Here is a 288,358-nt window from a genome sequence, read left to right as displayed (position 1 = left end):
GGCAAAGCCCAGCTGGCAGTGTGACGGACAAAGAAAAGAGACAAACGCTTCCCAAACTTGTTCCTCAGATTTTAAGTTACTGTACCCTTAAGAGAAACAAAAATTCATTGGTTCCTGCACTAATGCTGCTCAGTAGCTACAATGCAACTAGAAAAGATATGTAACCCCACTTGCTGTCCTGTATGCTTAAAAGAAACCCTGAACTCAGACAGTCCAAAGTCAAGTCAAGACATTGTCCTGACTGTGAGTATTGCTGCCTTGGTAAACAGAAACTGAGATTTTGATAACCAGGAATCTTGCTAAAGTAATAAAAGTTCATGGAAGCTGCAACCAGAGAGAATTTAGATACAGAATAATTAACCATGAAATTATGATCTCAGCCAAAAAAGAAGTGCCAAGATTCATTCAACTAATTTCAGAGGCTTTTTTTTCATGGTCATTATAAAAACAGATAGGAGAAAAGCGATCTTATCTTTCATTTCTCCTCCTACTATGCAAGAGAGTGACTGCCATTACTTTTTAAGCTGATTTGTCTGAAATTACATTCACTGGTAAAAAGATAAGACCGTTTAGGGTGTAGAAAAGAAATAACAAGCCTGATTTGTGGATGTCAGCTGTTTGCAGCAATATCACAGGGATTTATGCACAAAGATCAACGACTGGAAAGTCCCATCAGCTGTTGGCAGGGAGGCAGGTTACAGCATGACATCCCTGTGACAGTGCTTATGTCATGGTCAAGTCTGACTCAACTTCTGCAGAACCACCTGGAAATTTTCAGGACTTTGAATTGACCTTGATTTTTAAATTTTTGTTATTTTTTTCCATCTATGTTGTTCTGAAAATCACTGTGAAAAGGACTCTGTGATTAGACCTGTGGAAGTTGAACATGTGTGTGGGTGCTCCAAACTATTCACAGTGGCCGTGGGCTGGAATACAAGAGTGGGTGAAGTTTTTGCAGCAGAGGAAAAAGCATTTTAAAAATGGCAAATAACTTAAATAGAGACCATACCATCTTTGAATATTTTTCTTGTTTCCTGAGAAATGCATTTCAGCTTTTTATTCTGTAAAATATCTATCTTATAGATTATAATGTAAAATTCTTTTTCATGGCTGAATTATATAAAGTTTAAACTAAATATGATAACACAGAAATGAAAAAGGGGGGCCAGATGGAAGATCTGGGGAGGCACAAAAGCACTGTGCAGTTGGTAAGAGTTAACTAAAAAAAGCCTGTTGAGCCAGAATTGACATGTCCAAGTGCAAGAGGAGAGGTAAGGCCTGCTGTAGAGGGAAAAAAAAGGAGGTAAAGTCAGAGTCTGCTCTATAGCTACTCCATGAAGAGGCTGTGGATAACCTTAGGATATGAATCCTAAAATAAGGGTAGAAGCATTTAAGACTGAGAGCAACATGAAGGTATTTCTTGTTGAGGACAGAAGCTACAAGTATGGATAGACTTAAAATTTTTGCTGATATAGAACTTGGGTTTTTTACAAGAGCATGACAAATCATGCTTAATAAACTCTGTCTCATTTGCAGTTAAATTCTGTCTCCAACTTGAAAGAAAATAGTGTGTCTTTCACAGAATCATCAAGGGTGGAAGAAACCTTCAAGATCATCTTGTCCAGCTGTCAACCCAACACCACCACAATCACATCTAAACCATATCTCCAAGTGCCACATCCAGACGCCTCCTCTGTTCCAGAGACAGTGACTCCACCATCTCCCCAGGCAAGTTATTCCAGCGCCTGACTGCTCTTTCAGTGAATATTTTTTTTCTTAATATCTAATCTGAACTTTCCCTGACACGACTGAAGGCCAATTCCCCTCATCCTTCCACTTGAGACATGACAGAAGAGCCTGAGACCCATCTCACTACAGCCTCCTTTCTGGTAATTATAGGGGACAATGCAGGTTCCCCTGAGCCTCCTTTTCTCCAGGATAAACAACCCCAGCTCCCTCAGCTGCTCCTCACAGGACTTGTGCTCCAGACCCTTCACCAGCTTCCTTGTCCTTCTCTGCACACAGACCAGCACATCAATGTCCTTTTTGCAGTGAGGGGCCCAAAGAACACAGTACCCAAGGTGGGGCTTCACCAGCTGACAGTGAATTTCTGAACAGAAGAGGGGAGAAAACTGCCTGCAGGTCCTGAGTGCTGTGTACATTCGTGAAGCTCTGAGACATTTCACTTTTACTAAGTGACAGGGAACATGAGTAACAGAACATTTGCAAAGCATAACTCCACAGTGACCACAGCATTTTCCCACTGTTTATAATTCAGGGAAAAATTAATCTGGTGGGGGGAAAAATATGTACCATGTGGAATTAGTATGGGATTAGACACAAGAAGCCTTGGTTCATGTAACTCCCTGGATGACACACCTGACTGGCTGGAGGCCTGGTGCTGGGAAAAGCTTTTCCAATGTGCAGCTCGTGTTGGAAAAACTTTGAGCTCAGTGGACAAAGTCATGTGCAAGGCTGGGAAGCTCCAGGCTGAGCTCATCTGGACACTCATTTTGTCATGCACTGGAGTGAAGGAGGCCAGCCCAAAAACCTGTAAGATGCCTCGTGGGCTGGGAACTGTGCATTCCTCAGGGCAGGGAGCCCACAGCAAACTGTACCCGCCAGGCAGGATGTCATCAGGACAAACCCACACATGTTCTGCCACAGATTTACTAAATGGGTGTGGGGCCCTTCCCACAGCCCTCACAGCCAGCAGGAGCTCTGCCAGCACGTCACGGTGCTCCTGCAGCCTGGATGGGTCAGTGCCTGCAGGACACTGCTGTTGCAAGCAGCACCCCAGTGCAGCTACCTTCAGAAAGGAAAGGCCACGGGGAAAAAAAGGGAATAAAATATTAATTTCAATTGTATTTCATCAATTTTTAATATGGTGAGACCAATGAATTGAAGGCCAAATCTACTTTCATTAGAAAATGGAATTACAGTATTTTTTAAAATGAAACCAAAGCTGGGATTTTGAAGAGTAGGGATTTTTTTCTGAGCTCTACTCCAGCAGCAATACTGTGAGTCACTCATTTCAGCGAATAATAGCCCTGTGTTCCACTCCTTGGTGCTTTCACATAATTTACATTAATTTGTGAATGCAGGTCTCTTGTACTGGATAAGCTGCTTTTCAAGGTGACATACAGCCATTGTGGCTTCTCACAGAATCTGTGACAATTAGGAGATTTTCTATTTTACCCACTTTCATTCTGGGAACACTAAATATGGCAAATCAAGATAAAATATTGACCTGTCTGTGAAAAGAAATGTGATTCAGTTTGAAGAATAGGGTGTTTTTCACACATGAAGAACATTACATCCCCCTTTTGAAACTGTTTTTTGCAGGCCTGGGGTTAATGTGCAGTCTGAATTTGTCCCTGCTGGCAAAGGGTTTGTCAATGTACAATATATTTTCCTTCAGATCCAGGAGAAATTAATATATTCTCCTTCAAACTGTAAGGTATATGTTGGCATAAATAAGTGACTGTTGTAGGAAGAGAGAAAATAGTAAGATGGAAGGACTGATGCTCTAGCTGCAGCTTTTTTTTATTATTGGGTTTTTTTTACTTGATTAGCTAGAATCATGCAAGTTGGACAAACAGATTAAATCAGAATCTATAATTTCTATTGCATGCCAGCTGCAAGAGAGAGGTCTTACTTCTCTCAGTCTTACAGGTAATACTGTTTAAAACATCTATGTTAGAAAAAGAAAATAAAACCCCAAAACCAACAAAAGAGAACCATGAAGTCTTTTTGTTTGGCTTAAACATCTGTATTCTAAAACCAGGCAAAAAGCTTTGATTATGCCCTAATAGAAAGCACTGAGACACATACACTGACTTTCATAATGAGAAGAAAGAACAGAGATCAGAGTCTGAATTTTCCAACTCACAATGGTGCTTTTTCCAAACCCCAAAAGATAGTGTTTGGCTTTTTAACAAAATCAGTAGGAACCCCACTCTCTAAATATGCTTCAATTTCCTTTAAAACTACAGAGCATAAATGGGGCAGCGAGCAATGAAGTCAGATGGGAGCTGCATGGTAGCGATGAAGGGACATGGGTGCAAAGCTCTGCAAGTAGCTCAGAGCAGCAGTTCATGAAGTTTCCACAAACCTCTGGCTGTCAGGCATGATTGCTCACTCTTTGTCTTATTCTGCACCGATGAACTTCCTACTTTACTTCATCTTTTAATTTGAACTAGAAATAATCATATGCAGAATTGTGTATGCATGTGCCTGGTGTCTTGGAGTCTGCCAAGCAAGCTGGGGCTGATACATTCCCTGAAAAGGGCAGGGCCCCTCCAGCTGCCAGCTCCATCCCCCTGTCCTCCCCTCCCTGCCCCTAAGGGTGCAGGCCCTTGGCCAGCAGCTGCTGCTGAGCCTGGGGAAATGGCTGGAAAACTGGGCCACAGGTTTGGAATGTGTTTTTTATAGCTTTTCAATCTTGTACCATTTTTTTACGTCAGTGGGAGTGGAGAGAGGGACATTCAAGACTACCACCAAAATACACAGGATTGTCTGTGGTTTGTTATTTTATGTTTTGTGCTTTCTCAAGATGCTGGTCATTTGTGTTTCCCTTTGAGTGCTGCCTTTTGATGGGCTTGACTCAGGGTCTTGTGCTGGCTGCCTTGTTTATCCATTTATCACCAAAATGTTTGCTGCAGTGGAGACTTCTGGGTGCTGAGACTCCACTGACCCACTGCAGCTCTGAGCAGCACTACCTGTGCCCCTTGGCATTTTTCTAAAGGTAATCTTTGATTCTGCAGTTTTTCCAGCTAACTAGTGTACTTGGTAGTTTAAATGCACTGCACATCCAAGAGGCATAGAGATCTTTGAAAATGGAAAATACCCAGATTTCTTCTTAGACTACTGATTTAGATTTCAGTTGGAGCTTTGGCTCTGGAATAGTGCTAACATTGAATTGGTAACTTCTTGCTAGCTTTTAACTTCCTTTCCCTGTTGTTTTGAAGCTCTGCTGCAGCCAGCAGCAGGGTCAGACCTAAAATAAGGAGGAGCTGCTGAGTGCATTTACAGACCCTCAGGCTCTTGTCTGCCTAAGCCTCTGGGGTACCAATACCAAGCTGGGCACCCACCCAGTCACTTCACAGCAGGAGCTGAAAGCCTTTCCAGCCCACTCTTGGGGACCAGAGCAGACTCAGCAACTGGCTCCTCATGCATCTGCTCTGGGCATTGTCCCTGCTCCTTTCCCCTCCCTGCCTTCTAGGCAGGGCTTAAAAGCTGCCTGAGAGCAAGACTTACCTCAATATTTCAGGACAGTATCTGTGCTTCCCTCACTACCCAGAGGATGAAATAACCTCTGTTCCCTATGGGAAACTCCCAACATGTCTGCATGTGTTGCCCAGTACCTATGTGGGTAGGGGGACCTGACCCAGAGCACCCAAAACAAAATTATATTCCAGCATGGATCCCCATGCAGTTTGCTACCAGGCTACAAAAGTTCTCCACTTTATTTTTTCCAGAAATGTACGAATAAACTTCCCATATTTATTCCTTACCTTGATTTCTCTCCTTACTCAGACAGTCAGTGTGTGGTTTAGCTTTTATATCCCAGTTGGCAAGGGTTTTGTTTGATGTTGTTGTTAATTTTGCTGGATTGGAAAGTGCTCCTGTGAAGGACACTGTCTGAATGAGCAGTGCTGTTATTTATTAGTGCTCACACATTTGCACACCAATCATGAAGGACAAGATGATTTCTGTCGAAGCCAGGAAAAGACAGCATGGGTATCATTTGTTCAGGCAGAGAGTAACCTTGAAAGGGCCAGCAGAGAATGAAGTTGCCTCACTAGATGGGGAATAGTAGGGAAGTTTGCTGTATTGAGTAAGAGCGAGCAGGATTTAGTGAATTAATAGAGAGGGGAATAAATTTCTACCTTAAGGGCATGTTGTGGTTGTATAATATCTCTGCTTTCAAGGCCTTGTCCTCTCCTACAGTCAGCATATATATTCTGCTTTTATATAAATACAGCCAGTATAACTTATGTAAGAATTTTGGTCTAGGATTTGTACAACTATTATAAGTATTTGTGTTCAGTATTTATAGTATTCTATATTTGTACATACATATTACTGTAACTATATATGGAATACATTATTACAATTTTACAAATTATTTGTGTAATAAACCCATAATAGAATCAGGCTGTATTGGTTGATATTTTAACAGGTAAATTCTCATTATTAGGAGTAGACTACATCTCCTGCCCATGAACAATAAGGCAGTAGTTAGAGCACAGCTGCAGATGCAGGACATTTTGTTATTTTGCATTTCCTTGTAGCATCAAAACCTTTATAAAAGCACTTTTTGTTTTTTTTCAAAAGGTGTTGATTCAGCTAAATTAAAAAACCCTTGGTTAAATTGAAACGTTTTGTTTTCATGCAGTTGATGTGGGTTTTATTTTGACCACATATAAATATATAGCATTTGATTAAATTGGAATGGATTATGTCAACTTTATATTTCCTGTATAATGACAGTATTATGTCAGCATCAGGTTCCATCCTATTCATTTTATCAGATTTAAATGTGACTTTATTCTGTCCCTTGGGAATACCAGTGTGTCTGGTTTTCTGTCCTGGTTCTAGCCAAGCAAACAGAACCCGGAGAAATCAAAATTTCCCAATGGTGCCAGAATTGATTTTTACTGACCTTAATTCTCTTAAATTGAGGTAAGATTTTATGAAAAACTGATCAATAAATCTCTCCATTTCCGTGGGGTTTGCATTCAGTGTAGTGAGTGCCACAGCCCCATCAATGTCCTTTGGCAGAAAATGAGTGCAGAATGAGACTGACTTGGCAGGGCAGCCGGGGGATGTGAGCAACACTTCGGGGTACAAAAGAAGCAGGCCTGAGGAGATACTCTCACAATCACAAATTAGTTTTTCCATAATGGATCAAAATGCCACAGTTCAGGAGTTTTTGCTCCTTCCTCTTTTCTCAGGTCTCAGGGTTTGGGAGAGGTATTTTGGCAGCCATCTGTACAGGTAGGAGAAAGAGAAGCAATAGCTAGCAGCTGGCTGCAGAGAGGCACTCATAAAACTGAAATATAAAAGAGCTTGCCTGGATTTTCCCCCCTCCTAATTAGGTGATTTGTGACTATATTCTTATCAGTGACCTTGTTAATGCATCTGTAACCATTCTCATTAGCTTCTGAGTTATCCTTGGGATTTGCCTAATGAGAGTATGTGCTATCAGGATGTCAGATGCATTGCATAGTGGCCCTCACTGGCAGTATAATTTCCAGAGAGAACAGTCTATGTGGGACTGCCTAGGAGAGAAGAAATGGGCTACGTGTAATAGATGCATTTATTGATCCCCATAACATATTTTGCAATTTTATAATTCATCAATAAACCTAAGTGGTGACAAGGCAGGGTGTTTTGGTGCTGAAAAAAGGTGTTCCTGGCAGTGCTGAGGGTAATCACACAGACAAGCAGGAGAGATGGGCTAGAGTTGGGACATACTTGCCACACACTGCAGATGATATTATCACAGCAGTTACTTTAGGACTTATGATTTGATGTTACCACTATTTAAAAGTGTCAGTTTCAACAATTACAAAAAAAAATCCATGCAAAACAAATCCCTATTTTCATTAGAGCAAGTGGTTGGAAAATGAGCCACAGAGTATCATGAGACATGAAGTATTTTGATTCCTTAAAATGGAATAGAAATTAGAATTCTAAAGACTATTTGATGAGAATGAGAATGACCTGAGGAAAACTGCATCACATAGGAGAAAGTGATTCTTCTTTGACTTCTCACCTCTGCTATAGTCCTTCACACAAATATGTAAAATCCTACCAGATCAGAAAGGGTCGATTTTATACCCATGGAAAAGATTGTGGAATCATAGAATATACTTAGTTGGAAGGGACTCATCAGGATCATTGAGTCCAGCTCCTGGCCTTGCAAAGGACCACTCCAAGAGTGACACCATGTGCCCAAGAGCATTGTCCAACACTTTCTGAACTCTGTCAGGTAAGTGCTCTGACCACTTCCCTGTGGAGTCTATTCCAGTGCCCAAACACCCTCTGAGTGAAGAACCTGTCCCTGATATCCAACCTAAACCTCCCCTGACACAACTTCAGACCGTTCCCTCAGGTCCTGTCACTGGTCACCACAGAGGAGAGATCAGTGTTTGCCCTTTCTTTTCCCCGCACAAGGAAGTTGTAACTGTGGTGAGGTTTCCCCTCAGTCTGCTCTTCTCCAGGCTGAACAGACCAAGTGACCTCAGCTGCTTCTCATTCAGCTTCCCCTCAAGTCTCTTCACCTTTGTAGCATTCCTTGGATGCTCTCCAACAACTTTTCAATCTTTTTCATATTGCAGTGCCCAAAACTGCCCCCAGCACTCAAGGCAAGGCCACCCCAGTGCAGAGCAGAGCAGAGCAGGACAATCCCCACCCTTGCCCAGCCAGGGATGCTGTGCCTGATGTCAGGACATGCTTGGCCCTCCTGGCTGCCAGGGCACTGCTGACTCATACTCAACTTGCCATCAACACATGGTATAGATGGACCTGTGGAGAATCTCTCTGCATTACCCATTCACAGCAATTTACATGTTTGAAGCCCCAGCTGGAATTGAAATTTGCAATGAACTGATCTAAAGTAGGTCTAAACAGTGTATTGTGTGTATAAGGGCCCATTACCACATACAAAGGCACTGCTCTGAGGTGAGCTCTTGCTGATGTCCTTACAGAGTACCACAGCAATGTACCCTTAGCTGTGCAAGGTGCTGTGCCTGGCTGTCAAGCTCCTCTTGGAGGTGTCTCACCCAGGTGTGTTATCCTGGTCACCAACCATCTTCTCCAAGCCTCTCTTGTGGTGTCATCTTGGGAGAATGGGGAGCAGCAATGCCATCACCACAGTGGGAAGCCAACAGGCAGCAACAACAACACTGTTGGAGGCCAGACACATCATCTTCTCCTGGGCACCATTCTCAAAATGCTAAACTGTTTGACTTGTCACATTGCTCTCTCTGCGGACAGCATGATGACCTTTCCACTAATGACAGCTTTTCCTGTTTGCTTCAAAGTTGTCAAAGCTGCAATTCTATATTGGCAGTGTTACTAATATACCTGGGCCATTTCCACTCCATTGTGCTTATTGAACATTGACACTTATTTTATGAATCCTCCCTGGTGCCAAGCAGCAGGTCTTTGAGCTACCCAGGGCATGTGGGGAGGGGGAAATTTTTCTGTGTCAGAGGACAAGGTTAGAATGATGGCAAGGCAGCTCAGCCCTGAATTAATGAAAGTGCACTTGATTGCTTGATCTGCGGCCAAGTTGCTCCCAGCCTGGAGCAAGAGTGAGGCCTGGAATGGGCACATGTCACTGAAGGAAGTTCATCTGCAAGCTGAGGATTGTAGATGGGAAAATAAATTTTAAAAAAATTTCCCTGAATATATCTCTCTTTTTTGCCACCTCTTTTTCTCTTTCCTTTCATAAAGAACTTGAAATTGGCAACTTCCAATGGAAACAGCATGCCACTCTTCAACCAGAGCCCTGATAGTGTATGACTACTGTGATGTACACTACTGTACACTTAGCTCTTCCCTTTCTTACTATGCAAATTGGCTTCTTTCTTTTGCTTTGGGTAGTTTCATGTTCATTTTGTCCCAGGAGAGACAGCTAAGTCTTGCATTATGAATACATTAGCTGTAGCTTCTCCCTCTGTGTCAGTTTTGTCTCTTCATCATCAGATTCACCAACTCCATTCTAGAATACTCTCACTTATTATTAAAAAAAATCTTATTCTGCAAGTGCTGAGGGTATTCTACCTCCATCTGTAGTTCCAGAAACGACGTGCTCCAAGGGCAGTGTTTTCATAGCAATACATCCCCATTCTGGGAGAGAGGGTTGCAGGAAGAAGCACTCCAACCTGGCTTGCCTTTACGTCTCGCATTCAGACATCAGAAGGCAAGAAGACAAACTCTTCTAGCTCATGAGATAAAAACTCTTCAGCTTTCCCCCCAGGCTGGAGCACAAGGAGCAGGGCCAAAAAACAGATTACACCATATATGAACAAACAAGGATCAGGACCACACTATCCATCCCAGAGGTACAGTCAGTTCCTTATACACAGTCTTCTTGCTCAGGGATTGTGGCCAAGCCAAAGTGCAGCCAGCAAGTTTGGTGTTGGCAGCCTTGTATGGCACCTCCAGAGGGTAATCTGGGGCTCTAAGTGTACTGTCAGGCTATTACAAATGCTGGTTTTTAGAGTGCTAGCTATGTGACCACAATTCATTCATCTGCTCCTTTGTCTTGAGCAGGCAGTTTACCAGCTAAGCTACCCCTGATGCCACTGTGAATGGGTTGCCTGTTGAGACTTCACATGGAGAGAAGGAAACAAACTCAAAAATGGTCCAGGACCTGTATTCTGTGTCATGCTTGAGCTGGATTTTGATTGCTCTGTGCCTTTTGCAACCTGGATTACAGGCATTTGCAGTTGTACATCTCCTCTGTTACAGTCTCTATGTTCCTGCCTTCCACGTGCTGCAGGGAGAGGAGGAGGAGGAGGGGAAGGATGAGCAGAGAAACTGCAGCAGAGAAACTGCAGCAGCACTAAGGAGCACAGCAATGTCAGTGCCAGCAGGCAGAGAGGGGCTGACATGCAGAGAGACCAATTTAGCCATGCTGAGCCAAGGGCTCACGCCAGCTGAACAGAGCCAGACAAACTTTGCTTCCCAATAAGTGCCTTTGCCTTATGCTTTCATAGCTGCTAAATAAGGGTACTCTGGCAGAACCATTAAAGCCAGGGAGGTTTTATGACTTTCAGCAGGATCGCACACCTTGAGCCTTGACTCAAAATATATCCTTTGGCTATGATCTTAAAACTAGTTGTACACACCACTTTTTCTTTGTCTTTTTTTTCTTTTTTAACATACTGAAATTGATAAACAGAGGCACTCTGGCTGCTTTGGGGCTAAATCCCCTCATAAGAAGTGGAACTCAGATAAATGTCTTAAACAAAGAACTGCCATTATCTTGCCCCTAAGGTGTTAATAAGGATTCTCTACATCATTTCAAACTGTAAGGGTTATGTAGGAAAGGTATATCTCTATGGTGCCAGTAAAATACCGACTGCAGCCAAAAGAAGACCTGGATATGAGCACTGATTCAACGTGAGCCAGTACTGTAGTAGACATGCTTTTTAAAATAGGACTGCATTTGCTTTAGCAGGTGCAGCAGTAATGGAGCCATGAGAGTTCGGCTTGCTTGATTTGTTCTACATGGTTTTTCTGCTTGGAAGGTACTTGTAAGGGAAGGTACCTACAGTATTGTTGTGGTGATTTATTGTTATTTGACAGATAAGCTCAGATATCGTCCTGCTCACTGAGTCCTCTGTTCTTTCAGTAGAGCTGTGTGTGCCAACCAAGTGAAATTTCATTTGAGCTATGTGTTCATGTCTTGTTTTTGCCATTGCTCTCATCAAACCATCTGTGTTTGACCAGTGGAAACAATATTCCTCATGCAAATCAACGCTATATGCCAAAGCAACATACTCATGATATTGAGTCTGGGGGATCCTTCCATCAAATATGTAGCATTGTCATGAATTTGCAAAGATTATTGCATCTTTACCAAAAATATAGAATTTCAATCCATGCTTTCAAGTCCTAATAGGAATTATGAGAGAACAACTTGCATGTGGGATTTTTTCTGTAATTGTTGTAATTTTATTTCTAAGAAAAGGGGATTCTGCTTTTTCTAGATACACTATATTTCTTATTTAAGGGACAAAAGACATATTATCACTATTTCATTTCTTCACTCTTCTATCTTCTAAGAAACCCCATTAATACTTATCTCTCCGCATTTCCTCTGAAACAACTGGGTTATGGAATGTTTAATAGCTTTATCTTCTTTAGTTAATTCCCTGTGATTTAGATAATTCCCAGTCTGACAGTGCCTTGAACTTTTTACAGCACTCCTCATTGGAGGATCCCAGAGTTCTTTAGCAGCAAGTCTAAATACAACTTTACATTACATTACCTTGAGTAAAAAAAGGGAAAGTAAGAAAAAATTGCATGTGGGAGGAAACAAGTGACAATAGCTGAGGAAAAGGCTGAGGTACATTATGCCTTTTTTGCCTCCATCTTCAATAGTAAGGCCATTGTTCTCTGGATATGCAACCCCTTGAGCTGGGACATGAATGGAGAGCAGGATGGAGCATAATCCAAGGAGAAATGATCACTTACCTGTCATGAGACTTAGACACACACACACACACACACACACACACACACACACACAAGTCTATGGGGCCAGATGGGATACCCCTGATGGTATGGGGGGAGCTGGCAGAGTGCTCACTTTCCATCATTTACCAGCAATCCTGTATGGAGGGAGCTGGCAGATGTGCTCACTGAGTCACTTTCCATCATTTACCAGCAGTCCTGGATTATTGGTGAGACCCCAGTTGACAGGACTTGAGAAAATGTGACAGCCTTCCACAAGAAGGTTCAAAGCAGAATTCAGGGAACTCCAGGCCTATCAGCTGGGCAAGGTCATGGAACAGATATTCCTGGGTGCCATTCATGTGACACATGCAAGACAGCCAAGGGATGAGGTCCAGCCCACAACGATTTATGAAAGGCTGGTCCTGCTTGACCAACCAGATCTCCTTTGCATTTGGAATCCTGCGTTCAGTTTTGGGTTAGTGTGTCCAGAGAAGGGCAATGAAGCTGGAGAGGGGTCTGGAGCACAAGTCCAGTGAGAAGCATCTGAGGGAGCTGGGATTGTTTAATCTGGAGAAAAGGAAGCTCTGGAGGGGTCTCTACAACCAGGTTGTAGTTGGAGGTTGAAAGGAGGTGGCAGGGAGATGGGGTTTGGGCTCTTCTCCCAGGTACCAAGTGACAGGAGGAGAGAAATTGGCCTCATATTGTGCCAGGAGAAGTTTAAATTGGATATTAGGTAAAATTTTCTGCACTGAAAGAGTGTTCAGGCTTTGGCACAGGCTGCCCAGGGAAGAGATTGAGTCAACATCCCTGGAGGTATGTAAAAGACATGTAGATATGGCACTGAGAGACATGGTTTAGAGTCACGTGCTTGATTTGTGGTTGAACTCACTGATTTTAAATGTTGTTTCCAATCTAAGTGATCCTATGATTCTATGAAAAATTGCATCTGTCCCAGATCAGGAAGCCAAGGGGCTTGTTCAGTTCTGTTCTGCAGACTTCAGCCGCTCAAGTCTACAAAGGGATGTTCTCTTCTTGTGAGTACATTATCTTCTTTCTTTGCTTCCATTAATATTTTTTAACCTAGTCAGTCCATCTTTTGAGATAAAGCTGGATAAAGCTCTTTGGAGAGTTTTTAACATGCACCTGCCTCTGCAGTCTGATTAAACAGGCTTTGAGATTTTGAGTGAGAAGTTATGCAGTGCAAGCTTCTGCTACATGAAGCTGGTAACCAAACTTCCCATCTCCTGCAATCTCTTGCAGAAAAGACTCACAGCAGTTTGGGGTTTTCTTCACAAAATTTGCTAGTTTGGTAGATTAGCTGGCTACATAGGGTGGTAAACCAGAAAATCTTAAGGAGATATATTCACTTGAATCTTCATAATTTAGCCAAAAAAAGCCAAATCAGATCAGATGCAGGTGAGGATTTTGTGCACCTATTAGTTAAAAACTCATGAACCAAAAATCTCTGAACCCTGTGCTATATGTGCGCCTCTGAGTCTCAGACCTGAGCCTGGGCCTTTCCTCAAATGTATTTTTTATCCTTCTGACCAGCACAGGTATTGAAACATTACTTAAGGAGGTGCAAGTTACAGGCTGTAACTTTCCCTTTTCTGAAGTACGAAGCTCTGTAGGCCACCAGCAATTATGCTTTGTTCTGCTGGATGTTGAGACACATCCTCAACAGGAAGGGAAGAGGGAGGTTTGGTGATGCCAGATCACTGCAGCATGGCAGTGGAGGGTCTTCTCCCAGGTTCACTGACAAAGCATTTGTAAATGAAATTGGAGTCTTAAGCATAAACATACCTCAAACTGAAACTGGCTTTTGAGTTGGAGAGCTGTGCACTGGGATGCAACATGACACACAAGTTAAATCCAAGTAAAGTTGCTTGTCCATGATTGCCAATGGTCCAATCCAGAGCCCAAACAGTACAATTGGATAATAATCCCTGCTTCCCTGATTTCAAACTAAGCCAGTATTGGAAAGAGTGAAACAAGAGCATATAGTGATATCCAAGAGTCCATATTTATTGGGCAAAACTAGGAACAAGCCTGAGGATTCCAAGCTATTTGTGTTGGCGACTCAAAGCAGACAATCCTTTCAGTTCAGTATCAAAAAAGTAGTGAAAGCTGATTTATTTGTCAGGCAACAAAAAACTGTGTTGGATACTGAACTGTAGCTTCTGCCTAGTTTTATAGCTGTGCCCTCTTTAATTAGCAGTATGCGTTGAATTAACATTTTAGGAATTCACAGAGGAATAATTAATATGCTAATGTTGTTGGTAATAATCTCCATAAAAGCTTTATAACAAGTTTGGTGGTTTAGGCCGGCCAGAAAAATTTATTAAAAAATACTCAAATAAACAGTTCCTTCTATTCAGGAAAAGATATCTCTAATATCAGTGCTATTGCAAATGAGTCTTTCTAGCTACCACCAATAAAGCAAGGAGGGACATGAAATTAGTAAAGTTCCAGTAGAATGGCAGCTGTGGGGTTTTTTTACAGCCATCTTCTTTGGAGAGAATTGCAAGAAGAGGAGAAGTAGCACTGTGTGAATGGTAGAAAGTGTACCTTTCTGAAGGGAGGAGATGCAAGCACCATTTCTGAGAGCTAGAGGGTATCTGCAGTCAGGCCTGGAGGTGATGCTTTCTCTGCATTGCCTTCACAGGGTGGATTTAGCCTGAATCAGGAGTCATTGTCTCTGGAAGTGAGATCCTCTCCCCCATGTTGCAGTGTTTGATCACAACTCAGAGCCATAGCACCAGAAGGACAGAGGAAACTCACAGTGCATAGGGTACACAGACTTCTAAGTCTACAAACCAGGAAAAGTTGTGAACATGAGCTGTGGAGAAGGATGTACCTCAAAAGAAAAAAACCTGAAAACATATTTCACTAGAATTAAGTAACTTTGTCCCAGAAGCTCACCCAAGAGTAAGGATATGTACATGTTATAAAGAAACAAAATATATTTCCCCACTCTAAATGCTCACCTTGCAACATCCAATGTAATGTATTTACCCCCTACGCAGAAAGGGGGATGTTAAAAGCAGTGACAAGCTGCTGTTCACTCCTCCAGAGACAGATGAATATTTCCAGCCTAGTTTTGTAAATCAAAATCATCCAGGCATAGTCCTAGCTACATTTGCCCATGTGTCTCAATGGTAATCCAGCCAAGCCTCCAACCTCCTTCAGGTTTACACAGGGGGAAGATCCCCAGGGATAAGCTATAGGGACTGCAAATGAAACAGGCTTGAAATCCTTAGAGGGAAAGCTTTGCAGCAATGCAAACCTATCCATAATGATAGGTGTTGCTTTCCTACTCAATACATGTTTATTTTAAAAATTTACATAGTCAGATGCTGTAAATATAAATCACTGGTTTAGTACTCATTTAATAGAAAAGAAACCAGTGCAGATATTCCACTGGGAAAGCTAGGGTATGTTTTTCAAGATCCCTAAAGCCAAGAAATTCTCATCTGCTTCATTTAAGAAGTAATAGTTATTTGTATTTGCTCTTGGAGGCAGAGGCACCGAATCAGAAGGGATTTAGGAGGACTCCATCTTCCAGGACTCAGGGGGATTCTGCATATGTTGCACATAATAAACTCAAATTCAGCACTTTGTAATTGTTGTTTTGTGTTGTTTTCTGGCTTCACTCTGCCTTGACTGAGACACAGCTATCTTTGCAAATGGCACTTTGGGTTCTGTGCCAGGGAGCAGTAATGGTAATGACAGGTCTCATTGCAAAGGCACAGTAAGGTTAATCAAAACACAGATGACGGGTTCCTAAACTCTTTTTAAGCTGAATTGTGTGTATGAGGCCACTGAGTGGCTGTTTTGCATTATGGGTGTTAATGACAATGAAGGTCAGCAAGGGAGAATTAGCTGATATTCTCCATAGAGAGAGAATACTGTGTTAGAGCCACACAATACAATGCCCTTCCTCTTTCCACCTACCACTTTGTTAAACTGGATTATAGCTGTTGTTCAACAGTAAGTAAAACCAATGGCAGTGTGTATTGGTGTTACCAGCACAGATAGATCTATTAACTGTTGGAAACCTTCTTGGAAATACAGTAAGAAGCAGCCAGTGACTGCCCTGTGCCAAACACAGCCATGTCTGCATTGGGCCCACACACAGCTGAGCCCATCAGCTGGTGATGGGCCCACCATGGACAGCTCAAACTCTTTGCATTGCCTCGGGTGGGGTGATGAGGAACCAGGTATGAAGGAGTGAAGCTGACTCTAGGAAAAAAGAAGGGTGTAGGTAGGGAGAAAAGCTTGTTTTCTTTTTTTTTTTCTTTGTTTATCACTACCCAAATCTATTTTAATTGGCAATAAATTAGCTTTATTATCCCCAGGTTTCTTTGCCTGAGATGGCAGCTGGCAAGCAATCTCCTTGTCTTTACCTCAGCCTCCCAGCATTTTCATGATCTTTTTTCCCCTGACCCTGTTGAGAAGGAGGAATGAGAGAGTGGCTGGCTGGATGCCTGGCTACTGGCCAAGGTTAATGTAAGTGAATATCCAAGTGGTTTATTTACTGGGTCCCTTCTCATTCCAGTCTTATACCTGACACTGTTTGCCTCCATAGCCCATAGTTCATGTTCTACTCTTGTCTCACTGCCAGCTTTTCAGCACTGCTGCCTCTGAGCTAGGAGGAATCTGATTTCTCAGAACTGTATGGGGAGGTGGAATAATCTGGCTGCCTGTGGCAAGGGTGGGATTTAGGAAGGACCTGCCGAGAGCTGACACATGAAACATAATGGGGTGGAGAGAAAATGATACAGTATCCACATCAGCTAGGGGAGATGTTTTCTATGTGTCTGGCCCAAAGGTTAGTGCTTAGGTTATCAGGTGGCTTCAGTTCCACATCCCTGGTTATTTGGTAGCATGGCTGATGTACAGTCAAGTCTTATTGGGACAGTGCCATATCTTGTGTGCAAATATTTACTATAGGAGAGAAAACTATATGTGTTTAAAAAATACATGGAAAGGAGGATAATTTTGACACACCTGCTTATCTGCTTAGTATTGTTACCAAATATAGCTGGTATCACTGAAAATTATTTTTAGAAATCACACAGAACACATTACTTTCATAGAGAACTATCCAGTTTTTATGTTTGGTATTCCTGGGTATGTTTATTCCATCGATTCCACATTACAATGCATTTGCACATGATACACAGATTTTTTTTCCCCCTGAAAGATCTCCATTATTAGCAATAGCTTCCTGTAAGGCATCATGTTTCTGTGTGCTAGTTCTTTGAGTGCCTTTGCCCATACAGTATTTATCAAGATAGCAGATCAAGACATAATCTGGGATAATTATATTAAGTAAATGGCAGACCTATTTCTCTGAGAGTACCTTTTTGGAAAGAGTTTATTGCTGGAAATTTAGAAAAAGGTTTTAATGTATAAGCTGTTAGCTGCTTTGCATCTCCTCCCATTTAGTTACTTTGATATACACCCTAGAATTCCTGTGGCAGAGAAAAGTGATAACCAGTTTCTATGTCCAGGTAATTTATTGTGAAAGTTTGTAATTGTGTAGCTAGTCACTCTGAGTGCTAATTGCTTGCCAGAATCAGCTCCTGACCATCAGCATTTAAGTATGGTGTGTTTGTAAGAAGGCTTAGCTCAGAAATAAGTGACTGTATAGGGTAAATCTATGACACAATAAGGGCTGTATTATAGTACATTCTATATTGGGATGTACTCATCTAAAGTGAAGAGGAATAGGCCAAAGCTTGGGTAAATATTTACCGCAAGAAATGATTACTTTTATTATTAGTGAGAGGGGTAAGAGAAGAGTTAGCATATTGAGTTTCTATCTACTAAATCCAAGAATGGGTGAGGCACATCTATTAGCGTGTGGGCACCAAGGTATTTTCTCCTCTTCCTTTGCATCCTAGCATAGATGTTGTATGATTATAAGTCAGTGACATACAAATTACAAAGCTGACCAGATGGTTAGACTAGGCAGGTAACTAAGTGATTGAGCCATGTTCAGTGTTGTATCCTGCCAAATTCACTTGATAGGTGCTATAAAAATACCCTCTCTTACAAATAATCTGGCATTCTGAAGTGTTTCCACCTCTGACTGAGTTGTGCAGGTTTATTGCTCTATCTACATCTGAGTGAATGGTGTTTCATCCACCACAGAGTCTTTCCCACTCTTTTTAGGAACACTGTTTAACATTAAATTTCCCTGTCCATAGCTAAGGGTTTCTGCTATGGAGCTGGAGTTTACAGAAGTGTAGCATAAGTTATGTGCTGGCTTTTTGTACAGGTGATTTTCACAGTCAGCTGAATGCCTCTTTGTTACACATGCTGTCTTTCCTCCTACTACCTACTGCAAATGCAAGCATCTGGATCACTCAAGTTGAAACCTTCAGCAGACTAATATGAGGAAAAAACAAAGAGGGTTGGAGAAAAACATAAATTACAGTATACTTATTGGAGTGACCCAAAGCCTTATCATACTGATGGGCCAAAGTCACTTCTGTGGGTAATTCTTATACTATACTGTGTAAGTGTGAATTGTGTCCATTGCATGAAATTGGATATATCTGGCAAATTACCTCTATTCTTTTCTTTGAAAAGTGGTACATTATGAATAATCATGCCATCTTAATTCCTTGTTATTGTTATTTCAGCAATGATTATTTGGAATGTTTACTTGGGACATTTTTATTTACTGACTTTCTCTGAGAAATACCTAGCAGACCAACAACTATCAGCGGTGCTCTGTCATCTTTCCTCATAGCTTAAAGATGGGCTGAAAAGCCTTCTGAGGCTCCTACAGGCATTGAAGTTCTGTGTCAGGATGATAATTTGTGGCAGAAGAGTTCCTTGTACGTCAGATCTATTCACAAGTGGAAAAGCTAAATTATTTTTCAAGTAAAATGCCTAAACAATCAAGCTTAGCATAAGGCATCTCCCCACACTGGAATGCCAGGCACCACTTTCAGAGCTGATGAGGAATCTGGCTGATTCCCACAGCTTCTCACAATACAGGGAGGCTGAGACTTAAAATATTCATCCAGATGGCACCTATGTGTGAGCTGAGCCACTTTGCCCAGCTGGACGTGCCTCCCAGCCCTGGAACAAACAGATGCAAAACTTATTAATTCAGTAGAGTTTAACTGTGAACCTGAGCCCTGTGTCTCTTCTCAAAGTAGCCCATGTTGTTTAGGACTTTCTCACAATTTCACTTTCTCTACTGGTAAATAAAAAAAACACAGAAGCCTAAAAGTTGCCCAACCTTCCACATATCTTTGTCACCTTCTAATAATCTGGAAAACCTTAAAATCATAAGAAGCTTGCCGTAATGACAATTTTAAATAAACAGCCATCATTGTTACTCACTCAAAGTAATTTACGTCTCAAGAAATAAAAAGTAAACTTTCACTTTATGGAACAGTTTTTTAAACTAAGCACTTCACATCATTCCAGGAATCCAAGATCCATTTTCTTTTCCTCATTCAAGGTCTAATCAACACTTGTAGAGACAGCATTAAATTATTTGTGTTTGTATAGATGTGAGTGCATCTTCCTTGACTAATGGGCTGGAAGGTTTTATATTGTATTTAAATTTGCTATTAGTGCCTATAATGAAGTTAGCAAGGCAAAGAACTTTGGACTTTCCTAAAGTATAAGGAGAAGGCTTGATTGCCTTTGAAGAATGAGACCTGTGTTGCAACTTGTGGGAACACCAGGATTCAGGATAAAAGTGCAGCACAGAACGGTTTATTTGTAACATTTGTCTTACTCAAACTGGAAGATACCTCTAATTTCATTTCAAACTTCCTGAAATGAGTGTCTAGTCTAACCAAATTCTCTCTCCTACAGTTGGTGGTAGTTTCAGTTATCAATTCTTCCTTCTGGCCTCAAGCATCTGACAGTGCCTGTCTTTGTGAAGCCAAGATAGGATACATGGACTATCGGGGTCAGGGTAAGTAACTAGGGTTAGCTGCTGATATTTCATACATCTGTAAGTCCAAGTGGGAAGCCCAAAATGACAGACAGGCTTCTGGAGCAAAATTACTGGAAACAAACATACTTTGGATAACACAGAAAGCCTACTTCTTATGTTGGAAGTAAGTTCTCAAAAGAAAGAAACAAAGAGCTGAGTACAGTGCAGACTGCAAGGCTTGGCCCCATTCTCCACACAGGTCCTGCATCATTTCAGGTATTACAAACCACCTGGTCCTCAGCTGTTTCCCCAGATTTGTGGGGTCTCCTGTGAGGTTTGAGTCACATCCTGCTAGTATTGACAGATGGATAGTCCCATCTCTATCCAAGATGCTCTGTACCATCTATAAAGGCAATAGGACCTCACGTTTAAGCAATTGAAATGCCTCTGCTGTTTATTCTGTCAGCAAACTACTCCTTTTCCTATAGCTGCAGTTCTGGGATTCTGCAGTGTAGAATAGGAGATACACAAACTGCATTTGAAACACAGACCCAGATGAAGCTTACAAATGACAGGCCATGGAGTATTTTGAAAGCTTCTATTATTCCAGCTCTTCAGGGAAGATGCAAACCTTTTCTTTTTTTTTAAACACAGGGAGCTTCTCTTTAGTTTTTGTGTCAACAGGAGATTTCTCCACAATAGTAATTGAAATCCCAGATATAGCTGCACTTTGTATTCACGTTTAGTAAGGAATTTAGGCTGTGAAGTGGAACTCTACTTAACAGTGTCTGTGCATCAGCCAGAAAAAGCCATATTGCAGCAGGATGCTAAAAATGTGATACAGTGAACAAAAAAATATGGGTAACCACACACCTCTACCACCCTTCGGAACACCCTGTCCTTCTTGCTCAGTGATAGTCAAGCCCCAGATATTCTGAAGCCTACAAAAGCATAAAAGAAGCAACAAGTGGTATAATCCTTTGAAGAAATTGAAAATAGGGTCTGTTTTCCTCTCTCAAATGCAAGAAAAAGAAGTGGTGGTTTTCTTTTCCAGGTTACACCTTTTATAGCTTGTCTTTTCTGAGACCAAACTTGCTTAGATTATTTTATAGGCAAGCTCTGCCTGAATGGCAGACCTCAGGGGGTCATGATCAGCACAGTAGAATCTAGCTGGAGGTGTACAGTCAGTGGTGCTTTCCAGGGATCAATACTGGCTCCAGTCTTATCCAAGTGGTTTATCAATGACCTGGACAAGGGGCAGGAATGTACCCTGAGCACGTTTGCTGATGGTACAAAACTGGAGGGAATGGCAGATAAACATGAAGCCATTCAGGACCTTGAGAGGCTGGGGAATTAGATGAAGAGAAACCCAATGAGGTTCAGCAAGGGCCAGTGCAGGGTCCTGCATCTGGGGAGGAAAAACCCCAAGTCCCAGCACAGGCTGGGCTGTGACCCACTGGAGAGCAGCTCTGCAGAGAAGGACCTGGGGGTCTTGCTGGATGACAAGTTGCCCATGAGCCAGCAGAGCCCTTGTGGCCAGGGGGGCCAGTGGGATCCTGGGGTGCTTTGGGAAGAGTGTGGCCAGCAGGCCAAGGGAAGTGATCCTGGCCCTCTGCTTGGCTCTAGTGAGGCACATCTGGAGTGCTGTGTCCCGTTCTGGGCTCCTCAGCACAAGACAAGGAGGTAATGGAGAGGGTCCAGCAGAGGCCACAAAGATGATTTGGGGTCTGGAGCATCTCTATTACAAGGAGAAATTGAGGGAGCTGGGGATGTTTAGTTTGGACAAGAGAAGAGTGAGAGGGGATCTCATTAATACATATAAATATCTCAAAGGTGGGTGTCAAGAGGATGGTACCAGACATTTTTGGCGATGTCCAGTGACAGTATGAGGAGCGATGGCCATAAACTAAAACACAACCTCAACATGAGGAAAAACTGCTTTTTGTTGAGGGTGGCAGAGCACTGAAACAGGCTGCCCAGGGAGGTCATATAGTCTCCCTCTTTGAAGACATTCAAAAGTCACTGGGACACATTCCTGTGTAACCTGCTCCAGGTAACCCTGCCTTAGCAGGGGGGGTTGGACTGGATGGTCTCCAGAGGTCACTTCAAACCCTACCAATTCTGTGATACTGTGATTTCAAAAAAGAAGAGAAGCTCACACTAAGTGACATGGGGAATTGAGAGAAGGCTAAAAATAAAAGAATTATGAGACACCTAAAATTGGAGAAAGAAGCGGCTCTGGAAGTTAATACCTGAAGCTTATATATACTTTGGTTATACCAGTACACAGACACACAGGTTCTGTCATGATGAGATGAGATGTCAGGAAGCAAACAGGAAACTTCAGAGGCTTGCTAGCAAAACCACAGGCATTATTAAAAAAAGAAAACAAAACCAGACCTGCTATTTATAACCTTTATCAAAAAGTGCAAGGCCACACAGGCTTGTCTTATAAAGATTGCTCTAAAATTAAAAAAGTTTCTGAAATAGGAAAGGCATACTAGGTGTCATCTACTGGTCCATTGTCTGTGCCAGTAAGAACCACGTGACTTTTCCTTATCCAATGGCTTTGCAAAGGCTGCTTCTCCAGGGTCTCCATCTGCCTTCTTCCTCTGTGTCATTCACAACCAACAGCAATGGAATCATGGGGATGACACTGCAGAGGTATCTGTGGCCTCCTGGTCATTCACAGTAACTCACAATGCCAATGGATGTCACGGCTGCCTGTGAGGAGCAGACCGCAGTTCTCCTGCCCTGCAGCTGAGGTGTCCTGCAGGGCTAAGCAGCAAGTTGCTGCAGTTACTCATACCAGTCACTTGGGAGCATAAGCACACATAAACACAAAGATGCTAAATCTGTTGGGTTGCAGCTGATTCCAGTGTGTATTAGCTGGATGCCTTCAGCACAGGAAGGAAGACAAATTTTGAGTTTCTGAAAGGAGTGAACCAAACCACAGATCCACTCGGCCCACAGGTATGAAGGATTTGGGGTCTAGACACAGATTAGTGCTTAACAACTTGCCAATTTCTAACCACTCTCCAATATCTTCTCACTGTTTTTTTTCCTTTTGTTTTCATTCACCATGTGTCAAAGCACTGAAGCAGCTTGTTGCTCTGCTATGATTGCCAGCTGCTCAAGAATATATGGCACAAAAGCAGTTTTGGTGCTTGGATAGGAAAATATTGTTGGCTGTATTGGATACCAGCAGATGGCAATTTCCCTCTTTCTGTCATCACATAACACATTTTCAGTGAGTTGTTTCAGCCAAAAAATGAAAACCAGTCATGTGCTTTAAGTAACCTGAGTTTGTTTTGAGTAAACTTGACTTTCTTTTCCTGCTCTCCTTAGCCATCCTTACATCATTTCAGTTCCCAAGGAACTGGACATGGCTTCAGCCCCCACTAAGCACAGGTTATCTGGGGACAAAAATGACAGCCACCTGGCAAGACCATGGTCACGTGTAGGTTCCCTGTGAATTTGCACTGAGCTTTTCTCTGTGCTTGTTTCCATTTCTCTTTCAGTTTGGTGAAAAAAAAACTCCTTACATTATTTATTCCTTCAATGAGGCACATTGTCTGCATGTCCTGTGCTGAGTCAGAAAATAGCACTATATAAGGTGACTGTACACGGCAGGCAGTGCTGAAGGGCTGTAGTGCTTGCCAAGTAGAGAGCTACAATGGTAGAAAGAGAGGGGCTCTCATCTGCCCCGTGCACGTAACAGAACCTTTTGTTGCATGGCCAGTTTTATTCCCAGGAAACTGTGTGTCTGGCACACAAAACAGATAGTACCTAGTTTATGGGCAAACATAAATGTTTGTTGTTCTTTTATTGTTTAATGGGTGGTTTACCAAGTGCTGTACGTGAAACGAGTTATTCTTTGCTTTGTGGGCCTTTATGTGTTACTTTGCAAACACTTTTATTTGCCGTGCTCCTTCGGTCAGAGAGGGACCATCCTGATGGATGCACTTTGTCAGCAGTGACTCCACAGTCTGTGGCCATCAACAAAGAGCTTGGCTTGTCTTCTTCAGCAGAGGTAGGGAGAGAAGCCAGCCCTAGAAGACTTCATTCAGGCCTTGAGATAGACTGGGACAGAGGGGACCATTCTCCCTGCTGCATGACTTGCTTTGCAGGTTTCCCACAAACTGGTTTTTATCACAGATTAAAAGTTGTATTTTAAAAGCAGAACAAGTCCACAGACTGGTCCATCCTGGAGCAGAGTTCTTTGAAAAACACACGAGATGTGATAGAGACAAATCAGCAATCATAGAACATAGAACATAGAACATAGAAGTGAGGTAGTGAAGTGGAATACTTTTAAATTTCTTTGGTGATGTCAATGTTAGCACAGATAAGCTTTGGCATTTCACTTTGAAAGCTTTTTTTTTTTTTAATTTAATGTGCAGATTAGTTCTATCCTTTTATTTATTACCTAATTCTAGGAGGTCTATTATATCATGTCTTAGGTTTTCAAAATATGAATGGGAAAATGTGAGGCTGTTCCTCTTCCCCCTCACCACTGCTGAGGGATAAAACAAGGTCCTACTCACATACATGACTCATTCAAACCCATGTGCCACAGCACTGGGCCTTAAACACAATTCCTTTGGTCTAAGCTACTGGAGACAAGGAAATGCCTCTCTGGGAAGGTATAGGGCCATTACAGCTTTTCAAGTGGGTCATCTTGCACTAGGTCAGCAAGGCTGGGACACCCAGCAGCGAGGCAGCAGCACAGCAGCACCTGATTCCCAGCTGGATACTTGTGAAACTTGCTGCACAGGGCCTGCCCGTGCTGGTCACTCCAGTGAGTGAAATCCTACAGACAAGAAGCTATGAGATCTGAGGAGTGGCCCAACTGATAAGTCACTCAAAAATGTCATTACATGTTATTTTCCCTCATTTCCTTCATTCAAGTAATTTTCTTTTCTCTATCATTTAATGTTAACTGGAATAAAGAAAATCATTCTGTAAACATTTTGTCATGTCAGACTTCAGCTTTTTCCCTAAATTTTAGTTCTAGTAATTTTTTGCATGATTGGTATGATTTGAAACCTGTATTTTCTTTCTGTATAACTGATTTTTTTTTCCTTCAAAAAAAGTTTTATCATTTTTCTTCTCTTTTATCCCTCTCTATGCACAGCTCTTTTCCAGTCACCCTGACAACGGCAAGGCTAAATACTGAGTATCAAAAGGCAGCCTTTTTCATATTGCACTGTGAAAAGTCCTCTCATGTAGCCAGAATGATTACTGTCAGGCTGATTATTGCCTGATGACCATATTGTTCTGTGTCAAAAAAAAAAAAATACAAGTGTTCTTCTATGGGCTTTCCCCTTTATGACTCCACTCAGGACACAGCTGTCATTGATGATGTTGTGTTAGCATTGAAGGGATCTGACTTGTCAAGATTTATACTTTGAAATGATTTTTCTGAGGTTGTAGCTAGATTAATATTTCTTCACTTTCTGGCATGTGGTCCTTAATCATCCTTTTATTTCCCTTTTTCCATATGCTATGGACACATGTGGCAACTTAAGGCAAGAAAACTTTTGTTGACAATCTGTGCTGTATTTCCCATAAGTAATAAATGTCAGTCCAGATCTAGAAGAACTGAACCTATCTGTTTGATGTTTGAGCAGGTCATTTTTTTAAATCTATGACAGAACATCCACCCAAACATGATTAAAATAGAAATTAGGCAGTTGGATTTCTACAAATAAAACCATCTACAGTAATGGTAAATATTCAATATCACTATATTGCTATTTTATGTCTGTATATGCTTAAAATAACAAGGCTCTCAAAACTCTAAACATTATACAACAGCAGCAACATACACAGGATTTTGGGAAGTTTCCTTGCTGTATGTGACAAGTAACATGAGAAAAAGAAAGAAAAAATTCCTATTTAATTTTATTTATTTCTTTAACCCAGTCATTTATGTGACAAAAAATAGATGCTATCAATGTATAGGAATGCAGCCAAACATGCATTTAATTGCCAAAGAAGACAAGGTTGCCTGTTTCTAGGGGAACATTATAAATGTTTGCATGAGATAAAATAATGGGTTTGAACATCTGTTTTACATTATAAGTATATGTGTGCAAACACACACCCTCCTCTATTGCTTTTCACAGCCTTTCTAAAGGGTATCTGAGTATTCACCAGTATAATAAGGGAGTTTATAGAGATAGGCCTCTTTAGAAAACTAGGCCACTTCTTAAGAAAACTTGGTCCCACTGGATTTCCAGAGATTTGGGTGTGCATCCCCCTGGTCTCTGAAGCATCATCCTGAATCTCCTGGGTAGCAGAGGTGCCAGCCCGTGAGTCATTTAAGGTGGGCACAATGTGGGTGGAGGTGCTCCCTGTCATGCCAGACAGCACAGCACAAAGGTTTCACAAAAGGATCCCAGACCCTGGGCCAGTTGCTAGATAAAGAATGACCCCTTCTTTGCCCCCAATGGCACACCCAAATCTAAGACCCTGTCCTGCCACCAGGACACCCTATGACACAGGCAGGCGAGAGGACGGTGGCAATTAAGAGCAAGCAGGCCCTGTGAAGCTGTGGACCATCATCTCCTGGAGCCTCCTGAGGGCCTGGTCACCTCTCCACTGCAGCAGCACTCTGTATTCAGGGCCACAGCCTTGGTAATGATGGCTGTGTGGGGAGAGACAGACGTCTCCCCTGGTCCCTCTGTGACTAACCCCAGGTGGCTGACGTAGGTTTGGCAATCGAGGAGCGGCAGCTGACTCACCATGATGCCGGCAGCACCGGGGGAAACATGCCAGGGACAACTCAGGGTGATGGATTTCGGCCCCAGCAGCTTCTCCCTGTACCTCTGACACTAAACCTCAGCAGCACGTCCCAGCCTGCCAGAGCGGTTTTATTACTGGTACTTATATTTTTAGAGTTTGTTCCATGACAAAGCACCAAGGTCTAACCCCCACAAACAATGCATGATTAATATCCCAGGCAGGGCAGACTGCTGTAAAATTACTACATTTTCAGTTTGAAGTTCCCAATTTAGTGAGTGAAGTACCTGCCACTGAGATCCCTGGTACTCCCATCTGGCCTGAGGCAGGATAACAGAATCACAGAGTATTTATTCTGAGTTGGAAGAGAGCCACAAGGATCATCAAATCCAGTTCTGGAGTGAACAGCCCATATGGGGATCAAACCCACAACACCAGGATTAGTAGCACCATACTCTAATCAACTGAGCTAAGCAATAAACTCCTGAGAGAGCAAATAAAAGTTGAGGAACTTTGATAAGAATTAATCAGAACTAAACAGAAAAACAACTGGAAAAGAGGTTTTTATGATGTAACACACTTGCACGTCAACTTTTTCCACTGTTTTCTCAGGGTCCTATGGAACTGCTGATACAGCTGCACACAAAATTAAGCAAGACCAGAGTTTTGTACATATCCTAGAACAGAGATCTGATCAAGAATTGAGTTTCTTTTTTTATTTAGAACACAACCCATTTCTTTAGCCCTCCCCTCGATATTTCAGTGTCTTCAACAAAACAGATAGCTGTTGTTTTATTTGTAAAGTCCAGGCAGTTTCCTCTGTGTTTCTTGCTAAATTTGGCAGGAGTGTACGTGGTACAGCACAACCTTAGTACAGGCCTTTCCTGCTGCGTTAGGGCAGGGGGTTATGTGGGTTTCCCTGGGGCTATGCAACACAAATGTCTTATATGGGACCAATACAGACTTTTCCATATCATTATAATATAAACATATTATGATGATTTTTGCAGCTGAGCAAAAGAACAAGTGTGATTTCTCAAGGACCTAGATCTCCTCATGTTCCCTCAAAAAACTTAAGCTGAAACTTCACCTGAGAAAATGAGATTGAAGGTGATCTGAGTAAGATGACTTTCAGATTCCACAAAGAAAATCTTACATGTATTATGCATTCCCCAAGCAGCAAATGTGAAGCTTTGACAGTTTTCTGTTATAATTTTAGTTCAGTTCTTCTGCTTTATCTTATAATGGTGAGGCTATCTTCATTTGTTTATTCAAATAATCACTGAAACATGTACTGAGCAAAAAAATAAATGTCTGTATTCACATTCTGTTGTAGCAATTCTCTTTTTTGTCTGTGAAAACTGTGTAAACAAAAGCTGACACAGCATTAATAAGCTACTGTCAGTGTAATTAATATGAAGAAGATGCACGTTTCCCAAAGGAATGCCTAATCCTTTTCATTTCTATTTATCACAGCAGCTTACTAGTAAACAAATCTCTGCTTATTTTCCTTCATGTAACCTATTCACTCTTATTTCCAAAACAGGGCTCACTCCAGCAAACTCTTGCTACCATAGCTACCAGGCTACCTATACTTATTGCAAGAGCTGTGTCCTCTTCTTGTTTGCTTCTGCAGGGGGGAGTTAATCTGGGTGAGCACAAAGGAGCAAAGCCTCTGTCTCTTACATGAATGAAAGAATAAACATTTGTTTAATGCGGTGGATTGCTTAAAGGAATGAGAGTATTATGAAGATGCTTTATGATACCATTAGTAATGGCTTGTAAGTTTGAAACACAGGACTGTCTAACCACAGCATTCAGTGTGGTTATAGCTGGATGTCAATGTCCTGGTGTAGGCTATAGATTTTTGTGCAGTTAAATAACAACTGTGCTGCTGGGACAGGGTTTTTCTACAACCTGAGGAGTTTCATGCTGTTACAAGAATTCTGGAGTCAGTAACAGATGTCAGTCAAACCCAGCTTTTGCCCCAGTAGAGATAAGGAAGCTTAAGCAGCAAGGCTGGGAGGAGCCCTTCAGGCACCCGTGGGTGCAAGGGTGGGTAATCAGTGTTCATGTGATTTGATACTCAGCTGCAGCCTCTGCTAGCAACCTCTGAATCAGATGTGCCTGCCATTTCCCTCAATTCAAGGGACTAAGAATGAGAAAATTTAATGGAAAATGAAGGGTGCTTATCTGGTCATGGAATAATGGTGTTACTTATAAACACCGAAGCAGACACAGAAAGTTTAACAGCAACGTGTTATAGAAAAATTTAAATGCAGACTGCTTAGACAGATTTTTTTTTTTAATATAGAAAAGTCACTTTTATCAAAAAAATTGATCTGTCTGCCAGTTATTCTAGATATATTCAAAATGCAATTGTAAATATATTAGATTGAGATAGTGTCTGGTATTTCCAAAAAGCAATACAGGGCACGGAGCCAGTGAATTGCAGGGTTTTTATGAGGATGCAGTGCCTGTAACTAATGGATGGTCAAAGCTTTTTGAAGTGCTGTTCCACCCAGAGGAGAATCACTCTCAGCCTGACTGGGGAGGCAACAGTTTCATCTCAAGTAATTTCATACCACAATCATCCTGGTTATCTGCTTAAGCAGGTGATGGTCTTCATTCAGGCCTTTCATTTTGATTCTGCAATGTTGACATTATTGATGTTAAAATTATACACATTAATTAGTAGTGCTCCATTATGTCCCATTCCAAAAGCCTGAAAGTAACAGTGATGTAATGGTTACTCACAGACTTGATTCTGCATCTGCTAAAACCCTCAGGAATCACTAAGTGCCCTGGCAGTACTGGTAGTAGACAGAGGAAACCAGTGCCTGTGGCATCATGAGCAAGCACTGTGTATCTTCACGTGGCTGCCCACTGCAACCCAACTCACCCCATGGCCATCAATCTACCAGCAAAACAGTCAGAAGCTGGAATGCTACAGAAAAGCTTGTATTAGGTGACTAATTTTTTATCTTACCAACCTGACTCACACTGTCCATGTTTATTTCTAATACTTACTCTATTCACTGCCCCAAACATGATTCATTAAGGTTAAGGATTCTTCTGTCTTCATGCATCAGTCATTCTAAGCTTTATTAATTCAACTCCAGTGTATTTAAGGACTTATCAATAATTTAATACAACTTGTACTGAGATTTGTAAATGTAAAGTACTATCTAAAGACTAACCATTAATAATTGTCAGATCCTTCTTAAAATTATTCAAGTACATCGATATTTTGCCCCATCTGCCATCCTTGCTGGGAATACAATTTCTCCATCGGATTTTATCTGTAGAGAGATGGATGTGGGTCCTCCAGAACAATTTGTTTCAGACACCTGTGTTCAGTTCAAGCTCTGTGTTGCACCATGTAGTTCCCTTCTCTGCCTGATGCCCTCTTTCTGTGTGTATGCTCAGCAATGGTGTGCATCATCTCAGGAGTTAAGGTTTTGTCCTCAGCTTCCTGGAAACACAAAGTACCCATTATCAGGGATTCAGTGTTCTCTGCGCTGTAACTGTGGCTTCAGATGTGATTTTGCCACATCTTGCAGGGCAAAATCACATCTGAAGGGACAGTGTGGGGCAATTCTTCTGCTCTTTCTGCATTCCACTTGCAAATATTCAGTCCAAGTATCACATCTTGCTTGGACTGGATTTTGTATACACTTGCCTGCTAGTGAAAAAGAGCAAAGATAGAGCAACAGAGAACTCCCTCAGGGAAGAAGTAGTGGTGGAGAGGAGCCCAAACCAAAAGCTTATTTTCTACATAATTTCCGTACTTCAGCCACAAGGTCTGGTCTTGAGGATTTACTGAGATGAGGCACACACACCTTTGGCTTTAATGATATTTGTGGAGGAGCAATGCACTGTATTCCAAAGCTTTTAAGAGTTCTGTGGAGCTCTTTTTTCAGGCAATATTACTGCAAGGTTGAAGAAGCCAGTGTTAGGTGAGTCAGAGCTGGAGAATTTCACATGTGACTTTGACACAAAGTAAGATTTAATATTTTCTTATCAAAAAATGCAACACGTAGAAAAATTTCAGGTCTTCAAGAAGAATGCTTTATCCAGGGAACACTTAATCTTGCTGTGGGCTGGCAGGGCAAGCCCCATTTCCATTCCTTTTCCTGCTCATATTGTCCACTGGAGTAGGTAACACTTCCAGCAGACTTACTCCAGAGAAGACACTTCCACATGCAAGGCCTTAATGGGAGATAAGTTTGCAAAGGACTAACCAGCACTAAAAAAAAAATGTTTTCATGTTTGTTTTTTCTGTTCCAAATCTTATGCCATCACATTGTCATGGTTTGACGCTGGCGCAATGCCAGTGCCCCCATGAAAATACATTCTCCCTGGTGTCTGCTGTGAGATGTGACCAGGAATAAGCAAAGCAGGCTCCAGCTTAGGAATAAAGAAGAGAAAATTTTATTAACCTACAACTATATGTAAAAAGAAACATACAGAAAGAATGAAAACCTTCCAAAAACATTCCTCCTCCCCCCACCAAATTTCCAATACATGCATCCCACAGATCACCAACTCTCAGTCCATCACCACCCTTCAGATAATCAATTCTCAGTTCATCAAGAAGAGAGGAGTCACTCTTGTGCCATAGGCTTCCCCTGGAAGCAGAGTTGAGACCTCGTGCGTTTCCATGTCACATTTGGCACTGCCCGGAGTACATCTGCCATCGTGACATCTTCCTTCCATGTCCAGTGCTCTCACCACTGCACACAGACCAGAGCTGCTTCTAGGGTTCCCCTTTTAAGGATGCTTTGTCCCGTTCCAAAAAAGAGCACAGTCTCTCACTTCCAGGACACCTGTCCCCCCCAAATTCACCCCCTGGGGTCAAGGGCTCTCAAGAACAGAGATCTTCTTCCCTGAAGATCGAGGGCACCAACCACCCTCCTCACCCAATGTCTCTGTTCACACACTCCTTCACATAACAACACTGAACTCTCTTGGCTCCAAGCCATTGCCTCCCCCCAAATGCAGTCTCTGTGTCACAGGAAAAATGGTTCTGTCCATGGCTATACAAGAAAAGTCCAACCAAAAGCCACTCCATGACCTCCGCCCACCCAAGATTATTCTCAACTTCTCTCATGGCCCATTTCCTCTTATCTTGTTTCTATCTCTCTTCTCATTCAACTCCAGGACGATCAGCATTTGTAAGGTTTCCATCATCCAAGAAAAGGGTTAAAAATCTCAGGCTCTGCCTGTCCAGAACTCCTGGCTGCCCTGCTGGGCACCTTCTTGCCGCACCCCCCCTTCTCCTTCTCAGCCGGCTGCTATGGAATTTCAAGGTGGCACAGGCACAGGCTCTCCCTCTCTCTCCTGGGTTGGGGGGGTGGGGGGGTGGCTGCCTGATGCCTCTCCAATGTTCCTCCACCCTTCCATCCTGCAGGGGCCCTTCACCTCCCCTCTCTGTCCAAGGCCTACCTCACCCGGCCGCATGGCTTCCCCTCCCCTGCTCTGCCGCAGCAGCCGGGCAGGGGAGCTCTGAACCTTTCACTGACCGGAACCAAGAGAAAGTTTTCCGGGGAAACTTTCTGCTGCTTTTAACCCCCCGTGTTCTCAGAGGCGTATCCATGTCCTCAGTGGCTACACCAGGTGCAATATTCAAATCTGAGCACCTATTGGTTTGACCACAGCATCCCAAAAAACCTCACTTCCTCTCAAACCACGACCTGGTTGATGATTTGTTCTGAGAGTTGATGACCAGATAAGAGTAGTAAAGTTTCCTTCTCACTTGAGGAGAGTTTGATGGAACTTTACTCGTTCAGTATCAAAATCTCTCAAGTATCAGGCTGCTGATCTCTGTCAGCCAGTAAAGGCTGACCCAAATTATGTCTACCAATCTGCAGTAGATTGGTATCCCCAGTGCTGGACATCAGATAAAAACGTAATGAGTGATAAATTGATTCCGTTTACAGGATAAAACCAGTTTGATCATAGGATTATTAAATATTAAACTGTGGTATTTACCACTCTTGCACATTTTAGTTATATGTACCTGTTTCAATCAGGAATAGGCAGATTCACTTCTTAAGTAGGAAAAAATCTTCTGCTGTATATGGCATAAAGCATAAAATAAATTTGCTTCTATTTCCTGCACTGCTAGAAGCCGAACAAGAACTTTTGATTTGTTGTTCAACTCAAGAATAAGTATCTTTTCTGTTTATAGACATCGTACTCTTTACTTAATTCAATAAAAGCCATAGATTTTAAAATTTAAGCACTCTCCAACTGTTAAAAAGAAGGTAAATCAGTCATTTTGAGTAGCTCATTTCAAATCCAATCTTAATGAGCCAAATACTGTTAGCAGACCTTGTACTGATTTTTGGTTTTTTGAATTTTATTCTCACACTGCTGAAATAATTCTCACACTGCTGAAATAGTACATATATTCAATAGAACAAATAAACTTTTAATGAAATCTAAAGCCTCCATAGATTATGTGAAACAATATTCAAGCACATTTAACTTTATATTGCCACAGCTAAAACTTATACCTGAATGGGAACAGGTGATGAGACAACAGATAAATACAATTGCTGCCACTGAGAAAGTGTTTAAGCGACAAATACTGTAAGTGAAATAGTTTTGACAGATAGAAAAAATGAAATGTGGATCTACCATCAGGAAAGATAAAATATACAGTAAATAATATTTTGAGAATACTGAAATGTAATAAGCAAGTTTTAATGTGGTCTATTTGCACATTTTTCATCTTTTTTTTTTAATTTTATTACAGACTTGGTTATGACTTAGCTTCCAGGCTATCCTTCTAAATCCAGACAAACCGCTTCACAGTATTTTATAATAAATATGTCTGGGAAAAGTCTTCTGTGAACAAGTCAGTTTAAAATATTCTTCAGTGTGTATATTTGTTTTGGTGGTTGTTACTCATCGCTTCTCAAAGCCCTGAGGAATTCATTAACACTTTTTTAGCTAGTACTTTTTATCTTTCAGCAGTTCATTTCTTTGTGACATAGGTACATGTGTTTGTGGGAGTGTGCAGAGGATAAATACTATGCAGCAAAATACTTTAAAAAGAGAAAAAGAAAAGTTAATCAATCCAAATGTTCAATAGAAATGAAAAATTAATCCCACTCTTCCTGAAAATGTGCAAGGGAAACTAAATAAATTTGCATGTAGAGATATGTTTTCTCTCTTTTTTACATTACCACCACCACTTTATAACACATCTTCTTCCTTCAGACCTATCTACAGAAATCTTTTTCAAGTCTCATTATTTGCTTTTTATCCACAGATTTGCTCGGTGAATCCCATTTAATCTTCATCTGATCTCCATGCTCCACCTCACTCTTGTCTTGGTTCAGGGCCATCAGTCCTCATCTCCTGTCTACCTCCTATTGCTCCTGTTCAACAGTAAATATGTCTTACATCTGTCATTGTTCCTGCCCTAAGATTTTATCCCTCCAGATTATTTCTCATTATATCCTTCCTGCTTGTCTAAACATTACCCAGCAGCTCCTGACGCTCCTGCCCCATCCGTTTCAGCTTCTCCTTCCACCTCTGTGACCAGGCAGCCCCGCAGCTGCTGTGCCTTGACTTCTTCTGCAAGTCTGTCACTTGTCCCATCTTCACCTAAATCACCATTTTTTCTGCTAGGATTGTACAGGATGCATGGAGAACCTGGAATTTGCCTGGAGCAGACATGTGGGACATAATGGAAACGAAGATTTTACAATTGGTCATGTGGAACAACCTTTGTAACAGGAAATGGGGCAGAATTTGTATATTTATAAATTTATTTTTATAAATATCTTACCATAAAGTTTTGATTACCAGCATTTTCTTGCTGCTTGGAGTAACACCACACAACTGTCCACACAACTGTATGTGTGTTCACTGGTTAAAATAGAGGATGTTTTTGAAGGGATTTGAAATGCAGGTTGAGCACATAGGTATGTAGACACAAATACGGTAATGTGCTTAGGTTAATCCCGATTTATTACCTTAAAAAAGAATTCACTGGTTTAGATGTAAGTTTTTATTATTCATTCACTGGCCCTTTTATTTATTCATGTAGTTTTACTCTAAGCCCTTAAGCTATCATAGATATTTTATATGACAGTACTTAATTGTGTTCATCCACCAGAAATGCTGATTGAAAATTAAAATGTTCCTGCTCATTTCTTTCTGGGGATATGCACATTGAAGATTAATAGATTCATTTTTATTACATACATGAAAGAAATAGGACTTGTTAAAATGGTGAAATCCTTAAATTGATAGTTTCATAACTAGAAAGTCTACCTGAAGCAGTTAGTTTGGGCTTTAATGGGTGTTCCACTTTAGCCATGATCAGCTCACTAGCAGTCCTAGTACTTGAGCTGTATCTTCATTATTGGTTTAATGAACTGAAAAAAGAGAGGACCAAGCTGAGAGCATGAACCTTCCATGAAAGTATGTTGAAACTCATTACAAGTAAGGTAAATTCATTAAGCAGGGGTAAACTGCCTTTCACGGCACATGAGGTCCATTCCTGCATTTTCCTGGGAAAGGAAGAATGGAGGAGAAATGAGGGATCCCACAACATAGCTCATTGGAAGAGTAGATTTCAGCGCATCCCACTGCCACATGTGGGTGCCTATGGAGTGAACTGAACAGATGGCCCAGCTGTCCTTGGTCCTCTTTCTCCTGTCCTCGGGGCTGGCCTCAAGGAGTGCTGGGAGCAATCTCTTTCTTATTGCCTGTCCCCTGCCCCTGCTCTCTGGAGAGGTGATGTTTACACTCCCTTTCCTTGCAGAAGTGGGCCAAGGGGTTTGAGGGGCAGAGCCAGTGCTGAAGCCCCTTGAGAAGAAAAGCCCTTTCAGGGTGTGAGTGCCCTACTCTTGCCCTGAGCCACCTGACAGCAAGCACTTCCCCACTGCTGTCATTCTCCCTGAGGTAAAGAAGGGAAGAGAAAAAAATAGACTGGGCCTGAGGTGCATAGACCTCCCTGTTTTTTCCTGGCTGAGGGAATTCACATCCCATTTTCAGTCTCAAAGAGAAAGAGATTCATCCACTTTTCTTTCTCTGTCAAAGCTCAAGAGGACGAGCTATGACTGGGAGGGAAAACTAGAGAGTTGCTGCCTATAAGACCAGTATATCAGAGAAATATGATCTAAATTCACAACTTATGGAATATCTGGGGTCCTCCTGAGCACCTGGACGTGGCATGTCTACTTTGGGCTTTAATCCACCCTGTTCCTCATAGTCTTACAAGGTTGTGTTGAGGGAAAGAAGAGAAATATTTGCTATAGTTACACATTTAACCCCATGGACAGCATGCCTTTGACCTTGAAAGACAACAGCAGATTTTTGCTTTTGAGCTAGGCCTCTCCTAGTTGGAAAATGAATGTTGGGTATCTTCATCTCCTAACGAATTCATTTCTGCCTGAAATAAAAATGAAAAGGAGGTAATGGTCAGTTTTTCTGGGCAGATGCCAGTCTAAAGGCAGGGTTCAGTATGTTGGGTATGGAATAAAGGCCTGTGAAGCACTTACCCTGGAGATAAATTTGCTCCCAGACATCCAAGTATTTTAGTTTTTGAATACCTCACATCCTGTGACACAGTCATGTACTGTCTTCTTGTGCCAAATCAGAAATATCGGCAGAGAAATAGAAAGAATCATGGGGTTTTTTGGATTTCTTTACCCCAGTTGCAAAATATTGTTATTGTCTTATTTAAGAGATTTTTCAGAAAAAATACACTCCTTGTGCTTGAGATTATGTTATTATGTATGAAATGTCTATTTTTGCTGCAATATGTTCTCCTGCTGGCCACAAGCAAAGAAAATTGGGAAGAGGAAATCCCCTTCTGACTTATAGGAACAAAACAGAGAACCATGTGGAAAATTGAATACGTTTCCATATGTTATGGTTTGCCATCAGCTCCATCACTGGGACTAGCAGACCTGCACCACATAGAAGCGAAGGCAGGTGAAATATCCCAAGTACAAGATGGAAGTGGGTTTGGTGGCTTTGTTTGGAATTGCACTCAACTACACAGAGTGAGCATGACACCTATTTGCAAATGTTAAATGGTTTAGAATTCAATGCATCACTCTTCTCTCTAAACACATGCATCACAGCTGTGAAAAAGTGATGTTAGTTATAAGTTCAAGCCTCGTGCCCAACATTCCCCAACTGGCAAGTCTTTAATTACATTAACATTCACATTTGCTTGCTCCCATGTTCCTAAAATGAAGATTAATTTTCATCATGTCAAAGTTCTGAATGTCACAGGATTTCTGTAGTCATCATTCACAAGATGTGCCAGGAAGTAGTAGTGAAAGCAATTCCAGCTGTTGGTATGGAAGTCTGGAGGTTGATGAGAACTAATTACACAATCATTTGGGAAGAAATATGTAGTGCTAACCCACTTCTTGATATGTATAACTTCGTTAATGTTTGCTTAAATTTTGAAGTAACAATGTGATTTCTACAAGCTTTAATGCATGTTTTGTTCCTAGTTAGTGTCTGCAGGCAGTAGAATTGTTGGCGACATAGTAGTAGGTAGAGAAGGTAAGTTGCTATAAATTGAAAAAATAATTGAAAGCTCTGAGTTATGAGTAAGAATTGTGCTCTGTGCTATAATTTGGGTGGAGGGGCATTCATGATTTATGTTAGCAATAAAGAAAAGAACTTATAATAATGCAGCTGCTTTATTAATGTAGTTATTAATTTATTCTTTGTTATGCATGTGAAGAGAGACGAATTATCTCATAAACATCCTTTCCTAAAGACTGTGCACTAAATGAATGGTAAACAAGGCTGTGGTTGCAACAGCAGGTAGGAATAGGAAAAATGTTGTTGTGCAGAGCAAGATAATGAATGCCTTGGATTGAGAACCAGCATCAGAAATTCTGCATTGCTGTTATGGCTTTTGACCTTTTTATTCAACTGCAGCTGCTTTCCTGTTTCTCCTTGTTTCTGGTAGAAGATGTATTACAGCAAAGCTTAGCAAGCTCCTGAAGCTGAAGTGACAGCAGGAGAGCAGGACAGGTAACAGAAAGCTTAACAACTTCTACAACAGCTCCACAGTTGATGTGCAAAGAGCATCTGAGATGCTGATTTCAGACTTCTCCCCTGGTGAAATCCTTCTGGAATATGGGTAAATGCTTTTTTTTTTTTTTTTTTTTCTTTTAATTGTTGTGGTTGTTGTTGTTGTTGTTGAGGAAGTGTCTAAATGCTGTTGTGATGTCTTAAACACCAAATTTCTCCATGAGGAGAGGGCTAAAGAGGCCATGTTCTGCTAAGGCTTGGATGTGCTTTCAGTTGTTCCAAAGCAAGTCTTAGGCAGATAGGGACTGTTTCTGCAGTTGTATGAAAGCTCAGGTAGCCCAGGTAGCCTTCACCCCACTGAACTACTCCATCCCATGAAACTCCTCTGCACTGGCATTTGTCCTGAGCTGATAGAAATGCAGTGCAGCTACTAAATTACCTTGCCCAGGTGTGCTCCAGATGAAGAGAAAGGTGCTGCAGGCTGTTCTTACATGGCTGCTCGCACACATTAACTGGGTCCCTTGTGAGGGGTAGGTCATGGTCCCTGTGCTTGTTCTGAGTGAGCTTTTGCAGAACTAAACTCTCTCCCACAAGTCCTTCACCCTGGGGCGTGAATTCTGGGCAGAGATGAAACAAAAGAAAGTCAGAAAGCAGCACACTGAGGAATTGGAAAGACATGGCTCTGGTCTGAGGTTGTGCAGTAAAATGGCAGAAATTGAATGTGCTTGTAGATCAGCACTTGGGAAGGAGATGGTTTAATTTCCTTCCAACACAATAATTTAACATCACATTTCCCAAGTGGGAAATGGAAAAATAAAAAACTGAATTCCATGTACTTAGGATGTGACCTCCCCTAGAAAAAAGGCCAGACTTTACCTATTGTTCTTTCCCACACTGAAAATTTCAAGGCAAAACCACAACAAGATAGCTGATTTTGGGACATCAGTCTTAACCAACTCCCATTTATGGAAAGCGAATTCAGTGCTAACGTGCTGCTGTTGCATTTTTGTTGCTCTGCCATAACAACTTCTGCTTTTGCAGCAGACTCCCTCTAGACAATGCAGGAGTGCTCACTGCAGAAAGGAGATTTCTGCTATTCCTGCAGTGCATCACCTACTTTGTGCTATTAGCAGTTTGAAAGTTTCCAATGTGAATCTTCTCTGTGTGTTTGACCAGACAGCAGGGCTGTCCTTTCAGCTGGCAGCCTGGCTATTGCTCTGCACCAAGCAAGCCCAGTCAGGAGTCCCTCCCCCTCCTCATGTTTTCCTTCCCTTTTACTTGCATTACTACAAGTCAGGTTGAGGGACTTGAAACCACAAATCAGAAGAGGGAATAGCACATCAATTTCAGCAGCAATGCAGTCCTAGATCAGATTGAACTGACAGAGAAATAGCACTTTCCAGAGCTATGCAAGGTTATTCCCCGACACTTAGCAGAAGTGGTCCATTGAAGTCTGGCCTTTTTTCTAGGGGAGGTCACATCCTAAGTACATGGAATTCAGTTTTTTATTTTTCCATTAGTGGTAACAAGCTGGTTTATGACTGATTCACCAACTATCTCTCATCAAGTATGTTCTGCTCATGCCTAACAAAGTACCCAGTATTTGACTCCCCCCACAGCACTGCAGTCCCTGTTACTGGCAGGTGCTGCTGAGCAGGTTGGTATGAGTAAATCTCATCCCAGCCCCATCTGCAATTCAACAATTCCCATACTCAGAGGGACTGTTAGGCCTGCCCTGACCAGAGCTGGCTATCAAAGGCCACTGCTGGACTAGATTGTGCTGGAAGCAATCTCAGCTGCTGGCTCAGGACCACTTTGTGCTGCTGGCAAGAAGGAGGGGTTTTCATAGGGCAGATATTTATTCTGAGCACATGGACAAAACAGAGAGGAAGAAAATACAAGAGACATCATAAAATCATATATTTCTTAATCAATTAGGGAGCAATTGATTACTTACAAGAAGAGCAATCAAGCCATTTTAGGAGCATTTTGTTTTCAAATTGCTTGTATCTGGCAATCAAAGGGAATAATAGATCTGTGTGGGGGCAAGACTGACAGACTGACTTGCATTACAACTTGCTGGAATAACATAAATGTTCAATCTAGGCTTCACCTATGTGAAAACTGTAAAATAGGTGTTGACTTTGTGGAATCAGTAGCAAGGACTTCATACTGGTTGGACACAACCTACCTGTACCTCAGGAGATGCACTGAGCCTGAAACTGAAATGGGTACCATTTTCCCTCATGAAAAGGCAACAGCATACTTGAGATAGATCTGTCCAGGTTCTCTTACAGTTTCTCAGAAATGCACTTATCTCATCCCTGGAGAGTGTTTTACGGAAATATATTTACTTAAAATGTATGCAAAGGATTTCCAAAAAGCAGATAAATTATGAAATGCTCAGTAACACAAACTGGGAGAGGTGGTTGCAGTATCTTTCTGTATATTTTCTAAGACATTTGGGATTCAAATACATAACTGGTGAGGTCTGCAGAGGTATCACAGTAAGCTGAAACCTGCAAAAAAAAAATTACAAGTCATTTAGATATTTCAGAAAACCCTCCTAAATGCATAATCATTTTCTTTAGGAACCCAGTGCTTCCAGAAATCGTGCCCACTTCTCATATCTGCAAATGCCTATACAATGCAGGACACAGCTCCAAGGGAAAGGAATTTACTGTAAACCAAGTCCTTCTCATAAGTGATTTGGATGAGCAGAGTGAGATTTAGAATTTGAACCACTGCTGCTAAATAATTGAGCCCCAGGCTTCAGGATAATTAAATGTTTTTGAAATCACCCAGTCCATCCCTGTTTACAAGAACACTTTTTACAATTATTCTTATATTAAAAAAAAATTATCACTACATTTTTTCCTTTGCAAAAGGATCAATATTATAATAATTGCATTAATGAGACCTTGATGGTGAATGCAAATACAAAGCCACTTAAAGTGATTTTTTGCTCCATTAATTGTGTTGGTTTGTTAAATTCTTTACTGGTTTGCAATATTTTGCAAACCAGTAAAATTTTTCATTTCTCTCTCTTCAGTTACTATGGCATCAAAAGGTTCCCCTCGCCTACCATTACATCATTAGCATTCTCCTAAAAACTCCAATGTACAATCTCTACCCCAAAATTAATGTCTAGTGACAGATAATAGCAAAGAGTAGTTAGTTAGCAATCCTTTTAAATGTGGCTTGGAACACTGACTGCTGAGCCAAGCCATGTGGCCTGAAGCTATAGAGATACAGATCTCTTTGCCTCTAACAGCTGGTGAGCACTGAGCAAGACAACTACTGAAAGGATGTTCTTCTGAAAGATTTCTTGCTTGTTATGCTGTGAAGCTGTCAGAAAGGTCTGCAGGATCATAGATTGGTTGGGTTGGAAGGACCTCAAAGATGTTCTAGTTCCAACCCATGAGCAGGGATGGCACCCACTGGAGCAGGGCTCAAAGCCCCATCCCACCTGGCCTTGAACACTGCCAGGAATGGGACATGCACAACTTCTCTGGGCAACCTGTTCCAGTGTCACCAGTGTCAAAGGCTTTGCACAACTCCAAATACATGTCATCTGGTTTAGTTGCTTAACTAATCATAACAGGGAATAAAATCCTGGATTTCTCCTGATTTTGGTCTCTGGTGATGATCCAGGATGAATCTGAAGTTGAAGGTGGCACTGAGCTGGCTCTCTGAGTGAGTGTCAGATCCAGCAGAATCCTGCCTGGTGCTGCAGAGAGTATCAGAAGTGAGGCCCTTTCTGCCCAGCCACCAGCCAAAGCCAAAAATCTTTAAGGGAGACGAACAGTAGAGGCAGATGGTATTGCCTGAGTTATAGGGACAGCTTTAGCTAGTGTGCCTCTGACACTGGGACTACACTGCTGCCAACCTAAACTACAAATTGGCCTAAGCACAGCAGACACTGAGAAAAAACAGGGTACAAGACACTTCTACATTGCATGATCACCCTAATTGCAGGGAAGACAAATCTAAAATAATTCTACAAAGAATTATTTTAGTCTTGTCTGACAGTAAGTATAAGGATGAGATGTTTTTGATGCTGCAGGGATGCCTCAGACTAACTGGTTTGTATTTAATTGTTTGAAGAAAGGAGGGACCCAATCTTAGCTGACACAAGTTGGCCGTTTCCAAAGGCCAGACAGAAATTTTGGAAACTTTCTCTAAAAATCTCCATCATGTTACTACTTGTAGACTAGCTTAGTCCTGTTCACAGTGTGTGAGGGGTATTTTAATGCCCAACCTGCACAGAACTAGAGAAAACCCACATTTGATAGGATGCTGACATGGTAAACCACGCCACCTGGATGGGACGTACTAGCAATGGTGTCGCATAAGGCTTTCCTCTAGAAGGTGACTTTGTGCTGTTCAGCATGACTTCACTTCTTGGCCAAATCTCCAGTTTTGCTTTGCTCTTTGATTAATGCTAAGCCATAATGACTGGTGTCTGGCTTTTTCCTCTTACAGTCTTGCCTTTGCTGACTAAATGTCCAGAAAAAAGTTTCCTTCTTACTTCACCTTACTGCATTATACTTACCCAGGTGTCCTGGTTTCAGCTGGAGTTAATTTTCTTCCTAGACGCTGGTACAGAGCTGTGTTTTGGGTTTAGCATGAGAATAATGTTGGTAGCACACTGATGATTTGGTTGTTGCTTGGTGGTATTTACCCAGACTCAAGGACTTTCAGCATTCCATGGTCTGCCAGTGAGGAGCTGCACAAGAAACTGGGAGGCAGCACAGCTGGGACAGCTGACCCAAATTTCCAAAGGGATATTCCATAGCACAGAATGTCATGCCCAGTATATAAATTGGGGGGTGGGAGGTTACTGAGAGGGGCTGATCACTGTTCAGGAACAGGTCTGGCATCAGTCAGCATGTGGTGAGCAACTGTATCATGCATCAGTTGTGTTTCTTGGGTTTTATTCCTCTCTCTTTTTGTTACGGCCATTTTCATTACATGATGATGAGGAGGATGAATTTTTTTTCATTTATTAAACTGGGTTCTTATCTCAACTCACAGGTTTTATCCTTTCAAATTCTCTTCCCCATCCTATGTGGGGAAGGGCGGGGGTGAGGAGTGAGATAGCAGCTCCCTGGTTCTTAGTTTTCAGCTGGTGCTGAACTATTTAAAGTCTGATATTGGCTCAATACCTTTCCTAGAAGCCACAGGAGTGCCACTCAAGAGGGAACTGGTGGGTAAATGTCTACTGATACCCCATTCAAAAGTGCTGTAGACAGAGCATCTCACAATGAGATGCCTTTGTAGCCTTTGTGCAATATGGGTAAGTTACTCCTCTGCCTGCCTAGGTAATGGCAGCTTTTAAGTAGCACAGACCTCTTGAGGGAGACAGAAGTTTGTTTCTCTTATTTTAGTACAAATTTCCAATGTAAGTATGTTTTGTTCAGCATAAAGTTTAACTTTCTTTTAAGAAAAGAGTTTGACACATCTTCACACCATCAAGACTCTATCTGAATTTCTTGGTGCTGAGGCTTCGTGGCACTGAAGTGTATTATCTGATTGCTGAAGATAAAAACCTGATCAAAAAGGCAGGCTGTACTGTAGAAAGGACAAGGAAATGGAGAGTAAGATTTGGAAAGTTACACAGTGAAGGACTTTAATTCCAAATCTCGGCTGACTTCATAGACCGATACCATACCACATTGCTTAAAAATAGTCTGCACAAAACAGATGAGAAAATTTAATGCAAAATCCATTGTCAGTAAAGGGTTACCCTTAAAACTGCATTTTAAACTTGATTTCTGAGATAATTGCAAAACTAAAAGTGTCTATTTTTAATATAATTCCTCCTACCAAAGAAATCCCTAAAGAATGGGAAGTAGTACCTGTTTATAGGCAAAATTGGTGCTTATTGCAGTTATGCTACATGCAAAAACTGCTACATAAAGCTTGCTCAAGTCTCACAAATTGATAGCTATTTGCAAGGCAGTGGCCTTTGAAGGTCTCCAAAGTGACACACAGCATTATAGCAGAATTACCAAAGTGTCCTCAAATTTCTTGGTATAAGAGAGAGGAAAATATCAAATTATTCTCCACTATGTCTGACTTATATCAGACAATAGTACGTGATTTTTATTATGAAGTGTTGATTGTGAGCCAATCAAGCTGTATTATGCTGTACTGGGCACCGGCATGCATAAGAAAGGGCAGAAAAGATTCAGGATAAAGGAATGCAAACAGACATGCAAAAGCAAAAGGGAAAGAGCAGTGGGGCACAGAGAAACAAAACATGTACAGCAGCAATTTCTAGGAATCTGCTGGTCTTACAGAGTTTGTAAGAGAGCATCTTGCCACCTGTGTGGCCTGAGCCAGTGTGTGTCTCTGGGTCACACTGAAAGCTGTGGGGTTAAAAATCAGGCACTAGATGCTTCTGTTCTTTCCATTAAAATGTAACTTTGTCAATTAAAAAAACAAGCTAACCAGATTTTCCTCGGCACCTGCTGTTTTCATGGCCAGTGGCATCCTGGCCTTTATCAGAAGTAGTGTGGCCAGCAGGGCCAGGGAAGTGATTCTTCCCCTGTACTCAGCACTCAAATCCTGTGTTTAGTTTTGGGCCCTTCCCTGCAAGAAAGACACTGTGGTGCTGGGGCATGTCCAGGGAAAGGCAACAAAGGTGCTGAAGGGTCTGGAGAACAAGTCTGATGAGGGGTGGCTGAGGGAGCTGGGGTTGTTCAGCCTGGAGAAGAGGAAGCTTAAGGGGGACCTTATTGCTCTACAATTATCTGAAAAAAGGTTGTGGCCAGGTGGGAGGGTAAGTCTCTTCTCCCATATCTCAAGTGACAGTATGAGAGGAATTGGCCTCAAGTTGTGGCAGAGGAGGTTTAGATTAAATATTAGGGGAAAATTCTTCACAGAAAGGTTTGTCAAGTACTGGCATGGGATGCCCAAGGAAGAGGTTGAGTCACCATCCCTGGAGATGTTTAAAAGGCATGTAGATGTGGCACCAAGGAACATGGAATAGTGACATGGACTTGGCAGAACTGGGTTAAGGGTTGGACTTGATGACCTTAGAGATCTCGTCCAAACTCAACAATTCTATTATTCCACCCCACCAGGATTCATGTTGGAGAGGAATTTAAGGTGGAATGATGCCCAGACACCTCCCAGGAGCTACTGCATGCCAGCTAAGACAGCAGAACAGTGAGCACCTCTGCTCCTCATCTACAGCAATTGGTTGCTAAAAATATGTGAACAAGCTGAAATCAGCAGTGGTTTGGGGTTTTGAGCTTCTGGAGCTCTGTAAAAGTGGCACTGTCTCTGTCATTGGGACAGTAATGTCTGGTGGAGGTACGAGCACAAATACCAATACAGCATTAAATCACAATGACCAGAAGGCAGAACTTTAATTCTCATGTGTTATACAACACAGGCACTGGCCTGAGACCCACAGAGATCATTAGGAATGACCAAGCTGGGGGCCAGAGTATGAGAAAAACATCCCAAGGCAATGTAATTAGGTGGGAAACCAAACTGCCCAGGGCAGGAACACAGGGACACCCACATACACTCTCCTTGCATGCTATGAGGATGTGCTGGCCTTGACAATGAACTCTGGACAGCAAGCCCATGCTCAGGGACAGCAAGCAGACATGGCACAGGTTATCTGGCAGAGTGGCAAGTGCTATGCTGCTCCTGAAGGTGCCCTGCAATCCTCCAGCAAGTTATGTTCATTTTATTCATTTATTCTGTACTATGCTATTAAAGCAGCACTGCTGCCTGTAAGCAGCTGTGCATTACCACAAAGATAACCTCTGACTGAAGCTGGCATAGCAACAGAGCAGTTGGCAGAATGCTGCTACAGCTGCACCAGACTGGGGAGGCAGAAGAGAGGGAACTGTGCTGAAGTCTTGGTTTCTTCCCTGTTAGGTGCTCTAGGCAGTCACAGCAAATCTTGCTGTGCTACTTGCCCTATATTTCTCCAAAACCACAAGCTGATTTTAAAGCCAGCATTTGGGAAATAACTTGTGGTCATGTGACATTAAAAGAAGCAGTACTTTGTGCATTCAGGAACACCAGCAGCAGAGGAAATGGTGTGTGCATGCTCTGAACTGTTTCTTTTTCTTACAGTAACATGTATTAATAATTCCCTACTTGGGAAAACAAAGGAGCAAACTCTCCCAAAAGGCAGAGCATGGCAGTTCTACAAGAATAGTGTCTTCATAGATGACCCTTGAACAGCCCCTGGAGATATGCCTGAGAGAAGGGGTTCTTGCAGTACCTGAGGATAGGATGGAAAACCTCACAAAACATGCACTGTGCCCCCTTGATCTTGATGGGCAAAGTCTCCTGAGGCTTCAGACCCTTATACCAGTGGGGTGGTCAAAAATATTGTCAGTGTGAGGCTGTTTATACACGGAACTGCTCTCTCTCAGTCAGAAGCACTGAAATGCTGCTTCTGCATTCAGCTTCAAAGGGAGATTAGCAATGTGATATGTATTGTAGCAAGGTGCTTTAGCACAAACTCCTCTTTTCTGTCTTCTGAAGAGAAGAGCTGAGTGGAGTTAGTTCATGGCACATTTTTCTGAGGCAAGGGTTACCTTCAGCTTTGTAACTTTGACATTGAGTCCTTCTCTTGTGTGACATGTTTTCCAGCAACAAACAGCCAAGTGCTCTCTATGTGTGAAGAAGGCAGGACCATGTTCCTTCCAGCTACAAGCCCAAATTATTTTCTTTTAATGATTCTAGGTAGACCTTAAACAAGGACAATTTTAGAGGTAAAAATCAGCATACAATTGCTATTATGAAGACAGGCAAATCTCTAGCTGAATTATTTTCACTTCCACATAACATATAAATTTCTTGCAGCATGATACCTCCATTAGGGAAGAGGATGGAGGGAAGCTCAGCTTAACTAGGCTGTCTTTGCCCTGGAAGCAACAGAATGGTGGTACTTCATCTCCAGCTGTTGTGGTGGAAACAAAGAATCCTCTCATGAACTGCAGAGCTTTGCACATATATCTTCTACATATGCCTGACTCTCCTTTAGAGTCAGGTTTCTTTATATTGCTGCAAATTGCTTGCAGAGAACTTAAATTTCACTTTTAAGGTAGTACTGAGCTGCCAGAGAGGCCCCAGAGATTGTTAGCAACAGGACCAAAAGCTAAACGTGACCTTTGTAGCACCTAATTTATGAGAGCCTCTCTGCCTCTGAGGAGACACTTGCATGCCTATTTTCCTATCCTGTTGAGTTACCAGCACTAGTTACTAGCCTGACTGGGGAGCTGCAAGTCACCTGCAATCAGCCAAATTTGCATCCTGCTGCAGCAGTCGAGTCGGGCGATGCCTTAGGCACTTATCAAGGGCTACAGGGCAGAAGCTCCATCTGCCATCTAGAACATTATCATGGGGGAAGATGGCACCTTGTATCCATGGCTTGTTAAAAATCCCAGAGCAGAGTAGGAGTTTCTCACTGGTAGGGTTTTGTTTGGTTTGGTACATTTGTTTATTTTTGTGGCTTCTGCATAAAATCCAGCGGCAGAGCTGAGAGTCCTCATGAATCAAAGGCTCAAATCTCAGCTGAATGCCCCATTGACACTGCAGGCATTTGCATCCTCTCTGTTCTGATGAAACTCTTTTTCAGCAAGGTGGCACAGTTTCCACAGGGACATGCAGCCTGCTGATTTCTTGTTGGAAACTGAATCCCTGAGAGCAGTTGTCCCACTGCTAAGAAAACATTGCACCTTGGAAGGGTCTAGGGACATGGAAACTGAGAGTGCAACAGCTGCCATCACTATTCCAAATGTCAACAGCTGGATTTTGTTCTGTGCCCTGTCTCATGAGTCCAGCAGGCTCAGACAATGATTACTGGAGGAGCTCACCCCTTTCCATGGACAGAAGCATACTCCTCTCCTGAATTGTACTAAGTTTTAGCAGAAACACAGTTCATGATCACTTAGCCCAGCTGGGAGAGGAGCACCTTATTGCATGGGGTGATGCCCAATGCATGTGCAGGTTTTCAGCCAGACACAGTGGACCTAGGAACCTTCAAGGCAGTGACAGTCAAACTGTGAGAGTCATTCTTTTGGCTGTTGCTGGAATTTTGCAGAATGCTATGTCCATTTTCATTTGTTGGATAAACTGCAAACCCAGTTCCATTGAATGAACTGCAAACTCAGTCCCTGTTCCATTTTGGATAAGCAGGTATCAAAGCCCTGTCTTGCAAGTAGTCAGAATTTTATGTGAAATGTCTTCACAAAATATGAGTGAGTGGCAAACTGCACGCCTATGTACCAAAGCAGTGGAAGTGCCCTGTAGGCATAGCTTGAAAAGAGCTGCACCACCCCCTCTTCCTCAGTAATTGCTGAATGCACATAATCAGGTATTCTTCATTTTCTGTTACAAGATTTCCCTGGTTTAATTTTCTCTTTGCTGTTGAAACCTATTAAAAGAAAATGATGGAGCAAGCAACTAGAACTTATAGGTGTAATGTTCAATTGTTTCCATAATCACAAGAAAATAAAGTCCAATGGATCATGTAGTAGAAAAATGAAGGAAATATGAGCACCATCTCAAGTAGTGTTTACTTAATGAATATAAGACAGTGTTGATAACAATATTTCTTGTTGGTGGTACTTTATCATGTGATGAGGACTGCATTATGCAGCTCTAATTCTGGTTTGTGTTTTTTAATATACTTTTAATGAAGAAAAGTAGATCTCGCAGCTCTTAATGAGTATGTTTTTCACTCGTAGGTAGAAGGAAGGGGAAGGAAATAGCTTTGGGAAAAAGAAAAAAAGAAACCTCTCCTATCAGAATAGGAAGACAATAGGGGAGTCTTTCATGGAATGGTACATTTGGACCTTCCATGTCCTTTTCCACCAGCCACAGGGATCTCTGTGTAACCCAGAGATCCAGTTTCACAAGAAAACTGCTTCCCAGTTTTGAAATCTAATTTCAAATACTTATTAGTGAGAACACTTTCAGGGACTGTTGCTTTTCAAAAGGCACTCTTACAGATATTTTCACAACTGTATCATCTTTTGGTAATATTCCTGCAGACCTAGGGCTCTCATGTGAATGCAGATGCCCAAGGACATTTACATGCATAAGGTACGCATGTAAGGATAGGCTTCTAATTTATGCCTTTGGGCTGATGTAAGTGAGGAACTGAAGCAAAAATCTTTGCTTGAATTTCTTAATAAGGTTCAGAGGGATTTCAGTTATAAATGGTATTGTGAATGCAAAACAAAAAAACCAAAAGTTGTTCTTCTTGAGTAGCTTCTTTGTCATTGGTATGAACTTTACCACAGGGGGTAGATATGCACAAGTGGAAAATTCGTAGTCCATTGCCCTCCCTGCTGGAACTATTGTTTTTCATTAAAACAATACATTTTATAAAAAACTGAAATGAACTGTTGAAAGATTGGGTGAGTAGAGAAGGATATCTTTTTCTTTTAATGTAATCCTTTTTCCTTTAGTTCCTGTTACATGTCAGAACTATGTAGGTTAAAATCCTTTCTGAATCTCTTCCCAGAAACATCAATGAGAATTTGATTTTAAGTGCCTTGGCCACCCCAGCTGTGGAATAAAACAGAAGTTTGCTGCGATTCATATGCTCTAACATCTTATGCTAATTAATCCCAACCCCAAACAAAGCTAAGGGTAAAGAGAGGGGGAGAAGCAATGAGATAATAAAACTAATGCTTATGCAATTAGGAAAGAAAATTCCTCAGTGGTTAGGAGGGTGAACATACGGCGCATTTTTATCTCCTCTGCATGTCCCTTTTTTTGCTTCTCTATTTTATCTATCTTCTCATTTCTTCCAGTGATCCTGGATGGAGGAACAAAGCACAAGGCAAACCCTATGCTCCTATAGGAATACTTCATTATGCTGTGGTATGGGATGACACATGCTTATCTCTGTCAGGAAACTCCTAGCCAGAAAGTTGTTTTAATACAAACAAATGTATGAATGATCAAACCCAACCATATCTGTGAGTCTTCCTTGGAAAGGAAAAATGAAATGCCTGTATTTACTGTGTTTTCACTTTTACAGACCCAAGTGACTCTGAAGGTGAAATCACAAAAGCTCATACTGGAGTAGACAGCACAAGCCTAGGAGATCAAATTAATGTTCCCATACCTCAGGGAGACTCCTGAACACCCTGTCTTCATGGTAATCCCATCCTGATCTCCTTCCTTCCTCCACCCTTTATGTAGGGATTTAGGGGTGTTTAGGTAGATTATGAACACTCAGGCAATAAAATATAACTGTAAAAGCTTTCTACACTGAGATTGTTACAGTTCTTTCTTAATGCAAACCTATCCAGGACACCATATCTGCAGCCTTGTGTAATGTATCTCACCTGGTTAAAAAACATGGTGGCACCCTGTGTGAATAAAGGGCCACTTGTCTTAAGGAGAGAGGAAACCTGGATACCAGAATTTTAAATAAATCGTAGTAGAAGTGTGCAACATTTTGAATTCTAAGTACTTCCTTTTGAACCAGACAATGCAAGAGAGAAATGCAGTCAGGCTTTCTTGACACTGTGTAGCCAGGATTCACTCTGACTGCAAAGCCCCTGCCCCAAAAACCCTGATGCAGACCCAGTGTCCTCGGCCTGTGAGAGTGGGGCATGGAGCAGGGGGTCCCCACCGCAGCGCTGGCACTGCAGCACAGCACTGAAAAACCACTTGGAGCAGGTCTCTTCTGCATAGCTCTGCTCAGTCCTGATGTGCCACCCCCACCACATGGATGGAAACAAGAACTAATGCTGAATTGAGTGGAAGCAAGTGGACAGAAGAGGTTTTTGTTGTGGAATTTTTGGGAACGCAGCCCCCCCCTTGTTTCTCTTATCTTGCAAGCAACAGACAAGACATTTTCAAATATAATGGACTTCAAATGTCAGGTGTCATCAAGGGTGAGACTGTGAATGCAAATGAACTGTTTTGCTAAGTGCAATGTAAATACCAAAACCAAATTACAGCTTCCATGTCATGGCAGTTCTGCTGTGTGAGGTGAAAGCAGCACAAAGTCCTGGGATGTGAGCAGAGGATGTGCATTTTCTCACTGCACTTCAAGGGGCACAGGCACCCCTTGAAACCTGAGGGAGGCAAAGGGGTGCCATTAGGTGTGGTTAACCAAGAAATGAGGGAAAGCTGTGATAAAAGTGCAGGGCAGTTGAACTGGAAACAAACAAAAAACTAAGCAACTTCCTGATGTTTTCTTTAATTACTGCTTCTATCTTCCATTGGAAGGACAGACAGGTGGTCCAAAATCCTACAAGAGGACATCTGCTACAGAAGCAAGCTATTTGGTCCTTCACATCCCATTTATTCCCTGGTACCTGCCTGTTTCTCTTGGGCATCACTGAATTACTCAAGTTGTGATCTGGAGACATGCCTTCTAGCAATTTGAAATTACTAGGAGTTTATTTTACTTTAGAAAGACAATCTTTCATGAGAGCTGAGATGAAGATTTTTAAATTACTCAACCACTCTATGCAAATAATAACCAATTTTTGCAATGCCCTGGTGAGGTAGGTAATTATATGTTATCCCTTCTGACAGGCAGAGACACTAAGTTTGAATTGGCCCTAGACCAGAGATTTTTGAACTCAGTTTTCCTAGGCTGAGGTGAAATTTCAAAAAAAGCTTTAGTTTGATCTGATGCAGGTTTTCATTTTCCATTTTTGTCTCATCAAGAAACCAGGCTTGGAGGAATATCCCTTGGCTGAGTTGCCAGAATATGTTCATAAATGATTCACTTGAACCTTTTGCAGTCAAAAATGACACTGAGAGTACCATGGAAATAAATTTTTGAGGGTAGATGAGTCACCTGGGTTTCATTGCAAGTAATGACAAAAGATGATTCTGTTACTCACATGAGTTTTATCTTCATTGCCTAAAATGCTTTTGCTGTATGGTGATCTGGCTGGATTGCTCCACCTACCTTTCCAGTTTAGAGTCTTGTCATAGATGAAGGAGTGTGGTTTGGTTGTGCTAAAACTGTGTAAACCTGAAGTGAGCAGCATCCATGTTAGGTGTAGGCCCTCAGTAGTCCAAAATTGGCTTGTGGTCTCTGAAACAGGTTTTGTATCTCTTCCAGAATCTGCCACCTACAACAGCTCAATTATCTTAGGAATGACTCACTGAGTTCTTGTGGCAGTGAGCTCCTGTCCTAATTAAGGGAACAACCACCTGAGCTCCTGCCTTGCACAGCTTTCCTGTTCCCCTTTTATCTTATCTCTGCCATTCCATAACTTATTTCACTGTGACCCGTCCCCTGCTGTTTGTGCCCATGCTTGCCTTCCCCAGTCATCACATTTACATGCTCAACATCACTCTGAAACACTTCTGCATGATTTTAGGTGATCAGAAGGGTTCACAGAGCCCCAGGGGCAGCAACAGGGGGGTTACAGGGCAGCAGCAGCACTATGAAAAAAGCACAGTTTCTTCTCCATAATGACAACTCGCTCAGCTGCTGATCTTTAGGTCACAAGTGGGTTCTCACAGGAGATGTCAGACTGGTGAAGGCCATCAGCCATGCTATTTAATCTCTGAGTACCCTGGGATAGCCAAAGTGTTCATCCCTGAGCACATCCTACTCTGACATTCAATTACCACTGCCACTATCCTCTTTAACTTCAAAACAAAGCCATGAGGAAATATCGAAATTTCTGCAACTTGTGCAGCACAGCACAATATCTGGGTTCTGTAAAGTACCCCTAAGCCCTCTCCTCACAACAACTCCAGCCTTGTAGGAGTCTCAAATATTTCTGAAAAAACTATTTACGTTTGTTGATGGAAATTGCAGTTTTTACATGTTTTGAATGCACATTCTTTAAAAAAACGTCGTTTTCTAATGAAATGATGCACAGACTGACAGCAAATCTTTGCCTCACTCTGTAAGACATCTATCCTGATTTTTTTGAGAAGAATATGAGGCACAGCAGGATGAAGTTATTTGATGAAAATCACTCAAGTCTGCTATGATAAATGAGAACTTTAACAAGAACTGTGATATCTTGTTTTCTGATATGCTGTTCATTAAGTCACTCAGTAGTCATGCTATAGTTCTGTTTACTTAGTTTAAATACAGTGTTTAGAAATCAGAAACTAACTTCTCTATTTATGCATGTACAAGTAGGCATGACATGTATCTCCTTAGACTTTAGTTCCATGTTAATACATGCAGAAAATTTCCACCACCTGCTATCTGGGCAGGCATGAACTGTGATTTTTGCTACAATACAGGGTAGGATTTATGTTCACAGACAGTGAACAGTTACACATGCTTTAGCATCTTTCATCCTAGATCTCTAAAATGGAGGATAGAGACTTCCATTCCAGTATAGCAAGGTTTTTTCCCCTATTGTAAAAATGCAAACACAAACACAGATTCAGATGACAGTCTTATAAAGCAGATATAAGCCGTTCTTTTTTTTGTTTTCATTTCCCATTGTCAAAATGGGATCCAGGATCTGTCTGTGATGCAACTACCAACTAGTCAATGCAGTTAAATATTAATTTTCAAATTCAACAGATCACGTGTGTCATTATAATTCAGGGCTCTAGAATCATGTTGAAGAAAGGATCTTGAGGGAGGCACCACCCAGGACAACAGAACTAATTTATCTGGTTTTGCTGCAACCACCTCAACACAAATGCTGATTTAATAAACACTCATTGCTCCTGCTGGCTGGATTCAGTGTTCACCACAGGCGCTATTTACCTCTGAAATGCGTGGTGCCTACCAATCAGGCTCAGGGAGAGGCACATTTTTCAGTAATAGATCACTGTCTAAACATGTCAGCAACTCGTGCCATGCCTAAGTCTGGTAATGCTAACACTGAAAACAAAGGTCCAGTTCATAAGTTCAGAGGGCTTAGCTAAGACAAGCAGGAGCACATCAACCTTAACTCCTGGAAGGTGTTTTTTCCCAGTGCTGCAGGTTCTTTCCATTAATGTGTTTACTCATTTTGTTTTCAAATGCATTCCCACACATGTCCTGCCAACACCTGGGTATCCCTGTGACTGTGCACTTTCTACAAGAGCTCTCTCTGGACATATATCCCAGGGCCACATGTGATACTGGGAGCATCAGACATGGGAAAGGATTACAGAGCCCTGATTCTCATTGTCAGCAGCTTTCATCCTAGCCAGATGATAAATGGAAAGTAGTACACACAAATTGCTGTGAGTAATGAGGAGCAGCAAAAGTGAGATAACTGAAGTGTTATGGAAGAGACAGAAATCCCATTTCAAGCACATGTATAAAAGATAGTTACACTATTTAGGTTTGATAGCTTGTACAGGGGTACATCATCAGAATGTGGTTTTCTTGTGGCTTTAGCCATTTACACTGATCTAACTTGGCTCAGGGCAGAAAACTGAGGAGGTTTGCTTTTTGTTTAAAAAATTGGGAGTCTGAAATTTCCATTCTGAACAGAGTGTGAAGAAAACCACCTTGCTTAGAAAAGAGAACATAGACAAGAGAGCCCAAACAATAACCTGGAAATTACTCTGTGGACAGAAATTGGCTGAATGTGGTGGTCACAGGAGTAAGTCTGCCTGAGTTGACCATGATTAAGCAGCTTTTTGGACAAACAGATTTATTAAGAAATAGCTTTACCTCTCAAATCAAACTACCATATTTTATATATTTACCCAAATAATTAGCAGCCTAAAAGGAGAAGTAAGAATTTCAGTTTGGGCCTCATGCATCTCAGGAGAATGCTTTAATCATTAAGTACTGGTTGGTTTGAATCTCAGTGACTTTCACTTCCTAGAATCAATCCTGGGCTTAGTAAGCTTTCTGGATCAATATACCAAGTTAATTGAACCTTTTCATGGAAAAGTTCTGTTTCACTTTACCAAAATTTTCTCTTAGGAAAGACAAAATAGCTCCATATCAGTATCACTTCATATATTGTGCATGAAAATGCCACCTATTTTACTAGCCTGTTTTAGTAGAGATATTTGGGTAGACCACAGTATTTTTTTTTCCAATTGCTTTTTCTGATTTTGCATAGGTGCTATATACAAAAGGTGTGGCTGAGGAATTCTTTTTGCTATATTTCTCCTCTAGAGAGATTTGTTTTTTCTAACTCTGAGCTGTTGCTGAATTCAGATGAGCATCAAAGCCTAGAAAACACTGAAATTTTGTCCCAACAAGAGAAAGATCATCTACTAAAAAAACTCAGCCTGAAATATCAGAAAATCTCTCAAAATAACTATAGAGTGTCCTGATGAGCACACCTGACTTAGCATGGAATTGGAAAATGACAAGCAGGAACAGAGAGTGTCATCACTCTGTCATCAGTGACTCTACTGTATTATGAGCTCTGTTTTAGAGTGGTTTTGCCACATCAACCAAACACCACACTGGATGCTTTCTAACACACAAACCAAAGTGAGACCCAACATAAATGCGATGGTGGTCTTGAGGTTGCATTCATCAATAATATGTAGGATGCCCAAAAAGATGACTTCCACATACCACCACAAATACAAAGTTTTCCCTTCTATTTATGTTTTTAATTGTGGTGCCCAGAAGGCAGCTCCATGATCTAAAAGAAGAGACTTGGGTATAATGAGGATAATAGCTGGTAGGTGCAGGTTATAAGAAACATGAGAAAGAGAGGAAAATAACTGTGGAAAATACTAGAACTTTTTGAGCAGTCGAAGCGCAAGTAGCCCTGGAAGAATAGCAAAAGTAATAAAGAACTTCAGAAATACAGAGATGTAGGCTTTGGAGTAAGCTCTAAAATCCTCTTTGTCTAAAGCAGATAAAGTGCTTGAAGACAGTATTTCACAATATCATTGCAGCTCTTGGTCTCAGATCTCAGGACAGAAGGAAGGCATTTATTCTCATATAAAATGGATGCAGCTGAAGGGAATGTAGTAAATAAGGAACAGCCATTCAGCCATGTGGAGGGACTGCTGGTCAGGCACCAAAATAAATTAAAATAGACTGTTCACCACCTATGCAAGAATAGAAGTTAGGATTACTTCTTACATAGAAGTCAAGATTCAGATTTCAACTCTCCAGCGGTGGCAAATGATGAAGAATTAGAATGTGCTTGTAGAAAAACTATTAACAATTACCAACTGTGTCAAAGCTTTCTCTCTTCCCTTCTCTTTCATGAATTGTTCTTAATTAGACTACATTTCAAATGTGGTTACTATTTAATAAGAATCTTCAAAAGAAAACAGAGCTAAATTGACAAAGATTGTTAAAAACCACCTAATTTCTTTGGGTTTAATCCTTTGTGCCAAATAAACTGATGTTTTCCAAATTCCATAACTTATTTTAGAAAATTTAATTGTCTGAGAATGAGTAGCTGCAGACAAACAAGAAGACAAAGTTTGGTATAAATGCACCCACGCCCAGTCAAGCTTTCATTCTCAGCCCCTCAGAGAGGGTACATTAATGCAGGAAAATAAGCAAATCCTACGGTAGCCAGAGTCCATTACAGAGCTGTATTTATCACTTGTCCCTTTATGCACACTTTTCCAATAATGTACGTGCAGAGCTGCCTTCTAACCTTGTATTTGCTGGTTTGCATTTCTATGGAAATGATGATATTTACAGTGCTCTTGCTGCCCATATAAGAATTACTTAAATTTCTTCAAGCATGTGAGGATTGCAGCTTTACTGATTAAAGTTCACAGAACAGTGAAGAGAAGCCATTTCCCCTGGAGACACTTTGATCAAAGGAGGCCTATGAGATTTAATGCTGAGGGTCACAGAAGAGGGACAGCTCCTGTCACAGGAATACACCTTAAGGCAAGTGGATTTACAAAAATCAGAAGGAGACAAGAAGGAAAAAAAGGCAAGGTACATGACAGAAGTTCATTTCAACTGCCAATGTAAGAAGGGAATGTGGCAGGGAAGAGCAGGACATCCATGAGAAGTCAGGAAAGCCCAGACAAACATGGTGAACTGGCAAGGCAAAGAAGAAGACAAGCACAGAAAGTTAATTGGATCCTCTGAAGCTATATTGAATGTTAGACAGAGAAAGGGAAACTAGTTTGTTGGCCTAAAATTACCTACAAAGTGAAATGGAAAAATCCGTGATAAGAAAGGAAAAAAATCCTTGATGCAGCTCAAATATCTGAGGGATAAAGAAGGGAAGCCAGTAGAAAAGGCTGCAGGTTCCAAAAATGCATGTTCACTCATGTTTTTTTGGGTATATGTTTGTTTGGGTTTTTTTCTTCTTTCTAAAAATCTAAATGGGGAGGGCTGTTGCTACTTCACAGTTCAATGTTTCTAGACTCCACCTGTCTTGACCAAAGGTGCCAGGATCCTCCTGATTCCTAACACTGCTGAGAGCCCCATTGGTGGCATCACATGGGAAGTTGATGTTTGCACCCTTGCTATCAAAACCTTGTCACATAAACCCATCAGTGACTTGCATGGTTACTGTGCACCAGTGCAGCTGATGCAGCACTTCCAGAAAACCAGAACTGGAGCCCAGCAAGCAGCAGCTCCACAGTACATGTGCTGTATTAGGTCCTAAGAGTAGTCAAAGTGGGAAATGGGATTGCTTTGATCACAAGTAAAGCAGAAGAAAAGGAAGAAGCAGGTATTGCCTCATCTGTATTCGCAGCACTCTGATATTACTGCTTATATAATAATTGGGGTAAAACCCAAAAGCATCACAGAGTGCATGTGTTTCACTTTCTGCCCCAAGTGGTGGGGCACAGTAATTAGGATTCTTTGAGGAACTCAAGATTTTGAATTGTTAACTTGGCTTGCAGGGACAGGCAGTTGAGTGTAAGAGAAGCTATGATGGTGTAATACAGGAAGGGAAAAATACACCTTAGTCATAAGGTAAGACAAATCATGTCTGCCAACTTGATGCTTTTCTTTGCTTTCTTACATATATATATATATATGTATACACAGATACATAAGCAACCTCTGAAATGCTTAGTTATAATTCAACAATTTATAAGAAAGTTTCTTCTGTGCTACTTTGCATGTTTTATTCCCAAGACAAGAGAAAAGAGGCGGAAACAAAACTGTTCTCAATACAAATCTGATCAGCCCCTTCAGTTTCTTTGTTATGATAATTGGTAATTACAGGGGGAAAAAAAAAATCTTCATTTAACATGAAGATTGCTTCAAATGCCTTCCCTACACATGATCTATCACAGCCCACCTATGGATGACATCTGTACTGAAGGTTAGACCAGGTCACATGAACTCTCTGAGCAGCTGCCAGCCCCTGCTCTCTGCTCCCCCATTCCCCAGCACCTAGGAAAGCAACTAGGGGAGCACCAAGATCTGGATATTTGAAATGGGCTCCAACACGAGACAGCTGTTTGAGATACTACTCCCTGTTTAGCCTGGTGGATGGAAATTTACATGGTGCCAGTGAAGCCATCAGGAATGCTTTGGGCCAAAATCAGAAGCTTAAAGAGGATTAACCCCATTCTGAGAAGAGTCACTGCCTAGTCATCCTCTGATTGGGCCAGACAGATCCTTGCTCCCTGAGGATGGCTGTAACTACAGGCATCTGCTGCTGGGTCACTGCTCTCCTACCCTCATGAACTGAACCTTTCCAGCAAAAGCCTACTCAGCTTCGTGCCCATCTGCTGCACTACACCGGGATGCATCCTGAGTGATGACAGCTGAGTCTATCCTTCCAAGTCAGCTCCTGTGCTTGTCACAGAATCACAGAATAGTCTGAGTTGGAAGGGACCCAGAAGGATCACCGATTCCAACACTTAAGTGAATGGCCAGTAGAGGGATCAAACCCACAATCCTGGTGTTATTAGCACCCCTAAAAGGCACTCAGTTTCCAAGGACCAGTTTTTGACCAGCGTTAGGTTATGGCACTCACACCAACCACCAAATTCAGACTTGGATTTCATAACCAGTTTCTGTTTACATCCTGGCTTGAACCTTTGGTCTGGGTTATGAGGTTCACTCTGGTCTTCCTCCCACAGGTCCTGACACTTCCCCAGCCTGGAGGTGAGTTTTCCTGGCAGTCTGTGGCAGATAAGCTTTGCTCCCAGCAATGTGGGGGAACTGCTCTGACAAGTCCCCAGAGGCTCTGGTGGCAGTGGGGAGGGTGATGGGAAATGGCAAAGCTCTGACTAAGGACAGTTAGACCTATTTCCCCAGTCTGATTATCCAGCTGCCTTCCTGGCCATGTCCCCCTGCCCACACACAGCACATGTGTGTGCACACATACACATACAAGAGCAGCCTTTCAGAGTTCAGAGTTCTGTTATGCACAGCTTGCATTTATTTCTTTTTTTTTTTTTTTTCCTGGAGCCAACACGTGACATCTGTGATGGGAAGATTAGATTTGGATAAATTAGATGCAGTATCAGGCAATTTTCAGGGCGGAACTAAACATTTTTAACTGGTCCTGGAAAAGGGGAAAATATTCATATTGCAGAAAAGTATTTGCTAACACTGCTGAAAGGGGTTGCAATTTGATTCAAGGGTAGCCGTGTCTCTTTGTTTGCTTCTGAATGCTTTTGGAAGCTTGCTTTCTAATCTTGAATAGATACATGTGCCTATGTATGCCCATTTTATACTGCTGTGCTCTTGTGGATTTTTCTGAAGTATTATTAAAAAAGGGAAACAGAAAAACCCATTGATGTGAAAGAAATTTCCAGTTGAATCTAGGTGCTTGACAGTGTGTACAGGTGTGCTAAAATAAATACACAGCCTCTCAGAAAATGTAAAACAGGCATTCATGCACAGTCTATGGTACACTGCAAACAAATCTGCCAACAGGTAATGAGTAAAAAATGTTGGTGACTACTGAACCTCAAACAAATATATTCCACTATTATCTAGGGAATGTGTGAACTCAAATGTAGTCACAGATTGTACAATACAATTTTATGGGACATTGTCTTTACACATAACACCTTTAAATGTAAAGGCAGAAGGAAATGACTGTGTGAATTCAGGAAAAAAATACCTAGCAATCATGCCACACCAACAGGAGACACCATTGTTTGGAACAAAGCAAAATCAGCTTCAAACCTTGTTTCCATTAAGAAGCTGAGCAGTATTGTATATAGATAATGTGAGAAAAGCTGGCAAAATCTGTTGTTGTCTGGGCTTTCTGGCTTGCAGCAAGCACTTCTTTGTCATTTATTGGTAATTTCTCAGTGTAATGGAGTTAAACTGGAATTACATTGGTATTATCACTAACGATTTTCAATCTGGTTTGCTTTATGAGACTTTTAGAGAGTTGTTTCGGTGTTCCTATTACTTCTTTCCTTTATTGTGAAGCCAGTTACAGGATTGCCCTCTCTCACTATAGATTTTGTATATGCCATGTTTGTGTAATATATTTCAGCAGAACAAAGTAATGACTTGTCATAAAGGAAGTCATACAGGAACTTTTTCAAATGTGCACTGCCCATGAAAATATACCTTCTACATTAACAGCAATGTTTATCTCACACAACCACAGCAATTTTAAACTCTGAGTCACTTTTTTTTCCCTTTTTTTTTTTTTTTTCCATTTTTTTCCATTTTTTCTGGGGCCATTTGAGCCCCAGATCAGGGAAACCACCCCCTGTAAACCCAAGAGTTGACTCCCTTGGTACCAAAGTGCCAAAATTTTTGCTGGAGCCAAGGCATCCACTGCGGATGGGGAGCTCCCATCAATATTTTCCACAGAAATAGACTTTAGATCTTTCAGTTGCAGTTAGGAAACCAAGAAGGGTGTGCAAGTAATCTCCAACCAGGAGCTTTCCTTGGGAACCTGATTTCCATGTCTGTGCCTCCTTCCTCTGTCCAGAGTTGTACCTGATACCCTGCCATTCCTGTATTTTTTAGAAATACCAAGAGCTCAGCCCACTCTGAAGGGGCAGCAGCTGCTGTGCCCTGCCTGCAGAGGTGCAGAGATCCTGGGCAGGCACCCTCTGCCTGTGCAAATCAGCTCACAGGAATGCTGCCAGCAGCTCTGGGGTGTGTGGAAGGCAATGTGTGCCCTCGTGCTTCTCTGCAAGAATTCCCTGCTGGCCTTACAGCAGCCCCATTTCTGTGCCTTTGCTCCCTAGATTTGCCCTGATCCCTGTGGGCCTTGGCCATGTTATCTGTGCAAAGGGTCGTGATGTTTTTAAGGTATAAACAAATGCCATGCATTAAATCATTACTTTTATAGACTCATTTAGTGTGAAATCACATTCACACTTCATTTACCAGATCCCAAAGCTCCAGAGAAATCAGGATCATTTGTTCCTAACCAGGCGGATATAGCTGAGATCGGCAGCGGAGGAACAGCTGTGAGGGGTTATCCAGGTGCATCTTAAAGCCGGTTTACAGGTCAATAAATACAGGTATATTCATTATAGCTGTATCCAGAGGCTGCACAGAGATGAGCTCATGACTGCAGACCATAAAGCTTTCTAATGTTATTCAAGAAGGATAATGCTGAAGTCGATGCTTCAGTGTGCCGTGTAGATGTGGTGTAATGAACGACAGAAGAAAGCCACAGCCTTTGCCCAGAGACAACTCACACTTTCTAAGTGGCCTCTGAACAAGTGAAGTAAACCAGCTCATGCCAATGAGAGCAGAGTTAATACACACAACAATATTCATTTAGCTCGGGAGACCAGAACTGGAGGTGAACAAAGCAACAGCAGAGTTTGCTGGGAACTTGAATGTCTTTTACAAGGACAATCCTGCCATTTTATACAAGGGGGAAAATCCTTCTTAACTGGAACCAGGATATAAGAAAAATGAAATTTTGTATTACCCAGAATGTCTGGGAAATGCTGACTTGATACTTAATAATTTTCTCACAAGTCATGTGTGAGCAATTTATTTCAACATGATAAAGACCTTTCTCTTTCTTTACATTTGTGGTTAGTTTCAGTTACAGCTATGCCATATGAAATGTAATTTAAATTCCCATAAATCATTCAGTGAGAATCTCTTCTGCCTCGACACTGTGACTTGTTGCAAACAGTGTCTACTTGAGAAATCATCACATTCCCAAAGGCTGTATAGAAAGAGTTACACTTGGGGCTTTCTGTGTAGTTTATAGTCAGGAAGGAATCCTGCACTTTTTAGATTTCAGTTTGGAGGGTCAGATTATTTCTCTGTTGGAGCACACCTTGGGAGAGATAGGAAAGAATTATTGGAATACTTGCTCTCCTCTTCATTCTCATCAGCATTAATTTGCAGCTTCCTCGGTCCCTCTTGCTTCCAAATTTCCTCTTTAATGAGCATGGGGAGAGTTGGTTTATTATGAAATACCAGTAAGCTACTGGTAAGTATATAAATATGGATATTTTTTTTAAGCAAGACAGCAAGAAAAGCTCAAGTTCTACTCCCCCTCTTCCCATACCTTAAAATCATAAGAAATTTGAGGGCACTGTCACTGGAACTAAAAAGTAACTTTGTTTCTGTGAGATGAAGGAGGCCAGGCTGTACATAGGGCTGCCATATCCCAGTACATAAAAAATGGCCAAAAAGACCAAGAAAATCATTCCTGACACAGAGCTTACAAAATGTGGGTCTCTGCTAGAAGAGCAGCACTAGTGAGGTGCATCAGAAAACATCTCAGAAAATGTGTTTTCTATGCAGAATTCACTATTTCCCATTAAATTGATTTAAAGTGTCTCACAATGGATAAAAGTGCATTAAAAAATACATTTTATTTTTATTTCTTTATACAAATATATACAGTTATATTTTTATGTCTGTGTTTATGGAAACTAAATTTAGAGTTTTGACAATAATTCATTGCATTTTTGCCTTTCATCCCTTTAATTTTAGATCCCTGTATCTGTAGGGATTTCTCTGAGTTTACCTTGAATTAGTTGCCTAACATGGGGCTGGGATGCTGTTTGAGATGTTCTGTGCTCTCCCACCTGGCCTCCAGTGGCTGGCCCAGGGACCTGCCAGTGCTGTGCAAACCTCTCTGAAACCTGAGAGTGCCCAAAATGGCACTGCACACCTAAAAAGCTGAATCCCAGTTTGCAACCCTTTCACTGAGGGAAATAATGGAGGGAGAGAAGCCTGAGACGCTGACATGGAAATTCATGTTCCTAACTGCTGCTGCCTACATTGCTGCTCTTGCAGCCTGGCAGCTTCTTTTTAAGAGCTGCTGCAGGATGGATTTGCTCTTTCCCTCTGATTACACTGCTGTTAGAGCTGCCTGGCAGGAGCTGCAGCCCTTCTGTTTCCTGACTGAGCGTGTTTGTGTGGGGTTGGATTAAGTGAAGCTCCCTGTGGGAATGGCTTCTATGTGTTCTTGGTTCCTTTCCCAGCCTGGTTTCTCTCCATGCTGCAGACACTGAGATCCAGGTGCTGAGGGGTGGGATTACATGCAGGGCATCCCTGCAATCTATGCAGAGCAGGATTTAGGATGTTTAAAGGGGGCAAAGAGCCTCATCTCTCCAGCTCACCAGCTGCAGTGTTGCCTGGGCAGGAAATGTTGTTCTGGTGACCCAGAGCCCATCACTCAGGATGACTCCCCAGTCCTAACCCATCTCTAACATCTTTCTTTTTTCACTTGTCACCCTTCCCATTTGCTGCTCAGGATGAAGCTGCATTTTGTTCACTTAATTTGAGAAAGTCTAATGCTTTGGAAACATTTGTGTACCAGAACAACGTGGCCCTTTCTGTTTACTTACATGAGGCAATCAGCACTGGCTCAGGCAGAAAGGACCTCCCAAACATTTTGGGGACAGAAGTGGAGGTGTATGAACCACAGGACTTGTCAAGCTGGTTATAACCTCTCCTCCCACTTGAGCCATTTCCTGCATTCAGTGATGTGGCATCCCAGTGATGCTGGTGCTCCTTTCCAAACAGGAAAATGCATCTTAGCCTCCTCAGAAGGGGATTATTTTGTGCCCTGAAACATGAAACCTTAATTCCTCCTACAACCATGTTTCATTTCTGTGAACAGTTGAGCCTTCTTCGATATTTTTTGAACCTGGAAAAAAAGAAGAATTATTAGAAGTAAAATATGTTATTAAAGAGAGCTGACATGTGTCAGGCTTATTGATGGGAACTTGCATAAAATGTGATATTACTTCATTCCTACCTTAATTGAAGATATTTTCAGCCTAAGTGATGTGTAACTGCTTGGTGATTTAGCTCTCTTTATGAATAATTATATTACATGTATTCTCTCTGGGTATTTCCATTGATACATAGAATAAGTGTCTCTCAGAATAGCCTGTAAAGGGGTCAGGCAGATCTCACTTCATTGAATCCCTTTGAAAATAGCATATTTTGCCTTCTTAACAGTTAAATTAATAAACACAATGAGAAACCTTTCAAATGAGAGGAATATTCCCTCTGCTTATGATCTAATTCCCTGGACACCCACTTACTAAAGATTTGACAGGAGTAACATGAAGCTACAGTATTCACTATGTGGTTCGTTTTTTATCAAATAAGACAGAAAGAATGAAGCCTTGTCTGTGTTTGAAAGCTGTATCATGTTTCTGCCATTTCTTTAGGCATTCTTACAGAAACCTTTCAGTTCTCCCTTTCTCATCTTCTGCAGGCTATTGTATTAGCAACATCTTTTCAGTGATTAACAAAATAATGGTGACTTTTGCATGAAGCATAGGAAGTGTCTCATTCTTACCTGTGTACTCATGAAATAACCAATTTCAAACTGTGATGAAAACAGAAATAATTATAAACACTTCAGAAAATAAAGAAATCTTCAAGAGTAATATTTAATATTAAATACCACACAGAAAGTTTCCCAGGCAACAGGCCAAGCTGAGATTAACTGGATCTTTTTTAAGAATTGTTTTTAATGTAAATTTAAAACCAAATAATAAAAAAACCTTTGACGAACCTTTACATCGTCACCATAATCTGCACCTAGACCCAATGAAATAATGATAGGAAAGCTCTCAGCATCCAAGCCAGGAGTATGCAAATGCCATATTCTGCAGCTCACTGATAGCAGCTGGAGAGCTGAATCTAACTGCACCACTTGAAAGCTTTCCTAGGAAATAATTGAACACTTAATGATTATAAAGTTCCAAGATAGGTCTAATGCCAATTTGTTGTTTAAATTAATTTACCTAGCAAATTATCAATGCATATGTCTGGGGCAGGCTTACCTCTGTGTGTGTGTTTGCAGCTCTGCTACTGTGATGAGCAGAAAAAGAAATGCAGTGGGGCATGGATCTTGTCCCAGGACACTGGAGAAAGCTGTGTAGGTAGTTGGTTTTGGGTGAGGTGAAAAACCCACCTTTCAGACCAAGCATTCCTTTGATATCATTTATTTGCTGCCAACTGGGTCTTCTTCCAAGGCAGACTTTGGAGGGCATCTTGCTTCAAAATGCCACAGAAGACTCAGACTTGCCAGTGGCCAAGAAGCAATGGCTTTTGTTTAAAGCATTTCTGTGTGATGTTGCTGTTTCAGTACCAGCTAAGTTGGCTTCTGTCAGCTTGAAGTTGAGAAGAGAGAGAGGTCAACCAGCAAAGCCACAACAGGACAAGTACGGGAACTTCCCTCTCTGTCCCATTTCTCAGAGTGCTCAGGGGCACCCCTTGAAATGACGAGGCAGCCCACATTTAACCCAAAAAGCAATGCTGTTCCACACCACTTCTAATTGAAATGTGGCCTTCATCACCATGGTATGTGCACATGCATTGCCTCAGGCCAAGGTTGTCGTGTGCTCCCTTTGTTTCTACTCCCTAGCCATGTCCCAGACAAACTTCATTTGCACCACCTCTAGGTATCTGCTCTACCTTTGGCATGATTCTCCACCTTCGCTCATCATCTCTTTTGGTCCCAAGACTTGCTGTAACCTTGTTTGCCCTCCTACAGGTCAAGCTTGAAGTATGTTGAGGGGTTAATGCAAAGCTGTTCATAGGGCCAAGGGCAAAATAGAACTTGCCTTGTGGATAAATAGGAATTTTCAGCCCTCAGGTTTCTGAGTTAAAATATGTGGCCTCAAAAGGCTGTAAGATAAGTTAGTGAAAAGCGCTGTGTGGAAAAATGTTTAAGAGCCTTACAGCATGAAAAGGGGAAAGAGAAACTCCAACCAGCCTGGTCTTGCAAAGGGTTTAATCCTTCTTTATAAATTAGCCTCTTTGTACCGATGAAACATGTTTGATCAGATTCCAAATCATGGTAGTGACTTGTGCCAGCTGGGAAGCTGAAGAGTAGAGGAATGTTGGATATTTAAATATTTTAACAGCCCGTCATCTGGGTTAATATTTTATTAGCAGCAAATATGCCTTTCTGCTAAGGAGTCTACAACTACTGCTCACCATGCTGAGGTATGGGTACCTTTGCCTTGCACAAAGGCAGTATGAAAGACAAGAGCTGAGGGAACAATTAGTGCCACTCATTTCTCTTTCCTAAGGGTGCACCAAATGCATCCATTTGGTGATGAGCATTCTCATTCTCTGTGCCTTGATTTGCAAGCCTGAGTCTCAGAGCTCAGCTTTTCCCCACTCACATTGCTTTCTGCAGTACATACCAGCCACTGTGCAGCTGCATCATCCAAGCCATGCCAGATCCCTGGGGCTGGGTCTGATCAGGATGGCAGCTAGCAGGTCAGTAGGACACAGAGGATTGCAACACTATCTATAAAATCTGCTCAAACCTAGTTCTGACAAAGTGGTTGCTAGTGGGACAGGCCTGCTTGTGACCTGTCTTCCTGTGCTCACCAACAAATGTTTCAAAGTGGGGGTTATTGGCCTCTCCTTCTGCAGTCAGCTGTGGCAAGGACACCACCAGGTCTCTGACAAGAGTCGGCATGGATATTGTCATGCAACCAGATCTAGGATCTTGGAAGGTGGTCAGTGCTTGGAGCTAGAGCAGGAAGCAGGAGTAGAATCTGTTCTGGCCATGAGCAGCCATGTTCAGTATAGAAATGTCTGTGTAGATAATTACTAAAAAAAACCCAAGGCAGTTTTCCTGAGCAGCTGCCCCTGGAAAGGGTATCAGTGAAGTGGCAGTATAGAGGTGAGCTGGTAGGCTAGGAGCATGGGGAATCTGCAATGAAAACAAAAACATCCACATGAAAAATGGATATTTTAAAGTACTGATATTTTAGAGTAAACTTTGTAGGGATTTTGCAGGGAATTTACCTGATTTCATAATGCTACAAAGTCCTGAAACTTTATGCATATCTAGCTAAAAAATTAAACCCAGTCTTGCTGATTGGTCAACTCATAGTGAACTATGTATTCTACCCAAAACACTAAAAATTTTCTCCCAGTATTTTGGTTGAGTTATTGTGCCAAGGAATACCTGGAATTCACATTAAATTTAGTATTTGTGGAGATGATTGTAGTGACTAGGACCACCCTGCTTTGTATTCCTCCATTCTTTCTTACTATATGTCCTACTAAATTAATTAAAAAATTGGGGAGCCCTCCAGTGGTTAAAATTATAGAGCCTAAATTACCAGTGTATTAAAGAGATATTCAAACATTTGATGGTGTCATCCAACTTCACAAAAGTCCATACAATTTTAGTATAGAACTTTACAAAGTATTATCTTTCTACTGAAGACACAATTTTTGAAAGGTCAATCCAGTTAATTACCTGTGGAGATACTTGAGGAAAAATTCTCTATATATTTTTTTAGAAAATACCCACAAATGCAACATATAAAATATCAATTTCAAGCTCTTAGACTTTTCCTTTTAAAGGTAAAACCCAGGAATTTAGGAATGTTCTGCATTTGGTAATACAATTTTTCTCCTACTCCTCAGAATCTTACTTGGTATTCTGCTTTTCATTTAAAAAAAAACCCAAAACAAGCCAACCATCCTCTGTGTGTGTGGGAAATCACGACTCTTTACTCTTTGACAATCTCTACATTGATCCCTTAAAAGTCTGTATATTGCAGGTTTATCCAGAAAATGTGCCAACACCGTGTTCTGTTAAAAGAAGAGAGAAAAGGTTTGCAGCCCAGCTGAGGTAAACAAAAAGTGTTGAGGGACTCTGCTCTGGATCCTCCTTGATCTCACTTCTAAAATGCTCATTGATTTCCATGAGAAGAGATTTGGACTAAAAATCCATGGGGAGATGTTGCAAAGAAAAATAGAATTTTTTGTCCTTGAGGCAGTAACTATCTCCTACTACATGCTGGGATTTCTGTTGGTTCATGGAACTAAGCACAGAGGGAACATAAGTAAGACTCTTATAAATGAGGAAATTTGGGACAATTTCATATGCCTCTCATTGCAACAAATTGGAAGCCCAATGCAAAACCCATTTAAGTCAATAGCTTTTGGCTTGGGCTCTTGGAGGAGGATAAATGGATCAAACCAAGAAAAATGCTAAATCTCCCTTTGAGCCAGGAGACAATCTTTGCCTAGGAGGTGACTGCTGAACTGCTGGCTGGCTCTGCCATTGAGTGGGGTGGTGACACCCAGCCCAAAGCCTGAGCTCACGGTCATCCATGGCTCGTTGTCAGCTGCACAGCAGCCATGAAGCAGAGCCAGTCTGGTCACCAGCCCACAAAGAGACTCCTGCCCTCTAATTAGCTGTGAACTGACTGAATTGACGTCATGCTGACTTGAAAGACCTCATGGTTTGTTTTTTTTCCCTTCCTCTCAAATATTGCAACAGGTCTCCATCACCTTGCACACTGCTCCACAGCTGAAAGGCAATAGGCACTCTGAGACAATATCCCAGAGCCTGCACAATGGGATGGGTGTCACAGGAGGGCAGTTCCATCACACAGGCTTATCTCAGGCTACAATCACTGACCTTGGCAGTGCTGGGCTGCAGGGAATGACAGCCACTGTGAGAAAGTCGGAGCATCAGCTTCAGCCTGATGGAAACAGCCTGCTTCCCAAGGATGAGGATGGCCAAATTCTGCACTGCACTGTGACCACTGTCCTGGAAGCCTTGGCTGCTGCTGTTGGTGAAGGGCAATACCAAAGCCCCCTCCTGACTGCCACAGCACAAGTCCAAGAGGAGAAGGTGCAGAGTGCATCCATCATCTGCAGAAGCATAAAAATAGCATGGGGTGCCTACAAAATTGAAAACGGTCTGTGTCAAGAGCTGTCAAAAGCTGTGGTTGCCACAGGGATAATTGGTTTGTGCCAGCTGTAGTTGATGGGTACCAGGCTGATGAAAGGAGACAGGATAATATGCCTTCTGTTGTTTAATTAAGGATTTTCTAAATCTGTATAAATTGAAAGCTCTGGATGTTGCAAAACACCCAAATGCGCCCCAATATTTGTAGCAATGACAGAATACTGGGGAAACAGGATTCCTCCTCAAAAGTGCATGCCCTCAAAAAATGCAATCCCTGTGCAGGAACGATGCTCTTGCCCTGCATTTCCCACCAAACTGCTCCCTTCAGATTAATGCTTCTCAGAATCTTCCTTTATCACAGGGGCTGCAGTCTTTACTTAATACCCTGAGGGAGGGACATCTTGGGTTATTTTGCACAGTGCAAGTGATTGAAATACAACAGCAAACCGTTAACATGATCCCAAAACTGCTGGCTCCTGGCCCAATATCTTTTCTACAGTCATTTCAAAGAAGGTGATTAATAGCATGTCAGAGAGCTGCTCTGTATACCAAACACTACTTGAAGGACTGTAAATGGATAAAACTGAACAATCAACAACTGTATACTGAAATAAGGCCAGGAACCTGAAGGGTTCTGGGAATCTTAGTTGTGATTTCTACTTTTATTGTTGTTAATGGTAGGTATCAAGAGGAGATGAACAGCTCTCAAATTAAATTTGCAGCTAATCTCATAGTAGGTGGCAAAAACTCTATCATAGAGGCAGCAGCCTTATCTGGAGGATATAGTAATAAAATCCAACCTGAACAACACCAGCTAATACACCCAGAAGAAATGAAGAAACACATGTAGCTGTTTGATGGGGCTGGAGGTGCTTATAAAGTAGCAATGCTGGAAAAATGCTGGGCGAGATGATGTGCAGCAAAGCCATGAAACTGGCTGCAAGCTCCCAGTGTGGCACAGCAATTAGGCTGGGCAGCCTGTAAAAACAAAGCTCATTGTTGTGAGTCCAGGCAACATAAAAAGGATGACATTCATTTCACAGGACTAGCGTGCTGGGGGAAAAAGATTACTGTTATGCCATCAAGTATTAAACTTGTGAGGAAAAGGCTGGTGGTCTCAGAAGTGTTGATCCCTCAAGCACCTCCTTCTCTGAATTCTCTCCCTGTTCCCTGCTTGGCCAGTTTTGCAGGGATCTGCTCCTGCAATCAGCTCCAAACCAGGAACAGCAGGGGTGGCACAACAGTTCCCCCTTGCCAAAATCACTGCTGGGGGCTTGTGAGTGCCCTGTAGCCCAGCTGTGCTCTGGTTCTCAGCCTCAGAGGTGGTGGCCATCTTCAGAAGAGTGACTAGTATTGGATAAAAGACTGGTGTCAGCAACAGAGATAGGGCTGGCACCTCATAAATGTAGTATTGATCCACAAAGGGCACATCTGCCCTCATCCCAAAAATAAGAGGATGGGAAAAGATTCAGAGATGGGTTTATCAGGATATTCAGAAGTGTGGGATGACTTTTACACCACTAGCAGCCACAGACACCAGGACTCTCCAACCCAGGAAAGGGACTGATGCTCTCTAGATCCAACAAGTATCATGGAAGGATGGGTAGGGAGTGACTGTTGGCTGTCCCACATGAGTTTGATGTCCCACCAGGATGCAGTGACACCAGAGAGTGGCTAGGGCAGAACTGGCAAAAGGAAAAAGTTTTTCACAGAGACAGGATAAAATATCCACATTGCACCACAACCAACTGGGTTAATTCATAAACATCCACTGCAGCTTCTAAATACCAGAATAACTCTTCTGGATCAGGAGCTGCAAATTTTCAAAGGCTGGGAGATTATTCTGGGAAAACAGACCTAACCTGTTCTTGCACTCTTGCTTGCATGTCCACTATTACTGTGGTCAGAGACTCAATACTGGGTCAAATTGGCAAATAGTCTGACTCAGTCTGGCCACTCTGATGTCTCTGATGATTTGTAATGCCACACAGGTTTCCTTGTATTTTGTCTTGCCACAGCACAAGAGCTGCACCAGGCTAACCCTGATGTTTCACTTCTCTCTGCATTTATTGTGGCAGGGGATGTATGATCTAGCTACACATTTCTGTCCCTTCAATAAGCATCTCTTTCAGTGGTCACTATCTTCTCCAGGGCAGGACAGGCAATAACAGAGAGGAGTACCTAAATTGGGGAAGAAGGGTTTTCAAAATCTGCCTGAAAAGTGATTTTTAGGTCTCTACACTGAAGTCACTTTTACCACTTTCCGGTCTGGTTGCTGGTACACTTGGCTGTAGTTCCCACAGTCCCAGACTTTGCCAGGGCAAAGGAAGCTACAGCTGGATCAGTCTGCAGGGATCTCTCTACAACTTCCAGGTGATGAGTTGCTTCAGGTCCTAGACACTCATCCTTGTCTTAAAGAAATGTCTCTTGCAGCAGCTCATCTTGTAGCAACCCCCAAAACCCCCATCCCCAAAACAAACAAACACTGTTTGACTGCATGCTGCTACCCTGATCAGGTAATGACCACTTGCCTCTCCCAGGTCCACTGGGCTTGGATCAACCCCCTGTTACCTTACAGGTGGAACTGGCAGCTCTCCAGAGTATGCACTGCACATTCAGCTTCTCCATTTCTCCCCTGAAATACAATCTGGCTGCTTCAGAAGATTGTAAAAGTAATCAATAATAGGTTAAACGGCACATTTTCTCCAGGCACTGGGTCTGCTTACATGTAATAAGTGTTTATGAACTGGGAAGAGCATCCCAAATTTACAGAAATGCTCTGGTAATCTTGAAGCTAGATTTTTTTGGTGCCTGTATGCTCTGTGATACCTTTTATTGTGCTTAGGGAATAAATTTTTACTCACTAACACAGATTTGGATGGGTTTGCTTTTATCACATTTAAAAACAGGAGGCTAGTCTGTCCCCCCCCCACTTCTTACACTACTATTTCTTAATGATGCACTTTTGTCAGTGAAGATGAGTTGGTAAAGACATGAGGATTACATTCAAATTCAGCTGTATTTGTAGTTTAAACATGCAGGAAATGAGATGAGGGGAGGAAGAGCTTATGCTAATCCAGACAAATGGAAGAGCTTGTTTTCACATGGTTTATTTGAAGTCACATTAAATTCTGTTTGTAACCAGATGCATCTACAAAACTGGGGCTGTCAAAATTTATGTGCTTACCTGTTGTTATACCACTGCTCTAGGGCTTTTAATGAACTGCCATGGGGATGCTTTAATCATGTGCTGCATATGCAAAGTGCAATGTAATTTATTAGACAGCTAATCAACAAAGCCCATCTTCTAATTCATTCAGGGGGGCAAATGAAGGTAGAAAGACAGAAGTGACCAGTTTATGGCCCCACAGAAAACCTGCCCAGAGCTGGGATAACAGTGTGGAAATCTGGCATTACCCTCCCAAGGCCTAACTCCTCCCAGGGCTGTGGTGAGCCTGTGACACCTTGGTGTCCCAAATGAGTGATTATGCAGCATTAGCAGTGTGTCTCCCAGCTCCAAAGGAGAGACTGCTTTACATAGGAAAACAATGTTTCCTGGGCAGCTAATTAATAACCTCTCTCATCTTTGAAAGGCAGTGTTGGCCCTTCAGAAAATCCACTGAAACACCACTGAAAATCTGCCCATGTCTCCCTGGCTTGGCTATTTCTGGGAGGTGGTGCTGGCTCCCTATGCCAACTGCTCCATCAACCTTAGTCATAGCTCATCCCAGGTGGATGGGATGGGATGGGATAGGATAGCTGGTCTTGGAGCCATCAGGGAGATGAAAGATACAGAGCCCCTCCACCCTGAGCCAAAGATTTGACTTTTCTAGTGGTGAGGCTGGCCAGAGCAGTGTTTCTGCAAGTGGAATAGACTGGTTTAAGCTAATTTCAACCTTCATGCACAAAGTAGAAGAAAACAGATAGAACAGAGGTACTAGAAGGTGTCGCAGACATCTTTTTATGAAAAATCCTTTCTTAGGATTTTTCCTTCTGAGAAGCTGAGAGGCCTCAGAAACAAAATGTAAACAATGGTTATCTGCTGCTGTGAAATGCAGCAGGTGGATCTGTGATTGGTCTCATGTGGATGTTTGGATTTAGTGACCAGTCATGGCAGAGCTGGCTCTCTCTCTCTGTCTGAGCCAGCTGCTTTTGTTATCATTCCTTTTCTATTCTTAGCTTAGCTAGCCTTCTGAGATGAAGCTTTCCCTTCTATTCTTTTTACTATAGTTATAATGTAATATATATATCATAAAATAATAAATCAAGCCTTCTGAAATATGGAGTCAAATCCTTGTCTCTTCCCTCATCCAAAGACCCCTGTGACCACTGTCACAGGAAGGAACCACCCTGCCAGGGTTTGGTGGGGTGTCACTCTTTAAAGGGTGAGCTGCTTCCAGTAAGACTCCACAGATGCTGCCCAGATCTACAGAAAGAGGGCACACCCTGCCTGTCTCAACCTTTCCAGTTGGTCTAACAAGCATTTCTGTGAAGAATCAGAGGGCAGCTCACCAGTTTGCTCATGGGTGGTTTCCACTGCTCCTTGGAAAGTCCCCCTAGCACAAGACACCAAAATGACACTAGGCATGTGTCCCTCGTGCAGCCATTCAAACTGTGCCTGCCAAGTCCTTTTTGTGAACAGAAAGTGTACCACCACACATCAACATGTGTGCTAAACTGATTGCTTCCCTAAGAAATAGAGACACATTTGGATTTTTGGGGACTTTTTATCCACTTTTGTTTCCATTCCTCCCCCTTACTCCTTTAAAGCAGGCCTGCTGGCCTACATTTGCGATGCTGAAGAAGGTGTTCCAACATTTCCAATGTTCAATATTTTTGTTGAAACCATCTTGAGAAAATAATTTTTAATTAAACACATTTACTATTTCTCATCTCTGTGTGATCTGTCTGATTTCCTAACTCCTCAAAATGACAAAAAGCATTTGTCTGTTCATAGATGCTGGCCCAAAGCCCATCACACCCACAGGCTGTAGTTTTATGATATGAAATGTTTGCCTAATTCTATGTACCATGGAATTATAACCTTAGTTTAAGGAAGAAAAAAAAAAAAACAACTATTACATAAGCAATCCTACCAGAACATGGAATTAAAGGACAAATTCCAATCTAGGCAACTCAGAGGAGTGGACATGTATTTACTCTCTGAGATTACCTTTTAGCAAGTGCTAAGATACCACAGTGAGAGGTGCTGTTATAAAAAGAAAACACAGATTGCTGGAGCTAAAGCTCAACCTCTCCAGAGAATACCAGAAAATACCTCTGCCTCTGCTTTCTAGCACTTGCTCTTAGCAGGAATCCTGCACAGCAAGGGGGCAAAAAAAAACCAAAAAACCCCAAAGCCTCCCAGTACCTCATTTTGCAAGATGCAAAATGTTTCAGGTAGATGTTAAATGACCCCAGCTATTGATTTCAGTGAAAGCTAAACGTGCTTTGCTATGCCACCAGGCAAGGCAGGAGAAGGAGGAGGATGTGCTCAGTACTTTCATCAAGAAGCTCTACACATGCCAGCTTTCTTCTCCTACGGATGGGATGAGACACAGGCAGTATTTCTTGGTGAGTTGTGCATATTTCTGCAAATCACTTTCATCACGTTGCAGCAATTCCAACAGATAACATGACATTTTTCTCCCCTTTTGCATGACACCTTTCTCCCCTTTCTTTTATAAAGCACTCATTTGTGTCTTGTAGGTTTAGAAATATAATCATCACCCAGTCACATGGCTCAGTACAACATTATGTTTCTTACATCTAATCTTATAATGCTCAAGCACTTCTTGGTATATCACTGTATCTACTTTGTATTTGCTGATACCACAGACTGCTCACAAACAATAGATGAACTGTTTCTGTAGCTTTCCTTTCCCCCAAAATTGACACAGCAACTTCATTTTGAATGCATCAGTATTTCCCAAACTTGGATTTTTCGGGGTTGTCACATTCTGCTTCTCAGCATGCCCAGGCATGCTCCTACCTTGATGATGCTGAGCAGCACAAGGGCCAGTCCCTTATCACACAGGGCAGGTGCTTCTCTGCCTGTGCAACCAGCAGAGCCTGATCCAAGGGCACTGTCAAACTCTGGCCCAGGGATGTGCCACGAGAGCTGGATGTCTGCAACTGCCGCTCTCCAGGAAGGCACAGGGCCCTATTGATGTGTTCCCCTTTGCATGGGATAAATAAATGTTCACTGAAGGTGAGAAAGAGCACAAGATGGAATTTGCCTCTGTACAGCCAAGGTCACGGGTGGTGAGCTTGCACATGGGGAGGTGGGATCTGAGATGTGCTCAGGAGGAAGGGCATGGAGCACAGACCATCCCCTCTCCCCAGGGAAATGCTGAGACCAAAGTGGCCTTGGGCTACCTGTGATCTCTTCCATCTTCCAGCTGGTGCCTAGCAATGCCATGAAAAGATGGACAGCTCCTCCAGGAGAAGCAGTAGTGCCCCAAGTTTTTTCTCTCTTTATGTTACAGCCAGCAGAGGTGAGACATTGGCCTAAGTTGTCTTGAGCAGGGAGCAGCCTTTTGTCACCTGCATGGTGAGCTGGCTACTCACATATAACACCAAAATACTTCAAAAATACCAAAGAGAGGAAAACACAAGAATTTTTTAAGCATCAGTCTCCATGTGACAGTAAAGACTTGCACATTTTTTAGAGAGAAGTGGCTCCTGGTACTCTGCCCTGAGATGGACATGCTGAAGGGACAGCCTACCCTCAATGTTTTCTTTGAGCTGTCTGCAAGCTCCCCTGTTGGCTTGCTGACTCCTCTGACACCCTGCAGCTCCAGCACAGGTCACCAAGCCAACCTGGGCACTACCCTGCCTGGAGCTTGGACCTTTTTTAAATGTTCATGACCACAGCTGCCACTCAGAGAGGATCCTACAGTACAGAGGAGCAGCTGACCACATAGTGACGAGCACTGGTCATGGATCCTGAGTCCATGGGAGTGGCAGCCAACACAGACAGGATGCTGCCTGGCTTTGGCCCACTTGTGCTGCCTGTTTTCCAGCCTGTGGTGAGCACAGCTGTGAGTGGGTGGCCCTGCCAGCAGCACCGGCGAGGCATTACACAGAAAGAACCCCTGAGCCGTGCAATACTGCTGAGGGAGGAGACATCACTGTCTCAGGACTTTTCACCTCAGCCAGTCAGCCAGTGGTGGCTCCTTGGCCAGCAAGGAGCCAGGAGGGTGCTGCTTTCTGGGAGAAAGGGAAGCCCAAGCATGCAGCCAGCCTGGGGTGAAGACCTGCCCTTGGCAAAGGTGTGCAGGCTGATGAGAAGCAGACCCAATTTAGCAGGTCTGGTGTCTGCCACCACTGCAAGATCAGGCACCTGTGCTCTGCCTTATGCAGCAGCTGGCCCGAGGGCTCCTCTCTCTGCTGAGCTGCTGCTGGGGCTCCTCTTTGCTCGTGCATGGCTTCCTTCACAAACCCTACCAACAACTTACACAGCTTATGCAGCAGGTATTAAAAGCTAATTCCTGAGGACATGTGAATCAGCTTTTAGAAATGGCAGCAACATCTTTCACTTGTTTCTTTTATCTGCTTGAGTAGCCGAAACAAATTAGCTATGCTGCTGCCTTAAGTCACTGATAAACTTCAAGAGAGTCCATATTTTTGTCATCTGAGGTTTGCAGGCAAAAGTGGTACTGCTAGTTAGATCAACCAGTGCAATTTGAAAAGTAGCCAAAGTTTGGGACATATGGTTTCTTTTTTAGGTCTGGAGTGGAAGGAGCAGAACTAATACATTTATTTGCAATACAAGTGAATCAAAGCAGTTTCTTCTCTTGTTTTGACAAAACTTCATAGTTTTCTGCACCTGATTTTCACACCAAATAAATATCAGAAAAAAACCAACCCACAATGCTTTCAGTTTTCATTAGGAATTGAATAAACAGTCAAAAGAAACATACACAACTGCAAGTCATTTTGCAATGATGATTATGTACTTGTGACAAAAAAAGTTAATGTTCTAGACTGGAATCTGTTAATGAAAAAAATCATTTTTCACTCCTTGTTCAAAGAACATGCACTCATACACTTGTAACCATATTAAGGCCTTTAGAACTATTAAAATCTATTGGATTATTGAAATCAGAAGTTATATGGCAATAAGATCCAAATGACCTTTGAATGACTCCCTTTTAAAAACAAGAGAAAAGCTGGGGCTGTCATAGTGAATTTTCCCCTTTACTAGCTTGATTAACAATAAAAATTGCAAACTCAACTCCTTTGCTCCTTTGCATACTCTTCTTCATTGGCTTTTGCAAGGAGCAAAGCAAAAGTAACCAAGAATACTAACCCTGCATCTTAAAAGTTCAGACGTGTTACCAGGTACTCCAGGTTGAACTGTAAGGGCTCCAAGCAGCTCTGGAAGAGGGATCAGAAATGCAATTGATTCTCACCCACTGCTGTAAATTCATTGTTTCTCTCCTGTCAGTCACTGTCAGAGGTAGTGTAGGAGAATGACTGAGAAGCAGATGGCTCCATCTAATAAATTTTGCAGGCTCATTTTTAAACAAGTGAGGCAGTCAGCACTGACAGTGCTTCACAGAAACCCTTCTGCCTGTCCCAGTGTCAGCAGCAGCACTGAAAATGGGCTGCATGTCCCTGCTGGTTAGTAGGCTGGTCCTGCCAGGCCTGGCAATAGCCTGTTTCTCAGTTCTCTCAGTGGTGGCACCAGTCTCTCTCTCACTAGCAGACGTCTCCTGGGGGTGGGGAGCTGAGTAGAAACCTGGTGGATGGAAAGAAGCAAGAATATATTCTTATATAAGGAGGATGTTTTTTTACAATGATGGTGGTGAAACACTGGAACAGGTTGCCCAGAGAGGTGGTGGACAGCCCATCCCTGGAAACATTTAAGGCCAGGTTAAGTACCAGGCTCTGAGCAACCTGATTTGAAAGTGTCCTTGCTCGTTGAAGGGGAGTTGGACTAGGGGACTTTTAAAAGTCTCTTCCAACCCAAACTATTGTATAATTCTATGATGCTATGATTCTCTGACTCTTTAAAGAATCAGCTTGCACTTTGGTGCTCACTGATACAATGGTGTGTAGGATTGTCTTGCATAAGCAAGGGGCACTAATTGGTAGATGGTGCTGGTGGTGGTTGTGCTGTTCTCAGTGGGACTCTTTTTCCCTTCCTCACATGTCCAGCAGCTATTCTCAGCACTAGGTCAGCTTGGTCCAAGCTAAATGCTAAATAGGCCTCAAGCAGCTTTTCCAAGCCACGGTGCTCTAGCACGTGTGTACACTCACATATGCATTATCTGTGTAGGCAAGAATATTAGGCAGACCCTTTTGCAGCTTCTGGCAGCTTTGCAGCCAAGCACCTTTTCTCTGAGGAGAGTGCAGCAAATCAATTCCTGTTGTCAGTGGAATCCAGGGGGGAAAAAAACCGGTCTTCATGGATTCCTGTGAGTGAAATATTTAACATATTCTGAAGCCATAAGTTAGTTTTCTCACATTGCTCCCATTTTGCGAAGAAAGTAGTAGTGCATGCATATTCATGAGTATATGAAATTGATGGGGAATAATTATGCTATTCCGGGTAGTAGTAAAAATGGTTACATTTTAGTCACTTTTAGCCAGAGAACCTCTGTGGAAATAGTTGCTCAAATAAAATCTATTTAGAAAATAGATTCCTAAAGCATAGAGGATTCCTGAAGTTTCTGTGTATCACAACAATCTCCCATTTAAGAAGGTCAACAGGTAGTGGATTCAATTGTCTATTTAAGTTTTATTTTATATAGAATCTAGCATTTACTCTCAATATTATACACAGTATGTTTAATTATATAAAGCGTCTTACATACATATAATAGTTTGTATTTTTCTGACAAAACTTGCAGTGAAGCAGGTAAATGATTATTACATTTGTTTTGTCTCAGGTCAGAGAGTCCCAAGCAGTTCTGTGTTTTGGGCTACTGCAGATGTGTTGCAGTACACTTGCCAGAATAACAAGGCAGCTGCCTTGCAGGACTTCACAGTTATTCATGAGGAAGAGGAAACATTTCAAAGAACTGCTAACCAAGAAAACGGCTGCAGAGAAAAATCACTTCAAGATTTCTTCTTCAGTTCACATTGCAATTATATGAAAATTTTGATTGATATTTAGGCAATAGCTTCCTGACTAAATCTAAAATTTTCTTGGTTTGGTCTCTGTGTATATTCTTGTATAAAGGCAAACCATTTGGCTGAACATTCTTAAAAAGCTATTTTTGGTATGTATAGCTAACCACAACTTGCAAATCTTACATACAAAAAGGCACCTCAGCGTTTCAAACATCATTTGAATACCATCAAACAAATTATTGCTTCCAGGTTGCAGAATGCTCTCATGCAATGCTAAAGGATTTAAACAGAGAAACTCTGCTGTGAAAAACATGGCTATTGGACACCTGATCAAAAAGCTCTCTGCTCAAAGACAGAAAGTCCAACTCACTGGCAGACAAAGCAATACTCTTAATGCAAATTTGGCATCTCTCATTTGCTTAGAGAAGCCTAGGCTTGAGTCAGATTGTAATGGCTATAGACATAATTAATGCAAATTATGCACTGCTGTCAGAAGACAGAGTTTCTAGCCCATGTGTTCATTGTTGACCTCAACTTCTTCATGATGCACCTATTTGGGGTAACATTGAATATCTATTAAAAATGTCCTTTATACCATGTCATCTGTTGCTTAGTTTTCCTGTTAAAGATCAAAGGCAGATGATACCTGTCACCTTCAAATAGAGATGAAATAGGTGGCAATTTTGGGAAAAGGAAGAGACAGAAATCACCTTTCTCAGACTTCATTTTTTGGTACCTATTATAGTGGACCAGGCACTGTTATAGTGTCACAGAGGTTGCTTTGTGATGGATACCTCTATTGATAACTGACTCCCCATGCACTTTTTCCACAGTGAGGAAGAGAATCTATAACTTCAATGACCAAAAGTGCCTAATACGTCCTACATGCCCCAGAACCCTGGAGTTACAGGTATAAGCACTTTTTTACATAAGTCTTCGTTCCACACTAAAAATATTTCACCACAGATAGGAAAATAATGTATAATCAAAATAACAATTTTAATAAAATACCAGTGGAATACAAATCATTCTGTGTTCTCCTATAACGTGCTGAAAAATGCCTCAGTTTTTGTGCAGAGACAATTAAGATATGTCACAGTATAATCTGCTTTCTTTCAATATACATCTTATGGACTAAGAGTTCACTTCATTACTGGCTATAGAACAAATCTCTGGGAACTAAAACATTTCTAGCCTTACCCCAAGCAGAAGGTACAGGGGTTTTCCTGTTTCTTTTGCATATTTTTCCTACAACAGTATTTGGTCTGTGAAAATAGGACAGGGCAGGGCATGGAAGTAGGTATGTGGGCCTTCTTCCAGATTCAAGAAATTGTGTCTATTCTTGTGATTTCAGCACATGCAGAATATTCAGTTATGCTCACAAAAATGCAGGTATTCAGTCCTGGCTCCAGTAGAAATATGCTTCAAGGTCCTGATCCAATTTATGCATGTGGGCAATTTTATCCTTGCAGGTGATTCTATTAAAATAAGTGACAGTTCTCTGCTGATGCAGTTTCTAGAAGCTAGAGATGTGCTTTTGGGATTAGGGCCCTTGAATATTATTTGAAACATGTTGTGATGCGCTGCCTTGTGGTGGGTTACACATTACTCTGCATGGACTCCCACTGACTTCAGGGAGCCTGCTCACAGTGCCAGGACCCATTCAGAAGTCAAAACCTGGCCTTAGGCACAACATTTATTAACTCATCAAAAATTCATTTTGCGCTCTGTTTGGGTGCACCTCAGTGAGTGACAGCCATCAGTGTGTTTGCTGTTGCTTTCTAGCTATCCTTGATGCAGGAGAGAGAAAATTCATCTACTCTTCCTCTGAGGCTACATGATTCACCCAGAGCTCTGGCACAGCATTTCTCACAAGTCACTCTGTTTACTGCTCCCACCTCTCAGGGCTGCAGACTCTGGGGTTCCTATCAGCATGTCACCCTGCCCTTTTAGGAGCTTTAGTGAAGTAATTTCTGTGCTTTCAGTTCAGTTTGGGCTCTGGAATGAGATGCCAGGGACAACAGAATCAACCCTCTAGCACAAATAAGATCCTCACAGCTAAACTTAGGGGAAACTCCACAATACTCTATTGATTTTTTTTCTTCTCAGTACTTGAAAAAATTTCACTTCAGTCTAGAAGTGGAAAAAATGATAGGATTGCATGTCCCATTTACCAGGATGTCATTCCTAAACATCAAAGGTCTGCTTTTAAAGGACACAGATTTCCCTTGACCATTTTGTACAAAAAGGGTATGTGTACAAAACCAGGTAAGAATTTCTGTATTGAATTTCAGAGATATATTAGTGGTTATATGGCCGGTTCACTGCAGAACTTTGAACACTAAGCAGTGATGTTGTGTTTACAAATGCAGGAACTTCACCCTACTGAGTTATTTGTCAACTTCTGTCAAAGTATAGACAGGTATTTTTTTACATTAGACACTTTAATGATGAAATCACATGAGCGCTCAAAACAAGGAGAGCAGAAACCAATCAAAATCTTTCTTGTCAGTGAGGGAGGAGAGAAAAAAGAGCATGAGAATAAGACCCTCTTATTGCCTCTTACTCATCTTGGTGAGAAATAAAAGAGTTCAGTCCCATGCCTAAGACTGAGTTATAAATAATTGTCGCTTTTGGCCTCGAGTAAAACAGACCATATGTCTACACAGGTCACATGAGTACACCTGAGTTGGGCTTGAGCTCTGGCCCAGGCCTGCCTTGGCAGCAGGGACATGAGTGCAAATTCACCTCTCCAGTCAGCCAACTCCTTTGGCAGCATCACTGTGGCACCTGTGGTCCAAGCAGTGCCCAAGCCAGCTCACGGCTTTGTCTCTGTGACCCCCAGCTAGGTGTAGAAACAGGGAAAACAGGGGAAAAAAAAAGAGGGGGGATAGGGGAAAGGAACAGTGAAAGTTCCAAAAGTCAGTATTCTCCAGAATAATTCAAGACAGCTGCTCTGCATTAACCATTGAGACACAGTTCAGGAATATGAGTCCCTTTGCTTCTCAGGGATCTCAGTCCATCGGTAGGATCAGCCTTCCCCACTTCATTTCTCCCTTTAGGCATGGCAGAGCTGTGTGCTGCCCTCCCGCTCATGCAGTGCAGATCAGCTGAAACCTGAGAGGGAGAGGAAAGACAGTGACAGCATCAAGGAACTCACCAGGGAGGGAGGGGTAAGCAGAGCAAGGTCCTGGATGACTCACAGTGGGGTTTCAGCGCTCTCCAGGAAATGTGGCCATTTCCAGTGATTACTACACTTCCATTTGCAGTCTAAAGTGTAGGAGGCATGGCCCTCAATATGCATGAGCAAATGGCACTGTCTGAAGGCTGAACCACTACAGCCTTAGCATAGTATCCCTCTGTATTTCATTCCATGGGAAGGATCCTTTCATCTCCTTCCTGCCAGGAGATACCAGTGGCAGAATAGCCAGGCACCACTTTTGGCACACCCCCTTATCAGTCACATCCAACTCCTCACTCTCTTATCACTGATCTCTGGGAGACTCCACACTACATTTCTGTTGATTGCCAGACCAAGGAGTACTCCATATCCATGGAGTAAGTAAGTCTGGGAGGTGGGTGCAGTAACTCCTGCCTACTGAGCAAAGTAAACACGGCAGAATATTTCCCAGCAATGCCATACACAGTTACAAGCATGACCAGATAAATGTTAGGCTTACTCCAACACAGGATTATGGTGTGGTTTGTCACAACAAAGCCAAATGAGATCCATGTTACCTCCCTCATTTGCATGGCACACACAGTTCCTGGCTTTGGTGCATGTATAATTACTGAGAAGTGATTCAGGGAGCACTAGATCCCTCACTACGCATTTGGCTCCCCCCTTCCCCCAAGTCAGGGAAGTAAATATAGAAATAACTTCACAGGAAAATTTGAGTATTATGTTTCTAAAAAGAATTTCAAGAAAGTAACAGGTGACTAACATTACTGATGTAACAAGAATATATTAGGTGAATTTCAGCAGTAAACCTCAATCATGTTACCTATGCCTTAGGGTATTAAGACGTGATGCAGACTTGAGAGTTTTAGAGACCTCTGATCCGTGTTCCATTACAGGAACATGAAAGCACTGCCTTACAAAAACAAGGGGGGAAAATCAAATAACACTGGAGTTTTAAAAAAGTTGGTGCATTAAGTCACATTAAAAAAAAGATATATTCTTATTATATTTCTGATGTAATCATGAGCCTTCAGCTTGAGATCTTGACAGAGTGCTACTGTACTAAAATCCATACTGAAAAGTTTCCATGGTCTCTTTTTCTTAAATTTATTTTTTTTTTATTTTTAGCAGAGCTTTAAACAAAGAAAAAAATTCTGGAAGTAGCCACAGGTGAAACAACACACTACTTTCTAGGACACCAATCCAACTGGTTCCAACAGGATATAAGGAAAAACAAATCATCAGGAGGAAAATTAGGCATTAGAGCAGGTTGCTCAGGGTCATTGTGCAATCTCCATCCTTGGAGATTTTTCAAGACACAATTGGATAAAACACTGAGTACCCTGGTCTGATTTCAGAGCTGACCCTGCTTTGAGCAGGAAGTGGGACTAGAGACATCCTGAGGTGCCTTTGACCCAAATGTTTCATGCTCAGCTGAGTAGCAGGTAATGATTTTGCTCTGTAGTGAAGCATTTTTTTTAACATGTAGAATGGGGGCTTTCCTTTCTTATAAGGAAAAATAAACCCTTCTGGATATTTACATGAAAATGGAAGGTGTAGGAATGTCAGCTGCAAACATCTGAGCCTTCTGGCTAGGGTGGTGGCTCAAAAGGTGTGAGACCCAGCTCCACATCTCTGCTGCATGACTCAGAGCAGAAGTTTGCCCCCTGCACTACTCCAGATAGGTTGCCAATGTCACACCATTTGGATCCATGTTTGCCTCAGCTTGCTCCTAGATGTCTTGGATATGTTTGTGGTCACCATGAGGTTTTGGCTCAGCAAGGCAGCATGGTTTGGGGATTAAGTCCTGAGCCCTCTGGAATCCAGCAGCGGTCAAAGGTGGTACAGTGCCTGCTGTGGCTTGGCCCAGCCTCAGACTGCTCTAAGTTGTTTGTGGCCCCTCTTTGTTCACTGAGCAGCACTCTGAGACTCCACAATAGCCCAAGAAAGGTCATGTTGCTGATTTTCTCCTTCTCCTTAGCACATGCCTGTCACCGCCTAGCTCTGCAACCTAAGTATGGGATAACAAATGCCAGCACCCAGATCCCAGACCAGTGTTCTTTGTCACCTTATGGACAGTACATAGAGATTGAAAAGGAGCCCTGGGGGAGGACAGTGTTTTCAGCATCTCTGAGATCCTATTCAGTGCCCTCGAAGGCTGGCTGTGCTGCACAGAGCCAAAAGTTCCCAATGGCTAATCCTGCCCCTAAAACTCTCCTTCTGTGCCCTCAAGCACAGCATTTCCCCTCTCTGTTGCAATTTCTTCATCTGTAAAATTGGGATAATGACATTTTGCTAACTCACAGGACTGCTGTGAACTTTAATTAAGGTAGGTTTTGTAAAATGCTGTAATGAGGGAAAGCACTAAGAACAAGTAGATTATTTAGTTAAGCTGGCTGGTATGGTGCTGCCAGCCTTGCCTGAATAACTCAGGATCTGTATGCACACTCCAGAGATTGCTATTCTGTACACCTTCAAAGAGAAACATTGCAGGCCTTGAGTCCTGGGCAGGCAGGATTCATTTTGGGAGTGCCCCTTCCTAAGAAGAGTGGTGTGCAGCACTTGTCAAGAGTGACAGAATGGGTCAGGCTGAAGGGACCACAGTGGGTCATCTGGTCCAACCTCCCTGCTCCTGCAGGGTTATCCTGGAGCACATGGCACAGGACTGTTCAGATGTTTTTCCATATCTTCAGTGAGAGAGACTTCACAGTCTCTCTGGAGAATCTGTTCCAGTGCTTGGTCACCCACACACAAAGAGGTTCCTCAAGTTCAGGTGGAACTTCCTCTGTTCCAGCTTCTGCCTGTTACATCTTTTGCTATTGCTCAGCACCACTGAGAAGAGCCTGGATCCATCCCCATTACACCCCTCCTTCAGATAATCAGAGACATTGATGAAATCCCCTCTTACATTCACTTCCCACCTTTTTTTTCTTTATTTTGTAGACAGCGAACAATTTTGATTTACCAAGATCCACCTTAAAATGGAATACAAATCCAGGATAGTTGTGATACCAAGGACTGAATGCACAAAATCCTCTTTCTGTGTATAGGAAAGCCACAGGTTTATACAGATTAAAGGTAGGAAACCAAAGAACTTCTGTACTGCAGGGGGAGCTATTATAAGGTGACAGCATTGCATCCAAATGCCTTTTCCTTAGTGTGTGAACAGGAGTTTTGTGATGGAGGTGCTCTGTTTTGCTGCCACCACACAGGCACAGACCCTCCCCTGCCATAGTCTATAACTTGCATAATGTGGCTGAGGCAGAGTTTCTTGCAGGAAAGCAAGTGGTGTGTCCACAGTGTGCTGCAGGAGCATAGAAGGGATCACCCTACATCTTCAAATGCCCTCAGCCTTCATGTCACTATTTTCTCTACACTGGACAGCTGGACAGCAAGGCTTTGGCCATCTGGCAGCACTCAGCAGAGGGATGACAATCACATAAGTCCATTCAAACACAGTGTCTCACAGGTATGTGTCCACCTGGATGCTGTCTTTCATTTTGCACCTTACAGCAGCAGCAGGTGATGAAAGACATCCTCACACCTTCCTTCCAGTTCCTTTGCCACTTCTGGGCCAGGAGAGAATCAGCTGCTGTGAGCTACACTGAGCAATTGAGCAAGTGAATGGAGAAAGGCAGCAGCCAGACAGGGAGGACTGGGACCCAAGCTGTGCCTCAGAGAGCAGGAGTCAGGCAGTCAAAGGGACAATGCGGGGACATGGTGGGGATCCTCTCTGTGGGCATCTTTCACTGTCCTTCTACACCTTCTTCCAGGTGTACAAGAAGGACAGTGAAAGATCCTCAGGCTGTCACCACAGCCTTGCCCAAGGAACATGGCCCTGCTCTACTCCCTCCCTGCTCACACACTGCCTGGTTGCATCCCTTACTTGAGAAAAGACCTGTCCCTCCAGTCAATTCATCTGGAGCAGTGAGGTCTGGGACTCCATATTCTCTGAGGAAGATTTAATCTGTCTGGCTCTTAATACCACCCTGTTGCTCCTTGATCAAAGATTATTTAAGCTATTATTGAAATATTGTGCTCAGACTTCTATTATGGCTGGTATTCACAGAAACAATGCTCCTCACTAGCTGAGCAAATAATGTCGAGCTGTTTGTTTTAGACAGAATTCCACATATTCACTTTATGTTACTTTCACACTGCTGGTCACGAACAATGACACTTGTCTAGGGCTACAAATAATTACTGGGAATCATATTTCAGTGACATTTCCAGCAAGCTTCTACAGTGAAAATTCATTTGCAGCATGTCCAGTTCCTAGACATTTCTTTAAGTATCAGACACCTGATTGGCTTTGGGGTTTTGTATTCTGAGTGCTAGACTTCCTCACTGTGTTTCCATTCTTTACATTTTAACCATGTTTGCAAAATGTCAAACATCTAAATCAGTTTGTTTTCTGTCAGGTATCGAAGATTATTGTCTGTAGTGATCAGCTGCCACTAACCTGGCTGAATCCTGGCTGTTTGTTTGCTAGTTCTGCTATGGACACCTTGGGTCCCAGGTATTCTCAAGCTTGAGCATTAGCACAGTATCTTTTTTACTGCAAGATTGTTTAGAGTGGAAAATACAGTCAGAGCAATAACCACAGGCCAAGACTAAATGTTTGATCTTGCTGCTCAGTTTAGATATCTGACATGGCATATATGGACATGTATTTTCAAAGCTGAGTTATTTAGTCCAACCTGAAAACTCAAGCTGCTGATGGGAGCTATAGATCAGGCTTATGAAATTAGTAGATGCTAATTGACAATTCTGGAACTTTGCCAAAAAAGTTTCTGTCAGCATTTTTTTGTTGTTATTTCAATTTGGTTTGCTTGTTTTTGGTTGTGGTTTTTTTTTTTTTTTTTTCAAGTGCTCCTGGGAAACAGAATCATCATAGAATCATAGGATGGTTTGGGTTGGAAGGGACCTTAAAAATCATCTAGATCAATCCCCCTGCCATAGCAGGGACACCTTCCACTACAGCAGGTGGTGGCTCAAAACTTCATCCAATATGGCCTTGAACACTTTCAGAGATGGGACACTGCTCCCCTTTTTTGTTTGTTTGTTTTTAATAAAAATTTCATAAAGTTTTTTCCAAGCTATATTTTAGAACAATTAGTGCACTTCAACTGCTGCCCCACTTAAGAGAGAGAATTTGCATTGTTGAGATTCATCATGAATTTGAAAACTGTTGTATGGCAAGTCTAATAATCCAAATTATTGTTTGCTAATCCAATTAGGCATTTTAATTAAACTGTGCAAAGTTCAGTGCTGCTGTGAGGTTTTATATCTCCCTCTTGGTTCATTTTATTTTATAATTTTTAGGTGTTATCAGATGACAGAGCTCCAACTCAGAAAAACAAAGGTGAGGTGTCTGAATATTGGCATACTGAGTGGGTAGCTCTCAAACACTCCCGTCACTCTTTCCTGAACAGTCAAGTCAGATAGAATTGCAGATCCTATCATTAGCAAAGGCATCCAGTCCATTCCTCTGCCACTGGCTCACTCCTGGTTGTGTATTTACTTCTGTTTCCTTGTGACCATCACCCAGACTTCAAATCTGCTCAGAATACTCTTATGGGATCTGGGCCCAAACTGATGTAAAAGATTTGTTACATAAAATAGCAAAGCCCAGAAATAGACTGAGGGAGTGCACATGAACTCCGTTAATTCCACCTAAAAAAGGCAAACTGAAGTACACCTAAGCTGGAGTTGCTTTTTACTTGACAAAAGAGCCCTACTGTTTAAGTACACCCTTTACTCCACAACATGTCTTGTTACATCTATTCTCATTCTTCTGGAACAGTAGGAAGAGGAGAATGATAACTCCTCTATGGCCAGATGTGGGAACCCTTTCCCCTCATATGAGAAAGAGTGACCCACACAATACTCTCTTCTTCCTAAGCAAAGCTGGAGGGAGGCAGAAAACCAACTTTCCCAAGGGGAGAGGTCTGATGAGCTGTTACATACCACTGTGCTGCTCTCAGGGCCAGCACGAGCTTTGAGCTAGCAACCAACTCTGCTCCGAGACTGCAATCTTTCCCCTGTGCACAAATAGTGCTGATTCTGAACCAACAAAAAGGGACTGACCATCCTCTTAGGCAAGCAATACGACCATGACTGTTCCTCCTCTGCTTGTAGATGGGATATCAGACCTTGTCTCCACTGGGTGGATGGAAACAAAAGCATTACAACTCATTGCAGGCACAGGAGTAGGACAGGCACTCATCTTTCCTGACACTTCTCAGGAGAAAGACTAGCAGAGCTTTAACTCTGCTCCATGCTTCTACAACAACACCAGTTGGACAAGAAAAAGAATAGAAAAGCAGCCCTATATTTTTAAAATTTTATTATACGGAGCTTTACTCTTTTCTTTGCCAAGTTCATATTGTCAGAATAGTTTCTTTTATTTTTAATAATTTTAAACATTAATTCTTTTATTTTGAGGTTTTTCATTTTGAATGATCTTATACCTACAAAAGTCTCCTCTGAATCTGTTTCAGGGAGACTAGAAAGGGCTGTTTTCCTGCTGTGATGTGGGATGTTAGACAACCCTGCTGCTTGATGGGGGAAGAGCCAGGTTCCATGCTGGCAATGGGCTTCTCATCAGTTGCTGATTGAGATTTATAAAATTATACACTAGCTGATAGCCAAGATCTGTAATTGTGCTATGACTGCCAAAGGAGGCAGCAGGAAGATTCCAGCCATCAGGCCACCACTCTTGTTAGCATGATCATTAGCTCTGTCCTGCATCAGCATTTAGGATGTGCTTTATCTGGGACTGGACTTCAATGCCACCCACTGCCACCAGCATAGCCATCTGTCATGATGTATTCCTGCTGTGGAAAGCTTGGTGCTGGTGTAGCACAGGTTGCAATGTCTGCTCAGTCAGTGGCTTCACCCAATATTAAAGGCTAATTAAGATCTGGAGTTGGCTATCTCCCTGCTGATCCTTTTTCCTCACCTCCAGCAGCAGCAGCCAGGGAGCTCTTCTCACCCTTTCTGAGGCATCCTCTGTATCCCAGAACTGGAGGCACTGCCCCTGCACAGCTCCCAGCTCTCCCAGTTGGCTGGGCAGAACTCCAGTTTCGGATTCAGTTTGGGATTGCAACCAGGCTTATCTTATCTGCAGAGGTTTTTGCCTGAAACCAGGCCTGAAGGGTTTTCAGTCCTCACAAGTGAGGGAGATTTTTTTTGTCTGACTTTTACCTGAGGAGGCTATACCCCTCTGGGTTTCATTCTTTTTATGTAAACAACTCTCTAGTCTATGTAGATGTGCCTCCAGGCAGGTATAGATACATTTTAGGAACTGAATAAATACCTCAGCTACACATTTGATCTTGGCAAGCAGGGAGTTATTTCACCATGCAGGATGAAGATGGCCCTTGTAACACAGGTAGATAAGAGGTAACTTCCCAGAGATACACCTCTGTTCTAACTTACACATGGCAGTGTTCTTTTCTGGGCTATCTGAAGTCTCGAAAATAATTTCTTTCTATCCATGCACTTTAAAGATTCATAGTCTTCACTCTTACAAAAGACCAAAATTTTCATTATTGAGTCAGAGAAAGAATAAAATGCATGCTTAGTTTCTGAGTTTGGAGGAAGGGTGATAAGCATGAGAGTCCGAGAGAGCACATGGTGACACCAGGCACTAGGCTTGGCTGGGTACAGTTCCATTTCTTCTGCTGCTCTTGGAAAATGAAACGGGATTACCTTTCTCCCCATGCCTAAGTGGGTGTTTCACAGAAACTGTCTGACTGACTGAGGGGGCCAGCCACATTCATGCAAAACGCAATTTTCTGAGAAGCTGGTCTTTGAAAGAACATGTGCATCAACAAGTAAACACTTTCTCTATCCTATTTTTTTTTTTTAACCTAAGAGGTGAGTCCTTCCCCCACAGTGAAAGAACCCTTGGTAAACTCCAGCTTGGGAGCCCAGCCGCTCCTAATATTAGCTTGCGCCACTATGCAAATGCAGCCCTGGTGTTCCCACAGTCTGGGGAGGGACCCAATCCCAGCTTCCCACAGCATCCAACAGCTGCCTACAGCCTGGGCTCTGCCACCACTGAAGACTGCAGCATTTGTCTGCGCTTCAGTTCTGACTTGGCTTTTCCCTGCTTCTGTCACCGGGTGTACTTGTTGCAGCTCTGTGCTGGGGAGTCTCCCTCTGCTCTAGTTTTCAAGTGCAATAAAACATTAATTGCTGAGAATACACAACTTCAGCTGCTAACATTTAAGAAAGACAGTGAAAGCAAGATTTCAATCATAATGCTTTATCTCTATGCCTACATGTAAACCTAATCCAGGAACTTTCTGTTTACATTTTCTGGATAACTGTATAAACCTGCTCAGCAATTTCAAAAGACATTGAAAAACCACAAAACCCTTGGGTTTTTTTCATTTTTAAATTTAATCTTGCAGCAAAGCATGTGAAAACATTAAACCTCCTGACAAAAAGTAAGCAGTCCATTTCTCCACACTCAAGAGCTATTCCAGTAGTGCACTGAAACTCCTTTTCACTCAGGTCAAGCTATATTGACTCCATTTCTCCACTAAATAGGATCCTAGCCTGGAGACAATGGAGCTCTAATGTTACAGGGTTTCAAGCTGATAGCTGCAAGTGTTTGGCTCAGTGGTTCTGGGATAAGTTTTGGGCCCTGTTTGAGATGGTAACATGTTGGTATGCCCCTGTGGAGAACCAGATCCAGAAGAGTTGAAATCTCTTTTCTTCCCACCCCTCTTCAAAAGGCCCCCTCACCTCCCTGGAGCACAGGATGGGAGCAGTCAGTACCCCTCACCCTACCACTGATTCTCTTGCATCATGCAAGGCAACCTCAATGAACAAATGTTTACAGCCCAGTCTCTTCTCCCATTTAATTTTGCTCATCTATGATGGTGAGAATACTTAAATATCCAAACAGAGAATACTTATGGTTGCCTGCCTGTTAGCACAATTTTTTTACGCCCGCCTCTAAAACTGTAAACATGGGAATGAAACATCTGTTGTGCTTTCAGCAGGAAAAGAGATTACAGTGAGGTACAACTACTAACATTCTTTATTTCTGGCTCAGATTTTTTTTTAATTGCAAAGAGTTTTAACACAATGATCTTATACACAATAAAGAACTTACATTTAAATAGGCTTGCAATTATTTTCACTACATCTTAATAATTTGAATGACACATGCCTTACTCTTTCATGAGCTGCCAGGGTAAAAAAATCCCGTCCAGCCCAGCAAAATTCTCTCTGCATGGCTTCACACGAGTGAACAGTAAAGGAACACTCCATGAATCTCCAGTCTTCACCTAAAGCTGCCCAGTGACTTTCAGGTCTGCAAATGGTCCTATTGTAAGGGTGTAAGACAGATATTTTCTCTGCTGCAAATTTAGAAGAGTTCATAAATTCAAATTTGTAAAGGAGTCAGGATTGTGCCATTGCTTTTGAAAGCAATACATCCAGTCAACTGAGTTCATGTGTGGCTGAAGGCACACCAAGTATTTGGGAGAAAATAACTGTGGATATTGTTGTTCACATAAAAATGATGCTGTATAAATTTATTTGTTCATTTCAGTTCATTACAGAACTGTCTGTATGAGGCTTTTTTTTTTTTTAGAATGACTTGATTTTTAGACAGATTTCTTCTGCACTGTAACTGGGACTACACTTAAGGGAAATAGAGCTAAACAAAGAAATAATTGTTTCCATCTCTTCAGCAATGTGTTGTAATATTGCTAAAGTTATCAAACTTTCTTATGAAAAAATAAAAACATTTCTTTATAGTTAAGTCATAGGATGAATAAAACGAAACTTATTATATTAATAATTTATATATTTTTAAACTTCTCTGGCTCAAGATGTAGTAGCCAGCACTTTTCTGTGTGTTATTATGCAGCACTGTCTTCTGAGCAGAAGCAGCCCTTAATAAAAGAAACATATCTTTCTGTATCACTGACTTTAGAAAGGTGAGAAAAATAAATTTATTTCTCTGCATGCTTGGGATTCACTGCGTTTGCTCCTGATAAATTCGAAGGATACAAATTTCATCCCAGTGATATAAGGAGGATCTTTCTGATCTTTCCACATACTCCAGCCAGTCTACAGGACTTTACTTTTGGTTTTGGGAAAGGGCTTCTGAAAACCTGCCAGAAGTTTTTCCCGGTGATTCCAACTGGTAAATGCCATAGGCATGGGAATATCTCAAGACAAAGCTGATATGAACCCCCTTTTCTACCCTTTGGCAGCATCACAACCCTTTCTATGGTCTAAGTGTCTCTCCAACTTACACTGCCATCCTCTGACAGACAATCCAGAGAGAATAAAAATACTGTTAAATAAAAACTCATTTATGTGACCAGAGAAGGAAAACAGACTCAGAAGAACATTAGAGTGTTCTGATGCCATCACTGCGAGATGGCAAAGGACAGTGTGCACAGCACAGTGTCTGGCAATAAAAAGAGGAAAATGCTGGGCAAGAAGGAGCCTCTGTTGACAGTACATGTACATTACTATTTGATGGAGGCAGGGGAGGAGAAGGATTTGGAATAGATTTCCTTCAGTTGGTGCCGCACTTCTTATGAAACGAAAACCCCACAAAGTCAGTATGCAAGTAGTATATCAGGAAACTTTAATGATCAAGTAGATGCTAAGTCACAAAATCTCTCAAAGATTTTCCCCTCCAGGTCACATATTGTGAAGAGATATTGCTTTCCAATCCTATGATAGATTTTGCTTTTTTTACTGGGATAAATTTGCATTTGTGTCTGACAATCTATCTAGGAAGCTGAAGTCCATATACACACAAGAGAGTTCATTAGGAAGTAGATGGTGCTGTTTCCTTCTATACTCAGATTATCAGTCAGATATAAATAACATTTTAATGAACATTTATTTTACATCCTAAAATGAGCTGTTTACTGTTTAGGAAAATGCAGTTTCTAAAAAAGAGTTACAGAACATTTCTACTTTATGAAACCACTTCATAGTATGTCAACAACATAGTATGTCCTGCTGCCTGGGGAGGTGGTGGAGTCACCATCCCTGGATGTATTTAAAAAAAGACTGGATGTGGCACTCAGTGCCATGGTTTAGTTGAGGTGTTGGGGCATGGGTTGGACTCGATGGTCTTGAAGGTCTCTTCCAACCTTGTGATTCTGTGATTCTGTAACAAATGGGGTCCACATCCCTCAGGTTTCAGCAAAACCTGTGATGGATAATGTAAGATTAGAAATACAAATTGATTAAAAAAAAAAAAAATCAACTATTGGCACTGATGGTTCAGTCTTTCAGTTTGGATTTTTCTTTCCTGTTTTCTTGTTACTGGTAGGCACAGGACAAATAAACTGACTCAGCAGCCTCAGTTTTTTTTTTCGTTTTGTTGCTTTTCCACTTCTGCTCTCTTAGAAATACTTACTTTCACTGATTCATCTCTTCATTTGTTGACTAGTTTGCCTCCAACAAGTTCCTCCTCTTAAAGCAAAGTGCCCTGGCTGCCTCCTGTCCCTTGTACTCTCAAACAGTTCAACAGGTGAAGAGCTGAAGTCTCCAAATGAGGAGGGGATCTCCTTTCTGCCACCAGCGTAACATCCAGGCAGTGGAGTACCCAGAGTATCTGACTTATGCATCTTTTAATTAACCAAATCTAATGTGATGCTTGTTCATTATAACCTTCACCTTTGCTTTATTGCTCAGTCGGTTTTTCATACACCTTGAAAGTTTCCAGCAGTTCTCATAAGTGGTTTATTGCCCATCAGACCTCTACAAGGTATCATTCAGCATTGCAGTGTCAGTTAAAGGTATTTTTGTTGCAAATTTTAGACCTTATTAATTCATGCACAGCACAAGAAGCCATGGATATCTATTTTCAGTGGAGATAGCATTAAAAGATGCATAATTATGGTTAGAAAATGTTCCTAGAAAACTTTACTCTTTCATCATGTCATGATTGCTTATAGGTAACATTCTGAGCAGTCTTCTAGGCTCACCAAAGATTAACATCAAAACAGTTCACCAGTGGAAAGATGCCTCAATTTTTCAGCTGAGCACCTGTTATCTTTGCAATTTAACAAAGCATTGAAAACATTTTTCATTAATGCCTTAAACCTAATAATAAGTTTGAATAAGGATAATATTCATTATTATTTCTATGCATTGAAGTCACTACAAAACTGATAAAATTCTTACTAAAGGAAAGAACATATGATTAAGTCATATTGAACCTGCTTGTTAGATGGATGGGAGGCATTGTAAAGTGTTCACTCCTCAAGAAATATTTTCTTTCTGTAGATTTTCTAATGGAAAGTTTTTTGTTCTTACATGTTTATGAGCAAACCTCTCTGGATATACAAAAGCAGCTCTTTGAGTGGACACATTTATTCTTCAGTGAGCTACTATTTTATTTATTCTGTCAAAAAAAAAAGGATTTTTTTTCTGTATATATGGATTAACATGAACAGCAATGGCTGCGACAACTCATACCTACTGAAACACTGATATTCTAAATGGAGAAGTATTAATTTTTTTTTTCTTAATGGAGGACTTTTGAAACACTTGGAGTAGAACATGATAATGGAAAGTCCTGACTACCTATGATCATGTGGTACCTTTTGCAGGAATTCATCCACCAGCTCCAGCACCATGGCCCTGTGACTGGGGTAACTTTCTGCCTATTCAAAAGCATATTTCCATTACAATTGTAGGAGAGAGATTTTTAGTATTTTTCTAGGCTGTTAAACAGCTGCTGCATTTCAGTGCTGGTAAAACAGTTCTACATATAATTTTCCTTTTTTAAAATGAAAGTGTTTTGGGATCTCCCTAGATGAAAGATGGACTAGAAATGCAAATTATGCTTAGCCACATAATTCAGAATTACCTTTGTATTTTATTCTAAATCTGTGTCTGGAAATATAAAAATCCTGAAAACCAGTGACATTAGACCTGCTCATATAACTGACATGCTTTTGGGGAAAATAAACAGATAGAACTGCCAGCTGCTGCATGAATGTTGTAATGGAATGAGTGCTAACGCTGAAAAGAATCTCCTTTAATGAAATTTTTAATAAAAAATTTAATTTGATTTATGTGTTTAGAGAAACAGCCCCAGAAAATTAATATCCAAAAGCTTGAGTGAATTTATGTCATAACTTCTCAAGTTTCTTTTTCCTCCCAGTTTTATTAACATAGACATTTGGGTTTGCACCAATACTTGCTCTTTGAATCTGTATATGTAAGTTTGCTCTAAGTAATGACTGTAACAAAACATACCCTGGCAGAACCTTGCAAAATATAAGCCTGTTTAAGTTACTCAGTAAAGATAACATTTCTCCAAAAATGCAGAAAAAGAAACTCTAGCTGCATGTAAATTAATTTTAGAACACTCCTTTGCATAGAGTGAAAGTCTGGCAGGCCAGGAAAAATCCATAAATGTGATTGCAGTGACAGAAAGTAAAACAAGACAGAGGTCTCTGATGTCCAGGCAGCACATGCATGCCCCGTCAGGAGAAGTCTCTTCACAGATCTGTCGATGGCTTTGCTTCCTCATCCCCATGACATGGTTGCCTCCATTTCCAAGCTTTCCAAAAGCTTCCAGACAAGATTTGAACAAAACCAAAACGCTGAATGAAAGAGCAAGAATAAAGTCAAACTTTATTGTAGTCATTATTGTATCTATCAAACTTTTATGTAGTTATTTAGGTACCAGCAGCAACAGGGGCTCCAATGGTTAGAGACTTCCCATCTTGCTGCTGCCAGTGTCAGGAAGGATGTTGGTAAATGCTCTCCCATTTACACACTGCTCAGCACCATGGCAAAGCTGTGGGTAAGACTGGTCACTTGCAGGGCTTGGTACCAGAACTTCAATACGGGTTAGGAAAAATGGTTTGCCAAGGTCACGACCTTTCCTGCGGCAGTAATCAAATCATGGCTTCCAGTGGAGACTGGAGTACTCTGTGGGAAATTGATGTTGCAGTGGAAGGCTATTTTGATAAAGATTCAAGTGAAATGCCCTTAACTACAGTACAGATGAGGACCATGGCAGTTTCAGCTTGTGTCTCTCACTGGAAAGCAAGCAAGTTGAAGGCACTCTGAGGAGGGACTGCAGGACAGGTGCCAGCAAACCAGGTCCCTTCAGGACCTGTCCATCCAAAAATGGAGAGAGGACATAGATGGGTGAAACATGCAAGGTAGAAATCTGAATATAAATGCTAGTTTAAATACTTCTCAAGGCATCCTCAGTACCACTGTTGCTCAAGGTTTTTGTTTCACAGCTAAAGATAGCTCTGCTGGTAACATGAGACAAAATAACGGTGGAATTGTTTTACTCCAAGAGAGGCTGGGTACTAAGAAACCAGCTTTATTTCCTCCCACCACCAGCTCCTTCTAAAAGATGCTTTACTGTGAGCAATACCTTGTATTTCTTAACATGACCCTTAATGGGACCTCAGCATCCCTATGGCAGTTCTGTAAATGCAGGACTGCCTCTGGGGTATGGCCATTGGCCCGTATCAGGTGTGCTGCTAATGTAAGTCAAGCAAGCCTACGTTTCTGCATTTTAAAATACCAGACTCCTGTTTCCATGACAGAACTTGAAAGAGACAAAGGGCTGAAGTCTCACAGCTCCAGAGTAAAAAAGATTTTTAGCACGGCAAAAGATTTGCTCGGTTTTCTGCCAGTCCAGTCCCAAGTGATGCAAGACCTCTCTTCCACCCCACTCTCCTTTGCACCAGAATTGCTGTAGCTCCCTCAAGAGACAAGAGTATTTCTGCTGAATTTCCAACTCTTAAGATAATTTGTGCTGCTTGTGGTATGCAAATGAGCTTTCTGGGACTGGGATATCTTCACAGTGTTCAAAGCAGTGAAAGAACCCCAAGGTATGCTGCACCATTCAGGATCTGAAAGAAAATAGAAATTCTGCTCCTAATTCAAGGAAAAAAATGGAGAAAAAAAGCCATAATCTGTATTAAGCGTCTACTTTTGATTGTGAGCAGTAGCAGGCAGAGATTAGCACCTTTCCACTCTGTTTCTATAAAAGCTCTTTTATGCAGCCATAAAGTGCAGAAGGGCTGCAATTAGATCTCTGCCAAAGATCATGCAGTTTGGTGACGGTCTTGGCTGATGAGACACTTCAAGACCTGATCCAGGGCATTGAAGGAACATGGAAAAGGATGCAGAAGCAGCAGGCAGTTACCTAATACTATCAAGTCTCAATAAAAAAATGACAAGCTGAGACATTTTGGCAGGCTTTCTGAATACCTAATAGGACAATGCTTGTGTAAACGGGCCTGGAAGTGAGGTGCAGAGAAATAAATTCACAGCAGAAAAAAATCCCCAAACCCACACTTTAGAAGCAGCAAATTATTTCAGTTCAAAGCTCTTCACATCACATCTGACCATAGGGTAACAGAATTAGCCTCACTGATTGTTTCTGCAAGACGTGATTCACGTCCAGTACTTTATACGTAGCAATTCAGCAAAAACGCTCCCACCCGAGCCAGTCTACATAAATACTTAACTTTTTGGCAGAGCGACCGTGAGAGTATTTGTACCTATGGATTTACTGTGACAGATAAACAAACCCGTACTCCTTACGGAAGCGAAAGGGAGTAAAACCCCGGGACAGTCGGGAGGGTCTGGTTTTTCCACGGGGCCAAGTTCTCACAGCGGTTTCCTTAAACCACCAGACCGCGCTGATGGCAAAGGCAAACGCGGGGGCATTCCCACGCACCGGGCAGACGTGTCTGTGCACGGGGGATGTAGGCGGCGGCGGGAGAGGCGGTGCGATGCCCTCCTCCTCCTCCTGCAGGTGGGATCCGCCGCTTCGGCCACCTCCAACACAGGCGAGATCCGTCCTTCTGCCTGCGCCCAGTACTCCATCCCCCCCTCCTTGCCTTTTTTTATTTCCAAATAACTTCCCCCCTCCCCTCTCCCGCCCGTCCGAAGGGGCGGAAGCGGCAGACGGGCGCGGGAGGGACGCGGGGCGGGGGCAGCGCGCAGAGCCCGGCGCGCAGCAGGGGCCGCCCGGCGAGCCCGGCCGGCGAAGGAGGCTCCGCGCCCCCGCCGCTCCTCTCCCCTCCCCGGCCCGGGGGCGGTGGCGAGGGGCTGCCGTCGCGCAGACACCGCCCCAGCGCCCGCGGAGCCGGGGCTGCTTCTGGAGGGGAGGAGAGGAGAGGAGCAGCGCGGCTCGGCTCGGCTCTTGCCCAGCCGAGCTGCGGGGCGCTCGCCCCGGCCTCCCCCGCAGGTGGCCGCCTCAGCAGCTCCCCCTGCCCGCCGCACGCCCCGGTGCGCGGCGGCGGGAGGGGCCGCGTCCCGCCCCGCCCCGCCGCTGCCGGGCGGCGCTGCAGAGGGCGGAGCGGGCGGCGCGGCCGGCGCCCGGCGCGGGCTGGCTCCCGGCGGGCGGCGCTGCTGCGTTGCTCTGGGAGGCGCCGCGGGGCCGGGCGCGGAGCTGCGGGCTCGGGGGTGTGAGCGGCCGGGCAGGGCGCCCCCAGGATGCTGCGGTTCCTGCGCAGGACCTTTGGCCGGCGGTCGATGCAGCGCTACGGGCGAGGAGCCGGGCGCGGAGCCGGGCGAGGTGGGCTCGGCGGCGAGGGGGACGAGCGGGACGGGGGGCTGCGAGGAGCGGCCGCCGCCGCCGTCGGCTCGGGAGCCTTCCCGTCCTCGCCGCTCCCCGGAGGGGTCGTGCACAGCTCCGGAGCGCCCGTCCACATCCCGGCGGCCGGCGGCAGCAAGCCGGTGCTGCAGTGCCGCGTCCTTCTCCTGGACGGGACCGAAGTCAACGTGGAGCTGCCGGTGAGTAGTGCGCGCTTACCTCCGCCGCCTGCAAAACGGCGCCTGCAGCTACCCTTTCCCCTCCTCCGCATCGTCCCCCCCTCCCCGGCGACGGGCACCTGCGAGTGCCCCCCCCCGGCCGCACAACAGGCGCCGTTCTCCGGGAAAGCCTCGCTAGTTTCGTCCTTCCCTCCGCGGGCGCCCTCGCTGCCGTCTCCGCCTGCATGCACCTGCTGCCAGGTGCGCGGCGCGCCTCCCCGCCATGACCGCCGCCCGCCCCCGTCCTGCCGGCTGGAGCCGTCTGCGCCCTTCTTCCCTCTCCCCGGAGCCGGCGGGGAGGTGGGCAGCCGCTCTCCTCCTCCCCTGCGCAGCCGAAAGCAGCCCCTTGCAGCGCTGCCTGCCTCCCTCCCGCGGTGCGGGCGCTACCTGTGCCTTTCCCCTGCTGCTGCGGGGGGCTGCCCGCTGAGCCCGCCCGACGGCACCGCCGGCTAGGGGGGCATCCCGGTGTGCCGGCCGGGGGAGAACGGAGCCTCTGCGGGACAGCGGTGCCTTTGGCTGGGGCTCGCAGCCTCCAGCCCCCAGCACCTGTGGCGCCGCGGGGACAGCGAGGCGCGGCCGCGGTGGGGTCTCCGGGGGGTCGCCGCCTTCTTCTTCTCCTTAGTTCTTGTTTGCCACCGTCCCCGCTGCCGGGGCCGGCTGAAGGGCCCTCCGGGATGCCCGAGGCGCTCTCCCCGTCCCGTGGCGCCCGGGTGCGGGGCCGGGGTCAGGGCGAGCCCGGGCGGCTCCGGGGGTGCAGCCCCAGCCGGCCCACGGGTGCGGGGCCGGGGCCGGCGCTGAACTTTCTCCCCTCTCGCCGCTGTGCCTGAGGAATGAGGAAGGGACGGTGCTGGCCTGCGGGGCTGTGCGTGTGTTGTTTGTGCCTGCTCGCTGAGGTTGGGCCGTGTTTGTCGGTGTTTCGGCATCCCCAAAGCCCGTTGTGTGTCCTTTTATCGCTCTTAAACGCAGCTGCACGGTGTGTATCGGTAATTTGCAGTTTTGGTTTTTCCATTCCTCGCAGCTGCTAAGTACTCACCACCCATCCTTTTTTTTTTTTGCTCACTTTTTCCCTCCCTCTTGAAACCCAAGTTTCCCATGAAATAATGTGGAAGTTTACTATGTTTGAAAAGCATTTAGTCTTCTTTCCATTTCAACCTAAATAGTCACCAGCCATTAAGCTTGGTCTCCAAAAACAGGTGGGAGAACTTAGTAATAGTGAGTGTAACAGCTTGAGAAATTGTGCACTGCTTTAATCTCCAGCAATATAAAAGAGAGGGTTTTTTTCAGAGTACCTTTAGACTCTTGTTAGGTGCCTTTCATATTAGCTGTCATCTGTATATATTGGCATCATTTCACTAAAACATGGAATTTGGCAACCCTATTGTTTCTGCTTGAAAGAAACAGAAGAGATTGAGTAAGACTCTTACAAGTGAAGTATGTGAACGGAGCCACCTAGAGATACTCGCTGCAGCATTATCAGGCCTCCCTTGCCTACAGACTACATTGCACATTTCTAGATATTTGAAATGCTAATATATTTCCTTTCCTCACATCTCCTTCTCAACTTGCTGCACTCCTAGCATCTCAGCACAAATCTTTTATAATGTAGAGTTGATGATTGCTATCAGTGTGCTAAGCATTTACTTATAGAGGTCTATGTCAATAAGCTTGGTCAATATTTTGTTTAAGGTTATACTCTGATTTGTCAAAGGTCAGATTTTGCTGTAGAGCCCGTTTAAGACAGTCTGAGGATTTGTAGGATCAGAAAGTGAGGTAATGACACTCATAGTCCTTGAGTGCTGAAAACATATGGACATACCTGCTTGGCCCAGTAAAGAAGCTGTGGAGCATTCTTACTTGAGCTGACCTCCAAATGAAGTTTAGACTTGCCAGTGCTCTCAGAATGTGAGCTGCACATGTGGTGGTTGTAGCTCAGCTGTCCAAAGAGAGAGTAAGAAGTTGGAATTTTTTTTCACCCAAATCACTAGTGATGGAGGACTTTGGAGCATGTAAAAGCTGTCAGTGTTTTGAGGATTAAAAACTGTTCTGTTGAATTACATATCTTTTCCTCATGTTTTTTTCCTTTCTTTAACAGAAAGTGACACTCACCTGGAGAGTTAGAAAAACTGAAAGAGGCATTGCACCATTTATAGAAGTTGATCAGTAAAGTTTCTCTGGGCTTTGCAGGTTTATATTTCATGGGAATAGGGCGTGAAACATAGCGTGCTTTAATACTCACAAGCCGGAGGTATGGGATGGTTGAGCTGAATGAATTGAGTAGCATCTCTTAAAAAAAGTGTATGGTGCTTTCTTTCATTTTAGCTCAAATTTTATCAAAAGGAGGGAGTGTAGGCTTCATCGCCAATGAGCAGCTTACTCATGAAGTCAAGTACAGAGATGATTGCAGAGGATTTCACTGTGCTGCTGATTGTGTTTGCCAGCACTTATTTCAGGAGATACTGGCGTCTATAAAATGTGCTCTTCATGCTGACACTGCTCCCCTCTTGCCTTTCTAGTTGAAAAAGGAACTTGTTGATATTAGAACACGGTACTCTTGCAACTACAACTTTTTAGGCTATCTCGAAGACTTTGTTTAGAAGTAATTGAAAGGTTTATTGGATTTCAGAGACTATGGGGTTTATTTGCTTGTGTGGAGGAATGACAGAAAAGACATGACTGGAGGAAAATTAGCTATATACACAGAAAAAAGGTTCAGAGTTCTTTTACTTTTAGTTATTGTTTTGTTTTGTTTTTTTTTAATATTCCAATAAATCTGAAACCCTGAAACTTTTGTCCAAGTTAAATGTAACATGTTCTGCCACAGTGTTTTCTTATAGGTGGGGGCCGTTGGAAAAATAAATCCTGCATCAGTAAATCGATAACTGTCTTTGTAGTTAATGTTATAATTTGTGTGATAGTGTCTGTATCAGAAAGTACATGTCTTGCAAGCTCTTGTTAGTTTATGGTGGTAACAGAAGCAGAGATCTATCCTGATCTCCAAGTTCTTCCTTAGCTCGTTCTTCTCTAGGCTGTATAGCAGTAGTGAACTAGAGTCACCTTCCTTCTTCACTGGTGCTTCCACACCCTCTTTCTACTGGAGCATTTGCACTTTATTCTTTTTATTGCATGTGCTCTGCCCTTGGACTACCCCATCTGCTAGCCTGCCCTTCTCTGTGCTGTGTACTCTTTCATTTGTAGGTGTTCTCTGGCTTTCACAAACTTGTTTCGTACCCAGCTACCCCCACACAAATGTCAACATAAGATTATTCTGAGCACTGCAGATACCCCTGGATAATGGTTTCTATACTCAGCTTCTTGCATGAAATTTCAGGGATTGCTTAATGATGCTGGCTTTTCACTCTTAAGGCAAGAATCATGTGCTTTAAAAGTATTCTTTCTGAACAGAATAATGCACTGGATGGCTTTTTAAACCCACGAGCTCCTCAGGGCCCTGTATTGAATGTGAGATGCTATTAAGGTTGGTCCTGTTATACAGGAGTGAGTGGCAGTTGACCAGTTCTGTTGCTGTGGGGTGATTTCCCATGGGAAGGGGAACATAAATGGTGTCATTACTTCTTCTTGACCTGACACCATGTGTCTGCACATCTGAAATCCAGCAATGAGAACTGATGCAAGGAGAAAAAACGCTTCCATTAGAAACCATCCTTCCTCCCTCACACATAGCTGTCTGTGTATTTCTTTTTACCATTGGGAACCTGTTGTCTGTGTATTTCTTTTTACCATTGGGAACCTGTTCACTATCTTTTGTGTTCCACTCTCACTTACACTGGAGGCTGTTAGCTGCTCAGAGTTTGCAGCTTGGTTGTAGGTAGATGGAAGGCCACTTGCTCGCTGTTGCCAAAACAATCCTGCCTCTGTTTTTCTGGAGGACTCGTGACTTCAATGAAAGAAGAACTGGTTGTAGGTGATGCTGTGTTCTTACAGAAAGAATGCAAGGGGAGAGCATTGACATTTAAGCAGCAGTGATGGTGCCTGCTAGTTAATACATAGATTCAGACAAAGCCAAAAAGCCAAATTTTCCTTAACTCTAAGGCATGATGGCTGACATTTCTAAAAACTGAGCCTTTGATTTTTAATTAGGTGCATCTTTTGAAAGCTTAAAGGGCAGATATGAAAGATGGCTATTCAGTGTGACTGTCAAGAGTAGCAGGAATTAATGTTGCTTAATGCTGTTGAAAATGGTATTTTCTGATAAATTGTGGGAGGGCGGGAGGAGAATGTGTAGAGTGTTCTTGGCTTTCTGTAGTCTTAAGTGGGATAAAAGAAGAAGCAAATGGTAAGCTTCCTCCACTATGAAAATCCTTATCCTGCAAAGCAGATCTGAGATACCTTACAATTTCTGTGATGTGAATCCACAGCAGTCAACATGTTGTCTGTTATAAATACTTCTTTCTAAAAATCTTCTTGCTCTGATAAATTCCTCTGCTGCTGTGAAGACTGTTACAAAGACTTGTGTGATGTATTAGAAAGTATGTAATGTTTAAGGATTAAATTAATCTCAAATATAACTCTTCAGATCTGTGAATTATTTTCAGATGAATGGCTTTTCTATTATTTCTTTGCCATCCTTTTGGTGTATCTGTTTTAATAATTGTTTTGGCTGCTATGGAAACACTTCAGGATAGGAATAGTAAATGTTCTTCAGTACTGTTTTCTAATCTCTGATCTGCTGTGTGTTGTATTCTTTTCTTATTGGGGTAACATGAACATAGCAAAAATTGCTGTCTGGTCTCTTTGCTTACATCAAATATAAATGTTAAATTAACTCTAGAGCAGTCCATCTCAGTTTTATTGATTAGTGTATTTGACTTGATAAAGTTATAAATATCAGGAGAGAAGTGCAACTCATTTTTTCTTTCATATCTTATGTGACTTCCAAGCAATGTTTTGTGAATATTATCTCTAGAGACATGCTCTAATATGCATGTAGATACTTGGATTCAGGTTGTGCTCTGGAGTTCCCTAACTAAGCAGTTACACACACATACACCCCCCTCTGACAGATATATTACATCACATGAGTAATGGGATTTTTTAATAAATTCTTTAAAGCTTTTATCACTTATAAAATTGGTAATATGCCTTCTTTATGCAGAAGTTACCTTTCAACAACATAGAATTAGAGTACCTGCTGGAAAATGTTAAAAGCATATTTGCAACACTGGAAAGGGAAAGGCCTCTCATATTCACGAGCTCCTGTGAGCACCAGCACCAGTAATTTCCTTCTACCAACAGAGCCTGATCGGTTTATGAAGAGGTTGGATGTCTTTGCTTCTTCAGTTCGTGTTGAAATGCCTTTTGAGTACCTTACAGCTCTGATTAAGCAGCTGTATCTGGAACTCAATGTGTTGTCTGCTGGTAATAACCTTTAATTATGTTATCCCTATTCCATATGCCTTGATGCGTTGCTGCAGTGTGTGCTGGAGGTGTGTGAAAGGCATTCACAGTACAGTCACATACAGAATCAGGAACGTGCACAGCCCCAGAGAGAGAAAAATGAGATGGGGTGTGCAAACATGACTGCAGCCACGCTTCAGAAATGCATGAGATTAGGCTCTTGAGAGAGAAGAGGGAATTTTTGGCCCTTGATGTGCTTGCCAAACATCCCCAATAAATCTACAGCAGATAAAAGAAAGATAGTAGGAAAGGGAGTACATTGTAGAATAAGGAGACAAAAAGCAGCGTTTTGTTTTGGCATATGTAAGAGAGATTCTGCTTGTGAGTTCCATTAGTTATTAATGAAAACCAATACAGTTTTTCAGTGTAATACAGATAGACAGGATGACAGGAGTGCTGCTGCAAAGAGTTGACAACCAGGCAGGGGGAGAAAGCCAGTGATGAGAGCAGTGTAATGCAAAAGCAAGAGCACCTGGTACTAATTCTATGATGGAGAGCTTATGGGTTTGGAAAGGTGGGTGGAGAATAAAGTTGTTGTATGCATTTGTTCAGAAGCCTTTTAGCAGTGGACTAGAAGACAGCTATGCTTAGGAGAAAAACCATGTGAAAAGTTGGTGTGGCTCTCATTTATTAGTCCAAAAGTGCATTTCATAGCAGATGTTTGCCCTGGGCTTACCTGTCTGATAGCAAACCTTGGAGAAACTTGGAAAACCACCATGGATTTGAAGGGAGAGGGTCTATAAGAAGGAAACTTACAGAACACTTTGACAATACAGAAACTTTTTTGTCAAGTGTATGTCTAATATGTTCTGGGGCTTTGTTCCAATGGTTCTCTTCTAGCCTGTAGTGCTGGGTGGCAAGTCTGTAGCTTTGGGCTCGTAGTAAGAGTCCTGAAGAGGAAAAAGAGCATCTGGGCAAGTAAAAAGTTCCTATGAGGTAAGAAATAGGAGCAGAGAGACTTTGCAAGTGCAGTACATGTGTAAGAGCAAGCAGAGGACTAGTTTTGTTTGGATTGCAGAAGATGGTACAGGAAGAAAAAAGCTGAAGAGACTGTATGAGCAACAGTATAACTATATATAAAGTATGGGATTTATTGTTCATCTGTTTCTTTTCTGAAACCGAAAGGGGACAGCTCTCTCTGCTCCTGCTTCTCTACATATGCTTTGTCTTCATGTACTTCCTTGTGCTCCTGTTTGCAATGCCTCTGTAAATACCTTTTTTATGTAACTTCCTCTGAGAGGCCTTGTTTAGTGTCTCTCCTTCTTCAAGCCTAGGCCCATTTTGCAATTCATTTTGTTAAATTCCCAACCATTTCAGCCCTCCCTTTTCATTTGCAATCTTCTCCTTGAGCAATTATCTATACTTTTTCTGTGTGGATATCATCTGTATTACTAGCATGATACCTAATGAATTTTCTTCTTAGAAGAGCAGGTTTATTTTAGTTACATGGGTCTTCCTTTATTTGACTCTGTTTTCCCAGTCTGTAAAAGTAGTTTTATTTTCCTCCCAGGAGCAGCTAGCTGCACAAGCTGTGAGGGATCTCTTCTGGAAGGTACTCTTTAAAGAGCATTAGAGGTCTGCTTCCTTCCGGTTTGGGGCTTGAGCATAGTTCTCTGTCCTATTCCCTCTTTTACTAGTTTAGAAAATTTCTGTGTTTTCCTGCAGTTGTCAGGAGTTTGCAAGGCTCCTCAGTCCTGTTGCTTCCCCGGGAAAGTTCAATTTCCCTGCTGTGGCCCTGAGTCTGTGGCTGGCTCTGCAGCTCCTTCAGCCAGCTTGACTCACCCTCTGTGCCCCCTCTGCCAGGGCACAAATGCAGGTGCAGGTTGAGGGCAGCTTGTTGTGAACATCTGTACAGCTGACATTAGGGAAACACTGGTAGCTACTGCTGAAGTTATTAATTCAAAGGTTAAACATCCATACTTTAAAAATGTATGGTTTCACATAGGACAGCAAAAATGGACCTGAAGAGTCAAATGATGTGGACAGGAGGTGGAGAGAAGGAGGGAGAACATACACATCATTGAGTTTTTAGGCTCTTTGCAAAGTAAATAGAAGGATAAGGATAAGTACAAATAGTTTCCTTTTTTGCTAGAAGGATGAACTCAACAGCTGCTAGCAGTATGTACAGTGTTTCTGGGTTAGTATTTTAAATACTTGAAAAACAGGGGGCTTTTAGTACTTGTTTTCCAATGTAGACTATGGTAAATGTTCTTTTATTCTTTTATTTTTTCTGCATTAGAAATAAAAGGGTTGAAGGGTAATGAAGTGTTTAGAGTGACCATCTGCTCTTCATTTGACTTACTATTTCCATTTATTACTATGCATCAATTTAAATGTGTCCTGGACCATTAGCTATATTGTGATGAGATTATTTTGAAATATTTGTTGAAGTTACAGACTCAGACTCCTGCTATGAAGCATGAAAAATATTAAGAGTTAATTTATGTTGGCTGTTTGGTTTTGATCTGTACAGATTCAAATTGTTTCCCTTCCTTGTTGTTATGGAACCACAGATAGTTTATCCAAACAAATACCAAATGTTGTCTTTTTGTTTTCCCTTCCCTTTTTTTTTCTTTAAACACATTGAATTTATTCTGTATTTCATTATCTTAATATGTGTGGTACAGTTTGTATAAGAGACTGGAAATCCTAATAGAAGAGCCAGTTTAATGTTTGTGAGATATTACAAATATCTCTACACAAATACATGGAGAATGTTGGTACTTTCTTTAGAAGAACTTCACTTCATATGATCATAGCAGTATCAAATATACAGCTAGAAAAGCAGTGTTACCATTTATGGATTGTGACCTGTAATTTAATTATTCTAGACTGTAACATTATTTTGAAGGATAACTTATTTGAGAATTAATTCTTCTGTGACTGTTTGAAAATAATGCTTTCCTCAGTAGTTTTTTGTAGCACTAGTAATTGATTGTATGTATTATTTGTATATGTATATATCTAAAGTAAATGTAGAGGATTGAGAGGATTTTTGTAATTTAGCAATCTTGACTGGGAAAACACCTGTTTATTTTTTGTTCTCAACTGACATTAAACAAGGATACTGCTTCCCATTTTTAAGTTTAAAGTTTCCTATTGTGTGCATTTCACTGTGAGGTCTTGTAGGTTATATATTGGATGATGAACAATTTCAGTTGCCTTTGGTAAGCTTTAAGATTATCCCAGGTTCTGAACAAATTCTCACTTTGATTTTGATAAATAATATTAGCAGACTGACTGCATCACATCTCTTTTGATGGTATGAGGTCCAAACATTGCCTGCTTTACCTGTGCAAGTGAGTATTTCCCAAGTTTTCTGAGAAAATAAGCAGTCCTATGAAATTTTTTCCTCCTTCTCCCTTGTTTCCATCCAGAATTGGTCAAGGCTGCTTTCTGTCATTTAAACAAATCTCTTTCATACTTTGTTAGTGCTTCCTGGATCTATGAAAATGGTATGGTTTTAAATTAAGTGCTTACATTGATGTAAAAAGACCAAACTCAAGAACTTCCATTCTCGTAAGCAGGTCTGAACACACCAGTGTTCAGTGCAATCATTGTGTTGCAATAAAGATCACTATTCAGTAGAGATGCTGATCCTCAGTGTGGAGGTTTTATATTCAAGCTACTTACTGAGTAGAAATTCTTCCCGAATAATGAACCTTCCATGAGTGCTGTGCTTTGAGAGATGATGAATGATGAGTCTGTTATCTCTTTGAATTAAGCAAATAAGTGAAGAGTGGTGGTATTCTTCAAAGTAGGTCGTATTGCTAGGAAGGGCAGCACCCTGCAAATGTCAAGTCCAGCGAGCAGTATCCACTTTTCTCTCATTTTTTGGTCTTTGGATGTCTATGGAAATTGCTGTGAATTCAGACATCCTGCTGTAGCTCTGGGGAGGGACGAGCTGGTTTGATAGTGTAACAACATAACTTTGTTGTGCAAAAGACTTAATTTCTTTTCCTCCCTCTTCCTGCTGTTTCATGTTACTGGGTTTGATTTAGTTTCTTTCCCTGCTGTTCAGCAATGAACAGAGGGTGGCAGGAAATGTTCTTCTGTGTGGCTGGCATCCCCTTTCCCCGAGGAGGAGCATTTCCAGCCCTGCTCTCACTGTCTGGAGTCAGCCCAGGGGTCTCATCTGCCCAGGGCGCGCTGTGAGTGGGGCTGGGAGCGCCCAGCTGCAGGGTGGCTCCGTGTGCCCAGCATCTCTCTGGCGCTACTAATTCTGCCTGCAGCTCTCAGCAGCACACTGGAGTTTTGTTCTTCCAGTTAATTAGATGTTCATTTTGATGGGTTTTCTTTTTAATGGGGGAACTTGCTTACTAAGACAGTAGAGACCCCTGGTTCCTTTTACAGAGGCCAGTGAAGCCATTAAATCTTGACTGTAGCACTTTTCCCTTTCTCCCCTAAGCTGATTGCTTAAGCTGTTATCAGCCTGTGTATGTGCTCTGTTGCCTTCATTCCCTTCTTCTCATACAAGGATATTTCACATTTGGCTTTTCTCTGTTCAATGAGCTGTTTCAAAACTTATAAAATCAACCCCCTGTTTTTAGGTGTGAAAATCGGTGAGCCTTTGGGACACCAAAACTCAAACTGTTGCAAACAACAGGCACTTGGAGAGGAATTTTTCTTCTCATTAGAGGGGTTTAGTTCATGAAGGGCGTATAATATATTTTGAGAGGTCAATCTATGAAGAAATAATCTTAACAACAAATATTTTATACAGTATCCTTAAAGTTAAAATGGTAAACAAGATGAGATTATTTGTCAGTTTTTGCCCTCAGTGCAATACAACAGTTATTTACCCACTGCCTTCATGTTTTCCCTTGAATTCCCTGAGCCATCCCCTCTTTTGTTGGTATTACTTATAATTGTGGGTTTTTTTCCCTGTGTAGCATGTTGATGCATTATATGCATTAAAATTTATCCTACAGTAAAACTTTTCTGATGTGTCATTTCTGGCTTTAGAAAATAAAGATGTTTACTTTAAAGATGGAAAAAATGAGGAAGGAGTTGGCGCATTTGTCTGTATATTAGCAAAAAAATAGGCCTAAGTTGATGACTGCATTTCTCAGAAGGGAGTGGGAATAGAAAAATTCAGTGCTGTGAAACAAAAACAAGTGGGTTTTGTTTGCTGCTATTGAAATTTGCCAGCAGATATTCTCATTTTACAGTTCATGTGCTTGGATTTTGATATATTTTCACATTAAACACCCAGCGTATTTTGGTCTGTGATTTGATCATAAAACATGTTTTGTAAAAAAAAAAAGTTCCTCTGTTTCAGCAAAGGTTTTGCTTTAACAACATTGTTATGGTCAGAAAAGTGGACCATATTTAATACATGTTATTGTATTAGCTACTGATAGAATGGTTTCTTCTTGAAGAATTTCATCTCACTTTGACAGAGCAAAACAGATCATCTGACAGCATTTCCAGTATGATCAGGATCTTGAAAAAATGTCAAACAAAGCAGAAAGATATGTTCTTTCGTAAACAGAAAATACTGTTCATCCAAATTCTGTTTCAGAAAGCGGATTTTTCCCTGTAAAAGCTGCCAGTTTCTCAGCATTTGTGTAGTGCCAGGAGGGGAGAACTTTCCCAGCTGTTTCAGTAAGCTGCATGCTGGAAGCTTTCTAGGAAGAGAAAATAGTGAGAAGAACCTCTGTGTGACACCTCTGTGTGAGCTTGCTGTGACTTTTGGGAGCTGCTGAGAGTGGGAAACCTGCAGTGCAAGTGCTGGCTTGAAGGATAGCCCTCAAAATGAACCTTGTTTCTTTTGCACTCTGTAAGGCACCTTACTGCTTACTGAAATCAAAAATTACTTCTTAATTTAAGGCAGATAGAGTTTTTACATGATACCAAAATCTTCAGTAAGGTGTTTGGAAAAGTTGTTTCTTGCAAGCTACAGGGCAAACAACTGGTTAGCTTGTGAGAGAGATAGGGAAACATCTAAAGAATATGAATTTCTCTTAAATGCATATGCACTAACCTCATTACCAAGATAAGGCTGTCAAGACTAGGGCAGCATTAAATGACTTGTGGGAGCCAGCAAATACAGATCCCATGAAAAGCCTCAGGCCTGAGGAGCTCTCCCTACAGACAGCAGCTCTCTGAGCAGCACTGCCTGCATTCCTTGCACAAGTTTTGGATTAGACTCCAAAATCCCGTATATGGGAAGGAAGATTTTCTCCCAGTTTTCCTTTTGAGTCTTAGAGAACTACATATATATTTTTTGTACTGATTTCTTAAATGGTGCAGTGGTCTGTCTGCATTGCAGAGCTGGTCCAGGTGAGGTGGAGGATGAAGTTCTTTTCTTTCTGTTGTCTTGTGCATGATGTGAAAGTGCTCACTGGAAACAGCAGATATTTGACTGACCCTGTATGATCCAGCTCCAGTTCGTGGTGCTGAAAAAGTGTCTCTGAAAGCAAAACATGAATTCAATGCAGTTCTGGAGGGACAAAAATGTGACCAATTCCTCTGCTTCCGAGACTGTTGTCTGCTTTGCTTGGAAAATATCTTCTGTGAAATGCCAAACTTGGGTAATCTCTGCCTCTGCACAGATGGTAGTGGAAGCTCCCTGAGAGGCAGATCAGGGCGTGGGAGGCTGGGTGTAAGGCTGATGTTCTAGGAGATTCAGGGGTGACCTTACTGCTCCATAGCTGCCTGAAAGGAGGGTGTGGACTGCTGGGGGTCAGTCTCTTTTTCCAGGTAACAAGACACAGGACAAGAGGATATGGCCTCAAGTTGTGCCAGGAGATGTTTAGGTTTGATGTTTGGAAAAATTCCTTCGCTGAAGGGGTTGTCAAACATTGTAATGGGCTGCATGGGGAAGTGGTGGAATCACCATCCCAGGAAGTGTTCAAAAATATGTAGATGTGATGCTTAGATATGTGTTTTAGTGGTGGACCTGGCAGTGTTAGGTTAGTGTTTGGACTTGATCTCAGAGGTCTTTTCCAACCTTAATGACTCTGTGGTTCTACAATGAAAATATATGCTTTGTAGTATACTTCTCTTTCTGTCTTGTACCCACAGTACTAATAAACTTGGGGTGGCTTTACTGCTAAAGGATGGGTTATAAATGCAGAAATGGCACCGTAGACAAGCCTGCAGCTTTGGTTTCAGATCTAAATGAATTTATGATGTTCCTTAAAGTGCCTTTGGTATCTCTTAAAGCCTTTGTGAGGCTGCTGGTTCCTCATGACAGTAAGAAATGGGATTTATATTTGAGGTAGCTAGGGTTTATGATGCACATTTTCCTTTTGAGCTGGAATAGGGGGGGAGACAGTGTTCTTAAGGGTTGACTAAATGAATACAAACTTAGGCATACTAGCAGAACTTCTTTTTTTTACAAATAATTATTTTTCACAGAGAGTTATCAGAATGAAATATATGCAGAAAGTCTCTGATTATTGTTACCTACTTTTATTTCCACCTTTCTCACCCCAAAAAAACCCTGTCTACTTCACCACCACTTCTGACCAAGCTACTGCATTTGCTAAGAAAATTTACTTTGCATTAGTGGTTAGCAGGTGTTCCAGCCATCTCAATTCCTATTTTTTCCTCCTTTTAACATCTTTTGTTGAGGCTGTTAGGATGATGTTAAATGGAAGTCAACTGACTATTCTCCTAGACTACATAATTTCTTCTATCACTCCTTGTATTGGAGAGAGTCATATGGATGGTAAACAAATAGGATCTGAACTGCAGGTTTGTTTCAGGTCAGAAAAGGTCATTGTGAACCCTTAATCTGTTCCCCTTCCCTAATCAGTCTCTAGAGCATCTTCCAAGAAGATGTTTTAAGGCTGTCAGTTTTTTACTATTGGTGCTCTCCTTGGATCTCATTATTTTATCTGTCTTCAAGAATCTTTAATGAGAAGCAGTTACTTATTCATGTTGCATTTGGACTTATCAGTATAATAATTGATCTTTTATGGTATCTAATATTTTTATGGTCCCTGCTATTCCCTGTCTTGGTACTTGAGCAGGCAGGGAACAAAAAGTCATGGAACTATGGGAAAAAAATATTCCACATACAGGTATGTGAAATTCATACACATGCCACCTCTTAGTCTTGTCTATGTCTAAATAGATAAAAACAAAATTTATTTACAGATGCTTTTCAGGCTTTTCAGAAATATTGTTTATAGCTTTTTTCTGACTTTGTGACTATTGTGCAGACATCTGAGCTGAGCACAGTAATGTTGTGTTATTATAATGTTGTTAGTGTGGTTTGCTGACTGTTATATGAAATGGCATTGCTTCTTACCTAATGTTCCCTTGTTGGTTTTCTTGGCTGTAACGTTGCACTGAGAGGTCACAGTCCATTGTTTTTCTGTAGTTATACCAGGGTTCTTGCAGTGCTGCTGAAAGTCAGGGCACTTTCTTTGACCTAGTGAGTGTGAGTGAAACTCACGTTCCTCTCTGTGTGACTTGTGCTTTCACTGAATTCAGCTGCAGTGTGTTGATGCAGTTCTGCAACCCCAGGATTTGCAAATCAGTATGTACAACCAAAAGACAGACCCATCATCTCCTGCTACTGTGCCAGCTTTGTTCAGCAGGAGTAATTTTATTAGTTCCCTCCCAGGGAAAACTGGTGAGTGACTGTGAACAGAACACTTCAGGGTTGCACTGACAGTGCTTCTTGCTGGCTGGCTGCTTTCCTCCTTTCCCTTCGTGATTAATTTTTTTAAAAATCTGCCTCTTGTGAACTACACACATCTATTTTAGGAATGCTTCTGCTTGCTTCTGTCAGACTCATCAGCTGTGTTTTGAGAGTATGGGTGTTTTGTGGTCAGTTTAATTTGAAACAGTTCTTGGCTTCTCATCCCATCATGGTGCTCTAGACAGACACAGCACCTGCCCTTTCAGCTGTTTGTGGGGTGTGCTGAAAGCCAGGTCAGGGATCAGACCCAGGGATGTTTCATTGTGTGTGGGGGGGGGAAATGCACATTTGCAGCATTGAATGTCAGAAATTTGTTGAAAGTATGGCATAAGCGAAGGTCCAAGCAGTAGCCAGAGGGCACAGAAGCTCTTTAAAGTGAAAGTTCAGCAACAGCTTGTGTGGTTGAGTTGGGCTGTGAGGCTCTAAGTAATCACTTTAGGAATGGATTGGTTCATGTGCTCTTATAGCTTGGTCATGGGAGTGCTTCTGGTCTGTCCCACCAAAGTAAGACAGGTTAGTGTGAAGTGGAGAAGAAATAAGTGCTTGGTTGCTGCAGTCATGTTGTTCAGTGACAGAAATTGTGCCAAATAGCTCAAGCTAGATCTGCAAGAGCTCATCTGGTCCAAAGTCAGAGATCTTGCAGAAATTCATCTAAGGTTTCTTACTGCTGTAGTCAAATAACAGCGTAGTTTTATGGGAGAAGAAGTTAGACTTGTTTTATGAGACAATTTTCTTGAGATCATTATAAATGATATAATTTATGCTGCTGTTATCTAATCTATTGCAGATAGACAGACCCTGCTGTCTCTAGTTTTTATTTTCAGAATCTAGAATTAACTCTCAGCTAGAGTTGATAAGAATAATAAAGCTGATACTGAATTTAGAAAGACACTAGAAATTTTAGAAAAAGTCACATTTTGTCTATGCTTCACCAGTGGAGTTTCAAATGGAAGCAGGACTGCTGAAAAGGTGGTCTTAGGGTTGTTCCTTGATCTGGATATCCTGTGATGGAGTGCATTCCTTATCACTTTAAGACTGGCTGCAGGTGAGATGGAAGGAAACTATGTTCAGGAAAAATGACTGCTGCATTAAGCAGGGCCTGGATTCCTAATCTATTAAGGATCCATAAAATTCAAGTGGTCTGAGTTTAATTGTAGATCTCTATTTGTAGATATTCCAGAAATGGGTCTTGCTTCTACAAATTCAGTAATTCTTGATTGTGAATAAATGTCAATTAAATTTTATCTTTCCATTTCTAATACCTCAATTATTTTTAATTTAGTCTCCATGAAAGTAGAAAGTAGACTGTGGATGAATTTGACTTCATGTTACATTTTCCAAATTAACCTTTTAAGGTTTACTATTAAATTACTGCATTTATGGAAGGAAGTGTTGTTTAAGAGAATGATCTAAATCAGTGCTTTTTAAGAAGCAGGTGGAAGATTATTTGTCTTGAAAGAACAAATGGATAGCTCTGAATCATGCTGAAAGTGTTCCAGTGGAAAATATGCTTCTACTTCCAAGTACACAAGTTACAATAGAACGACAGGTTTCTACTAAAATGACAACTATTTTAAACATTTGAATAAACATGCTTTTTTTTTTGAGGGGGAAAACCACAAAAAAAAAAGTTTTGCTTCAGGATTTTCTTTCTTATGACTAAGTAGTTGTGTTCTTTTGATGGCTTGTGGCATAAATCCTGTTTTCAAAATTCTAAAGAAAACAGAGTTCCCAGGCCATCTGGTGCTTCTTTGTATACATACATGCCTGCATCCATTTACAGTCAGGGCTGTTGGGCTGCAGCTTCAGGGTGAGGGAGATCAACTTAGATCTGGGAAACCTAAAGGATGATGCCAACCAGAGCTGGAAATTGTTGGTTTTAGTGTTCATGGGTGAAGGTTTCCAATTTAATATCTGATTTTTTTAAATTATTAGGCATTTGCTGCTCCTCTTGTGATACTCCCAAAGCATCTTTGGAGGTGTTATACTGTCTGGGTAGTGAGGTGACAATGTCTGTTATCCCCATCTGGACAGGAGACTTGAGGCTCTGATAAAGTGAGCAGAACAGATTACTGCAGGCTGCCTAAGACGCTGCTGCCTTCAGCTGTCTCACTCTGTGCCTGAGCTGGCAGAAGGGTCTGCTGCATAACCAGGGGTGTGAGTTTAAACCATGAGAGACACTGAGCTGCAATGGCTGAGATAAAGGGGGGTGTGTGTGTGTGTGGTGTTGTGCAGGGAATGGTGATCTCTAGCAGTCATGGGTGCATGTGGGTTTGGTAGAGTACCAGTGAATTCAACAGCTTCAGTGAGGTTGCCCTGTCAGGCTTCTTGGTATGGCTCTGGATTGCTCTTTCTGCACCCACTGTATTCCTCTGGAAAGCCCCTGCAAACTATTGCCATTGTATTTTGGGAGTAAATGCTTGAGTTCTGTGCTGGCCAAAAGAGGATCTGAAAGACTGCTGGAGGGAAAAATTAGATTATAAAAGTGTGGATGCTTAAGATACATTCTGTAGATGCAAAGCCCCTTGACTATGTGAGACCGAGGAAACAAGTTTAGCTGTAGCGCCCCTTTATCTGGACTTTGTTCTAGAAGCAGAATTTCACCTTACACAAATACTGGGAGCTTACTAAAGGTATTGCAGTGTTACAGTACAAAGTTCTTTTTGCTCTGACATTTTTTATTGAATTGAGGTGACTGTCTTGTGATAACCTTGTAGGGTAGAAGATATGAGCTTTACTTGTGGAACACCCAATAAGCCTAAATTAAAAGCACCTCTTTTTGCATGAAACTGGCAGTGTAGAATTGGGTTAAGAACTGTGATGAAGCATAGACAAAGCTGATAATTTGCTGAAATACAAATCTATCTGTGCTGCAGCTAATATGGACAGATTGCAGATATTATAATTATTTGTGACTTGTTACACACTTGAAATCATAGAAAAACAGATATTTGTCATTAACTTTTCAAATTGTTGGATAAAATTTGTTTTGAAGTTCCCCCACCCCAAGTGCTTTAGATTAACAGGGTGGAAGAGGGAGGTTGGGGAGGCAGTTTCAAATTTATTAAGTTAAGACTTCTGATTTCTTTGAGACTTTTGTTAAACAGGTCTGCTGTTTCTGAGAGGGAGAGAAAACCAATTTATCTGTTAAAAATGTATCAGAATAGAACTTGAGACTTTGAACACATTGCCTGTTAGATTTCTTTTCTTTTCTGATACGAGTTTATGACTTGTCTAAACACACAATTTACTAGTTCACTGTCAGTGTAAAACAAATCAAAACCAGCTAAGTTTAAATACGGTACTCCTATGTTGTGCATCATCTAAAATGTTGTAATACACTTTCTTTACAATTTTGCCAGTCACAATGAAACGTGAGAGCTTGTAAATTGGCAGAATTATGTTAAATTGTTTTCACTCTTAAGTGCTAGATTCATGGTTTTCTTAGTGTTGTCTCTAGTTTGTTTTTTTTCCTACATGTTCCTGATCAGTACTTAAAAGATGTTGATGTTCTACTCTTTTGATATGTAAATAACTAATAATCTGCCTGATGATGATTGCAGCTTTCTCCAAACTTCATGCTGCTGATACCAAGGTCATCTATTTTACCATGATAATCCTTTCCTGTCTGATTCAACTGCCTTGGCCAATGTATCAAAAATTATACATGAGTGTGGCTGGTGCTGCAGCTGAACTTTTGTGTTACTATGCTTTGAATGGGAACAACCTGTCTGTCCCAATGATTGTGCTTTTCAGGCTGTTTCCATGCACTTGGTTTCATTCTCTGAATCTGAAATACTCTGTTCTGGTGTGCCAGGCTCATACCATATTGTTCTCCAGCCTGGTGGACAGCATGTGTACTTGCCTAAGTGCTGTGGGTCATGAGTTAGTCAAAAGATAATTATCTTCTCACATCTGCAGGAGCCTACTCTTTTCTCTTGATGTTTTGTCTTGAACTTCATCTTTTGTTAGAAATGTTTCAAGGCTAGAACTTGCTTATTATGACATGAAGTGTGGTTTTGGTACTTGATGAGAATGTGTTGAGGTCTTCACTGTGTGTGTCTTAACTTTATCTAGATTTTGAGGAATCTGTTGCCTTCAAAAAGTAAACCAGTGGTAGAAATCTTATTTCTTAGGATGAGCTGGTGGCTATCATCTGGAAAACATCTTATAAGAATAAGGCAGGAGAGTGATGCTCCCAGCCTCAGACTGCTAATGTCATTTGGGACAATAAGCAAAGTAGGACTACTGTATTTGTTTTGATTAGGTGAGGAGTAATGTTGTAAACTGGCTTTTATGGAGACTTTGCAAAGGAAGGTTTCCTCAGACAGTCAAGTAGTAGAGACCTTTATGGTGCTCTGGAGTTTGCTCCTTCAGTGGACAGAATTTCTGTGGGAAAAGATTTGATGAGTTGTTCTGCTTAGGCCTTGTAGTGAATAAGACCATGTTTTGCAGCTCAGTAAAAAATAACAGTCAAAAAATGGGTTAAACTGGTTTTTATAAACTTAGTGATATTTGGGTTTACTTAAATGGAATGTTAAGCATTAACACATGAAAAGATTATTGGCAAAATACTGAAGTTAGAAACTCAAGAGCTTATAGCAATCCATTCAAAGTGCATTTTTCCAAACAATGATGAACTCTTATATTTTTGTGTTAAAGGAGAAATTGCATTAACTATTGCAAGCCTGTGTAATTTATCATAATTTGTTCATGACAGGAAAAAAGAATGTAACAAACCATGCAACTCAACATAATCATTCTTCTTTTTGACATGCTGAATTTGCATGCTAACATAACAGTTTTGACAAAAATAACGTGTCTTCAGTTTGCTGCATATTTTTAAGGAAAAAAAAATCAACCTGATATTGTCAAGTATGGGGTTTCCCTCACATTTAATAAATTGAATATGTTTGCTAACTTGCATAGAAATAGGTGCAAATAGGAGATGAGTTGAGAAAGGGCTGGGTTTTTTAAATACATGAACACTTGGTATATTTGAATAAAATCTGCTGCATTCCTCAGTGATCTTATGCTCATACAATGCAGTAACTTTGTGGTTTTGCTGTAATGATGCTAAAGTGCACCTGGTTGTTGAAGAAAACTTCATTATGTATGCTTTATGACTCTAATGATCTTTGTTTTGAGTAACTGTGAATCATCTGGGGATGGGCTGTGGTGACAAACCGAACTCATGACACTCAACAATTTTTGGGTTTTGCTTCCTGAATCTGTTGTGCTCTTCACATTAATTTTTGATGATTGTTGCCTGACTTCCCATCTTAATTGTATGTTGGTTCGCTGTGCACTTGCTTTGGGCAAAGGAAACTCAAAGTGCAGCTCTGGGACCTGAAGATCTAGCAAGTGATAAAACCTTATAAATCAGTAGATAAATTTAACTGGCAACAGTACTTGGCACAGTGTAAAAGCAAATCTGAAACTGGGAAGGTAAATAATAAGTTTATCAAGAAAATAAAAAAAATACCTGTTGCCTTTGTTCTTCCAGCATTGAGGATGTATTGTTTAGTTTGAGGAGAGAAGTGGAGGAATAGAGAAAAAGTTTGTGGATAAAATCAGACTTGCATTCCTGAAGAAAATGATTCTTTGATAGAATAGGGGAAAACTTGTCTGTTGTCATTAGGATAATCATCTTCTATGTTTTAGTAGTAGTCAAATGATTTCTGGTTATTACAGAGTTTCTGTTGTGGAGAGCCAAAGCACCTTTTCTTTGTATAAATTAGGTTGAACTAGGTCAGGCCTGCATTTTTCCAGTGTTGCATTTTTTTTCCTCAAAATTTTTATGCTGACATAGTTTTTCAAATCAGGATTAACGTAAGGTTTCTGGAAATTAATGAGACTAAAGCCTCTGCTGTGGAAGGTGTGGTGTGAAGGGTGAGAATCTTGTGTTAATGTAAAAGATCGCGTGAATAAAAGAGCAGCAGAACTGAGAGGAAGGGCAGAGGCAGTAAGAGAATGTGACTTTGTTGCTGGCTGCATCATGTGCACACCTTGAGCTGCTGCAGATCACAAGCTCTCTTTGTTGATAGTCATCACCTCCACATGTCTGCCAGTGTCACAGAATGGAGAAGGACTCTTGCTTCCTGATTAAACACACCATGTGCATGCACTTTGCTAATAACAAATGTAGGCACATCTGTAACATACTCCAAATCTAATTTTTCTTGCATCCTCCCTCCTGCACTAAGTGTTACTTATAGTAATAAATGTTTTACAAGCCCTTCGTGCAATTTTAAGGTCTAGCAAAGATAAAATACAGATTATGATGTTATTTTGTTGAGAAACTGAGATGACTGTGCCATCTTTCTTCTGAAATTAAGAAATCTGGCAGCCCGAAATGAGCAAGAAGTATTCAGTAGGGTGCAATATCTGAAAAAGATCATTACTTTAAAAATACAGTTCTCCTAGAGTAATATGGAAAAGTAGAGGAGCTTATCCAGCAAACACCAATCACTAAATGCTGTTATTTATGTTGTCCATTTAGCATGAGTGCCAATTTTCAGATAAAGGAAGTTAAGGAAACAGATTCAGGTCAACAGAGTTGCTATTATTCCTGATGTTTAAGGGATTATGTTCTTTAGTTCACGTTATTAGAAGCTTTTTGCCAGAAAAATGCATGAAAGATGAAATGAATCAACAGTATGAGCTCTATTCAGTAGCTAAAACATCCTTGGCTACAATATTTATGTATTAAAGTTGAATGCTTGTCTACTTTGCACAGGTCTTCCAAAATAATTAACATGTATATATTGCTACACAGTAATTTAAACAACAGTCATTTAAAAGGCTTCATTAAACCTAAAAAATGCCAGGCTTGTGGAAGCCATGTGTTTGTGTGGTTGCTGGAGCGATTTGTCATTTGAATTGAGAATGAAGCCCCTATTGAAAGCAAATGAACTAGGAAAGAACTGATCCAGCTGTATTGTAAATGAGCCTTAGAAATGAGTATAAGGCCAGTGTTCATTCATACTGAAAAATGTAAGGCTGAGACACTGGAAGGCTGCTTAACTGTTGCAGGATGATTTTATTTTCCCTTTGGGTGTGATGGAAGGAGATGGGAGGCAGGGGCGGGGGGAGAAAAACACTGAAGGAAAAGTTGTAGTGTGTTCCCTTAATTAAGGGCTCTAAGCAAGCTGATATGGTGACATACTATCAGTCTTGGTACTAAATGCCAACTTAGTACTTATTTAAATAGGGGCTTGTGCTGAAAGTATGCCACTGCTCATGTCAGTGAATTGTAGTAATTTGCTGCTGGGTGTTTTTACCTGCATGGATCCATTTTTTTTGTGATGTGGACGTCAGGCATACTGTGATTGTATTCATTTTGTCAGTAGCATCACATATATAGCCCGTATATCCTTGCATTTCCCTCCTTGAAGCCGTGTTTCAGGTCCTGTTTCATTCTAGATCTTTGTCCCAAAGAGCCATTGGATGCCACAACACTGTACTCGAAACTCACAAAGGCACAGCTGCAGGTTTTTTGGAAAGAACCAGAATAAGATGAGCATTTCTCAGTTTATTGTAGTTCCAACAAGCTGGGACCTGCTTATTCCAGTGCTCCACCCTTGTCAGGGGACAAGTAGGCAGTGCAAACAGTGATATCTCAATAGGCCTTTCCCCTGCCCAGAACAAACACTGATCTGGTAGACACTCTTGGCAGATGACATGTAGCCAGCTATGATGAATTCCTCTTTCACAGTTCAGATTTGGTTTAGATCTGTTTTACTATATGGAAAATACCATGCTTTGAAACAGGTGTCAAGCTTCAGACTGCCTTTTTTTCCTCTGTATTCTCTATGTCTGCTTCTTTCTAAATATGGTTTGCAGGGTGGGGATTTGAGAAAGGAGAGGGTCAGTGCAAATCTAGCAAGTCAACATCATTTAGATACTCCTCAGATTTGCTGTCTTCCATTTAAGAAACTGGTTTTTTTAAGAAAATTGGGCTGGTCCATCGTCAACCAGAAACCTTTTGCAAGACTGCATTATTGATAAAAATAGATGGTTTTCACCTGAGCTCATCTCTTACACTTCATTATTTAAAAAATTCTAGTGGTGTGTTTTATGTTAGCCCTAGTTCCTGTGTCTTCAGCACTTTTGCCTTTCAGTGGCTGTAGCCTGTATCATAAGCCATTTTTGAGCTCTGCTAATGTACTGTCCTCAGATGCTGATTCTTGAAGCTTACCCCGGGAACAATTCAGGCTCAATACCTAGGTCAGCCCAGCTCTGTCTGCTTTAGTTAACTTGAGCTAAGGTGCTGCTGTGGTCCTCCTACCTCCTTTTCCTACTCCATTTGTTTAGCATGTTGGGTTTTTTCAGTTAAACCAGAATATTAGTTCTACTCACTTTTCCCAAAGTCACTTTTACACCTGGAAGATCTTTAGGTCCATTAGTTTTGCTGGTGGGGAAAAAATGATGACTTTGTTTGCGCAAGGAGACTTCTAGCTAACAGAGATGCTCTTTTCCACTTCAAAAAGAAGTCCTGGCAGCCTCTGTCTGTTTGAGAAAGTGTATGTGTATTGGATGTCTGTAGGGCTGCTGCTTCATCCTGGGTGTTCCTTTCCCTGAGACAGTTCAGCAGGAGCCCAGTTCTTTTGTTCTTATTTAGGTGGCTAAAGGTAGCTAAGACTCAGATTCTTATCTTGCAGACTTTGAGGGATTTAGTATTTTGTTGCCACAAGTGGGATGAGAGCCAGCAGAATGTGAGGGAATGAAGGAGCAGATCTTACACAACCTGTGGTTGTTTGGACTCCCTGTGTGTCTTACTTGACTTGCATTCCTCCTCAGCCCCCATCTTTGATGATGAGATGAGACTTTAGCCAGGAAAGTGGGACAGCAGAGCCTAAGCTGGCTTTCTATAGAAACTGCTCACATCTGGGGTTATTGGGAAGTTCTAGGCTCTGTGCTCTCCACAGGTGAGCAGTCTCCCTGCACTGTGCCAGTTGGATACACGCTGAAAAATCTGAGTTGCTTGCCTGGGAGATCTGGAATCCACAGGGATATGTTTTCTTTATAGAGACCCAGTTACTGAATCACAGAACATTTAGGTTTGAAAAGAGCTTTAAAGAGAAGTAATGCTGGAGAGCTTTTACCTTTGTGCAAACTGGGACCCTATTCTGGCCCTCCCAAGAGCGAGAGAGGGCAGAGCAGGAGCTCAGAACAGAGGAATATTTCTGGGCAGTAAAATGAAAATGAGGGTTTCATTCCCTTGTCTCCTGCCTGCCTTCTGATAAACATAGAAATTGCAGCTAAATTTCACAATTCTAACCTCTGGTATATGCCTTTTCTTGTTGTATTGTAATCTACTATTGTATAATAATTAGCCATCCAAAGGTAACAGAAGCACATAATGATTTTTATGCTAATTCTCCTGTAGACCTAATTTTATTTTCTGGTTAAATTTATAGTTGCAGTACCTGTATAACATGCCATGAATAATATCCCCTAGGAAGAGGAAGGGAAGAAAATCAGCAGCACTGTCCACACAAATTGATATGTGGATTGCAGATGTCTTTACAACCCTGCCTGGTCATCACAAAAGACCTTTGGCAAGAACTTCTATAATTTGCCCAGTTACCATGCTTGCCTGTGATAGTGAGATAGGGTTTCAGAGCCTGCATGTGCACTTCAGGGAAGATTTTGCTGTTTTTCAAGCTAAGGCACAGATTTCTAGTGGTGTTCTACTTCTGTTGTACTCTGACAAAGCTCCTGTAAGTTTGCTGCACACTTGTAGTGTGATCTTCTTAAAGGAGCTGAGAGTACAGACACTTCTGTGCCTTTTTAATCTCTTGCCATATAAAGAAAATTTTGCTGAAAGCATCCAAAAATGGTTTTTGTTTCCTTTTGTGAGTGCTGTGTATTACAGATATGTATGTCTTGTTGTTCAATTGCTGAATGAAAAGGTAGAAGAATTAACATTCTCTTGGAGAGATAATCAGTTTTCTTGGAATAGCTGCTTAAATAAATGAGAGATTGTGCCGTACTCCTTCTTCCCCTCAAAAAAAAAAAGGCTGAATTAACAGATGTTTTGGAAGCAGCCTTTAGGTATTCTGAATCTTAATTTAAACATGAATGAGGCTGGAATTTTTTTTGTTCTTGTGTATGCGTGTGCAATTTGAAAAGGATATTTATGCTACAGCTTTTACTGGTGACATCTATTTTGATTGTTCTCTTTTTCTAGTATTAAATGACATACATGCCAAGAGGGATTGCTTATTGTTTTTACATAACTTGGAAGAAAACTCAAATTTTATTAATTTATTCTTGTACTTCTCCTCCAAGATGTTAAGGAGTTACACCCTTAGAATAAAGGACCCTTAATCCTATTCCACAGAAACTTTACATGTCAGTTGATTTTCTGAATATAGTAAATATTTTCCTGAAAGCTGATAACATTTAAAAAAATAAAACAAAACCCGGGTTCTTTTGGTCGGGTTTTTTGTTTTCTTTTTTTTAGTTTGTTTTTTTGCTTTCATATTTGACAAAGGATTAATGAGACAATTAGAGCTGTAGGAACAATGATATGTAGCCTGTAGGAACAATGACATTTAAAACAATTGAATATGTTTTTCCCAAAAACAAACTGTGAAGGCATGGAACGCTTTTCTGCCAGTAAAGATGTGAAAGTCTCAGATAGCAGAGAACTTTGTAGTTTCAGTAGAAGCATTTTGAGTATGTAGAAACCAGCCTAATTGCTTGCAATAAAGCAGCAGTGCTTCAGGTGAAATCTGAACCTGCGTTCCTGGATTATCTGATGTGTATTATCAACGAGTGTTCCTCATATGTTGGAGGAAATATGAACTCAGTGCTATTAAATAGCCTGGAATAAAGCAAGCTTCTACCAGTCATAGCTTGCTTGTTGCAAAGTGGAATACAGAGGAGAAACTTACGCAGAAAGAATCATTACAAACCATCTCTCCATCTGAGTTTTGGGTGTTGAAACAGCTGACTGGTAGCAGAGTTTGCTTCTGTACTTGGAGGCAGACAGAAATGCACAATGACTCCAGGTAAAGAACACTCTTATTAACAATATTATTTGGAACAAATTCAGTTTTTTATAAACTATGTTTCCAATGAAATTACTTGGACTTTGTGCAGGCTTAATTTAAAGCAATATCATCCTCTCTGCATTGTTTACATGTTAAACTTCACAGACAGCTGTTTAATAAATTGCAAAAACAAGGGACTGAAGCAATAACAAAATCTAGGGAAGTCTGCCTCCCAGCGCGGAGTTATTTCTGTTGGTTACTGCCTTGATTGTTGTTGTCTTATTTTTTAATTTATTTGTTCTTTATTTGAACCTGAAGTACAGCTGAGGGTTATGTGCCTTGGAGGGTGGTGCTGTGTGCCTGAACTTCACTTCATTTTAGTTGGGTGCACGCTCCTTTGGGCTGCTTTGTAAATACAAACCTCTGTGTATGTGTGTTTCTTCTTAATCTTGATGGCATTTGTTTTGTTCCGTTTGATCCTGGCATGCATATATATTAGCCCCTGGTAGAGATGAGTCACATCTGAGACATGGTACATGTGCAGTGCTGTTTATCAAGCAGTAACTTCAGACTTGATTTAAATATATTTCGTTTAGCTTGAAGGTGTGTGCGCCTTGAAGAACAGGCTTGACAAGATCTTGAAGTGTAAGTAGTAGCAAGGCAAATGTGATCTGTAAGGAGTTTATAGCTCTGAATAGTTGTCGAAATGTTGCAGGGAACAGAGGAAAGATTTAGTAGAAGATGGAAAAATATGGAAGAATATAGGGAAGAGAGAGAGTATAAAATAAGACAGTTGGAAAACAGGTTGCTTGAACCAGTCTTGAAAGGAAGGATATAAAGTCTTACTTTTCCATTCCTGTCCCTTAGCTAAGGCAAGTGCCAAGTGCTGCACCAATGGAGGAGCAAACCCAGGCATCAGCAGATGCTGGATTGGAGGAAAGCTGCTGGAAAGCAGCTGTGCACAAAAAGGCCCTGGGGGTCCTGGTGGAGCAAGTGGAGCCTGAGCCAGCAGCGTGCCCTTGGCACAAAGGAGGCAAGTGGCACTAGATGGAGTGTCACCAACAGGCCGAGGGTGCTGATCCTCCCCTGCTGCTCTGCCCTGGGGATGCCACACCTGAGTGCTGGGCCTGGTTCGGAGCTCCCCGGTACGAGAGAGACACGGGGATAACAGAGGGAGCTGAATGAGGGGCTGCTGAAGTGATCAAGTGACTGGAGCATTTTGTAGGAGGAAAGGCTGAGAGAGCTGGGACTGTTTAGGCTGTACAAGAGAAGTCTCGTGGGCTGGGCAGGGACACATGGATGGCACACGCAGCTTGTGTTTAAATACCTGAATGTGGGTGCAGAGATGGAGACAGGCTCTCTTCATGGCACCCAGTGGCAGGACCAGATGTAATGGATGCAAACTGCAACACAGGAGGCTCCATCTAAACATCAGAAACAGTTTTTTTACATATTTTACATTCTTTATGTAAGAATGACCCAGCCTTGGAATAGGTTGTTCAGAAAGGTCATGGAGTCTCCATCCATGGACAGAGAAGCAGTTTGGACACAGTCCAGGACAGTGTTCTATAGTTGGCCCTGTTTGAGCAGGGTAGCTGGACTAGACATTCAGAGGTGAATTCCAACCTCAACCATTCTGATTTCCATTTCTAACATGGGCAGTTGTTAAAGAACAGATTTACTCTGAAGATACCATGGACCTAGTACTAGTACTGCAAAGTCACTTTGTAGCACAGAAATGCAAGTGATATTGTTCATTTGCCCAGGATACTGGGGCGGCATCAAGTCTCTTCGGAGTATTTGTCAGTCTAGTTCTTGCAAATCGCCAAAGGCAAGAGATCCCGCACCATCCTTGGGCATCTTGCTCCTTTGTTTTACTGTTCTAACTATTAAAACTTTTCCTAGTCTAAATAAGCTCAGCTGCAAGTTCAAACTTTCCTGTTTCATATAGAACATCACTAATTGCTGTCCTCTTCATAAAGCACTTGGGTGTATTGTAGGAGTGAACATGGAGACTCTTGGGATTGGGCTGTGTTCTTAGATGGTAGCATTTTTGAGACAAGCATCCAAGCAGCCTTGTTTTGTTTTCTTATCTATGAGCCACGTTTGCTAAAACTATTTTCCTTGCAGTTCTCTCTTTGGTTCTTTCTCTTTTCCTGTCAGCAGTTGTAAACACAGTGCTCCAACCTGAGTATGGGATTCCAGTTGAGATTTGTTATTAGCACTGAGGAACTGTAATTGCTTTCCAGAGACTTCACTGATAACCCTCCTAGGAGGATAACACTCCTGCTGGAAATCGAACCTGCTTCTTTGGGCAACAGTCTGGTATTGACTACATGGAATTTTTAATCCATTGTGAGCACCCCATTCTCTCTGCTCTACTGCTTTCTTGATTTTATCTTCTTTGTATGGTATCTTATGTCTAATGGATTTTTTTTTCAATGTTGAAACCTCTTTTGATTGATGCTTTCTTTATTAGTGCTGCTTTGCTTTTCTGGGTTTAATCTTTAAAAAAGAAATCTTGGTACAGAATTGTTTGTTTTGGAGACTTTCACCTTAGTTATTTGACCTATGTCTTGATAACATCTATAAATTTTAAAAGCCAATGTTTGTCATTCAAGACAACAGTTAAAACTGTTGGAAAGAATAACATCCAGGAAATAACTTAAAATGTCCATCTCCTGGTTATTTAGCTGCTGTCTTGTGAGTACAATTGATCAAGGATATGAGTCCCCACCTAATTGTACTTTAGATTACATTTCTCTAACTTGTTTAGTAGTGTATTTAGAAAAACTTATGTTTTGAGAACACATTAAAATAGGCTGATAGTTCATCAGTAGTTTTCCTTTCACTCTTTGGGTTAATTGCTCTGCTGGAATAGAATGGGGAAGGTTTGCCATTACATAACATATGTCTTAGTCCTCTTCTCAGATACATCTTCTGTACTTTGACCCTTCAGTGGGAGACTTGCATCCCTGTGGAAACCTTGAAAGTAATATGTCCTATGAAAATACTTGAAATGCCCTTGTCCAAGGGAAAGGGAAAAACCAACATCTCATATGAACTTCTCCTGTGAAGAGAAGCCAAGTATTTTACATTGAAACTTGAAATACTGAGAATTTGCAAAAACAGTTTTAACTGTAGAAAAAGAGCAGTCCTCTCTTATTCTGATAGAGGCCACAAGCTGGAGAAAGTAGCACAAGAGTATTTGGCTTTTTATTTAAGTACTAGGATTGAAGAAATAGTATATAAATAGGGTTCTAGGTTGTAAAAGCATTTGACTTCATACTATTAGATATGCCATTTTCTACAGAAATCAACCACTCTCTAAGGTATACTGAGGAAAAATACATGAATATTAAAAATATTTCTCGAGGACCTTTGTTCTAAATGAATGTGGTACCTGAATTGTGTATCAGAAGGATTTTTTTTCTTTGTTTGTTTTGTTTTTTTAATTTGTTTTTTTTTAATGTGAATTTGCTTGTTAGTAATTAGTAGAGATAGAATCCAATACTGTGGAAGAGCTTACTTAAACTGCTTTCTTGGAGTGGGCTGCTTTGTATTTTGGGAGTTTTTCCCTTTGTACTTATCTCACTGAGGCACCACTGTGTTGTTATGAGGATTTATTTTGGATATTGCTCTTTTCCACTTCAGTGGTAACTCTTCTCATATAATGATTGGTTATGAAAGCAGCTTTGCTTTTATGGTATTATATGTTGACAAAAGAAAATAAATAGATGACTTTTCCATTTTAAAAGTAGAAGTTTTTGGGGGAAAAAAAGGCACATGGAAAATTGGTTGGCATCAGCAGTGCAAAGCTTCTTTCTGACTGCAGCCTGCTTGACAGTGGGGCTGTGCAGGTTCAGGGTCCCAGACCAATCTGCACCTCTGTGAGGAGAAAGCCAGCTGGCAATTTGAGGCTTGTGTTGCTGAGGTGTAGTTATACCTGTATATAGCATGTAGATCCCTCAGTTTGTAAGAGAGCAGAAAGATTCCTGCCTTGGCCCCTTCAGGACAGAAGTATAGGCACAGTAAAACAGATGCTTCATGGTGTATCTGCAAATCGAGATACCTTGTGAGTTGTTCATTGTTACTTTGAAATCAGTTATTCCAGCCTTCTGCAGAAAAGGCAGTTTCTTCTTTCCACCAGAAAATGCCATCTACCACAGAGATCTCTGAGCATTGTTCTCTTGACTGCTGGTCAGTGCAGTATTTTTATCAGCCTTTCTACTCTTGTCAGAAAGGATCAGGAATTGAAAGAGTGCTCCCCCCTCTCCTAAGGGTGGAGAGATACTGTGGTCTGTGTTCTCCTGTGTATTTTGTTGCAACAGAGTAACTGTTGCTTCTGTACTTTTCAATACAGAAGTACTTTTAAAATGTTGGAACTACCTTCAGATGCCTTCTTCTGTCTGTGACTATAGGTATTAATTCTGATTTTTTTCACAGAAAAATCTTGAAATATCTTAATGTTGAGAGGTGTTTTCCTTCCCTCTTTGAATTCAGTTTCTTTTCTTTGGTGTCATGTTACATTTAGAGGCCATAATGAATTGTCATAAGGTGATACTTTGTAAGTGACTGAACTGTAAAAGCCTAAAGTTATAAAACCATTTGGAATTCCCCAGTGGAAGAAAAAATGATGTGGTATATAAAGACAGAAAGTTGCTGTCCAAAGCTTGTGTCTTCATAGGAACTTAAACAGAAAAATGCTTAGGACTAGAGGATATTCTTGTTATTAGAGACCTTTCTAGATGCTTTTAGTTGGCAATCATATGGGTTCTTCCAAGCTCTTACTCAAAGCAGAGTCAAAACTGAATTTAGACTTTTTATTTGAATTCAGACTGAGGATATCATCTCATCTTGAAAACAGTGATGAATGTGCTACAACTTCTCTGGGCAACCCTAAGTAAAAGGTTTTTAGGACATCTAATTGGAATCTTTTCTGTGTCGATTTGTGTTGCGTTATCTTACCATGCATCTCAGCGGAGACCCTGGCTCTGTCTTTGCAGCTACTTCGGCATAGCTCTCAGATTGCTCTTCTGTTCTCCAAACCTTCTTTCCTCTGGCCCAAACAATCCCAGCTCCTTCAGCCACTCTTCATGGGGAAGGTGCTGCCCTTTGCAGAACCTCTTCCAGTTATCAGTGGCTTTCTTGTAACTTCTGCTGCCTTCTCCCAGATGCAATCTAAGAAGCATTGAGTGAAGAGGAAGAGTGAGTTCACTCAGTCTGCTTGTGATGCTCCTGTGGCTACAGTCCAGTGTGTTTGTTGCATTCCTTGTGGCCAGGGCATGCTCCTGGTTTGCCTGAGTGTCAGGTCCTTTCCAGATGAGCTGCTCCCAGCTAGTCAGACCCCAGCCTGTACCACTGCAGGGGATTAGTCTGTCCCAGGTGCAGAACTTTGCATTTGCCCATGTTTGAATTTCATGGGAAATGTTCCTGTTGGACCATTCTGCCAGCCTGTCTGGGTTACTTTGAGGGGCTGTGTCACGGACATAGTTTATGAAAAATCCTTTTGCCAGGATTTTTTCTCCTGAGAAGCTGAGAAGCCTCAGAGAAAAAGAAAAACAATAATTATCTGCTGCTGTGGAATGCAACAGATGGATCTTTGATTGGTCTCATGTGGTTGTTTTTAATTAATGGCCAATCACAATCCAGCTGTCTCGGACTCTCTGGTCAGTCACAAGATTTTATTATCGTTCCATTCCCTTTCTATTCCTTGCTAGCCTTCTGATGAAATCCTTTCTTCTATTCTTTTAGAATATTTTTAATATATAATTTTCTTTTAATCTAATATGTATCATAAAATAATAAATCAGCCTTCTGAAACATGGAGTCAAGATTCTCATCTCTTCCCTCATCCTGGGGCCCCTGTGAGCACCACCACAGGGCTGCCCTGCACTTCAGTGTGACTAGACCCCTCAGCTCACTGTGTGCCAACATCTCAGTGAGGATGCATTCTGGTTGAGGAACTCTACTTGTAACTTTAGGTATAATATGGACTGATAACTACTGCCTTTTGAGCCAAATCATCCAGCCAGTGTTTCATCCACCTAGAGTCTAGATGTGTTAACTATCAATACACCAACCTGGATTCAAGGGTGCTGTCAGTTATAATGCTGAAAGTTCTTTAGTCAAAGTGAGCAACAAGCAGATTTATCCTTGGTAAATACATACTACTGTTTTTCTCCATCATCTGCTTTGTGTGCCCTATAATATTATGGTTAATGCTTTCTGAAAACATCTAAAGGTCTCCTGCCCTTTGTCATCACAGAGGCTTTCAGCCATCCAGACATCTGCTAAGAAGGCCTCCAAACTTTTGGCAGATGATGTTGGAGGTTCCTAGAGGTTATAGCTGATGAATTCCTAAAAGATGGGACTAGTGCTATGTTTGCCCTATTATACAACAAAGATGAAAGAGTCTGGTGGATCTTGAGTGATCATGAGATGACTGAGTTCAGGATTTGGAGAAAGTTGGAAAGCTGGGCAGTAAAATTAGGCCTGTGGACTGGACTCAGACTTGCTTATCTGAGAATTAATTGGAATTTGTGGGGAAGGTGTTTGATAAAGGACATAGAAAAGAAAATTTGAAAATCTGAGCTGTTGGACAGCTCAAGAAAACACTTTCCAGGTATGCCAGGACTTTGAACTGAAAAGCCCACTTGACTGAACAAGAGACTTCTTTATGAACAAAACCAAAATCTTTATGAAAAAGAACATATAAGAAGTGGAAAAATGGACCAGCAATAAGAGTATGAAAGCATTTCTCAGGTATTTAAGGATGAAAAATGAAAGGCCAAAGCCCAGCAGAAGGCTAATGAAGATTAACTGGAAGGGTTTCTACATAATTACTAGTAGATAAGGGAAAAATTGTAGGAAAAGGCTAATCATATGTTCATCTGCAAAAAAAAACTGCAGCAAAATTCTGAAAGTAATAGGCTAGTCAGCCTTATTTCCATCCCTGGAAGGATCATGGCTGGTTTCCATATCGGTTAAGTTTGTAAATGCATGGTCAAGAATTTATTACTTAATAGTGTGCATTTAACAAGAGTGTGCTTACTGAATCTTGTTGCCTTCTGTGGCAAAATGGCTCTCTGTATGAATGACAAAAGTGTCACCTTCTAAGGTTACTAAGGGTTTGAATAATGCCACCAACTGCATTCATATTTAGAGGTCTAAGGAAGTACGGGCTGGATGAACAAGCTGCTTAATGGGTTGAAAATCAGCTGGACTATTATCAATAGCTCAGCATCCAGCTGGCAGCTGACTGAGTGCAGGATGCCAATGGTTGCTCCTGGGGTCCATATTTTTCAATATGTAGTGATTTGGATGATAATATATATTTGCAAATTACACTAAATTAGTGGGAGTGGCTGACATGACATATGGCCAAACATAAATCCAGAGGGATCCTGAGAGACTTAAGGCTTGGGCCATCAAAAGCTTCATGAAGTAGAACATGAAGTGCAAAGTGGTGCACCTGATGCTTAACAATACCAGAATCAGTGCAGCTGGAAACTGATGGGCTAAGTGGCTGCTCTGCTCAAAAGAACCTGGGATTATGGTTGAAAGCAAGTTAAATATTAACCAGTAGTGTGCCATCATTGTCAATAAATCTGGTGCTGTGCTACATTAGGAGTATAGCCAGCAGACTATGGGAAATTATTGTTGCTTGGTCCTTGGCACTGAGGATCCTCTGCTAAGAACGTTCCTTTTGGGCTGACTAGAAAAGTAAATGTCAGGAAACTGCAGATGTTTCAGTGGATGGTTCCCAGGGTGGTCTGCATGACCTGCAAGGGGAGGCTGAGGGGAGTGAGCCTTGTCTGGTGTAGAGTGAGCTAATAACACTCTGCAACTATTTGAAGGGCAGTTACAAAGATGATGGAGCCAAGCTTGTGTCAGTAGTGATGGATGATGTAACAAGACCAAAGACCTGTTTTCAGCTTGAGAGGTTTACAGTGAACATTGTGAAAATTTACTTCACTGGGAAGGTAGTGTAGCACTAGTGCAGGTTATCCAGAGGAGCCATGAGATCTCTCCCCATAAAAGTTTTCAGGAGCTGGGTGGATGGATATCCATCCATCTATCCTTATTGTGTTTAAATATGCAAGGCAAAGGGTATGTTGAAGCCTCCTGCCCTTTGATAGTTTTACTTTATCTCATTTTGTTTTTCTTCTATTTTTCTTGGGGGTGTGTACAAATAGATGTGAAGTCTCTCCGAATTCAGTGGAGATGCTTTAACATGCCCAAGCAGCAAGTTTTGCAGTTAATGAACGTACCTCCAGTGTATAGGGAAAGAGATGGGAAAAGAAAGAACCACAGTTGTGTCCCTTTAAACAAGAATGCTTTGTTCAGCACTGGCAGCAGTAGTCTCTTGGGCTTTGTCCTAGGAAAATGTGGTAATATTTCAGATGTCAAGATCATAGTCTGGCTTTTCTTCCTATTCAGGGAGTGGAAGTGTAGGCAGAGTTCTACTAAGCAAGTTTTGGTGGTTTTTGTTTTTATCTTTGCCATAATGATGAGACATTCTCTCCTAGTAATGAAATTCTAATAGAGCTTTTGGGGAACCCTTAGTATCCTTGTAGGATTTGTTGCTTCCAATCAGCTTCTTGCCTGAAATGGGGCTGAGAAAGTGGGATCTGAAGTGTTCCTGGGTATCTTCACATGTGCACCCATGCACACGTTTGACTGCTTTGGGGAGCTGGGATTTTCTTGGAAGCAGTTTGCTCTTGAGTTCCTTGTACTTCACTAAATCAACATCTCTTCCACAAGGGCTCTCTCTGTCACTGATGGATGGCAATCCAAGTTCAGCATAGCGGGAAGCAAGAAACTAGAAAGCACTAGAGAGCTTGAGAATTCTTAGATATGTTTAGCAATTCCTGTCTGTGGCTTCAAGAGTTAGTAAAGACTAGGTGTATTCACACCAAAAGGCTGAGTTTACTCTGTGAGGCTAAAAACATTGACTTGCTGCAGCAACATAGTCTAAGTCTGTGCTTAATATGTTTAATGTGAAATAATCCTCCATTCTCACTGGAACAACACTGATTATCCACATATCTTCATCATAGTTGCTGCTTAATTGTTACCTTTCAGAAGTAGGATGCCATACCTCTACACTTGATCCTTGATACTGCTGTCTGGAACTGACAGTAATTTTATAATAACATTTAAGTCTAGCTCTTCTGTAGTGGGCAGATGTGGTGAACTAGAAGCATAATATCTGAGTGAGTTGCTCGTGAGTTTGTGCTTGAAAGCTGTAGCATGGAAGTGGGTTGTGTGAGAGCTGTGCTTCTTTTCTCCTGATTTGAGGCAGTGGCACTTCGGAGTTTGTTGCACAATTTCTGGAGCTGTTTGTCTGGACGGTGTGTTGCTTGGGCAATCCTAGGCTGTTGATGCAGGGCCTTCTGCCAATTAATTGCCCAACTCTTTTCCCTCCTGTACCTTGATTCTTGCATTGCAGTCAGTTCTCCAGTACAATTATTTACACATGCAATAATTTTGTTGGTTTTGGATAAATTGTTTGTAAATATCTTTTGTGCTTAAGTTTTCCAATGCCATCCACTTCCCCCTCTGGGCCCTCCAGTTTCAATATTTACATTTGTTTCTGTGATTGAAGAAGTTCTTAAGTAGCTTGAAATTAAAATAGCTGTGTTGGGTAAAAAGTAAACAGAATGTCTCCTTACAAGTCTTGTAGCTGTGCAAGTCCTAAAGATGAGCATCTAGATCTTGTTAATGGTGCCCAGCCAGGCATAATTAAGGCAGGGTTGTGCTGGGCATTGCAGGATCATGCAGCAAGATAAATTCATGACCTTAAACTGGTCTTGTAAAGCTCAGTATGTATATGATCTAGAAGAGAAAGGTGTTTGTTGTTGTATTACTGCTGGTAATCTCTATGGGTTCTGGGCTAGTAGTAGTAGATGCCCACCAGATGATCTCCTGTCTTTTCCCACATTGTCTCTTCTTGAGGTTGAATTTTTCAATTGTACCTCGTACATTTCAAAATTTACATCTGCTTCTGTGGTTCTTGTTACTTTCTTTTTCATTTTATTGCTGTCTTCTCTTGACTCTTCCTTGCCACACATAGTTCACTTTTTTCATTCCAAGTCTTTCTCCTCTGCTCCACTCAATGGCTTTCATCCTTTGGTTTCTGGATCAATAGCATACAAGATGGTAGATGTGTACTCCTGGTATTGCTTGCTTTCTCTGTCAGCTAACTGATCTGCCTACCATGTTCAATACAGAAAAAAAACACTGCTTTTGTATTAATATTGTGATATTATATGAAGAAAATATTACTTGACTCCACTAACCCCTGCCCTGTCTGAAAACATCAAAATAATATTTCATCTGTTCATAGAGATGCTGCAAAAAGAATACAGGATCAATAGCTGGGCTGCTATGAAGTACAAAAATACAGATGCCATCTAAAGCTGAGAAAAATTAAGATGTGATTTTAGTGCATGATAAAAGTATGGTATGTGATGTCTGTTGCATTATGTAGTGTTACATGTGCACCAGCTTGTTCTGACATGTAAATAAGGCAGTTCTGGTTTCCTTGCAAAGCTTTGTAAATAGTGCAGCATACCTGCTGGTATCTCTCAAAGGGAGGAAGATGTTTGCAATTTTTTTAAATCCTCATGTCTAAGGATGATGCAAATATTATGAGTGAAAAGCCCTGCTAAGTACATATTACACTTAGTTCTTATTCATCTTGATAGGATATGTTCAGAACTACTTGTAGTTGTTTGGTGCTTTTTTTTATTTTGAGCAATGTCTTTGGTTTGCCTTTTAAGCCCTTTTTAGTCTTTGCTGAGTCAGTCTCACTCTGCAGTTGAAAATATGTATTTAACCTAGTTTTTAGTATTAAGATGTAACTCCATAAGAAACTTAGCCATAGTAGTTCTAGCAGAGTTGTTCTGCTGTGATTACCTTGCAGACTTCCTATTCTGAAATGGGTGCTGAGCTTCCTGAAGTGCAGAAGTTCCTCCAGAACAAATTGCTTGTGGCACAACCTCTTCATGAGGGAAGTGGAGTTTCAAGTTACCTAACTGACCAGGAAAGCATCTGCCTGTATCCAGATGGTAAACCAGCTGTAACATATTCCTTCAAGACCCTGGGGTCTTGAAGACAACTGGTGACTCTCTGGAAGATGGTTTTTAAGCATTTTTTGTGTTGGTTTAAAGCAAATTGGTTAGACCTTTATATTTCTGAAAATTGTTGTTTGATCTTGTGTCCTGGGAACCAGATGTATCATGCCAATGGACTTTTTTTAAATGTTTGTTTTGAGTGGTTAGGCTTCCATTTTTCATGCAGTTATACTTAACTAAGTGGGTGCTTCAGAGGAAAATCACAAAGACAATTGTTTGAGTTTGATGTCTGCCCTTACCCTTGTGCTTCAAACAAATCTTACAATTTAATACTTACCCTAATCATGGTTTATCCTGAAAATTCAAAACAACCAGCAGATTTAACAGTGATGAAAACTAAAGACAACTGGAACATAACTTGAGAAAATGCTTTGCTTCTAAATGCTGCATGTAAACAAAACGGCATTAATTCAGTACGAGTTACACACAAAGTCAGAAAAGGCTTGTTACCGACAAACTGTCAATCCTATGTCTCTTCATTTACAGGAAGCTTAAATTGGGAAGGGGGGAAGTGGGAACATTTATGATTCACATGGATTGGGAAATAATAAATCTAAACCTATGTTTACATTTAAAATAACATAAGGCTTTAAAAATGTTTCAAACTGTTAAATATTTGTCATATTGTAGTTTGTAAATTTTGCGTCTTCATGATTCACTGGGGAAAATGAATTCACTGGGAGTGAGAGAGTAGCTCAGGCGAAAGAAGGATGGTTTCCAACACATGAGATTTCACAGCCCCTGGATGTTGTGAAAATGAAGCTGGAAAGCATTTGGTGTTGCTTGCAGGCAGGTGTGCACTCCCTGCTGACTCCCTGTGGCCCATGGAGTCTTGGCACTTCCCTTTGTGTGGAATGTCTGAGCAGAAAGGAGAGAGTGCTCTCACATCAAAATAAGCTGTATTTTGTTGGTCGACTGTGTTTGTATCAGTAAATATATTACATGTGTTATAAGGTTGGCTTTAATTCAACGCCCAGAGTTATTGAATAACAAGTGTGGAATCATTTCCTCCTCTGAAAGTTGGGAGTGGGGAGGGAAGATGAGAGAGACAAACAAAGGAGACAGCCTGGTTCTCAGAGACTGAAAGAGTTTTTATGCCTTGTTGAGGACGTGAGTTCAGTGATATTGTCAGTAGAGAGAGTATTGCCTTTCAGTAACGATGAGTATGGCAGATCTAAGATAACCTTGCCTTGAGCTAGTACAGCAAAACTCTCTACCCTCACCCTGGAGCCCTGGCTATTTTGAATTTCCTACTGATGGCCCAGTAATCTGTTTGTGATGTATGAGAAGCGTGCATACCAAGGTAAAGACAGTAGAGTCTGCAAAAGGGCATAAACATATGTATGTTTATATACATGTGTGGATTTGTGTGGCAGGGTTTGGTAGCAGGGAGGCTGCAGGGATGGTTTCTGTGAGAAGATTCAGAAGCTGGGCTCATGTCAGATGGAGCCAGTTCCAGCAAGTTTCAAGATGGAGTTGCCACTGGCTAAATCTGCATCCATCAGCAATGTTGGAGCACCTCTGTGATAGCATATTTAAGAAGGGGAAAAAAGCCCTGCACAGCAGCTGTGAGAGGAGCGAGAAAACTGTGAAGGAAACAGCCCTGCAGACACCAAGGTCACTGGAGGGGGAGGGACAGGAGGTGCTTCAGGCACCAGAGCACAAATTCCCTGCAGCCTGTGGTGAAGAGCAGGTTGAGGCAGCTCCATGGCCCTCTTGCAGCCCATGGAGGCCCACGGGGGAGCAGAGATCCACCTTTAGCCCATGGAGGATCTAAAGCAGGAGCAGATGGATGTCCAAAGGAGACTATGCCCCTATGGAGAGAGGAGCCCATGCTGGAGCAGGCTGGGGCACAGCTGGAGCAGTCTGTTCCTGAAAGACTCTGCTCTGTGGAATGATCCCCTGCTGGAGCCAGTCCTGAAGAACTGTAGACTGTGAGAAGATTGCACTCTGGAGAAGTCAGTGAAGGAGTCTATCCCATGGGGTTGGATCCTCTCCTGAAGGACTGTATCCCATGGGGTTGGACCTATCCTGAAACAGGGGAAGGAAGGAGCAATGGAGGAGGAGGAGGAAGCAGTGAAGAGACACTACCCATTTTCCCCATATCCACTCAGAGAGGGAGGAGGTAGAAGAGTCTGGGGTGAAGTTGAGCCTGGGAAGAAAGGGGGGTGGGGGAAGTTTGTTTAGTTCTGGTTTTATGTCTCACTATCCTGCTGTTATTAATTAGCAATAAGATAAGTTATTCTTCTTCAAGTTGAATTTGTTTTGCCCATCACAGTAGTGATCTTTTTGTACTTCTGTCAACCTGATAGGATATAAGACCCAGCCTTGTAACACTGTTGTAGCTCTTCCCTGATCTCTGGCTTTGCAGTGTCCCTGGCTACTGCCTTTACACGGGTCACCTGCACACCCCAGCTTGGTGTCTTCTGAAAAGTGATGAGTTCCATCTCTTCCTCCATATGGTAGATGCAGGTGTTGAAGAGGATAGGTTCCAGGATGGATGCCTAAGGGAATTCCCATTACAGCACGTCTCTAGGTAGTGTTCAAACCACTACCCACTTCCCTTTGAGGTCACATCAATAATCAACCTATCTAGACTGTAGTGCCCCAGTGTGGATGTGGGGATGTTGTGGGCGACCATGCTGAAAACCAAGAGCAATCGAAATAAACAACTTTTGTTGGTCTCTCATCCAAGATGATGAAAAAGCATAATTTAAGATCTTCAGTGTGTGTGATGGGTGAGTGAGCATTCAGCTTATCACTCTCTTCATCTAAATTGTTTGTTTTCCCCCAACATATGGTATTTTCAATACAGGGAGATGAAAGACTAGTCTCTCTTAGTCTACAGACTCTCTGGCTGTATCAACAGTCATATGTGCTTTGTTGCTCAGCCTGAATAAACTTCACGACATCCTGTCTCTTTCACAATCAGCACAGCTGAACAAGTGAGTTGACACTTGTTCTTCCTGCATTAGCAGTGTGGTGTTGTATTTGGTTGCAATTATAGGCTCTGCTGGTTACATATATATGACTTTGAAGTCATCTGAGTTGCTGGTGTCATCTAAAAGCTGTCAGGGAGTGAAGTTGTCCCTACAGCCAGAGTTTGGCATGCAGAACTTTGCTCCAACAGAAGAACCTGAGTTTGCTCTTGACTCTGTCCAAGTCTGTGAGTCTGGTAATGAGAAACATTGTTCATATTAATAATGTCTCCAGGATGGTGATGGATTCCACAGCACTGGACACTTAAGATTGACCTGAACAGGGTACTGGGCCATCTTGGCTAGAACGTGCTTTTGCTAAGGAAGGTTGGATCAGATGACCCTTGAGGTCCCTTCCAACTTGGTATGCTATGATTCTGTGATTAGTGGTAGAAAACAGAATTAGGGCAGCAAAATATGATCCTCCAGTGACTTAGTGACTTTTTCACACTGTCAGAGTGTTTAGTATTAATGCTGATAGTTTAAGTTCTGTTGGATATTTAATTGAAGTATTGCAAGTTTGTGGGAGTTCTCTGCTCTTGCGTTCACTTTCATTGTGAAATAAGATTCTTCTGAGACAAAGGGACTGCTACCAATTTTGTTGGCTTTGTAAACGAAGGTTTTTGTTACTGTTTGCAAAGAACTGGTGGTACAGTCTTTGCTGGAGCCATCAAAGAGTGGCTTCATTTTTAAGTAGTTCATTATCCCTCCAACTAAAGCTTATTCTGTGAAGTGGCTTTGTGTTGCAGTGACTTTTGGATATGGACTTTGATGTATTTGAACTATAAGGCCTTAGTGACTTTTTTTTTCCCTGAAGTAAAAAAAAAAAATAAAGAAGCTTCACTTAAAAATTAAGTTGCTATTTTAAAGAACTGAGGTGGTAGTAGTTCAGCCATTTGTGACTGGCCAATTTGGAGTGTCAGGTCTGATCTATCTTGAGAGTCAGACTCTAAGAGAAAAAAATTTGCAAAAGTTGTCAAGCGGAGCAAAACTTGTGTTGAGGTAAAATGCCCAGGTGAAAAGAAACAGCCACAAGGAATGCCCCATTAGCCTGTCACAGTGCACTGGGAGTGTCACCAGTTTAATGAGTTCTGCTGAATCTCTGGCAGACACTACAGCAATAGCAAAGTTTCCCTACGTTTGTGTGGTGGTCTGAATTAAAAATGCAAGCTCCTATTGAGATGTTATTAATACACATGTATAATAAGCCAGATGAAAAGCCGATACTATATTTTTTTACTCCTTTATGCTGCTTGGATTTAATTTCCATGAAAGTTTTTTGCTCCTGTTTTATTTCCCCTTGCCGTGCAAATGTCCAGAATTCATTTCATGGCATGGAGCAGGCAGGGTAGCCAACCTGAAAGCAAAGGACAAAATTCAAACCTTCCTGCAAACCACTAAAAGCTGCAGCTTCTCCAAATGGATTTTCAAATCAAACCATATGTGGGGCAGCATTCTGGCTACTGCAAGTCTGTCTATACTCTCTGGAATGTATGTACATGCACCTTTGATCATGTGTTTCCATCTGTATTTTTGCCTTAAAATTTCTGAAGGCTGTCATTTAAACTACATCCAGAGGAAATGCTGGCACACAACACTCCCTCCAAGTAGGCAGCAAAAACTGCAGCATGCAGGGAACCTGACAGGAAGGAAGCCTGACATTTGTGCAGATTAGTGGTTCTTCTTTTCTCACTTCTTCAAAAACATCACTTTTCCAGATTCTGATGAATACTGTTCTTTTCTGCATACTGACTCTGGGGTCAGAGGTTCTGTTTATAATGAGAGCTTTTATCTTCTTAGCTTCTTACCTAACTCGATTGGATGATCTGTTCGTTGGCATGAAATACCAACAAATCATTTTTGGCTAAAACCCAGTATTTCTGCTTCTCATATTAACACTCAGAACTTCTAAGTTTATTCAGTAAAAAACCCCAGACATGAGTCCTTGCTCATCTTTTAGAATGAGGATAAAGAGAACATTGTGCTGCCATGCCTATTTCAGGACAGTAAGGTGTTCACTTGTCCTTTAGATCTGAATATTTATAAGTCATGTAATTCCTTGGCAGCAGTGAGAAGATTAGAGTGCTAAAGTTTGTTATAATCAACCTAGCCCTCTGTCATTGGTTTTAACTGAGCAGCAACATGGTCTGAGAGAGGTGTTTTCTATTAACTTGAACTGCTGTTTATTCTTTTTTATAGTGGTTCTAGTGATGTTTTTTGAACAAGAACCACATGGCTTTTCATCTTGTATATTGTCTTTCTTGAAAGTAAATGTAATTTGTAGTGATTGTCTTTAATTGCATATACTTGTCTAATTATGCTTGTGTTTAAAAATAATTGTCTTCTTGGCTGTCCACTAAATGAAATACTTTTACTGGCAAACTTCCCCGGTCTTCCTCTGTTTTTAAATCTGCTGATTATAAGCCTGCAGTTTAGGAGAGTTTACTGATTTTTCTGAATCTCTGGATTTTTGGGTCTCTTCAGAGAGAAGCAAATAATTGGGGTTGATTCTTTGGAGAAGACTATGACTTAGTGTATGAAAGAGCAAAGAGTGAAGAGTACTGAAGTCAGTTGGCTGTCTGAATAAACAACTTCAAAAAGAGTTTCTCTGCCTTTTTAAATCCATAGAGCTTCTCAGGAAAAGCAGCCATATTAGAGCTTTGTGTTCAAGTTCCAGACTCCCTTTTTGGTCACTGCTTCTGTTTCACATCTTTTAACTTCTTTTACTGGCTGTAACTGTCAGGGTGATTAATAATAAATATGATTTATATGGAAGGTTTAGCACATTATGGGGTAATTAATATAGGTAATTAATTCTAATGCTAGCATGCATGTGGAATTAATTCTATGCTATGAGAAGTGCCACAAATAGTAGATGTTATTTAAGTTTTAAAAAAGACATAGAAATAATTGACTGTGAATTATATGAGCATTAACAGTGTGCAAGTTTATGCTGGAGGAGAGGAGTAGTTTTAAGGAACTTTTTGTTTTATCCAGACATAAAAGTAAATTCATGCAGCATACGTGATGTGATGGTACTAAATGAATCTGCTTTTTGCGTTTACGGGTCAGCACTTGGTGGTGAGGATTCTGTTCTATGCAGCCAGAAGTGACAATCTTGAAGGCATTATGTAAGATACCAGTTCCTAGAGCAGCTGTCCTAGGTTCTGCCTTCCAGCCTCAGCACAGCTTCAATGGCCTCCTCCTTGCCAGGAAGGAGCTTTTGGCACACCAGGCCCACGCCAGGCTCTGCTGTGTGGTTGTTTGTGTGGGGAGGGGGTTTGAAAGCACTGCTAGCTTGAATTAGGAGTGATGTTTAACTGATGTAACTTCCCCCTGTAGCCAGTTCTTTACAAGGCATTCAGCTGCCCTGAAAAACCTCTTGGGTGGGAGTCAGGAACAGAACCTGTGACTTGTCTGCCTGGAAGAGTGGGAGCCCTGCAGCCTGAATTTATGTCAAGTACAACTACTTGTGTTGCTTGTGTGTCTGACTGGCCATTACTGCTGGTCTGAGCTACATTTATGCTGAAGCCAGGTTGCCAGTAGAGCCTTGTAGGTAAACTGCTTTATTGTAGACAGTCATAAATATGTCCTATTTAAAAACAAATTAAAAAAATTGGAAATAGTTGAGTCAGGCACCCATACATGTGAATGAAGGATGTGTCTATATGGAAAATTCTGTTTGTACAATTGCATCTGTTTAAAACTATTTCTACTCCTGGATCATTCAAATGCAGGTGTATAAGAAAGCAAAGATGTCATTTGAAACTTTGGTACTGCATTAGCATAAGAAAGTACAGAGTCCTTGCTAAACTCTCCTGGGAGCTCTTCTCATAGCACTTGCCTATTTCTCCTTGTTCTTTTTAATGTCATCTTATGCCAGTGTTCCATGTTATTTCTCAAGTAGTTTAAATTTATGACCTAGAATTTTCTCTAGATCTCCAGAAAAATGGCACCTCTATCCCACTGTGATTTGTGCAGGAGGGCAATGGGCAAGGGCAGCCTAAAGCATAGTGTTGAGTTGTGTTTGGTGGTATCACCTCAAAGAGGTGGCTTCCACTTCAATGCCCATAGCTTAGCTTTATCAAATAATACCTCTTCCTCTGGGAATGCAGAACTGTAAATTTTATTTTCAGTGAAATCATGTACGTTAAGGAGTCTCAGCATAGGCTTTTGTTCTCCTTATCCTAGCTACTTCGTGTTTCCACCACTTTGTGTTGGAGGGGCATGTAATATTTCAAGTGGGTCAGGAGGGGGAGCTGGCATTCTAGGGGTGAAAAAGAATCTTCTTTACATACAAGTAACCCTTTTTTAAATTGTGCCTCTGAATGTATAAATGTAATGGGGTAACCTGTCTGTTCCTGAAATAACAGGAGTCCAGACTGACTTCCAGAACATAAAGTTGCAAGTAAGGATTTTTTTTTTTTACTGCTTCGTTCTGTGGCTGATGGTTGCTTTTATCTGCTGCCTGAGGATCCCATTTAGAAGTGCTGACAGTGCTTTTCTCTTGGGAAGAGGTCTGTGTTGCCAGTAGTACATGTAGGTGATAGGGACAATGAGCAGAACCTCACCCTCCTCTGAGTCTAATAAAATAAAAATGTCACTGCTGGTAGTAATGTTGACAGTAGTAATTGCACGTATAGAGCACCCACCATGGCAGTACCTGCCTGCCCTTCATGTGACTTTTGGAGAGATTAAAGGCTTTTCAAAGGCAGCATGCCCTTTAGATGAGTGATGGAAATGTGAAATTGGCCTGCATAAGGGTTTGCCCACTGCAGTGGGTTAGCCTTAGCCATCAGCCAGGCTCCTCCCCAGCCCCTCATTCAGTCTGCAGGATGGGGGCAGAAGATACAGAGGAACAATGGAAATTAAAAGGCTCGTGGGTCAAGACAAAGCTGACTCTTTTCCCTACCTCAAATCCAGTCCTTCACTCCTGACTTCTGTACCCTCCCCCTCCAGTGGTCGGTGGGTCTGCTGAGGAGATGACTGAAACCAGCTGTGCCCAGCCTGGGGCAGCCCCATTCATCTTCTCTGTAAAAAAACCAAGCAAGTGGTGAAATCATCCCTTCCAGGTAATGTAGGTCTTGAGACATGGTAGTTTCTTGCTCCTTTTTTCAGCAGCAAAACAGGCTTCTGAGCCTCTGGATATGCTACTATAATCAGTTTTTGAAGGGCTGTACTGTAAAATTCAGCTAGTGAAAGTGCCTATTCCAAAAACAACTGTGCACAACCAGCTTTCAGAAAAGTTAGCATTGTTCAGATCATTTTATAAGTTTGGTTCGCTTGTCCAGTTGAGGAAGAGACAGAATGTGATTGAGAGGTGGGGGAGGAAGTGACTGGAAGCAGGGATGTGTGAAGTGGCAAAGGAAACCCTGTACTCTCCCTTCAAATCTCACCTGACTTTCCTGGATCTGCTTTATGTTTGTGTTACTGTATGTAGGAATCTCTCCAGTGAGTGATTCCTGGCATGGCTTTGGACTCCTTGGAGATTGTTTGCATCTGAAGTAATTCTCTCTCTGCTCTCTTGTCTGTATATTCTCTATAATGCTGTGCTGCCAATTCAATCTTTGATTCATCCTAATGAGTTTGTACTTTATGAATAATGAAAAATCTTTTCTTTCCTCCTATTGCAAAGCTTGAAAATAGCATATTATCCTTCCCCACCCTTAGTTCTTAGTAGTTTGGGTTTCTTGGTTTCGTTTGCTTTATTTGTTTTTATTGTTACTTTTTTTTTGTTGGGCCATTTTTAATTTTTTTTTTTTTATTGACAAGTGACTGCTCTTACATAACAGGAAGAAAGCATAAGCCAGTGCAAGAGACTTTTCCAGTGTCACACTAGCATGGTAAATGTACTGTGATCTGACTAGAAGCCCAGTGCCATTTGGGTTTATGTAGGGACTTGGTACATATGAAATGTGGTGGTCTATTTATTTGTCCTTGTTCAGGCTTCTCCTCCAGTGAATGCTGATTCTTCTTGTCAGCAGCTGGTGGAGAGATGAAAGCGTGGCTGCTGTTAAGAAATGCTGCTGTGCAGCAATAGTGGGATTTACTATACCCACTGTTAGGGGATTTTTTTTTTTTCTTAATGACTGTCTGCAAATTCTCATTGGCATCTTGGTTGCAGGAACCCAGCTGGCTTGCACTGTTGGCCAATCTGCCCACAGAGAGAATATTCTGAAGTGGTTGTGTGCTTATCTGAGGTTCCCTCCATCCCCTTGATGGGATGTGACTTGTGACAGTGATAGCTTTTGAGACTTTTATCATAGGCTTAGAGAGTAATTTGAAGGAAGCAGCTTGGTTTGTTGGTTTGGTTTATTATTTCTGGGAATTTGGGGTTCTTTTTGCTTTGGTGTTTTTGTCATTTTTCAAGGGGTTCTTTAACTTTGCTTCTAAGCTGCTTCTGCTCAGGAAATAGCAATTTTTTAGCTTGGGGCCCTGACAGAAATGACTGGGAGCAAAATGTTTGTTCTTTCAAGGTTATAATAAGTAAATACCATTAATGGGATGTTTTTGTCTGCTGATGAAGGGATGAGAGCTTGATGGTGTGTGTATGCATTTGGCATTTTTTGCTGGTTTTAGTTTTTTATGCAGGGGGAAGTTAAGGGGATTTTGACTCTTGTTTTCAGCTAATTTCTCAAAGGAACTAAAATGAATTTTGTTCTCCTTCAGATAAAAAGTTCACATGCGTCATCACTTGCATTTTCTTCTGGGCACGTTCTGCAAAGCTGCTTGTTTCTGTAGTCTGTACTACATTTAAACATCATTTGCATGCAGTAGCAGGCTCTGAAGCAGTACTGGTGTTATTGCCATGACAGGGTGAGAGGCTTAATGGTTATTTGAACAGTGTCACATTTTCAAGTGAGCTTGTAGCCAGAACTGAACATTTAAGTCAATGGTTGATTGGTAAGAAAATAACCTGACATCTTCATTGCAGCTTGAGCAAGTTAGCCAGCCTCATAGAAGTATGATGTGCTAGTAAATAACTTGCTTTTCTTCAGTTAGCACTGATTTTAGGAAAACGAAGTAGTATTTGCATGATTTCAAGCACAAAAAATGCAACTCTTTCCCCACTCTTCCAAATGTGAAAGGCCACCATTAGGCCACCAGAGGAGGGTAGGACAGGCACCCAGGTCATGGCTGGTTTGTAGTGTGTCCTCTCTGGATGGCAGCTTGCACAATGGAATTTGAGCCCAAGTGGCTGACTCTGACAATACTGCCTGCAGCAGCACTACTGGGATGGATCACATGGTTTTCAGGGCAGCTTTTGCAAGCCCAGCCATGGCCTCCAACATGTACTTGGCTGAAGCTGTTGGATACCCTGGATTTATAAGAATGTAGAACAGTTGCATTTTTGTGTTTAAAATATGGAACTACTGCTGGCTTTCAGTACAGCTGAGTGTGTTTGAGCAACTGAGGGCTTGACTATCCAGAAGAAAGCAAGTTAAAGGACAGATGATAACTGAGCACCAGGAGTCAAGGCTAATTAGGAGCACAGATGGCTTTTATGCACATTTAGCCTGTCTGAGACACTTGGAGACAGCACTGCCAGTGACTGCTAAAAGGCAAAGCGAATTCTCACTGCTAAGCTAAAGCCTTGAGTTTGAAAATGAGCTTTAGGTTTGAAAATGGAGTTAGTAACAGTTCAGGTTAACACTAACAGGTGTAAGAGGACGGAGCAGAACATATTGAGCTACTGCTGTTTTCAGGAGGTGCCAAGGAGAGGAAATGCTGGTGCCATCAGAGCAGGGCAGTATCAGGCCTGCGGAGGTGAGACTTGCTAGCTACAAAGGTGCCTTTTAGAATTTACTAGAAACTCAGACCTGGAGTGACTGACCACCAGACCACAGCAGCCCACTCTGAAAAAGTATTTAACATATTGCAGAATCCATAATCTTGTGCTTTCTTTCAAAACAGAAACTAAGCCTGCCCTACCTACCCATTGCTGTTCCTACTCACTATTCAGTTTGAGATGCATTGGCTTTGGTTGGAAAGCTAATTGGCTTTGACTTTTCTCTTGGTGATAGCTTATTTTCCTTAATTTTGGTTGTCATTTTGTCAGCTGGCAGACTATTTCATGTACCTCTTGGCCTATTTGACAGGTTGTTTTCCCAAGCAGTGCTTCAACTGTTTCTGAAATCTATTAATTGTTTGTTTGTAGCCCTGTAGTCTGAGCTCTCTAATATGACTCAAGAATTTCAGCCTCTCCACTTGGGTCCAAGTAACTGCACTTGGGTTTGGGGAAAATGTGGGCAGAAGCTCTCCAGCTCTGCTTGTATGTGCTCTGAGAGTGATCAGTAGCATCCTTGCACTGTATCTGCTCTAAAATGGGACTTTTCTGGCATGTATGTCCACTTTTCATGCCCTTTGGCAAAAACCTTTCAAAGAGCTCTGGAATAGCTAAGATCAACAATAATCAGCTTGTTTAGACAGGGCCAGTTGGTGTAAAATGTCCCTGGCTGATCAGTGTTCTCTTTCCTTCATGTCTACCCAGAAGCACATTAAAATCTCTTGCCTATTTCCATGTCAAGTCTGGAAGAGTTTCTAATTAGAGAAGTTAATCTTTGTTTTGTCATGTTTTAGCTGACAGGAATTTCCATAGATTCCCTGAGACTGGGAACTCTCTGGCAGCAGAAAATGTAGCCTACTTGAAATGTGGGCCATGCAGCTGTCACTGTTGTTGTGCAAGGTGCTTTATACCCATCCCAATTGGAGTCCTCGTAGGATTTGCAGCGAGTCCTGATTTAACATAAGAATTCTCTCTGAGTGTGATTGATGATCCCAAGGAAGATGATATGGGGTTTTGTTTGAGAATGGCTTTAATGAAACAGTGGACAAAACTCTCATAACTGTTAGGTGGAACAGGGGCGACTGATGAGAGAAACTTTTTTTTCTCCTTTCTCTCAGTGATTGCTCATTATCAGGGAGGTTCCCAGTCTGCACGTGTAATTGAGTTTTTGTGTTTCATCAAGTGCCTGCCTCATGCTAATTCAGTTATGCCTCAGGTTGCAGCTGTAGTTTTGTTTGTAAGCTGAACATTTCATGCCCACCCTCCCAGTGCTTGCCTGAGAGGTTTCATGGTGCTCACACAAGTTCTCCTGAGTTCCAAGGAACACTCCACCGGAAACTGGCAGTGCTTTAATTGATGTTTCAAAACAAAACAAAAAAAAACCCAAACAAAAACTCCCAAACCAAAAAGAAAACCCTACCAAAACAGAAAGCAAAGACAAAAAAACCCAACAAAACAAAAAACCCAGCAGAAACAAACAAAAACACCCAAGTCAACACAAGGTTCTGCAACTTTTCTTACATCACTGTTCCTAATTATAGTAACTTCCATACCAACAAAATAGCAACTCTGTTTACTAGTATATGCATACTGTTTGTTGCCATGTACTTAATTTTGTGAGATATAAGTTATGCAGGCCATTTACATCTGATACTTCTGAACCATCTGTCTAGCAAGGTATGACTGCAAAATATTTTTAGTTTATGGTTGGGGGTTTTTATCTGTATCTTCAGAAAATAAGCACAAGTCAAAGGTCCATAGAGAGAGTGTGATTTATTAAATTCCAGATTATTATATCTACTATGACCATTTTACTGTACACAGTAATTTAATTGTCTTTATGTGGTACCAGATTTTGAAAGGGGAAACATGTCTTTTAGCTACTGTTTTGTCTAGAAGGGAGAAGAAAAGGATGATGAAAATCAATTTTTTTTTGCTTTTGAGACTACTATCATGTATATGTAATGCCTAAGGAAAAAGTCTTCCATTTTGACTATTCCACCCATTTCATTCAGTGCACAATTATTTATCAGTCCACAATCTGACCTGCTGGATTGTCAGTCAGTGATGAGGCAGAATAAAGAACAGGTAATCCTTTACTGTTAGTAGAGGAAAGGAGTCAGTCGCTTTTCTCTCCCCCTGTAGTGCAACATCTCAAAGAGAGTTTTGGGTCAGCAATTTGCTAGCTGCAGCAGCTTTATCATTTAAGGGGTACAAGTTGCTGGGAAAGCTCATTTAGTGACAAGTTAAATGTTACAATCTCCTGTAAGCTGTGTATGTAGTACTGCATTTTATGGTCTAGCTGTGCAGTGCAGAGCTATTCTGCGTGTAACACATGTTAAACATTAACTACTGCTTGGGTACAGAAGGTGGAGTGTGCTCTCTCTGGTTTCTATTGGGTGTGTGGCAGTGGAAGATAAACATATACTGGTAGTTAATGCCATAAAGCAAGCAACCATGGGCAGAGTAGGGCATCAAGTGCATTTTTCCTACTTCTGAATTTTTCATGTTCTGCCGTTTCTCTTTATTGCTTTTGAGGGTTTTCTCCTCCCTCACTTAAGCAAGATGTGTTTTAATTTTGTTGAGATTTGGCTTGGCTTCCCTTAACAAGTGCTGATTTTACTCCATATGAGAAAATGTGTTCTAGATACTTTTTATTCAGTTTGTAACAATTACAGTACAAGTAAAGATGATCACTTCTTAGCAATGTACTGTTTTAAGAGGCCATTGTAGTCTCATCTGCCTTTAATGGAACGTTGAACTTTGGTTACTAATGTCTATTATCTGCCTCTTGCCCTCCTCAAAATAATGGAACAGTATCTTACAATGACAGTTTAATGTTGGTGTTAAACTTTTATGGAGCTTTAATTCTGCTCTTGAAATTTGATACAATTCAATTTCTGTTCTTCTGTTTTGTTAGTTAAAGAACCCTAAAAAATACAATTTAAATTAAATATGCTTCCTATACTTGAGCTTGCTTGACTTTCTTGGAAAAACAGAGGTGTAACTCGTGATCTTGCTTGTTGCTGAAGAAAACTGATTTTATACAGCCTAGAACCCTGAACAGGACTTCTGCATGTTATAATTGATAGTGCCTTTGTGCAGAAGACCAAACTAAAGGAACTGAATGCTTAACTGTGAATTTTGCTTCATTTTGGGGTAAATTGGAATTCCTAATATGTTAGTTTTAAAAAATGAAAAAAAAACTTCTTAAAGTTGTAAGAGGACAGCAGTTACAAAAGTGGATCCTGGTCAGTACTTCCCTGTATGAAGTACAGCTGTAGCTTCAGTCTCTTACTCAGATTTATGATTGTCTCATGTATTTATGGCCAAGGGATGATTTTGCTCAAGAACTTGAAAACTTTCTTCCCGAAGTAACTCAACAGGATTTGCATGAAAAATTGGTTTGTTGTTGCCTTTTTCTTCAGCCCACCTGTCATGTGCAAACTTTGGTTTTCTAGTGCTGAAGACTTCTTGCCTTAACCTCAAAACAAGTACCCAGGCCAATGCAGCCTACCTTTAAGATCTGCTAAGTTTTCTACCCTTACCTTTAGGCCATAGTTGGGGTTTTAGTTGTTAACTTTTATTTCCATGCCTGCCAGTTTCAGATGGCATGCCAAGTAAGATTTACAGCTTTTTTGGCCCTTGTTTCTTCATTTAAAGGCTGTAAATATTATGGCAATTGGCAACATAGATGAAATATTATCAAATCCCATTAATTTTCTTCACAGTGCTCTTCAAGTGTTCAGGCTGTCCAGAATTTATTTTGCAGCTTCAGTGGTGGTGTGGCACTGCATGACTGTAGTTGCTGTTGGTAGCCAGCAGATTTCAGGCAGTGTATGTTAATCAAGCTTTTCCTGGAGAATCTGACTTCCTGGGGTACAAAATGATGGCTCTGTGACTTAGGACACTAAGTAGGGCATAACCCTTCCCTTTCTCTTGTATGTTTTTAATTATGATGAACTTTGAAAGCTTGCTTTGAGAGTGAAATCTGATGCTGTTGGAATAGTTGCAGACAAGAATGGCATCTCACTCTCTGCTTCCTGAGGAAAATAAAAGATATGTCAATGCAATTATTCAGAATAAATAGAATTGCTCTTTTGATATTATTTTCCTCTGTGTATCTCTTCTCACATGCTTGAACTTGAAAAGCAACACACCAAAACAAATCCACACTGGCTAGTTTTTTTAAAAAGTGTTTTCTTTTCTGTTACAGAAACATGCAAAGGGACAGGAGTTGTTTGACCAGATTGTGTATCATTTGGACCTTGTAGAAACGGATTACTTTGGCCTGCAATTCATGGATGCTTCCCAAATTACAGTGAGTATAACTTAAGTTGGTTTTTATGTTTTGTGGTAGTTTCTGTTGCCTGTTACTTTATTGCTGGTGCAGTTCCATGGAGAGATGTCAGCACTGGGGGCTGAAACAAGTGATGCCATGTTCGGTTCTTGCACATAAAGCTACATCCTCTGAATGAGTCCTGAGTCATCTTGTGTGACATGTGTGTGAATTGACTGCACACAAGTTAAAACAACAATGAATTTTGGTAAAGAAAAATGTGCTTGATGGTTAGTAGACTCATGGTATTCAAAATGTTTTGCAAGCAAGGATTTCTTGTAAATTTTCTCTCTCTGCTGTTCTGTGCACACATTGTATTGCTTTGAGGGTTTAGGTTCATTTGCTAGAGCAAAACCTTTTAGCTAAAAGTTCTCCTTCTCTTCCTTATATAAGGACCTCCAGTATCTACAGGTTAAAATTTATCTAAAAAAAGTATTTACAGATCTGAATAGATATATTAATAGGATAGGTGTAAAAGACTACAGCATTGTGATTACACTGTATTTACAGATACTTAATCTTTTCCTTTGTCTGCTTACTTTGTGTGAGCAGGAAGTTTGACAAAAGCCTGCACTATGGATAGAAAATTTGCATATTTGGAAAATAAGTGTTTCTTTTAGTGCTCTCTGGTCAGTTCGTAAGTGGTTTTTTCCATGAAGCAGCAGAAGATGTCTTCTCTGGGATAACATAATAAAATAATGGGAAAATGTAGCTACAATATTGACATCCTGGGAAGGGTAGGTTCTAAGTTTATCATCCCAGAATTCTCAGCTTTATTCTCTAACGAGCTTGGGTCAAAGGATGGATCAGGGTTTAAGCAGCTGCATTATCATCTGTGTTTCACCAGTCACTGTAAACAACAAACAGGAAACCTATCCAGGTACTGTAATGACTTGATACTGGAAGAAGAGAATCTGTGGGTTTGGGGAGAAGCAGTATTAATCTATTTAAACGTTATCTTGATGTCTAAATTAATTTAGATTAATATCATTGAAAACTGGTGTTTTGAATGAAGTATGTCCATAATGGGTTTGGGATTTTTAGGTGGTTGTGTCTGTGTGTGTGTGCTCCTGATAAAATTTCTAAATACATAAATTGTGTCTACTTTTATGATGAATCTGATTATAAGGACACAGCTAATAGAGCAGAGCCTGCTTATAATGGGAAAAACACGTTATATTGTCACTGATTGTCAAATCATCCAACTGGGAATTTGATACCTAGGAATAGTTACCTAGCAAGGAGCTCCATGTTTTGAAAGAAGTGAAGCAGAAAGGGAGAGTGAAATATCCTTTCTCAGCAAGAATGAAGGCAGATCAGCCAAAAGCTGGGCTGAGGAAACTGGGAAGACTCATTTTCTTGTATGTTTGCAAAACTGAAGGGCTTTTTTGGCTGGTAAGAAAGCTGCAGTTGTGAGTAGCTATGTCTTCTGCATGTAGCTCTCTCACTGGTGTTGAAGGCAAAATGTGCCTATACATGCAAGTGTTTCAGCTTTGGTTGTTTGCTATTTCTTTGCTGTGTTAAGGAGGGAAGTACATGATGCATCTACAGCTGCAAGAGGGATGAGGGCTGTGAACAGCTGCTGGGGGGTCTGAAAAAAGCCAACTCTGGTTGCAGGGCTTTGGTGGTAGGGTTGTGGTTTCCTGAATTGGGAGGGGTGTTGAGGGAAAAGTTTTTTACCTTCCCTGAAGTGCAAGGCCAAAAGCTCTTACTTGTCTCTTGTGTTTTTTGGTCTGGCTCAAGAGGGCAGAGAGTAGAGCTTAGAGAACTTCAAGCACAAGCTTTTATCTTGCCCAGCACCCTGTGCCAAAAGGTTCCATGCTTTAAGAGCCTTCCTTCATCTGTTTTGAACCTGTGACCTGCTCTTTTTGTTTGCACAGCAATTAATGCCTAGCTTCCATGGGCTTCTGCTTAGTGCCAGCCCAGACACACAATGCCAAGTGGGGGACTGGGAGATTAAAATTGTGTAAACCCCTTTTTAGGCTCTAAGCCTTTGTCTTTAGTATGTATTGTTAAGGGCTAAACATCTTTAAGCCACCATTACAAGTAAGAGAGCACAAAATAGTCTTTGAATAGTGGAGATTGCTTCTGTGTGCTCCAAGGCCAGCAGCTCTTGAGTTCACTGTTTCCTTCAGTCCTGTAACTTTGCCAAAGACTTGGGACAAGCAGTGTTGATAGCTGTGATTTAGAAAACAAAATAATGATTAGAATTTATCTGCTTTGAGAGCGAAAAAAACTTTAATTGTTTGAACAGCTTATTTTTAATACAAACCCCCAGCATAAAGCTGTAAAAAGCAAGATGTCAGCAGTAATGCAGAAAATACTGTAATGACTATTCAGTGAACTCTGCATTAGTTTGTATCTTGTGCTCTTTGAAGATATCCATCAGAAGGATGGAAGTATGTAGATAATCATGTAATAGTTTATTCTAAAACAAATCTTAGTGTACTGTTGTATTTTGAGTTACTTGCTATGAACTCTTGAAGTAGAAATATTCTAAGACAAGAAAACAGTTTCCTGTTCTAGCTGTTACAGAACTTCAACAGAGATGGAGTGCTTGGGGTGACTGAAGGGTGTCACTCTGATGTTGGAGGTCTCTGCAGTGGTTTAGAGAAAATGCAAAGCTTATTGGGTTTTCAGTTACTTTTACTACAGCCTGTGTTTTCTAGCAAAGCAGAAGGCCTTGAAAACTTCAGCTGAGGTTGGAAATAGCAATAGTAAAATCTTGGGAGACCATACTATGGAGGTTCGGTTGCCATGAGGAAGTATTTCACTGATCTTTGTAGGACCTGGTTGCATGCAAGGTTTTCAATGGTTGGTTTGGGTTTTTGAGTATTGGTAGCTGATATTTATTCATTTTCAATCCAGGAGTGTCCTTTCTCTTCTTCTAAATCATCCTAATAAAAAAAAGGCTTTCTGTGGTTAACAGCTCCTTGTGAACTCTATAGGGTCTCTCAAGATTTAGATATCCCCATTTCTACAGTTGCATTCTTTGTTCCAATTTTCTGTCTTTTGATGGCAAAACATGGATACCCTCCCAGCCCCTCCTGTGTTTTACAAGAATTTATAACTGAAGGATTGCCCATGTTTGTTAGCTTGGAATTTGCTTGCTTCCATCATAATTTTGTTTCTGTTCACAAGAACAATTGCAGAGAAATTGAAAGGGAAGGATTTTTAAGATAAGTCTTTGAAATCTCTATTTTTTTTAGTTTGTGCAAATGAGCTGCTGTCATCCCTGGGAATGGATGGAAGCAAAAGAATTAAATTGCCCTTTTTCTCACATGTGTCTCTTTCAGTGATCCTCTAAGTCATTTAAGTCCTTTATGTCTGATCTCTAATGTCACAAAGACCCCTTAGATTAAAGAAGGTCTGTATGGAACAGCCTTTCCCAGCTGTGCCCTGCAGCCAGTTGAACCCTTTGGAGGATGTGTGATTGCAGCAGTGTATCTGGCACGTTGGGAAGCACTGGATTTACTGTGTGTACAGCAAGAATGATGAGTGAGGACACCCTGTGCCTCCTGCAGGTGCTGCCCATGGCTATGGTAGGGACCAGTATTCCCTGGGAAAATGAGTACTTCCCTGGGAAAATGACAATTCAACCTGCAGTGAATTGTCCTGGTAAAGCATGTTTGCCTCTGAACTTCTCAGTATTGACCAGTTTCTAAATTGGGTTTTGATGCAAGAGGGGAGAAGGCAATGGAAGGAGGACATGTAGAAGGTTGTGTAGAAGCGAAATAGGCTTGTATGAAAGCAATTGCTCCAAGTAAAAAAAACAAGAAGGAAAAATTGCCCAAAACTGTGTTGCCCAGAGTGCTCCTGACCAGCAGCAGTGTGTAAGGATGCACTGATTCTGACACTGAGATTCTCACCTCTATGAAAGGCTGCCTTCTGGCCAGGTTTTTCTGAGATCCAGGACCATGTATGACTCGTGAAAAAGGATTTCAGTAATGCTGGGGGGCAGGAAGGAAGCAAGTTGGACAACAAATAATGTCAGTACCTTTGTTTCCTCTACACATCAAGATCAGTGAAATCTGCAGATGTTTAGATTCCTGGATGTTTCAGGTATTGGGTCAGGGACTTGTAGGGCCTTGGTTCATTATGACTGCCTCTGGTGTATCTATCTGAATTTTCTTTTAAGGGCTAATTGATAGAGTTTTTCAGCTGCTGCTTTTGATATTACTGTTATGATTTCTTCAGATGTGAGGGATGGGGAAAAATGAGCAGTTCAAACCAGTCAATTAACCTCATAGTGTGATATCTGGGAGTCTTTTTCCTTTTGTACTTCTTAATACTTAAACAAGTGTTCATGAAGCAGAAGAAAATAGGGACAAGCCTTTTTTTCAATATACTGGATGTGGGAAAGAAGGGAGACTGGTAAAAATTTTGATAATGCTAAGTGTTTCCTTTTCTGCTACTGTTAGAAATGTGCTATTTTCCCCATGAATAAGCTGTGACATTCCTCTGTGACTCAGTTTCCCCTACTCCGAATCTCTCTTGTTCTCTGGATGATGAGCACGTTGAGACTGTGGTGGTTGCAGGACGTGTGTCTGTGGATTGTAACCAAGAGCAAAAAATACCAGTCGCAGATGGAGGGTCCCAAAAGCTGTAGAATATCCTGAAGCACTTGATGCTTCAGTTCTAATCGTGGCAATGATAGGAATGCCAGTTCAGTCACTGGACACAGGCAGTGTGGCTGACTCCACAGCGATGCAGAACACCTGATGAATGTGGAACACTTCCCATCTGTTGCTGTCCAAGTCTGTATAGTGGTTTGTGAACACTTGGTGAAAGACTGCAAAACACTAACACATTCCAGTCTTTAGTCTTCCAGTAGCACCTGCTGTTTTGGGAGGACGTTTTTCTGACTTGAGAAGCAGGCGTACGGGGCAGGTGGTTGTTGTGCTGTCTGTCAGTGATGCTTCTGCACCTCTCTCCTGAGTGTAAAGAATTCTCTCTGGGACAGCAAACAGTCTGTGCTGGTTTCTTTTGTCTTTGTGTGTAGTTGGAGCATAAGCTGAAGTGATTTCTCAGTTGTCTTCCACTGATATAGTCAGGTTTGTTGCCTTTTTGTTCAAATCCCTTCAGTATATTTTTGAATGTTTGGACATAGGCATCAAAATTAAAAGTAAATTTCTAGAATTGATCTGGAGTGGTATCGGCTTTCATTGTCTGTAAAGTAAATCTAATGAGAAATATACTAGACCAGGAAAGTTTTTTATATTTTTTTTTATATAATTCTGTCTTTTACTTCTGTCAAGTCTGTAAAGCAAAATATTATTTGGTTATCACATGGATATGAATTAGGATAGGCTAATGGTCTTGAAGGATGTCCTTACATCTCTCTATTATTCTTGGTTAGTTTGTCTGGTCTGCAGTTAAACCACATCATTTATCAGGATGCTCCTGAGATGGCTCTGTGCTGACTGAGACTGGGACAGGCCAGGCTTCCATGAATGCCACACAATATGTGGGGGTCTCAGGGCTGGTAAAGGTCCATTAAAGCCTACCAGTGCCCTCATGGCTCTGAAATTAGCATCTGTGGCCTTGTATTTCCCAAGATCACAATCTGGAGCTTTATCACAGCTCCATCTGCCCTCCTGCTGCTGGACAGCTCTGCTTGCACGCTTTATTGCCGGCTCTGTCCCACTCTGTGTGACTTGTGGAAGGTGGCAGCCCTTCTTCCCAGGGCAAGAGAGAGCTTGGCATGGGAGCTGCACAATGGTGTCAGCTGAAGGGGGCTGCTGGAGGGCAACTGGTCTGCCTTGTTCAGGCCAGGGACAACTTAGAAAACTGATAAAACTTTGCACCTGGAGCACCTCCAGCGGTGTTGATGTGGTTCTGTTCCACTGTGCCAGGGCCCTGTTCAACAAGATGCTGACAGCAGTGTTCAAAGGGGGTCTAAATCAAAACTGGCCAGCTGGGACTAAAACCCCTCTAAGATCCTGCCATTATTTTGTGAAAAGTTGGTCTCATCTGAGCCCAAATGCAAATTTTTCACCTCTTTAATCCCAGCTTGGCTTTATAATGTGAATGGTATTTGAGTAGAAGTGCATTCCCTTTTTTCTTTTTTTCTTTCAAGTTGAGTAGGTGAGATTGTAGAGCAGCATCCTGAAAAATGCCCACAGGTCTTTCTGTTGAAAGGGTTGTCTCTGTCCAAGCTCCTCATAGCAGCTTCAATTGTGTCTGGTTTCTTGGGGCTTTGTTCAGTCAGGTTGGATACCCTCAAGGACAGTGGCTCCACAGTCCCTCTGTGCACCTGCGCTTTGTCTGAACAGCCTCATGGTGACAGTCTTCTGGTCTAGCTGGGATTTCTCCTGAGTCTGGTGCTACTCATCCTTCTGCCATGGAATACCTCTGAGAGGTGTCAGTCATCTTCTCTACAGCCTTTCAGTGAGCAGCTGCAGTCAGCAGTCAGGCGAGCCTTCCTTTTCAAGAGGAGCATAACTTTGTAGGAGGATTAGAGAAACACGGGAACAATAGCTCATTGTTTTACATTGTGAACTCTTGGGAGATTATCCTGTTTCTAAGTGTATGTTTGTGTACTCCCTGAGTTTCTACATAACCCCAGTTCTCATTTGGTATTCTGTTACTATCACAATAATGTTGAAAGGTGACCTGCAAAAGAAAAGAGGACTTTTGCTCCTTTGCTCCCTTTTCAATCTGTAAATGTAGAGAAATCCCCAAACTGTGGTTTGGTGGGAAGAATTTTTATTGGCTTGATTTTTTGGTGTTTTCTTCCTCCATGTGATACATACATTTTTAACTTCTCTGCTTTAGAAGGTTGTGTGAGTAATGTCAGGCAACTTGGTGGGATTCAGGTGCCTAGGAAACCAGAAAGCAAGAAGACAGCTGAAGAGATAATTGACTTTTGGTTTTAAAGGTGCCAGCTTTTGTTTAGCACACCTTCTTTTCTGAACTTGATCACTGAGCATGATTCTCCCCCTTGTACCTCCAGGCATGACTTGAGAAAGCTTTCAACCAATATTTTTCAGAGGACAAATAAAACTATCAGTAAAAATGGGCTTCCTCTTACTGATAGTTAAATATATAAATAAACATAAGGGAGAACAGTCTATTCAAGATATTCTTCATGCATTTTAAACTAGCAAAGAAAGCCAGTCAAAAAGGGTCAAATGCAATTTTTTTTCCTTTTCAGGTCACCTTTGAGGGCTGTATAAATCAAGACAAGGAATTTTCATTCTTTTAGGAAGCAAGTAGAGAGGTGGTGGAATTCACAAGCTCAGGTGTGTGATTGTGGGATTGTGTCAGGCTATGGAAATCCTCCTTTCGGTCTTCATTTGGCACTCATATGGTCCTTATAAGCTGACTGCTTTAGCAGCTGTAGTTTATCTGCTGTATCTTGACACAAATATATCCTTCCCATGCTGTATATCTATTTTGAGAAAATACTGGCTACTACCATTAGGAAATGCTGAGCTACTTATTTTTTTCCACTTCACTTGGATGAAGTGAGTGATCAGCAGGAGACCATGATGAGATACATACATGCTTCCAGTATTTTGAGAAATTATATTTTTTAAATGGTGCTTCTTTCATGTGGAATTCATTGCTGTTTGTTTTCAAGACATGAATCCCAGTCAATGGCTACTGTGTTATGTCAGTTAATACCATAGAAAGCATTTTTCATTTCATAGAGCAATGAAATTTTGCTGAGATTAAAGAGGAATAAATGGGAGTTAGTCTAGCATTTGACCTTCCAGTTTCCCTGACAAAATTAAAGGAGGGACTACAGTGGTCTCTGGACCTGATGATGGGAAGTGGAGAGGGGGGTGATGAGCTCTCCTCCCTGGTATCCCTAGAAAGGATGCATGGGAATGGTTCAAAGCTGGATCATGGGAGGTTCACACTGGACATTGGGAAGCATTTCTTTACCAAGAGGGTTGTCAAACACTGGAACAGACTTCCTAGAGAGGTAATTGATGTCCCAAGTCTGTCAGTCTTAAGAGATGTTGGGACAATGCACTTAACCTGAAGTGGTCAGGCAGTGGGACTAGGGGGTCATTGTAGGTCCCTTCCAGCTGAACTACTTGTTCTGTTCTAGCATAGTCATAGAATTCTGATTACCTGCAGTTTGATCAGGTTTGGATTTTTCTTCCCTTACTATGGGTAAAATAGCTTAGACACTGTCTCCTATCATAACACAGTCCTAAAGCAATTAATCCCTTTCCTCCTCCATGTTCTGCACTGATACTTCCAAGTCTGAACAGGATACAGGGATTATGGTGGGGTATGGTTGAAATGAGTCTGGTCAGTCCTGGTCCTACACTGTGAGATCCATAGTTAAGTTTCTTTGGGGAGTCCAGATCCTGAAATTATGGTATGGTCATTTAGCCAGAGCACAAGGTAGGCAGAGATACAGTCTTAGATGCTGAGGGAAGAGCAAGGCTCCTCTGGTTTTATTCAGCTTCCTAGTGAGACTTCAGAATTCATTGCTTTCACTTCCCTCTAATTGAGTCAGCAAGCAGTATGTAGCCAAGCCCAAACCTATTTTAGGCTTTAGCTAGAATGCTTTGATTTTTTTTTTTCAGCTCAGAGGGACATTTGGAAGGCTGGTGTGGTACACAGTGTGAAGAAGCCCTCTGACATTATCTGAGGCAAAGAAGTGTTAAAATTCAGCCTGATTTTCACAGAAATTGCACAAAATATCTGACTCTGAAATTGGAGTTGGTTCATAAATCTGCATGAAAGCATCCAGGCCTTGGAGCTCTGCGCCAATAATGCTGTCAGCCCATGCCATGCATCTGTCTTTGTGTTCATGGTCCATGTGGAGGCACATCACACACTCGATGTGCAGTGCAGGATGGGGGTGAAACAGCAGCTCACTGTTGCTTCTGAAGAGAGGTGACTTTAATGCTTGCTGTGCTTTATCTCCTGGAGCCGCCTGCCTCTGGCTGCTTAGGTACAGAGAGTGATGATAGCTCCTGTCTAAGCTGTGGTCTCACTTAATGGTCTGCACAAGCAGTTCCTGGAGTCTTGTTAGGTATTTTTGTAAGCCATTACTTGAAGTATTTGCACTTGCAAATAATCAGTTTGAAAGTTACTCTTATTTGAGCTTTAATGTACCTTAAAGACCACATGCCAAGAAAAGGGACTATCAGCTGTTTTTTAACTGGGAATTATTATAGTTCAGGTTGTGCAGTGCTTGTTCCAGAACATGGTACTAACAGGAGTTTTCAGCATGTATTATAGATGTTTTTCTACATGAAAAACTTTTCTTTTAATGCATTAATTATATTTGTCTTTGAGGGACTTTTCTTTAGCCAAAATAAATATTAAATAGAAAGACATTTTCACAGCTAGGTGTTTGAAGAATGAAAAATTTATCTGCCCTGGAGCTGTGAAAGTAACTATCTTATATAATTTCAGTTAAAAAAAAAGCAAAGTTTCAATGTTGATATTTCTTTCCTTATCAAAAATTTGAGATTTCACAAGGCTGTAATTTTTCACTAGAGAGCAAAATAGAGACAAAATAAATTATTTGCAACTCTAAGGATTGCATTTATATGAGCTGCTGTAATGTTTTATTTCCATTCTGGTAGAGATTTCTATCAGATTAGGATTATAAGAATTGATTTCTTGGCAGCCTCATCTAAGGGAGTCTTGCAAGTCTCCTGCAAATAAAATCACCTTCAGAATCATTGTTCCATTTCTCTTTCTCCCTCTTGTGAGATTTATTTACCTTAAGGGTCATAAGCTGTCAGACTTTTGATCTGTACACATCTATACCTGTGATAGATTTTTACATTGGTTTAGAACATAGTAATACTGGTATTTATTTACTGACTTGACAACAAATAATTCTGGACATCTATTCAGCCACAGAGCATGGTGGTGGTGTAACAATAAGTAGTCATTGAGAGATTATCCTTTTTCTGAAAACATTAATGCTTTAATAAGAAAGAAGGAAGAGGGTTTTCTCCTAAGATTTTGTTTCATAGTACCTAGTTCATAATTTTAAAATATATTTAAAGATAGAAAACCACTTATTTCAAAGAAATCCAAAACTCTCTTACCACTATGTGTGACAGAAGCATTTACATGGAGTTGCTTCAAACAAGATTGCAGCCTTCTGTAGGACATTGAGCAGAGACTGTCAAAGATTTAAGCTAAATTTACACCAGATTGTGTTTCTTGCTGCCTTTCTGTAGATGCAACTTATACTGACAAGAGAGCGCGTACATTTGGCTGGGAATCAGATGTTTTTGTCATCATTGTTGAACTATTCCAGATCTTCTGCCTTAGCTTAAAAAGGAAGGGGTGGGATATACATCAGTGTTTCCCAAATGCTTTTAATGGGGTTAAGTCTCCATCCTTACCATGAAAAAACTTGGCTATGGGGCAGTGGAAGGCAGGATAGTACAGGCTCTGGAGGGTCTCCATCAAACAGAGGTTTAAAGGAGGCTGAAACTCAGGGGTTTGGGGCAAAAGGGTGCTTTCCTTACACACCACTGCTTTGTGGCCTTGCATTTTGAAGTTTCTTCTCTGGAAGAGTGGCTTCCCTGGCAGTACTAATGAATTTAAAAATCAAGCTTTCCCATGTGGAAGAAGGGAAGTTGTTAAACATGCCAATAAATACTTTCACCAATATGAGAAGTTTAGAAAATAAATATGGCACTATTTCCTTATAAGAGATTTTTATATGTTAAATTTTATTGTAATTAGTTTATGGAGTCAACAAAATCTTGAAATGGAACTGCTTCTAAGTGTGGATTTTCTTTTTTTAGCACTGGTTGGACCATTCAAAATTCATTAAGAAGCAAATAAAAAGTAAGTACTGTGTCTCTGCCTGTTTATTTTGTTACTTCCTAAAGAATTTGAATTTAGTGTATTAGAACATGATAGAGAATGTTTAAATATGGCCTTTAATGGAATAAATATTCCTTAGAAAATAGTTTTAATTTAATGGGTAATTGGCTGACTGTATTGTGTCTAAAGGCAAGAGCACTTACTAAGCAGTAGCCAGGCCTTCAGAAGCCCTTGTTAAACCTGTGCTGTTTGTCTAAGGCAGAATAGGTTGCCAGGTAATTTCAGTCTGATCTGTGAAATTGGGTTGCCTGGACACAGATCGCCGTTCCTGTTACTGCTTCTGATCCAGAACAGATATCTTGCAATTTCTTTCAGAGAGTGAATGGAAAATAATTCATTGCGTAATGATTAATTTTTAAATTTTTTTCCAGATTATTATTTTAGGAGTTTAACTAGCAGAAATACCTGCTGTTTTGTCAAATGTAGTTTTGAAATAGCTGCTGTTTCATCAAAGGTAGTTTTGGATGGAGGGGTTGGTGGACTGTATTTTCTGTGAAAATTGTCTAAGGAGGGGAAGTAGCTCCTGGATTTTTGATAATCTGGTTGCAGGCTTGGGTACAGTACAGCATTGGCATTAACATGTGTTTTGTTACAATACTGCAGTTGGCAACAGTCATGGGCCATGCTTCTCTGAGATTAAAATGTGTTTTTCAAGAAAATTGTTGACCCACCTTGGAGGACCTCACACAGCCAGGTGTTGATTGCTTGAGTGGTGCTTTGCCTTTTGTTGGTTTTTTTTGATGAGTACCCAAGTATCTAGATGATTTTTGTAAACAGTGGAGTTCTTCAGAGGCCTTTAGGGTAGTTTGCTGTCACTCCATGGTGTGTGGGTGTCAGCCTGCTAGAATCCATGGTGAAGATAGCTGCTATGGCTAAGGTTTTTGCTGTTTGGTTTTCTCTCCTCTTTTCATCACATAATAGACTGCTTTACCTTAGGTGACTAGCTGATTTGCAGCTGCACTTTCTCTAATAGCCTTGTCCTGGAAAATCAGTGAATTCTGTAAGACCTTCAGCCAATTTAGTTGCATTTTTTTTTTGTCTGTTTTTAATGTGTAAAGAGCTTGTTTTAAAAAGAATTGAGCAAATCGTGGCTCTGAGGAATGCTGAAGAGGGAAGCAATTTGTTGGGTGTTGTAAAGGTCTGTCTCACAACAGGTTACTTTCCATTACCTTGAGTTTAGCAGATGCTTTGTGAAGAGTTTCTCCTTCATGATGGATGTTGCTCACCGCTGTCTTTTCCAAGTCATTATCTCACCTTTGCAGACCTCAGCAGTGGTGCCGAGCTGTGAGCTCAGGGTGCTATAACCTGACTTACAGGAGCTGTAAGGGAGACAGAATCAAAGCTCTAATTAGCTGCATATAACTTACTGGAAGGATCATTAATAGGCACGTGTTTGCTTGTTTGATGTGGTGTTACAGAAGACCTTAGAAAAGCGAGGAAAAGTAATTTTTCCATCAGTTAATACATCAGCAGGCAGCTGGTCAGCAGATGAGGGTTAGGCAGATAAGGATGCATTGGTCAGGGTTCCATGGTAGCTGGATAACTTCCTGTTGTCTGTGTTACATGGGAAGTCCAATGTAGCATTCACCTTCTGATTTCAGGAAACACAGTTCTTGCAACCCCATGGAATTTTTTTAGCTTCCTGTATTCATGGGTGCCTTCTAGAGTCTTCTCCAGAACTTTTCAGTCTATTTATCTTACCTTTTCAAATTAATGTGTTTCAGTTGAAAGCTGATCTTTTGGGTAGGGGTTTTTTTTGGAGTAGTGTTTGTGCCTGGTAAGAAGGAGCATCACCCCCTCCTTGCCTCTTCCTTCCAATTCCCCCTGGGCCCAGCAACAGGGAGTGTACCTGGAAATTGCTGTCATTCACAAATGCTGTGAGGCACCCCTCTTTGGACAAAAAATGTGTTTGACAAATGGACTGTTGCCTTGACAAACTTGAATTAATGAGTATCAAAAATTATGGTAATTATCTCTATTTTTTGTTTACTGCATGCATTTTTAAATTAAAAAAACCCATGAAATATTTTCTTTGACGAATCTGAAAAATGTAATTAATTTTGGGTCTCTTGGGTTGTGGGGTGGTGTGGCGACTGTTCTGCCTCAGCAGGACTACAATGAGTATAAACCTTTTTTCCCCCAAAAATCTCTGCATGTGCAGTTGGACCTCCGTACACGCTGCATTTTCGCATTAAGTACTACTCGTCAGAGCCCAACAACCTTCACGAAGAGTTCACAAGGTAGGAACTGCGCGTGGCCGATGGGGGATTTGAGACACCTCAGGCACGTGGGGGTACTGCAAGCAGGTGATTTGAGCTTTCTTATTAAGGGTGCTCATTTTGTCTGCCTCCTTAGGTGTTTTCCTACAGTCAGAGAAACATCTTGCTTTTTATTTGCTGCCAGAAAGCATCCATGGGCCTCTCCAAGCATGTTTGTGTGTTGGAGATGCTGCGTTCTGGTGCTTTGAAGTTGGCAAAGAAGGGCAGAGTTGGGTGGGGAAAGCTGCAGCTGGGAGACACCTGCTCTTGATAGCTGCCATCCTCTGAGAGGGGTTTCCATCATGTCCTGCTAAAATGCCAGTGCCCTGCTTTGTTCCTCCTGCCCTGAGACTTGGGCGTGATTTAATAGTGGTACCAAGGGTAGAGAATTGTGGGAATAGCCAGCTTGAGCTCCGGGGTGAGAGTTGATTGGATCACTTCTGCTTCCCTGTGGTACTCTGAAGAAAAAGCCTGCATTGTATAAAGTCACTCTACAAATATCTGGAAGTCTTTATTTTCAATCTGCTGGGCTCTTTCTGTGGACCTGTACATTGCTGGATCCATAGCACCTTGGTTTAGAGGATATTCTGAAAGCTGGGAAAGGACCAGCTGGGGTTTACTTATCTTTTGTATCTGCTTACTTTGTGTCTTCCCTGTATCGTATTCATCTGTCTTAATGTTACTTTATCTTTTCTTTTGTTCTGCCTCTCACCGTAGGGCAATTTCTGTGTCTTCTAATTTGCTTGGCAATAATCAGTGTACTCCTAATCAGCCTAAGGTGTTTAAAGATGGTTGATTGTTGTAGTTCGTGTGCATGTGATGTTTACACTAAACTTGTGCCTGCAGGCAGATGATTACTGTCTCCCTGCTGTCTGCTGTGCCCACCATGGGTTTTTTCACTGCCTGAGACAAGATTAAAGGGCTAATTGTCACCACCTCATGATAGAGACATACGGTCTTCAATATCGGTTATCAATTTAGTCCAGCAGTGATAATTCAATAAAAGGGCATATTCCTGTAGAATGTATGATTAACTTATAGAAATCCCTGCCACTTATGTAGCTAAGTATAAAATATTAAGAGAAGCCAAAAATCTGGATGATTTATGGACATCTCTAATGAGAAAATGCAGTTAAATTAGTAGGAATAATATATGTTTTCTGGAAATTGATGTAAGTCTTCATACATCAGGGTGCATGTCTGACAAGTATTACATTTCCCCTGTGGTCAAATTATGGCATTACTGTCTACCACAAGATTTCTTTCTTATGTGCTCTGAAGCATATGATCCTAGTCACTGTGAGATTGGGTTTCTGAGCTATGTGATCATTGCTGTGATCAAGTAAGACATTTTGTCTGAAAGTATTACCCTCTGATGCCTTGTGATCTAATTATTGCTGAAAGGTGGCATTTCAGAAGACTATTTTAATTAGAAAAACACTTTAGTCAGCTAAATATTCAGTGTTGTGAACAATTTCTTTTAATTAAGCCTGACAGAAGACCACTGTGAAACTGTGTAAGAAAAATTGGGGCGCCTTTTTTTTGCCTTTTTTTTTTTTTTTTTTTTTTTTGGTTGGGGAAAGTAATTTTGAATTTAAGAATTTTATAGTTCTTAAATTTTTAATTCTTTCAATTATTGGAGGTTTTTTTAAGAGTCTTTATGCTAGTTGGATCATATTTTCCATGTAGCAATTATCCTTAACAGTAACTGTGAACTTTTCAGGTGGGGGGTGTTCAAAATTCCTTCTGGGGATCTGCTTTCTATTAGACTTCAATTTCTAGTGGAGCTAAAAACATCATGTTCTCATAATTAACACAATATTGGTAAGCATTAAAACTGCTCTGTCTTTTTTTTGTTTAAAAACACAGTTGAAATACAGTGCATTTTGGAAGACATCTTCCAAAATCTTCTTTTGTGAGACTTAATTAGTTAGTTTAGTTAGAAGGACAACAGAGGAACATGTCTGTACTTTGTGTTGTGGAGAATTTTCTAAGTTATCTTGCTGATTTGGAGTAGCAACAATTGAGATGCCAGTGTTTGCCAGCCTGTGCACAGAAAAGGAAGAAGGATAAGCCATACCCATCAGAATGGGGCTGCAGCACTGCACAAGCCCCCTGAAACTGATAGGTGAACTGCCCAGAGTCTTCTTGCAAGTTTAGAAGAGTTCATGGGATTGTGCATGATCCAGACTATCAATAAGAACCTGATGTATACTTGTCTACCCTTAATCTACACATGCAAATACCCAGATTTGATTGGCAGTCAGGTATTAGCCAAGTATGTGAATCCGAGATGTATCAAAGAGCTAACGTGGATAAATCTGATTCTGCTCTAGTGTTATCATGAGAAATTTCAATCTTCCTTTTCATTTCTGTTTTCCCTTTCTGGTTTCAACTGTTTGTCCTTCACCACATTCACTCCACATTCTCTGTGATGAAAAAACCCCACTTTGTCTTTCTAGCATTCTTTGTAAAGACAAGAGAGGTCTGTGTTTGCATTTACTGGGATCTCAGGAGTGCTTCATGCTTTCTTCTCTTGAGGGTCTCATCTTTGCAAGCCTCACCCCACAGTGTCCAGAGCAGTGCAGAGCCTGCCTCTGCCTTCCTGTCCTCTACACACCCCTTGCATGACCCAGGGCACTTGTGCATGCCTCAGAGCCCAGCTCTGAATGGTGTCAGTGAAGCATGCCTACAACTGAAGATTAGCAAAGCAACAGCTTAAAATACTACAACAGTGTGAAGGCTGTAAATTCCTACTTGGCATATTAAATAAATGTGTGAGGTCTACAGAATTCTTTTATTCAGAACTCTGCTATTTTAAAGTGACATTTTGGTATGAAACTTTCCTTTTGCCCAATTTGGACTTTTTCCATGTTCTGTATTTGTGTTTGAGAAGGCAGCCCTGAAGCCCACATGCCTTTATCTGTGGTTTGTTTCTAGATACTGTAGTTCGATTCCTGCCTGAATTAGGTGAGACCCAGGTTTAGGAGAACACTGCAGTGTTAATAACATTTAGGTTGCTGTGGTGTATGCTCAGATAGAGCACATCCTAAACATTAGCAAGACTTTGGGCAATGTCTTGAACACAACCAGTGGACAAAAAAATCTTCTTCTCTTTGATTTTAGTGGAAGCCGTGGGAACTTTGAAGCTTGCAGGGTGTATCTGTGTGATCCCAAAGGCCCTTTTTTTGTAAAGAGCAAGTTACTCAAATTGCTGTTACTACTCAATGAATTGGAATATTCTTCCAGCCAGTGGAACTAGAAGGATGCCACTGTAATTACTTTTGACTTTCTGAATTTTTTATTTGTCAGGTACCTGTTTGTATTACAGCTCCGGCAAGACATTCTTTCAGGGAAGTAAGTACCTTTTTACACTTGCAGCTGTAATTTAAAGAATGTATAATAGTTAATCTCCTAGTGCATTTTTTTTTTCTTTAGAATACAGACATATAGGACTTTGTGTGTATCATGACTATATTACTGACAAACAGAATGGGTAAAGATTTTGATCGATTGATGAGGTGATGGAAATGTTTAAAGAGAGTGAAGACTGTCCTGGGTGTTATGACTTGAAAATGTAACATGGGCTTGCCACATAATTTCAGTATGGTGGGTGAAATAGAGGATGAGAAAGTCGAAGTGCAACACTTTTTGTTCAGGTCAACTCTGAAAAAATACTTTGTGTTTTTATACTCTTACTGTGACCAATATTCATTCACACTTGCACTATTTTTTTTTAATTACAGAAATAAAAAACTTCAAAGTCGTATATTCTAAAATACAGTGTTAAAGCAAAAATGGTTCCTTAGTTGATTTAGTGTTTTCTCTGTTAGTTCAATCTTGATTTATAGTGAAGTGTATCATATTTAATGCTAATCAGAATGTACCAACTTAGGAAATAATGATATACAAGTAACAATTAATTGTAGATTTTTCATAGCATGAGTAGTTTGTGGAAGTTAATGTTTCCAGTTTTTGTATCAGGCTTCTTTTTAGTTTAATTGCAAGAGGAATTCACTGACAAGAGATGTGATTTTTATAGTTCTGGTTTTTGTTTTGTTTTTAGACTGAAATGCCCATATGAAACTGCTGTTGAACTAGCAGCTCTGTGTCTTCAAGGTATGCAATCTTTTGAAAGTGGTTTGTCCTAATTTATTGAAAAACTCATTTACTGGTTTCTTTTCTTTTGTTACTAATGCATTCTTACTGATCATATAGAAATGCCATTCTTTTACCCAAGGAGGAGAATTTTAGGGAGATGACTTTCTTGACTTGCCTCCATTCATTACATTAGCCAATATCAGCACACCTGGTATGGGGAGGGAGACTTTAAAGCATGGCTGGACAAAAGTTTCATGGAAACCCAGGGCTGATCAGGGAAGAAGAACCCAAAATAGCTCCCTGCTGAGGGAGAAGCTGTGGTGCATGCTCAAGTGTTACCACTTGAGGCTGAAGAGCCAGCTGGCCCTTCACACAGTTTGTGGGAGGTGGGTGCCTGTGAATTTGGGCTTCCTGCTGCCTGAACTGTGCCTGGGAGAAGAAGCCTCCACAGTGGGTGACTCAGGAGATGGTTACAGGGCAGGAGGGAGGAAGTGGCAGGTACAGGAGAGGAGAGAATTACATGGGAGGGTAAGAACTAAGATCACTTCTTAGTGGCAGGAGCAAGGATTTCACTATGTAAAAGCCATTCCAGTATACTGGGTTTCATTATGTTATTGTAGGACAGTGTGGTTTTTTGTTGCTGCAAGCATGTTAATACAAATATTTGTTCCATTTCAAGCAATTTGTTTTGCAGATGGGGAGGAAATTTTTGTAATGAAGCTTAAATCAAGTTCATTTTTTTCTAAAAGAAAGTGCAGTGAGCTGGACCATTCTAAGCAAATCAGCAGCAACATTAATTGAAATGAAAAATTCCCTTCCTGTTTCACTGGTGATTGGGCCATGGCACACAGAGAGCTTGGGCAGAGTTGCTTAGTTTAATACAGCAGTGGAAGTAACTCAGTGGTTCTGGATGAACTTGACAGGCAAAACTGGGAATTCAGTTCCAAGCAGCAACAGGTGTAAATCTAAAGGCAGTGGATTGTTTTACTGCAGCAGTTGGCACAACTGGGATTGGCAGATGTGCAGAGAGCTGCTGCAGGCAGACTCCTTTTGTCTCTTTGAGGTGAAGGAAATGTGGAGCCCAAATTTGATTTGTTGCTTATGTTTCCACAGATAAAAACTCCAGTAGCCTCACATCTGGTCCAAGCAAACAATAATAGGTTAATGCCTCAAAATTTTGGGTAGCAGCTGACACCTGTGATTACTGTGTAAATGCAATACATCATGTTTATGTCCATCATGTTTATGATTTGTCCAGCTATCTACCAAAACTAATACCCTTGCTGTCTGTGGGAACATTGTTTTATACTTTTTTGCTTTTTTTTTTCAGTTTCAGTTTTCCACTATTTTGATATGATTGCAATAAGCTTGTCCAAAATTATTTCATTATTGCAACTCATTCATTCTCTGTGCTGGCATACATAATAATAAGTATTTTGATGTCAAGTTTGCTACATTTTATTGACATTGGAAACATAATTAAGCAGAAAAGTATAAAGAAATTTTGATTATTCCCTCCTCAGTGGGCTACATTTTCTTTGTAAAATGCAGTCTTGCTCCTTAGTGTGCTTTTCCTAAGAGTGGGGGAAAAGCTATGAATTGCTATTTAGGCATTGGTAGTCTGAGCCCTCTGAAAGAAAAGTCTTTTCACAGATAAGCTTTAAATTTCATACATGTCTCTTTTTTATCAAGGGAGTTTTCTGTTCAAGTAATTCTTGGTTTCCAATAGCAATTTCCAAGGGTTTGTTTTTTTGGGGTTTTTTTTGTGAATCATCTTTCAAGCATAAATTGTTGATTTGTTGCCAGTCCCTTGAAGGAAATTCTGTAGCAAGTAACATTGGTTTGTAGTATGGGGAAACATACCAAGCAGATAGGTAATATTATTCTTCACTTAGGGTTTATCTGTGGAAATACTGTCATCAAACTTGAGTTCTCACTGTTACACTTAGTTTTTAACTGCATCATTAGTGTTGTATTCTCTTAGTATTTTACCAGATACACTTTTGAAGCTGCTAATTAAATTAAAAAGGAAAACATTTTCTCACATGACAGATTTTCAGTTCTAATCATAAGACATCCTCATGGAATACTGCAAACTTTTTTCTCTCTGTATAGAAGAATCAGCTATATATTTAAAAATAAATATATTTTTGGAGTTTTCAAAAACTTTCTAGGAAATATCCTTTTGAAAATATCCCACAGGTTATTTTTTGAAGAACACAGATAATGTATATGCTTGTGTTATACACCTGCCCCACCTTTCACACCCCCCCCTCAAAAAAGGACCAAGAAGAGTCATGCCAAAGCATGTAATGAAGACAAAAATTAAGAGATGGGTCTTCTGCTGTGTCCTTGCATTTCAAAATATGAGTGCTGCTGAGCCTCTCTGTGTGTCTTCTGTCCTACAAGCTCATGATTCTTCTCATCCCTACACATCCTCCTTACAGCACAGTCAGCCTTTGCTCCCCACCTCCTCTCTCAGTTAAATAGTAGAGAAATCTCCCATGTTTTTCCTAGATGGTTGGCAACACATCAAACTTCAGATCCTTACCTTTTTCTCTCCCCTTGAAGTCCTCCTTGCTAATGTGTTTTCTGTGGCTCCCTCTTCTATACTGGAGACTGGACAGTTTAATTACTGCCAGTATAACATCTGTGTTAAATAGGCTTCCAGCTTTCATGAAACAGCCAGGGAGCTGAGATATCTGTACATCCTTTTCTTTAACAGAGATAAGAATACTGTAACTCACTATGGAAGATAACTGTTGAGAGAAAAAAATGTGTGTGAGACAGTAATTAAAGATGAAGACCAATGAACTCAATCTCTTTAATATCCTCAGGACTGCTAAGTGTCTCAGCAAAGCTCAAGTTCTCAAAACCACCTAGTAGGTGTTATCAGCCAACAGATTGGATTTTGAATGTAACTTCCTATCTACTGATGGATCCTGTTAAGTATTTTTGAAGTCTGGCTGTGACTGAAATTTTTGCAGCTGTTAAGTGTAAAAGCACCCTGAAGGAATAAAACTGTTTTCTTCAAGGGATTTAGTTTCCCTCTATGCTTTTCCATTTTTATTTTTATTTTGGTAGTAGTAGTAGGAGTAGTAAACAGTTAAGAAGTGCTGACTGACAGAGGCCTGGTTGGGAATCACATCATGTGTCAGGTGACACATGGTATTGCTGAAGAGTGTATTTTCCACTGGTGCTTGCCACACAGTCCTGAGGAAGCCACGCTGCAGCCTCTGAGTACAGCTGAGAGGCTCCAGGAGCAAAGCTGTCACAGACACAAGGCAGTTAAGAGTGCCAGTCCCTGAAATGCTCAGCACTTGCATCTCCTGCTGAGCTCAGTGGAGTGGGAAAGTATTCTGCTCCTAGAAAAGAAAACACCAGAGCCTAAGCATATAAGTAGAAAGTGACACCTTAATTATGTCAATGTTTCAGCATTTGTTTCCTTAAAATTATTAATCTGAATATCACACCACCACTGTGATTTAAAAAACCACACAGCTTTATCACTGGTTTAATGAGACTAGGTATTACCTTCATGTTTTGACATGAATAGAAACATAACTCCTGAACTTGTCCTGAACCGGTACAAATAACAAAGCATGCAATAGAATGGGAAGTGTTAGGGAGTGAAAAGTAGGCAATGAGAGGAAGTTTCAAAGTCACCTTTTCTAAAACTGAAGATGCATTGATGATTGTTTTTAATAGAAATTTTATTTCTTATAAGTGCTTTAAAATCCAGAGAAGCAGCTTTAGTTGAGCTGGTTCAGTCATAACATTCCTGAATGTCAGAATTCTGTACCACAACCTTACTCTGCTCCTGCAAATGCATTTATCTGACTTCTGCTGTGAAATCTGGCTTGAATTTACTGGGGCCAGGAGTGGGGGGATGGGATATTAATTTAAAGCATTCTGCAACGTGCTTAGGAACATGCAAACTATCCTTGTCTTTGTAGGGATAATGGAATTGAATATTTCTGGTCATCCCAAGATCTTTATATTTTTAATTTCTCAATTGATTGATTTCAGCTGAGTTGGGAGAGTGTGAGCACCCTGAGCACACACCAGAGCTCGTGTCTGAATTCAGGTTTGCACCAAACCAGACTGAAGCAATGGAATTTGACATTTTTCAGAAATGGAAAGAGTGCAGGTAGAGTACCTGTGTGGGAGTGGGGTCTCTAGCAACAGGTTTTCTTCTCTTCCAAAGTCAAATCCTTTCAACAGGCTTTCAACAGAAGTGGGGGTTATGTTTGTCAGTGCAGAAGTATTGTAAAAAGGCTTTGAGCCCTCTCATTCCCTAGAAATGGCAGGCAGTAATTTAGGTTTAATGGGTTTTCTTTAGATCATTTTGTAATAATTTAAGGAGATGGGTCTTTTTCCTGTTTATGTTAGAAATAAATCTTTTTCGCTCTCTTTCTCTCCTTATTTCATTCAAACAAATTTTGTGTTCAGAGTGGTAGCAGACTCATTTTCCTGTATTTTGTTAATAAATATGGTACATTTCAGTGATGCTTTGTTACCTGAACTTTCATCCTTATTGGCAATTTTAGACCTTTTTGCATTTTCAGTCCTCTGTTTTATTTTCATTTGGAGGGAAGATGGTAAAAACATAAGCTAAAATTTAGTGTCATTAAGATTGAGGACACAAAGAAAAGGGTTAGGGGAATGAATCTGAAAGCACTTAAAGTGGATACAAATTTTTTACTATGAAGTATGAATTTTATGTTCATAGGGGAAAGAGCCCGGCGCAGGCTGAGTTGTGCTACTTGAACAAAGCTAAATGGCTAGAAATGTATGGTGTAGATATGCATGTAGTTAAGGTAAGATCCATGTGATTTATTTTATCAGTGTGAGGTCCCTGCCCTGGTGTGGGTCAGTCCCTGAGGAGTGTCCTTATTATGGTCTGGGTTGTCCCATGGGCCGTGGTCCCTCCCAAGTCATTCCCACCTGCAGCACTCCTCCCAAGGGTGCTTCTCTGTGCTCCCACTGCATCCCTTTCCTATGCCTTTTCCTGTGTCCCTCAGTTCCTTCCTGTTGTGTCTCCTTCCCCTGTCAGGAACTTGAACAGGTGAGGTGAGGTGTGGGCTGCTGTGGATGCATTGTTGGTGTGGGTCCATCTCCATGGATCTCAGAGCCTCTTTGAGCAGCACACGGCCTCCTCCCACATAGGATACCCTGCAGCCTCCTGTTGCCAAAATATACCACTCTGCACCCAGTACAGCTGCACATTCTTCTGCTCTGCAATGTTAAAAAAAATATGGCAACTTTATTGTTTAGTTTAAGACCTATGGATTTTGCAATACTACTGTATTAAAATGTACACAGCTCATGGCAGATTGATTATTTATTCTGTACTTGCTTGCAGGGAAGAGATGGTTGTGAATATGCTCTTGGACTGACACCAACAGGCATATTGATCTTTGAAGGAGCCAACAAAATAGGCTTATTCTTTTGGTAATCTGCTTTTGTGTTATATTCCTTTTTGTTAAAATGCTGAAATCTTTCTCCTTTGCATAATGGGATCTTGACTGTATTTTGTAATTTATAATTGAATCTACAAAGTTTAAAATCTGAAGGTTAAATCTCAAGGTGGATTGGCCTGGTTAGAAGTACCACTCTCAAATGTGAAATAGTTGTAGAAATAAAATTATTTTAATATTATTTTAATTCCGTTCTTTTTTGATTTTTGTGTTTAGGCCTAAAATCACAAAAATGGACTTTAAAAAGAGCAAACTAACACTCGTGGTTGTAGAAGATGATGAACAGGTAACTTCTTTCCCTTACTTGAGCCTGATCCAACAAAGTGTGGTGTGTGCTCAGGCTGGTAAGAACACAAGGGAGGCTCAGCACACTGTTGGCCCAGGCTGTGTTTCTCCTACCAAGGACAATAACTAATATCATGCATGCCAACTTCCAAAGCTTTTGTTTCTGCATTTAGGGCAGAGAGCAAGAGCACACATTTGTTTTCCGGTTAGACAGTGCCAAAACGTGCAAACATTTGTGGAAATGTGCGGTGGAGCACCACGCTTTCTTCAGATTGCGAGCCCCAGCAAATAGTAAATCTAGTAGATCCGACTTCATAAGGCTGGGATCACGCTTCAGATTCAGGTATCTAGTGAAGTAACAGCAATATATTTATCTTTGTACAAAGGAGCAGGTACAGCTTCCAGCAGAAGGCAGCAGTTTACTTTGTCTGTTTCTGTATTTTAAGTGGGAGGACAGAATATCAAGCGACACACGGGACGAGGTTACGCAGAACTAGCACGTTTGAAAGAAGGCCCAGCAAGAGATACCCCTCTAGGAGGCATTCCACTTACAAGGGTAAGTGTTTCTAGACATCTGTGCACTGAGCTGGTCATGCAGGTGTCCCATTAAATCCTATAAATGACACATTACAATCATGACATCTGTACCACATTATAAAAAGAAGAGTACGTCAGATCACCTGAAAACTCAGAACATGCATGGAGGTTTTTTTGCCAGAGTTCGTTGTTTCCCTCTTCTGTTTTTAATCTCTATCTACAATTAATTCTTCCACCCCCATCTGTGGAGGAGGTCCCTATGGTTTCTTTGTTGCTCTATTGAGGAGGAAAGAAAAGTTGCAGAAAACCCACTAAGGCAAAGCGTGTAATGTTTTTTTGAAGAATTGCTTGTGTCATGTGAGGTGGAGCAGTGTCCAAAAGCCTCACTGACTTGCTTATCTAGCCAGACAATTTTAGGGTTATTGGGCAGTCTCATTATGCAGTTGTTGTGGCTTTTCTGACTGTAATGACATGTTATTCACCTGTCCATACTCTGACCTTTACTAGCATGCCCGGGGAATTGAGATGTGCTGAATTTAAATGGAATGACAAGGAATTAATTTCCCTTGTGGTTTTGTAATTTGTCTTTAAAAACTTGAGCTTTTTGTTCCATGTAGAAAAAGCTTGAGGTTTTTGTTTCTCCTAGGAAGGAGCACTGCAGGATAACTCTCTCCAAATTCTGTATTACTTGAGCCTGCAGGTATAGTTGCTGTATGGAGCAAGGCTGCTGTACACACTAGGGTGAGATGACATTCCCTTAGAATGTCTTTGCACTCGTTTGCATTTCCAGAATATAAACCACAGTTCCATGAGCAGCCCTTGTGGTATTATGGGGACATTTTTGTCTCATTTACAGTGGGGGGAGAAACTATGAGAAGCATGCATGCTTTCTAGAGGCTGTAACTCTTTCCCCTGCTTCCTTCCTTAGTACATGGAAGGAGTTAAACTGAAATGCAAATTTAATACATCTGTGAGATGCTGTTATGTGAGACATGAGAGTCAACTATATAGTGTGAGCTATTTTCTAAGTGGAAGAATGAATTCTTTAAATTTAATTCTTGCCGTAACAGGATCTGACAGACCTGCAGGTTTTGCCTTGAGTCTCAGTGCTTCTGTACTTATGTCTGTGAGAGAGAGGCAGAAGAGAGAAAGTGTGGCTTATGCTTAATTATGTTCTCTGTCCATTGCAGCCAATCAGAACTTCTTTCACACCCAAGTGATTGTCTTCTAGAGAGCTCAACAGCATGTTTATTAAGTTAATGCAAAAACTCTCTGTAGGTTGTCTTTTCATGCATCTTTTGGCCATTAAGCCCTGTGTCTAAATGCAACCCACAAGGGTTGGATTCTCCCCTAGCTCTGTCACTTCTGAGACTTCTGCAGTGTGTCATTGACTTCCTGCATTCAGCAGTCAGTTGGATCTTCACTTTCTCTCTGGGAAGTTTTTCAGTTCTCTTGAAACACACACAGTCATGGAAAAGAGATGATACCCCCCAGTTACTCAGCTGCCACCTTCACCATTCTTTCCAGCCTGTCCAAGACAGAGGCCAAGACCTTATTCCTCAAGATTACTCTGTGCCTCCCAGGATTCCCAGCTAATGGGCTGTTTTGGCTACCATTATTCCCTGCAGTAAGACATAGGCCATTGCCAGCTTTGTGAATACTCTGGTTTCTGTAAGATAGTGAAAATTTCTGCAAGGGGTAGTTTCTGATTTCCAGTGGACTTGATGGTATTGGCATGGTACTCCAGTAAGATGAGGAAAAAGTGTTCTGGTTGTGCAGAACATACTCTGCCAAAAGTCCTGTTGTGGCATTTGGGAAGAATATGCTTGTCTGCTGTCATCTCTCTAAAGGGCTTTCACTCTGGCAGGACCAGAGGGAGATTTGTGTCTGCCTCATACTTCATGATGTTGCACAGGATTACTAGAAAGCACAGGGGTGCACTTGAAATTCAGACACTTGTGTGCAAATATGTCTGTATAAGGATTCACTTTAGCCAACAAGAACTGCAAAATAGCTGATATTTCACTTGTCTGAAGATTTTGTGTTTATTTCTTTTTAAGCAAACAATCCTGTGAAAGCAGCACAACTGTGGTAAGTGACTGCCCAACTTTTTTCTACCTCTCAGTTGCTGTTTTCAGGCTAAAAGGATTCTGAAGACAATGTCTGCTTTAGGATTTCTGCTGTAGAAAAAGATTCTCTGGTGTGGGATGAATTGCTTTGGCATGTCTCATTATGCATCACCAGATTCTTCTTAGGGTCTGTCTGCTTCTATTGCTTAATATATTTCTTTTATTATTTTTATATATGAAATCAGATCAAAGTAAAACATACTTCCTTTTTGCTAACTACACTTATGCTACGTTATCAAGCATAATTTGTTCTTGTTTTTTAAATCTAAGGCACAGAAACAAGTTTTACACCACTCTTTCCCATATTAACTGCTATGGTGTATATCTTGAATAAAATAATGATGTCCTTAAGAATATGAATTTTACTTCTCTGTAGTACTTCCCTGAACTAAAAAACATTGTGATGTAGATGTATTGATTACATAAAAGCAAATTTTTTTCTCTCTTAGTGCTAAAAATACTCCGGAACTCCATAACTACCAGGTAAGAGCATACCAGTTACAGAGGAAAATGTAGTCATTTCCATATTTTATGGTAAATATTTTTGCTCTTTATAGTTTGTACAGCTGTTTTGCTCCCCTTTCATTACTCTGGAGTGAGAGTTTATGACGGGTCAGAAATAAACAGCACCATATTGGGGTTAAGGAGTTTTCTCTTTTTTCCCCTGTGTTCTTGGATGCTCTGCAAGCTGAGTACACTCCATTTGCCATCTTCTTTCCCTTCCTTTTCTTTCTGTGCAAGTTAAAGCCTTTGGGACTGTGAATGTGATGGGCCCCAGGAGACTGCTCTGCGAGCAAGCTTTTGTCTAAACAGCCTCTCACAGCAGGTGATCGTGACAATTTCCAAGTTGCAATTACCTCCCTCATCACAACACTTACAGAGTTCCCTGCTGGTCAAATGCTTGTTGGGGTTTTTTTTATACACTCCAGGGAAAACATTACCTGGTTTTCATCTGTGCTGCTGACAGTCAGTAGATACTGAGAAAAAGCAAGCTTCCAAACTCTGTATGTGCATGAGAACTTAGTCTTAACACTTTTAATAAAAACTCTCACCAGTGATTTTGTTTTACTGTTTCTCTTCAAGATCTTGTGGATATAAGAAGGAAGTCCTGTCAGCAAAGACAGGAGACCTCCTGAAGCCTGCTCTTATAACCTTTCTTACTCTCCACCTTTGATCAAAGTTGACATTTTTTGATGGGCTTTCTATGAGAAGCACTGGATGTGCCAGGTTGCCTGTCAAACAGGAGAGCAATTTTCTTTGCATTGTCCCATGAGAGTGTCCTAATGAGCAGGCTCGGCACCAAGAGGCTTCACTATGTGCTCAATGACATGGGAGAAGGTCAGAAGCACTAGAGATTATAGGGTTCACCACGAAAATAAAAGTTAAAAGTTAATAGGGAGCTTTAATACAATTTCATTAACCAGGTTCAATGTTTCCATTTGCAGCCCCCGTATCATCCTAATATACATCCTGCTCAGCCACACTGGCATCCACACACACCTGTGAATGTAAGGTAAGCAATCTTCCCTTTGTGAAGAAAAGATGATTACTTCTTTCTTTATGTTACTTGATATGAAGCTTTGGTGGCCCTGTTGGGCAGTCCTCTGCACATGAAAAGCAAAAGTTAGAAGTGTGGGATATAGAGACAGTATTAAATAACTTCAAAGCTTTGCTTTGGAATATGAATTTCTTTTTCTAGTTTATTTCTAATTCAAAATTCAAAAGAGAATGTTAGTGATCTCCTGTAGGGAATATGTTGGATAGGGAGCTTCTCTGTAGCTTAATTGCAAATCAATCGGTATTTGTTTGTATTTAATTTCCTAAGACAGAGGAGAAACTCATTTTAGTCTAAAGTTAATAATAATTATATTCTTGCAGTGGAGCACTGTTTTCATCTTTTGCAAAAATGTATATGAAAAAATGGCAAGTACATGGAGCAATTTATCAAGAACATTAGAGATAATGAGTAAAATTATAGCACTGAGTTTTTGAGAACCATTTCACAAAAGCATTCCTGCATGTGCTGTTGTCCTATCTTCTCGCATACTTTTTTCTCTGTAGCTAGTGATGAGAAACTTTGAGTGAAAAGAAATTTTGGAAGAAATTCAGTCCAATTAAAACCCACTTGGTGGAATGCACGGTGAAGGCATGCTCCTGCTGGTGGATATGTATCTATACGGGTACACATGATAAAAACCAGCCACTTCTTTATCCTAATGAAAAGTAACCTTTTTAGATGACTCAGGTTTTTAGACAAATAATTACTGTCTTCAGTGAAAAATACCAATACCCTAATTTTTGTTTCTCCTTATCTAACATTTATATTCTTACATCACAATAGGTAGACTTTGGTTTTAGTGTGGGCAGGCTCTGGGGATGAGGCCAAGTTTAAAATGGATGAAAAGACAATTTGGTGTGAGTTTGAGTCTGAGAATCCAGGAAAAGGGCAAGTACATGATTAGAAATAATAGGCAGAGAAGCAGACAGGCATTGTCATCTCAAAATTCCTAGTGCACAGCGGTAAAACAGATATTAAATTTGTGTTAGAAACAGGAGACTTGAAGTTGTGTAATGAACTTTGCCTGTATTTCAAGCTCAGGGGTCTTCCTGGTTTTAGGGTTTCTTTATCCAGTTTATTATGAGCTCTTTAAAATGTGCAATTTCACATTATGAAAGAGTGGCTGCCAAGAGAGCCTAATGATTTTATAAATCATTTGAGGTTTTGCTGAAATTTTTCTAAAGATTTTATCGCTTACGATACCAGTCCGTGACATTTTAAAGCCAAATAGTTCACCCTGGAGCAGAGTGATATTGAAATAAGCACAATAATGTATTGTAGAGTGTGTAGACAACCTCCCCCATCAGCCCCTCCACTGCCTGGGCAAAGACTAAGGTCAGTGAAATCTGAACAATGGCTTTTTTATAGCAAGGCTTGTAAGCCTGGAAAAAAAAACAACCCATACTTAAAAGCTCAGTCATAGAAGCTTGGTAGAAAAGGTGCTCAGAATTTTGGTCCCATTCAGGTAGAAGCATTTAAATGTGTGGTTAAAGTGGAAGTTTCGAGTTATTCTAACTTGGAGTCGAAGTGAAATAATTGGATAATTTAAAATCTTGACCAGCTTGATTTGAAAAAGCTTATTCCATTTGAATGCAGTCTTGAGATCACAACTACAGATGCATAAATTCTTTCTGTTGTGCATGAGAGTCTGGAATAGGCATGTGCTGGAATGAATTTAACTGTGTAATACATGTTATATATGGAGCTTTTGTTGAATGATTTTTGAAATAGTATGTGGAATTGTGTCTCAGTTTTCTTAGTAAAATTCTTTCACTGAAATTGTTTGCAGATTCTTTCAGTGAAATTGTTTGCAGCTAGCTTAATATTTAACCTTCTGAAAAAAAAAATCCAATTAACAGCTGTCATTATATAACTTTAGAAGATACCTAAAAAAAAAAAAAAAAGGTAAAATCTAAACCTTGCCTGTGTTTCTGCTACTATAAAAAAATCTTACCAGAATCATAGAATGTCTTGGGTTGGAAGAGACCTTAAAGATCATCTGGTTCCAACCCCCTGCCATGGCCAGGGACACCTTCCACTAGACCAGGTGGCCCAAAGCCCCATCCAACCTGGCTTTGAACACTTCCAGGAATGGAGCATCCACAGCTTCTCTGTGCAACCTGTTTCAGTGCCTCACCACCCTCACAGAAAAGAATTTCTTCCGTATATATAATAATTGCAGCTTCAATTTGGTAATAAGGTAATGTTAAATGTTGTGGTTTCCTACATAGTGTTCAAAATTGTTGTTTTATTTATTCCCCACTCCGCTGCAATGATTCAGGGGACACTGTAGGAATGGTTGAAGTTAGTATCTCTAAGCAGCAATAAGTAATGAATAAATAAGGAAAAAGATATTTTCCTTGTAGTACTTTTGCAAGTCTCAGAGAATTACCCGTACTAACTGTAGACTGGGGGTGTTCTTAAGAAAATGCAACTCTATAAATTACAGGCTGCTTTAGTTATTAACTGCACCAGTGCCAAAGGAATGGCAACAACTACAGAGCTATTTTTATTCATAATAGGATTGCCTTTCTTAACCCTTTGCACTTTAAGGATGTACTGTCATGAGCTCAGCGTTTTGCATGATATGTTTTATTTTACTTGTTCGTTGTACAAATTTAGTTTTCCTGTAGCCTCCTCTCCTTCCCCACCCCTCCTTTGGAATTCCAGAGCATTGATGCACTATGCTTGTCTGTAACATTGCAAACAGAGGGTTTTTAATGATTGAGCTCTGGTTGAAAGCCTTTTGAAATCAGCTAGAAGATTCCCAGTTGCTTCAGCAGCTTCAGCATCAGACCTATAGGTCTGTCCCCATTTCCTTGCCATGCTGTAGCTCCGTGTGCATGCCTAGCACTTGCAGGATGAGCTCATGTTTCTGTGTAGCACTCCTAAGTTGACTTCCATTCCTCACTAACCAATAACTGTGCAAATGGTACAGGCCACCCTATCATGATGACAGGCCCTATTGGAAACCCCCCACAAGTGGAGAGGACAGCAATTTACGGTATATCCAGGAACAGAACCAGAAGAATTTAGGAGGAGTCCAAAGCATGGTGTACCAAGATAAACTCATGACGACTCTCTGAAAAAGAGCCATCTTCATTTCACCTGCCACCTTAGACATCATTGCATTCCATGGTCCTTGTCTGTCTGCAGTATGTTCAAAGTGTATTGTGCATAAAGTGTGTGTCTTTGTATGTACATCCATCCTTGTTAAGTGTTTGTGGACATTCTTGGGAAAAGTGTTTTCCATATCTTTGTTAAAAAAAAAAAAATCTTGAAAAACTTCTTTTGAATTCTGGTAAGAATTTTCAGTGCCCTGAGACCAGAAATATTTCTGGGGGTTTTCATTCTACCCTAGTTTCAAATCTGTGACCCTCTGCCTGGTGTTGAAGATCAGACATTTGTGCCTTAGTTACTTTTATTACCTTGTGTCTTTTGAGTCAAATTAATAGACTGAGATTTTTTTAGTGGCATACAAATAGGAGATTGGAGGAAGGAAATAATTCATTCTGGCAATCAAATTGGCTTGTGGGCCACCAACAAAGGGAGCCTACTGAGGCAGTCATAGGTTTGGATGTTACTTGTTTCTAGTTTTTGTGTTCTGCAGAAGAAAATAGAGGTGCTTACCTAACTTTGAAAACAAGTATAGGGAAAGAACACTGTAATAAATTTCACAGACTATGTTGGTTTTTTGGGTTTTTTTTACTTCTTATATTGATAGCATTCCCCAAAACCATACCTGCTGCTATAAAGGCAAGAATGTTAAAAATGAGTCCTTGCTAAAAGGGTGCTGCTGTCATCTTATTTTTAATGTGATTATGGAAGTGAACTTTTAATTACATGAAACTACCTGCTGATAACTTTTCTCTGAGTGGGCTCAAAAACACAACATATAATCAGTACATTAAAAAATGAGGACATTCCAGTGGAATAGATCTATTTTTCTAAAGTTAGACATTTGTGAAGTTGAATGTATATTTTGCAGACCTAGGACTTTGAATTGAACTGGCTGGTATTTTGATCACTTGCAGACTTTTTTGTTATCTTTAAACCAAAAATCACAGTGCCATCTTCACTCATGCATTTGTTTTAGCTAGGCCTTACATCTGTGGTCTCTCTGAAGTTGTTGGAATGAATGAATCTTCATTTGGGATGTTTTCAAAATGAAGTAGTTTTTAACTTGATTTTGATAAATACACATTTATAAATGGCTATAACAAATTTTTTCAGAGGAAATTTGGTAGTTTATAACTTTTTGTGAAATACATTTGTTTACAAATGCTATCTTTTATTATTTGTTTTGATCTTTCCTGTATGTGCTAAGTACAAATAAAAACATGTCAATCTTGTTGATCTGGTTATGATGCATTATTTATTTTTGAAAGATTTTGGGGGAGGGTGGGTAGATATGCTTGTACCTGGTTTCCCCTGTAGTTACTAATGCTGTGGTGGATCAATGTTTCCAGTACAATCTGTAGAGAGACCAAGACAATAAAGCAATTGTGCACTGAGATGTGAAAATGCCAGAGTAAGCCCAAGGTGTGTAATCACAGAGGCTGACTTTGGTTTCCCCAGACTGGTCTTCCTCTAGTTCAGCAGCATTTTATTTAAGAAAGGAAGAAAGAGAAACTTTGTTGGAGCCACTGGAACAAAAGTCTAGTTTAGCTGCTGCTCTGAAAGCATTCTGGAGGAGGATTTTTTGAATACTCACATTAAAGCGTGAGGCAATGGTGCTTTATTCTTTACACACCTACATTCATAATCCAGTGTCATTCTTGTCATATAACCTTGTCAGCTTCCATGTGCTTTGTTGCCAGTGTTCCACCTCATCCTGCGTTGCTGTGTGTGTGGTTTGGTTTGTTGCTGAAGGTGCACTGAGCAAGGGATCCATTCCCTGACAGACTGCAAGGAAAGAGCTCAAGGCCCAGCTGGTCCTGTAAGTGTTAAAAAGCCTCAGGCACATTGGGGAAGAACAACCTGAGGGCCTTGTGTGCTCTGCAGTTTGTGTGTGTCGCCTCAAGGGAAGCACTTGTCATTCTGCTCCTCTGGAGAAGGAGCCCACACATTCTGCACTCCCTTTTCACTTGTTCATCCCTCACCCTCCCTGCTGCCTGCAGAAACCTGAGCCAGCCAAGTCCTGGAGCCATCAGCTAGGTAAGAAGAGATCAGTGTGTCTGTCCTTCCTTCCTCTAGCCATAGCTGGCTTCCTGTAGCAAATGGGCTAGGATGCAGTTGGGAAGAGGGAGCATATCTGCCTGATTCCTCTCTGAGCCCAGTACTGCTCTCACCTGTGCAGCTTCTACTACCCAAAGGTAGATATGGGTGGTATCTGTCTGAACAGGGTAGTAGAAGAGAGTTGCTTTAAATATTAAAAAGCGCATTGGTGTTTTTTTCCTAAAATTAGCACAGTTGTAACTCACAGCAGTTTGTTTTTAACAAGTCATAGAGGTCTTGTGATACTAAGATTACAATTTTTTGTTTGAAGCAGCACAAAATACTGCAGCTGAAACCAGATTTCATGGAGAGAGGGGAGACAGAAGAAAAGTTTGGAAAATGTTTGGTTAAGTCTGTTGTTAAACACAGCAGCAATTTTTATTTAAAATATTGGGAAAGTTCTGTCCAAAAAAATCAATACTACAGCTTAATTTTGTGCTGCTTCAGGAATCCTCTGGTAGTTTGTAGGCACAAACTCAATATAGGACCTTGATGGCCTGGTATGGGAGTGTTTATACACTGAATGACTGAATTACTTTACCTAGGAGTTCCTCATGAGGAAATGCTGCACAGTTTTTACCGAAAAGCATGTTACACAGTCATTCTAAGTCAACGCATTTTAAATGTGTTCTAAATATACACAGGGAAGTTTGTTTGTTCTTTTTTTTAAAAAAAGCCTTGAAGATTGCTAAAAGGAGGTAACACCTTCTTAATCCAAATGAAACGTGTTCTCAGGGGTACCCATTGAATTGCATGTGCAAACTTTCTCCACCCTGTTCTGAAGTGTGTTTGTTGTCTGAAATCTTTTTATGAATCCAGCATGCACTTAGAAGCTTCTCTAATTTGATTACAGGTCATAAACACTATCCTTGGATCAACTTGGGCGGGGACGGAGGGGAAGTCTGAGTATAGCAATAGGTCTTGCAGAAATTGCACTGATCTGAAGTCCAACATGGAATTGCTTCTTCCGTGTGCTGGAGAATTAATTGATACAACCTGGCTGAGGGTATCTTTTGATCATCTCTCTGCACGCCTTCCTCCTGTGCTTAATAAAGCTGGAAACCAGATCTTCCCTAGCAGGGCTCAGGCCTGGCTCTACACTCAGTGTATTTGGATTTGCAGAGGGATTGGCCTTGTAATAACCATAATCCCATGTCCTCTCCCGCAGGAACTACTGGGGGAATTGAAAAGCTGGTGACTCTGTGACACCACATCTGTAACACAAGCTGAAATATATCGCTTTTCAGCCCCAGCCAGGCCTTGGCATGCAAACTAATGACTAATATTGAATACTGAAATATGATACCTGAAATACAATACTGAAACTGTTGTCACTTTGAATATATTGTTTTAGTGTGGGCTTTTTCATCAAACTTTCATTTTCAGCTATTTTTCTCTTGTTGATGTGAGTCACAGGCAAAGTGAACAAAGGGATCAGGTTTTATAATGCATTTCTAAAGCTGGCAGTCAGGGGTTTGCATACTTAAAGGAAATAATTAAGTCCTTCTGGACCCTGTTATCATTGAACCCATGGGCAAACTGACCAAGAGGAGGATTGTTTTCTCACATTGTGGATGGCAACAAGGCATATATTATGGCCTGGTGCTGTAAAATGTCATTTTCTCTTCCTCTGAATGAGCACTGCAGAAGATGTCTTTTCAGCTTGCAAGAGAAAGAGTGGCAGAGCTTGCAAGTAATTTTGAAAATGGAACTTTAGGTGCAGGCAAGGAATGATCTGGGGAACATCAAAGGCAGCAGGGGAAAAATGAAACCGAGTATATCACCTACTTCTCAGGCATCAGAGTTGGTGAGATGGGGCTCTCTCAGAGAGAGGAGACAGTTCAGCGCTGCAATCATCTCTTTTGAGAGGAGAAATATTTTCAGTTTGTGTATCAAGCAGGCAGGCTTCTACCTATTTCAAAGGAGAGAAGTTTTGATGGACATCCATCTAACCTGACACTCCAGTTCTCTGGAAAGAGTGTTGGCAATTAGAGGTTTTCCTATTACTCTGCAACAGAGAACCAAGGAGAACAGACTTGCAGGGCAAATGCTGTCATTGCAGCATTGCTAATGGTAGCTAAAGAGACTGCTGGTGCCAGAGCTGCTACAGACCAGTATTAATGGACATAAATTAGGAAATGTAATTTTTTAAATTGACCTCAGACTCTGTGTGTTGTGCTTTGAAAGGGCACTGATCCACCAGGACCCTGGCTTCTTTTGTTAAGACAGAAATTTCATGTGAACCTTGAGAGCCAGCTTGAACTAACAATATGCACCTTAACCAAACTTTTGCTGAATTGTGAGGATGGAGATTTTGAACTGGTTCAGAATAAATACTTTTTTTCCTATGTTACAGCCAAACTGCATATGCTTAGAAAATCACAATGATCTTATGCTGCTCCCAAATTTTAGTATCAAAGAGCCTGCAGGAAAATCAGTTCTCCTTCCCAGCAGGCACATAAAAGGATGCAGCTTTTGGAAAAAAACAGTCCTAGTCAAATCAGATCAGAAAAAAACATGTAGAGAGGTGGGCCACACTTTTCTGTCTATCTCCTGCAGTACATGGCAAAGTAGTGTGTGGTGATCATGAAGGTGTTGTTTGGCTTTCCTTGCTTTCTACCTACTCTTGTACCTTGAAGTGACTGGCCAAAGAGTTTCCCTTTCTCAGTGTATGTGCTGTTGCTCTTGTTGCCACTGCATCACCAAAAGAAACCACAACAAACAAAAAACCTCAAAAAACCCCAACAGATAATTCAGTTGGAGTTCTTCCATTGGTATGAATCATTTCCAGTAATAAAGCTACAGAGTAAATGCTGTTCTCAAGCACTTACTAATGACTGCTTCATGACTGTGCTTTAAAGCAAAACAACTTACTTTCACAGAGCTGATTTCACAAGTGTTAATCTGAATTTAATTGTGAAGTTCACGAGTCAGGCCTCCCTCTGCAGATATGAGTATCTTGCTATGGAAGGTACAACTTGCATATTGCTTTTAATTTATGCATGTAATATACTTTCAGTTTTTAACAGGAAGAAGAGATTTTTAAAAAACCAAAAACCTTTCTTTTCCATCCAGCTTTTCTAAAGATGATTTTTTTTCCCCTTCAGTTAGAATCTTGGCAGATTTGGCACATAGATTAGTGGAGATAGTAGTTCCACAGCCTGACCCAATGTTACTTCTTTGTTTTGTGTTATTTTGCATAGCAGCTTTCTAATGGCTGTGGGATATTCCTTTGGGTTTGGTGGCACCTTATCTTCTATGATCTGTTGCCTGTATCTGTTCAGAAGCAATCTAGTTTGTCACTAGCAGAAGAAGCATTTATGATGACTGCCTTAATCATCACGCCCTCTCAGAACTGAGGAATCTGCCAATTTAAAATTAAGATAAATGTTGAGCTGTGGCTATGGGAACCAGTGGAAGTGCCCCTAGGGTTCCGTTTTCAAACTGCCACCACAATTATATTTCCACCATGAACATGCTATCTTTGTAGTGTGCTTGATTTTTTTTTCCATTTTCATCTTTCTCTTTCTTTTCCTCTTCCCTTTCCTCTTCATTTTCCTTTCATAGCAGTAGTAGTATGACCTTTATCTTTAAAACTATCAAACAGCAAAATCTGCATCACACAAATGATGTTTTGGATTACACAAGAACAGATGTTTCATACAAGAACAGTTTGGAAAACCTCTAGTTGCTGGCTTACCAATGTCTTATGCTGATGGATTATAAAAAACACTATTTCTTTTTTTTAACTGAGGCAATGAGAAACATCTTCTACTTTCTGAGTCACAACAAAAATGAAAGAATTAGCCACACCTAATTAGAAGTAGGAAGTACTGATCTAATGCAATTAAACTCCGGATAAGCAGCTAATTATTTATAAGTTACTTTTTCCTCCCTAAACCCATAACACTCTGTGCTGGAGTTCTAATGACAGTAGCTTACCTGCCATTACCAATTTCTGCAATTTTGTCTTCCTTAGAGAAGTAGAAATACAAATCATTAGTGAATCTCTAGTGCTCTGTAAATTGTGTAATTGCACAGTAATGGACTCAGTACCTAAACAGATGTCAGAGTAGCTGTTTCCTTTCATCTCTAGGGGCCAAGGCCCTGAATATTAAGGCCTGGCTGGCAAGCAGCAGAGCCAGCATCACGGTGCCTTCCAGCTGAGTCTTTCTCATCAGTAGGAATATAGGAGTCAAACAGGAAGGAAGAGCTCAGGAAAAAAATGGGTCAGGCAAACAAAAAGCTCAAGTAGAGGGTTTAGGAGAAGCAGAGTTTTACAGTGTTATGTGCAAAAGAAAGGAACTAGAAAATGAAAAGCAATGGATTCTGCTAGAAACTCTGAGAATGGTGAAGAGGAATGAAAGCAGCAAGGGAGCTTTGTGATTTCAGCATCTGTGTCTTCAGTACCTGGGGCTTTCTGAATCAGTAGTAAGGCTGATTTGAAGCAAACTTCAAGGAACTTGAATGTAAAATTGGATGCTGCTTCTGTATCAAAATTTCAAGCCCAGGAGGCCTTTGTTTGTTATTACTCATTTTCAGTTTCAATGGTTACATATAATGTTTGTGTCTCATTCTCTATTTCTGATTTAAAAGAAAAAACAACTGTGAAAATGGCTTTAAAGGTAAAACGACCAGTTTCCTGCTGTAAGTTGGATGAGTTGCCCAAGTATTGAAGTGAGAACCTGCCCAGAGATAGTGCAGAGGTTGCAAGTATGTAATTAAGAGAGGTCTTGCTGTGCTGAGTGATTGATTTTGTACTACTTTTACCTGTTAATACTGTGTTTGTGTTTTAAAAAGGGCAAAAATCTATAACCTAAAAAGAAGTCATTTGTGTAGCAATGGAGTTGGTTGTGTTCATGCTGGACTTTAAAGTTATGGCAAATTACTGAAAATTCACAAGACAGCATATTTTTTGTAAAGCATTAGCACACTTCAGAATTGGAATAGTTTAGAAGCATGAAAATTAAACAGTTTGGTTAATTTCTTTTAAAACAAGTTTTTTTCCCAAGGAATTTCAGCTTAGTAAGGATGGAGACAGAAAGGAGATTTTGTAAGATGGGAGCATATTGTTAAGGAAAGATAAATCCAGTGGATTGGCTTCAAGGCTAAAGGGATTACACCTTTCTAATCTGCCAGATGCAAGGCTGCTGTAGTTCCTGGCTTCACTGCCCAGGATGAGATGCTGAGCATTCCTTCCAGAGATGTAAATGCTCACTGAGCACCCACTCAGCCAGGCTTGCTGAGGAGCAGAGGAGGAGAAGGGCAGTACCTTGAGCAGCACCTGCATACACAAACAGCAGCTCCCAAATGTGGGGTAGCACAGAGCGCTCCATCCTCGATGCAAACAGAAAATAGGACTACAGTTGAGAAGATGCCCTGGACTGTGGTGATCAGAGCTTGACCAACCAAGCTGACTGACCAGCAGCTTGCTTGCATCGGGCTGGTCACTTTTCTCCCGTGCATCCTGAATTAAATTCATCCTGCACATGAATTCACCTCTTTCCTTTCTCTTGTCTCCTTGCAGGCACCCCTGCTTTTTCCTTGCATTGCTTCTGGTTTTGCTAAGTCCATACTCAAATGTCCCAAGGCTTCCAAGGTAGTTTGGACCTTACACAGAGTTACTGATAGAGTTTCTTAGCCAGTGCTGGCCTTGCATGGTTTTTCTCACCCAAGAGACCCTGATACTCCTCCTTCAGAGCTCTGTGATGTTTGGCCATTGCTCATGTATCCCTGCCATAAGTACCTGTGAATTCCAGCAGTCCTTCTGGGCATGCTCTATAGCATTTTTTTGGCTGCTTCTGCCTTAACCTTAATGTCCAGCAACTTCTGTCACATCCTGTGATTTCTCGTGTTCTCCTCTCCTAGCTAAGCCTCAGGCCTGTGCCTGCTCTCTGCACCCTTTGGCAGCAGTGTGATACTGAGCACAGTGGAGATGAGACAGGGATGTGCTTAGCTCACAGGACCTGAGTTATTTCATGAGATAAGTGGTGGGAAAAGCTGCACCATGGCTAGCAATCTGAGATCAGCTGCAGGCTACCTCAGAGGCCACAGCTCCTTGCTTGGCTTTGCTCCTGTTTTAACCTGAGCTAGCTTGCTTGGATTAGCCACCCCAACTTGTTTTATTTCTTAAGGACAAGGAAATTTGCCTTTGCCTCTGTCTAAAAGGGGAAGGCAGCAGACTTGAGGGAGGATCTTGTTGGTCTTAGAAAATTTTATGTCTGCTTTTCAGAGTTTTCTCATCTACAAGGACATCTGGGACAATGAATTTTTTTTTGACAGGTGATTAAATATCATTAGCTATTGTTAGTGTTAATTAAAAGCCTTTGTAAATGAAGAAAAGCACGCTTAGTTCCCCAGTGGGCATATTTTGCATGACAGTTTTGCAAGACTGTATTTTTTTAATGATCTTTATGCAGATAAGGTGAAATCTATGAGGACAATGTCTTTATCGAGTCAAGATTTGTTCCTTGGTATTTTATTAGAACATGCTTTGCTGCGGGCTTTATTCTGGTGAAGAATTCCAGATTAGTCTTGCTTCAAAACTTAGTTCAGCATCTTGTGTCCTACAGCAGGCTTCTGTCACCATTTATTAATATATTTTTTTCCCTATTATAATTTTCTCTTTCATTTCAAAGTTGTCTGGGAGCAGGCTGCTGGCTGCCTGCTCTGCTTTCTGAGGTGTCCCCAGGATTGGATGAGGACTGTGGATCATCCCTGGCATCAGGGAAAGAAATCTGCAACACAATTTTCCATGCCTTCCCTGAAGGAAGCAAATGGGCCAGCTGTGATGTTCTGGTGTCAGAGCAGAGCAAGGAAGTGTAACCACAATGTTAGCTTTAGTTACACTTCACACAGCTCAGGAAGCCAATTCTGGCCAGCAAAGAGATCTTGGTTACATAGTGCAGGAAGAAAAAACAACATAGGTTTGGTTTTAGTGATCCCAGTTTTCCTTTACTTAGGAATAGTCATTGCTTTTATATGTCCCAGTCCTTGGCTGCAAAATGAAAGTTCACCCTCTCTCCTGTTATTGCAGTCATCCTGCTGTGGTCTGTGTTCCCTTCTCATGTAATGCTGGGTCAAGTCTTTTGCTTCAGTCCAATAGCCCTGGCTATTAAGTGATATCCACACGCCTTCTTCCTATCCCCTCATTTCCTCTTCTTTCCTCTCCACAGGGACATTTTCAGAGAATGCAAAATTCCTTCTCTCTCTGTGCCACTTGCCATGCTTTAGCAAAACAAGTGGTATGTGAGACTCTAAGCATGATTAAAGGAAGTTTAGCTAACAGTTCATTGTAGTTTATTTGGTTGGGATTTTTTAACTGCTTTTGAAGCATGGGCAGGCAATTAACCCAGAGTCTACCCTCCATCTTCCCAGTAAAGGGAGATACTAAACCCAAAAATGAATGTTTGGCTTTGCATAGCTGTTAAGTTTCCTTCCCCTGGCTGCCACACTGAAATTTCACACGCAGTGGCTGCTTTCATTACATACACAATAATACACATATATGTTAACAGGCACTGCAACACTTCCCCTGGCTGCCATTTGGGAGCACATCTAAAGCCCATTTTGATGTTGGAGAAGGCATTGTAATGCTACGGCGATGGGTGATACATCTCCCAGCACATTCAGTACAACGCCGGCAGTGGGAATTTTTGCTGCCAAAACCTGTGCAAATCACCACCAGGCTTGCTGCGAGCTACAGATGGGGGAGGACTGAGAGCAGTTCTGAAGATGTTTGTGGAAAGTTTGAGGATTTTTAAATACTGGAAAATTGCAGTGGTTTGGTGCAGGAGGAATGTTCAAAGCAAATAGAGGTGGGTGTGGTAATTGTTGAAGGTTATTTATCACAACCAGACCTAGAAGCCTGGGATTTTCTTAAACCACTGTTTAGCTGTGGTAGGGAAGGTCTGAACTCTTAGAGTCATCTACAAGGCATGATAGTTTGAGCCTGCTTTCTGCTATTTCCCCTCCAACCTCCCCATGGAGAGGAGAGAAGAAAGCCCCACCATTTGCTCTCCAAGTGTATCTTCAGACAGGTGGAAGATGGCTAGAGGAAGAGTGGGGAAAGAGGGGCATGGGCAGGGTGCAGGAGTAAGCCTGCTCTGGGACACAGGTGCAAGGTGTTTCTGCAGGGCTACACAATTACATTCTAGAAGAGACTGAGGCTGGTAGCTGGGAGGATGGCATGGAAAGGCAATTATGTTTTTTAAAAAAACCCTTGTCACTCATGGGTTACACCAAAATGGGAGTCCTTGCATACCGGGCCTGTCATGGATGAGAGAAAAGCACTGATCAGGTATTGATCTTAGCACATCAGAAGGATTAGGGCACAGCTCAGGAGGAATGTTTGCGCGGTTAGGTAGGAGTAATGTGTTACAGCTGAGGCTGTGGGGCTGGAAACCTGGTCAGTTTAGGAAAGGACCTGATATTCTTGAACATCACATGTTAAACATGAGTCAACAATCCCAGACTATATTAAAAAATGTCATGTTCCAGTGTATAAATGGGAGTAGATCCTGTAGGACATGGGAAGCAACCCTTCCTCTTTGAAACATGTTTGCAAGGCCTCAGCTAGAATGGGGTGTCCAGTTCTTAGCACCACATGTTGGAAGCAGAGAAGGGGGCAGCCGGGTGGACAAGGATGGAGCTGTATATAATGTGCAACCTGTGAGGGGCAACTGAGGAATCCAGAGCTCTACAGATCCTGAGGGGATGAGGGGAGGTGTAAAGGGCCATTTTCAAAAACACAGGCTTCTGTGGTAAGAAATAAACCTCTTACTGTGTCTGTGATGGATGGGAGATAAAATAGTGGCTTAAATTGCAGTAAAGGAGACAGAATAAACAAAGAAATAAGTGTAGACATGCTGAGACACTGAAATTGATTGCACAGGAGGGTCATGGAGTCTCTGCTAGTGAAGGTGTTGGAGGTTCAGTTCAGGTAACATAGGCCCACATACTTTGGTTTTGAAGGCCTTCAAAAACTTTTCTGTTCCTTATTTTCCTATGTCCTCTTAACACTATTGTTGTGTGTGTGGATTCCATACTAGAGATATAGTTTGGTAAAGAGTAGGTAACTGCAGCACATGAAATCTAAGAACGTCAACTGAAAACAGCTTTTTGGGTAAAGTCTCAGGAGAGTAAAACTGAGACAGAGGACTAGTAACGTAAATGAAAACTGTGAAATAGAAAAGGAAGTTAGTAGATATGTGTTATTTGCCTTGTTCCTCAATGTGCTGCCTTTTTGGCCAGAAGGAAGTAATTAATGTGAATTTGAGGCTAAAGGCAGCACTAACCTTCTTGTGAACACTGAGTGGCCTTTTTGAAGGTTCAGCCTGCAGAAACGGAATCCTCAGGAGTGCTTTTTCCTGACTGAGGGACAAAGAAGAAAGGTTTGCTTCCTTTGCACACTTGCCTGTAGGGCTCTGCCTCATTTTCCTTGAAGGACAGGAGCTGTCTGTATAGGAAACAGCTGAAGCTTGTTGAGAAAGCCACACAAGTAAATAACAGCAGAGAAAGAGGAAATCTGCAGAACAGACAATTGATGTCTAGAAAGTAAACCAAAGGTATGACATTGGCATACTAGAATGGCCAGAAGGCAGGTGCAAGAGAAAGGATGAAAACTACTACCTGTCCACATAATGCCCATAGTCTGAAAGCATAAGTTAATGTCTGGGGAGCAAGTATCAATTCCTGGAGGTCAGGACTATGAACACTTTAGCATATGGTTAAAAAGTTGGTTCACTGAAAGTAGTGATTTATTTACATCCATAGACTGGGAAAGACACATGAGCATGTTTTCTATTCAGGTAAGCCAGACAGAAGCAACACATAGAAAGCAAAGTTAGCAACAAAAGGATGCATTGAGTGGAAAAGTGTTAAGTCTCTATATTTAAGACAGTGGAAGAAAAGTGAAAAATGTGATATGAGATAATAATAATGATGTCATCTTCTAGAAAATACAGTAAGATTCCTAATATCCCCCTAAAATATAAATGAGTATATAGAAAAGGGATTCAGACTACTTATGATATTTTTGTTTGGGTACTGTCAGCTTGTTTAGTTGGCAGGCTCTGGGGCTGCTGCAAGGCTTGCTGTTTCTGATTGTCCAGTAACTCCTTGGTCGTGAGCGTATCTGTACCACTCCCCAGCCTCACATGCATTGGACATGCAAGAGTTGGCTGACCCTGAGATAAGCTTGCCTTGCCATCTTCAGTTGCTGTCAGCCCTGGAAGAGTGCAGATGACCACGCTTTTACATGGCCGGCAGTTTGAACGTGGGATTTCACATCGGAGAGCGCTGCCTGGGTAGTGACACCCTGTCTGCAGTTTTGTGACCTGCTGTGCTCAAGGATTTCAGTGCATAGCTGAACATCAGCTTTGCTGGGCTAGCTCTTTACTTCTTTGATGTAATGCTCTCCCTGCACTTTACATTTTACATGTTACTCTCCTCTCTGGACAGTCAAGTAATACATGTAGAGGATTTGGTGCACATTTGCCCTTGTGCCAGAGGTCAATTCAGTTGGCTTGTTTAGTGTTTAGCTCCTTCTCATTTCAGAATGGAAGATACCTTGGGACCATAGCAGTATGACGAGTCAGTGTAAGGATTTGGTGTGATTAATTTTGAAAAGACCAATTGAAAATGTGCTAAACCAACCTGCCAGTGGGTGAAATGAAACTCCCTACATGTAGGACTTTGTGTCTTGAAAAAAAATGAATCAGATGGAAAAAAAAAAGATGTGCTGAGGCTCCGTCCCTAAACTCATTTCCCAGCAGGGTTTTAACCATGTGAACAAAACCACCTATCCTCTCAGTCAAAAAATGACACGCCAATCCAAGGCCCTTGAAGGGAAAGTGCAGGAGAGCTGCTACAATTAGTGTGCAATCTCATTAGCCTGTACCATTTTCCCCCTGTAGGCACTTGCTTGATTTGATTATAGTGGTATAGTGTAGTTTGAAAAGACAGACCAGTCCTGCATTATTTGAGCTCACAAAAGCTGTTCCCTGTGTATCAGACACCTATTTCTATTGTTTCCTTAAGGCAAAAAAGCCATCAGAAGTGCCTTTATTGGCAGTGGTTGCTTCATGCTGGGAACGTGCCAAGATTAATATACACAACATTCCCCTCCCCGCCTCCTGCTTTCAAAAAGTAACCAGCATAAAAGTATTATTCAATTAGTACCCAGTCAGAAACCTCATGTTATCTGAAGTTGTTACTAAGAAGACAGTGGTTATTAATGATGTACCAAGATGCGTGTTTCAGTAGAACTTTGGAAATTATACAGATGTGTTTATTTACCAGATGACTGGTTAATTTTGCTCTGAATCACTAAGTAATCTGCAGAAAACATATGTAGCAAGTATCTTAGGTATAATTTATTCATTGTTCCTATAATTATTCGGTTTGCCTTAATTTCAAGTTGTCAGGTTTTTTGGCTGCTGTTATTAATAAAAGCAAACTGAAAACCCATGCAGCTGAAGATATAATTTCTTTACCATATTTCAAATAGGCAGGGATTCATCTTTTGTTGAAATGGATTGATTTACTGCAACTACTGTCTATTGCACTACTATAGAATAAGTTAAAACCTTATAAAAATTTTAAGCACTCCTATGAGGAAAGCACATTCAAATCGTTTGCAATATCTATGTAGAATTATCTCAATCTTTTTTGGTTGCTGGAATGGAGAGAAAATATCACTTCTAGAAATACATCGTAATTTCAAACAATAAACTGAAACAGTATCAGTTAAGGCTAATGAAGAAAAGCAGCACTGTAATTTGTCATCTTTCAGTTAGAGATGATGACTTAAAATGTCAATGTGTCCCTGTTTGCCAGCTATTGCAGATTGATTATAGTTAATCTCCTAACTAAACACATGCAAAACCCCCCGCCAAGACCCAAACTGGTTATATCAGCACTGGTCCAATTCCTTTTTGACCAAGTGCTATTTTGTATGTTGTTATCTGTAAATTGTTTTATTTCTCAATTTTTTCCCTAAGTCAGAATTTTTTTATATAGCTATTTTGCATCATAAATTTAGAGACCTGAACATTCTCATGAATGTAGTTTTACTCTGAGACTGTTCCTTGGTCTGGTCTTCGGACAATTTCACTTTAAAAGAGTCACTGTTTTCTGCTTGATGACTTTCCTTTCCCAGGAAAGATTCTAGCAGAGATTATGTACTGTGTAAAATCAAAAATAGTTCTGATCTTAAAGTCATACAAACAAGCAGAGGCATCCTTTTTTCTCATCACGAAAATCTTGTGGAGATAGAAAACCATAAAGATTTGGGATGAAAAAATACTTTATTTACAAAAATGCTGTGGAATTTTTCCCAAGAAAGTTTTCACTCTGTCTCTCCAAAAGTACAATTGGTGCTACTGTTTACTGCTCTAATTTGAACTGGATTTATTTTGTAGCTATCCGTTGAACAACAGCGATCTGCATCCGTTCAACATTGAGGAGAATGGTGGAACTCCATACACCACAAAAATGGCTGCAAGGCACCACCACCACCATCGGCATCACCACCACCACGCCAATTACGGTGCCCTTGCTCCCGAAACCAAGGACATTGTTTCTGCAGTTCCAAATCCAACCAGTAAGTCCACTGCAGTGATTGTTATTTCAGTGATGTGCTGCTTTCAGATTTGTCTCGGGCAAGGAGGCAAAGGAAAGGAAAACAGTGTGCATTTCAGTTTTCCTCCTTGAAGAATGTGCTTCCTGTTATTATTTGCTAGCTTTGTAGCATGTGCAAATGAGACAAGATTTGTAATTTCCTTGGTTTGCTGCAGGGTTGTGGGATTTGGTGTTAGTTGGGTGTTCCATAGCTGAACAAATACCCCATTAGTCACAGATACTGACTCTCTAACCACTTTTTGGCACAGGCTCCTTTTTCATTGTTACTATTTGTTTGTATAGTTTCACAAACCTACCCTCATCTGCTATTGTCTTTTGCTGATCGGTCCAGCTGGCCCTCAGCCCTCATTGTTTGGATCTTGTTTTCATGTCTGGGCACAGGCAGCAGAAATTTTGGAGCCCTGGACATACCGCATCTTGCTCTTAGTTTCGGTAATCGGAATAATTGCAAGCTTTAGCAACCAAGACTGGAATATTTTTGCTTCCTTAGTGGAGAAATTCTTGGCCTGTAGAAAGCAACGAGTAGAGAAGTCTATCCATTCCTGATGCAGTCTGGGGGAGTTTGGGTGGAAGACTCTGCTACTGAACGTGTACAGGCATTTTTAAGGGTATGGAGCTTGGCCAAATATTTTACACAGGAACTGGAAGAGAAACATCCCTGTCATTGAGCATTGCTCTCCAGATTTACAATCTCTGCACTCTGTAGTGTGTCAGATGCTGAAGCTGTGTAAGAATGGCAGATGATGGGCAAAACAAAATATGATCTATTATACTCCTTGTCTCTAGGAAATGATGAGTTCTTCCCTTGCCCAGTTTTTGCCTTCATAACTGTAAATGACCCTGAGATAGCTATCCATTGTGGAATCGTTCACCCTGGTCAGTTAATCTGATAACTTTCAAATTCCTGAAACCAGGGTCTTGGACTGTACTGGGCGACCCTGACTGTAAGCTGTCCCACCTTAGCAGTATCGCATAGGCACCTATCTGGACAGGCACTTTAACCAGACTCTGTTTCAGAAGATCAGAAACATTTTCTTTCATTTTCTTTCCCCAAGAGAGTGCGATAGTTTTGAGGTATTTGCATCTCGGCCCTGCTGTGCAGCCACGGCCACCCCTCAGGAGGGGAGTGCGGGCTGTGCGGATGTGGGGCTGTCCCGGCTGGCCCTGTGCGGGCTGTGCCGGTGTGGGGCAGCCCCGGCCCTTTGCGGGCTGTGCCGGTGTGGGGCAGCCCCGGCCCTTTGCGGGCTGTGCCGGTGTGGGGCTGCCCCGGCCTTGTGCGGGCTGTGCCGGTGTGGGGCAGCCCCGGCCCTTTGCGGGCTGGGCCGGTGTGGGGCAGCCCCGGCCCTTTGCGGGCCGTGCCGGTGTGGGGCAGCCCCGGCCGGCCCTGCCCGGGCTGGGCCTCGGCCCGGCACCCCCAGGGCCGCCCCGCACGCCGGGCTGAGCGCTGGGGGGATGCTGGCACGGCTGTGCTGGAAAACCTCTCCTGGCTGTCAGCCTGGCACCGTGGGAGGCGGTGACCTTTCTGGGGGGTGTGCCAGCCCATATTTTCCTTTCCCAAATTAGAGCTGAAGCATGCCAGGAAATTCATTCAGAGCCAGCTATGCTGCTGCTGATTGTCCTGACCCAGGAGGCACTGCCGGCCCTGCTTCCCGCGGCCCCCTCCTCGGGGCTCCCATCCAGGCCACAGCTCCGTGTCAGACTCCCCTCCCGGTGCCCCAGTTCAGTCCCCGCAGTGCTGCTGGTCTCCAGCCCCCCACCACCCTGCCGTGGGCCCACCTGCGGGACAGGGGGTAATGAAAGAAACAGCAAAAACCACATGGTACAGGGTGTTTATTCCAGCACTCTGTCTCCTCTCAGGTCACACAGCTCTCCTGCTTCTCCTTATTGCAGAAATAACCTTAGGAAGAACCTAGAAGAGCACAAGGGCAAACATCAGGAGCAGTTCTCTTTGTGCTCAGAGAGATGAAACTGGGGCCTGGGAGGCTCCATGTCCTGCCCCAGACATGAGAAGAGTGAGCCCTCTCCCCCAGACTGACCCTGGTGGTGGGGAACAGCGTCCTTGGCCTGTCTGGCAGCTGCCATGCTCTGACAGGGACTTCAGAAGCCAAGGCGTGTATGACACTTGTTGGTGGAGACAGATCCACCTTTCTCTTCACTTGGTCCGCTGAACAATGCTCCACACTATTTGGTGCAGAAGAAGAGAATCAGTGCTGGTTCTTGCCTAATGCCAGTTGCACCAAATGCCAATTCCCAATTTCTCTAAGGGAGTGGAAAGGGATGGGACACCTCCAGGGGGAGGCTGTGGTGCAGCTGTGCTGACTGCTCCCAGCTGAGCTGTTTAGGCAGCTGTGCATGCAGTGTGCTGAGTGTCTTTGTGCTGCTGTGCTGCCCCACTGCAACCCATTGCTGATCCTCTGTGGCACCTGTGCATTCAGCTGGAGGTGCAAAGCTGATTTCCCTTGAGAAGCCAGTTCATGGTTATATCTGGCATGTTCATGCTGTGAGAGCAGTGGCAGTTTGGGTAGAAGCACTTCCCTTAAAACAGAATCTGACTTAATAATTTGCAGCTTGGGGTGATGGGTTTAAGTGCCTTTTCAAGGTTGGTGCTCAGGGGACTAGGGTTGGTTTGTTTTTAATGGTTTCATTAAAATGCTGCTCAGGCTATTTCAGCTGAGAAAACTCTTGTAGAGAGCCTGTGGTAAAGGTTCACAGTGCATGTACTGAAATGGTTAGGAGCATGCTGGCCATTGGCCGTTTATGGAGGACATGGCACAGTGTGTGGGCCAAGAAAAAATCAGGCAGAGAGGAAACACTATCAGCAGTCTGCCTCAGGAACGTGAGGACATGGGGGACTGATGTCTGGCTCCAGGCTGTGTGGAAAGGCCAGTGCTGGGAAAGTGTTTCTAGGAAGTAAGTGGTCACTAAAATGGGGATGCTCTCAGGAAAGAGGGTGCTTGTGACCAAAATATCTTAAGTGGAAATGCCTGAAGAGCAAAAAGATCTCATGGGGCAAATAGGCTGTCCTAGGAGAAACTTCCCCATAAGGCTGACAGAGGTGACACCAGTACTTAACCTACCTTGTGCTTTTCCATGGGACCACAGGTGTTTTGTGACTTGTTCCAGTTGCTATGGACTGCACTCATCACTGAGCTCTGAGATGGTTTTGAATTCATCTGAAGTGGAACATGGAGTGACCCACTGATATGTACCCACCATCAGGCTGAGAGGGAGAAAGCATATGCCTTTCTTCCACTTATATCTATTCTGAGAATTCCAAAATTCCAGGGCAATTAGTGGGACATAGGCAGGAGAGAGGGCAACAACAATGTGCCCAGCCAGGGTTCCTTTAAATACTAGTGCATGTTTCCCAGCAAACATACAGCACAGGACTTTGTTACAGAAACAAACAGAAAACAAACCCGGGCCAGATCTGCCTGATTTTTCACATTCCAAGTAATTTGTCTGCTTCAATTACTGGAGGAAGTGAAATCCAGTGAAACAAATCTGACGTGCGTGTTTATGAAGGCAGCTCAGCAGAAGATGTTGTTTTCCTGCATTCAGCCTGATCCTTGTACTCACAATGCTACACCTCACCTCAAAGCTAACATCACATCTTGTGGTGCAGCACATCTTCCCCCAGTTGTATCCCAGAGCCCCAGTCACACTCTATGCAACAGCAGTCGGCCTCACAGGGAAGAGAGGGTGAACTGCTTGCTGAGCCTAATTGGCATGGCAAGGTCGTGCATGGATTTCCAGGTGCACATGAGCAGACTCACCGGCAGCAGCTGGGACTATCACTGGGAGCAGATGCCAACACGTAGGCAGTGCAGCTCACAGAATTTTTATGACAGAAAATGAGGAATGGGAAGAGGGGACCCAGGTTGCCTCTTGAACTCTGGGCTGAGCTTGCAGGTTATCACTTCAAAAACAGGCATCCTTCACTCCTGAGCAGCTCGCTACAAAAGACCTTGCATAACCCTGAGCATAGAATAGTCTAACACAGACTGAGTTTCAAGCTGAAAACAGAACTTTGAAAAACCACAGTGCTGCCAGATCATTTCTTGGAATGAAAGCCTGGGTTTGCCAAGACTTAATGCTGACTCAGGAAATTTATGCCTTTTGTAGGAATTAATTTTTGCCTTTTCTTTTGTTTGTTTTTGAGGTTGGGTTAAAAGGCTAAACTGGCCTGCTTGTCTTCCAGAGCTCTCCTTTTAAACAACCAAAAAAAAAAAAACCCAGCTTAAAAATCAGTTTAAAATAGTAGCAAACTTGAATAATTTAAATAAGGCACTTTCCCCCCCTTTATTTTCTTTCTTAGGAGGAAATTAGAATGATTTTGTTTCTTAAAAAAACTGCCCATCATCATGACTGATTTTATGGCTGTGTTAATTTATTCCCAGGGTATCAGGCAGTTTCACTGTCTTGTATGCACAGAAGCAGCTGTGATGTGAGAAATGCTGAACTCTGGCATCACTAACTTGTGATGAAAGACCACCAAGAGGAGGTCAATGATGATATTGTAACCCTTTCTAGGACTTTATTACCTCAGGGTCTGATAATGTTTCACTAACACCAAAAAAAACAGCTTTTCGCTTATATCCCTCTAAGCTGGTTTTAGCAATTTGTCTCTAGTCAGCAAAGCCCTTAATGTATATTTAAACAGCTGTAGAATTAGATCTTGAGTGAGTAATATTTAATATTCTTAGGACAGCTTAAGAACCTGATCCAAACCAAACTGCAGTCAGTGCAACGTTTTTATTGATTTCAGTAGGCTTTGAATCAGACTCCACAGAACTGGATTGTTCCCAACTGTTATTATCTAGAATCCATGGCAAGAAGAAATATGGGAGGACACAGAGATTCATTTTTCTCAGAGTACTTGCATATATATATATATATATATATATATATATATATATATATGTACAGCATCCCCAAGATGATGACAGAGACCTTTTAGGGCTGTCTGAAAAAGTATTTTTTCCTTGTCTTTCTGTGTCAGTGGCTTGCTTAAAATCTCTGTTGACAAAGCACAGCAAATTCCTGACAACAGTCTTAAAGAGGCTGGCATATAAATAAAGATGTCTGAGAGAAGCCAAAAGCTATACTCTGATCTCTTTACACATCACATGCCTTGAGAGTGGCACCTTGGCTGCATAAATAATCCCTCTGGTGTCAACTAAGTTTTAGAATATAGAGGGGGTAGAGGCGGTGGGGAGGTAAGGAGAGAAATATCTAGCCCAAAGCTGGCAAAAGCTCTGCTGAAATGAAAGGATGGGTGAGAAAGAGGAGGGGGAGGAATTGTTTGCTAAATAGAAGAAGGCAAAATGACCCAACAGGCATAATTATGAAACATTTTAGAGGGTCTTACAGAGAAGATGCTTTGCCAACCGCCGTCTCTTCAAATGCAGTTGAGTGTCTTGCTCTGAAGTTCTTCTGTAGCCTCCCTTCAGACTGTCTCTTTTTCTTTCTTTCTTTTGGGCATCCTTTTAGAACTGAGCTCAGGACTTCCCCTTCTTTATGATGAAACTTCTCATCTGAAGAAAATAGAAACGGAGAGTGTGAAGGTAGTTGGACCATGGCCAGCCCTGCACGTCAGCATGAACAAGGTATAGCATATACATATATACTTTTACATATACATGCCAAAGCACCTTTGTCACTTCATATTCAAAAGCTGCTGCTTTTTCACCTCCAATTCAAATCAACATTCATCTTCAACTGTCTTGCTTTTTAATCACCTCTCACCATCTTCTTATGGGACTGGGATTTGGTTTTTAGATTTAGCATTTCAATCAGCTTTGCCTTTTAAAATTTCAGAAGCTGCTGCAACAATGTTATGCTATAGTTTTAGTTTAGTTGTGAAGAGTTAGTCATCTAGGCAGCCCAGAGCTGTAAAAAAATAACAACACTTTAAGTGATAAAAAAAAATCTTGTTTTTCTACATGAGGAGTCCGTGTTATGCCATAAACTCCCCCTGGCATCTGATGTTAGTGGGTGTTTTATGAGACAGTCTTTGCAGGGGTGGCCAAACAGCCATGTCCTGCTGTTTCTGCCAGAGATCAGCAAGTCAGTGGCTCCTCATATCCATGTGAGGATAAATCCGCTGTGCCTGAACTGGGATCCCTTGATCTGAATCTGGACCAGGATCTCTGGTTTGCAACCACACAGGTCCTGAGCTGGACCCTGTGAAGTCAATCAGAGAATTGCCACTGTTCAAAAGAGATGGGTCCCAGCCCCCAGTGACTCTGTACAGACCTTTTTAAAAGAAAAGTGGTGTTTTGAGAGTTTTTTTGTCAGCTTGAGGAAGAACTCAACTAAATTATTTTAACTTAGTTTTGCAAACAGCTTTTTGTTATTGATATAGCTTCCAAAAGTGTTAGGGAAATTAAAATCCAAGGGAACATGACCAAGTGTACCAAAAATACAAGCACAAAGGGACTGTATATATATATATATATATATATATATCTATATAGCAGAATCTTTCTCTTCTGTGGATGAGAGATTCCAGGAGATGGAAGTCAAGGCTAAAAATCAGTGAATCAGTGAGCCAGGTGTTTCTAATGAGACAATTAAATACTGGAATTTTTTTTCAGCATTACAGTTAATTGAATTTATTCTATAATGGAAGGGATTTGCTATCATTAAGACTTCCTTGAACCATGTTCAGTGTTTGTCATAGGATTGTGGTGTAGTTCAGCTATGGACTGAGGTCCTTATGCCTTATTAATGTAGTCATGAGGTGTCATGATTTTTGGAGATCTCTCAATGAACAGAGGAAGGTGGAATGGAATATTTTAGACTTTCTCCCAAATCTATTTGGTTTTCACCTGTGAGGGGTTCTAATTTTGTCTGGCTCAAGTGGGAATTAAAAAGATAAATCATAAAGTCAACAAACTGGGGTGAAATGGGAAAGTAGTCACCTTTCATTCCTATGTGCATTTCTCAAGTTCATCTTCTAGAAATATTCTCAACTGGTAATAAGTGCAGCTTTTTATAGGCAAAGCTTGTTAGGCACTGACATAGTTTGCAAAAGGAAAATTCTCCATCACAGACTCATCCAATGAATACCCAGGTCCTGTGATTACTGATGTTCTATCTGAACCCCAGCAGAGAACATTCACTCAGATGTAATGTCCAAAACATGCTTTAAGGGACTGTCCTACACTATTGAGCTCACTGAGAGCTGAGTTTGTCATATTTAAAGGGCCAGAGTGAAGATGTGAGAGGACTCCCTCCACACTGACCACAGCGCACAACTGGGTAAACCAATCTGACCTGTGCTGCACAAAAGGTTCAAAGATGTGATCTTAATGGTACCCCTGTGATCTTGTGATTTCTAAATGAGTAGATTTATGTTCTGTTTTCTTAAACTGAAAGCTTAAAACACTTTGGTCCTGTATCCCGCCATACTGGGAAAGTAATCCAAATATTGTACCTGCAACTTCTGCCTGATCTCTGATCCTCTTGCTCCTTCATATTCACTGCAAGTCTTGGAGGGAGGACTAAGCTCTTTTATAATTAAAGGTTTTCTTTGGCTTGTCCTGACAGCTCTAGAATCTTGTCCACAGTCATATGGATTATTTATTTAAGGACTAATTAGCAGAACCCAGTATCATAACAAGTCAGAGCTTCACAATAAATGCAGCTGCACAGTAAATGCAGCCTGTGTCTGCTGTGATGAGTCTGCCATCAGTCAAAGTTTAGCTGATGAAAAAGTCTTGTAATGAGCACCAAGAGCTGCTAAATGCTTCTGTTTCTGGCAGAAGCTCAGCAAAAGGCAAGACTAGAGACATGGGCTGTCTAATGAAAACCCTCCCCTGGCAGTCATAGAGGGTTTGGGTTTAAGAACTGGGCAGCATTCCCATGAACAGCAGCTACCATGTGAATGCAAAAGAGGCCAGCCCTTCAAAATTTATTAAAATTACTGGTTTTAACAATCTGAAAATTGTACATACTCTTGAAACTGGCCCAGAGTCACCACTGGAAAGCATTTCAGTGATCCAGCCCTACATTACAGGCTATGGGTTGTGACCAACAAATCATTCTGAAGTTCTTTTGGCCTTTCGTTTGTGGTTTCTTCAAGCACCATTGTCTGACCTAGATTCTGGTGAAATGTGTATACAGAGCTCACACAGCTAAAACAAACAAACCACAGGTCTCTGAGCTCTGAGCAGAGCCTGGAATTGCCTCATCAGATGACTTCTCCAGTGAAAGAGAGAGACATGCTGCAAATATTGGGCTGAAATGCCATAGAGCACTGCCCAGCAGAAAGGTAACAGGGCAGGTTAGACCAGATTGAACAACTCCAAAATGTGACAAGAATTTTTAACTGAGAGTGAGGTCTTCAAAGTTGCTTTGGTTATGGTAGTTAGCTAGCTACTCAGTCCAGCAGCAAACAGGTTTCAATGAGTGTTCAGTGTGTCTAGTTTCTGGCAAAAAACTGAAGCTTTAACTCCTCTCCTGCACCACTCCATTGATTTCTGGTCTACTAAGTGCTTTTATGGCCTACTCTTGCATCCTCCAAAATATTATGCTTAAATAAAACCACTGAAGCTGTTACAAAGCTGTTTCATTTACTCTATTTCTGATTAAAAAAAAAAAAAAAGGAATGATTTCCACATCTGTTGTGGAGTCACAGTTTTCACTCCCTCCCTTCTTGTTGCTAATTGTTATTTTTTTCAAGCAAAGTGCTTTCAGGCTGGAATTTGTCAGGCTTAATAATCGACCCATAGGAGAATTAGCAAGAAATTGGGTAAATTAGATTCTGCAGTTAATTAATTTGTCTGCTACAGCAAACTTTGTCTCATGGGAATGATGAATGGATGTGTCCAACCTCTTTTCCAGAGCTGTTTGGCATGGTCTACATGTCTGTCCACCTTCTGAATGATGAAAGTCCGTTTCAACTTGTGTTCCAATGCCCTTTGGTGCTAGCAGACTCCTTTATCTCCAAGACAGACAATCTTAAGTGTTGTAGCTGTGAACGTATTTCTGATTTTTTTCTTGGAAGCCTTTCATTAGAAAAATCTATTCTCCCATCCCCTGTTGCTTTGTGTGTGTGTGTGTTTATGATGTGAAGCCAAGAATGTATTGTTAGCATTTCTGAAATCTCGGGAGTCTAGTAATTATTAGCTCAGCTGTAATTATGGCATAAAAATTAGGAATAATAATACATTTAAATTATTTCTACCTCTTTTTCTGGTGTCATGCTCACCCTTTCCCTTCACCTATGGGACCTAAGGTTGGTGATTTCCTTTTGATTGGGTCAGAGGGGGAATTATGATGGCCATAGAATCATGGAACCATTTAGGTTGGAAAAGACCTTTCAGACCATTGTGTCCATCTGTTAATCCAACAATGCCAAGTCCAACATTACACCATGTCCCTCAGTGCCACATCTACATGTCTTTTAAATACCTCCAGGGATGGTGACTCAAGCACTTCCCTGGGCAGCCTGTTCCAATGATCTATCCAGGCATATTCATGTTTTCTTATTTCTCCTCAGTCTACAATATACTTTGGGTCCTTTTGTATGTTTTCAAATAAGCTTTTGCATCTTGCTCTTTCTTCACTGGTCTACATCTTTGCATTACACCTGAATTTACTGTACATGGTGGCTTTTACATATATATGCTATATATTATGTTTTCACTCTCTTTATTGCCCCTGAACCCAATTTTGTCCAGGTTCAGGTCTGCACTTTAACTGGCCATTGGTGAGTTCTTTACAGCCTTGAGTCCCCAGTGCCAGACTGTGCCCTTTGCCCTACCACTCCATATCAGCATTCTTCTAGACCATGTCCTGTGTCTTCCCTTCTCAAAACCCCTGTTTTCATATCAGCCCTACATTGTTTTAAACTACATGTTTGTGTTAGAGTCCTAAATACCTTATTCTACAAAGAACACTGGTATTTTTTATATAAAATTATTGCTGCTACAGCTAAACTTAGTAGAATAAAGCTGCAGGCAAATTGAGAAAGGTTCAGAGAGAGCTAGACAGATGAGCCTTAACATCTTTGCAAACTCTGCTCAGAACTTATGGCCTTTTGCTAGCAGGGCAAAAGTATTATAGTCCTTTAAATATTATAGGACTGCCCTGTTACACAGATTGCCTGCTTCCAAATGACACCACCTGCAAAAATCTGTGGAACTACCTGCTCCCTGCTTAACAGCAATGTCCAAAGCCACTGGGGTTTCAAAAATCATTTGTAGTTTAAGAAAACTGACAAAATGAAACCCACCTTTTTGATGTACCTGAGACTCTTCTGTGTGGTGCACGCATCAGAGGGTATATCCAGGAAAAAAGGCTGCCATGGTCCTCTAAGACTGTCATGCAGCTAGCAGTGACAGAAGTAGGATTTATTAACATTGAGCATTTTATAAAATAAATTTTATACCAAGAATTAAAGAGATTTACTCCAAGGATATAAGTATAACAAGACTTATTGGGAGTTAGATTTTTCGTTAGACCAAGTAATAGCTAACCTGAGGAAAATATTCTGTGTTTGACAGCTTAATGAGGGGTTTGTTTATTTGTTTTTTCAATTGTACTTTTTTTCTAATAAAGAAGATGCAGTTTCTGCTTGTAAACTTTACCTCAAATAAGAGTAACACATAATTGTACAGGTCTTATAATTGTGGTATCTGTTCATAATTGGTGTTAGCTGTCACATGGTTAAAAGCAATAAATTTTCTGGTGAAAAAGGGGTAAAAGAGTCTGTAGATTTCCATGCACATTTGCCAATGTAGTTGAGTCCCAGGAAATCTCAGTTAGCTAATGTGTTTTCAGAACCTACATATTTGTGTTGTCTTTGTTAAAATTTTACCTCCCACTAGAAGTGATGACTAGTGACAAAAATAGACCTGCATTCTGAAAGAAAATATTCATTCTATTCTTCAGTTATCTCCAGTCAAATACATGTTTTAAACATGTTGTTTGTCTAAGAAGAGGCTATCAATAAATTCACAGAGGCACAAGATCATGAATCTTGCCTTTGGTACAAAGTTTGATGCAGAACAAAGCATGAACCTTTTAAAGCAGAGCTTGGAAATGTTATCTACAGGAGTGGTATCACTGTGTTTCTTGTAACTATTTTTATATTCTGTATGTGTACTTAATATTCACTTAGCTTTGCAAACCAAAGTCAGTGTCATCATTATCTGACACTCTATAAATCTGCCTTCAGTTCTAGTATCAGCAAATGTAATTGAATTCAAAGTAAATGTTTGGGAGGAGAAAAAGCAAATGTAAGACTTCAGTTGAAAAAGAAAAAAATGCCTCTAATTTTATATGTGTATATATCTGAGCTTGTTTGACTTTTTCCATTTAAATGCAATTTTCCAGTGTTCTATTTCCATGGAAAAATAAAATTCTGCATTGATGGTAAAAAAAAAAATGTAAACACATTGCTGTTATTGAGATCAGCAGAATTGGACATAAAAAACTGGAGATTTATCAGGAATCCTAATGGGTTTTTTCTTAATTTCTAAACCTTTTAGGATGAGTTTAAATTGCAATTCTAAGCAAGAATATTATCTCTTTCAAATGCAAGTTTGACTCTAGGACTTTGACTTGAAAGGGGCATCTAAGATTCTTTTGAATTGTGTAATAAAAAATTATAAAATAGGAAGGTTCATTAACATCCTGCCATGCTTAGCATTGTAATAATTTCCAAATACAATACTCTGAGTGTATAAATTAAAACAAAATGTTAATAACTGCCAGCCTGGCTCAATAGATGAATAGCCGCTCTCTTTATGCTGCGAGCAGTGAGGATTCTGGAAATATAAAATTTATTTATTATACAGCAAAATAAAGTAGAATACAGCTTTCATTCTTGTAGCAATACTCTGTGGAGATTCCTAATGCAGACAGGTTTTAGATCTTTGATTTTCTTACAAACTAGTGAAATGAACCACAGAAGATTCTGCATGCACTTTTGTAGCCGTGAAATATTTTCTTTTGCATTCTTGATGACAGTTATACTTTAGGAGTTAAACTGGGAGATGAACGAGCTTGTATGTAAAGATTAGTGGCATTAGGGAAAAATAGGAGCTTATATAGATGCTTAGAAGAGCTAATAGTCTGCAATAAGGAGATGCTACATTGTTCTGTGATTAAAGTTTACTTTTCATCTGGATACTCAGTGCTACTGACTCTGTGTGTAATAGTCTCAGCTAATCAGCTGTGGGAGAGCAGAATTCAGCAATGATTCAGGATGTGCTTTTCTGTGGCAGAAAAGACTGCCACTTGCCCAGGCAGGCAGGCAAAGAAACCTTTGACATGTGTTCAGAAGTTGAAGAAGGCCTGGGTCAGGCCAAGTATTGCCGTGCCCCATGTGTGGTTTGTATGCAGTTGACATTTCCACTGGGGCAGGGGAATATGTTGGCCTTTGGTTGCTGGCTCAGCAGCTGCTGAGCAGGACGAGGCCGAGCAGCAATTGCAGCAGTGTCTGCTCTTCATGTCTGACCAGTCACTAAAGGTGCTGCTGCTCCTGATGCAGTGCAAGCAAAGCAAGTTTTGCTTGCCTGAAGGTGAAGCCGTAAAGTGTGACCCAAACGAGGACTAAAGCAGAACTGAATACCCAGCACTGGCTTCTGAGAAGTGTGCACCTTCTAGCAGCAGCTTTCTCTTTCAGCCAGGTCAGCCACCATCAGTGTTTGGACCTCTCAAGAATCTCAATGTGGGACTTGCACATCAGATCTCACACTGGGGATCTCTGTTAAACGGAGTCATCTGCACAATACTGAATACAGCAGGAGATTTAGATCTTTCGAGTATTCCCAGCTATAGGGCAGCCCTGGGAGTTTTTATCTTCCTCTTGGTCAATGTGGGAAAATTGGACAGTGGAAGAAGAACAGTGGAACTGAAAAACATCTATATCCATCTGAAGAACAGAGGGATGGGACTTGGGAACATTTCTTGTTATGAAACAAGCTTGTCTCCTAAACAAGCCTCAATTGTCTTGCTATAGCAAGTAAAATACCATTGTCTATTATTGCTTGACTGAAATGTTATTTAATTAGTATACAGTGTTAAAACAAAGGTGAGATTTTGCATGGCCTTTAGAAATGCCACTGTTTAATGTGTTGTTTTTTCAGCTGTTAGAAATCAATACACATGAGCGTTGGCAGTAATAACAGCCTTTTTGAAATGGGTTCACTTTGTCTACCAAGAATATCAGTGAAGTAAAAGCTGTGCTTTCTTTACAAATAACTTTGTCCTTTTGATTATCTCCCCTTCTCATCTTCACAAGTAGCCTAGAAAAGACACCTATGGCAATCAAATATTTCATGTTTGGGTTTGGAGCATTGGTTTTATTCCATATACTTGCTGAACTACTGTTTTAATCAAGACTGAATAGATGACTACAGTTCCGTAAGTTGCTCCAGCTAGACACTGTCACTTTTCATTTTATGTATTTTCTTTTTCCCTTAGGAGGAGACTGGGGAGAATGAGAAGTCCAAATATATCTTCCCTTAAAAAAAGTAAATGTAGCTTGACAAATAAACATGTAAGAATTATTAGAAATTTGGCAGAGAAAAAAAAATCTCATGACGAGCAGTCCTTTAACAGACAGTTCAAAATCATACCTGGCAGCTATGGAATTTTGGATGCAGAAGGCTGCTAGACCAACTTTGCTTACACATAAATATCTTGCAGTCTCAACAGAGTTCTGCTTAGGTCTGGCTCTTTCCCTCCCCAGTGTTTGCTGAACAGTTTCCTCAGGCAACACAATTGCTTTTGTGACTTGCTCCACTTGCAGAAAGTGTTCCCCAAATCTTTATATTCCCATTTGTCTGTGCTTGCTCGAGGAAAGAGTCTGTAAGATTGTAGTTACCATCAGCCAGTGGCATGCCATGGGGGAGGGCAGAAGGAAGGATAAAGGAGACAGATTTTGAAGCTAAAGGGCTAATCACATGGTAATTTCAGTAGCAAAAAAAATGATTGGTTCTGTCTTGAAATACTTGGCAGATGTGAACCTTGAGGATCACTAGACCTGGTGTACTGATGCATTATACCTGTTGTGGCTGAAATCTGAATGACAGCATTTTATATCTGCTCTGTCTGGATGTATACAACCACTCACCCTTCTCAGCCAGGAGAGCAGAAAATGAATGCACAATCTGGGCTGTTACTCATCTCTAATTCAGATGTCACTTCCAGGAAGAATAGGAAAGTTTGCAATGGCTGTAATGGCATTGCCCAATTATTCTCTAAAAATATGTGCCATATTGCAGTTGCGTTGTTTGAGTTCATGCTTACAATCCAGGTCTCACCATACTCTCTTTGTTGATACATTATTCTTACATTGTCTTTGTTTTCCTTTTCTGCATGAGAAGTTTATTAATGTGCCATTTCTGCTGGATATAGTTTGTTCAAGGCACAGAACCTTTAGGTCATGTTTGACCAGGGCACTACACTAGCTATCCTGAGGCCAAAATTTCTGATTCAGATCACTGCGTAGGTAAAGGATTGATATCAGGTGGAAACAGCATGAGCAATGTTTAAAGTTCCTTGATTTTCCTTTTCCTTCTGATGAAGGAGATTTTGTTTGGCTTGCAATTAAGTGGAGATTCCTTCACATTTCTCTGGTTAACCTGGCAAAGCTTTGCATTTTAAGGGTGGTGTAAAAAGCCACTATAATTGTGCTGTTTGCTCTTCTGCCTTCCGTGGGATATTTTGAGACAATGTTTTGTTTCCTCGGTGTGATCACAGGTTTGCACAACCACTCCAGGGCCTGGCTGGGCTTTTTTAATGTATCTTCATTCCACATCATTTTCTTGCTTCTATTACTTAGGCTTCCCTGGGGTTATTCTTGTCTTGAACATAGTATCAAGTCATTAAATATTTCAAAATCTTCTAAGATGTATCTTTCAGAGTATGAATATGGAAGTTTTAGCCAGTGTTGCTGAATCAAGTTATTACAAGTAATTATTAAGTTATTATTAAGTTAAATTATTAAGTCATAAATTATTAAATTATTATTAAGTAAAAATTTAACCTTTGATAATTTTATGAACTTATCTTTCTAATGTATGTCATTTTTTTTTAATAAATGCAGGCTGAAGACAAGAAGGTATCAGAAAAGACTCTTCATGCCCCCGTGTCACCTTCATCTGTACCTGACCATTTGAAGTGCAACATCCTCAAAGCTCAAGTGGAAGCTGCTTTTAGAGTAGGTGCCCAGGTAATCTGAGTTTAATACTCTGCTTTTTTAGTTGTTGCATAGCTTTCACCAGTCTTCCAAAATCCCATCATTCTTCCTGAGGAAGTGTGTAATTTTTAGTCAAGTATGCACATTGACAGAGTGTTCTCCAGCTGTTCTGCAGTTTCTCCAGGTTACTCAAAATGATTGATATGGTGGAAGTAGGAAATTTATCCTTACTGGCATGATTAATACAGCCAGGAGAGGCTGAGAAAATAGGAAAGATGGCCTCAGGAAAACTCTGTTTTGTCACTCTAGCTTTTAGTTACTTTATAGCTTAGAAAGAGTAACCTCTGGAGTTTTCTGAGGCTACCCACTACTCATGGAAACTGGGTTTAAGATTTTTCTAATGATAATATCTATATATCCAAATTCAACCTTTATTTCAGGGGATGATCTTTAGATACCTGAGTGTGAAATATTAGCTAGTCTCTTGCTTTCCTACTTGTTCATGTGCTTTTAACTAAATTTTAAGCTTCTATTTTCACTGCTTGGTTAATGTTTACATTAGATACATCCTGTTTCAAAAATACTCTTTTAATAATGCCATACAACTGAAAACTGATGCTAAATAGCATGACTGTAAAAAGTTATTTTCCCAGTCAGAGTTGAAACCTAAAATATGTGATTCTTCTTAAGTGAAATTTGTGGACAAAAGATAATGCCATCAGTGCCAAAAAATAAAGCCAAATACAAAGTTTTAGGAAGAAAAATAGAGGTAAAAAGATTTTTATAATGTTATCCCAAGTTCCTGTGGTATCATGGAGCACACTATTCTCTTTGAATACAAATTATGTTGGTATTTCCATTGTTTTGTTTCTTTTCACAATAAAGTACCAGGTCAGCTTGCCCTGCAAAGGACTTGGTTAACAATCAGCTTTGTGTATTTGTTGTTCCCTGGCAGATCTTTCATTTGAGAGCTACATTGCATCTGGTCTAGCTAGATCTAAGTAAGCATCAAAATCTGGTTATTCTCACTGCCTTAGATTTCAATAGCAGAAACCATAAATCTGGCAGCATAAGGAGGAAGGAGTTGTTTGGGTGATTTTTTTTGTCTTTTTGTTTTTGCTTAAAGCAGTTCTCTCACCTCTCTGAACTCTGTGTTGTATCAACTGTTTTTTATGTAGCATATTTCTGCCCTTGGGTTTACCTTCTGTTTTTCCTGTATGTTTTTTTCTACAGGATGTCATGGTATACTTCTCATATTTGTATTTCCTTCTGAATATGCTTAATGGTCATGTTTGACTGGCTAGTTAAAGGCTGAAAGCAGTGTGTGCTGCTGCATTCAGAATACATTATTAGGGCAAGATAGGAAATGTGCTTAACGTATGCATCTCTCAGTTGACCTGCTCTGCCTTAATTTTTCAGTCTGAGGCTTTCCAAGAGAAAGCATCCTGGGTTGCTTTTTCTGCCATAACCATATTCTTTAGCTGTTGTTGTGTTGTAAATAATTTTCACAGCAAATTGAGCATTCCTCTTTTCCTTCTTGCCTGTGTTGTTTTTCACAAGGCTTTAAAAATCAAATTGGATTAAGTAGATATCTGTGGACTTGGCCTCAATGAGAAAAATCTTATTTCAGGGGAAGGAGGGTAAAGAAGACTGTTGCACCATAGCATATATTGTGGGAAAATAATGGCATAGGGTTCAGTTTGAAATCCCTGAAAATTTCATTGCTAACAAAGTGTGGCTTAAGATTTATAGCCAGTAAAATAGGAAGTCACCTTAATCTTAGAAATCCTCATTCAACTACCTGCTTAGCCACAAAATTGCCTGTGTAACTAGAGATGAGTTCTTTTGCACTTGAGCTCCCCTCCTTCAATTATAAAATATCAGATACATTGCAAAAAAAGCAGGCAGAGCCCAGGCAGTGATCAGCTGTTACAGTAAGAAGCTGTGGCTACACAAGCACTGAAAAAGGTAGGAAAAATGGTCATGGTGAAGGGGCCAGTGGAAACACAACATTTATCCTCTAGAAGGTGGGAGAAGGGAAAGCTGCTAGAGGAGGACCTGACAAACCCCTTTATGGTATTAGATACCATAAATCCACCCAGTTATCTTCTCTACCTGCCCCCAGCCCCCCAGACAACTAGCTGAATACCAATAGCTAAGCCATTTCCCAGTGGCAGTTCAGTCATCTTCTGGGAAAAGTGACCTGGGATGGAATTGCAGTGCTGAGAGACACAGCATCCTTTCAAGGGAGCAGATAAGGAATAATTTTCTTCATGGAAGACAACTACTTTACTCCATATATTCCCCCAGGGCTGTGATCCTGCCCCTCTTTGACCCCATGTGACATATATTGCTCCCCAGTATATCTGGAGGACTAATGATGTTGTCCTCTGCCCAATTCTATCTTTTGATGCCAGTTCCATATTATATCTCCTAGAAGTCTTGCCTTCTGCCCTTATTCTTAACACTCCAATTTCTCATCTCTTCTTTTTTGTACTGTCATATTTCAATTTACTAGGCAGCCAGAGCAAGAGGTATATCTAGGGTCTCTAAGGCACAGCCTATATTCCTCAAGTTGTAAAGCAAGGCAGTCTAGCTTTTCCTCATGTAGAGCACAGTTATTCCCATATTTAATGATAGCACAAAAAATAAAATTAAAAAAAAAGAAGGGGAAAAAAAGGAGGGAAAAAAGGGAAAAAAACTTGCTTCTCTAGTTTGTAAAAAGAAGAAGAAAGAAACACTCTGTCTTATGCACATTGGTGTTGGAAAGGAAATGTTCTAAGGGCCCCAAAAAATCTATGGTCTAACTCATTCTTTTTGAAACTTCATGGGGCATTTTCATTATATGGTTAGGTTTAAAAGCATGAGAAAAATATTGGTGCACTGTAGGATCACATCCAAAATTAACAAACTGTTGCTTGAAGTATTTGTAACAGCTCTCCCTTCAAGCAGTAGGAATATTTTCAATACCATATGCTACTAACATCAGGATGTGACAAGTTTATGAAAGCACCTCCTGCATGTAGTAGAAGAAGAAGCTGTTCCTTGTTAATTCAGAGAACTGAGTAAATGTTTTCAAATGGATAATATAAGTTGGGACAGAAATTTTTTGTAGTTTGCTATTTTTTTATGGCAGCTAGGCACCAACACAAGAGAGAGCCTTAAAAATGAATGATTCCAGTGCTTATGATTTAAAAAATGAAACCAGGGAAAATGTGGCTAGACATTTGAAAATATATCCTGAAATATGATCTCTGTGCTTTTTCATTTCAGAATTGTGCCAAAGAGCTTATCACATTCCTAGGGGACAATACATCTCCCATAGTTATAGCCCTGAGTTAGAGACAGAAAATTTGTAAGGTTATGGTGCTGATCACTTAGCTCTGCTTTTGGTTTAGAGTTATAGAGCAGCAGAAAACTAACATGAGTGAGGGTTGTTGTTTTTCTTTATTTGGTGAAGATGGGAATGTTTATGTGCTACTCATCTAAATGTAGAATCAAACTGCAGCGTGCACAGGGATGCTGGAAGCTGGATCTAGGAGCTCACTGCCATGGGCACCACAGATGAGAAACGTGAGGAGCCCACATGCAGCTGTGGGAACCTGTGGCTTGCACAGAGCATGCCATACTTACCTGTAGCATGAGAGCAAATGAGTAATGTTTCACAACACACCTCTCAAACTGTGCCACAGGGATCTGCCACCTTTTAGCTGACAGACTACATGTCACAGTTCCCACATAATTAAGCTCCAGGGGAGCCCTAAACACTGTGAAGCAACTGACATGTCTTTTATTTTTTTTTTTTGCATATATTCCAGGCTCTTCATTTGAGAGGTACTCCTATAAAGCTGCAGTAAGGAGCTGTCAGAATACAAAAGACCAGCTCTCCCTAGCATTTAAAACCCCTTTGCAGCTTGCATGAGTCAGTGCTGAAATGCTGTGATTGAGCAGAGATAACTTGTTGGTATCAAAAAAAGAGTCCCTTTTGCCAAAAAGTTCATGGCCCAAGTGATGAAGGAAAGATACTTGAAGGTTTCAGTTGTTATTTTTATCCATTTTGGCTTTGGACAAATCCTAATTATCCTTAAAATTAAGCACAGGATCCTGAGCAAATGTACAGCTATCTCAGCAGGGCTTTTTATTTTGGCAGGCAGTGTTCTAGCAGTTTGTCATCCACAAGTGGTGTCTGTATTCTGTACCTGTTACCCAGGTTTTCCTAAATCCTTGGGTTGATGTGTGTCCAGCAGGTTAGCACAGGGAAGGATCCCTTTTCTCAGAGATTTCTTCTGCAGCTGATTTTTGCATCACTCACATCTTCCTCTTGTCTGCAGACACGGGAAGGCCAAGCTCATTTTGCAGGTACATTTTTGCAGTGCAGTTTATAGAAGACAAATAAACGTGACATTACTATGAGCTACATTATGGGTTGTTCGCTGAGAAAAAAAAAAAAAAAGTGGTGAGAAAAGGTGGTTTGGAGCTGCAGGGTCCTTACAAAAGAGCATACAAAATCTCATTTATTTCTCCCTTTTCAACCCCGATGGAAACTCTTGGCCAGGGAGAGGTATCTTCAATCAGCCGGGTTTGGGTTCTCAAGCCATTGATTCCCCTGCCTTGGTTCTCAGTAAACAAAGGGACATTTAGGCTGAACAAAGGGACGTTCAGTCCTCTAACTCCTTTCACACTCTAACTTTCTTGACAAGCCTATACACATGCAAATTTTTAGGCCAGGTCGATAGCCATCTCTCTTTTTTCTCCCTTTCCTAGAAACAAGTACAGGCCGAATATCATGTAGTTTTGCCTTAAGTTCTGCAAATATGTGAGTAAGTGCAGGTTGTCTGTGCTGTTTAGAGTTGTCTTGAGGAAAGGACAGGTCCATGGTACAGAAAATACCTCAGGTCATGCAGGATACCGGTGTCATCCTGTGCTCTCTACATAGATACAAGCCATGGCTGCAATGTAAATGAGACTGGCATCTATGCATTATTTATGGTAGAAAAGGTGCAGAAGTGAGTTGATCCACAGTGCCAGTCTGTCATGAATACATTTTTGACAATTCTTTGTCTCTTTTAGTGTTCTGCCTCCTTTAAGGAATAAGCCAAGTGTAAGGACTTGTCATCTTCAAAGTCCAGATGATTTTGCCGTATATTTCTAGAAAAAATTCCCCGTCTTTATGTAAGCTGGGTCTTTGGAACTTTATTCACTTAAGGAGATCTGGATTCAAACCCTAATCAGGTCATGAATGAAAATAGAGTAGGTGAGGGGAAGACACTTGAGGATTTATAATCATATGTGATCTTTCTTATTATAGGACTTAAACAAATCCTTCTGGATACCCAGAGGAATTCTCAGCTTTCACTAGATGTTGACTTAAGTACCCTGAAAGGATCAGCTTTTCCAACATTTCAGGCTCCTTCCATCATGAATTAGTTGCTGTTTGCTTCCCTCTCCTCCTTTCCTCCCTCTCTCCATCCGTCTTTATTCACAGCACTGAGCTACTGCACAATTTGACAGTCTTTGCACAGAGATCAGAACTGAAATTATGTGAGCATAGCAGGTCACAGCTGAGGTGTTCAGGCTGTGGGGGAAGCTTCCACAGCTCCTTATGTACACTGTGCCTTTCTTGCTAAAGCTGTTGCTGTTAGTCACCCACTTGGATGAGCAATAACCTCACTGTCAAGTTTCAGGCTAGGTAAAAAGAAGCAACTGCTCTGGGACTCTCAGCTGGAACAGCAGCAAGTGCAACATCGAATCAGTTATAATTGTTCATAACAATGGAATTTAAAAATGGCTCAGCTTCAAATTCTCTGTGTTCAGTTGCTACGTCGAAACAGGTTTGCTCAACTTAAAAAGTGAGGCTACAGGAATTTCATGGTTCCACAGGTACAAAAATACAAGATTTTGATTGTGTGTGATGAATATATGATACATGGCAGCTCATTAGAAGAGCGTCAGCAATGATACCTCAAAATCAGGGAAGGAATTGTGGCAGCCTTGCTGGAGGTACAGAAGGGGAGTGAAGATGTATATAAACAGATTATGGGAACTGATGAGATCTTGAGTTTATTCCCTGGGATAGTGGAGGCAAATGTGGCAGTGGTGTCACAAGAGCTGACAGAGCTGTGGGTATGTCAGCTCTGTCTCCTCTCTGAGAGTTGGCCAGGACATGATGAGACAAGTACTGTTAATTGCCTTGATGTGTAAGAGCCTCACCATAGCCCATGGTGCTATACCTCATTCAGAGGGGAAAAAAACCAGAGTAGTCTGCTCCCAAGAGACATAAACATCATGCTTTTCTGCCTGAGAAGTTACATTTGACATATTAAATCACCAAGATAGGTTTACCTTGGCAGAACATTCTTCCTGATGACATGTTCCTTAGCCTGTATTATCTAATGAGATCAGCCAACATTTGGCATGGCTGACAAAAGATTAAATTGTTGATAAAGAGCTGAAAAATCAAATATGATTCAGGCCTCCTTACCATCATTACAGATTCAGAAAGAGCCAAGATAGAGAAGTATTTCCAGGCCACTGTGGTGAGAGTCATTCCTTCCTTACCTTTGAAGATCTCCAAACATGTGAAAGCTGTGTTGCTCTCCCTTCCTTTCTGCAACTGAGAACTTTGTGAAATTGCTAAATAAGGGCCATCATATGTTTCCTATGAGCCTTCTAGACCCTTGTCATTCTCAGATGAGAACCTGGCACTCCCCCTGGGCTGCAGTGATCTGATTCTTCATGCAGTTTTTTTGCTTATCCAAGGTGCTCCTATTTTGGATCAGTAGAGGTGAGAGCCGCAGCAATTCCCCTTGTGAAGGAGGAGAGACACAGTGACACTAGCTCCCCATGGTGCTTGCTTGAGGCATGAAGAGCACAGACTGCCTTGCACAGTGCCCCAGTGGCAAAAATCACAGAAGTCTGCACCCAAAGTTCTGTCTTTACTGTATTTCCCCTCTTGGTATACGCTTGGTGCAACGAATTCCCATTTTAAGGTTCTGTCCTCCATTACCCTGGGGCTAACTCTTTCTTCAGAAGAAAATTGAAGGAGCTGCTGTTCACTAGGCAAATCCAGCCACCAGGGCTTATGAATTTATGCATGGGATTACTCTCAGGGGCCAGAAAGTGTTCCCACCTCCTCTGGAAAGCTCAGCAGAGTCTGGTGTAGCATCCCTGGAGCATCCACCCCCTCTCTAAGTCTCCAAAGGGCTTGGCTGCCAAGACAGCAGCAGGGATTAGCACTGCTCAGGAGTTGACTGAAAAGCAGTCTGAGAACTCCCAGCTGCCCATAGGTAGATGGCTCAGGGAGCTGTGGACAAAATTTATATACTTTTCTCCTCTTTTCATCCTTTGGTGAAACTATTTCTTAGCAATCATCTGTGAAGAGAGCCTGTACAATGGCATTGCTGCCCAGTCATGTTTCTTGTCCTGTCATAGTATAAAGCAATGCTTAAAATGATAAAGTAGTTCTTGGTTTCTAATATCATCCAGAAAGTTAATGGCATATGAAAACAGAAAATTAATGATTTTTCTTTTCCTCTAGGCCTGATGCAGATAAAAAAACCCCAGAATGGCATTGTGTGGATGGATTATATGGATAAACTTTTAATTTTATTTGCAGTCTGGTAGCCAGAAAAGTAGCTTGTTTCTCTTTGGGTAATTATTAAATTAATCTGCTTCTGTATAAATTGGGCTTCCAGGTCTGTTATGCGCTGAAATCTCTCCCTCAGAGTAGCAGCCTCTGTGGGAGAGGAGAATCTGCCTTAGTTAAGACCTAAGCAGCTTCATGCTTTGCTTCTGCCTCTGTCTTTCTTACACAGCTCAGTGCTGGGCTTTCAGTGGGTGAGAGCCTCTGCCCAGCTCTGTGTGTACATTCCCTACTAGGCACCTCCTGCCACCCTTGGCTAAACCCCCTTTCTCCATTGCTGGAAGGCATCCTGCAATGGAAACCCAAATCCTGGCCCCAGCAGGTACACTTGTTTTCAAATGACAGCAAACCATCTGGGAATTACATTGCAAGGGCTGTCTACAAGCATAACCCTTCTTCTACAGTCATGTCTTTTCAGTAAGGCTGAGAGAGTCCTTCTGTGATCAGTGACTGTGACTTGCAGTGTTAAGAAGCAAAATAAAAGCAACAGGCTGCCAGGTGATGACTTACTGACCTCATTTTGTACAAACACCCCAAAAGCCAATAAGCCCTCAAGTGATGCAGGGGTGGTACACTTTCTCTCAGCTGCAGCCCTTTGCAGAAGAGGTTGCAATTATAACATTTTCCTGTGTCTGTTCATCCACAGCTAGGGAGGAAAGGCATAAAGTGAGAAGAATGAGCCCATCCTTGTTAATCTGTACCTGCTAATGCACACCCATGGCACCCTGAGGACAGGCTTTATCACCTGGGGCTGTTCAAGCCCCCCCATTTCTTTGCATGCTCCCTCTCTCCTTACAATTTAGAGTGGGATTACTTGCTCACTGGTCTGCAGTGCTTAGTTGTGGGTTCAGGAGTATTTTCTGATCTCTAAAACCTGAGTAATAACGGAGAAAAATTAACACCAAGAGAAGTTCCTCATTGATAGAGGATACTGGTCATGCTGCTTAGGAATATATGACTTCTTGAAATGCAGGCTTAGCCTTCCAATGGAGAGAAGACAAAAGAGAGAAATAATGTAGCCAGAGAGCTGAGAAGCCATGAAGGCTCTAACATAGTGAAGCCCTCTCAGCTGGCTAATGAGATCCATGGCTTATTGCATTTAAGGAGGTGGAATTTTAATAATTTCATTGCTAGTCACAACCCCTGCATTGCGTTCTTGATCTCTGTAATCTCTTTTCCATTGTTGTGTTCAAGTGCATCTTAAAATGCAGATCAATTACTTTCGTGAAAATTGGAATGAACTAAAATTTGTAGTTTTAAAAAGTAACCAATTTGACACATAATAAGCAGCTAGCTTGACAGGCTTAACAATAAAATGTTGCTAAGACATCAGTGTGGAAGAAGAGACCTTGTATTAGATTTCTGACAGCTGGATTCACATTTACAGATTTCAGAAACCAAACAGCTTTATAAAAAGCATTATAATTTCTGTAGAACAAAGAAATATTGCTTCCACTGCTCATCTATGCCAACAAAGAATGATTTTCAATGCTTTCTCTCAAGTCCTTAAAAACTTTTTTTCTTTCCTTTCAAGAAATCAATAGAGTTTGAATAAACATTATGCAAGACAGAGCTACTAGAAAACTAGTAAAAATGTTTTCTAAAGCTGAGCTGAATTGCCTAAAGCTACAAATTATTTATTAAAATTTTAAAATTGAACTCCTGATCCCCAAAAGGTTTATGATGTGACATTAATTCACTGAAAACCTTAGCAGCAAAACATTTGGTGGCTGAGTTACAATGATGGTGGTGTAGGGATAATGTCTCACATTTATCTGATTCCTTAATTTCTGGAGTGTTTGTGCAGGACTGAGAAAACCTCTGCCTGAGGGAAATTAAACCCAAATATGTAAGGGTACTACATGGAGTGGAGCTTCTCCAGTAGCTGCTGCTGATCCTGTTCTCCTCCAAGTAACCTAGCTGAAAACCAGCTTCCTCTGTGAACTAGCCCTCTAGGAGAGGGATAAAGCTGCTGATGAGGGTCAGAGGGTCCCCTCTCTGCACATGGGGGCTTTGGTATCAATATACAAGGTTCAACAATTCTAATAGGAAGGGATGAACTTCCTACTAAAGGACTTGTCTCAAAATGCCCTCTAACCCATCACTTCAGCTAGTGCCTGGGCCGGAGGAGAAGAACCCAGAACAGAGTTCACTTTCTGTCAGGTTCCCAGTGGTTCCAGTTTAATTGCCCATACAGTTAATTGTGTGTACACAATTAAGCTGGAGCAGTCCCTTCCCACCATGGCTGATGATCTGGTAAATAATGATCTGGGAAGTGGCAGTGAGGGTTCTGTTCCCTCTAGCATAAGGGGAAAACAAACCAACACTTGGGTGATTTCCCCAAGCACTGAGTATCCCTACTGATATTTTTATTTTAGTTCATCGCTAAGGTATAGAAGAAACTCAGATTTGATTTTGTTTCCTTTTCTTATGAGAACCCACAAACAAAATATTTCATTTTTTATTGAATGGAAGGTCTTATGTAACATTACAATATTTTTATGTGTCTGTAAAATCCTTTGATTTGGATTTGATGGATTTGAAGAAATCTGTTTCATCCTATTTTAAGAGGATTAGACTGACACATTTAATTTAATTTGATCTGGACCTACGGCCTCAAATTACTGTGGTTCAGATACTGAACACTGAAAAACCACTCTGTTGTGGGACTATTTCAGTCCCCCTCTGTTCACATAGCAGGGTGAAAATGTCACAGTCTGAGAAGTCCCTGGCTGATGGGGAGGAGTATTTGGAAATACTCTTGTCTCTGTAGTCAGTATTTTCTGTAGTGGGGGGCAGTGTTGTCCTCACCCTGGCATTTACACATGGATTGGGAATACTGCATCTCATATGAAGAGTATATCAACACCTGCCCAGATTGGGCATTTCCTAGGTAATAAAGGAATTTCCATGGGGGATATTTTGCAATACTAGTATTTTCAAATCGACAGAAAAATGGCATATGAGAGACAGGACTCTGTAATTTAGCAGAGAGCGGTAGTGAGTGAGATTTTCTGTGAATTGTGCATACAGTGTGAATATATGTAGGGAATCACATTTTTCAGTTAGATTTTCAAAAACTGAATGAAAAGTTGGCATCATTATTTCAGAATAAATATTTATTCTACTCCAATTGAAAGGACAGCTCAATTACAGTATGTTTGTCTGTGTAGACTTTGTATGATTTCTGCTCAAGTGCTTTCTGGTGGAGCCATAAATGTCAGTGTTCCTTTCTTTCTCCTCCAGTACCAATCTCTCTCTCCCTTATACTATTGCCCATTGTACATTGTTGCTCATCACAGTGAATCTCAGCTGTAGGTGATGAAAACCCAAAAAGATCATGTCTTTTAAATCTGGACAGAGTAGGCATTTTGGGTGCTGCAGTTTTCTGAGCTGCTTACAGGAATATTTTTTTAATAAACAGTTGTATTATCCTAAGTGCATGGATGTTGTACTAAACTTTGGCTCCTTCTTTTAACAGGCTGTGAAAGAAGAGACCTCTTTTGTAAATCCCAGTAAGACCTCCAGTCTGCAGGATCCTAATGTAAGGTCTGTTGCTTCTTGTCTGTAGGGGAAGCAAACAATTAATATATGATGTAATGAGGCATTTTCCAAACATTATTTCAACTTGTTGTTACAGTTCAATTTGCTCATCTCCAGGTTGCTGTGTAAAGTTCACCATGCAATGACCTGAGGAGAAGGTGGCTGTCAGAACAGTGCTTATTTTATACATATATATCAGAGATAGTTTAAGAATTGATAAAATCTCAGCTTTAAAGATCAGGCTAAGTGTATCTATTTCAATAAATGACAAAACAGTTTTCATAACTTTTCTATCAGAAAAATGCTAGGTGTCCAAACTGGAATATCCCTGTGTCTGCATTTTCCTGATTTGTGCAAGGTCTTTTCTTCACAGAAGAAGAGGCATTTGGTATACAGTCTTCAGAAAAATGGCTCATTTGCAGACAGTAGTAACTACTTTTGATTGTACTTTTCTTCTGTTGATAGAGGATAATAGTCTTTCTTCATTGGAGTGGCCATTTGAAGAGGCATGTTAATTGTAAAGATGATTTGAGTGGCACAGTATGCTGTCTTCCAGCAGGTGATTAGAGAGGAGGTTACAGCAGGAGAATTTGGAAATCACCTGCCTCTATGTGTCTGGTAGTTCCATCACTTTGAACATCTGCAGTGTTGAAATCTGGGGGGAGAGTTTGAGGGAAAAATGTTGTGGATTTACAGCATGGCTGTTAATCAGCTAATTACACCAGTGTATCTGGTTTTTATATGTTCATGTATATGTAATACACATATGTACTGGAGCACTAGTCATCTCATGATTTTATTTTATAAATTTTAGGTGGTGATTCTTGCAACAGAAAACAGACAATCATCTTATAGAAAAATCTAGTTGAGGGGCGTAATGAATTTTATTTGAAAAATTAAGTCATTCTGAACTCAAAAATTAACACTTATAGTTGGGAAAATTTTGTCAATGTTTATTTCAAATTGTATTTTCCCTACAGTGTGATAAATCTTCACTAGCCTTCAAAAACCACCTCATTCAGAAATTCCTTTCTGACCAGAATGGGCTAGCAGAGTTCCTGTGTTTGCTTAATGAAAGCAGCTACCTAGATAAGAATGGTGGGCATGGTTGATGGTACTGAGGCAGGAGGAGACACAAGAGGCGATGCTGTTGCCTCCCATGGCAGCACCTGGATTGCTTGTAGTGCAGCTGTGATTACCAGTTTCCCAGTCTCTTATCTTGGGATACCCTGCAGAGCTGAAATGTCTCACCTGAGAGGCCATGATTTTCTCATTTGTTTGTCCAAGAGGCTGTAAAGTCTGTTTGATATTTAGATTCACCCATTTTTCTTCTGTGCTGTTGCTCTTCTTAGACCTGCACTAAACTTTCTTGAGAAATTATTTTCTTTCTTAAGAAAACTCATCGCATACATTGCACAGTGACCTATTTCTTTGTTTAATTGAAATGGGTTTCCCATGCTGTCTCTGGCACAGCACTTTCTTTGTTTGCTGTCACTTCCAGAAGCAGTTCCGGAGGACCTAATTTGAATATCCCTGTGTGACTGGGATTGTGGCTACAGACTTGTTTTCCTTAATCACTTCTGCTCAACTTCTGCATAACATCTGTAGAAAAGCCTTTTTACTCCACATTTTGGAATAGGTTCTCTTCTGCTGCATCATGTTGAACTGTAAATGTGTGGTGTGCTTTGTAAAGTGCTTTTTAGTAAAGTGCTATTCAGCATGAGGTAAGGTTGGTAACCTGGCTGCAAAGCAAATTTCACTGTTTTCTTTCACACACATCCAAGCTTATAAAATTGTAAAAGTCTCATTGGAGTTCTTGGTATGCAGCATTCTGGTGTATATTTTTCTAATATTTATTTTTATCTGTGATATGTCAAGCATCATTTCCTCTACAGTGAGTTGTACCAAATGAAATGGTATTCTTTTATTGCTGTGTCCTGAAGGTGCACATATCCAAGTAATCAATGCTCAGGGATAGACCAGTTTTAAGGGATAGACCAATTTTAACAGCCTGCATTCAAAACTCAGAGAAAAATGCAAAATAAATCCAGTGTCTAACCATTTTCTTTCTCCTTCAAGCAGCTACCCTTTCTGCAGGGCTATATGCACCTCTGCAGCCAGCCAGCATGTGATCTATTTGCCAATAACATTCTCTATAACCTCTGTCTTGTGGAATTTGATGGACGTAAATGAGCCTTTGCTCTGCTAGGAATTGCATCTGAGTAGAGCCAAGGGTTAGTTCATACTGGGAGACAAATTGTCTGGGAGCTTTTCTCTTCTCTTTAGCAGAGACAAGCAAAACAACCCTTGGTTAAAAAAACCTTCCACATGGAATATATGTTTTTTCCCTGCAAGTGCTCATGCAGACATTTCTGTAAACAACGCCTCTGTGAATCTTTGAGGACTCTGCTGAAATATCTTGCTGGTTGAAACCAGTAGCTGTCACAGCTTTTTAACAATACTCCACTCTTTTCATGTGAGGGATTTATAGCAGGGACAATTACTTTGTCTATTTTTCACACTGATAACTGTACAAAACACTACAAAATTCTTTGTTTTTTCCAAACCCAAGACACGGGGAAATTCATTCAGGCTTTCTAGTAAGCATACATATGCAGTTTTGAGCAGTAACTGAAGCATGAATTGTTTGTATTAATAGGGAACTAGAGGGTGACAGAGGACAGCAGTAGTGCTTGTTTGATTAAAAAATTGTGCTCTCTTTGCTACCATTTTGTCTGCTCCTCCATTGCCATTCTGAATATTATACTTTTAATGAATTAACTGCTTGGATATGGCCTGTAATCTCCCATAGCAATTATTTTAGCATCTGCCATGACAGACTCAATTTGGCTAACAATTGCTATAGCTCTTTGTAGAATTAGTTCTGGTTCAACTAGTAATTACTCATATGTCTGTGTGGTATAGCCACTTTTCCTGCAAGTCAGTCTCCAGTAATTTTCTTGGGCATGGCCTCAGGATAATGTTGTACTATGCAAAGTTGTCATGTATCAGGCAGTTTATCCACCTGTTTTCTGTGTCTTCTGGCAAACTCTGAACACTTCTTTATGTAAGTAATTTTAAGTATGAGGAAGGGGCAATCAGAGCTGAAGCTGAAATAGCACTAACTTTGCAGCTTTCAGGAGGGGAAGCCTTGTTAAATTTTCTCTGTCATTTGGTGCAGAGGCTGGAATTGCAAGGTTGTCTCCTGATCTTGCAGTTAATAGGTAACCTATACACACCAGATTAGGATGCAGGAGGATATGGGATCACAGCAGACTGCAGTCCTCTCTCACTCCCTGCTTCTGGAGAGCAGTCCTACATTTTTCTGTAGGTTTTCCTCCTCTGGATAGAATTTTTTTTTTCCTCCCAGACTGTTTCAAGTGCTGGTTCCAACATTAAATGATGAAAGAGCAGGTGACTCAGTAACTGAATACATGCTGCAGCATTCTAGCTTACATCCTCTTTAATCCTCAATTACACTCTGAATTGGGACATAGTTGTACATTCCCCTTGGTTACCCTACTGCTTTGCAGATAACCTGTAACAGAGCTGCAGATCTGGACACTGGCTACAGGGAAGTTGGATGGTTGCCTCAGCTGGATCCGTCTGGGCTGCATGTGACAGAGTTCTCACCTGAACAAAGTCAAATGAGAGCAGCTAACAGGAGGGGAATTTCTCTAGCAGGAATAAATTAAATAGGAGAGCCATGAGTTACCTTGATAAGATACAGGAGTCCTCTGAAGAAAAGTCAAACCTTTCTTTATTACAACTCTGTTGTAACAGATCTGAAAGCACACACATTTTCTTCAACACCAAAGTAATATGTACTCTATAACTATATACTGGTCACTATACAGCTGGGCTGTATGCATTTTGGACAAGGCAGAAGAGAACACTGGTTTTTGGAAGAAATACCTGGGAAAAAAAAAAGTGTTATTTATGTATTTGCTTACTTTTTTTTACTCTTTTGTTTTTCTTTTTTTTTTTTTTCTTTTTATACTGCCTGTGTTGAATCAAGAAGAGATACAGTTAGTTTGCAGTCACCACTTCACATGGTGAGGCATGCATTGTTAAGGCATGTAGTAAAAATGTGTTTGTGTCAACACTGGGTTAGTTTGGAATTTGTTAGGGCAGTCATTTTGCTAGGATTTTTAATAGTGCTTCTTTTGGGATCTAGACCCCAAGTGTACAAGGGAAGAAGTGATCACATCCATCCTTTTCAAGGCCAACAAGAGGAATTCATCTTACAATAGAGCTAGAAAAGCCTAACAGATCACTTTCTTCTTTAGTATTATAAAAGGACCTGTCATGGTAGCAAATGCTCCAGAAGGGATTATGAGGAAGCAGCAGAGGAATTTTCCCATCTGTTAGAGAATTCCTGACACTCAGGTATCTGTCTCTGTGTCCAGATGGAACTGTTGAGGGAGAAGTGTTTTGGGAGAATTTTCTGATTAGATATCGAATTTAATTCACGTTTGAGATTACTGAATGTTCTTATGGTTTTCTTAAGGCTCTGATCCCCTGCCTCTACCAACTAGTTTTTTTGTATTTGATTCTTTTAGCCTTGAGAGATCAGGGTTCCAGCTGTCTGCCAAAAACAAAGAAGGAAGTATAGTGAAGGAAGTAAAGTGTTGTGCAAAAAAGGAAAATAAAAAGTGTAGTCAGCAGCTTTCCTATCACCTCTGGTCACACTTTACTCTTGATCAGAGGCACGTCCCACCTTCTGATTTGGGACGTGGAGGTTTCTGTCCTGCAGTGTATCAAGGGAATGGGAATTGCAAAGTCACCTTTTCACTTTTTTATAAACCTCACCCATTTCTCAGTTAGGGGATGGATGCTAGAAAGATAAACTCGTGAACTTTCTTTGCAGAAATGTATTGCCTAATTGCCAGCCTGCTTAATTTATTAAATATAATAAGGAATATGGCTAAGCACAGATCCCCATGAAAAGAATTTGTTTTCTTAGTCAAATCTTTGCCAAACAGAAGCACCAGCTGTACAATTTCCCCAGTGCCTATATATTAATTTCTCCTGAAAACTCTTTGAAGCATGTTTTCTTTCTGGCTAGGACCACCTGGATAATCATATAGCATGGATACCTGAGTACATGTGCACGTAGGTTCACACATACACGTTTGGACTGTATTTAAGATAAAGATCTGCACTTTTTCCTATTTTATTTTCTTCTTCCAACATGTCTGAATGCAAGTCCAGGTATAATTCTGCTATACTGGCTTAAGGAACTCCAGAGTTAAGAATTACACCAAAATAGTTCAGATGCTAAGAATTGCTACAACTTAGGACAAAGCAAAATACCCTCTGTCTTTGGGCAAAGCCTGTTTGCCAAAGTAAATTTTCATCTTGGGATAAATCCAGCAGTAAAAATGTTGGTAAAAATGCCTGAAGTTAAACAAGTTGGGTAAGCAACTGAAGTAAAATTTGTAAGACAGGAATTACCTAGCAACAGGATTTGCTGATAATATACACTTTTCTTCATGTTCACGTGCTGCTCAGGAAAGCTTAGATATGATACGTTTGGTACATGTAAGCACTAATACCTTCTTCATCTCCTGCATGTTAGTCTTCATTTTATGAGGGCTCAAGGCAGGACTGTCACCAACTCTAGATCAAGTCAGCCATGGATTTGTCTATCTGAATTTTGAAAACCTCCAAACACAGGATGGAGATTAGACAGCCTCTTACTCAAAATAGTGATCAAAAGTGTAAATATAAGTTCAGTTGTCAGTCAGGAGCCCTCTTCAGCTGAAGCCCTCGAGTTGGCTGGTCAGTTATTACTGTTCTTGTTGCTGTTGCCATTTGCTGTCATGCACCATGTGGTACATTTATGCACTGCAATATTTATTTCCCTTAAAATATGCTTTTGGGTTACTGCCAGATTTGGCAGGCTTTATATCCCACATGGTTCAGGATTTGTCTGTGGATTTCTTTCTGTTTAGACCAACTGCTGCATCACCCTTTGTTGATCCTTGTTATCCAAATTATCTCATCTTTCATAGGATTGCAAATAGCAATATTCTTCTTATGTGGGAGTAGGTATAAGCACCAGCTGGTGCTTTGTGCATTCATTTATTCTAATTTTCTTTGTAAATCTTCCCATCCAAAACCAAATTACGCCATTACATTCAGACTAATTACATTAGGAGCTGCTCAACACGTAACGTAAAATTAAATGTTATCTCGTAGAGCTTGATGATGCTGCACAACAGAAAAGAGGGGTGGAAAACATTAAATTATATCAAGTTTACGGGGTGCAGATGAATCAGGAGAAGTAATCTCAGGCACTCTTCTGAATGCCTACTGCAGAGTAAGCTTGGCTCATACAGATTGTCAGAATGTGATCAACCTGCTGTGCCTTGTGCCTCTGGGGTGCACTGGGCTTTGAGTCTGGCTGCCTTTCAATTGATGGGAAAATGTCCAACACCTTTTGTGCCCAAAGTGATACTTCTAAAATATAACTTCCATGTATCATCAAGGAAGGAGTGTCTCTCAAAGTAATGCCTGCACTCTTGTGCTTTTGCCTCTCCATTCTCACCTGTACAAACTATATAAACATTTAAATTGTCATCTTTTGCTCTCTGAGCTAACGTCCTGCTGACATACCTCAGTCTGAACCTGAACCATGTTTTACAGAGAACTCTGGCTCAAAATATGACTGTATAAGCAAGGTGCAAAGTGTATTGATGTTTGCCTAATGTGTACACAATTTAATGTGAAACTAGCATCCCAGTATCTGTTTTTATACATATACTTCCAGTGAAGTTCAGGGTAGCTTTTATGTGACCTGATACCTCACCTGCATGATTATGGGCAGCTTGTTTCCCCAAGTTGAAGACTTCAGTTCCCTGGAAAAGTAGATATATCCAAAAGAACTTTCAGGAAGCTGATCAAGAATTATGTGCTTAGTCTCACCTGGCATGAACTTCAGTGAATTCAAGCAGGCTGCTTTTTCTTAAACTCAGAATGGAGTTACCTCTGTGAGGCAGAGTCTGAAATATTGCATTTAAATATCTCCTTTTAAATATATTGTGAATTATTCTAGGTAAACTAAAATAATTATCTCTGTTGGCTTCTTCCTAAAAAATTTGAATTGCTTTTAAAAAACTTCTTTCTCATTCAGTCTTTACTTTAAAAAACTGATTGTAAAGAATCAGTCTCCAACTGAAAAATTTCAACCAACATTTCCAAAAATAAGCAAATATCTAAATACACATCATCCTGGCCTCAGTCCAGGGACAGATTAATGGATCTACTGCTCTAGCTTTTTGTAAGAACCTCACACAGTAATTTCTGCATCAAAGTCATAACTTCAAGCTGAACTCTTGAATAGCCTTTGCATGCCAGTCTGCATTAAAGATTGCAGATAGTACATCTGTGTATGTTCTTTGACTTCATTCTGAGTCTTAAAGACCTCTTTGACCTGCTGCCTGAAGCCAAATGCTGATGAATTGTTTGTAATTGTATTCTTAACCTCCATACTACAGAGAAAGGAGCAGTACTCAGACCTTTCAGATGAGGATAAGCTAATTAAATACCCCACTTGTGGTGCATTTCTTTGGCTTAGTCCTCTGCCCCCTAAACTGTGCCTAGTCTCCTTGGAAAGCACAGAATTCATTATGGCTGTCCTGGTTGCTGTGAGTAGGGGTAGGATTTGTAGCTCAGTTTGACCTTAGATACCAGATGTTGACCTCCTGCATTACCCTGAGCTGTGAGAGAAGAGCAGCTCCTGTATGATCATTATCTATCTGTTGGACCACAGGGGCACTGGACTTTTGTCTAGACTGCACATAATTTTCATTGCAAGGGCAGTGGAGGGCACAGAAAATTTTTCCTTTACAAGAAGCAGAACTCAATTTGTGTGTAAAAAAGCACATAATCTGTAGCAAGGATCTTTTTTATACATCTGCAATCTATAGGGAGGGGGGTATGGGAGATAAAAAGAAGAAAAAAACTTTATGCAGAAAATTTGATACGGGCAGTAGCTTTAAAATGTCCAAGCAATGTTTTGAAGAGCTAACCTGTCTTCTGAGAAAAGGTACCTTATCAAAAGGAAAAAGAACATATTGTTTCTTAACTTCAGATGACCTTTGGAAAAGAAATGTGTGAAATACTAAGAGTACAGGCTTAGGAAAGATTTGAGTGTTTGTCTGTGCTTGCTTAGCTTGTTAGGCTATGTCTTTGATATACAAGAGAATGCATCTATCAAGTATTTTTCCTTTTCCTTCCTTTCTTTCTTGCTTATCCTTCCCAAGTTTTCACTATCATGTTCCCACTCAAAAGGAATTCTGCAGCCAAAATCAGCCTCTGAGGTTTTTTTTTTCCTTTTCCATGAGTCAGCATCTGAAAGCAGGTTAACTTTCATGCAGCTGGCTGTATCCTTGTAATCATGGGGCTTTTATCCTCTATCTCTTGGCATCAGTTTGGGAAGACACAGGGAGAGGTATTGTTCCAGATGACAAATTAGACACAAAGAGAGAGAGAAGTAAAGAGGATAAAGCCTGTTAAAGAGAAGTGCAGGAAGTGTGTTCCCCCAGCAGACTTTGGTAGTTTTAAAATCCTGAACTGCATCCTCCAAGGCAAGAGAAGTTAATTAATGCCATTCAGTTTATGACATGGACAATCATTTTATCCCACATAGCCCAATTGCCACGTTTCAAACAAGCATGGAGGTCTGTCCAGAGCCTCCCAAGCAGGGGACAAGGAAGCCATGGCACACAAATGGGTGGTGCAGGAGCAGTGCAGCCTCAGCCTTGCAATCAGAGCCAAGGTGAGGTGGGACACCCTGAGTCCCTCAGCATGAGCACATGCATTCCACCCCCAAGGAAGGTTAAGGTAAACCAGCATACATCTGTGGTCACTCGAAATGTTCCACAGGGTAATTTTTTTTTGTGAGTAGTTTTGGTTTCAGTCGCCTCCTTGGCTGCTAGTCTGAGAATAAAACAGGTTCCTTGGGTTTGGGGGATCTCTCTGTGGGTCATGTTTGTTTTGCTGTGCAGGCTGGTGGAACAGGCTGAAGCTAGTTCAGAAGAGTGTGCTGGCAGTGGCTCAGGAGGGTGCTGGAGCTCTCAGTGCACAGGCAGTTTCTGATGACCTGCCACTGCATGCTGACATTCGTGGTTGTTATTGTCATTCTCACCAGGAAGCGACAGATTTTTATGTAAGGTGCCAGGTCATTAAGTAACTCTCTCTTGGTTCAGTACCTTCATTTGTATGCAGTAGTGGTTGGATACTGTTACAGGAAAAAGGTTTATGAATTAATGACATTGAAAAAGAGCCTTCTAAAGGAACTGTAATACACTGTACATTTTATTTTTCATTTTAATTCTGAGCCCCACTGATCCTTTAACACTTTCCTCCTATACTTTTCCTCAAGCTGTATACTTTGTACAGGACTACTGTGATTTATATAGCTGTGTCATTTTTATAGGACTACAAACTTGAAATGGTGATATCTGCACCTAATCACTCTATTTAAATAATTGAAATAATTACAGGGCTTCTCTTCAAAAATCATATCTTTCCATATAAGAATTCTGGCTGTAGAAATCAAAGTACAGTAACAGAAGTTATTCTGCTACTTTTTCTGGAATATCAATAAGATTTTTTTTAAGAGTTTCTATGATATTAAAAGCCTACCATTTTTAAAAGACAGATTGGGCACTGGGTTGATCAAGCTGAGCACTTCTTGCATCTAGTTGCTGTTGAGAGAGTAGCAACAGTTTTGAGCAGGTTCAGACTGAGGAAGAGTGTTTGAAGATGGAACAGGAGCTGTCATGGAATTTTTAGCCTGGTGTGGAAAGAGGTAACCTAGCAAGGTTTTAATGAGGGCAAAATTCCAGCTCTGCCGTTTGTAGGAATAGTCTAACATTTCATCTTGTGCTAAGGGCCTCTTTGGGTAGAAGCATTGCCACAGCTCCTTTTCATTCAGGGGTAATTTCAGTTTATATCTTAGCTAACCTGCAGTTTCTCAAAATGTGAAATAAATGGTGCTTGTCTCTTCCCCAGAGGCCTGAGAAATATTAGGGGAAAGGTACTTACTGCCACCAGCCTCTAACAAAACTTATGGTAAAATTTTATCATAATGGGAAAGAAGATTTTCTTTTAAAATGGTATTGATTTTGCAAGATAAATGAGTGGAATACTTTACTGGTGTAGTACAAAACATAAGTTTATCTGAGCAATTACAATGGCTGAAAAAGGAGTAGGTGTGTCTAATATTTACTTGAACTTTTTTTTTTCTACTTGAAAATCTGCAGCATTCAAAGGAAAATAATAAGTTTTTCATCTTTCTATTGGATTAGAGAGTAGGCGCTGTTTGTATCTCAAACATTTTATTTACAGTTGAGTGAAATTTTTCATGTTAAACATTTTTTCAGCATTAATTCAGACTTAGAATTTAAAAATTTTTCATACATATAAGTGAGTTTTATAACTTGCTTTGAAATCATTGCAAACTGCTTTAGTTACAAAATTGCACAATTGCACTACATCTTTTCAAACAAAAATTTGATTGTGACAATTGAGATAACTGCTTCAAAAGCCCCACCTCTTCTTTTTTTTTTTTTTTTTAATTACAAACCACAGTATTCCAAAGGAGATACACAGGCTTTTTAAAATGAAACATAATAAAAGAGCTGAAATTATCACTTCAAATCTTCCTTTGTGTGAAAGTATCTGACTGACTTACATCACAGGTTATAATGTTGTCCTGAGAAATTTGAAGCACCCATGAACTGGAAATAGATTTGTAACCAGCTTTCCTATTCTACACTTTGCTGTTTCTTGAACCCCTTCATAGTATTAGTTCATCACTTGATATCATTTTGAGGAAATGTTATCCAACTCATGTAGTTTATACCACTCTGTTTCCACTCTCATTGAGTTGGTGAAAAGCTTTAAAAATTGTAAGGTATCCTCTTACAAAATTATTGGAAAGTTGTGAGGACCATTCATACAGAGCAAGAATGTCAGCCAATATATTTGAGCTGAAAATAATTACAGTCATTTACACACCTTCAGAATGTGATTTTCTATTGTTTAATTGTCATAACATATTTATCCTGCTTATGTCAGACTTCAATTGGAAATCACTTTGGGTAAATAGAACAAGTAATTTTTTTCAGTAGCCAAAAGATACCTTTGTTTCAGGAAAAGAAGAGCTAGTGTTTTCTTCCAATCTGAAGTCTGACTTGATCAAAACGAACTTGGGAGCTTCCATAATGAGGTTGATTCACATATTTTCACATCAGATATATTGAATTCAAGACTAAAACAGATGATTTGGGCTTTTTTCCCCCCCTTTGCTTATCTTTCCCTTATTTGCCAGCCTAATAGCCTAACAAACTCAGCAAAAGGCCTTCAGATCTGGCTGGCTTGTTCTGCATTAATATCATTGAGAAATCTGTGATAAAAATGACTGACACTGAAATTTGAACAGGGGAAAGGAAATATGTCTGATATTGATATCTTCTGCTATCTATACCAACTTCTTGAAATTAATGGGAAAAAATAGCAGGTAAATAATTGACAAAAGTTGTTTTTTGAGAAGTGGAACTAGTAATCAGGTTTATTATGTATTTATTCCCTTTGTACTTTACTATTTTCCACTGGTCCATCTTATGCTCTGTGACCTCTCCAAAGACTAAGAAATATTTAGGAAAACTGAATATATAACCTGAAGGCTGTGCCATCTCAGTAGGTTCTGTTATAGCTCAATATCAGATTCAGAAGTTATCAAAGAGAGTTAGCAAAGCTTAAAACACACAGGGGCATCAGAGGGATCTGCAATAGTGAAAATTAAACATGCGTGTCTTATTAAGGCTTTAGAAGGCTAATACAATGTAAGTAGACTAGAAAAACGTTTGCCATTTGTGAAATGTACCTAAGTGTATGTGCAGTCCCATCAGCAATCAGTAGGGTTGCTCAAGTTAATAATTCAGAATCTGACTTCAGATCAGATGGCAGAATACCATTTCACAAATTTTTAATCCAGACTTTCAAATGATTTTTTTAATGTTTGGCATATTTATTATGTTTATAGTACATATATAGTGTATTTAATCATAACCTGTTGCTTCAAGTAAAAGCAGTATTTAAGATGTTTCATGTGTCTTCATGCCCCTCAAGCTCATGGTTGAAGTGGTTTCCTCCCAAGGTCATGAGGATCTTTTATTTAGTATTTATGATTTTTTTATTGAAGCCTGAGTTAATTCTACTGATGGTTAAGGAGAAGCTTCTTTCATGTGGACCTCCTCATTGCCATAGCTTTCCTTTGCTGGAGCTCTGCAGATGTGTTTCACACTAATGAGCATCTGAAACACGTCTGAGTTTTGCTTTTTTCTAGCAAGCTGGAAAAAATTTGATCATTTTTCTTGGATCATATCCATTAGTTCATTTCCCTTGAGCTGCTCTTTCAACTGTGGAAGGATAATGTTTAATTTCAAATAAAAATATTTTAAGCAGAACAGGTTTCACAATTCATAAAATAGTTTTTGTTAAACATATGTTTTGTAAAAATATTTCTGACGTGACTGAACTGCTGGTCTGTTATTAAAATGTGATATTTTGGAAACAGTGACATTTCCACATGGTCTTTCACATAGGCTCTGTGTTTGTAACCAGTGGCTGCTTCTATAAATGGTATACCCAGCACAGGGGGGTGACTTCACACATCCTTCTCTGTACACACACACACACTGGCCAGTGAACTATAAATGGAACAAAAGGATGAACTCCAATGGGCACTAGCCACTTTGCAAGATAAGTAAGTGTTGATGAGTTAGAACTTTGGTGATATGCCTGAAGTAGTTTAAATAGAGCCTGTATGACATATGTTTTTCTTGCTATTTTTAGAAGTCCAGCTCCAGTGAGACCTGAAACTACACCAACAACTGTCCCTACAGAAAAGCAGGAGGTTAAAGCTCCCCGTGTGAGGAAGTTAACGAGGCAGTACAGTTTGTGAGTAACATACAGCATTATCTTTGTGGCTTTGCCTACTACAGCTGAAAATGAAAGGGGATGCTAATTATTGCTCTAGCTGTGCCTTCTGAAAGGCATGAGTGCAATTACATGATAATGATCTTATACCGATACCATTCCTTTCATCACTGAGAATCTTCATGCTTTTAATACAAAATGAATTTGCCTTTCCTATGCAGTGGCTAACCCTTTGAATTGCAGGCCATCCACCTTTTCCCAAGATTATGGGTTAGGAATTAAAAACCTTTTTACCATATGAAATGTCAAAGACCTGGTGTGAGCTGGAACAAGCTGCTCTGTTGGCTTCATTACAACCCCATTTTCAAAATGAGGAAAACATTCTTTAGTTGTTGGGGCATCAAGCTGTGCTGTGAGCCATTGCCTCTCAGAGAGTGCACCCTCCCTCTCTGTGATTTGTCACATGAAGAAATTGCTGAGCCTGCTACAGCTACAGCCAGCAAAATCAAATTCTCTTAGTCCTGGAAAGAGGGATCTGTGCCTAGAGGGCTTTGGCATCCCATTTACACATAATTCATTCCACTTGAAAATCTCTAGAGATATGAGGTACTGAGCAGAAGTGAAAGTCAATGTTGATTTGTCCTCCCATGAAAAGACAGACAAGGCCACCAGAAATTAAAGGGAAAAAGGAATAATGTCAGCATAAACTTATAAGTACAAGAATACCAATGCCATTATAAAGGAAAAAAATATGTATGCTTTCTGTGTGGAATGGCAACTGTTAGTCCATCCAGGATTTCAATATTCTAATGAGAGTAAATATATTTTTTGTCTCTTCAAAAGAATTCTAATAAATATCAATATGTTGGGGCTTTTTGTTTCACTGTTAAAAACGTTGTCTTTGTAACGATCTGCATTACCAAAACTGAAAAATTATTTAGGACAAGAAACAGAGGAACTAGTCAAATTGAAGCTAGGAGGAAAATGAGCTATTAGCCAAATTGGTCTTTGTCCAAGAGGCCAAGACTGGCATGTGGAAACACGCAATCACTTTTTGATTGATGATGTTTTGATGAACAGTTTTGAACATGTCTTGCTCCCATGTGGATTTTTAGTTGTCCAGGATAAGGTGTGAGGAACAGCAGATGTACACATCTAACATCTAACCACAGGTGCCACCTATACTGTGGCCATGTGTAAGGCGAAGGACTCTCTAGTGAAAAATATGGGCCCTTATTTTTTTTTCCTTTTGTAAACTCAAATTCTGTTCAATTTAAATTATCTTGTATCTGGAATGCAGATGTGGGAAATGTGAAGAAACAGCAAAGGATTATTGTGAAAGTAATACAGTGAAGGCCATTTCTTAGTCTTGCAGCTAGTGTGCTGATAGCTAGATGGCTGATAAATCAACCCTAACTCTTATTTTTCCACTTCCTTGTATACACCAGAGGAACTTGACTCAGAAAGAATGGGGAGGGTGCCAGTGAATTCCTGCTGAGAGTGGAGAGCAAGGACTGGGAAAATGTCATCTACATGTTTCTGAAAGAGAGATTAACTAGGTCAGCAGCTCAGCTCTGGGCTTGTTACATTAATAAAATGTCTATTCAACAGGTCCAAAAGATTTCACAATTTCTTTCCAGCACAAAACCTGTGTACTGTGCATTCAGTGTACTGAATTCTATCCTTAGCAGAAGGAATAAAAAATGAAGTTTGAAAAAGATAATATTAATCACCAAAATTTTACATCTTAATTAAAAAGCAATGCTAGGTAACCCAGCATAAAGTTGCATAACCTGTATGTCATGTAGTTTTGAAGGTTTTTGTGTTGTCCAGGCATGCTGCCTTCAAGTGGCATTAAATCAAGTGTAGTTCTGTTCTGGAAGTATCTGGCAAGGCAGATACATGCAGTCAAGCTGGCATGGCAGCCTTCTGTGCACTGTGAGTACCTAATTGGTAGTTAAAATTAGTGCTGTTTTATGGGCAGAAGTAATTTTTCTCATTATTTTTCACTGTGCATTAAGCTGTCAATCTGTAGTCTTTTCACACATCATTCCCAGTAATAAGGCTTCCGTAGGCCAAATTATGACTCTGTTTACCTCCATCCAAGTGCAATTAACAACTGGAAGCATCCTAACTCAGGGCTGACTGATCCCAGTGATCTGTAGTCAATAGGGTTCTGCAAAAGTTCTGTGAAAGTAAACGAAGGTATGACATTCTTTATTGGCTTTCATTTGGTAGTGACAGTAGGTAAGATGGAAAGAGTTCAGCTTGATGGCCCAAAGCCCAGGGGAAGCATGCAACCTCATCTTAAATAAAATGTTTTCTCTGTAAATGGAATAAATGGGACAGGAAAAGATACCCTCACAAGAATGTTTTTAAAGAGACCCTTTTTTGGAGTCAATCGAATTCCTTTAAATACCGTTTGAAAATAGAAGCATAGACTAGCTCCATAATGGGTGTCAAACCTAGCATTGTCTGAAGCCAATGAAACAGTCAGATCCATGGATGGATGTCTCCATATCTGTTCTTATCAAGGCTGCCAGCCTCCACAGAAAAGAATAAACATTAAAGTGGACTAATATCTAGTCCTTTCACTCATGCATATATACATAATCCATAGAAACACTACTTGCACCTAATAACCATAAGACTTCCATTTGCAGATGAGAAGTACCCAGCCAATCCATTTTTAAGGAATCTTTAAAGCTTAAAAAAAAATCTAATTTACTTGAAAAGGTAGCTGCTTTTTAGAGGGAAGAGTAAATGGATCTTCACTTCAAAGCATTGCAGGAGACATACAGGTTACCAGTGCCTCCTCTGACACAAATGCAGTCAAAAGTGCGGTGGCATTTTCTAATGAGAAAATCTGTCTGTTTTTATCAATGGCAGTGATGAAGATGACCTTCCTCCAGCACTGGCAGCAGCAGCAGCAGCATCAACACCTGTGTCTTCAGCATCTCCCGGGTCGCAGAAAACGTGCACGCCACAAACATCGGAAGGACAAGCACAGGTTTCGCCCGGTGGCAAGGTAACACACAAAGGGATGAGCTCATGTCACTTGGGAGAGGGTTCAGGAAGGATAGGAGGGAGTTGGGAGTAAAAGGTTTTCCCTAGATGGAATAAAAACTGCACATTACATTTACACAACTTAAATGTGTAAATACATTTACACTTTAAATGTACACAACTACATTTAAAAGCAGTTTTTTTTAATGCAGAGTTGTAGTGATTTGTTTAACTTGTTGTGTAAGGAAGTATTGAGAGCCTGCTCCAAGACCCAGATAAAATCCATAACAGTTTTTCCTCAGCATTAGTGGGCAGTGGATCAAGATTACTCACGTGGATTTTAAAGGTGTGTAATTATGTTTTTTACCTTTCCTGAGAAGCCACACCTGAAAAACATGGTGTGAAATTTAAAATCCATTTGGCAATCTGTGCTTTAAGGAATTAAAAACCCAACAAAAATAACAAACAAAATTATAGAAATGAAATGGTTCTTTTTTCCAATGCTGGGTTTCTTTTTTGCCTTTAGAGTTCCACAGATGCTGGGAGTACATTTGCTTTGGAGCCAGGTGACCTCCTGATGGATTTCACAGAGGCCACACCAATGGTAAATAGTTTTAGTTTGTAACCAGGAAAATGTAGAAGTTTTCAATCATTTGTCTGCAGCTAAAACGTATGGGATACTATGCAGTGTGTTACAGAGTGCACAGGAATAAAGTAAATTTTCTTGATATTCAGTGATCCTGAGCCTCTGTCAAACTCAGCTCAGAATTTCTGAAAGTCAGTCCACACCAACAAGTGTTATGGCTGATCTTCTGAATGCATTTATTGTTGGATAACTACTTATTTCTCTCTCCTATCTTTACATATTGCTCCACTGGTTTCACAAGCTTCTTTTTCCCTTTATCACAGATTCCTAATGTAATCATAATTTTGCTTTTGGGAGTTGTCTGAAAAGTTACTTCTTTTTGCCACAATTTTGTTCAGAGCTTACCTAATAGCCAATCCCAAGACATGTACCTGCACTTTCATGTTTCATTAGCAGAGTTCTCTTCCTCAATTTAGACAAAATTGCCTAAAATGTGTTGATTATTAACTTCTTTTTTTGGAGCTATGTGATTTTTATTTTTGCTTAAAAGCCAGGGAGAGATGCTGGTCTGAAATCTAAATACCTCTTGACTTCAGTGATCTCAACTCTTTCATCGCAGATTCTCAGCAGATTTCTTGCATAATCATAATACAATCCTTAACTTCCTCCAAGTCATCCTGCATTGCAAAAAATTCTAATGCCAGATAGCTCCTCTGCTGTCCAAAGGCATTTTTGCTGTCTTCTAGAAACCAGGGTTAAAGTGTATAAAAAGCATGACAAGGACAACATTACATTTTGGGCATAAATGTTTTTGTATTAAGGTAATTCTGTCCTGGGCATTGCTTTCACTTCATGGTTAGGTCCTAGTTTACAGTATTGGAAATGTGCTGTGGGGTTGTGCCTTTTGCTTCTGAGACAGTATTGTAGTTATCTGCAAATAACTGCTCATGTCTTGTTACCACTGGATGAGAGCTATGGGGATCCACAAGACACAGGCAGACTGAAACCGAAACTACCAGGAGGGAGGTTATAGCAAGATAGGTATTGGTCTCTTCCCAAGCCAGAAGTGAGAGGAAAAGAAGAAACGGCCTTAAATTGCATAATAGTAACAGTTTGTTCACTGAAAGGTTTATAAAGCATTGGCACAGGTTGCCCAGGGAGGTGGTTGAGTTGACGGCCCTGGAGGTATTTAAAAGACTTGTAGATGCTGCCCTGAGGGACATGGTTTAAGGGGGAGACTTGGCAGTGCTGGGTTGTGGTTGGACTTGATGATCTGGAGGGCCTTTTCCAACATAAGTGATTCCATGATTCTGTCTAGGTTAGATTGTCCTTTTCTATATTAGTAGCACATTTGTGGCTAAATTGTAATTCTCTGTTGGAATTTACAAATAGATTTCTTATTCTAAAAACCTACGATGTCTTACTGTGTTAATCAGAATTTAAGAAATGAGTCATGAAGACTTCAGCAACTGACCTGCTCTAGATAACGTTTGGTTGTTTGTTTGTTTTTTTTTTCCATTTTACAGAAGTCAGCAATACACAGTTTTTCCTTTTCCAGATTAACATACAGGCTTTTTGCCCTAAATATTTTACCAAATCATGCTTTCCCCTTCCCTACCCCACCACCCCACTGATATAATTTATCACACTGTATGTTCATGAACTAACCTTCCATTGACTTTCTTGGTTTTAATATTTTGGAGAGCAGGTACTTCCCAGCATCAATCAACCCTTTTTGTTTTGTTTAACATCTATAAAGGTCAGCTTGTTCTCTACAGAGCAGGTATTGTTTACAGACCTTTCTCTGCAGTTTCACTGACTACAGGCTGCTCTCAGCTGAGGTTTGAATGAAAAGTTTACTCTTCAAGGAGAGAGGCTCCAAGCAAAGACAAGCTAAGGGCAAATGTGTAGCTTTGAGACAGTCTGATTATTTAATAGTTCTGTTGTGATAGAATGTGCTGTCTGTTATTTGAGGGTCAAGGTAATGTGCAGCTTAGCATCATGTTACTGTCAAGTCTGTGGTCATATGCTGGTTTTGGATGCTGTGACCTGGCCCTTGGGAATTTGGTTGTTAATTGCTCCCATTTTTTTCACATTCAGTAACAGGTACAGTATCTGAAGGGGTCATTCATGTTGTCTTATTTGGGGTATTTGCCTGAGGTGATAGAGACAGAAGTTCAGATTCTTGTGTAGTCAAGGTTTTTCTGCAGAGGGTTATTCCAACAGCTCTCTTGTCTTTGTTGTCTGGGCTAGAAAGACAAAGACACCTAAATTGGTCATCCAAAATTAGGTTTTGTAATTTGTTTTCGTCATGATGTATGCTGCCAAACTTCCCCAGTTCACTGGAGAGCTGTTCATTTGAAGCAACTTTGGATATCCTCCCTTCTTTTCTGTGACATTACTGGTAGAGAGTGATTAATAGTCACTGAGTGAGGTGCATGATCTTCGTTGTTCAATGTCTAACCATTGATGTTTCCTGATGGCCTTGGGTTTTATCCATGTTTTGCTGCTGTTGCCAGCAAAACAGTGGAAGATACCAAATACAATGGAATATATGCTGCGAATTACACTTAGAAGTGGAGCTCAGGAAAATAAATTAACTTGTAAAAATGTAAGGATTACTGAATGGGGTGAGTTAATAGAAATCACCAAAGCTGCAATGCAGGGATGAGAGCAATCAAATTTGTCTACTCAGTCAGCCTGGAGGAGGTATTGTGATATATACAAGAACCAGCTGAGCTCTAATGGTCACTTAGTCATCAATACTTAGACTGCCAGTAACAGCAGGGCAATTATGAGGCAGACTGATTTCAGGAAATCATTTTGCAGGAAAAATAATGTACATTTACTAATGCAGATTGCCTAGAGGGAAAGGTATCCTTTTGTGCTCTGCAGTCCTAAACCCCTGTGGTTTATGCACACTTCTATTCATTTTTCAATTAGATCCTACAATTAATTGACTACAACATATTACTTGTTGTCCTTAAAACAATTATAGCATGAGTCTTCATCTTTTTTTATCTCTCTATTGTGACTTTTAACACCATGTCCTTTTAGCTTGTATGTGAACAAGATTCAATCCCTCCTGCTTTTGTGTTTTGGAAAAAGCAAATGGATTTTAAAAAATGCAGCATCATATATAAAGAATTATTTTAACACATTAGGAGCATCCTTAATGAGGTACATGAATAAGCTTTGTCATTGTAGTGGGCTCTTTGTCCTCCTGCACTCCCTCCTTGTGTTTCTAGCTTTTCTGGAACTGGAAATCACAGAGCTTTAAGCTATTCTGTTGTGGCTTATAACTGGTGCAATTTCTGACGTGTATGAATGCAGAGCTTTTCTTGTTTAGTTACAGAAAGCTCAGTCTTAAGGCACTGAATGAATGTAACAGCTGCTGCACCACATTGACAGTACCTTCTCAACCAAGAGAGAAATCAGTGTGCACAAACTTCAGTTTGACCTAATGGAGTGGGACAAAAGAAATAAGGGTTCTACATACAACATGGAGGTATTCCTAAACTTAGGCTAAGGTTTGTAATGCAAGGTGGATGGGCTAGGACTAAGTCATGATCACATCTAAAGAGGTATCAGAGAGCAGTAATTTACAGCTGGCTATGTACTTTCAAATTATAGGTTATCTCATGCTGTATCAAGTGAACAATTTTCTAGAGCTTCACCTGCCATCTATTGGTGAAAAATGGAAAGTAGAAAATTATTTGCCTATTTAAAGCTTGAGATATAACGTTTAAAAGGTATAAATTACCAGTATGATAGTTTATGCTTTCAGTGTAATACAAGATATTTTTTATTTAGGATGAGTTGGAAACAAGTATGTCTATTTTAGTGATGGCATTGCTAGGGTATGCAGTCCTGCTCATTCAAAGGGATCTCACTTAGTCTGAAAGTATACAGAATTTAATGCATTATATTCTACTATTCTGGAAATAGAGTGAAGGTAACCAGGTCAAAAGTGAGTCAGCTCATGGGGAAAATGGGAGAAGTTTTTGTATCTTGATGGAGGTGATAAAACATCCCTGCAAACTCTCAGTAGATAGTGAGCAAGAGGTAGTGAATAGAGCAAAATAAGTAATGTATCTTTCCATTCTACTTCCCTTTAATGTTTGTTTTATTAATAAAAAGAGTTAATTTAATTTTTACTTGCTAAATTTTCATGAAAACTTTGCAAGGTTGCAATAAGCCAAATAACAGAGTGGGAAGTGAGTTCAGTAATTCCTGCCTTCATTTTGAAAACTTTTCACTTTCTGTGCAGACCAGTTTTTCAGTGGAAGACAGGCAACTGTATCAAACTCTAATACTTCCATAACCAGTCCTTTTGGCATTGAATTCTAAACGAGAGTGAGTATAATGTAATTCAAGACTGATATTTGATATGAACATTAGCATGTATCTACTATCTAACTGACTGAAAGTATAGATCAAGTATCTCTGCATGCCCCCAAGACCTTTGAAACAGCTCAGTCAGAGACAAATTTATAAATGCTTTACTGACAGTGAACCACATACTGAAGAAAAAATAGGACTCTTGAAGACTGGGTGATATATTTCAGAATTAGAACCTTTCTACTTTTACATCTTCATCACAAAAACAACAACAAAAAGTTTCTTAGTATAAGATTAATTGGATGCAATAAGTATGCAATGGATTGAAAGGGGAATATTAAAAATGCTATTTCCCAAGCCAGCTTCTCAATTAACAGCATTTGCACACTCAAATTTACATGCAATGGTCAATTATGAGCAAAAGAATTTGCAAAAAACCCAGTTTGTCTGTTAAACATAGACATAAAAAGTAAAAGCAGCAAGCAGGATGTCAAATGCACATTTATACCCAGTTTCAAGTTCATGCCCTTTAACTCCATATTAAACTAAGATAAAGCAAAGAACAGAAATTGCTAAAGCGAACAACATCAATACAAAAAACTTACAGCAACAGACAATAAATCTAGTTCCATGTGAACTCAAGGAATACTCTAAATTTACTCATATTGCAAAGGACCATTCTTTTCTGCTTCAAGAAAAGGGCACCAGCTAGATGAGCACACATTGCAAAGAGGTGCACTGTAAGGCTCACTCAAACTGAGCACCACACATTTGACTGGGGATTTGCAGGAAGTGCTCAGGACCCATCCAGCATAAGGCTCCTGGGAGCACACAGCTTGAAGCAAGCAGATGCAGGTTACCTGAGCATCATTTAGATTATATAAGGCATGTCAGTAACTAGGGGTGGGACTTAGAACATTTTAGAACAATCATAGTCTTTGGACAACCAGATAAATGGGTGAATACATAAAGAATTATAAATAGGACTTGTGACTAATATGTAGCTCTGCAAAGTACAGGGCTTTATTGGTGGATGCCAGTTTCATAAGCAGTCTGTTGAATTACTAACATGCAAGATAATGGAGTGTCAGGCTCAGAGACAGCCCCTTGAATCTTAGTTTAAAATTCACTAAATTACCTAAAACTCTTTGACTGCTATTTAGAGATTTGCTATTTACAGATTTTCTCCCATTCATCCATTATAGAAATAGTCAGTGAAGAAAGAAGAGAGAATTCTAAAAGATGAACTCTAAGCTTCTACATTTACTTTTTATTTTTCCTCTTTTAAGTGATTTAAATTCATTGGCCCAATATATTTTTCCCCATTATCTGTATACTGAGAAGGACAACCTGGTGCACTCTCTAGATATATGACAGATGATTCAACACTTTTCTATTTCTTCAACTAATTGAAAGTGAATTCTCAAAAAAAAAAAAACAAAACAAAACCCACAAAGTGAAATCCATTGCTGACTTTGTACCTGTGGACCCCATGATAAATAGGGAATGATGTGTATATGAGCAAGAAAAGCTTCCAAAAATAGGGAACGGTGTTAAACAGAAAAAAAGTTGAGGCAGGTATCATAGAATTCAGTTCTTTTAAATAATCAATGGTCCACTGGCTAACATTTTATAAAACTTGAGGTGAAGGTAAAGTGCAATGTCAGAAGATAGTTTGGATCAAGAGGGCAGAATCTTTTCCCTGGAGAGGTGATAAATTCTGCCACGTACAATTATTTTTTGTTGCCCTATATGATTTTTCATCTGCTGTCCTAACTATTCTCTGGCATTCCTTGCACCTGCTTTGTGGTCATAGAAGTTATAAAATGTGCAAATGCCTATCACTAAGTCTGGTTTCTGCCAGATCGTGCAAGCAGAGCTGGTCCTGGAACTTAAGGCTTTGGCTGGACTCCATAGCAGGCCTGAGCAGATGGGATCTCATTTGAGAAGATATTTACACCAGAAGACTGGAGGATCCTGTAGAACCTGTGTGCCTGCAGAGATAGAAAATGCTCTGTAGCTAATGACTGTGAGATTGTTGCACAGTGGTGGGATGTTTGCTGTGCCTGTACGTGGTGGTTCAGTGGCCATTTCTAGATTTGCCTGTGAAGCTGGAGGACTGAGGTTGTGGTGCCACAGCTGCACATGTAGGTGGGTGCTGGATGTTTTAATCTGCTCCAGCTTCCTTAGTGGGGCTGAACACTAACTCTACAAACAAAATTACTTAGCTTTAGGTCAAATAATCTATGAAACCCTGGGGTTTCACAGGTGGCTCTCCTGAGGACTATAGGACTGATAAAGTACATTTGCAGCAGTGTAGTTTCTGGAGTAGTACTCCAAAAGGAAGTACTACTGAAATAATTTTAAAGTTTGACCAATTTACAGGAGGGGTTATAGGATGTGCTTGACTGCAGTAATGGTGACCTGAGGCCAACTGAAGGCAAGGTCCCAGGGAGTCTGCTCCCTGATGATGGAGAGCATCTGCCAAACACCACAGGCAGGGCAGTCCAAGACTGTCTGTGTGCTTCACTTTTTGTGCAATTAGTGCACTAATCATTTTTAGTCCAGAGCTTTTCTCAGTACCTCTGAAGTGATATAGATTGCCACCACTTCAGCAGTGTTTAGGAAGGTCAGAAAACTTGAGGGTCATGAACATTATTGAAGCTTAAAAAAAAAAAAAGAAAAAAAGAAAAGCAAAGCAAAGCAAAGCAAAGCAAAGCAAAGCAAAGCAAAGCAAAGAAAAGAAAAGAAAAGAAAAGAAAAGAAAAGAAAAGAAAAGAAAAGAAAAGAAAAGAAAGAAGAAAACTACCTGAAATCCCTTTCTCCGGCCTCCTCAGGAAAAAATAAAGGATCATTCCATGCCAGTAGCAGCTTTCTCTTTTGCTTGAAATCAACATCAGAGTAAATGAAAGGAATCAAGTAAATGCAAGCAAACAGATTTTAAACCAGCTGGCATCTACCTCCTACAGCAAGCAGAGAAGGCAAATCTTTAGCAAAGCTTTTATAACCCGTGAATTGTTGTAAATCAGGTCTGATGTGTTCAATCATACATCTTTTTTATTTAAGATTATTGCCTTACTTTTCAAGCAAATATGTTCCATGTTCTGAGCATCAGTAAGCAAGTGTAACATCTGCCAAAGAAGAATAAAAGTGAACAATAGGCCATGCTTTCCAGACACAGAGTATAAAGCACCATCTTTTTGTACTGCCTGAGCCTCCTCTTCCACTCAACAATAATCAATGTGATACAGGAATGCTCAGCTTCTGTGCAAAGACTGAAACCAGGTATATCTTTTTACATTTGCTCTTGATGAGACAAGTACAGTGATGAAGCTATTATGTCACAAAGACTTTTGATAAAGGCATATTGATCACCTTTTTTTGACCTGAGAAGTACATTATTCCTTTTGTCTCAGCAGCTGCGAAGTTCCTAATTTCTCTTCCTCGCTGTGATTAGTGACAATTGCATTTAAACTTCAGTGAGTAACTATTGTGTGTTTGTTTTCTTTCCAACCATCTAATGAATTGATATATGTGTAATTCTAATTCACATTTTTCCAGTGTGATAACAAGTGTGATACTAACAGCTTGGCTGTTCTGTGAAATTTCAGTTGAATGTCTCCAGGCTTCAGCAGAAAATAGGAACATCTGCTTTCAGAAGCTTTTTGACTGGCTGAGTGACTCAACTTGTAAAACCAGCAAAAAGATCAAGTAAACTTTCTTTTTATTTGCTACACAATTGAATAATCAGAACTGATAGGAATTTTTTTCTTCTTTGAAAAGTAAAATCTGATTGTCTACATTTTCCTTTCAAAAGCCTGTATTGGAAAATATCCTTAACTGAATGTCAGAAAGTAGTAAGAAGGGTAGATAAAAAGATCAGACCAATTTGAAATTAAATAGTGGTTCATTTTCAAGTGATGTTGGATTATTAATTTCAATGAACTCACATTTCCAACCAAAATGTCATTTCTGAATTAGGCACTAAAAACTGCACTGAGAAAGTGCTGATTGAAGTCTTTAAAATATATATTTTTTAAATGTAGAGAAAATTTAATCAGCACCATTTCTTTTGTAACACATTCAGGGCAATACACATTCAATAAATAGGCATTTTCTGATGAGAATTTCTAAGCAGTAGCAGTCCTTTTTGATGAACCACAATTGGTACCTGAGGGACCAGAGATTTTCTCTTCTGGCCTATTCTGCTTTTTGCTCTTATTCAGTGGGTAAATTCTCTACTGATGCATAATATATATTTAATTTTCTGTAGTCTGTCTACTAGCAAGCAAAACTAAAACAGAAATACAATCACTGACTTATGAGATTTACATCCAGAGAGATTTTTTGCTAGGACTTTATACAAAGTTTTTAAGCTTAGTTATAAATCTTATAACTCAGAGGCATAGCAATAGAAGAATAACCAGTAAGTCAAACTGATAAAATTGAAGTTTTCATAAACCTCAGCACATCTATGGTAATTCCACAGTTCTGTGCCTTGTCCCAGACATTGTATGTCATGGAAGAAAATTGTGATTTAATTGTGGGAGAAAGAAAACTGGAGTTCCCTAATTCTAACTTATTAGCTATCATGGTAACTGGATTGCAAACCAATGACCTTAGTAGGAAGGGTTCCCTTCTGTTCATATCCCTTTTATGACTCTTTGAAAACAAAAAAAAGCTAAACTGTTTTGAGCTGAGGAAGAAAAATTCTACAGTTAGATATTCTGTACAACCATTTTAAGCCTGATTAATAGAAAGCAGTTCTTGCATGCTTCTCAGAATTATTCATTGGAACTTGTCCACAAAACAATCACTATGGAAGAACTATGGATATATGGTTTGCTTTATGGTATGACATTCCTCTCATTTTCAGCAAACCAAGACCAAATGCTCGTACTTTCTAGGAGATGCAGCTGGTGAGGTCAGGAAAGTAAACCTCTATAAAACTAATTTAGCAAGTTAATGTCATTTATTGGTCCTTTGTCAAAAGGTTGACTAGAATCTTTCAAGTGTTCCAGTGCTGCGGAATGTTATTTGCCCTCTTCTGGCAAAGTACCAGATATTGCCAGGATGGATTGTGATGAAGGAGCTGGCCCTGCCATCTGGCATACACACCCAGCCATGTGCACATGCTCTGCTGAGAGCCCTGTTGGCAGTGCTGGAGATGGGAAGTCATGTGCCAAGCACAGTGGACTTCCAACCACCTGAATTTGTGCACAATTTGGCACTCATTTCATGCTGCAGCCAAGTTGAGCAAACTGTCAAAATTTATAACCATGAAGCTCAAGTGCTCACATACAGATAGAATCCATGTGTTTGCATCAGTGTCTCAGCTGCCCAGACTTCAGACAAAGCTTGTTCTCTTCAAAATATCTGTGGTCAGGAGAGCCCATGTTTGGGTGTGCCTCTAAAGCAATTTTGGCCTTCTCCTGTCTTGCTGCTACTGGTTTGGAGAAAGGGTTGAAGAAACTGTGCTTTCTCTTTTCTTCCTCACCATGAGCAGGGTGGTGAGGCAGTATGGTTAAAGGCTTTTCTGTACATCTGTAGTGTGGCTCAAGTTGGGCATCAGGAACAGTTAGTTCCCAAGCTCATAGAAAGCACAGTCAAAAAGCTCCAGGCATAGGATTGCAAAAGAAACCCCAAAACCAAACCAAAAAACAAAACCCAACAAAAATCAGAATGATGCCTTGCTTTTATCCCCCTGCCAAGAAAAGAGAGTATCCTGGGCCTTAGCCTGCAGATATCCCAGGGCTCTTTGGAAGAAATTTAAAAGTAAACACTGTAAGCCCCCTCATAATTTCCAAGTTATGAAGTTGACTGGACCAGTTTTTGCTCCTCTTACATTTTAGAAGACTTCAGGGTTTTTCTGAACTGAAAGAGTAAACTGTAATCTTCCCAGGGACCACAACATCAGCAGAGATTGCCAGACAACAGTGTTTTCACCTCCTCCATCTCCACATGGTGCTGGGAAGAGGTCTTTGAGCCAGTGGTGTTGGAAACATGCCTCACAGAAAATCTTCAGCCCCAGTTTGGGGGCTGTGAGCTCCTGTTGGGATGGACGGGAAGTTGGTGACTGGGGACCAGGATCTGCCTGTGACATTTTATTCATCGTGTATTTCTTCCCTTGAAGAGGTGCCACAAGCAGATCTCTGGGGAGAGGACTGTCATTGTTTGGCCTCTCTCTCATTTCTATTTTACTTTTCCTGCTCCCTGCAACATTATAATGCTCTTCAGTTGCCTTCACAAAGATGTCTTTAATAATGGATCCTCTCAAGCCTTAGCTCAATAAAGAAAATATGGGGAAGCAGAGATCTGCTCAAATGAGAACGGCCTTCTGGCACTGAAACTGCTGTCATTCCTGGGCCAAGCAGAAGAGTTCTATACTTGTGCTCTTGGTCCAAAGGAGATATTTCTTTTGTAATTTAGGATGGGCAAGAGCGAGTTATGTGCTAATAGTCCTAATTGATTTGGATTATCCCTTGGCTGGGACTAATCTCTTTAGCCTGGGACATATCTGAGTGCAGTGTCTCAGACTGGGAGACTGGCTTTTCGGGTAATATCCCTCAGACACAGAGGCATCTGATGTGTTTCACAGCACTGAACTGGCATAGTGTTACAATGCAGGTGTTTGAATCTGTATATGCCTAATGAGCTCTTGTGTTTGAACACAACTAGATTTTACTTGCAGTCAAGACAGAATCTTTGTGTTTATTTAATGCTTGATGGCTGGCAATATGAATGATTCATAGTCAAGGGAATGAGGTTATGAATAAATAGGTTTTTATTTATAACATTTATCACAAAACATTTACTAGATATGGGATTGAATTTGTTCATGCATGAATCTTAAACTAAGCAACACATTGCTTCTTACAGACTTTTAGCTTCTACTCCAGCTGGAGTTGATAGGATCAAATAGTTTTGTATTCACTACATTTAAAGAAGCAGTGCTCTGCTTCCTTGATGCATGTTGGAAAAGGTGACATATTATGATGGGAAATTATTATTGTCTTATAGAAGCTTAATTCAGAGTAGATGTTTAGAGTAGTGAGGCAGTTGCAGCATAGCACAGCAGTCAGCACTCTTGTGTGTACTTGAGATCATAACTTGTGAGAGTTCACCAAAATTTGTAAGCACGTGCACAGATTAAGGCTGTGGTTGTCCCTTGGACTGGTCACATGCTGAAGTTGAAAATACACTCAAGTGTTCTTCTTTATAGATTTATAAATAGTGCACCAGTTTGTAATTTTAACACTTTTTCTGCAGCTCCACTGACTTTTATCTACCTGTGCTATTCTTTTCCTTTATAATAATGAACTTTATAAACTCCTGGGGATTTTATCAGAGCTCAATAGCCCAGAAAAATAGGACAGAAAATTGGTGCAAAGTATTTCTTACTATCCTGACATTCAAGGAGACTGTGATGAGTTGAGTTTCTAGATGCTTAAGGACTTTCAGCCAGATTTTTCTCTTACACAAGTAGAGATTGATTACACTAGAGAGACAAACTATTTGTTTCTGTTGGACTAAGGTCAAGCAGTACACTGTTTGTGCCAATGTGTCATAACTTTTCAAGACAGGAATGTGACCCTGAGGGTTCTAAAAAAGGGCAGGTGTGTTACATGGTTATTAATCAGCCTTTGTGGGAATGTTCCTGGGTTCGAAGTCTCCGTGTTAATAAGTCTTGGTGAACTAACAGTTATTGGGTGATGAGCAATCAGTATCTATACTTAGAAATAATCAGGTGAGGTAAGGGGTGAATTTTTCCATCTGGTACAAAATACAGTCTGCTTGCTGGCAGTGAAATTGGGAAGTATATGTCTTACCTGGGGCACTCTCAATTGGCAGGAATCACAACACTCATTTCCTCCTCTTAATGTTATCCATCTTTAGTGACTTTCTTCTGTGAAAACAGCCTCCATCTGCCAAGATTCCACTTGATTTTGTTAGCTGTGCACGTGATGTAGGCACCAACCACTGGATCACCGTTGATTTCATTGGTAAAAGCCAAGGGACAAGAAAGGTAACTTTGCATTAGCTGTCCCAGAAATGCAACTAATGCAGCAACTGTTGGAGAGCAACCATATACAGTGGGTACCTACTGCTTTCTGTTTGTTTCGTTTCTGTGTTTTAAACAAAGACCAAGCAAATCTTTAGTCTGCATTTTAGCCAACACACCAAGACTGTGACATCATTTTACCTTGCCACATTTTCCTCAGGGGATGGTGACTGGGCTGACAGCCCATTCTGTGGTTATGTTCTGCTTAAGCTTGCTCGCCTTCACAGCACCAGTGAAAGAGTACTGAAAATCCCGAAGACTGTGAGAGCATGGACACCGTCTTGTTTTGTCACATCTGAATTGCTCTTATTCTGTATTCTTTTGAAAAATGTCTTCTCAAAAATATTCACAAGGCAAAGTTATGTCTTAAAAATGATCCAGGATATGCATTTTCTTCCAATGTGCTGTAAAGATGCTGGACTGATTTAATAAGACTATTACCGTCATCCCTCATGCTCTCCCAATACCTCTGAAGTCCCTTTACTAGCAACCCATAATTACAGTCCTTAGAGTGAAAATCTAGGGTACTTGATCCCTAAAGGTAGCATAAAAAAGATACTATCACCAACAAAATTTGTAGGGCTGTCTTTGTAAATTGTTACAGAAGCTGACGTGAAGATTCAGGCTCATATCCAGGGCATCTTAACTGCTGTGATTTAGGTAGACCTGCTTGCAAATAGTGTATAGTTTATACTGCAGCCACAAACTATTATGCAAGAAGTATCTGTGAAAAGCTAGAACTGCAGCAAATCCAAGCTTTAGCAGAAACAGAACCTTCTACATCTTCTACTGTCATGAACTCCCTTGACATCCGTTTGGGAGGCTGAAGTCACTGGAGCACAATCAAGGAGCTACATAGCCACCTCCTGACAATGCCTCTGTGTTAGGAAGGATTGCAGTGTCCCTCTAAGAGGGAGGAAAATACCTGATGGAGAGGAAAGTACAAGCAGCTGGTGAGACATCAAGAAGGTGGTGTATGCTGCCAGGTCATGTTCCAGGGCAGGTGGACTCAGCCTGCAGCAAGGGCCAAAGAAGGGCTGGTGTACATCAGTGAGCAGAGGAATGGCAAGCTCACCATTTGAGGGGCCCCAAGAGAACTTGTCTCATCATAGATACTGTGGAATGAACATGGACCTTTCAAAGTGGAGCTTTTTCAGTTCACCAGAAAGAATTGAGTGGTACCTGTGGGAATTGGGACTCTGTACTGCAGTACAGTGGTCCTGTGGAAACTCACACCAAATCAGATGATTCAAAGATTTGGATGCACTTATGTGGTTCTTGGGAATCAAAGAATATTCTTGGAAGTATTTCCTTGATCTCCAGACTCCCCTAGTTTTTGCAAGATGAGTAAGGGAGACCCAAATACCAGATGGAGCTATGAGGGAGATTTTCCAGTGTTGTCTCCTCAGAGAGACTGACAGGGTGGGGAGGTTCTGAACATGTAGCTTCTTCCTCCCTGGATTAGTGGCTTGAACAGAAACCCATCCTCTTAAGAAACTTCTAATTTCGTTCCTCAGGGTGTTTTCCATAGTACATTTCTGCAGAAGTGCCCTCTTTAATGAGTGTGAACAAAATCTGTCTGCTGACACCAACACCTGGATATCAATTCAAAAACTAGAAAAAATCCTGCATCCCATGAAAAGAAGGTGGACTGTGATGCAACACATGTGGGATTTGCACCAAATGTGGTTCATCAGGGCATCAAGTTCACACAGCTTTTTCCAAGACTAATTAGTCAATAGTATTTCTGATTTATGTTTCTGTCCTCTTGCAAGTTTGCTGCACTGTTTTGGTCTGATTTTCACCCTGTGCATCCTGGCAGTGATTATGCCTACCTGTCATGCTGGCTATTTGCCACATGAGAAGGACATGAACTGGGGTTGACATAATCCAAGTGTTGGATCATTTGAGCCTGAAACTGCTCCCACTCAAAAGAATTTGTTTGTCCCTGTAGATATTGCATGGTAAAAAATACCAGAAACTCTTTGGGTTTTTACATTTTCTGCCTCAGTATTCATTTCAGCCACTGAAATGGTATTACAGCAGACAAGGAGCTTAACTGAAAAATTGTGGAGCCTGGAATCTTCACACTGGTTTTGGAAACCAGGCCTAATGTTTTAAGTCATGTCACATGTCAGGACAGGGAAATGCCATTGCAATATCCTCCAGACATCTCAGCTGATGTCTCTTTCTAATCTGATGAGTAGGAACAGGTCTCTGTGCTGTATAGATATGATGGTATTCAACTTACATTGTGTATAAAGCAATGAAATAAAGCAAAACAGAATATTCCTCTGGCTCTATGTGTATCCTGAGGGCCTTATTTATGACACTGCTTCAGGTGTTAGCAGCTCTGCCTCTTCTTGCTGTACTGCATGGGAATCCAGTGAAGTGTTTGGCCTGAAGTGTGTCTTCCATCTGGTCAGTGTATAAAGTGACAGTGCAAACCCACTGAGATCACACGTCTTCACCATAATGGTACAAATGCCTCCTGTCAAGGGGCAGGGGATGGCAGTGAAGCAAAGCGTCAACAGCAGAAAATTTTACTGGACCTTTGTGGAAGGATAATTGTGCCAGGCCAGGGATATTCCAAAGGCAAGGGGACACATCCAAAATAAGCCCACTTCTCCCAAAAGTAGTATTTTTTTTGCCAAAGCAAGGACATTTGTAATATTCCCTTCTGATAGAAATACCAAAATAGCTGATTTTATATCAATAAACTCAACAAAAGTACTCTTTCTTTATCTCCTTCCACTTCCATTTGTTTATATGAGAAAGTTGCTTTTTTTTTTTCCTCCTAACTCATCTAAAAAGTGTTTCAGGAATGTGCAATTGTTTTTACTGAGATTTGAAATTCCATCCAGAAGAACTCTTTGCACAAATGCAAAGAAAAGGGGAAGACTCGTCCTTCAGGCTTCTTAATTCTCCCTTGCTATATAAATGTCAAGGAAAATCAGTGTGTTAATTCTTTCTGGCTGTGGCAAAGATTCCTCCAAAGATTCCTCTTTATTTTCTGCTAGTACTCAAAGATTCCTCTTATTCCATTATTGCTGTCCACTCCAATGGACAGCAATAATGCAATAAGAATCTTTGAGTACTAGCAGAAAATAAAGAGAAATAAATTTTTGCGCTTTTTTTCCCATGAAAATTGATGTGACTGTTATATCTGACTGGTTTTCAGATTTATCACCTTAAAGATTACTCAACCATTGGACATCTCTTGAGACTATGCCAATCCTTTGTTTTTTGGGGTTTTTTTTTGAGAGTCAACTGTTCTTTTAAGCTTAGTAAATTCTCAACTTGCCAAGCTAAATATTCCAGACAAGGAGCTACTTGTCCAAAGTAGTTCTGCTATGGTACTTCTCCCTGACCTTTCAAGCAAGGGGCATTTCAGGTTATGAAACAAGCTCTCAGCATGTGAGATGCTGCTGGAATCTCAGCCTTCTTCCCTCCCCTTTGAAGCCATGCCTCTGCCACCTGACAGTTACTCATAGGGCTTGCCTTAAAGGTCGTTTTATGGCTGTGACTTTGGCTGCAAGACTCTTGGCACTCCTGCAGAGAGAGCAAGTGTGCTTGAAATCAAGTTTCTTACTTAAAAGCCTGTCTGTGCTGTTAAGGAGAGCACAGCTCTAACCTCTTGTTGCTCATGCTATTTCTGTAGCCCCTGTGACACCAGTTAGTCCCTGTTGCTCTTGTGGAAGAGCCTGACTGTACCAGAAAATGCCTATCTGAGTAATGTGGGAGAGATTGCTGCTCCATCTGCCAGGACAGGAATTGTGCCCAGCTGTAGACTTTAAAGATGTTACTTGTTTTGTTTCATACCAAAGCAGACAGCAAACCTCACGTCTATAGGCAGTCCATGCACTGACAGCTACTGTGTTTCACTTCTCTGAGGAGCTAGAGTTCAGCTTCATGAGATCAACCTGTCCATGGAACTGCCCACTTCCTCTTCCCTCTCCTTTTCCCCTGGTGTATGCCTTCCCAGGTAAAGCCTGGAAGCTGCTGAGGGTCTTCAGATGCTGGAGGAACTGCAGCTTTGAAGTAGGTGGTAGAGTTGGCTCTGCCCTTCTCCTATTCTCAGTTCCCAGGTGGCATCTTTCAACTGATCCTGCCATGACAGGGAGAAGAAAGCACCCTGGAAAAGTTAAGAGTCTGCTTCTTCCATGTGAGTTAGGAGATATTTAAAGGTATGGTATGTCTTCCTCCTAGGACAGGGAGAGAGGCTGTGTGGGGAAGGCATAACATTTAGGTTCTGCTCAGGGAGTTGTTTTGATTTCTGAGCTATTCTGAGATTTTTGAATTCACGCAATAAACTCAACTCCAGTGCAAGGGTAAGGAAGAGACTCACCCATGATGCTGCTTTCCTTGTGTGGTGGAGTGGGAATCACAGGCTTTTCTTCCCCCTTCCAGGTCCTGGCAACTGCTACTGATGGCCATGGCAAACATGCAGGACAGTTAGGTTAAAGTAGGCAAAGTATATTCCTGGCTGAAGAGACTTTTCAAATTTCCAAATCAGGTTTCACATAAACCAGTTTTTAAAGTGATGTTTTCCACACTGTTGTCTCCCCATCCTGCATATCCTCTGCCTAAACAATAATCTTGAATGTATTTTTTTCTGCTATTGTATGGATTAGGATATTGTACCAACTTCCTACTCAGAAGAGCCAAGCCATTAATAGATAAGAACTTCTTGCCAGTGTTGAAGAGGCAACAACAGTGTTGTCTCTCTGCCTTGCCTATGGAAGCTGGCAGCAATAATTTAATCAAGGCCTGAGCCAAAACAATAAACTCTGTTGTGCCTTTTGAGTAACAGTGGCCTGTTCTCAGAGGAAAAAAATATGGGGGAAGAGTAAATACTAAAGGCTAAGTGGGATGATTTGTTTGTCACTCTTATATTGAACACAGGTATGGATTTTTTCCCCTCTGTTCCATAATTTCTCTTTCCACTTTGTTTAAAAGGCCAGAAATTGAGGGGTTTATAATTCAGTGAGCCTTTCATTTGTCAACATTGTCCTATTCTCAAGATTAAAATAGCACAGCTCCCTGAGAGAGGGACTCACACTGATAACGAAACAAGATTGACCATTTCTTACCCTGTTTTGATGCTTAGGCTAGCCTCACACACACCCACAGATTGCTGGTTTTGCAAGAGGGCATTCTGTATGGCTATGGGTCACAGCATGTGATCAGACAGATTCCTGTTATGTGCCTCTGCTCACAAATCTCAGTGGAGTCTCCAGTATTCTGCATAATTCTTCTTTCCTGTGTTCAGTAACTGAGCTTCATTTCTGTAATGAGACTAACTGGCAAAATTGGAGAGATTTAACGGTGGGATATCAAACTCCTATGACACACAAGGAACCAGATTCCCATCCCTGTTTGTCTTTGGCTCAAAGATTTTATTTGTAACTGAGTACACTTGTACTTTGTACTGTAACATCATATTGTAAACCCTTCATAACCTGAGAATGTCAGCCTGGGCTCATGGGTATTTGCTGTCTCTCAAAAGAGTGAGATATGCTACAGCTGTCCAGATTTGTCTCTGGACATATAATGTATAATATGGGTATAATGTAAAATAACAAATTTGTGAGAAGCTATTGTGTCAGTCTAATGAGTTAGGTTCAATCAGCAATACAGCAGACCTACATACACTTTGCTAGCAGACATGAATATAGGACTGTGAAAGGACTGTGAAACTTCCTTTAATAAGTTTGCCTAGAAAATTGTGATTTGAAATAATTTCTCCTTCGCAGAGTTGTTAGCTCATTTTTGCCTGTGTAATTGATTTACAAACGCCTTTACTCTGTTAAAAAGTCATTTACATGCTTGACGGTATCATTGTTATCCATACTCCTCGTGTGTAAGAAGCCTGACAATTAATGCTAAGCTTAATTCCACATGTTTGCAGAAGGAAGCCCGCAGATAGCTGTTAATTTCCCTTGGTACCCTTAGAAGCCAATATGTTTCTGCTATTTTATTTGCAAAATAAACACTGTACATTTACTTAATTATATTTGATGTCATAATTCCAGGGGTTTTTTTGGCCTACAGGGGCTTGGGGCCCTTGAGGTAGCTTTCCTCATTATTAGACAACAGTTGTATAGCTGTAGTTAGTAAATGATGATTGAATACCTGCATAACAAAGTAATGCACAGCAGTTTCTGTAATAAAGTGAAAAACACACCTCTACAGTGAAAAATGCAATTTTCCAAAGGGAAAGCATGAAGTGCAACTCAAATTCAAATGTTTATTTGCTATTTTGTCCTCTCTGAATGAATGAATAATAATGTCTGCATTCTAAAAAGGAAAATAATGAGAAACAGCGTTCACAATGAAGTGAGACAGAGATTGTTGCTGCTTTTAATATATTTTTAATTTCAGCTAATGTTTAAAACTACGTTAAGGGCAGAAGTGACTTCCAGCAGGGTCTGGTCACACCAGTGACTATATCCTCATGGACCAAACCCTCTTGGCAGATGGATATGTTGGTCTCTCTCCTCTTTGTTTCCATGCACTTTTCAAAAAACCTCCAAAGGTTATCCTTTATCTGCAGCCCTCTACTCAACACAGGGCATCCTAGCTGCCTGAAACAAACAGTTGTCCCCATGGTTTTTTAATTTATGATTTTCTTTTGATCCCACCTTGGGTGATTGTTTGTCTTTGGTAGCAACAGTGTAAGTGAAAATTTGGAAGTCTAAAATATTTAAAGCACAGGTTCTTTACCCAAAGTCCCTGTACAGCAAAATTTGCTCCTGCACTTCATATTGCATATCTTAAAATGTAGTGTTGGCTAAAGAATCACATAATAATTCTGGTGACAGAATTGGAAGATATATTGTATGCAACCAGCTCTGTATTTGCTCAGCATATTTAATTACATGGTAAAATTAATTTATCAAGTTTTCATATTTATGCTTTGACTATTCATCATCAGGTTTCTGTATGCATTTTTGGAAGGGTCTTTTTTGGGTCTGGTCCAAGCACTGCTGAACTGCTCTGATTTGTTGGATATGTCACTGTAGTTGCAATGCTTTGCTGCTTTTTTTTTTCTTTTGCATTTTTATGCTCTGAAAGTAACATCTTTTTCTTTATCTTTTTTAAAGATAAAGACATTCCCTGCTGATACATCTAATCCTTTTTTCGATCCCTTTACAACAGTACCACAGTTTTCTGTAAGTAGAATGTGCAAATAAAAAACTGTGTTTTAACACAATTCCAACTGATTTTTAAAGTGTCAGAAATCTATGCACTAAGCAGTCCTCAAAAAAATTTTAAAAAAGATAAATTCCAAGTAGAAATTAAGAGTACGAAGCAGTTAAATATTCCCATTATACAAAATGTTGCCTGCATTCAGACATTGCTGCTTAATAGACAGAGGACTAAAAGTTAAAGGTCAAGGTTCACCACCAATGAAGTCAGTCCCAAAGTGTTCATTTCAGGACTGTAGAGGACACTGGTGAAGCTCCATAACACCTTTACAGGGAGCAGTAAGGGAATGGAAGGATTTAGTCCTCTGTCCAGCAATTGCATGCCCTCCTGCCTGAAACCACCTGCTGTGCCATCACAAAGAGAGCCCTGATTTTCATTGAATGTACAACTGAACTTTAAAGAATTATAGTTGGTGTGTGAATGACTACAGTGGTATCCTTGTGCAAACTCTCATGTTTACCCAAGGACTTGAATCCAATATTGAACTTCATTCTTGTTAAATATTCACAGAAGAAATGACTTAGGGATTTTGGTGAGGTAAACTGCATACAAACAGAAAACAATTATCAGACAATTTAAAAAGTAAGTATGTTCGAAATCTTGCTTTGGTGGCAGAGGCATTATCTAATAAGTATGACCAAAAAAGTATGACAAAATTAACCACTCTTTAAGAAACACTCTGCTTATAAACGCCATGTAAAATGATCTATAATTTTAAAGTTTCATTTGCAAAATGAAGCATTTCAGACTTTGACCTTAAATTTTACTGGTTGCAGCAATCTATGTCTGGCATATAATCCAAGATAAATTACTTCATGTGAAGGTTCTGTCTGTATTTAATGATTTAAGGAAAGAGGCTTTTCTTTCACAATAAACCTGATCATGGGCTTTTATGTAAATGTGTTTTTTCTCCAAATAGGTGCTTTAAAGCCAGACTTAGTTAGCCTTCCCAAGCTGTGTAAGTGCCACAGTTGAGCTCTAATTAAATGCATTTGAATGTACACAGGAACGTCACATCAATGTTTCTTTATGTCAGCCAAGTCCAGATCATAAAATTGTGATAAAAGCTAACCCAAAGTTACAATGCTTGTGTCTTTCACAGTACTCCTTTATCTAAGCAAAATTATGTGCCTCCCAAAATAGCTTTCTCACTAATTAGTATTGATTGTCAGATATTATTTTTTTGTCTCTGACAGTTAGGATGAAAGCAAAATTTAGGAGGGCTATATAGCATACGTTTTCATAACTGGGGGTTCAGAACTCTAAAACACAAACAGAAGATATACTGATATACTTACCCACAGAAATTTCCATATTGCAGAGAATGGCTATTTCATGGCAAATTCAAATGTTGAATTTTTGTTATGTTCTGTCAGGAGAAAAGAGGCAAAGCAAAATTCAAACTAATCTTTCTGAAATCCCATCTTGTCCCCATAGATTTCCATTTCCCTGGGCAGGGTGGAGAGAAAAACTGAGACCACCAATATTTAAAATACCATTGCAATAAAAACTGGATGATGTATGATCCATCACGTGACCCTGTACATTTCTTTTAGTGAGTTATGTACAAATATCTGTGGTGAACAAGCAGCTACCCATGGGACTGCACAGAGATGGGAAAACAATTAGAAGAGTTAGGTGGCTTTGGTCTGGTATTTCATAGCCCTCTCTCCCAGCCCAAAGGGAGGTGTCTCTCCACTGCAGTATTTTAGATCATCCTGATGCACTGCTGAGAGCTCCTCCTGCCTGAAGAGAGCTACACCACAGGCAGGAGCTCTAAGGGAAGGGTAGCTAGGACTTGCAGGAAGATCTAACTCTGATTGGTATCCACTCACATGCAGACCCAGATGGTAATGTTTGGTAATTGTTGGTGTTTTGTTTTTTTTTTTGGTTTTTTTTTCTGTTCTTGTTTCCCCTTACCCTCCACTTTTTTTTTTCTTTTTTTTTTCCCCACTTGGAAGAAAACATCGGAATGTTATTGAGCAGGAAAAGGATTATGTATAGTGATGTTTAGAAGGCTTTACCTTTTGTATATAGCTCCAAATTTGGTGGTGTATATGCAGTTGTGTTGATTTGATCAGATGAAAAATTAGATTACTTGGTTACCTGTAATGTTTAAATATAATCTTCAACCCAGGAACCCTCTGAATTTCAGAGATTTCCATAGAAAAATGGCAGGCATGATGGCCATAATCTCAGGCACGTGTAATCCACATAGATTTAAATTAATGAAATTATATCTGTTTAGACCAGTTAAATATTTGGCTTAAGTGTGCAATCAGACGTATGTATAAAAAGATGCTTTGGATATCTACTGTAAAATCATCATCCAGAGCAGACACACTATGGGACTCAAGGCAGTTCTTCAGCAAGTGTAGCTTGTCATCACTCTGCTGATTTCAGTGAGGCTGGCAGAGTTTACATCAGCTTCAGAGTGATGTCTTCTTCTCATGCCGTAGGGTAAGATCTGGCAGTCCTCGGAGCACAGGGATACCAAATTTCATACCCCTGCAGTTTGTAAGCTTGAGTTTTAGAAGCTGAATTACAGAGAATTTTGAACAGGTCCTATTAGCCATTATTTACACACATGAGAGTTTCTTTAGTTGATTTTACATTTTTCCATTTTACTAGTTTTGTGGAATTAATGGAATTCCTTTTGCTTCAGAGATTATTTTGGATCATTAGAGATGTGTCACTTTAAACATGTTAAAAAGTGACAATAAGCAAGCAAACCTAACACAGCCAGTCTTTCCTGGGCTCAAATAGTTTTCCCACTGTTTGAACCAAGTATGTGAGTCACTTGCAGAGGGTTGCAGAATTTGAGAAATAATTAGACCAAAAACAAGGTTGCTCTTGAAATAGCTGCTTTCTTATGATGGTGACTTTTCGTCCTCCCTGCCTTAGACTCTGAACCAAGTTCAAAAGAAATAGTCACCAAGGAAGAAAGGTAGGATTTAGATACCAGTAGGAGCATGTTTTAATGATCTTGACACACTGACAATTGCAGTTGCTCTGTATTCTTCCCACGTTAGGGTCAGACATGCACCACAGGCACTAGCTGCTGTGGTTTGGCATAAGAAATAGCCCACACCAAGAAGCAAGACAGGACTGTTTGATTTTTAGGGATCTTCCCATTCTGGTTGTAAAAATAGCCCTGTCTTTGCTATAATATTGTTGTGCTGAAATACCTCACCTAAAAGACAGGAGATGGTTGCTTGCTGCTTGTCTTAAATCTGGACTTCCAGTATTGCTTTAACATTACATTTCACTGGATACTGAAAGAATATTTCTCTCGAGGCATGTTTCAATTAGCAAAAGTGGGAAAGAGATGGAGATTTTGAAACCTGGACTCCTAAAAGCCCAGACTCCCAGCTGTTAACAGAACACAGAGTAGTTAGAGGACCCACCAGGAAATTGCATAGGATTCCTGAAGGATATTCCAGAAATCTCATGTTGTCAACATTCTGCATAATTTTTAGGGAAAATACAATAATGATAAGTGTCATTCTCCAAATTGATCATGTTTTTTACCTGAATGCTGCCAGTCCCATAGGTGTCACCTCACTCAGCTCATGTTGCAATCTGGCTGGTCCCTCAGGTATCAAAAGAGGTGGCTGTGGAGCCTCTGCAGAGGCTGTGCTGGGAGGTTATAGACACAGCCTCCCATTTGTTCTCATTCTTAGTTGCTGTTACTGTGTGCTTGGCAATGAATTGGAGAGTGAAGGATGACCAGTAGAAGCTAATCTACAATTTTTTCTTTCTGTGTGTGCGTATACATATTTTTTTTGTAGGCAGAATTTGCAGACAGCAAATTACAATGCTGTGGGGTGCAGTCATCTCCTAAGATTACGCTGGTGTCTCCATCACCCGTCCTGAGGTCTCTGGCAGAGACTATCCCGACTCCAACAGTGCAGACAGTATATACGTCGCATAAGCCCATTTCGCTGGCAGACAGGTACTGTGCAGTTCTTTCACAGAAATACTATGATGTTTTCTGCATTGAAGGAATCAGCTTGATTTCCCTTTTTCTGTCATAATTACCGTAAAGTGTCATTTTCTCTTATACTGAAAGATTTTTGCTTGACTACTTCAGAATAGGTGGGTTATGTAAAGAAGTATCTGTAACTGATACTCATGCTCTGAGATAAAGAAAAGCCTACCTTAATTAGCTGCTGCAGCCAGCAGTGTACCATTTCTGTGACCAACGGCCTGGGGACAAAGGGTTGTGCAGATTTTTCCTCAGGCAAGTCATTTTGTCTGAACCACAAAACTTTTGCTTTAATAACTGCTGTTACAATTTGTTTTTTGAAATTAGATGTCCATGAAGGAAACCTGAGTTTGAGAAATGTCTGTTCTTCTAAATGAAAAACAGGCATTGGTTTTCTTTCTTGTTCTTCTTTCTCTTTTTTTTTTTCTATTTTAGTAATGTCAAGCTACAGTGGTCTTGTAATTTCTCAGAGAATCAACAAGCTATACCACCTTTTTACAGAAAGACTCTTCAGTTTTCTATTCTTTCATCCTACTGGTTTTGCACGCTGGCTTCTTATTCTATAATTTAACCAAAACTGAACTCAAGCTGATAATTTACTGAATATAAATGTAGCAGTGGATATAGTCAGTACTTCTGGAGCACAAATAATTCAAGGCTTATGAAGAAAAAAGTACTTCTTTGACATCATAATGAATGAATCTTTTATGCTTTTGGATTCACAGTCATTTCCTATTTTTGGTTGTTAATTATTTTTTGCAGCTGGTTAATTGCACCTGCACATTAATTCAACATTGCTTACTCATCTAAAAAATTATCATTCCAGTGAAAAAGTAATTCTGAAGCTGTAGTGCTGAACTCAGCTTCTGTAAGATGTCTCATGCACAAGTAGGTGATTCTACCCCTGCTTGTCCACAAATGGGCTGCAAGGTTTCTGAAATGCCATTTAAATCTCCAAACTGTGTTACAAGTGTGAGATACATAACTTTCAGAACAGCATGGTAAACAGTATCAGAAATTGAGTCACTAAACCAGGACATTCCCAGGGTTACAAATCCTCGGGGCTCTGGAGTGAATTGGTAGAGCAAGGAACTCAGGCTCTGATAATGGCATCCTGATATGTGCAGGACTGTGGTAAATTCAGCATAGCTATATATGTATGTATATAGATATCCCCCAATATCAGATTGCACCAAGGAGCAGAAGGCTGTAACAGTAGTCTATCATAATGGCATTTGCTGCAGCTGCTCCATTTTTAGAGTCCTTGTCCAGCTTCCTTTGAAATCAGTAGCCTTTAATGGGGGTTAGATAAAATTATAAACTGTTTTGCCATGTGGATCTTTTTATATCCTTCTTCTTGCCTCTGTTTGCTCCTCAGAAATAGCAAGCGATACTTGTTTTTGAATCAGCCATCAGTTATCAGCTTTTTCACTGAATTGTGTCTGACCTTTTTTTCCCCTTCTTTGGTATTTTGAAAATGTTAATTATTTTAAATTGAAATCCGAGACTTATTGTTGTTCCCATAATTGGCTGTTTGTGCATTAATTACACAGTGCTGAGACTCTGAGGCGTGAACTTGAGAGAGAGAAAATGATGAAAAGACTCTTGATGACAGAATTATGAAACTCGCACTTCCGTCAGATGGAGAATGGATTGGGGCCTTTCATGTGCCTTCTGTCTGTTTACATTCCTCTGCTTCTGTGTACTCAACATAATGCATCGGGAAAATGTGTGATATTCCTGGCTCGCCTGGATTCACCACCGTTGGTTAAAATTACGTCTTGGCTAGACTTTGACTTGAAGGAGTTCCTTTATTCATTTGCTGCTGGGAAATAAACCTTCAATCCTTTCTCTCTCTTGAGATTTTATACTATTAACACAATTAATTTCTGGTTTGGTTTTGGTAAATCTAGGGCAAAGAGGATCAGCAAGGAGCATACTGATTTCTATTGGGAAACACTGTTCTGTACATATGTGAATAAGTGCACAGAAATTAATGTTATGCAGAATATTTTGATAGTAACATAGAAAATATGTCATTTTGTACAACTGAAAATTGCAATGAGCTACTGCTATTTGTTAAGAGAACCATTTTTAAAGCAGAAGAATGATTATTACATCCTAACCCCAGGACTGTTAGTCTCCACAGAATAAACGGCTGTCTTATTAAATTCCTAACCTTAACCTTCCCTCAGAGATATAAATAGCTGCAACTGGGAGAGACACTCCACCATACAGATACACACACCCAATACTTCCTATAGCTTATCACCTTGACCTAAACCTTCAACAAAATCTTACTGTATTTCCATTGATGGATGAAAAAATCTGTTGTTTAAAGTAATTTGCTACTGACTTTCTAGCTTGATACTGACTTTTTTAGAGCAAGTGAGGAGCTTTACCTTCTCCAGTTTGCCTAGGCTTTAAGGCTAGCCCACGTTCAGCATCTTCTGCCCCAGCACTGAAGGTTGCAGAGCCTCAGCGGTGTGTAGCTCACACAAGAATTTTTTCCTTCCTGGGTTAAAAAACACCTTCCTGGCTGACATGAATTGATTGGTCCCCTTCAAGAACAAGAACGATGATCTCTTTTAGGCATAGCTGTGCCTATACCCATATTTTTAATTCTACTAATCAGAGTGTATGGCCCAGCAATCCTGTGCTATACATCCCGTTCACCTCCAACACCCAAGCAGCCTCTACATCCAGTGGAGCTATCTCAGGCATGAAGTGGGGTGGGTAGTCCAACACTAGCAGAGCCACAGCCACAGGGAGGGAATTGATGGGATACAGGTAACGCTACCAACTATCTCCTAGGGAAAAAAAAAAGGTCTCAGCTTCCCCTTGTTCAGTAGCGCAGGGTCATCTAGAAAACTAACAATATCTGACTGTCAGCTACAAGGTACTCTTTCAACAGGAAAGGTTTTGTGCATTTTGTATGGCTGAAGATGTATATTGTTCTGTTACTCTGTACACTATGTTCTCTTATTTGTATTAAGATAAAATATTGCCCTTCATTTGGCACTGATTACAATGGCTTTATCTCAGCTTAAGCAGTTTGTTTGTGTGGAGGCTGGGAAGTGATTGCTGTGAGATTGGATTTCCTTCAGAGTTAGCTTCTGCTGTTTTTCTAAAATGAGAGTTTTGGAGACCTTCGTAAGACTGGATTGCAGTGTGAAGGTATAAGATGACTTGTCTATTTTATATTTGCTGGGACAAAAATTAGCTTTAGGCTTCCCATTTAAATCCACCAAGCACAAAACTTTCTGGTTGCCATAAATTGGGTCAAAATACACAGCACAACTGTTAGGTAGAAAATCACATTACAAAATTTAATCAAGTGGCTCAACATGAGCAGTGGGCACAAGGAGCCACAAAAACACACCTGGACTGTAGATTTAAGAGCATTCCAGTGACTTTTCTGGGTAATCAGATATGACTTGTATGCTGTCCACCTGCTAGTTGCAGTGCCAGGACACTTCTGTTCCTTTTGTTTTAATGCCCCAGTCCATCAATCCAGGGTTCTCAAAAATTGATTAGGAACATTAAATCCCTGTGAGAAAATTGGAAAGGAGGGGGAAATGCACAGACACAAAAGAATGCAATTTCTTGTTACTCTTTTCTCACCACTTCCCAGAAGGTATTGGTGAGGGAGAAGCAGCAGCACATTTTGAGTGTGTCCAAGTGAGAGTGAGCATTTTGAAGAACAAATAAAAGAAAATTGTAACTAGAAATGCTGGTTTGGGAAAGGAAATGAAGTAAGGTTGAGAATGGCACAGTGCTGACTGAGAATGGCCATTGTGCTGACTGCTCAATCTGGTTTTCTGTCTGTTAGGTAACCCTCAGTTGTGTTTGAACTGGCAACAGTTTCACAAAGTCATTGTCAAAGAAAACCCAGAAAAAAAGCCCCAACCAAACAAACAGAAAAAAATCTGAACACACCCTTCAGTCATACTGATTGATGCAGTGGACTTTAGGAACCCCACAATATGCCCTCAGGTTTGGGGGCAAAACAGATCCACGTTAGGACTTTCTGGTCACTTAAAGTAAAAGCCTTTAGCAAAACTGAATTCCTGAGTCAGACTAGCCTATAAGATATTCTGGCTCATAAACAGTCTAAAACAGTGTTGTTTTTAATGCATCATTTTTGCTCCCATTGTATAAAATTTCTTCAGCTGAAATAATCAGAACTGGAACAGAAGTAACGTGAACCAAGTTTACTTTATATGGCCAAATCTTTATGGCTGAGGCATGCTCTGGGATAGCTGAAGAAGGGCAGAGATTCCTCCTTCTGTGGTTCCCACCAGGAGAAGAGGGAAAGGCTCATGTGGCTGCTTAGTATTTGTGGGACATTTTCTACAGAACAAATCTAAGTATGTTGCCTTGTTGTGTTTTAGTGTCTTATCCACTGGCTGCCACTGTTTCCTATTCTGCAGTCTAATGGAGCTTTATTAAAACTGTTTTACTGAAATCAAACTAAACTTTTAACTGTGGAATGTCATCATCTTGTTCTTTCTTACTACGTACCTTCTTCAGCCATGCTTGAGCGTCTCAGTTTTCACATCCTCTGAAGAAACACTTCTGCCTCACCTCTGGTTGGGATTACAGTGTTAGGACACCTGTTACCCAAAACTGCTGTGAACAAGACAATGTCAACATGAACATATTGCAGAGGGGCAGATATTGCAGATTTGCTCCTATAATTTAACTTTACAGGTGTTAAAGGATACTCTGCCTGAAGGTATGTCTATATAATAGTGCAGAAGTATCTGAGCTAGCTTTAAGCTTGCATTTGTAGTTGTGGCAGCATGAAGCCCAGCACAGGCTATCATTATCATGTACATTGACATGTGTAAAGATAACGCATTTGAACAGCAGCCTTCTGAAGCATGGGCTCCAGAACTGGTGACAGAAGAGGGTGGCTGAAAGGATTTTGTCTCTTCAGCTCTCCTGGGAAAGGGTTCATCTCATCTAACATTAAAATGCCCAGCTCTCACCTGGTGAGAGATCAAAGGACCTGTCTTACGGAGGTGCCTCTGACTTTAGTGTCTACCTTTATACTGACTAAAGTTACGTGAGATGAATCCTGCTTTCCCTCCCTCTGGCTAGGTCTACATTGCAAACCCTTGCTGACTCAGCTGCATCATCCAGGGTTCAGCTTCAAGGTGTGATTTGGGATCGGCGTAGCTGTGCCAGCGAAAGCCCTGAGCGTTAGGTGTAAATAAACTGCCAGAAATATCCTTTTGACAGAACAAAGAGCTGGGATAACAACTTACAGTGACATAAGTGCAGAGGCTTCGCTGTAGTCATGCTCCATCTGGGAGTTGATGAAACCTCCTGCTATAGCCACGCCAGGGGTGGCCTGGCTTTTCACAGTGCCCCGAGTGATGCTCCGGCCCCGTCAGCAGATCCCAGCTTTTCAGCGCCAAGTCTCTAAGCAGCGGAATGCAATGTTGTCATGTTCAGGTGATTCCAGCAAAATTTATTGGCCATTTAAATAGCTATGCAAGGAGTTAAATATTTTCTCATTTTGCAGTCTCTTATGGAAGCCAACCAATTGTGCTTTGTTTTTTTGTGTGGCTCAGCTGTTTCCACTATTTGTTTTAAAAGGAATAACTGAGTTTTCTTTAGAAGTGTTGGTTGAGATTCCACACCTCTCTCAGATCCCATCGTGTGTGCAGACTTTTCATGTTTCATAGACCCTGGAAGTGCAAAATTTGAAAATTAACTCCTCCAAAATTTCAGTTCATGGCTTCACTCTCTTGCAACAGGATGCCTACGTGCCCATTTGAAACAGAGCTAGCAATGCAGTGAAACATTTCATTGGAGGCAGCATCATGTTTTGTTTGAACTGTTTACAAATAGCCTTTGCTTTTATTTTTTTTTTTTTTTCCTGAATACACTTCTGGTTCATTTGCTACAAAAAAAACCTACTTGTAATTATGCAATGCAATATTTTTTCTTTTTTTTCTTTTCTTTTTTTTCTTTAATGTCCTGATGTTCAAGGAGTTTGCAATAAATATACTGAGACTGATCTGTAATTGCATGTAAGATTAGCCTCACAACTGTGTTTTGTAAAGTTAAGCGCCGTAAAAGAAGCTGTAGATGATGTGGAGAAGGAGGGAAGATAGAGAGCAAGTGGAGGCTTCTTTGGCAGCTGCAGCATGGAGTGGTGGGTAGCAGCTTTAAAGCAAGACTGCTCACACCATTTTGTTTCACCTGAGTAGCAGCATGTATCATCAGACAGTGTATGATGGCATTTTGTTGAAAACATGCCTAAAGAGAAACTTTTACGGCTCCGCTGTTTACCTGTTCCTGTATTCATGCCTGCAATAAAAGAGATGAAAAATAAATCACAGAGTCTGAGCAATTTGTAGTCAAACCAGTCATTTAGGAGGCAAGGGGCAACATGCCAATTAAAGGAAACATCTGCTTGCTAGGAAAGTGGATCCACCATCATATAAAAAATTACAACGCAAATTAAAAATGGAGAGATAACTTCTTCATAAAGCCTAGAGGGTTTTCTTCAGCTTAAAGTTATATTCTAGTGTTGTGGGTGCCAATCATCTGTGGGGTCATTAGGTGGAGCACATTTTGCTGAATACCAGAGCCAGAAAATACTGGCAGGATTAAAGCAGACAAACACAAAACTTGGCAGGTTTTTGGGCTTTCATCTAGGGATCAAAAGGCAGCAAAAAGTATTACTAGAGTGGAAGGGGTGGGGAGGAATGCTCCACACAGAGCTGAGAGACACCAGGTTGTTAAGCTGCTCCATAGAGAAAAATTTGAAAACATACTCACCAAAAAAACCCCAAACAAACTAAGCCTGTTTACTGCATTTGTTTTTCAAACACAATTAAAACATTTCAGTCAGATTTTTGTCCTTGATTTTGCCTTTCTTTCAATGTCTAAATGGAAAGTTGCTTCAGAATGAAACATTTCCCTTTCCTTCAAAGATCTCTAAATCTTTGACATTTTGACATTAACTTTGCCAGTGCACTTAGGAAATTATATCCCAGAAATGTTGACCCCATTTTCTGAGGTTGCCAAAACTCTGTATTCAGAAGGAATCTGATCCCAACCCAATTTCTCCATCTGGATCTTCTACTATTTTTATTCTCTGTGCAGGGAAATCAGAGGAGCAACAGCTCAGCGTTCTTCCAACTCCACTCAATTTATACCAAGAAAATTGATTATCCAGACAGCAAACCTAGTTAATTAATTCTCCTTAATAAAGATCTTTGCTAAAGAACAGTGTTCTGAGGTGCAGTGTGATGAGAAGCTGTGCACTAAAAGGTCAGCAAATACTCCTGTGGAATTCAGCTGCAATGGAGAAGTGTGGGGACTTCAGATGTAAATCTGAACAATCTTTTGGTTCATTATCAGATGACTGATCTATGAGACTGAGTTTGAAGTCACTGAGATTAATTCTATACCTCTGGGGACATGCTTTCTCGAGCAGAAAACAGACTTTGCATACAGGCACTGTTAAGTTGGGGCAGGGGGATTTTTGTACCACAGCCAGGCAATGGTTTCAGCCTGGCTGTGGTGCAAAAGTCCTGTGGCAGCAAGGGGGTGGGAAGGCACCCATCAGGGTGCAGACACAGGCAAGGGGAGGGAACCCCAAGCCTCATGAAAGACAATGGCTGTGCCTTTGCCAAGCACAGTGAAGCCTTTGGGGCTGGTTAGCACTGGGATCCCCATGCCCAAATGCAACTTGGCCCGAAGGGCAGCCCTGCAGCAAACCCTGAGTCATGTTTGGTTGTGACCAGATGTGTGAGAGGATACACCAGGGTATGAGAGAAATAAAAAATCAACTATTGCCCTTTCCCAGCCATCCCAGGACAGGTTCATGAGAGCATCCCAGCTTCTGGTGTCAGATGAGGAGAGCAAGCCTGCCCTTTATGCGAGAAGCTGGAAATTGGAGCAGTTTAGCTGTGGCATCAGATGTGTTTGACAACCCTGACAATTACAACTCGATCTTATATGCTGCCAGTAGTGCATATGGCCTGTGAGATATCTCCTCACCAGTCTTTAGGGTCTATGATGGTCAGGAGAATAGGGGAAAACAACAAGAAACAACAGCAAGAACAGCAACAACCCACACTGTCACCTGCTGGGCAGCCTGATGGCAAAGTACTGCCTGAAACATTATCTGCCTTTTTACTTTGTTTTAAAATTACAAATACAAAATTGCCTCATTATATAAGCAATATGCAATTGATATTAATTGTGTTATTTTTTTAATGAGTATTTCTACTGTGTGTGTGTTTGCTATATCATGCCAGTGAGTGCTCAGCTGTGTCATCAGAGTGGCATAAAAGCCACATGGGTCTTAATTGTTTCATGCAGTGATTATTTCAGTTCTTCAAGCAGGGAGCAAGTTAACCCTCCTGCATTGTTCTTCCTCTGCCTTTTGTTAGCAAACTCTTATGGAAATCCAAGAAAACCACAGCAAAAATCATTTTCTTAAAAGATATTTGGTCAGTCAGCTTAGCATCCCAGGGACCCCATTATGCAAAGAACTCAAATATCTTATGTTTTTTAATTATTTGCCTTGCTGCTCTCAAAAACAACAACAACAAAAAAAAACATAATTTCTGTGCTAATTGTCTCATGCTCTGCTCTGGCTGCTGACCCCCTTCCAGCAATGCCAGGCTTGGCAAGGGCACAAGGTGGTTTGGCATGAGACAACAAAGATTGGGTGGGGTTTTTTTGGAGGGAGGAATGCTAATAGCACCCAGCACTTCTGTCCTTCTTGGGGTGCATTTCTTGCTGTGGCTGACTCAACCTCTTTGCTCTCCAAGGTGGGATGTGCACTGCCTTGCTGGGAGCTGAGATATTTGCAGCTCCATGGCCAGCCAGTGAGGGTTTGGGGCAGTTGAGCTTGTGTATATAAGAGGCACCTGTAAGAGCTGAGGCTCTGAGGTTTTGGAGGCTGCCTTGTGCCTGTGTTGTGAGACCACGAGTAGATGCATGAGGCTCTGGGGAGAAAGGTGCCCTCAGAGTGTGCAAAATTAGGGATTTAGTGGTAGAAGCATCACTGTGAGACTGATTACTCCTCCCTCCTGCAAAGACATTTCAAACTTGTGCCCTCCAAAGCTGACTAAACCCCACAGGACCAGTCTTGGCTCAAGGAACAGAGCAAGGTCTGCAGCAGAGCTGCAGTGGGTGCTGTGGCAGTGTGTATGCTTGCTCCAGGTGAGAACAGCAGTGTCCTTGTCACAGTGGCTCACAGCTCCCCTGTGGCAAGGCCAGGATGACAGCCCCTGAGAAACTCCTCTGCCAAGGCTGCTGGTGTCTGAACACAGGGATGAGAAGTGCTGGAGCTGACTTAGCTCTGCAGCCCAAGAGCATTCCCCTTTCTCCGCTTGCAGCTCCACATGCCAAGGCTCAGTGTGAGTTCCTGACAACTTGCCCTGGCTATTGTGAGACACCAGGAATAGAAGGTACCTCCTGTAATGACCTGCCTTGCAACCCCTTAGTGCCTTTCTATGCCAGCCTAACCATCCTCCTCCTCCTCTGCTTGGCATTCACTCACAGACTGCTTCATGTGTGCCTGCCTCCTTTACCCTTGTGAGCACCCCTTCCACACAAGAACTTCTGGCTTTGTTGACTTTCCCATTGAAAATCTTTTGCCTTTTTGAAGGCCCTTGCCAGCTCTTGCTTTCCCTGACCCTCAGAAGGTGTTCCTCCATCTGTACTTTTCTACCTTTCCTCTGTGTCTCACTCATCTCTCACCTCCCCTCCTGCTGTCCTGGGTCCAGTGTCTAACAGGCATTACAGCACAATGGGTTTTCTTGCCAACCAGGAAACCTCTGTGAGATGATCTCTCATTAGAAACCAACTAGTGAGGGTCTACCATCAGCCAGGGCTGCAGGAACTCCCATCAAGTCCAGTAAATACCTGTGGGTACACTGCTCATCCTCAATGACTCTCCTGCCTACTCCATAGCACCAGAGAAGGACACAGAGAAACATTAAAGAGAGAATATTATCATTTGCCTTACCTGTGAAGTGATTGATTTTGCTCTCGTATTTTGGATGGTTAATCTCCATTTTATCAGTGAGGATGATAGTTAGTGAATGGAGGCACCCCAAAGAAGTGTGACAAAAGTCACCTTCCTTCCCTAGCTCCCTCCCTCTCTTTTCTCCTTCCCTCTTTCTCTTTCCTTCCTTCTATTTCTCCTTCTCTTCCTCCCTTCTTCTCTCCTTTCTTTCTTCTTGCTTCAGACAGGGTATTTTTGCAGCCTCTCTGTCCTCACAATAATTCTAGATGATAGCAATGACCACCCTTTTATCCCTTCCTACCTCTGAGGTCTTTGGCTATGCTGCCCCATATTGCTGTGCTAAACTTTGAAGCACTGGAAAGAAATGGGGGATGTGGTAGAAGAGGGAGGGGGTCTCCTTTCTTCACCCTCATTCTGCCCTTGTGGAATTTCTATCTCCCATCCTTCCCCAGCAAGACAATTTAGGTTGCCTCTCTGGAAAAACTGGGTTAGTGCAGTGACTTGAATCCCTGCACTGCCGGTCCTGTGTCCCATCCCTGGTGCCTTGAAACATCCTCCCACACATGAGTGGTGCCCAGCACAGCTGTGCTGGGGCCTGCCCAGCCCACAGACACTGACCCTGCACTGCACCCAGCAGATCCCATCCCAGACTGTGGGGAGCTGAGCAATGAGTTTGGCAGAGAAGAAGGTGCCGTGGTGGGTCTCAGCAGCCTGCTCCTCAGCAGTGACACATCTCCTAGCTCTGTGCATTGCCTACAAATTCAGTGGGAAAAGGGCCAGGCTCCCCTTCCTAGGGACATCCTTCTCCTGAACAAAATCTTTGTGCAGCACTTGGTGTCTCAATTGGTGTCCAAGGGCCACCTCTGCCCAAACCGCTGCTCCCACTGTGGCCTCTGCTTGAACAAAGCTCCTGCAGGAAAGCCTTGCTTGCTTGAAAACCCTTCCAAGAACATTGTATCCAGCCCCCAAGGAGGAGCTTTAGCACACGCAGGACTTGTTCCCTGCAGCTGTGGCTCAGCTCAGGGCAGCTTCTATCTCCCTCAGTGGCCCTTGGGCATCTCTGTTCTGGCACTGCTCTCTCCAGTGGGGACAGCCTGGAACAGCTCCAGGTCTCCTTTGTCACATCTAGTCCTAAAGTCCACTTAATGTTGTTTATGCTCATATTGTAACTGAAAGGAAAAAAAAAAAAAAGATGCTTCAGTAGGTCAAAAGGTGTGAAGAGATAAATGTAATTGCAATAAATGTAATTGCAGTAAATTCAATATATTGAAAGATGTTACCATTTAATTAAAAGTATATGAATTATGCATGTATCTCTTCCAGCCTTACTGTGTGGGCTTGAGCAGTAACTGAGTACATTCAGCTCTAGCTGCCACATGAAACCCACGGCTGCTTAATTTCTCCCTCACACACCTAACACTGCCAGCTGAACTCTTGCTTAGAGTAAACAATGATATACATGGGAGTTATTTGGAGTCACCTTTACCTTTCCTACCCTTGGGCACCTGAGAAGGGACATAAATCTTACCCCTCCTGTTTACCCCTGAGAGGATGGAGACTTCCTTTTGGGCAAATTTTACAATATCAGGTTTTAAAACCACATTATTTAGGGGTGCAGCAACGGATTGGACTACCCATGCCATGGCACTAGGTGGGGAGTAGCATCCTGCAGTCTTGGGGCATAAAATCTGTGTATGGCCCATGGGCTGGATGAGAACTCCAGCAGCCTGGCAAGAGTGGGACAGGACAACAGGACTTCTTGGTGGTGGTGGAAAAATCACAACACCTGCAGCTCCCCAGAGCATCCCATGGCTGGCACTGCCACCCCCACCCTCAGGTGCATAATGTCACCATCAGGTGCCTGGTGCTCAGCTTAGCTATGCACCCACCTAGTGCAAGCCATTTCATTAATATGGAAGAGTGACTTTTTATAAATGCTGTGCTGTCTTTCTGGGAACAGAAAATCTTCCCCATCAGGGCAGACTTGCCCTTTGCAGCACTGCCGAGTCCATCCTGGGAGACTGTGTCCAGGGATGTGCCAACACCCTCCTGCTAAAGGCTTTGATTATTATCAAAGGAGGAGGAGTGAACTCTCATGAGGGAAAACAGATCCCATTAGTGTTTGTGGAAATTTCAAACTGGCTATTATGAAATTAAAACAGGAAACAAAGTGATTGGAGGAGGAGGGAGACACCTCTCCCTAATCACTTAATAGAGGTCCATACATCTCCTTGGAGCTTGCAATAAATCACACATCATTTTAACCAGATGTGCAAGTTAATGAAATCTGAATCCAAATGTTCATCTCTAGCTAATTTACTGTAGGTTTGTTCCTCATTTCGATGCCTTATGGAAATGAGAGTAAAGATTTTTTTGTTGTTGTTGATTTTCATGCTTATACAAGCTCTGCCTTTTTTCTTCTTGGGAAATTTTGGCCTTGGTTCAGCAAGACACTCACACATGACCAACTTCAGGGGGAGACTGGTCCCCGTGGCCTCCCTCCAAAATAGCCAGGAAAATTCAAACAGTTGCAGCAGAAGCACTTGCCTGCGCTGTGTGCTGTGCCAAGGCTTTAAACCACAAGATATTCTTACCAGGCACATTTGATAAGCCAGGCTTGGCTGTTTTCCTGCATGCTTTTTGCCTGATGACAAGAGTAATACATAACGAAGGCACGAAGCTGCAGCCTGCTCTGAAAAAGATAGCAGAGTTATTTTCCTCTCTGTGCCTGCCATGTCAGGGTTTGACAAATCCTCAGGGCTGAGCTCTGCCCGTTTGGCTGGCAGTGACTCAGGAAGTGCACAGAGCTCATCCGCTGTGCCAGGGTGGAGATGGGATGTGGGGCAGAAATCCTGGGGAAGAGGTTTGTCAGGCACCATGGGAGAGGACAGCTCAGCTAGAAGACAAAAGGGATCCAGTGCTGTTGACAGACCTAGGGATGGAGGGGTGGCTGGGGGAGTTTGGCATCTTCAGGGACCAGGCTTCAGGAGAAGGAAGAGCCAAAAGCCGCTAAAGCCCAAAAGAGATTGTTTTCACTTTGATGTTTTGCTGGGATGTGCTATGGGGTCTGTGCCCTATTCCCTGCACTCTGAAGGCAGACAGAGCTGCAGAAAGGCAGAGAAGGTCTGGAAGCTGTGATGGAGCTGCTGTTTTCATTTGGTGGTGTCTCTCTCCTGGTTACATCTGTGTCTCATGTGCCAGTGCCAGCCGGGGTCCACTGTGACTTCTGGCTCTTCTAAGTTTGGGGCTTCCTGTAGGCTGCATCTGGATCTGGATCCATGTCAAGAGGCTTTTTAGGATAGTCTGGGATATCTTTTTTGAGCATTAAATAGATAATCAAGATCAAGGTTGGATCTTCCTCGTGTGAGGAAGAGGAGACATGGAGAGAAGTCTGAGTATGGGATGTATTTCCCAAACTGAATCTGTGGGTTCTTCCCATGCAGACGTGAGCCACATGAAAATGAATCTGTGGCTCTGGACCTGTGGCGACTGCGGTGATCCAGCTCTTTTCATTCCCTTTCCTCCTTGGAGCAGCACAGACATAGCACAGCAGCTATGTCTGCTCTCCAGCAAGGGAACAGTGGGGAATGGTTGAGTGGGGAGTGGTTGAGGGCTGTCTTGAAATGTCTCAAGGAGATTTGAGCCACTAAAATTGAACATTTCTGAGTGGCAATAAGAGGGAAAATGAAACCCTCAGCAGCAGCCAAGCAGAACCCCACAGCCAGGGCAGCCCCACTGAATGGGCTTTCCTTTCCTTTGGGCTCTTCAGAGGCAGGAAGAGGGCTCACCACTGAAAACACTCTAAAATAAACACGAACTGTTGGTAGCATGGGTAACTGCATGGGAATCTACTGTCTCTGGGGGGCTGAGCTATCTCACCTGAAAGGTTCCAGGGGCATGGAGACTGATCCAAATCCCTCTGCTGTGGGCACAAGATATATCGAGCTTGTTCAGGGTCTGAAAGCAATAAAGCATTGCCTCCACTCTGAAGAAACCCCACTACTCAAAACTGATAGAGTTCTCACTTCTCCTTAAAAAGAAAACCTGAGGGCTGGCAAATCTTAAATAATGAGGGACACTCCACAGCCTCTCTGGACAACCTCTTCCAGTGCATGGTCACCTGCACAGCAAATAATTTCTTCCTCATATTTAGAGGGAATTTCCTGTGCATCAGTTTCTGCTCATTGCCTCTTGTCCTATTGCTTTGCACCACCAAGAAGAGCCTGGATCCATCCTCTTGGCACCCTCCCTTTAGATACTCACAGGCATTAATGAGGTTCCCTGTCAGTTATCTTTTCTCCAGGCTAAACAAAATCCAGAACAGAATTAGTGAGAAGGCAGGAAGGCCTTGCTATAGCTTGAGTAGTAAGGATACTACTCAAGCTGTGAAGGCTGAAGTGATGGTAGTGATGGGATTTTTGATGTTAAAATCCATTTTAATTCCAAAGTGGCATTTGAGAAAATGTGTTTTTTAGTGACACCAAGGCCTCTCTGCTTTAGCACTGGTTTATGTACCAGCCAGGCCAGAGGTTAGTGGAGAAAGAATGTCAGCTCAATGATGCTCATTGCTGCAGTGCTGCAGCTCATTTCTTACCACCTTCTATTACAAAGAAATGCAAAAAAAACCCCTTAATCTGCTTTTTTCAAACCGTCAAAAAAGCTATTCCTCCTGTTTTGACTTTGTTTGTTTTGTGAAAGCCCAGAAGTATTTATTGCCTCTAAAACATATACTGAGAGAAAGGGAAGAAATGTGCTGGGGGAATGGCTGACCTGCTGTGATCTGTGACAGTTTCAGGCATCCTGCAGGAAGGGTGGAACAAGCTGAGGGCATCCTGCAGGCTGTCCTGGCCAGCAAAGAGAGAAACCCAGGCTGCTGATACATGCTGGATGACAACTGCCTGCTTCTGTATGGTTTAACTCAAGCAAGTTCAGAAATATGGGCCATGGTAAGCTCAAAGGCACCAGCACAAGGCTGAAGGACAGAGCTACAGCTGGACAGTAGACACAGTCCCCAGAAGATGAGCAAGAATTGGTATCTTGGACACCCAGACAGGACAGGTCTTTTCATCAGGCAAGGATTTTTTCATGTTGTCTTCTTAATGGACTTGAAAAGGACTGTAATAAAATAAAAATGGAACCATGAAAGATAGGTGGAAGAAAAGAGATTAATTTAGGATAAATAATCTTTTTTTAGGGCATTTAGACGATTCTGAGTACCAACTGGCTGAACTCAAATTATTTAATACTGTTTTTTCTCAGCATCATCTGATAAGGTCATGTGCAGCATTTCATTTGGCACTGGTAAAAAAGTATACAGATTCTAACAAGCTCATATTTTGTTTTGAAAATCAGCACCACAAACAGCTCTCAGTTTCTAGTTCTGTTCCTTTTGAGTCCATTATAACCATGATAAATGGTGCACAGCCATTTGTGTGAACCTTGACAGGGGAGGGGGTGACTCACAGCAATTTTATGCCACAATGCCATACATATCACAGCAACAGAATCAGATGAGTAATCTCAGATCTTGCCTTCAGGCAGCTTACTGGTTTATCTCACAGATCTCACTGCAACAAAATGTCAATGTTTTAATACCTTTGACATTTCTTTAGGTTCGAGAGACAATAATGAATCTTTCTTGGTTACTTACTAAGAGGAGATTATATCAGCAAAAGCAGCTAATTCTCCTTATCCTAAGAGACAATATTGGAAATAATCTCTCTTTTTTCACTAAATGTAAGAGTAACCAGCGTTAAATAAGAGTCTTTTAATTAAATAAAGTCATCAAACAGCCCTCAAATAGATTTAGTTTCAAGCAGTGACTAAATAGATTTAATGCCTAGGAACCATCCAAGCACCTCAGGTGGATCCTGCCTTTTCTGTTCCTCCAGACGTGTATGCCCAAGGAAAGGCTGCCTGGAATGCACAAGGCAGAACATGGCAGTGCCCAAGGCTTGGTGAGCAAGTCTTACCACAGCTGATGCCTGCTGCCATAAGCTGTTCAGCTTGTGGCCTGCACAGACACCTTCTGAGGAACTGGAACAGATAGAGCCTGGTGGAAATTAGCATATTTCATCAAGATTCTGAAGGGTGAAGGTAGAGGATTAAGCTGCCAAGGAAAGCAAGATGATGCCTGTGATTTAGACCTGCTTGGAAAAGCTGATATGAAGTTTCTACTATAAATAGCTATGGTGATGCAGATGCTCCTTACTTGTAAAAAGGTAGATGCTGCTCTGAACCCATAGAGATCTATAGGACAAAATACACATATCTAATATTTTTAGTGAAGGGTGATCTTGATCTTTGAAGAGGCCTGTCATGCAGCAATCTCATATGGTATTTGCCATTCAGCATATGTCCTCTGGCTCACACAGGGCACTTACACCAGGGCTGTACAGATGGGTGCTTGCATGGAGATGTCCCACTTTATCAAGCAGATGCTTAGTTATGCAGCTGCTTCAGCATTTTCAATTCAGGTAAGGAGATGCTTGATCACTTTCAACACAATGAGAGGGTAAGATGGACTTTGAAATTGCACTGCTCGAGACTTCAGGAAGAACACTGGCATTTTCAAATTTATTCTCAGGTTTTGCAGTCCAACAAAAGGCTTTTTGCAGAAGCTGGCCAGCCGAGTTCCAGGGACAAAACAAGGGGTCTGTGTTAGCACACAGCTGTGCTATAAACCAGAGGTAGCACTGAGCTGATGTATATGATATATTGTGATGCATGCTCCTTCTGGATCTTCCAGTTCAGTCAGTATCAGCTTGAAATGAAGAAGGATGCACAGCAAAGGCATTTTCTGAAAATCTGAGGAGTGCAAAGCAATAGGAGCATGACAAGCAAAGGACTCTGCAATCTCTTTGGGTCTAGTAAGATCAACAGGAGACATCCTCAGAGTCCCCACAGCTGTACCACTGAACAGCTTCTCAGCTTGTGAGAAATGCTGCTTCACACTGGCAAATGTCTGTCAGACAGTGATATTTCCCCTGCCCAGGATTAGGTTCTTCGCTAGCTGCCACAGCACTGCGTGGGAGGCTCAGCCAGGCTTCACGCACGTCCCATCTGCTGCTCTTCCTCTGTCACCACTCAGGTCTGAGAATCTGCCTGAAAACAAAGTGAACAGCAGCCCTTGTCCTGCTAAGGACTGCCTGTTTCCATTCAGATGCCATGTTTCTGCGTGAAGCATCCCTGCTGTGGCTGCTTTGAGAAAGTTTCTCTGGTCCTGTTAATTTTTTCTTCATCATTGTGAGCTAAATAGTCAACAGCTGTTTTAGAGGGAAGAGGGGATTCCCACAGCAGGCAGGACTTAGAGCTTCTAAATTAGGAAAGGAGAGAGGTGCATTGGTAGCACTCTGTATCTCCTGAATTGTCATCTTCCCTTTCTGGTACTTGCAAGCTTAGCTGAATACAAGTGCATGGCACTATTTTGTCTTCATTGCCTTCTGCAAGGTAGGTAGGCTTCTTTTAATGTGGTTTACTTCCAAATACACACCAAAAAAAAAAAAAAAAACAAACCAGAAAAGGAAGTGTGAAAAAACAACAAAAAAGAAGTGTGTTTTCTGCATGAGCTGACATTGTTTTCTACAGCATCTTCTGAGATATCAGGAAATACGTGAGAAGAAAAAATTTCCTTTTAAGTTATCTCACTATTGCTTATGGTCAGAAAATTAAACACTTGGGAAGTAAAAATGTAGGCTTTCTACCTTTTTTTGTTAAAATACAAGTGCAACAGTTCACTGCGAGCTGAAATATGAGCATGAATGAATCTTCTCTCAAAGATAATTTTAATTACATTCTGATTCCCTGCAAGGAAAAAATGTTTTTGCTGTTCTTTTATGAGGGATTCAAATAGAAAAATAAGTTACATTTTGTATCACTTTCCCTTTAAGGTGATTGAATAGGGGGATGTTTTTAATTATGACAAAAATCTCCATGTTAATAGTCTTGATTAAAGGGGCTTTTAAATAGCTTATCTGCCTGGCTACATTCCATCCTAAAGCTCTGCAGAGGAAGATGTCTTTCATGTTGAATTTAAATGCTTATTATCCCTTTGAACTCTGCCAGTCCACTCATTTGAAATATTATTCTTCCCTTCCAGCCTGTGGAGTCAGCTCACCAAGAGATCTTGGTAATGTCACTCTCTGGGGAGCTGGGCTAGTTAAATTGAACCTTGAGGTAGCAGCTGGGGCTGGTATTTCAAAGGTTGCTGTGACCTGCTGCCTCATTTCAGGGCCAGCCCTACAGCAGGGACCTGCAACACCTTTATAGATCCATCACCTGGAAAAGTGAAGCCTTGATCTCACCTGTGAGCCTCCTATGACAGTAACCACTGATAGCTAATGAACAGAGGTCTCAGTTAAAGACTGCTGTGGTACCCTGTGGAACCTACTGAGCAGAAATCCGTGGGAGGGGAAAGGGAGGCAAGATGGGCAGGTCCCTGGAAAACCATGCTTGGATGTGAACGTGAATAATATCTGGAGAAGAGATTTTCTATAAAGCCTCCCACTCTTTTTCCCACTGATAACTACTGTAAATGTTGTCTTCACTTCCTGCTTTCTTTTGCCACATGCTGAAAGCAGAGCAGTGTGCAGTGCAGCTGGAGCCACTGTACATGGTTGCATCCAGAAACTCTTTCCTCTTACTCACCTGCAGCACAGTTCAGGCATCTGACAAGGTCAGGCTAGGTGAGGAGCTCCCCTGAAGGATACACAGATGTACAAGTATGGACTGCAGGTGCTTGCATGTGTTAGGAAAAGCCAGGGAAAAGCAATGCCAGGGAAAGCCATGACTCTGGTCATGGATAAGGAATGACACAGTCCCCTGTTGGCAATCGCTCCACTACTACCCAGTCATGGAAGTTGGAGGAACCAATCTGTAAAAAGAGACTGATGTAAGCAGATGGGAACCACAGTTCCAGGGCACACAAAGCCAAAGGTTTGGTCCCCTGCACAGCCCCTGAATGGCCATCCTATTTGCTCTTCCTGGTAGGTGGAGAAGAGAAGCCCTTCATGAATGAATCAAAATGCTCATGCTCTTGTTCGTGCAAGTATCAAAGGTTTCACTGCAGGTTTCTTATGCTGGCAGGGCATGCATTTTGCTACTTCTGCTGGCCAAGCACACCTGATGAGCTGGAGCTGGCAGATGTGTGCTGCTGCCTGTCGTGGCTGTGCACACACAGAGGAAGTTCTTCTGTCTGCAAATGTTCAGTGGAAGTGGGTGGGTTTCCAGGGGAAGAGCAGCCAGGACTGAAGAGGAAATTTTGGGGTAAGAGAAGGGGCTGAGGGTTTACATCTGTTCAGGCTCTCTGCCAGCCCCTTCTTGGGTCAGGTACTCGTCAAACCCTCCCAGTATGGGAACAGATAGAAGGAAAACAGCACAAGGAAATGAGACTCCTGATGATAGAGAACAACCACTGAAGAAAAAGGAAAGTGATGCAAGCATCAATCGTTTAAACAAGGATCAAGGAAGCACAAGAAATGTTTATTTTTGCAGTTGTGCCTACATGCTTGTTAAGCTAGTGTTTGTTGACAGAGCTTGCATTGTCTGTGTGAACATCCCTCAGTCCCATGGCCAGCTGCCTCGTTAAATGTTTTACATGCAATACCTGTAATAGCATTCCTGTGTGGAATGGGGCAGAATGACTCTCTTAAAACTACAGCGCTGTGGAAGAGCTGGAAAAGCTCCATTTTCCCCCCAAAGATGAAATGTTCCCTTAAGAGAAACGCAAAATGCTGCTGGGTCTCTTCTTCAATCAGAAAAGTAAAGTAAAATAGTCTTCCACTCAGCAATTGTGACTTTACTTTGCTGTAGTTCTGAAGGTCAATTTTATAAGCACGGGGATGCAACTGGAAGGATGCGTGGAAGTCTTTAAAAGTGAGTGGTTAAATATGCTTGTGACAGTTGTCCCCAAAGCAGAGCTCAAATAGAAAAGAGAAGATAAAAATAAACATTGCTCAACCCTTTCATTCATTGCAGGCTGTCAAACAGGACAGGTGCTGTGGAAAAACCCATGTGTGACTGTGTCATTAGAGGTTGAGTCATCATGCGAGGGCAGGCAGAGGGGTGGAGGGGTTGGGGTGACTGCAGCAACCTCAACTTAACATGGACTGATCTTCAGAGAGCAGCTGGTCAGAAGCAGGAGTTTCTTGTGTTTTGAGAAATTTCTTCAAACTGAGAACCAAAAGTAAAACTTTCCTATGGATAGATACTAAGCAAAGTATCCAAATTCCCTTTTCTGATGCTGTTAAACTCTTTTCGGCACACAAAATATGAATACAATAAGCAATGGTATGATGTCATGAGTTTGAACAAAATTGTAGAAACAAAGAACTCTGATTCCTAAAAAAGATTAAAAAACCAAAGCTATGTTCTTGACTTTTACTTTGGGTAAAAGTATATTGATACTTCACTACGAATGAGAGTTCTGATGAGTTTGAGGTTTTTTCTCTGTGTTGTTTCAGCAAATGTGAATGCTTCTAAATATACTTCAACTAAAAGCTGAGACATTTCATGAGAAGCAGCATGGTTTACCATGGATGGAAAAAGCTGTGCTGTTTTGCAATCCCTAGTGCCACACACCATTAACTCTATCCTTGAGGGATGCCCAGAGCTGGGACTAGAGCAGCATCCAGTCCTGCCTGACAGTTAGCATTTTGCCTGGAGCCCGCACAATGAAATCATCTCACCTCCTCAGCCTATTGCACTCTATCCACCTGCAATTTCTTCCTTCAGCATGTGGCCAGGGCAAAAAAGGCCTAAGGGAGTGGAAAAACTAATTTCTCATGGTCCAAAAGGATGCTCAGAGGGCAGATTTAAACTGTCTATATCACACAGTAAATGATGTCTAACTGCTCTTTCTATGTCTGGGTTCAGGGTTTGTGCTCATCAACTCTTACGGAGAAAAATGTTGTTGCCCCAGTGTGGCCTGAGCTTGGTAAAACTGTGGGGTGTCAACTCAGCAACACTGTGGCTGCCTGTGAGGAGTGGCAAGAAAGCCTCTGTTTGGTGCTCTTTTGCTCTTCACTGCTACATTTTTGGGTGGTTGACATATGTGACTATTTCACAATGGCAGGGAGAGGGCTCTGTGTACATGTGGGAGAACCGGCTGCCAGAACAGGGGAGCTTGTGTTTCTCTTCAAGTACCAGATTGATGTCTGGATTTTTTCCCCGTTTTCTTTTTTTCCAATTGATGAGCAATGTTTTCAGTAAATGCTTGGAGACTGTTTTCCTGTCTCAAATTGGCATAGCAACAGCATCAGAACAAAACTCATAACCATCAGCTTAATGGCATACTGAAATGGCTTCAGAATTCATAACATGCTCTCATTTTTTAAAGTGTAAGTGAAGGGGCTACTGCACAGCATGGGCTGTTGGAAACCTTTCCTCTAGGCATGTATTGAATGCCAAATGAAGATTATCCAGTTAAATACTTATTTTTAATTAGTTTTATCCTTGTAAACAGCTGTATGTAAACCACTGAATTAACCCTAGGATATATTACATACCTGCACAGTAGAAACAAGAAAATTAGTTCAATATTCTTTATGGCTTGGGTCACATGAAGATCTTAACTAGAAAATCCCAACCATTTATCAATGGTCCAATTTTTTCAGTTAACAGAAAAAAAAGAGGTGTAAGAGTGGCTAGAGATCCCCAGCTTCACCTCAGTTACGATGTTTTTATTCCCACACTAAGTGGTATAAATGTTTCTTAATCTTGTCTTTTGCAAAATGTTTTGCTCTGCTCAATAACATGGTTTCATCAGCATTCCTGTATTCTAGAATTTCTGGATAAATAAGCCACACTGAACTCTCAGTTCATTGATTTTGTGGGGAGTAAACTTGACTTTGCTAATTTGAATATTAGTAGCAACTTACATAAATGATAATATTAAAAATGGTTCTCCTTTTACAAGCAATTCAAAACAATATATCCAGACTCTCCAAGGCTGTTTGTTGTTAAACCACTAGCAGATGTATGGGATCTTTTCTATATCAGAGAAACTTGGTTTTTGTTTAGTTGGTCCCTGCATCCATGCTTCAATGAGTCCTATGCACCTTGTGGATCTTACCAAAGCCTGCAGTGAGGTTTTTGAGGGGTATAATACTGCTCCATTACTGTAGACTTCTTTGGTACCCAAAGCCTTCATTATAACTAATTTTCCCCAGTTTTTATGGGAACAAAAAACCCATATTTTTCTAAAAGCCAATGAAGCCACTTGTGCACCAGACTGGCTTCACCATCCACGGACATGCCTGGTAGATAGTGATATGCAAGGAGGGAAGCTTGAGACAAAAGCTGGAATTTGGGCTGGAATTTCCCTTCCTCGCTGTGTAACTCACCCTACCTCTCCAGAAACCTTTTCCTTGCTATTGCTTAAGAACGGAGAAGTCTGACTTGCAGTCCCACTATTTTCCAGTCACTGGCATGTGCGCCTTGCTCACGATGATCATCAGGGATGATCCCGGCTGCCTCAGGCTCTCCGGGCTGGCTCCAAGGGGCTCCCCGTCAGCGTCCCCCCGTCCCCCTCCTGCTGGCAGAGAGGGAAAAGCCCAGTTTCCCGTCTCGCCGCCGTGATGGGCGTGTGTTTTTCGGGCACCTGGCGGTCCCTCGGTGCCCTGGTGCCGCTCGGCGGCGGGCGGGTGCCATTGCCAGCCCCGGTGCTCCGGGACCGGCGGCTCTGGGGGCGATGCTCCGGCACCGCGGGCAGGCGAGCCCCTGTCTGCCGCCCGCACCGTCCCCAGCCCAAACCGGCTGTATCCTGCGGGCACTCTCATCTGCCTCCTCGATTTCTTCTCTCTCGTCTTCCCCTCCTTCTCTCTTTCCTCAAAAACACCCCGAGGCTGCACTTTCGGCTGGAACGCAACGCGTTATTGCATTTGCGGGGGTAGAAAGAGAGAAGGCACCTGTCCTGCAGCACAAGCCCAAAAATCAGTGTAGAGAGCGCTGGGTGTGTTCGGGCAGGGGGCCAGCAGCACCAGGAGCAGCAGCGGGTGACCGGGATGCTCCATCCCTAAGCCAGACTTGGAGCATGAAGAGAGCCTGAGGGCTGCTCTTCACCCCCGCTCCAAGGACTCCAAGAGCCAGAGAAAACTGCCCTAATGCCGGAATTTATTCATGGGTTGTTTGAAACAAAGCATACCCTCCTGGAGCCTGTATCCAGGAGGGGCCAAGACCTACGTCCCTCAGATCCCCTGGCTGAAGATGCCGGGACATACAGAAAACACCTTCACTGCAGAGCAGTGAGCCAAAAGGAGCTCTTCTGCTGCTTTCTCTCACCCACTTATATTCACCTAAAAGATAAGGGTATTATTATTATTATTATTATTATTATTATTATTATTATTATTATTATTATTATTATTATTTTGACTGAGAGATATCTGAATTTGGCTTGGGGAAAGGCTGTTTTAAATGATTATTTTCCAACAGGCAGACTTACAGGACTTTTACTTCAGATGAAGTCTCATCAGGGATCAGAGTTTCACTTTTTTTTTTCCCCTCATTTCTGAACTCTTAAATAATTAGCATAAAATTACATAGTCACATGTGGAATTAATTGAATTAATGCTGCTTAAACTCTTTAAAACTTTCCTACCGAAATGAACCATTGCTAATACAAACTGAATTTTTCTGCTCTCCAGGCCAACTTTTGCATAGTAAGTAAGTGGTATTTATGCACAGGAAGGCCTCAGTGTAATGCCCTTTATTGCGAGTTCTAATAAAAGGCTGCTCTGTTTCGGCTCCTTATTAGAATAACACTATAAATAACCTCTTTGTAATGAGGGCTTGTTAAAAAAAAAAAAAAGTGAAACCTTTAGAGCCTCCTGGTGCAGGTTGTGCCACCATCTGGTAGATCTGGCTTTCAGGGTAGATACACCTCCCAGAACTGCATTCCAGCTGGGGTAGCAAAGAGTGCCAGAAGGTAAAAAAATGAAGCCTTGGGAGAAAAGTTATAAACTACCTGATGTAAACCAACACACACACACACACAGACACACACACATAAACACCCAAACAAACTAACTAACAAAACTGCAGTTTTAATATACCTTGGGAAGGGTCCATAGTGCTTACTGAAGCAAAACTCAAGCTGATTTAGTTCTGGACTTAGTCTTTAGAATGGTGTATGTTATGCTTGTGGAAAAGAGCTTGGAGACACTGTTTTTTCCTACATTAGATTAATTTTACAGAAAGAGTGCTGTTGTGGGCAGTAATGGCACAATCACTCTTGAAGCAAGACCAGATGCATAACTCAGTGACAGCAGAAAATGAAAAATTCACCTGTGCTGAGCAAAAGATGATCTAAGGATCTAATGCAGTTTTTATTTGGATGATAGCATATTTAGAGTTTATATTTTCTTGCCTTTCTCCAGAAGATCTGAAGCAATACCATGCCTCCAAAAAGCTCACTCATCGCTTTCGTGAGCTGCTTTCAGAAATAGCATGCATCTGTTTCCTTTGTAATGCTTTGGTTTTTCCAAGGCAGTAACTTAGTTTTCACTTTTCTCATAGGAAATGTGCTTCGTCTATTGGCATTTGACATATTTCCCATCATCTTTCTGTTTTGTATGCTGTGAAAAAGTTCTGCTTGCAAGAAATTCCTACCATTTTTTCTCCCATATCTTAGTTTGAGTACCTAATACCACAAACATGCTTCTGTAGAGTCCCAGGTGGTTAACTAGAGCACAGGATAAATGACTACTAATGAAAACTTATGATTCAACAATTTCTCAATTTATTGTTGTTTAATAAAGGAAAGCCCAAGATAAATGACTTGTAGAGTCAATACATTCCCCACATTGAACAAGAGTGTTGTAAGAGTTTGAGAAAACTGCATATGAATTACAAACTCTGGTTCAGGTTACTACAGATTTGCTGTAAGAAAACTGCAGTCTCAGGAGTTGTTTTCTCAGTCAGCACTGATGGATACATACTGATTTCTCAGTACATGTTGATTGGAGGGAAATGACCAGGAGAACAAAGATTTTTTTTTTTCTGAATGTCTGTTATATAAACTATGACTTTTACCTGAAACTTTAATTTCTAGTCCAAATGGCCCAAAAAGCATGAGCCTCCAGGGGAAAGGTGTACTGTGAATGACAAAAAACAGCCAAGAAAGAAGGCACAGTGGGCCTCAAGGATAAGCTGGGGATAAGTCTGGTCTCCAGTCCTGGGAAGACACCCACAGACTGAGTGCTAGCACCACAGAATTGCCCGAGCTAGAGCAATTAACCATCCAAAGAATTTGACTGCTGGATTCCCTTGAGGCAGGAGGCGATGGTGCAAGAAGTGGTGGAAATGCTCACATGTCTAATTCAGCAAAAGCAAGAGGACTGCTGCTGCCAGAGGACTTCCAGCCTGTGGTTCTCACAGTGCTTGTTTGTGTCTCTTCTGAGAAAGGCATTACAAGCACGTGCAAGCTGAGAAATGTGGCATTCAGGGAGTTCAGGAATTTGAGGGTTAAGGCTGCTCATACAATTGCAGTTTGGGCTCTTTCTGCTAATGCTTTTTTTTTTTTTTTATGACAACCTCAATTACTTAATCAGATAAGGATCTTTCCTGTAGCACTGCTGGCAGTGCTGTTAGTTGCAGTGTAGACCTTTCTGTCTGGTGAAAACTGAAGGTATTCATTAGAGCTCCACCTGTCTCAATGTGATGTAGCTTCCCTGAGCAACCCGTTTTTGAGATAGGGACGACCTTCAGACAACCACAAGAGGTTCTACTAAGCAACAAAAAATTCAGGAGCATTTTAGTTTTAATTTTTAAGGATTTACTAGGAGGAAGGTCAGTCTCTTACCCATATCTTCACTTCAGAATATCAGTGCAGCTCCACTTTAATCACAGAGAGATATCTCAGTTGCCAGATTTAAAATGATAGGTGTCATGTGGGCACAAACAATACATGACAAATATCCTAAGTGTTTACGATAACTGTGAAGCATTGCCCATATCACAGTGTGCTAAAGCCTGTTTCCAGGGAGGAGAAACCAGCATGCAGCTGACAGCTGCTCCCTTGCTGAGCAAATGCTTCTTCACAGGCACCACAACCCTCGGCTAGCTATTTCAAAAAGGGAGATGGGGGGCCTTCATCAGAGTTAATTATTGCCAGAAAGAATAAGCTGCGGCCTTACTTTCCTGTTAGCCTGATTTATAAGGGCTTTTCTGTTGCCATTTGTTTACTTGTTTTCCACTAGCCTGCTAAAGTTTGCCAAGCTCAGTGGGGCAGGGAGAAGGGACTCAATATTTTGCAGTTGAGCTTGTTGTTGCTTTCCTATAGCTTTTTCCATATGCTGCTGTGGAGCATGTTGAATTTGCATGCAACTGGTATTATTTTTGCAACTTATTTTTTTCCTCTGTGTGGCTATTCCTCTATTTGCAGAGAGAAATAGCATGCTACTCCACCAGACTAAACCATGGAGATGTGAATTAACATCCTCCACTTGATGCAGCGGAGCACACTCCAGTGTGACAAGCCACCGCTCAGCCCACAGGAATGAACTTATCCCTAATGCAGCCCAGGTCTTGGGCAGTCTCAGCGCCCCACCAAAAAGTAACTCAGTACAGTCATTGACACTACAAAAAGAAAATACTTAAATGGAGGGTTA

The 288,358-nt window shown here is 41.1% G+C and overlaps 1 protein-coding gene and 1 long non-coding RNA gene across 8 annotated transcripts; one reads left to right on the top strand and one right to left on the bottom strand.

Moving 5' to 3' along the window:
- Nucleotides 1-74,073: 74,073 nt before the first annotated feature.
- Nucleotides 74,074-268,095, top strand: EPB41L4B (erythrocyte membrane protein band 4.1 like 4B). Of its 7 annotated transcripts, none has more exons than XM_077182841.1 (27): nt 74,074-74,406; nt 150,095-150,199; nt 160,963-161,005; nt 163,206-163,284; nt 166,615-166,659; nt 167,369-167,421; nt 171,433-171,553; nt 172,136-172,223; nt 172,769-172,857; nt 173,100-173,169; nt 173,342-173,511; nt 173,615-173,724; nt 175,766-175,796; nt 176,284-176,317; nt 177,280-177,347; nt 179,482-179,592; nt 180,331-180,396; nt 195,032-195,213; nt 200,745-200,860; nt 210,319-210,444; nt 221,535-221,602; nt 234,467-234,571; nt 237,440-237,578; nt 238,083-238,160; nt 257,652-257,720; nt 261,549-261,712; nt 263,299-268,095. In XM_077182841.1, the coding sequence occupies exons 1-27, from the start codon at nt 74,383-74,385 to the stop codon at nt 263,366-263,368; spliced, it is 2,424 nt and encodes an 807-aa protein (XP_077038956.1). In that variant the 5' UTR covers nt 74,074-74,382; the 3' UTR covers nt 263,369-268,095. The 7 variants fall into 7 exon arrangements, with proteins under 7 accessions (XP_077038956.1, XP_054501661.1, XP_077038941.1 ...); XM_077182821.1 differs by lacking the exon at nt 74,074-74,406 and adding an exon at nt 98,391-98,878; XM_077182826.1 differs by lacking the exons at nt 74,074-74,406; nt 257,652-257,720 and adding an exon at nt 98,388-98,878.
- LOC143694760 (uncharacterized) lies at nt 92,701-98,366 on the bottom strand. Its single transcript, XR_013183425.1, has 2 exons — nt 97,818-98,366; nt 92,701-93,299 (listed from the first exon to the last, which is right to left on the bottom strand). It is a non-coding gene; the product is annotated as an uncharacterized LOC143694760 (long non-coding RNA).
- Nucleotides 268,096-288,358: the final 20,263 nt, after the last annotated feature.

This window comes from Agelaius phoeniceus, chromosome 1 (assembly GCF_051311805.1).
Source record: "Agelaius phoeniceus isolate bAgePho1 chromosome 1, bAgePho1.hap1, whole genome shotgun sequence".
NCBI lineage: Eukaryota > Metazoa > Chordata > Aves > Passeriformes > Icteridae > Agelaius > Agelaius phoeniceus.
This window is presented reverse-complemented; position numbering and strand designations above follow the sequence as displayed.

Excerpts from the sequence above, each read along its gene's own strand:
- EPB41L4B (XM_077182821.1), top strand. The coding sequence starts at position 98,579 with ATGCTGCGGTTCCTGCGCAGGACCTTTGGCCGGCGGTCGATGCAGCGC. Across the intron at positions 173,170-173,341 it reads TTGTAGAAGATGATGAACAG|GGCAGAGAGCAAGAGCACAC; the intron begins GTAACTTCTTTC and ends TTCTGCATTTAG. Across the intron at positions 175,797-176,283 it reads GTGAAAGCAGCACAACTGTG|TGCTAAAAATACTCCGGAAC; the intron begins GTAAGTGACTGC and ends TTTCTCTCTTAG.